The sequence below is a fragment of the Camarhynchus parvulus genome, chromosome 11 (genome assembly GCF_901933205.1).
Source record: "Camarhynchus parvulus chromosome 11, STF_HiC, whole genome shotgun sequence".
Lineage (NCBI taxonomy): Eukaryota > Metazoa > Chordata > Aves > Passeriformes > Thraupidae > Camarhynchus > Camarhynchus parvulus.
The window spans coordinates 20,450,629-20,738,986 of NC_044581.1; the positions used below are offsets into that span (position 1 = coordinate 20,450,629).

Sequence of the window (288,358 nt, forward strand, 5' to 3'; positions counted from 1 at the left end):
AGCTCTTCTAGGTGACCCTGCTTGAGCAGAGTGTTTGTACAAGATGACTTTCGCAGTTCCCTTCCTGCTGCAACCATTCTGTGACTCTGGAATGACATGGCTCCTTTCCAGAGACATGAAGATAATATCCACTGCTGCACACTTCAAAGCAAAAACTAACAAATTACAAGGACAGAGGGGGAGTCTGCAGTGGCAGAAGTGGCACTTAGGAAGTCACCATGCCACTCCCTCTCCAGTTCCCTTTAGCCATCAGTCAGTGCTGATCCTTGCTGGGTCAAGTTGCCTATCTGGCTTTTTCTTGACATGCCCCTAGCATAGGTGACCCTCTGCCAAACAAGACTCAGGGGAGAGGAGGGTGACACACCAACTCATCCTCCTGCTCCCCTGGCAGCCCAGCATGAGCAGCAGAACAGGCACACAGATTAATCTGTGCAACCAAAGACCTCCCTTGCGCCTCCCCTTGCAGGGAACATGAGGCTGGTGGATCCCAGCCGGATTATTCTAAACTGTAATATTTGAATCTCACAGGGAAGTCATAGGCAAAGTAAGATTAAAATCTCTTGGGGGGTTGTTTGCTTGTTTGTTTCTGTTTTGTTTTGTTTTTAAATATAGATAAAACAAAGAGGTTTGAAGGAAGGTTTTGGGGAGAAACAGAATGGAGAGCCTGACCTCCTTAGACATAGCCTCAGGTGTAACTCTCTGGGCAGCTGTTTTGTACTGTTTTCCCTCTCTGTTCTTCCTCTCGTCATAGAGCTAAAGGCATGAAGAACATCCTTTGCATCATTCCCCAAATCATGGATACAACAGCATCAGTGGATACAACCCATCCTCAGCCCTGCTTCATCCACCTCAGAGTTCCCTGTTTTGCAGGACATCAGTCATGCTGATGCCAGAATACATTCATGCAAATATGAAATGTTGTCCTTCTATTGACTCAAGTTATTTACTAAAAGTATTATTTACTAGAAGTAAAGAATCATTGGCCTGAAACTACACAGAGTTATTTCTATGGATGAGGTCAGCAATGTTTTAAGCTGGTGCTTCTGTGACTGGAGCTCGTCTCCACAGAAATGCTCTCCTAGCTACAAGGTGCAACTGCCCTGCTGTAGTCAAATCCCTGTGGTTATATCAGAATTATTTCTTCCTCCCTGTAACCACTCTTATTCCAGAATAAGCATGGGCTTTTATGTTTTAATTTAACTACTTCCAACTACTGCGTGAGATAAATAAACAACTAGACAGGCAAACAAACAAAAAGTCCTTTTTGTATCAGAGTAACAGCGCCCAGACACAAGGCAAAATCCACAATGCTCCTTTAGTTTCCTTTGACAATTAATTTGATCAGAACATGGTTCACTTGCAGAGAAGCCCCTTGCTGCCCTTGCACTGCACAGCTTTTCCCCAGCTGCTGGAGAAAATCCACATGGGAGTCAAGGCCCTGCTGGGCACCATGGGGCCCTGGGCTTGCTTTGAGGGTCCCCTTGGCAGCTTCCTCACTCACATCAAAAACCTTTAGTCCAGAAGCTGCCCTCTGAGAGAGGAAGCACTTTCCATGAAGAGAACATCTGCCAGCTCTCCAGACAGAGCTGCTGGGGGACTGCAGCTGTGCAGACCCAGCCTGGAGCTGGTGCCCAGAGCCTGCTCACTCACCACCATCCCAGCAGCCAGGGAGAGGCAGCAGCACAGGCAGGTGCAGCTTCCACAGGTGCTCACTTCAGGCCACTGAACTGAGGTGCCTCTCGTGGTGACAGGTTTGCCATGCAGAAGAATGTGGCATTCACTTTCTCTAAAAAAATCCCTTCACCCAGGATTTTTCTCCTGGGAAGCTGAGAAGCCTCAGAGAAAAGGAAAACCATTTTTATCTCATTTGCTTCTCCCGTGTTGTGCTCATGTGGAATGTGTTTGGAGATTGTTTACCCACAGGTGATTGTTCCATTGGATTCTGCTGTGAGTTGTTTTCACTCTTTGGCCAATCAGGGTCAAGCTGTGTCAGGGCTCTGGAAAGAGTCACAAATTTTCATTATTATCTTTTTAGTGTTCAGTAGGTATCCTTTCTGTACTCTTTAGTATAATATAGTATAGTACTCCTTAATGTAATATAGTATCATAAAATAATAAATTAGCCTTCTAAGAACATGGAGTCAGATTCATCATTCCTCCCTGCTGTGAAAGTCTCTGCAAATACAACAGAGGAATTTCCTGGATACAGACTAAAAGCTTATGGACTAAATCTCCAAGTGTATTTCCATGTCGTAGTGACTGCCCACACCAAGGGGGGCTGTGGCTCACTCTCTGTCAAGCACTACCTGGACAGCTCTGACTCAGCCTCACCAGCTGTCTCCAAAGCCATTTTCTAAACCCTTTTCCAAAGGCATTCCTCCTGCCACCCCTGTGGAAGATGTTGGGGTCACAGCCACTATGGGAAAGCAGGAGCAGCTGCAGTCAAACCTATGATGGAATGGCTGAGCCACAACCTCCCCCAAACACCTCAGCAAAGCTGGAATGTCCAAAAGGAGGCTCAGAATGCCTTACCATAACCTGGGAGGGGTTGGGAAGTGCAGAAGTGGTGTGCTCAGCTCCCTGGAGGGAAGGTGAGCCTGGTATCACTCATCAAGAGGTTCCAAACCAATTAAGAAGAGAAGCTCACAGGCTACATTGTATTTTCCTTTTTTAAAATTTTTCTTAAAGGAAATTGCTGGCTCCAGTATCAATGAACTCCTAACTCTTTTCTGGAATCCCAGGCAAAATATTATACTGAAAACGAACTAACTAATGAATAAAAAAATCCCCCACAGATCTTCAGTGAACTTTTTCCACTGGCAAGAGCCCATTCCACAGTCGTCATTGACAAAACCTCCAAAATTATCAGATCTGAGTAAAACTTCTCAAGCAAAAACATTTTCCCAGCACAAAACGTTGTTTAACTGAAAGCAAATCTTTTCTCTAGCAGTATACTTTGTCAGCATTTAGCTATGGCAACACTTACAGCAAATTTTTCCTTTCATTAATTTTAAAATTTCACCCCAAATATAATTTTCTTATACAGAAATTTCCTGACTTTTAAAAAAAAAAATTCAACAGGAAGAGCACCAAGGAACCCACAACTTTCTAAGCTTTGTTAAAACTATCAGTTACTCGTTAGAACTTGTTATAGGAAAAACACAAGTAAAAAGACAACACTGTGACTGTTTTGGGTTTATGTTACAGGTTTATATGCTATTAAAATGTTTAGGTTTTATTATGCACTTTAAAAATGCTAGTGCTTAATGTGCTCCGATTAGGGCTTAACAAGCCCTTTAAAAATGTTACAATGTTAAACCACCAAATCACATTGTCTCTAAGGAGTAAGAGGCTTTAAAAAATCTTCTGTTCTTCACAACCTAGCCCTTACATTAAAAAAAACAAAATCCAGTCATAATAAGTTTACATCATATATCAGAATGTTTTGACATCCTTAATGACTGGGAGTTAAGAAGTTGGCTTAACTCTGTGTGCTAGTGTGTGCTTGTTTGAGTGTAGGAGTGAAGGTTAGTGGTTTTCTGAAAGCCTTAAATAACAGAGATAATGGAGCTGAACACTGTGCATTTTTGCCATAACTGGTGTCTGGAATCCTGTTGCCTCATTTAAAGGGCCAGTTATGTGGCTACGAGTAGTCGAGAAAATATCCATTTTCAATATCCATTATTAATATCCATTTTCAATATTCACTTTCAATATCCATTTTCAATATCCATTTTTAACATCCATCAGCCTCAGAGCTGAGCTGTAGTGGGCAGAATATGAGGCAGTGACACTCACAAAGCTGGGCCAGGCTTTTCTGCCTGGCTCAGAGCAGTCACTGGGACAGACAATGGCACTGGTGGTCGTGCATTCCCAATATTCTACAGTTCTGACAGTTATGCTCCAACAAGAAACAGTTTTGTTACTCAAAAGTTTGTTATTCATCACTTGGAGAAAAAGCTCTACAGCAAAGGATGTCTATCACAAACTCCAACGTACCATGACAAACAATTAACTAATCACGAAACAGATGTAAGTGATAAAATGTTTGCAAATCCTGACATTCTAACTGGAGGAGGAATTGTTCTGGTTTGTACCACAAAGGGCACCTGCACTGGTGACCAGCAAACATCCCCTATCTACAGCTGGACACAAAAAGGCACAGCAGTAAGCATGAGAGTCTGGTTTCTTTACTCTGCTCTTCTAATTTACATATGTGGTACTCTGAAATTTGCATGATCACTCAGACAAAATTCACCTCACTATATGTCCAGCTTTCTTGAAAACCATAAATATGGGAGACATCCAACTGGAGCTAAACAAACCCACATGAGTTATTTAGCTAATTATAGAGTGTGAACAGTGAATTCTAAAGAAATAATGACAGCAGACAGTTCTCAAGGTTGAAACACACTTGCACACCTTGTTCATTAATTCCAAACAAATAATTCCAAAAAATGCCCAAGCTTTATAGATAATAGAAAAAGTGGTCTGCTTAGCTCAATAAACTGCTGCAATTGCATCCACTAGGTTTTAAAGGGCCAATCTTCATGGCCACACTTTTCACGAGGACTATTACAGCATTACTGAGGATTTTCCAGTGACATGGGATGTATTTCCAAACTGACTACTGTCACAAGTTGGATCACTTCAAGATGTGGACAGCACTGATGGCTCTTTTTATTTTCCCATCATAGATAGCTCAAGTTTACATAAATACTGTAATTTATGCACACATCTGTGCCAATATACTACTACACTGCTATTTTCAAGTCCCCAGTTGAGAAACTTGCTTACTTTTACCTACTTACTGAAGTGTTTACTTATTCCTCATTAACTGGATCAAAATTTGTTTCTAGATAACATGACATGGAGAATTTATAGTCTTTGGTTTTACTTGTTTACTAACATCAGCCTGTTGTGAAACAAACATGAAAAATGTTCAAAGGCTTAAAACGTTCTTTCCCTTTCCTTGGAACTGTCATGTCCTGGTCAATTTAAATATGTGGTAAATTGATTTTTTTCCATATTAATTTCCCCATGTTCCTTTGTATTAAAATAACTAACACAGACAAATGATTCCATCTGCTGTGCACTCAGTGGTTTATGCCTTCTGTGCAGAGAGAAGAATTTCAGGGCTACTCTTCTCAGTTCAACTTTTCTCCAGCCTTTAGCACCCAAAATCACAAAGTTATAAAACTCATCAAGTAATCCAGACACACACCAAAAAACCCACTCCAGCTTTAGTTTTCTTTCCATTTTCTTTCTAGTGTCTGAATGTTTCTATTGAAGGAATAGTGGATTTTCAAAGCTGTGTGTTTAACAATTACAGCTTGTGTGAGAGAGACAGGGAATTGTGGATTTTCAAAGCTGTCTGTTTAACAATTACAGCTTGTGTGAGAGAGACAGGAAACAGGGGAAGGAAAAGGAGCAATAAGGGAGAAAGGGAAGAGAGAGAAAGCCATGGGATTGCTGCCTCAGCAGGTACTGCTTGCCCAGGAGGGTACCAAGGCCAGAGATAAGAGCCTGGGCCAGCACCCAGCAGTGTCCCACACCCAGACAGCAAGGTCAGCTCCTGCCTGCCAGTGTTTTGGGGACATGTGGCTGTGGGAGCTGCACAGGCACAGACCTGGGGCAGTGATTCCCCAGGACAGCCCAGAGGCAGATGTTCTGCACAACTGCCTGCACATTTCCCCTCTGTGGACCCATAAAACACCCAGGGCTGTCTCCCTCCTTTCTTTTGTGCTCCTCTCTAACTCATTAACTTGTTCCAACAAATAGGAATTGTTCTGTGCTGTGTCAGCCCAGGCTGTGTGCTGCAGTGGGAGCTGGGCAGGAGAGCAGCTTTGCAGGCAGGGGTTGGGAAGGGGAGCAGGGAAGGGGTCCAGGGGCACAGACAGGTCCTGGAGCTGGGCTCCATGAGCTGCTCCCAGCTCCTCCTCTGGAAGGGATTGCTGGGACTGCTCCTTGCTCCAAGGATTGCTGGGACTGCTCCTTGCTCACTCTGTGCCTGGGACACCAACCAAGGCTGGCAGCACTCTTCAAGCACAGGAGCTTGCAAACACACCTGCTCACTGTTCTAGGGAGTGTTTGCTGCCCTGCTTTCCCACAGAGCCACATTTGCTGCAGTGGAGAAACTGAAATGAGATCCTCTTAATATTCCTTAATAGGGGAAAGGCAGAAGAGTGGGCGAAGAGAGCAAACAATGCGTAACAGTGTTTAAATTATAGTAAAATACATTAACAATAAATACTCCCCTGTCAAGAATATGTCATGCAATTATATTTACTGCGCTGAACAGAGCTAAGCAATGTTTTCAGAGGGTGGTTTTGCACTCCCAAGATGACTCTCCTTCAGGGACAGCATATGTGAATAATCATTTAGACATGGGATATCAGCTGTGAAAAAAGCTGCTCCAGCACAGTGTGCCAGATTTGATGGCTAGAAAGTTAGCTCCCTCTCCTGGATTACACCGGAAAATTAAAGTACATTGCACTGGTATAAACCAGAATTTAGGCATTTCTCAGCAGTGTTGTTCTTTTTTCCCTAGCCCTAGAACCTCAGTCAAGGGAAATCTTGCTTCCTGAAGTTCTGGGGTTTGCTGAGAGAAGCAGCACATCACCTAAGGGACAATGACAACAACCTCACTGCCAAACTTACTGCAACCCAGTCAAACTGCCACAAATATATGCAAGAATGCACAACACACATCTGCACACATCTGGAGAGCCCAAGCAATGTGACTTACTGTCATAAAGTGCCACAGTCCATAAAAATGTCATTGCAAACCAGACCTCTGGCTTTGACACTGTCCCTCAGCCCTGCTGCCAGCAGGATGTGAATAGAAATTTGGCCAATTCTGACAGAGGGAACCAAGGACAGCAGGAATTGCTGCATGAGCTGAGAATTTGAGAAATAAGGCTGAGGTGAAGACAGAGAGCAGATCATAAAAAGAATTTTTACTGAAGTTTTGAATGTTTTTCTAAGTGTCTTGCAAATAGGCTGAAATATTGCACAGTTTCCACAGTTTCCAGACCACATGGGGACTCAAATTCCTTTTATTAGAGAATTACATCTTCAGTTTTCAGGTCACCAAAGTTTGGAAAGCTAAGATGCAACTAGGAAAAGAATGAAAGCCTGCTCACCACCTGGGATTTGATCAAATTCAGATAAAATCAATGGCAAAGAAGCTCCCTTTAAAGGTAGGGTTTACAAAGACTATATGAAACTGCACAAACAAAAGTTTAAATAAAGCTTTTCCTGCCTAACTGTAGACTTTAACTGCTAAATACAATTCTTTATGATTATATGGGATCTTTCATCCAAAAACCTGAAATTTCTTCACACTTTGCCCTTCTGAGATCATCATGCACTACTTATAAATACAAAAACAAGGCAGAAACCCAAAAAAGTGACATGAAATGCACGCATGACAACTGATTTGTCCAAACAGAAAACCATTATGATTAAAGCCCAGACTGCTCAATTGCTCTATCTCTGCTTTTACTACAAAAAGTGTAATTCTAAAATGGAGACTTTTACAAAAACAGTGACAAGAGAGAGACATATCCATGGGCAATCCAACCTCCTGGAAGTTGGAATCACCTCCTGGAGGAGGTTTGCTCTTCTTGCTGAGGAGTCAGCTGCCTTCCAGCCCAGACACTCCAGCTGGGGTCTGGAGGCTTTTAGGAGCAATTTTGTCAAGGAGTTTTAGAGCAGCATGGGAATCTCTGCCATAATAGGAGAGGTAATTCATTTCTGTATCTCACCAGCTGGGTAAGAAAAACAATCCTGTTATCCAAAATCAAAAGGTTTGGATTTGATACTGCTGTGATAAGCGCTTGATCACAGATACACACAGAGCTGGCTGCAGGGGTCCTGGTCCTGGGTAAACACTGAGTGAGCTTAGTTACTCTAGTTCTATTGCTCAGATAGGATGAACTCCCTAAAAAATTGCAAACCTCTCTGTTGCTGAGTTGGAGCCTCCTGAGCATCTCTCTCACAAAGCTGCTATTCAGTTGGAAATTTTGGGGCCAGTTTGGATAAACCCCATTACTCTGAGGTGTCAGTGTCTGTGGGTCCCTTACTGACTGAGAGCCTTTCCCAGCTGGGTGAGGTACAAACAGGATGGGTAGTGCCATGGACAATGTCTGCATTGCCCTGCTCTACAGACCTGTCTGTTTGGGTGACCTTCATAAGAGCCAAAATGTATGCAAGCAGTTTTAATAAGGCAATTAAAAATCCTATTTTAGGATTTTTGAAGAAGAATTTCACTGGCAAAATTATATCTTCCTATTTAGTAAAAAAAAAAGGAAAAAAAAGCTTATTCTACAATAAGCCCACAATACACAAAACCATAAAATTTTATTAATTATACGTTTCAGTATTTTTTTTCAGAATACTACACTGAAAGACCCTCATAAAACATTCTACCCTAATACCACTTAAAATACCAGCTGGATTAGGGCTAGTTGGCCAATATTAGAGTTAGATGAGATCATGAAAAACTCTCTTTGAAATAGCACAACAGCACACACAGAACAGCCAATTTACCCAGGAGAAGGTGCAGAATTTTCTGACTCCTGAAGACATCAATAACTGTTGATTTTCACTCCTGGGGTCTAGGTGAATTTTGTCTGTGGCCAGAGACCAAGTGACTGACAAGAACTTCCCAACTTTCTTGTCAAATTGTACAGGACTTGTTAGCTTGGATAAACCCTGGGGAGAAGGGACAGTGAGGCCAGTGAGAGCTCTGTTCATTTGGGAGGAGTTCAGCCAAGAAAGAAAGAAGATTGCCCCATGCTGAAGCACAGAGATACAGAAAAACACACACTGGGAACATTCAAAGGGTCCTCCAAATAACTTTTTGCATTTAAAATCTTGATTAATATCTGTGACATGTATGTATCTTCCCAAAGAGATATGAATTTCCAGGCAAAAAAAAAAGGACTCACATTGTCCTGGAGTGTTTTCCCAGCTCTCTGCACAGCTGGGATCTGTAAAGGAATCTCAGGAGTAGAGCTTGGAGTACTGAACCTCTCTGAGGACTCCAGCCAATGACATAATTTCTGTATCAGCATGAATCTAAGTTGCCAGAAGATATTCTGGGTCCTCCAAATTCTACAGAAGTCCTGGAAAAATGAAATATTCCCAAATCTTCATGTTGCTAAAGCTGTATCTTAAGTTTGGCCCTATTTATGCCGCAAGACCGTACAAAGTTTTAAACACAAATAATGTTTTACAGACAAACTCTGTACAAGAATTTAAACACAAATAGTGTGTGCTCAGTGAACAGTAGTAACTAACAATACAACTGCTCTTTTATTCTGAGTATTTGGTATAATAATATACAAACTTGTAGAATATTGCAGGGCTATAATATTACACATCTTGTAGATTTTCTGTAATTCCTATTCATATGAACGAAAAAAAATATTTTCTGAATGAAATATTGCAAGTAACTGAAGACTTTTATTCTGTGCTGTATAATCTGATTCATGTTTACCCTCAAATGCTTACAAAAAAAGTAGCAGCTTTACAAACTCTCAATTTCCTGCAGTGACTGTTAAACTCTTCTTAGGCAGCTTAAAATAAATGCAAAGTGTTTCTTTTATTTGTGCACTCATGAAATGTGTATTTTTATGCTTGGCTTTTGAAATTACGCTAAAATAATTTTTTTTAAAACTTTTAAAAAGATGTTTGCCATAAACTCCCCAGTAGGTTCACTGCCAGTATTTTTTGCTAGTCCCCATGGAAACCAATACAATGGCTTAGAAAGGACTATTTCAGTCCCATCTTCCAGTCTCTGTAGATTTTCATTAATTTTTGAGATGTTTTGATGTTTAGTGATACAATTCAAATAAGTGTCAAAACAGTGCTATTTTAAAATAATAATTTTAAATACTATATGCACATTATTAAGAACTTCTTAAAACATGTCAAGAAATTATTATTTAATTTAAAACTTAAATTGAATATTTTGCATAAAGTTACAATAGAATAATTTACAATTTAAGTGTTTAAAGTCAATTAATCATTTTGGTATTATTGACTTTTTGTTGCTTAATTTTTTGATCTCCCCTATCCCCTTTTGTTTCCACATCTCTGCACTCACAATACAACAGGAAAAGAACACAATGAGATGAGAAACTTCATGTTTTTAAAGCCTGATTTTCACACGAAGATATTTTAATTTTTAACCAATTAAAAATAATTAACATCCATCCTTAAAAAAAAACATTAGAGGCATATACACACATGCAAATAAAGACCTAAATTGATAAGTCACAGTTTGCATTTCTTTTAATCAGCATCCATGCGGATTGCTAGCACATGCAATGAGGTGCAAGTCAAGCACACACCATGTAAGGCTATCTAAAAACTCACAGCTGTAGAAGTAGTAGAGTAGTAAGCTACAAAACCTGATTTTTTCAGAAAGATATGTACAAATACTTCTGGTTTTTTTTCTAATTTTCTTGATAATTTGAATAAAATCAGAACATAGAACTTCATTTTTCCCATTGAATTTCATAATATTGAATAAGAGGGAAAAAGATTTCAAATACATGACTTATATAAAGTAAATGAGTTGGTGTATAAGCTTTTACAATTTAAATGTTTAAAGTCAATTATTTATAAAGTCAATTAATCATGAGGCTCCAACTCAACAACAGAGAGGTTTGCAATTTTTTAGGGAGTTCATCCTATTTAAGCAATAGAACCAGAGTAACTTAAGCTCACTCAGTGTTTACACAGGACCAGGACCCCTGCAGCCAGCTCTGTGTGTATCTATGATCAGGCACTTATAACAGCAATATCAAATCAAATAAAATCAGAATAAAATCATTTTCTTGATAATTTGAATAAAATCAGAACACACAGACATCCCACTCCCACTCCCCCCAAACTATGTGCTTCAGGAATTTGAGTTCCCAGTGAGGAATGAGAAGGCTAAGAGCTGGGTTTTTTACAAATGATTACTGCCGTGATCCATCTGTGAAAACAGTTCTGAAAGTCCAGTGAAAAATAAGGAAGCACCAAGCCAAAGTTAGAATATGAATGACAGGCAGTAATCACTTGGAAGATTTGCACATTGGGCCTGTTTGGATGCAAACCCATTCTTTCTGGATTTTGGACTGGGAGCAGATTCCCTCAGTGCTGTCCTGCCCACTGCAGTGTGTTCTGTCACTCTGCTTCCCACATTCCCAGGTTCTGAGAGAGCCAAATGCACCTGTGCCACTGGGAAAGTACAGAACTGTCACTCTAGGACATGAAACAGAAAGATGTGGACACTGGGTTTTCTGAGGCAAAAAAGAGGGAAGTTTAATTTTGACTTTAGCATTTACAGATTTTTAAAAGTGACAGTGGATTGGAGGGTGACAGTGCCACCTCTCCAATCACACTGGACAAACCAACAGTCCATCAAATTTCTCTTCTTCCATGAAAGAATGCAAAACAATGAGTTATTTACATAAAGTGTGTGAGAAAGTTCATTACAAGAATGTATAAATCAGAAGGCTTAGAAAATCTTAAAAAATCAGGGCAACACATAACAGCCAGAGAGGACTCATTTAGGGACAAGATTAAGGTTGTGCCCATTCTTACACCCCAAAATGGTTGTTGAAAAGTCAAAGAACTGTCCAGTGACTCAGCACACTGCACTATGGTACCAATCCTAGATTCTGTGAGACCTGGGCAAAGTAACAGCCATTATTCTGAGTTTATGTTCTGTAACCTAGGGAATGGGGTGAAATGAATGTGCAAGACATGGGAGCTGACCAAGAGAGTGTCTGTACAAAACAAGAGAGTGTTTGTACAAAACAAGAGAGTGTCTGTGGTATTTTCGGGGAGGAAAGATGAATCTGACTCCATGTTCTTAGAAGGATATTATATTATATTATATTATATTATATTATATTATATTATATTATATTATATTATATTATATTATATTATATTATATTATATTATATTATATTATATTATATTATATTAATTACATTACATCACATCACATCACATTACATCACATCACATTACATTACATCACATCACATCACATCATATCTATACTAAAGAATAGAGAAAGGATAGTTACAGAAGGCTTAACAAGATAATAATGAATCTTGTAACTCCTTCCAGAGTCCCGACACAGCCTGACTGTGATTGGTCATTAAGTTAAAACAATTCACATGAAACCAATCAAACAATGACCTGTTGGATAAACAATCTCCAAACACATTGCAAGGCAGCAAAACACAGGAGAAGCAAATGAGATCATATTGTTTTCCTTTTTCTCTGAGGCTTCTCAGCTTCCCAGGAGAGAAATCCTGGGCAAAGAGGATTTTTCAGAAAATATGGCAGTGACAAGTGTCTGTACAAAACAAGAGAGTGTCTGTGCAGAAAGAGACTCCCTCAGTTACCCAGAGGATATTCAAGAGGTACTTTGTCCTGCACAGAGACGATCACCATTGCTGAAATGACTCAGCTGCTCCTCAGGACTGCTGTCAGCCTGGCCATTTCTGGCAAACAGGACACACTCTGCATTTTGTTCTTTATTGTTTCTCAGTACTGCACCAGTCATACCAGGAGCTGAGCAAGTGCTTCAATCAAAATAAACAGTAGTGCCCTGCAGAGTGAACAGGAGTTTCATTTTTATTTCAACAAAGGCAAATCACAATGTAGGTGGCTGCTTTTCCTTCCAAACGCATTGAAATCTAAGCAGTCAATTGATGCTTCTTAAAAGCTTATACACCATCTCAGTTACTTTATATAAGTCATGTATTTGAAATCTTTTTCCCTTTTATTCAGTATTATGAAATTGGATGGGAAAATGTCTGAAGTTCCTCTTTTATGGAGGGTATATCTCATACAGAAAGTGCTACTTTTATTACATCTTGAACTCTCTTTTTGTGACATATCTCCTTAGGTTAAAAGGGCAAGGGTTGGCCAGCAGTTGCTTTTACAGAGGACTCAAGAGCTAACTTACAAAAGCCAAAACATCCCCCTCTTTTTTCACAGCTGCAGTTTTCAATTTACCTAGCTAACAGGTGATTTCAGTAGAACATTCACATCTTGCACAGGGTTAGTTTCTGAGCTATGAATGGTATCTACACTATTGTTGATATACCCCTTCAGAATTTGCGGTGTGCCAGTAAATGTGGTATTTCTGCCCGAGCATCATTGAATAACACCAGAGTATTTGTATAATGGCAGGAAGGGAAGCTAAAAACTGAAACCTAAGATGAAATTTGAAGAGATAATTATAGTTAGAGAATTTGTGTTTTATTACTGGGCTTACATCTGGGAGTGTCCTATTGCACTCTCATATTAATACAATCTTGGCAATCTGAGAACAACTGGGGAAAAAAAACCCCTATCATTCTGTACAAATGTGAATCAGCACAATTGTGTTTTCTCAACTGGCAAGTGGTTTAAACTTCCTCTTTCATCTCCTATTGTTTTTAGAAAATTGTCTTGTGATTGTTCTTCAGCTACACAAAATAAGCCACTCCCTGGATGGGCCCAGCATATGCTTTGATTTCATTAGCAATTTGAAACAAAAACCAAGGGACCTAGCAGTAGGATTAGATATGTACCAGGAGATATGATACCATCTCCCTGGCACAGAGGGGCTTTTTCCACTTTAAGCAATGCTGAACTTTGATTAAATGCAGTTAGCCAGGACATAATCTCTTGGCTGAAAGAGCAAGGCTTGTCCTCCATTCCTCCCTTGGCAGCACATCCTCAGTACAAGATGAGACTGAGCCACCCTTTGCTACTTGCCTTGCAAATTCCATTGCAGTGAACTGGAGATGGTATCTGGGAGTTACAAATCTCTGAGCAGATCCTGGGCCTCAGGTGTGCCTCAGATCTGTGTGCTCTGACACTCAGAGCCAGAGTAGGAGCTCCAAGGCTGAGTGTGACAAAGAGACCCTTCCAAGGAGCTCTGCTCAGCCTGGTGCAGCTCCCACTCTGCAGGATCACACATGCTGGTCACTGCTGCAAGGCCTGTGGTGCACTACTGAAATTGAAACTCCCTCCATTCTCTTTCACTGATAAGTGGAACTAACATAGAGAAAGAGATCAAAATTATAGAGGAAGTCTCTCATGTGGTCTGCTACCAGCATCAGCTTACGGTAACACCCTGCTTGAAGTTTTTTTGCCTTATGACAAGCAAATGCATTCTTCTTCATTTGATGACAGGGAATTGGTGCATTTTCAACTCTTTTCAGTAGTAGAATTGAATATTAGCTAAATACTTTAAACAAAAGAGAAATGAGCATTCAGATCATCTAGCTAGGATTTGTGTCTCTACCATGCCTGGCAAGTCAGTCCAAGAAACAAATGCTCCTCCTAATGGTCATCAGATCATACCAGGATTCTAAAAACATCCCAGGAATAAATTCATGAGTGCTAACCAGATCAAGCTCATAAAATTACAATTGTCTCATTTGGGGTCGCTAAAATTGTCCAGTTATAGAAGATAATTCATGGAAGGAGAGGGATAGAGCAGCATTAATTCTGCAGGGGAGGTCCCAAAGGGGAGAATGGTGGAAACAGCAGAGTGGAGGCAGGAGGGGACCTGTGGGGTAGCACCTGTGCTTGTCTGTGTTTTCTCTCTTCCCCCAGCATCTGCTTCTGGCCTTTGACAGAGACAAGGCACAGGGAAGAGGGAGATGAGGAAAGAAACTGAGGCAGAATCTTCAGACACAGCAGCAACCACTAACTATCATGCAAATTACTTCTGTTGGGTTTGTTCCTGTTGAATTAAAAACTGTTAACTGGCTATAAATGCATCAAATATATATATTACTTCTAAACTGGGGGGCAAAAAAGCTGAAATTTTAAAGCAGAAAAATTTCCCTTGAATAAACTAAGGGAGAAGTGATTCATGGCTATTAACGTCAGAGTAGTCAACTACATAGAATTCACATTTCATTGTGGAAAAAAGCAGATAAACAATCTCCTTCCATTGTTTGCAGTAATCACAGACTGCTAAACAATTTCATGTCATTATTTTAGTTGTGCAACAAATAAGGGAAATACCAAATGAAGTCTAATGCTCCTTCTGAGAGTTTTGTTCTTGTATTTAAAAATCTATGCTTTTTAAAACTCATTTAAGGCAAATCCACAGTTTGTACATGAGGTATGTGAAAAGTGGACAGGCATATTTTACCAGAAAAAAGTGTATCCCAAGTGCTCCCCATAAAAATGGTGCTCATTTATGAATTTGTTTTAAGATTCAATGCCATATAGAAGTGAGGCTGTGTAAAACCTGATAAATAAAATTGTATTCTGCAGGCCAGTAAAACTAAAACTTTCAAATATGTAAGACTGAGAAGTCCTGGAAACTTAACACCAAGGGAATAAAGGAAGTCTGTATTATTTGGTAAAATTCTCACCTCAAGCTTGGTAATCTCATTTTAAATAGACTGGTGGTTAGGATACCTAGAAAGCAAAGAAAGTGAAACAAAATTTTAATTTGATTCATTCATTCTTATAGCACATAATATATATCCTATAGTTCTTGTTCTGTTCACATAAAAAAGAAAAATAATCTCAGCCTACAGGAACTAATTAATGAAATGAATAGAGAAAGTCTAGCAGACTTGAGCTCTGCTTGCTCACCCTTAACATCCTCAATAAATGCTGTGGATGGGAGGGTATCACTGTAATTTATACATCTATAGAAAGATAATGGCTCTTTTTGCTTTGTACAACTTGGTATTCACCCCTTACTGCTGACACAGATTAAAGGAGAATATTTTCCAATAGATCCTTTGTTGGTTTGGTTTTTTATCCAAAACACATAGTAACTATGAGCTCAAAATAGATGTTTCACCCTTGCTCTTCTAAGCCCAAATTAAGAACCAATTCTAAAGCAACGCTTTAAAGATAATCCAGAAAATGATTGGAAAGTCTCATATCATTGTGATGCCAGCTGGTAGTAAACATCTCATGGTTCATGAGTGCAGCCCCTGAGCACAGTGAAATGCACAGTGGCTGCTGAGCTGTGTGTTTTCAGTGTGTGTGTAGGGAATGAGCAGGCAGAAGAGAGAACATTTCTTTTAAAACTCCTTAGGTCCAATGTGTTCATCCTCCATCTACTGCAATGTCACAAGACGCCCTGCACACACTGTGGAAGTTCACAGAATCACAGAATTCACAGAATCCCAGAATCACTGGGTTGGAAGACACCTTCAAGATCATCGAGTCCAACCCAGCCCCAACACCCCAACTGAACCCTGGCACCCAGTGCCATATCCAGGCTTTGTTAAACACACCCAGGGATGGGGACTCCACCAACTCCCTGGGCAGCCATTCCAGAACTTTATCACCCTTTCCATGAAAACCTTTTTCCTAATATCCAACCTGTATTTCCCTTGTTGCAGCTTGAGTTCAGACAATACTGTGAAACACCTGAAGCAGAGATAGGTCTGGGCAATCTGAACATTTACAGTTTGATGGGATAACCCTGTGGTACCTTTCATTTGTTCTTACTAGTACCCTGAAATTGTGCGACTGCATTCCCCAGGAACCACTCTGAGAAGACAAGGGAAGGAATTATATGTCAAGCTGTGTCCTCCCCACGGATTCCATGTGTAAGTAGAACACTAAAGAGCCACTGAGTGCACAACTACTACACTGTCGTCACAGAGCCAGGCAGACATGATGGTAGCTAAATGCAGAACAGTCAGTCTTGACAGGAAAATGCTCTTCCCAGCTGAATTTAAGCAAGGGGCCTACAGAGCATGTTTCCTATCTCTAAAGTCATTCATTTGGTGATGTCTCAGGTATAATGACACAACCACAAAGAGCTGTGTGTCTCAGTGACTTGGGACATGGAACTGGGAACTTCAAAGAAAAGAGTAGGGTCGCATTGGAAAGAAGGGGTGTAAGGCAACTCAAAAGAGCCCATAAATGGGGAAGAATGTAGCCAGGGAAAGGGAATATACAGAGGAGGAAGCAAGAATTGAGAGACATGATAAAGAAACAAGATGCACCAAGGAGCAGGCCCAGCAGTAGAGGGAGGAGGGAGACTGAGAAATGCTGCTTTAGTCATTCTGAAACTGTTCAGTGGTCAGCTGGTTTCATCTGGAGAGAATTAACAGGGGCACAGGCCAGCAGATTCACAAAACTGCCTGAGGAAGTGCTAGTGTCAACCCCCTATCACCAAAAATTTGGCTGTCAGCATACTCACTCTGGTTGTGTGAGACCAGTTGCCTTTTCTGGCTGATGATGTCTGAACCAACATTTCTGGAAGTGCCTTGCCCTGGAGCGTTTGGGGTGTACCAAGCAGGGAGGGAGGGATGCAGCAGCCTCTCACATAGAGCTGTTTCACTCTGTAAGAAATACATTCATTCAGCATGTGTGAAAGATGAGGGAGTATGGAGAAAATTACTCCATTACCTGGTTGCTGACAAGATGGATGTTGAAGTTGCTGAATAAGAGGTATTTAAGAATTTCTGCAAAGTGACAGAGCAACAAAAGGATAGACTGAGGACAATCAAAGGAGCCCAGACTCCATCCCAGTGAGGGCAGCTGCATGCTCTCTTAGAAGATGCTGTTTCCCATTAGGCAGAACGGGAAAGAAAATTCTTACTTAACTACTGGGTCACTGGATAAAAAAATGCTAACATTAAATGTTTGGAACAAAAGGAGAATATCACCTGACAAATGGCAACAATTCATGTTGGTGAAGAAAAACTGTGATTTAATAATTTCCAGGGTTTTTTGTTATTATTACCATCATTATAATTTTTATTGTCTAGCTTGGTGAACAAACCAAAAATTGATTTATTGTGCAGATCCAAAAAAAGAGACAGGAACAGAAACAGTGGTCTTTCAGCTGTGAGATACTGGAAGTTCCTGGAGAATTTGGTTATCAGCAAAGAGCAGCCAAAATCCAAGGCAAGAAAGCTGAAAAAAAGGAAAAATTAGATACAGAGAGGAAGAGCTAACCCCACCCTCTTCTTTCTGGCACCACAGGCATACAGAGTCCATGACATGTGATTTCCTCCACTCTGTTATGGGAGTAAAAGGATTCACTTGATTTCTACCACACCTGCTTCTTATCTGCCATCTTCCACCTACATTTAAGACTCAGAATTGCCAGAATTCAGTTTTTCTCTTTTGGCAACATTATCTCGTCCCTCCCTCATTTCCCTCTGAATGTGCTGGGATTACCAGGGTTTGCTTTGATCCCTCACCAGATCTGGAGATATCAGCACAAGGACTGTTCAAGCTGTGAGCATGCCCTTAGGTTAAGCAGGTTCTTCAGCAATGCTCAATTATTCCCTCAATTTCTCTTACAAAATAAAACCAAACTCAATAGGCAGATGCAATCATGATTTCAGTCATTCATCTTAGTCTAAGAAACGGTAATAGTAAAACCATTCAGAGACTTTGCAGTGAAATATCACTCAGAAAATACCTCAGTTGTTAACTTTAGGATCTTTACATTTTTCAGTTTCTAATGTGGTTAAGACACCATCAGTATTTCTAAACACAGCACTGTCTTGAGCTGCACTGACTTACAGAAGTTCTGTTAAATAACTTTTTATACACTTTAGTTTGCCTGAAATGTATCCAAATTCTGTTGAGCCAGTCATGACTCTCTGTGTCAAAGCAAGGTTCTCTAATAATCAAGAACACTTCATGTAAGGGACAGATGAACATGCTGAGGAGCCAACCCCACTCAGCCTTATGTACATGAGCAGCCCAAGAGGGCCAGCTGTGTGAGAGTGTGGATCTTTACATCTTTAATACTGTGAAGCTCCTGTGTGCAATGAAAAATGTCTTCAGGACCTAAAAACAGCTCTATTTCTGAATATAGCAAATATAGACTATATCACCTATTGGTTTAAATGATTGCTCGGTTCTTTTACACCACCAGCAGAAAATAGGTATTTTTCTAGTTATTTATCCTTAGTATGTTATAATGTCCTCTCTTGAAACATATCCCAGAGAGGTTTAACAGCACATTGTTGGTGTGCTCTGCAACAACCACTCAGCTGAGGATTGCTTAGAGCCCTTTGCAGTACCCTATGTTCATCTTCCTTTCATGGTGACACTTAGGAAACATAACCTTTGTGTTGAGTTTTCAGGACAGCTTAAATAAGCCAAAAGTCATTATGATTCCTAAAATTTAAATTAAAACAAAATTAAGTTAATTATGCATGTTAATAGGATTACCTACGCAATCCTATGATATCTGCACAGTTTTGCTCATTAATTGCATCATTAACCTGTAGGTGGGTAGGTAGGTAGGTGGGTAGAGAGATAGATGGATAGATGGATGGATAGATGGATGGATAGATGGATGGATGGATGGATAGATGGATGGATGGATAGATGGATGGATAGATGGATAGATGGATGGATAGATGGATGGATGGATGGATAGATGGATATATGGATGGACGAGTCAGCTGAAAAGAGGGATTCCTGCATTACACAGCATTATGCACATGCACTACACACTAACACAATCTTAATTCTTAACCTTTTGCACTTGCATGGTACTTTTCATCCATGAGCACCCTGAAAGCTGTATACAAAGAGATTCAGTGAAAGATCTAGGATCCTGTGGCAAGAGCTCCCTGTCACAGGAATCATTCTGCAGGTCAGGATAAAAGCCCACTTGCACCAAGACAAGCCCTGCCACAGAGGGAAAGAACAACAGGCTGATTGGAATTCTTAGAGAAGCACACAGGAGCTGTACTCTAACACAGAGAAAGCTGAAATTTCTGCATTTGTCTTACTTGGAAGAATGCAGTATTGAGATATCCTACAAATATTTTTCATACACAATGACGGATATCTCATTTCATGCCTAAATTTGGTTTAAGAACACAAAAACTTTAAACTTAATTAGTTGCACACCTTTCCCAGTCTTTGCCATGTCACTTCCACACTGCTCCCTTTATGCTAAGAATAGTTTCATTTTCCTGGTCTCTCTTATCCATGCTGTTCTGCCATCTTTTGCTCATTCAAATCCTTCCTCACAAAGACAGGCAACACTAAAATCAATAGGTAAAATGTACGCGGTTCACTATTTACTTATGAATAAGTTCTCTCCCACTTCCCCAGATGACAAATTGTAAAACAAGTTTTGTTCCTTTTTTTTTTTTACTGCAATGGGCCAAGCAGTTTGTCATCTAATAAACGTATTCTTAGGCTCGTGTAACAGCTAAAATATACATATCTATTTGGTATTCAGAAAACTTCAGCTATTAGTCAATTAAATCAAAATAACTTTAAAGTGTTCAACCTAATAGGAACTCACCCAGTCATTTACAAAACATATTCTTCAGCCTCTCCATTGCAATAACTTATTTAAAATACCACAATAAATACCAAAATAATATAATGGTTCTAATTTTAATACAGGGACATATCATAATGAGAAGACAGGTCCTGCTGAAGCACATCTGTACACTGATGTACCAGTGAATCAGAGATGTTACACTCTGCTGGCTTCACCTCCTTTCAGGCAGTCAGCAGAAAATTGCCCAAAACAACTCCCACTTTCATGTCATAGCCATGACATTGTAGCATAATCAGACAATAGCAAAAAAACCCCCCACATAAATATATAAATAATTATTGTCATTGCTGTCTCCTCACTCTTGTTTACATTTTAATGAACTCTTCTAGTAATAACAGTTTCCTCCATTTCCAGAGAGCCAGCACTCCATAAATATTGAGTTGTTCTCAATCTGCTGATGTACCAATTTTCTATAAACAGAGAAAATCCAAACTTATCACTAGGCCTAGCTGGTGAAAAAGGTTAGTGTAACTAAATAACAAAACAGGAGTGTTGTTTACTTGTTAATGCTCCACTAATGAAAAAAAGCTGTTATGGCTTTGATTAATACAGACCATACCGGACAATTCTGGCATGGCTTTCCTTGAAGAGTGACTATTGATTTCCTTTTCATTCTACACTTGCATACCACATATCTGGAATCCAGCCCAGGTTTCATAACTGCTACTATCTCCACATTAACAGCCTGTGCAAGATTAGAAATAGCTTTTGAAGATATATGCAAGGGTGAGGCAATCCAAGAATTTTCTCCATTTCCACAGGTTGAGCTTTTCCATCTGCCTGTGTAACAACTTTGAAGGAATTAAAGGTATTTGTAGGCATGATCAATTTCATCAATTGCAATTAATGAATTGTTTAATCTTTTAGCATTGCTTTGCCTCTTCTCTCTTCTCTTCTCTTCTCTTCTCTTCTCTTCTCTTCTCTTCTCTTCTCTTCTCTTCTCTTCTCTTCTCTTCTCTTCTCTTCTCTTCTCTTCTCTTCTCTTCTCTTCTCTTCTCTTCTCTTCTCTTCTCTTCTCTTCTCTCTTCTGACATGTTAATTACCAGATATTATGGGATCTTGACTCTAATAGATGCCAGTAAAAATCTTTTTAGTTCTCCCCTCTCTCTTATGGGCTCCCTAATGATACTTCCTATCATTGTTCTGTATTCTTTGTGCATCTTCCTCACTGATCTATACACACAAGGCACACAGCTTGTCCAAGACTCATAGATCAGGTAAGTAGCTTTCAACTATGAAAATCAATGTGCTCCAAAGAGGCCACAGGAATTTGCAAAGAACAAGACAAATTATTTTTAAAGAAACTTTTTTTAAAAATTCAGTGTAGTGTATTTATTGCCTAGCTCATGTGAGACAACAAAATATATTCTGGTCATTTCTAGAAACACAGCGCATAATAAGTGACATGATATTCATGTCTCAGATGAGTCTTCTTTGAGAACTGGTATATTTTTCCATTTTATTTTCTTAAGTCACAGAATAGGTACTCTAAAAATCCTGTGTCTGGAACCCATAAGAAGCCCAGACACGTGGTACCAGCTTAAATATAAAGCATATCAGCCTGGTGGGATCATGGGCTGGGCTTTTCTTTCCCTAGTCTAGTTTCCTGAAAAACTGAGGGAACTTGCTGAGCTGAGTTACTGAGATGTTTTCTAGTTTGGAAATCAAAGGTCATAGGAATGGGCTGTATTTTATTGAAGATGCACCCTGTTAACAATGAGATCCAATCTCTATGCACAAAGTAGATTATTATGCTCTTGATGACCAGTTGTGTCCACTTGGAAAATTGGAACTTTTCGTTCCTGTATTTGCACTGGATATTACAGTAAGCACTACAGACAAACAAATAACAGGATGCTAAGACAGCATATGTTTTAGACAGGCAAAATCCATGCCATGCATTTTTAATAGTGCTTAGTGATTAACCAAGTCATTAGGGATGTGGTATTAAAGTCTTTACATCAAGGTCAGATATCTTAGTACGTAACTAGAGGATACCTCTTTCCTGCAGGTATTGCTTGATGAAAGCCTTGGCCTCTGCCACACAGGCCAGAGCATTCCTCCCAGCCCAAAGAATGTGCATAATAAGGGCAGTAACACAGTTCTTAAAGGACAGAACAAAGATGGCCAGTGGCAAAAGCAACAATTAATAAATAATAGTTTGCAACACTTTAACGTAGCCCTTCACATGTCCAGTGTGATAACTAATTAATCATAGCAACAACTTTGTACTCTTTGTGCCTTTCATCCAGCACCTCAAAGTGCCTTGCAAATGTTAATTAATACATAAGCTGTACTTTGAGGAATAATATTATGGCACAGGCCCCAGCCAATGTTAATTTGTTCTTCAATAGCACAGCTTGTGAAATCTGCTTGACTTTCCCAATGAAACATAAAATGTGCAAATCTTCCTGGCACAAATCTGAAGATGTGTTTCTCCATTCAAATATAAGCTATTCCATTGTATTGCTGACAATATGGCATTCTCCACTCCTTCATGTTTTACTCCAGTATAACCTCACATAACACAGCATGGTTTAAATGTAAGAGAAGATTAACTTTTCACAAGAAAATTGGATAACTGGTATTTTAGTCTGAACATCTGGCACATTTTTAGCTAAACTGTTCCTTTAAAAAGCTGTTGGGTTTGGTTTTTTTCAGTGCATTCACAAACTACAAGCATTTGACTAACTTTAGCTCAACAGCTGAGATGAAAGCTAATTTCTTTGCTGCAATGACTAGACTTGGGCTGCCCAAAATGTCTGGAGGTCTGCACAGTTTGGAGTTATTCTAATCCCTCTATTTAGCATTGTAACTTTACATGACATTTTGTATACATTCAATCATTTTCTGCTCATACAGTCAATCTTCTGGCTTCAGAGGCGTGTGCGCTTGAATAAGATAGACAGGATTTATCCAACATCCCTTTTAAAAATCATAATAGATTGCTCTTTAAATTCTTTGAGTGTGCTCATACTGTTGCACACATTCTGACCACAGAGCTGCTGAATTTGGGCCCCTATGATAAGAGTTTGAAAAAGCCAGCTAGTTTCCCTCTGTTACACAGGTTAAGCAGGAAATTAATAGCTGGAAAGCTTTTACCAACTGTCACAACTTATTTTTTCTGGTCTTAAAATCTCATAATAGCATATCCAGAAAACCTTAAATTTACACTAGAAAGCTCTATTTAACCTCTAGAATAATAAAGGAAGGATACCATATGTCATTCAGGTTTTGAATCAAAAACATCTTTGCAGAGACATTTTAAATCTACATGCACACATTTAGCTTGGTGGAAGGAAATGCTAAGGAGAAGCAATACCAAACTATTCTAATCACTGACACATTAACATCACAAAAAGGGCTTCCCACTGTTCTGCCTTTAAACATTTACACTTATTTTGGGAACCACTGTCCATCTTCATGCCCTAGAAAAATACTAGCAGTGCAGGACAGAAATACAACCAGCAATCCTTCCTTTTGAAATGAAAAGTGTGCACAGCAGAGCCAAGTTCCACCTTTTAGGCTGAAGAAGGGAAGAAAGAAAGAAAGAAAAGGGAAAAAAAAGGGTGTGAAAGAGAAAAGTACAAGAGCTATCATTGAACAGGTGTCTGCATAATAACAACATGAGTAGAACTAATAAAGTTAATTTCAGTGAGCCTTGAAGCCAGTTGCAGGCTATTAAGAAAAACAGTGGGTTAGCATTTCTGGGAGCAGCCTTACTAATAGTATTACACAAATAAGAAGTAATTTCTTTACATCTTGAATGGTCATAATAAGCTAGGGCTTACAGCTTTATTTTATCAATTAAGTGATTAAGACAATCCCAACAGCAACGTAAACTGACACACTTTGTGTCTGACTATGTGTGTGTGTCTATACATGTGCAGCAAATGCTTATGAATTATGCAAAACATCTACCTGTGTTACCCTAATTGGTCTAGAACTATAAAAGGAAGATGATGTAAACTGGAAAAAGATGAAAAACCTTTGCCTAATGACCAGTATCATGTTTCAATACAGCTGAGGAATTTGAGGGGTACACTTACTGCTAAAAAAGAGGAAAGAGTTGACAAATCAAACTGTTGCTGGGATCATGAAGCAAGCAGTCTTTTCCTGCTCTTTAATCAAGATATATTTCAACTTCTCATTATTTCTTCCATCCAGGGACCTGAGAAGCAATTCCCTAGCTCCCACTTGTCTTAAAAGAGAAGGAGGGCAGGTCTCCTGACACCGTTCTCTTTTGGGAGTTCACACATGATTTTTAATAAAAACAAGAGCAATGCTTTTAGCTTTGAGATATTAAGAAACTTATGAATGAATGCAACTTCCATCTAAACACATTTGAGTGTGTTGGTACAGTATTTCTGTGAATTCTTAAGGGTACACAAACAGCAGCTTCCTGGCTTCAGCAAAATGCTGCCTTTACTTCACTGAATTCAATGTTTCCTTCCATGACTACATAATTCAGATTCTTTTACACTAAACATAAAGACTGTACTCTCCAAAGCTTAGCATATGTGGCATGGCTGGAGATAGTAGATGTTTCTATTAAAACAACCTATTCTTCCATATATATTTCATTTCACCAGAAACTCTGAAACTTAACAAAGAACCATGATTACATCAGTTTGCGACACACTGCTTTTCTAGCTACAATTTTTTCTTTTAAACCCATGCTAGATACCCATTGTCAAGGTCAGGGATATTAAAAGTGATTTGTTAGATGTAAAATAATGTTTATTATAGTCTAAAGAGCAAGCCAGCTTGAAGTAATAAATTAGCGCCAGATGAAGAACTGCCAGAATTCTCTATTATACATACGTTTCCCTGGAAAGCATCCCAGATTTTTTTTCTTGATAGGCTCTTTTACTAAAGACTCCCTGACTTATGGAGTGTGAGCAAAAGTTATAGCTCATAAAAGGGTCAGTGAGGAGCACTAAGGGGCTCTGAAAACAACAACAACAAACAAAACTCCTGTATAAACTGAGCTGTGGTTACAGCCTATATAGTACAAACTGATGAGCTGCAATAAAATGCTAAGAAAAACTTATGGAGTTTACCCACATAATTGCACTGGGTCAGATACTTGTGGTATCATCAGAAATCTGAAATCTGCATGAAGGAAAAAACCTGAATTCTCCTCTTCCCCACTGTTCTGCTCTGTGTTGTTTTACAGAGAAGAGACATCTCAAAGAAACAGGTAACTTGTTGAATTATGCATTTCATTTTTAACACGAACTGCAGTGATTTGGGAACTACATAACTTGATACTATGAAAAAGAAAAGCACTATTGATACCAGCAGGAAGGCTGGGCTGCAATAGAAGATTGTTTCCTGTGCCAAGGTAAATGTTGCCAGGTATACTGCAAACTGTTATCTGTTTCTATTCTTCAAAGGAAAATAACATATTCCAATTTTTTTTTTTTGGTAACTGTGAGAACAAGAGAAATGGAAATGTCAACCTCTTTCTCGCTCTCTCATGCATGATTATTGATTTCACCACAATGTGCTGAGAAAGCAGGGTGGGATCATTGATCACTGGAAGTGAGCATTAACAGCAGGGGCATAAGGAAATGCTTAAACCCAAGCAGCTGGCTGTGCCTGGGAATGTGGAGAGAGAAAAGGATGACTAGAAGTTTTCATTGTACATTTTGCAAATGCCATGTAGGTCCAGGTGTGTTGGTTAGCTGCATCATCAAAAATAAGTCAAAAGGTGCCTTCAAAAGCAGTCTGCCAGCAAGAAAGCAACAAAGAGACCCCCACCAGAATGGTCAATGCTGAAAATAAAAGTCATGTTCTAAATGTTTACATGATGTAAGTTTGGAGTGCAGAGTCCAATAATTCTATCTGGCTCTTCTCTCTCACTTCCGTTCTTGGCAGCTAGATAACAAGTTCAGCCAAGCAACTTACTTAAAATGTACTGACATGAATCCCCATAATGTAAATAACATATCTTACCTATGAAGGGTGATTATGTTCCTTTTATTCTTGAAAATACTATCTTCCCAGCCTTTTCATGAAAATTGTTTGCATTCCTCATAGAGTTTATAGTCTATAATCACAATACTGACTATTGCTGTTAATAACTAAAAGGACATGGGTGCAAATCTAAGCCATGGAGCTGACACCCCAGAGCAGAGAGGAAGTTTGAATCTGAACATTCCATCTCCAGTCTGTCTCTATGGGAAATGAATTCACAAAGCAATAATAATACCATAAACAGCACTTAACATGTTAGGGCTGATCCTGTCAACCTAAACTCCTCCAGCACAAAAACTCTTGGCAGATCTCACACACTGCTAAAGCCTCACTGAAACTGTCTAAATGGACCTTATGTGGGATTTAAAATCACACCACTGCCAAAGGGTGACATTAACCATTGCAGGTTCCACTGAAATCACTCATCATGCTGGCATAATCAATACATGTGCTATACCAGCAGATCTACATATCCCCTCTGCAAGCACACCAGTCATCAGATTTTTGTCATCCTCCCTTCTGGGATTTTATCACTAAGGCAGATAAACCTCATGAGCACAGAAGACATGAAACAGATTTGGGTCATCTTCTGCTACAGAACAACTGCTGTTGTTTGCTCTGCAGGATCAAACCCCTCTTACTGACCCTTTGAGAGGTGCCAGTCCTGCTCAGGCTGGCTGTGCCTCTGTCAGGGACTGGCCTGGAGGGTGCTGTACAAACTGAGAAGGAAGCCAGCAAAGGCAAGTGCTGTGTTGCTGCAGGAGGTACAGACATGCTGAGCATGTTGGAACAGCACGGCTCAGCTAGCTGAGATCTGTCCCCTGTCCTCACACTGGCTGCACTTTCATTCTCCAGCTGGCTACATGTGTGTCTTCCACAACAGACCAGCATTATCCTCCTGAATACACGTACTTCTTCACTTCAGGATTTCTCTGCTGAGATTGTCCTTTCTCTTAACACATCACAGAAATTCAAGTTTTGTCTCTCTTAATGCATTTTCTGAATATTAATTCCTGGAGCAATTCTTTACCTTTTTCTCTTCTACAATCTCCAATGAAAACATCAAAAGTAAGAGCGTAATGTACAAATCTTCCAGACAGTGAAGAATGCTTTCTGTGCAAAGAACACATTGGCATATGCAAATACCACATATGGATACGATTACCTGCAGGGACGGGTACCATGGAGGTACCTGCATAGACAAGTATACAGACACATGTACTGTACCCAATTCTGTCACACAATGTTTGCACAAGAAATCCAGAGGTATGTCTGCTTTAATTTATTTATTGCAGCTACTATTAAACTACTGAATTTTAAATGTGTTTCTTCCCTCTATTGTTAAACTGAACTGCCAGAATTTTGCCATGAAAGGAAAATGACTGTTTAAAACTGTGGAAATTGTCTTAACGACACTTAGTTATTATCACCTTTCAATCTAGGCAAGAATTAAAAGCTTAAAAATAAAAACAAAGAAAAAAATCTAAACACTGAGACACTCTTTTCAAGTTGAAGGTGAAGAATGCCAAAAAGTAATAGTCAATTGCAGCTGCCCTAGGAAACTTAGTTGAAGACAAGTCAGACTGAGTTGGTGTGGATTCTTTTCACTGCATCAAAGGAAAATCAGCAGTCCAGATTGAGATCAACAGGGTGTGTGGTTCAGTAGTGTGGTTCTCAAAGAATCTTTGTCTCACACTGGTCTTCAACTGGAACTTCAATACTCCATGCTCTGTTGGAAATCATCATGGACAGAGGAAGATAAAGAGCACTCAGATGGAACCTCCTTGGCAGTCACAGGACTGATGTGACACGAGCTGCTGAGAAAGAACTGCTCTCTTTGTCATACTTACCTGCTCTCTTTGTCATACTTAGCCCCTTATCTGCTCCAGGATACCAACCAGAAAACTTGTAACTGCAAGACAACAAAGCTGACAGGAAGGAGAGACGGGTTTCTGTGTTTGAATGCTAATATACAAACAACTACAGCTGATCTCTTTCCTCCTGACATGCTCCCAGTGGGGATTTGGAACATACATCACAGAATTCATATAATGTGGGGTGTATTTACTTGTTGCCTTAAGGCTTTCCTTAAGGTAACTTGAGAATAAAAGACTTTAAAGCTAACAAACTATACCATGAAAAAACCCAAATATCTCAAATGGGATAACCCATGTCAGCAAAGAGAGTTAACAGCTGACTGTCAAGCACAAGCAATGCATATCATTGAGGATAATATACAGAAGATGTACTTACTAAAACCTATCTTCATGCTATATACATAATTTGAACAGTTGGAAGCCTTTTCCTAGCAGAACCATAGCAGATAGCCACTGAAACTGCTGCTGGAACACAGCAATAGAGAAAATCAGCTTGGAGCTCATCCTCTCACACGCTGAGTGTTAAATGTGGCCTTTGCTTCCACTGTCAGACAAAACTCTCAGAAAAGCACCTTTCAAACTGGCTGCTGAGCCATTACACCTTCCCTTACCATCCCTCAGCAAAAAAGCAACACAGCTCAGGATAAATACATAAGTACTACTTGTACAATCATATTGCCCATTACTTTTAATAATGTTACCTCCATTATTTGTAATAATGTTTTCATTTGTTTCTGCTGTCTGGCAACCTCTGGCAATTTTCAAAATTAAGTCCTCTCTTCATACAATGATGGAGAAACTGAAACACTGCAGTACTATAATATTGTTATAATTTCACTGCATCTGAAATGAATTCACCTAAACAGTGAAGATTTTTTTGGATGTATTTTCAGAGCTTATATCTGAAGTGAGATGGTCCCACCATATGAACAGCAATTTATAAGATTTGCTTAGCTTTTTATCCACAAATGTTTTGCCTCAAAGCAGGGGCAAAACTTCCAGCTTTATTTCACAGACCAGGGAAAAGATGGCAAACAAGTACCAACTCTGCAGAAGTGCTTGTACTGAAACCCAGTACATGGAACCTTGTTCCATTATTTACTCACTGGGAATTTATTCCTTCCATTCTCAGGGCATCTCTCAACCTTTTCAATAACCTCCAGTAGCAACCATTAACTTGCCTGGAATTACTAAGAAAGGGAAGCTGAAGGTCACCTGTGGTTTTGAGGAGATGGGCTAGAGGCCCACGAGCATCTGGTATCTGCTCACTGCTGCAGGGAGCATTGCCACATGGTTCTTCCAAATCTTCTGGCTGTATTCTGCATTTCAGTATCTTCAAATCAGCAGGAAGACACTGAAATGCAGAATACAGCCAGGAGCCATGAAGTCTAATGAAGAGGCAGAATGAATTCCTAGCCTTTTTCCACCTCAGTTCTTCTGATACAATGAAGTGATTCCCAACAAGGAGCACAATCATCCCGAGTGTCAGAGCATGAATCAGCACATCAGCCCCCTCTGACCAGGGATCCCCCAATGGTTATCACACTATTCTCTACAGCCTTTGCTCTGCTCGTGTTTTCCTTTGCCAACAAAATGAAAGCTTCCATGTTTTATTTGTAGGATCTGTCATAGCACCTCATTCAGGGCAAAGAAGTCTTGCACTAACTTATACTGCATATTTCAGTCCTGGACAGGCTCAAATTAGTTCAGACACTACAAGAAATCCTACAAAATTTATCCTTAAGCACCACTGGAACAATGTTAATATGCTTGAACACATGTTTCTCTCAATTTCTGACAGTCAATGTTCAGGGACCATAATGTCATCCCATCTTGCACACATCCTTTTTGTCATTCTGCAACTCTACCAAGAACCTGTCACTCAAGGCTTTGCAATAACTAAGTATAAGGTATTTTGTGACCTGTGTATCTTCTAAAGGAGATGAAGTAAATTAAAGCAGTAGATACAAGCAGTCCAAATAAGATGCTTGATCTACCCTCTAGACAAAGGACACAAATCAACAGCTTCTCCCATCTCACTAAGCACCCACATGAACACCAAACCCTCTGCATTTCCCTTCCAAATTGATCAGGCCATGATCCTTTGCAAACTGATCAATTCCTCAGTTCTGTCCATGATGCTGAAAAGATGGCAAGGTTGAATTTCAATGAGCACATGGAAGAACTGGAAGGATAAGAGGGAATCCAAGCCTAGAATAAGAAACTGTCCAACTGAAGAGTGTCTAGAGTTGGCTGAGAGGAGGTGGGGACAGACAAACTCATCTGTCTTTAAGATCAAAGACAGCTTCATCATCCACCCATACAAACAGGGAACTTCTTTACTTCCCCAGAACTGCAGTGCAGCAGCTTGTAGAAGAAACCTGAGCCTTTCAGGGATGCAACATCAACTCAACAAGACTAAAAACATGAAAACCTTTCTCTGTGTGTGACGTGTAGCAGTCATTGTCAGCTGTTAGGAAACTAGTGTCCTTTTGCAATCACAAATCAATTCTGTACAAAACCCAGCACAAAGCTACCTGAATCCAGCTGTGACTGACCAATGTGAAAACCTGACACTGCTCTCTCTCACTTTTTTCATATGCTGTGCTCCTGTAACAAAAAGATTAGGTATCTCTTAAAATAAACATAAAATTTACACTAAAATTGTGTGAATGGGGTGAAAAACTTTGACAGAGAGCGCCAGAATTCTGCAAGAATAACTGGCAGACATTTTGCAGTTTTACAGTGGTTGTAGCCAGCACTTCTGCAACAAAGGGGAGTTTCAATTACTCTGGGGCACCAGGCACAGATTGAAACTCATATTTTCTTATCTATTTAAACTTAAGCACCACTGGAACAATGTTGCTCAAATAAGCATAAAGCAGTGGTGTAATCAGAGAAACTGTTTCCATTAATCTTTATTTAGATTTTTTTTAAAAATAGGCCATAAAGTTAGTTTATAGGAATGATCTTTCCTTGCACGCAATCTCACAATGCACACAATACCTGTGGGTTTACCCAGGCAGTATTCCCACTGAATCTACAGGGATTTTTTTTCCTGATTATAGAGTACAGAGTAATTTCCAGGATTTTATACTAGTTATCTCTGAGATGAGTATTGCCAGTACTGGAGCAACTTTAAACAGGGAAGCAAGACTATGGTAGCTTTTGCCTGAATTTTGCTAACTATGACATTTTAGAAGTCCAGAACCAGCTGTTATTAAGGTCCCTGGGTACATGTTAGGGCAGCACAACTTTTGATATTAATTAGAACTTTAGCTGAAATATATTGAGACAATAGTCAGGATAAAAGGTCTCCCTCTCCTTCATTCAAAAGAAATTATACTCTCCAGCACAGATGTTAAAGAGAAAGTTACATTGTTGCACAGTCTAATTAGGAAAAAAAAAGTAGAAAAACAATTCAATTACCTCACAAATATTCCTGTAAGTTACTCATACAGAACACATGAATGCTGTATCTTCATTACAAACAGTACAGACATGCATTTATTCCTAGTATACCAACAATTGCAGTAGATGATGTAATGTGTAGAAAGCAGACTGCTAAGAGGAGAGACTCATTTGGGTGGTTTACCTGGAAATAGGAAAAAATGCACTAACCCAAGATACTGCCATTAACTTCAGCAGGCTTTGGATCAGGCTCTACTTGCCTGCCTAATTAGGGCTGCTCTGGCTTCCTGGCAGCCAGTTTCCAGCTGGCCACCCTGCCAAGAGCTCTCCTGCTTGCTGCTGACTCCCCTGCTCTACCCCCCAAGGAGGTGGGGAGTTCCACAGCGCAGAAACCAAATACACCCTTTACTCAACACAAACATGTATGACTCCAAACGTGCAATCCAAAACGCTGCTCAGCCTTAACAGTGTTTCCTTTGCCATATGGAAATTGTTGCATGTTCTAGTCCAAGGAAAACACAGATATCCCAAACCTTGCTCCGAAGCCCAGCTCTCAGCGCTCTGGAGCAGACTGGAAAGCTTTGGCAGTTTTATCAGTGGGGTTTAATGGCCATCTAGCGGGAACCATGTGCAACTCCCGACCTTCCTCACGTTACAGCCTTTTACAGAGAAGTCCTGCCCTCTCCCTCCCAGTACAACTTGTGTATTGGCGGGACATAACCACCCGGAAGGTGTTTCCACTGCCTCGACTCACCTGGACAAAGACCTATTTTTCTGGGCCGGGGGTATCTATAAAACAAAGCAGTGGTGATGCCCTTTTGTCCTCAAAGACAAGGCTGTACCTAATCCAAATAAGCCTCACACTTGTCTGAGGTCTGAGAAACAAGCTATTCCTGTATGTCATTCCTAATGTGAGGTTTTCAAAACTCTGGAAAGACTTAAATACCCAAAGCCTAGACTAAGACACTGGTAAGAAGATACTGCAGTGCTTGGGAATCATCATTAAATCTCGAGTATTTATAGGGAAAGAAAAAATACAGTTTTTCACTTATGAGTTATTAAATCCTTAGGACTAACTCAACAAGTAGGCTAACACTAATTTGCAAACATATAATCAAAAATATTTTCTTATTTTCCAAGTGTAAAGCACTGAGCCTACCAGCAAACTCATTAAGCAAAAGCAATTTCCATTTATAAGAGCTTAGATTCAGCTTTCCAAATACCTCATTTCTATTCTTCCAATTAGCATGCCACATATGGAAGATATTATACCAGCTACCCTTCACCTTTTGTCCTCAAAGCTATGAGAAGGACCAAGTGTTCCTTATTTCCTGATGAATCCTTAATTACCTGCAATATGACATATTCCTCCTTTTCTCTTTTTGATCTCCTAAAATCTAAAAGGCAAAGCCAACAAGGCATAATGTCTTACTCTGACCCTTCCATTTTATATATTTCCCAGTAACTGACTTTAAATAATAAACATTTGGAAACACACAGTACCCTTTCAGTCTGTCAGTGTCTTCACAGAGCTGGAAGTCTCTTTGTAAAGGGCTCAGCTACGTTCATGTCCATGACCAGTTATTCCTCAAAGGGCAGCAGAGATGTGCCAGACAGCAAACTGCTGACTGCCCAGTGTGATGGCTGACCCATCAGACCCCAGCTACCCAGTGGTCATCAGGCACCAGAGCACAGCCAGCACTTGGTTTGGTACATGACTTCAGGTCTCACACCCCATGTGTTAATGTGGGCATCACAGGCTGACACACACAGGAGGGGAGAAACAAGGAAATGCTGGAGTCATCAAATGTGCCTGTGCCTAATCCCTGCTCTGAGAATGTTCCAGTTCCACAACACTCCTGATAATAGCAATGTCAAATGACATTTTTTATCTAACAAGCCCTACAAAATGCATATGCTTTTCATTTAGCATCTATCCTACATTTACACAAGTTGCCAGATAAACTAAAGTCAAGATACCTACTTGCAAAAGAAAAGCCAATTAGATGTGGCTTTTAGCTGTCAGCCTGGAGTCCCCATGTGAATGTACCTTAATCAGGGCTGGATTAGCATTTAAGATGCACATTTTCTGTAAGTTTGGAATCTTGAATTTACTATCTGGTCTATGCTGGCAAAGAACTCTTGCATAAAGTTGACAAAGCTCACATTTGTCTCTACATCTTTCGGGATTATAAAATGCTACTGTGTACCTAGGACAGTGGAAACAATGACACCAGTAACATTGCCACTCCGAAGGGCTTTGCTTCATAGTGGCTTTATTAAAGCAGAATAAAAAATTCAGCCTCGGTGGATGAGTTGGGTCTGCATTTTGCTTAGGCATATTGTGGTATGCATCTGCCTGCTAGATTTAGAAAGTGTAAGAATAGCATAAACCTATTCATTTCCTTTTGATTTTTTGTTCTAACCTACTTCGGAATAGGATGGCACCAAAGCACTCAGGCAGTTTTCCAGTGAGTGTGTCTATGGGCAAGGTAAGGACTGTCTCTCCAGAAACATTTATCCAATTGCAATTAACACAGGAGTCCTGTGTGTTAAAGTCATACTTTATAGTACATGGCAAGTGAGGACAAAAAGAATGTGACCTGCTGATAAAACAATAACCTTATTGAAAGAAGTTCATTATCCCCAAATGATCTGACCTTGTTTGTTAATACTGCCTTTCTACTTCAGGCTCCTGAACTCTCAGCTACAAGAAAAGCTCAATCACATGCCCAAATCCATGTTAAAGTATAAGAACAGTTAATAACTCAACACTTTCTGAGTTATTATGTCCTTGGGATGTGGAGTTGCTGCTTCAGTCAGTATTTTTATTTCTCATGTAGCTTTGATTCCATCTGGAAACAACACAGTTATCTCCTATCCACCAAGACAGCGAGCTTCCACCTGCTTCCTGTCACCCTCTGGTATCTCAGCTTTCCCTGCTCTTCAGTGCTACAATTGAGAAAAATAAAAAGAGACACAGGAGTGGCCTGTTGCATAAGGTATGCTCAGCTCCCCACAGGACTGGCAAAGGTTAAGGTGGCACCAGGCATGGATTGCCAGCACAATTTTCTGAAGGATTGCTCCACAAGGCTGGCTGGGTGAAGCCTGACCAGCTGCAAGGCAGTATTCAGCTGAGACTCTCCAGGCTGCTATTGCTGGGCTAATTCACCACATTTAGAGGCAATATGACCATCCTACACCTAAGTGAATGATTTAAAGTGCTCAAAGTATCCAGCCAGACATTTTGTGACAATCTGCTAATAGTCGTTAACATTCTCAAATAAAACAACCTCACATCTCAACGCCAATATTAGTTTAATTATTTACTGTGCTCATAGGGACTAACTTTATACCATAAAAAACCAAACTGAAAAGCAGTAAGTACGGTGGTTTTGGGGTTTTTTTTTCCAAAGCATGGTTAATAAAATAGTAATAATGTATCAGAACAACACAGATGCAACATAATAATTATCCTTCACACTTGAATAGCACGTTTCATCTGAGAAACACAAGGTACTTGAAAGACTAAAATTAATTCTAATTAAACCTCGCAGAATCCTGTGTAGTTATATGACATTTACAGAGTGGTAGGTGAGACTCAGAGGTTTGGTAAGTTGCACAGGATGATACAGTTTGTCATTGGTGGAGTCAGAACAAAAATCAAGATCCTGGTTTCAAGTTCTATTTTAACTGCTAAGCCACCTTTCCTCTTCTGTCCAGCACCAGATTTTCTGCTGTAGTAAAATGACAGATGAGGCAAAGGGAAGAGCAACCTATTTATATTCCAAAATTTGAGATTTAATGACGAGCTAAATTGTTTTAATAACTGACTATTTTCTTCAGGCTCTATATATGCTTCTCCATTCCCTGGGTTTTAAACTCATACATAGTCTAAGCATGTTGAATCAAGCACTGTAAGGATAGAAATTACCTCTGGAAGAGAAAGAGGTTTTGTCTGTCCACACAAGATGCATTTTCCAAATCTAGAAAAATTTCAAAATACACGTAATAGCAGCAGCCATCACAAGTAGTGCTTTCCATTAGAAACACTTGCTCAAACATACATATTTAACTAACTGTATTTTAATCAGACTTTTTCTTTTAATAATTATTGAGTTCTCAGGAAAGAAAAAGAGAAACTGAAGAATCCAGACAAGAGAAAAGATAGTGGGGGATGAAAAAGAAAGAGGGTGCCAATCAGATAATTGCTCAGACTAAAGAGAAACACTTCCTAAAGCATAAGAATAACATTTCACATTGCAAGAGATGTAACATCTGCAAAAGAGAAGATTTTTTTGGTCTTTTTTTCTTAGCTTATTGTTATTTAAACCATAAGGTAGAAAAAAGTGCTTTTTTCAACTAGTGAATCTTGTTAAATATCCCTCAAATCTATTATTTGAAAAATATCAGCAAACTTAATAATTACAGCAATTATTTGAAGGTCATCAAGGAAGAGATTTTATCTGCAAGAACCAACTATTCTGGATGCTTAGTTTCATCAATGTAATTCAAAATGTCATTGATTTTCATTAAAAATATCATACATATTTTGGGAAATGGGGAGAAAACTATTACTAACTTCCAAAGAAAATTCAATTTTCACGGTCCTATATCCTACATAATTCCCACGGGCCAAACAACTGAAGCTGACAGCATTTACATGCAGTTTAACACTACTGGTCCTTTCTACCTGAAGGAAACAGGACAGAAAATTACAAATCTGATTGGAACCACCCATAAAAGGACAAGATCAAGCAAATGACAATAGACAGGACAAATCATTAAGCTTAAAATTACCAAAACACATAGCACAGTCTTAAGTCTACTTAAAAGTGAGTCTGGTGAATTTGCCTTTTTTCATAGAAAAATTATGTATTCTGATGAGTTGAAAACCATTATTTATGTGTCACAGTATTTAAAATTCTGGTCTATAATAAGTCATTTCTGGCACTGAGATACATAGAATGAGACAGAGATCACAGACCAGTTGAGGCTGGAAGGGACTTGTGGAGGCCCCTGGTCCAACAGCCAGCTACAGCAGGCTGCTCAAGGCTCAGCTTTTGAACAGCCCAAGAGCAGTGACTGCCATCTCTTTGGGCAGCCTGTTCTAATGCTGGACCACCACCCTGGAGCAAAAAAAAAAGTTAATTGTCATATCTGGTTGAAACATCTGTTGTTATAATATGTGACCATTGACCTTGTGTTTTGTTGCATCCCTCTGAGCAGAAAGGAATTAAACAATTCCTGAGGCTCCTTTTTCACAATGACATGACCACGTCTGATATCTGAACTCCTGCATCTTGTCCATGTAACCCACAAGAGTAGGGATGTTTAGTTTTTTCCTTTTTTAACATTTTTTTGAGTTGAAGACTGGGTATTTCACGTGGCTTAGGAGCAAACTGTAATCAATTAAACTGAATAACTGGAATCACCAACAGAATAACCTTAACATGCATTCTGGAATGAACAGGTAAACTAATGCACAAAAAACCAGGTGGCAAAGTACTGCACCAAGGAGGGGTCACTAATATAAAATTCCTTGCTGCTGCAGAACCCTCAAGTTGCCACCCAGACCATCATATAGGACTTCATTCTTTGCTGCTATTCTCTGGGTTCCAGGTACACGAGGTACAGAGCAAAACTGCGACCTTGGAAGAGCTCTGTGTTGGGATGGGGGAGGTGAGAGATGGGAGCTGCTGTATTGCAGTAGCAGATCACCTTGCCTCACATCTACCAATCTTTTCCTGAGGAAAACCTCTCTCAGATGAACTTCTACTTCCTAATTTAGCAATAAAACCTTCCTCTTTCTTTTACTCTACCAGCAACCTTTCCTGTTTAAAATATATTTTGCAATTTTGCGGAGTCTTTACATCATGGGGGAGGGGGGTGGGGGTGTATTTATTTTTTAAGTGTAGAGTTTTTAACTGAAATTTAGTGTTATGATGGTACAGGACACCATAAGGAGTAGGATATGATACCATGCTACAAAGGTGAGAAAACTGCTTGTTTGCTGCTTGTGCTTGCCATACCTGAACACTTGCATGACAGAGCTAATCCTATTTAATAAGCAGACTCATTTTATGAGAGTTCTGCTTTTACAATCCTCAGCTTCTCAGAGTCTATAATCCAATTTTTATTCACTTCAATCTACAAAATAATTGAAACTTCCACACACTGGTTTTTCGGTTTGGTTTAGTTTGGTTTTTTTAATGGAAAGACAAGGAAAAAGAAGCCCAAAAATTGAATTAATTCCATTTGAAAAATCCTAGTTTCACTGACCAATGTTTCTTTGTCTTTTCAGGGTCAAAACTCAGAGGATCAGAAAGGAAATTGTGTGATAAGCTTCTGTTTTGCCACAAGAGCCTGCTTTATTTACTTTCCATGTAGCCACTAACCTCTGAAGTAATGGACTGGCATGTCAATCATTTAATTGGAGCAACACGAGGAGAATGACTCTATGGTTAGCACAGAACACTGAAAGGCAAAGAGAAAAGTTCCTGTTCATGTCTGATAGATCAACAGTCTGTAAAAATCCTGGGTAAATTTCATCAGGATGAGGCTAAGATCCACAGAAGTGTTAATTCATGGTATCCTGCCCAAGACATCTAAACTCTCAGAGCTACTAGGCACCAATAATTCTGTGAGGAAGACTGTGTTCCTGATTGTCCATCATGGACATCATCATCCAAACCTAGGCATTCAAATTTTCAGAATTTACTTTGCAAACATAAAGGCCTCAGTCTTTAGGACTCAAAATGTGTGCTTGAAATATTTACATGACTCTGGAGTTCATTTAATGTCACTGTGATGCTAGGATGCAAAATCTGTAATAGGATCAGGATCAGTGGCTAAGTAATCCAGCAATACAGATAAATATGCTTCCTATAAACACCTGCTTGGCTTTCAGATGCTTTCAAATGAAAAACAAACAAACAAACAAACAAACAAAATTTAAAAAGCATGATAGCGTTATGAAATAAAAATAACCAAAGGCTCACTACAATAGGCATTTACAGACTCTATTTATGAAACAATACAGCGTGAGGCCCAAGGAATGCACATAAGAGAGCAAGGTATATATTTATATAATCACATGTGTGCAACTTACATTGTGCAAGAAAACATCTAGGAGGTTTTGATCTCTGTGCTGCTTTGGGCTGGGGTGGGTTTATTTTCTCCACAATGGTATGGGGCTATGTTCCAGTTGTGTGCTGAACACAGTGTTGACAGTATAGAGATGTTTTTGTTATTGCTGGGCAGGGCTTGCACAGAGCCAAGGCCTTTCCTGATTTCTGCACTGCCACACTGGGAAGGACATTTCAGGTGCACAGGAGAAGACACAGCTGGGACAGATGACCCAAACTGACCAAAGGGATACTCCAGACCATCTGACATCATGCCCAGTGTATAAAGTGGGGGTAAAAGGAGGAAAGGGAGATGTTTGGAGTGATGGAGTGTAGTAATTACCTATCCTCTGAACAGAGTGACATGGTTCTCCCAGGAAAATCCTGGGAAGCTGTGTAGAAGCTGTGGGAAACTTAGAGGAAAGAATTCACACAATTATTATCTCTCTTTCTGTAACCATTGTTTATAGATATGGCTCTCCAGAGTGTGCTATTCATAGGCCACCAATGGTGTGAGAGGTTTTCACTCTGAGACCAATCAGGTATCAGCTTAGTGAGTCAGACTATAAAAGTCTGACTTTTTCCTAACAAAGGAATTCTATTTCACCTTCTGATGACTGGAGTCATTCATTCCATCCCTGACTCAACAGTGTCAAAGGAGTTTGTCTTCCCAAGTCACTGTTATGCAGGATGTGGCCCTGTTCTCCTGGAGATGGCTGAACACCTGCTTCCCATGGGAATCTGTCAATTAATTCCCTGTTTTGCTTTGCTTTTGTATGCAGCTTTTGCTTTCCCTATTAAACTGTTTTTACCTCAACCCACAAGTTTTGCAGCTCCTACTGTTCCAACCCTCTCCCAGATCCCACTGGTGAGTGAGTGAGTGGCTTCATGGGCCTTGGTTGCTGGCTGGGGTTAAACCACAACAACCACCTTCTATTTTAACTCAGCATTTTGCAACCACAGATCATCTGTTACCAATTGCTTTTGTGCCAGTTTCCACTTTCCTATTGTGTAAAACACTGTTTATTTAGTGTATTTCTTACAGCTCCACTAACCTTAGTTCAATGAGGTCTCAGATACTCTTGTAGTATCAAACACTGAGTTGTTGCCCAGCCCTCCACACACCTACACACTGCATGGCCAAGAGTGCCTCGTTTCTGCTGGGGGGCACAGTGGAGCAGGTGGATAGAGAGACATAGTTACTGAAAACCTAACAAGAGGTTTTTTCCAAGCCACCAAAATGTTTAAAAATAACAGTCCTGCTTTGAGGACAAAAAGCAAGAGGATCAACAGAAGCAGGCAAACATAAAGCTCCACTAATAAAATGCTCAGGATTTGAAAAAAGAATTGTCCTGTCCAGGCTGATTGGATAGAAGCTATCCTGTTCTTTACAGGCCTAGACTCTTACTGCTATTTTTTAAATTCAGTAACAATGCAAAAGGCTTTTTGCTGGTGTTGAATGAGCAGAAGTAGATTTGTTTGCAGGTTTTTTAACATGAAAACCATTTGTTGCCCATTAAGATGTCCAACAGCTTATTTCTTTTTCAGCTTTTCTTAAAACTAGATTTTGCAAATTAATAGGATATCTCTGAATAAATGACACAAACCAGAGTGCAGGGTTATGGCACCCAGACACTGCATCAAAAGGCACTCACTGTTGAAAAGCCTCCACTAGATTCCAAGGACTAGCTAACTAATGTAATTATTTTGTTTTCAAATGGTTAGTCTCACAGATCTGCTCTCCATACTTCCCAGCATAGAAACATAGTTTTCTTCAAAAAGTTCAAGTTTCAATTTATATCTTCCCTTATCACAAATCTGTCCAACTCTGAACTCTTGTCAGTGTTTCACCTTAGAAAATGCACCAGACTAGAACTATTTCAGCTCTGTGTTCAGAACACACCATGGTCCATGCAGGTCTTTTTAGAATCCCATCTTTGCTCACATCCTCTCCACTAGAACAGAAAAATGTTACATGCGATTTCCACACAAGGTCATAAGTTCCTGCCTAACTCGTCAGATGACTCACTTAGAATTTATTAGCACTTTACTGATACCAAGTTGCAAATATTTACAGGTGGCAAGAAAAAAATTGCAAGAGCAATTGCAAAAATTGAAAAAAATTGCAAGTGCAAGAGGACTAGGCATTAAGCTTAGTTTCACATTTAAGATATATCTGGGACTACAAACTCAGAACCATCTGGTTGATCTCATTCAGAAAGCTCATTGTCAGATCCCAGAGCAGACTTACCAGGTTGGGCCTTGAAGAAGACACATCTGAAACCAAACAAATGTGGTACTGTTGCTGACTCCTTCTATCCCATCAATTCAGTGCACTGAAAATTCATCTGCAACATAAGAATGTCACATGTACCCCAGCCTGTGTGAGGGCCTGAGCTAGAAACACCCTTACAGGCACAAGCTCCAATACATTCCACTGGACAGTCACAATATGATGCACAAGAAACAGAGAATGAACCCTTAACCTGTGGTTACAGCATTAAATTGTCAAGAACAGCAAACTGAGTGAGTTCAGTAAATCAGCAGTGCCAGTGCCAGTGTGTTCTTGGCAAGCCAGGCAGGAGGGCACTGCTGAGCACCCTGCCCTTGCTGAGCCACCCAGCCCTTTCACAGGGTGAGGGCCCCGATGTGCAGGGCAGGTTTGGGGTTTCCAGCGCAGGCACTGTAGGAGGGGCTGCCCTAGATCATGGTTATGCACAGGTGAGCAGAGGGCCTTTCCCCTGCTCTCAGTACAGGCTGCACATCACATCACAGGCCAGGCACCCTGCCCCACATCCTGCAGCAGCCCTGATTTACTGAGGGAGTGAATTTACTGAGGGAGTAAATCAGAGCTGCCATGCAGAGCCAGCCACAGCGTATCACAGGCAACGGTCCCCAGTTACATATAGAGACAGAGTCATTTTTGCAGACTTCATTCCCAGATTGTGAAAACACTGAATTAGGTTCAATCTATGTGAGATAAAGCAGCTCCTGGATCTGAACTTTTATTCAGAAGCATTCCAAATCTGTCTGTTCCTCCTATGTAACATAAGTTCACTGGTCATGCCTTGTCACCCAAAAGCAGCTGATGGTTAATATCTAGCATATAGAATACCAGAATGGTTCCTGTCATTCCAAAATACTGCCACTTGTCCTCTTCATCTCTGTTCTGCTGGTTGTTTCTTTGCCCTAGAATAGAAGTGAACAGAAATTTAAAGAAAACCAGATAATTTGAGAATTTCACAGAGAAACCCGTCCTATGTGGAGTATACATGTGTTTATGAGTGCCAGAGTGATCTTCTCTATCCTTGGAGGCATAGGAGAAAATGAGTCTTTATTTTCTTCTGGTGCTGGCCTCCTGATTCATGTTACCTTTTCACCCCAGTTAACATTCTTGTTGCAAGAAGCATGCAAAAATCAAAGAAACAACCATGTACAACTAAGGCTAGTGCCCTGTTTTACAACACAAAGGAGACGGCTGTAGGCATTCTGCAGAAATTGAAAGGCTAGGAAAAATGGGTGTGTTGGGGTATATGAATTTTAACTTCATAATTACCCTGTTATTTAAAGCTAATGAATAATTACTACAGCAACCTTGCTGTCATACAGCATACACCTACTCACCCAGAGCTCAAGATGAAACCAGAGAATCACATTTGGGGCCCCATCCTGCAAACACATCTTGTTGAGTTTAACACCTGGTTTGCCAGCATCTCATGGCATCACTCTCCATTTACCCAGGTCCTTCAGTGGCATTCATTGGTCTCAAAACAATTTCAGACCAGAAATCACATCAGGGGTGTTATACTTCAAAATTATTGACATTCATGTTTACATTCACCTTTCAATTTTTCCTTGGAATTACTTCTAGTATTTTTAAGTGCTGAACTTTCCCTCAGAGGTGCTGCTGACAAGGAAAGAACAAACCCAAACTTCTTCATTTGTTATACGTGATCCACAATAACTGAGGAATCCCAAAAGTGAAAGTAAATCCAGGCAAGCTGTGATGAGAACTTTTGCAACTCTTCTAACACTAGGACTTTGAAAAAATTAAGGCACCAGAATTCTGTATTCTCCTCTGCAAATCCTACAATAGAGCCAGTACTAAGGAAGTTAAAATGGCTCTCTTATAAGCAAGCTTTATCTGCATTTGCCATTAAGTAAAACAGATTTTCTGACAACTGTGGGCTCCTGTGTGGGAATCAGAGTAAAAACAATGTTTGAAAAAAAAAAAAAAAGATAGAAAATACTAACCCCAAATATGCTTTCCTTCTATTATCCCCTCTCCATGGAAAACACAGGAGAAAGGCTGGTTCTGGTAAAGAGTGGTACAAAAGCAGATGAAATCCCACTACAACTCTGGGTTACCATGAAGAAGAAATAAATACTGTATTCCCCTAATGGAAACCAGGTAGACTTTATTCAGCTGCCTTATCAACAGTGAAATCACTGTTTCATACACCACAAAACCAGAAATAGGCCTGTTTTAGGCAAATGTGGGGTTTTGTAGGGGGAAGGGTTGGGTTTTTGTTTCAGGTTGGTTGGTTTTTTTGTTTGTTTGAAAGACAGCCATGGAAGAGTGCAGGAAAAGAATGCAAGCTGTCTCACATAGCAAAGTACTGACCCCAGCTCACTTCTGAGTAGAGGGAAAAGAATGTGGGCAATGTCTGTCTTGCCAGAAGGGAGGAATAGGCCAGCCCTTCCCTTACCAGCACAGGAAGAGATGCAGAGAGACATAGTGAGGAGCAGAACCCAGCACAGAGACTTAAATGCACCCCATCTCTTATGGTTCCTGTCATAACAGTTCCAGAGTTCTGGCAAAATACGCCTATTTGGGCATTATTACACAAGATAATCAAGGTGATCTAATTGTTATTACCATTAAAATTGAAATGTGGATATTAACTAGGACTACCTACACTGTAAAAGAATTTAAGACTAATTTCTAACACTCACCACTTAAGATTTGTGTTCAGTACTCATCCTTCTCCTCATCAATCCCGTTTTGATGATACATTTCAGCTAGAATTAACTGTCTATTGGTATAATGTAAAAGAAAAATTATCAGCCATATTTACACTGGACCAACATAATGCAGAGTCAGTTATATTGTTTTCTTTGTTAATCTCAGAAGTACTTTGATATTTCTAATGTAACAAGCTCTACAGAAGAGTTGCACAAAACAGTCATTATAGACATCCTAGCAGCCTGCACCACCTGCAGGCCATCATCTCCAAGGTGGTTTGCTCATTTTTAGCAATCTTTCTAGAATCACCTCAACAGGGATACCAAATTTTACACATCAAATAATGACATATGATCCCCATTTTAATGCTGAGAAAGAGACCTGATATTTCCTGTGACCAGAAAGAGAATAAAGAAAAATTGGGCAAAGTTCCTGGACCACATTACTACCATTAGAACAATTCCCTTTAACAACAAAATGTAGATCCAAACCTCATCAGCTCTATTTCTAATCATGTGAAGTACAGGCTAAATGCATATAAATGTTTGTCACCTTTGCATGATTTGCTTTGGACATTGAATTTATTTAGTTCTTATACAACCCCAGCCATAAGAAAACTTTACCTTCAGAAGGCATTTCTTACCTGAAAGGGAAACTTACTATTATTCTAAACACCTGAAGTATGTTTGACACTAAACAGAGTACATAAAGACAGGAAATACATGCATAATGTTAGGTCAACTGTCTGCTAAAACCTTTATTTTCTTAACCTCTGTGAGGTCAAGTTCTCCACAATAACCTGACTGTTCACTGCTTTGCAGGTCTGAGCCCCAGGACAGGATTAGCCAGAATCAGCTGGACAGACACAGGCCTAAACCACTAAGGAATGATATGTATATGGTATTTCCAGAAAGCACAGCAATAATTCTAAGTGCAAACATTTGTTCTAGCTGTCCTCCCTTGACAGCTTCAGAAAGAGCATGAGCTGTACCTCACCATCAGCTCTGTTATACAGACTAAAATAAACCAAATCTCCTCTTTGTGGATGTGAAACAAGCAACTGAAAATTCAGGAAAGGATTGAAGTCCCAGCCCTTTAGCTGGTATCACCTGTGATATGCTGAGGATGGCAGACAGGTGCCAGCATGGAAATAGGCAAGAAGTCAGCCTAAGGCAAGTAACTTCACATGTAGGTAGCAAAAAAGCACCAAAACTTCCAGGCAGGCAGTGGACACTGCTCTAGTCAGGCTTCCTGGGTCACAGAACAGAAATTCATGGTTATGAACACAGCACAGCCACAAAAAAAAAACCCAAACCCAAAACCAAACCAAAACAAACAAAATAAACAAACAAAAACAAAAACAAAAAACAAAAACAAACCACCACAAAAAAAAAAAAAAACCCACAAGAGGAGAGGTCAGGGTGTTTTCTCAGGGGAACACAGTGAGGGAAGTTTAGCACTCCAAGCTGTTTCACTTTTCAGAGAGTGAACAGTAAAATAAGTCATTATTAGGGTGGAAAAGGTTCTGCTCTTGGCCTCCTTTTAGGACTGCTTTTCCCCCTAGTCTAGGCATCATGCAGATGAGCAGCAGGTCCAAATAAGAGTCTATCACATCACAGAGCTTCTCTGCTGTGTTCTGTGCTACCTCTACCCTGTTGCAGAAAAATGCTTGTTGCTCTGCAAGAGATTAGTGGAGTAAGAAAAGAAAGACCCTGACAGATGTCCCACTGTGGACTTCAGGAGAGGAAATACTGTGTATCTCTTCACAGGTAACCTGATTTATCATGGTGTCAGTCACCTCTGGGCTTCACCACCTCCTCCTCCCTTCCTTGTCAGGAAGAGGATGGAAATTATGAAGAGAATAATGAATGTAAGTCACAAAGACAACAAGAGAGCCTTTTCCACTGAAAGGGATGGAGGAGGAGGGAGAACAGCCTGGGGGTGTAAGGAGCAGTCCAGAGCTTGTCTGCATGGGAAGAAGGGTGAACTAAATGGGGAGAGTGAGCATAGATACCACTGACCATCAAATGCATTTTGGAGGTGCTGTCTCAGGAATAAAACAGCACTGGTGTTTGTCACTTTACAACACTTTTGGCTACCTTGCTTCCATCTGTTTGGGCCCTGACACTCTTTGCATATTTGACTCTCAGGGTTGGTTGCCCTACACACCAGGCTCTCCTGAGATACCCTGTGGGGACATGGGGAAAGAGAGGCAAAGAAAGACCAGGCAACTGAAGACAGTGACTGTGCATCACAAGCTCTTGTTCTCAATTCACTTAAAAGGGAAAAAAATAGACAGTTGGATAGCACAAACACTGCTGAATCTTTGCTATTAAATGAAACTAACTTTCATTATTTCTGCACCTGCCTTGTAATTGTGAAAAGCAGGGTAAATGCAAATGTATTCTAGTTAATATTAGTTTTCTGAAACCACATAAAAACGAAACAAAATTTGGATTTGGAATATCCTCCATGTTGAAACAAAGCTTTATAACACCTTTTGCAACAGCTATAAAGCTGTTGCTGCATATCAAAACAATAAAAAGACAGCCTGGTGTGTGTTAATGTGGCAGCATTACAGTACATTACACCCCTTAGCTATTTTTATAGATTTATAAGAACTGAATTTCCCAGTTATTCTATCTTCCCACAGGCCCCACTGTCACAGATATAAGTCATTCACCCATTCACTGCATGCAAAATGTTAGATACTGAGTGCCCAGGACCACACCAATTACTGACACAAAGAAAAGGACCATGAACAGCTTCCCTGTGGATAAGCACCCAGATTCAAAGCTATCATTTACTTCCCTTAATTCACTTCTTTTCAGAGAGGCAGAAGCTCTGACAAACCACAGAAACAGAAAGAATTAAGTAGCCAGTATTTCAGTTCCATAATATATCCTACAATAACTCAGGACCAAAACTGGTGGGCACTGGAACTTGGATGAGCAGGTTCAGAAGGCCAATAAGTGAAAGGGGCCTGTACCAAGCCTTGTGTTTGTACAGGCAGCAAATCCATTATTCAATACCCTCCATAGAATATGCTAGATCTCATGGATTAGGAGTTTGTATTAAGTATGTGTAACGTGTTTCCCTCAGCTCTATTTCTATCATTAGTTTTTGTTTCCATGGGAGCTCTCCAGACATTAGCCACAGAAAAGTCACCAGAATTACTGAGAAGCGGGGAATAAAATACCTGCAGGGATTCCACAACTGTGTCCAGAGATTTACACTATTTTGAGATGACTCTCTGTTTCCAGGCATTTGGTCTACATGGGGCTATCCTGCTGATCTAATATGTCTTTCAAGAGCCAGTTCCTTGGTCTGTTGGGTTTTTTAATTACCTGACAGGAACTTTTATTTATTTCTTAGCTGTGAAGCAGAAGATATCTTATGATTTAATGAGTCTATGGGTAAAATAATTTTAAAATACATGCAATCCTTGGAGATCAAGTAGACTTGCCACAGTTTAAGATCCTGCATGGTTTATTAAGCAGAGAATAATATATGTCTAAAAAGACATTCAGTAAAACAGAAGAATGCTATTTAAATGATTTGTGGACAGTCTGTCAGGGAACATTTAATGTATTTCTGATGATCGAGCATTATTTAATCCACGTTTAGGAACAGACAAAAGTAGGTATATAAAAAAATCTACTGAGAAGTCATCCACTACCACCAGAGAATTGTTGGGTGTTCTATGAATGGAAAGTTTGGTGGCAGCAGAATTTTAGAGTAACAGAAGCCTATGTCATAAAAATATCTTTTTGAGTAGTGCCTCTATGAGAAAATTCAGGAAAAAAGCTACAGCAAATCTGTAAGGAGGATTTTAGCATACCTCCCCATAGAGCAAATAGGAACCTCCTGACTCACCTGCTGCATCAGACCTTCAAGCTGTATTCTCTGAAGCACCTGTTCTTTGAAAAGCCAAAAGAAATTAGGATGACCTGGATAAATGCGTGACAGGAATGGCAGAAAGATCTGCCTGCAAAAGAGGCAAATCTTGAATATCAGACAATTCCTAGAACACAGGCTAAGGCTTGTGAGAAAGAAGAAGAGGAAGAGGAAGAGGAAGAGAGAGAAGAGAAGAGAAGAGAAGAGAAGAGAAGAGAAGAGAAGAGAAGAGAAGAGAAGAGAAGAGAAGAGAAGAGAAGAGAAGAGAAGAGAAGAGAAGAGAAGAGAAGAGAAGAGAAGAGAAGAGAAGAGAAGAGAAGAGAAGAGAAGAAGAGAAGAGAAGAGAAGAGAAGAGAAGAGAAGAGAAGAGAAGAGAAGAGAAGAGAAGAGAAGAAGAGAAGAGAAGAGAAGAGAAGAGAAGAGAAGAGAAGAGAAGAGAAGAGAAGAGAAGAGAAGAGAAGAGAAGAGAAGGCAAGGCAGTGGGGGCAGGGGGGAAGTTGGAAACTGTAGCCAGAGGTGCACAAAGGAATTCTCTTGGTATGATGCCAGGCTCCAGTGGAGTACTGGGTCAGGACTCAGTTTCTGTACACTCAGCTCCATCCTAGGGTGAGAAAAAATGGCACAGATTATGTGCTGTATTTTGAGCAAGGAGTCCTGGTACTGGTGTGATCAACAAGTATGATCTAAAATTGAAGATGAATAGGAATTTCTCAAGCTTCAGTCAAGCTACAAATACTTTAATTTAGAAAGCCCAAGAAAGAAAAGGGCTCCATCTAGAACTCCAATCTACAGAGACCAAATACTTAACAAAAACATGATCTTGTAGAATATTCCTTTTTAAATGGAAACAACCCACTTTTCTAATTAGTAAATATAAACAAGTCTTCTGTCTTTTACTTTCTTTTCTTTTCCCCCCTCCAATCGCATCTTCCACTCTTTGTGACTGAGTAAAACTTCTCATTTTGCTGGGGCAAAGCTGAAAACTGTTTATTTGCTTGAAAAAGGACCTGTATGAGGAGTACCTGGAAAAACAGCCCAGAAGCTAGATATGGGACTTCAAGAACTTGATCTGCCCCCGTCTTCTGAGTTGTCTTCTGCAAACTTGCCTTGTCAATCCTCCCTGTAAGCCAGCCTGCCCCAGAAGGTTCTTGTACAGCAGCTGTGGTAAAGACTGAGGAATACTGAGCACAAGGGAATGGATGCCAGCAAGGAACTGTTCTGTCTGTGCACACTGTTCCTTTCCCTTCAAGTTAATAGGGACTAGAGCAAACCCTTTTGTAATGAACATAACAAAAGATGATGAGTTAGCCTCAAAGCAGTAATAAAAAAAAAAAGAAGAACTCTTATAATAAAAAATGCATTCATATAACTGGGTTTTATTATTTCCCACAGTTTTATTTTAATATATGACTCAGGGTGTGGAGATGAAGGTGTGATTCAGAGCAATAATGGGACTTTAAAAGCCTGTGCCACAGGGGTGGGCTAGGCCCTCTGGTTGCCATTTACAGGAAGCCTCTAGTCAAACAAAACTACTACCCAGCTCCACTTATACTTTGTCCATGTAAGATAAAATGCACATAAGGCATGGTGGGTACACTGGGAGGAGCAGACAGGAGATATGCATATGAAGACAGAAAATAGTGTGACTAGAAACTAGCAGAAATGAAAGCACTAACCTTTAGATGTTGTTAATATCGGTAGCACATAACATCGGATATCAGAAAGAACACCCAGATGCATGTTGGTTCTTAGACCTTGCAAAGTGTTGAACCATGCCCGTTAGATTTTAGGAGCTGAGCAGCCTGCAATCCTGCACCACATGCAGGGTAACCAAAGAGAAGGAGGTGAAGCATGCAGGTGCTCTTCTTGGCTCTGGCCTTCTGCACACACCTGTGATTGCTCCACTGAGAATCACCAGCACAGCAGAAAATTGTGCTTGCTCCCTTTCCTTCAAGAGGTCATCTTAGGAATTGTCTGTGGAAAGAAGGAGATGTTGTTGGTGAATTAAAGGAATATATCAAGCCTCAGAAGCAAGTGCAGCATTCAGCAACAACCAATTTAAACAAGATTCTTTGACTTGTCACGGGCTTCCCCAAAGTCCCAAACATCTGGTGTGAGATCAGCTTGAATGGCCAACAGTTCAGGTAGAAAAACACTATTTTGTCTGAGCTATTCCTAAAATGCTACAGGACTTGACTCAACAATTTGAGACTTTCCAGCTGAAAATGTTCCATGTGCCATAGTATGGACCATGGTTCCAGTTCAACAAAGCACTTAGGCACATTTCATTAACAACACTTGCTGAACAGTCTGTTGTCCTATAGTTCTGCAGGTAATACAAGGTCTAAATTATCAATATTTCAAATACTATGCATCATGTAGTGCCAGATTCCTGTGTCTTAGGACTAGCTGCTCTTGAATACTTTTGAGCAAGATTTGCCAAGAAAATGAGAATTTGCAGTTATGCTATGTGCATGCCTGTCTGTCCACATCTTCCAAGTTTGAAAGGAGTATGAAAGATTGTCAGGAGGCATGTAAGCACATAAGCAGGGTATCAAGAAAGGAGTACTAAAGGCAGAATACTGAAGAAAGACAGAAAGAAGCCACTGAAATTACGGTGAAAAAGCAGCAGTCTTTGCTCTGTCAACATACAGAATACTGGCAGACAGATCAGTGAGATTACCAGTAAAGGAAGATCTCCAGATTCTGGTCCTCCTTTCTGTTAGGGACAGAACCTTTCATAGTTTGCAAACTCCCCTTCCTTACTCTGATGTACCAACACCATGAGAATACCAACACCCAGCCAAAACTGCATATTTCCATGAGACTGATGTGATCGCATGAAGGATCATTAGCCAAATGCAGACACAGAGAATAGTCCAGCTGCTTCCAACATAATCTTCTTCTCTATTGGCAAGTTGCTCCAGAAAGAAGAAATGTCCTGCCTTGGAGAATCTTCTGATTCTACTTGCATTTGTTTTGGCTGCTCCCTATTTGGACTGAGGGCCCTCTGCACTCTCAGTAACTCTACAGAGAAGTGCAGCCAAAAAAAATCTCATTGCACCCACCCACCTCCTGAATTTCATCAGGCAACACCCAAAGAGCCTAACCTCTTCCAAAGGAAAAGGGAAAGAAGGAGAAAAATCTGATGCTATCATCAAAAATGTTTGTGATGATGCACTCCACAGCAAATCCCCTACCCCTGCAATGATGCTGTCAAAGCCTAACACAAAGAAAAGGCGTCCTGTGGCTCCTCTCCTTGAAATGGTCCACCACTGATAACACCAAAGGATAATGTAATACATACAACTCTCCAGGCAGGTTGCAAAAGGAAGGAAATATCTGGTTTAGAGGTAGGCAACCAAGTCCAGAGAGGTAAGAAACTAGATCACATTATGCACCAGTATCTGAGCTTCATTCACTGTTTTGTGGGCTGGTGCACATAGCAGATGTGAGTGAATGGGCTCACAATCCTACCTACACACAGCATCCCAGACAATCCTACCTACACACAGCATCCCTGCTCCCATGCAGCTTTTCCTTAAACCCAAATTGTTCCTATTGGGAAGCACTCACACTGAAGACTGACATTTAAAAATGGCCACCCAGAACTGACAGAAAACCAACAGTGCTGCAGCACTCTTGCAGTCCATACTCTTCAACATTGTGAGGGAAAAAAGGTCTGGTGGCCTAGTGCACTTGAACAGGACAGGTGTATCACATTATCTACATCTCACTCCTGCTCTGCTTTACGTGTTAGCAAAAAAAGCAACAAAAAAGCTCAAAAGCAACGCCAGTCCTTTTTGTCTGAGTGCACCTGTACCCTGCAGCAACCAGAAAGGAGGGGTAGGTGGATGACCCAATGTACTTGCGAGAGCCTGTCATCTCTGTCTCAGCAAATTCTGGGGCCTGACTTTGTCATTAGTGGGGAAGCCAAGCCCAGGTTTTAACTTCCTTGCAGCTCTGTTTTCCCTCTTTACCAGAGAAAATTATTTCTTAAAAATTATTCCAGCAGGTTTACAGTGTAGTTTCTGTGAACTCATTTAATAAGTACTGGAGGGGACATGTGTGAACTCTAAGTACAATGCACTTGTTATGATCTGATTTAAACCAAGAGGAACACAGAAAGCTAAGTCTCTATGTATAAACCAGAAAGAACTTGACAGTTCCAAATATTCCCATAAACTGGATTAAAACCAAACGAGATTAAATGTTGATGCCAAACAATTAATATGTTTTTATCTAACAGTAAGGGAAGCAAAGAGAAAAAGAAAAGTAGAGAAAAGTTTAGAAAAAGCCAAGGTTACTTTAAAAAGCATAGGATAGGTCACCACCTTTGGTGCTGCTGGGAAGGGATGGGGGAGCAGAGCAGTTTTTGTCTTTTTTTTTTTTTTTTTCCTTTCTGCTGTTTGAAGAGTCTTATCTGCCGTCTCCGATCTCTGGAATGGGCAGCCCGTCCTCCGGGATGCAGGAGCGGTGCCAGATCGCGGCAGCGAGCCTCGGGCTGCTCTCACCGCAGCAGCAGGAGCAGGAGCAGGGTAGGGGTTCCACAGCTCACTCCTCACTGCGGGCCGGGGCTGCAGCACCGGGCGTGCTCCTCGGGCGGGCGGCCTCGGCTCCCGGAGGCCTCAGGCCATGAAAGGTCAGGGATTCTGCCCCTTGCTCTCCCCTCCACATTTTGCACCAGTTTTGCCTTCCTTTTCATGAGCCTCAAGGTGAGCTACCCGCAGTCCATACCACACACAGTTTCCAGGTGTTCAAGAGTGGTGATGATAAGCAGACATAATGATGCAACATTTTTAGAAAAAACACTTTTTGGAGCCTTTCTCTTATTATTAAGTTCTTACATCACTTAAACCAAATATAGATTTCTGTCTGTAAGACAACTCTTCATCTTGCAGATAGATTTGCTCTTGGACAACAGGGGAATCTACTTTATTTGTGGTTCTCTGTGCACATATTCACCAATATCCCATTAAGTGAAGAGTGTAATACGTGTTCTAACTTTGTTATTCTTCTCAAAAATTATAATGTTGTACCGATAAAAAGTCTTATAATTTCCTTACTATTCCATGATCCAATGGATGCACCAGTTTATTAACAGAAGTGGGATCAAAAAGAATTTCTGTATTTCAGAGGCTGTTAGAAAACCTAGAGTGCCAAACTGCCTTCCCCATTCTCTGAAGTACACAGCAAAATAAGATTCTACAATGGAGCCTCCACACAGGCAGCCCTGTAAAGCACTTTGTGTGACACCACTGGACACCTTGGGTACAGGAATGTCATCTGTGCTGCACAGGTAAGGAGCACACCTTTGCAGGAAAGGTACAGCTGAGACATGACAGCTTTTTATTGAACTCCTCAGGTGGAACAGGCCAGAGAAGCACACCTTATCTCTCCCAGGGAACATGAACAGGCTAATACAAAGCCTCTCACCCAGGGCACACAGTTCACAGGCCTTTTAAAAAGCTGTTCCTTTCTATTTCTCTGCTCTTAACATCTTACAGCTGAGTCCCAGTAACTGGCTGTGTAAGCACTTCTAGTCAGTTCTAGGGCAAAATCAAACAAGTTCATTCAAACCACTGTCAGGTGGCTCAGCTAACTTGTTTTATTTTGTCCTGGAAGACTCAGGAGTGTTCACAGGTCAGGAAGAGTTGAGAGTGAGCTCTAAAATCCTAGATGAATGAAGTTAACTTGGCATCCTAAGCATTGCCCTTTGAAGGCAAAGCCAAGACAGGGTAAGTTAAGCACCACTGACTTTGCCTTAACAAAATCAACTATCAGGAGACAATATTCAAAAAGGCAGGAGACAGCAGTGTACCCCATCATGTCCCAGTGGTAAATCATTGAAGTAGCAGTCTGGAGATTTCCTCTGGCAGCTGAGTTGCCCCCTACATGCAGAAAGCTGCCCTGCCCCACCACCTTGATCACAGGCCCACATCACAGCCACACAGCCATGCCTTGGGCCCCAGAGAAAGCAGGGTCCACACACCATTTCCCAAACCATTGTAGGAGCCCACAGAGCACCCAGAGTGAGCAGAGTCAATAGATCCAAGCTGTGCTCACATGATGCTAGCAAAATGAAGCAGTAGGTATGGCTTCAGGCAACTTAAATACAATCAGAAACACAATTCAGAGCTAATGCTATTAGCAAAAGTAATGTTACTTAAAGTCTTTAGCACAGACTATACCTTTTCTATGGATCCTGGTAATACCTATATATATATATATACATATACTTATGGATCATGGTAATAATGGCTGGCCTCATCAACCTTCATGCCTTCATTCAAATTATATCTGAGCCATACTCACACTGGGAGAACACATGGCAGAATGATCCCCACCCTCTGCCATTTTGCTTCTTCGTGCATCAAACATGGATACACAAGTGCACAGCCAGCACTGGAACACGTCCCAGCTGCCCTCACAGGGCTGGATTGCTCCCTCAGTGGCATACATTGAATTGTGCTTTAAAAATAGATGCTGAAGGGTTACTGGGGGGGAGGGGGGAGAAGTTAATGACAACATGAACCCAAACCCACTTACACAAGCCTTTTACTGCTACAGTAATTTTAATCTTAAACTTAGATGCCAAACTTCAAAAAGTAAGTACTTAGAAGAATCATCAGAGGAGGCGATTGAGATCACATTTAGTGTAAAACAGATCCAGAGTGCCATCTAGTGCACTTCTGTGACAAGAGTTTGCAGAGAGGGCATTATGTGAGTCGTGGCTTTCATGTCTGATGGGGAACTTCTTTCAGTAGATAAACAGGAAGTGGCAGAGATGAACTAGCTTCCTTCAAACTAGAGCTTTTAACTCTGCCAAATGTGTTATGCTCATAACCTAGAAGATATGAAATTAGAGCTAAGTTTTAATGGTGATGTTACCTGTGTAACTAGTTTTTAAAAAATAATAATAAAAAACCCTGCCCCTCTTGATTTAATTATTCAAAATATACTGGCAAGCCAGAAAGAAGAGTGATTCTCCTGGGATCTATCCAGGGACCAATATAATTCACTTTGAGTGACAAAACAGACTAAAAACCCATGGGTTCACCAAATGCAGAAGTGAGGGATAAAATTCAGGACAATCCGAGCTGGCTGGTGAAATGGTGTAAAGTTAGGACGCTGATGTTTAGCTGAAAAAGTGGTGCAAGAAGAAAGAAAGAAAGGATCTAGCACACATATGCAGAACAGGGAAGGACAGGAAAGGCATCAATGAAGAGGAAAAGGACCTGATGATTCTCTTCCTTCTGTAAAAGATATGAAAAGTTCCAGTGAACCTCAAGCTAAATGTCTGAGTCAACAGACACAATTTAGATTAGTGATTTAAGACAATCTTTTGCTTTTTATAGTGGTGAAATGTTGAAATACTACAATGTTGTCAGAGAGCTTTAAAAAGATGCATAAAACAAGTGCTTGTTCTGAAATTGATCATCCTTTCATTCCCTTTCACCCTGCATTTCAAGATACTCTCATAACACACCAAATGAAGCAATGCTTAATTCAATCTAGGTTCTTTCAATAACTCTGCCTCCAGAAGCCTCATTCATCAACAGCCCACAAAGAACTCTACACATAATTTACTTACACTCATCTACTTATGAGTTGTCATGAAATGTCTTTGAAGGGAGGATAGAATGATATAATTTGAACATTAAATGACCCATTTCATGTAGATGGAAATTTAGAAATAGATTTTTTGCACAGATATCTATGTATCTAATGGTATCTTAAGTATCTAGCAGTTCATACCTGATTAATTATCTACCTAAAAGACAGCAAACCCTCCAGTCACCAGAATCTACAGATGAAAGTGTGCTGTTCAAAGGATGTGAAGCAGCTGGCCCTGAATTTTCTGCACATTGTCAAAATGCTGTCCTTTATAGAAGCTATGGAGTTATCAACACCAGGCAAGCACCTGCTGTGTATAAGACCAACATTCCTGCTAGAGGAGCACAAAGCACAGTGCCACTGCTTATGGAATCTCCTGAGGTTCCTAAATTACAGAATTAAAGTTCCCAGATCCTGCAGAGGGCCATGGAACCATTGCATGTCAGTGCAAACAGTCAGCCCTACCTGTGCCTCTTCCCAATGCCCAACAAATGCAGTACACAGCAGAATTCAGAAGGTACACACTATTGCCTGCCCGAGTCCAAGCATTTGGACACTGCTCTCAGGCACATGGTGGGATTCTAGGAGGTGTTCTGTGCAAGGCCAGGAGTTGGACTACAGTGATCCTTTGGAATCCCTTCCAACTCAGCACAGTCTATGATTCCATGAGCTCTTTAACATAATGCCAGAACAGTTGCACAGCTGAGGGAACCTCTCTCCTGCTGCCCTTATTACAGACAAGAGTAGCTACCCACAATAAAAGCTACTCTGGACATCTTCTTACTTTACTGAGTTAGAGAAAAAGATTCTGCCTTTCCTTTTCAAACATACATCCCCATTTTCTTGTGTAGCTACTGGGGAGTCACACAGGAGTCACATACTCTTCTTGTGTAGACACTGGGGAGTCACACAGCAATCACATACTCTTCTTGTGTGGGTACTGGGGAGTCACACAGGAGTCACATACTCATGTGCCTTCTTCTTCTACAGCTTTCAGAAAACAGATATACAATAGAAAATAATACCAGAAATGCAAAGGTCACTTTTTTCCGCCTTTGTCTTAAAGACTGAACACAATAGGGAAAGGTGATGGAAAGTAGGATGCTTTCAACAAGTAACTGATCCACCTGCACCTGGGCTTGATTTAGAGTTACCTGTTGGGACTCATCCCATTAAAGTGGAAAGGCTTCCTATGAGTGCCTCCCACTGATGTCACTTCCCAATAATGGGTGGCCTTCTGTTTGTGTTCTTGTTTAATCCTAATGCTCCCCACGTTTCTGTCCTGCTACAGAAGTATGATAAAACACAGAGTAACAGCAATCCCATTGCAGTGGGAGCCCAAAGTCCCAAATCAGCCACCAGCTGCAGGGGTGGCAAATCCTAACTAACCCCTCTAACATGCACTTGTGCAGGGCACATCCAGAGGACAGCTAAGATCAGTCTCCCACATTCTGTATGAGCCTTCCACAGACACTATACAACATGGAAAACCTTATTCACAAGTTTATTAGCAATTAAGAGACGCTTTACAATCCCATTACTCTCCAAATTTCCTTTTGCTAAGACAGCCAGCCCACAGTTTTATTTAACAATATACAACAAACAGGTTATTCTTCCAAGTAACTGTTTCCCAGCTGCTGTTCATGGAGCCCATTACGTTCAAAGTTGAATTATGTTTTAATAACTCTTGTAAGTTTCAGTTTTGTAAGGTTTTAGGAAAACAGAAAATTGTGTAGCTAAATACAAAAATTGAGTGAGACTGGGGAAAATATCTGCTATCATGGAGAATCTTTATATTTCTTTAAGCTTGCTTCCTTTCCATATATTAAAGATCACATTCATTTGAACTCAGTCACAGCATTTCTTCACAAATAGCATATTAAATTTCCTTTTTTTCTTCCCAAAATACAAAACTCAAATTGCATTATTTGCTTCTCTTCTTTTAGAGCATAAGTAGCAATGAATAACTCATTCCAACAACTTCAAGAATTTCTGTACATTTCAGAACATGAAGAAAATAAGGACAAAAATAGCAACAAAGGAGAATACATGCAAGCTTCACTGCATCCTCTCTATGCAGTTGCTATGCAGCAATTGCCTTCCGACAAAGAACTTTGGCTTTTTTGCTTTCTAACATTTTGTCACTCAAGTAGATACAGTATGTTCAAATCCAAAACAACTTAAATGAGTTTTCTGCTCCAAGAGTTGCCTCAGATAACTACTAATTAGAACCTACATGCCCTCTGACTTGCTCATTTTGAAACTATATTAACAATAGGACAAAATACGCAACCTAAATAAGCCAACTCCACCACTAACAGAGAAAAGTCCTCTCTTCACCCTCATGCAAAAACCACAGTGTAGCAGGCAGGCACTCAGCCTGAAAAAAAATAGGAAGAAAATAAAGAAAGAGCGTTTTTTGGCAGTTAATGTGGGCAACTTTTGTCACTGCTGTCTTTTCCAACAGGTTTCTGGCTCACTGCTGTTTTACACTCCAGTGTTCTGCTATGGATGTGGGCATATTGAAAACTTGTGTCGTAAACAGCCACCTGCTTAATCCTGCACCAGTAGTAAAACACTTAAAACTTTGAAAAGGAAAGTAAATTATTATGCACACCCCGGGAAAAGAATCAATAAATCAGTGTTCTTTATATGGATTTAGAGAAAGAATTTGTCCCAGGACAAATGAGAAAAATTAAGTTCTCTACAGTGGTCCAGGACTACAATCCTAAATTAAGTGACTAGCACAGAAGTCAGTCTCATGTGGCAGGAAGGGACTGTGCTGCTGCTGCACAGCCTCCATCCTCCTTCATCACCACCCCAGCTGCACTCAAAACTCCACGTGCCCACCAAGCAACCAGGCTACACTGCCCACAGGGTTCTACCTGTGTTAGGAAAGACATTCTGGCAGAGATGCCACAAAGAAGCACCTATGAAATTAATGCTAAGCTTCTTGAGAAAAAGGCAAGTGTATACCTTATACTGCTGCTTTTATAGAAAGGCTTACTGATTTTTAGAGGCTGAGGCTTGTTTCCTAAGTTGATCTACTACTTTGTTTCTGAATGAACTGCCTCACTAACCGCTTCTAAAATGTCCTTTTATTGAATGACTATGTGATTTTTATAAGAAAATTTAAAAGAGTTACTTTGGGGACTATATAAACGGTACCACTGTTCTCCTTTTAAAGACTACAAAATAGATACAGAGACTGGGCAAAATCCCAGGGCAAGGTCCCCTCAAATGGACATTTTTAAGGTCCCTGCTTGGGCAGGCAGCTGAGCGTTGGGTCTGCTGTGTCAGAAGCCCCTGGAAGCACAGCTGCCCCTGGAACAAAGGCTGCCTAATCCCCCTGGGGCAGCCCCACACAAAGGCAAGGGCACAAGGCTGCCCTCAGGAATCAAACTCACAAACCAGGATCTGGTGCTGAAACTGTAAGGTGTAATGGACAATATCCTGCCATCTAAGCTACAGTGAAATGTGGCAGCTCATTAATGTTTTTGCTGCAAAAGGTTTCACTGGGATTTCGCCCCATGAAGCTGACATTTCACCCCATGGTTCTCCAGTGCCAGCTCTTTTAGCCTTGTTCAAAAGGCACCCGAGGTGAAACTGGATAGCAAGACAAGATGCTTTAAGGTTCCTCTGCTTTTCACAGCTTTAATGGTTTGTTGACTGCCTCTCCTAAGGAGAGATTTCTGGTGCCTTTCTGTTAGGTTTCTCCTTCTTATTACCTGTTAAACCAGTATAGTCACCTAGTCGTTCCTCTTGGCTTTCAGTAAGGAAGAACAATTACAGAACAAAATGTTCCTATCAGCAGGCAGAGTACACACAGGTACAAATATCTAGCATTTTCCCTGGCAAAGCCCTCTAAACTGGCCAGAATATTTTTTAAAAAATCTTACAGCTACTGATCAGTTGATTTGAAGATTATTAGAGTTAATTGAATTCTAGCATTCATTTCCATCATCCCATAGCCAGCAGGCTCTGTTGCTCACTAATCAGTAGAAGAGGGCTGACTGGGATTTCTATCTTCCTTACAATACCACAAAGATAACACACATACTTCAGAGCAAACCAACACTTTTACCACAGCCAAAGAAAACCAGTGCAGTGTTATCCTTCTAAGTGTCATTCATTTAACAGATTGTGTGGGTTTTCTGTAAAGGTTAATTAAGCCTAAATTTCATTACGTTCTTGAAACTCAGTAGAGTTAGAAACACCATTCATTCACATATTTCTTGACTTTTGTACTTTTAAAAATGACGTTCAAACTATTTTTTAGCTTTTACAAAAGAAATAGACTATCACAGAAAACTTTCCCAAAATGTATTATAATGCCTGTATAAGGCTAACATGTCGAGACTTTCAGAGGTACCTAGTAGAATACACATTAGTTACTAAGAAACAAAGCTATGAAGCAATCAATGAGGGCAGCTAGAAGAAACACCTAATACATCAGGTTACTTTTGAATACCTGAAATTTTGTTTCCATCTTTGCATATATTTTGTAGTCTTTAAAAGGAGAACAGTAGTAATGTTTATGTAGTCCAAAAAGCAACTCTTCTTGGAAACTTTCTTATAAAAATCACATAGTCCTTCAATAAAAGGACATTTTAGAAGTGGTTAGTGAGGCAGTTCATTCAGAAACAGAGCAGTAGATCAACTTTGGAAACAAGTCTCAGCCTCTGAAAATCAGTAAGCCTTTCTATAAAAGCAGCAGAATAAAGCAGCAGTATAAAGTAAAATCACTTACAATTATCAGCTTTCTAAAATCCACGGATTTTCTCAAAAGGGTTGCCAGTTGTCAGGTCATACTTTAAATTGTGAAGACAAAGAAAATCAGACTGGTGTCACCACAGAAACCTCCCAACTTCCTTCACTGGGGTGAAAAACCGGACATTCTCTGTCCCACCCCGCCACAACCTCGCCAGTTTCCACTGGTTGTTTGTCCCACTGGTGCACGTTGTCAGTTACCACAAAATCTTCTTAGGAAATATTTGTAACCTGTGCACTTTCAGAATAGATCGCCTACACAGGGGTCTTCTCTGAACACAGAAATGGTCTCAGGAAGGTGTTCATCTTAAAAACAAGTAACAAACCGGGCATTCACATCAATAAACCCTTCGCTGTTACAACTTGAGGGAAGAGCCCAGGTTCCCAAGCTACGAATTAGCTTTTTGATATCACATGAGAGCAGACTTCACTCACTGATATTCTGGTGAAGGCAGTTTGTTCACAGAGCAAAGATTTGCCGAACCCAGATCCCAACATTTAAGTTCCATCCCCTATGCGAGGAAAGAAAATATTTCTTTCCTTACGTTCCCCGGCAGATACCCCCAGCTGTAGCTCGTCAGCAGCCGCTGCCGGCCCGGCGAGCCCCGCGGGGCTGTGAGGGACACGGGAGGGAGCCATGGCAGCCCTCGGCCCCGCGGGGATGTGAGGGACACGGGATGGAGCCATGGCAGCCCCTCGGCCCCGCGGGGCTGTGAGGGACACGGGAGGGAGCCATGGCAGCCCCTCGGCCCCGCGGGGATGTGAGGGACACGGGAGGGAGCCATGGCAGCCCCTCCGCGGGGTGTCGGGACGCATGGCAGCCCCTCGGCCCCGCGGGGATGTGCGGGACACGGCAGGGAGCCATGGCAGCCCCTCAGCCCCGCGGGGATGTGAGGGACACAGGAGGGAGCCCCGGCAGCCGCTCAGCCCCGCGGGTGCGAAGGAGCCGGTGGAGGGTCCCTTCAGAAGTGTCAAACAACGTACGAAGAAAGAGCGAAGAAACTTAAGTGAAAAAGTACGGACACCAGCCAATCTTGGGCATTCGCTTCTTGGTTTTAACTCTGGCAGCACCGATGACAAGCACTAAAACGTTTGTTCTGTACGTTATCTCACCACCTCAACTAACAGAGCCCAAGAGGAGGCGGCGGCCCCCGGAGCCCGCGCGGGGCGACTCTGCCAGGGGGCCCGGGCACGGCGCCAGGCTGGCTCGTGGCGCCAGGCAGGACCCGCTGTCCGACACGCCGAATGTCCGAGCGCAGCGCTCGGCGTTGAGCTCTCGCCGCGCAGCGCTGGCTCTGCTGCCCCCGCAGCTCTCAGGGACGCACTGGCAGGTGCGGAGGGCGGCCGCGCCCCGAGTGACCGCAGCCCTCAGAACCCTCAGGGGTCCCACGGTCCCGTCCGGCGCGGCCCCCCCGGCCCCGGCCCGCGGGGCGGCGCATGCGCGCGGGGCCGCGGGGCAGAGCAGCGCGGGCAGCGATGGCCGGCGGGGAGCAGCGCTTGCCCGGCGGCCCCGAGCGGGTGGCGCTGAAGAAGGAGATCGGGCTGGTGAGCGCCTGTGCCATCATCATCGGTAAGGGCACCGCTGACAGCCCTGACACTGGGCTGTGCTGCCGCTGCGGCGGGGCTCGGCACCGGCCGGCGCGGGGACAGGCGATGCGCGGCTCCGCGGGCAGGTGTGCGGCACCGGCCGGGGCACAGCGCGCCGCTGCACCGTGCGGCTCGGCCCGCGGCGAGATGGGCGGCGAGGGGCTGTAACACACGGTCCGTGTGAGGGGGCAGCCGGAGTGAGCCCCCTCTGCCCAGCCGTTCAGCTGAACGCCAAATCGCGAGGTGTCCTAAAGTCTGTCCTGATGCCCGGTGAGCTGCTGAGGCTTCTGCGGCGCTCGCTTATCAGGCTAACCCAGATTGATTATCTGAGATCGGGGCTCTGCAAAGTGCAGGTGGCACCGTGGGCTCTCGGAAAGCAGCGCCGGGGTGTCCCGGAGCCGCGGTTGCGGCAGCGCCAGCTGGCAGCGGTGCCGTCCCGCAGCAGCAGCCGTGGCTGGCACAGTGGTGCTGTCCCACAGCTGGCAGCGGTGCTGTCCCGCAGCAGCAGGTGGCGGCGGGCCCACAGCTGGCGCCGCAGCAGCCGTGCACGTGGTCGCCCCAGCTGGCAGTGGTGCTGTCCCCAGCAGCCGTGGCTGGCACAGTGGTGCTGTCCCACAGCTGGCAGCGGTGCTGTCCCGCAGCTGGCAGCGGTGCTGTCCTGCAGCAGCAGCCGTGGCTGGACAGCGCTCCCGCTGTGGCACGTGCTGTCCCGCAGACAGCCGGGGCAGGTGCTGTCCCCACAGTCGTCGCTGGCACCGCGGTGTCCCGCAGCAGACAGCAGTGCTGTCCCCCACAGTCATCGCTGGCACCGCGGTCAGCAGCGGGGCTGAGCTGCTGCTCCCGTAACAGATCAAAACTGGGAAATTGGGGCAGCTCTGTCCCTCCGTGTGCTCCATCACTGCTGGGGATGTGGGCAAGCGTGGGGCAGGAAGATTCGCCCAGGTCAATAAAAGCAGCCTGTGCTAACGCGGTCAGCCTCAAAAGCCTGCAGGAAGACCCTGCCGTTCTGTCACCAGGACCCGGGGACAAGGCTGGCAGTGACAGCTGTGTCAAGGTGCACTGCAGCACAGGGAGGGAACAGCGGGCACAGCAGGACCTGCCGCATCCATGGGAATGCACGGCTCAGTGGCAGAACTGGCTGGGACACCCCCATGTGTCTCTGTGATTGATGTCACCAAGCTTGAGGAAGAGGACTTCACTGCATAGGTGATCATAGTGCCCTGCTGCAATTTTATGCTCTTAGTCATGTGTGCCTCTATGTCCCATGTAGGTGGATATGGTCTTGCAAAAAAAAAAAAAATCAGTGCCATTGAATGGGATCATTGTGAGCAAGGCTGTTATATGAAAGGAAAATATTTCAATCCATTCCCATAGTGAAACACTGAAATCTGTGCCTGCAGTTTTTGGGGAGATGTGTTCTATATATCCAAAGATACCTTTATTTTGAATCCCTCAGTATATTAAAGGACAAAATCTCAGTTCTGGATCTCAGTGGAGCTCAGATGACCTTGTGTTAGAGTGAAGTTTTGAGTGCTGCGCATTGCTGTGGGTGAGGCACTTCCAGGGTTAGGTATTCCTCGAGTTGCTATCGGCCCTAGGGAAGATTTATGGCATCTCTGTCATTTATTAGGTATGACAGAATGGTACCTTGAGACTGCTACCCTTCTCTCCCAGTCAACCTTTCACCAACCTTATTTGAAATATCCTGTAAGCAGAATTCATATATGTCATGTTTGTCCAAAATAAATCTTGTGAAATAGCCTCTCATCTAATCAGGGACATTTGAGCAAGGAAAAGCACTGACATTTTTGATAAACTGTAGTACTTTCAAGTGGTCAAAGTGTTAGAGAAGGTTATCTGCTTTGCCACATAAAGCCTGAAAATTCTTCTGCCAATTTCCCCATATATTCATAGAAGACATTTGAAACATGACCATAGGATCCTATTTTTTAGTTTGATTTGTTTGTGTGCAGATGCATGAAATCACATCACGTATCAAAGACTTGTGTAACAAAGTGGTATGTAGTAGGAATAGTCTGGCTTTGTAGGTGTCACTGCATAAAACATGACAGCCTCAAATCAGAGGACCCTGTGAATTACATCAGATAGGCTTGCAAGCCATTACTGGAGTTTACTAAATGAAGTCTTATTTAAGACTCCTTTATAAAAAAATAAACTAGTTGATCCAAGTTGATATTAGGCAACCAGGTAACTCACAAATTTTCCGTCTGACAGAATTTAACATAGGTGGAAGATTTATTTCCAGGTGATTGAATAGCATGGAAAAAACAGATGCAGTCAGTGTGTCAGAGCCTGTGGAACAGACCAAAGGACAGACCAGGACTTTTATGTCAGCCACTATATTGGATTTCCTGGTTTTGAGTGGAGGAGGGAAACCCATTTCAAGGGTTTGGACATCAGATTCTGATGCATCCCACAGCAAAGTCATACTGAGAACACCAAGAAAACCAGAAATCCCTTTTGAAAAAACCTCGTCTTGCTCTGTATGGACATAAGGATTATGCTTTCTTATTTTTTTTCAAATGTTCTTGCAGGTACAGAAAATGTATGAGCATATTTTTATATTATCAAATAGAAGTTTGATGCTGTGATCTGCCAGCATTACACTAAATGTTCTGGTTTAGCTGACTGTTCTACAATTCTAATCAGCTGCAGGATGGATATAGAGAATTATAATCTTCTAGTAGTTAGGAAAAGGAAACATAAGGCAGTATTTGAAAAAATATGAATTTATAAATACATGATTAATAAGTTTGTGGCTGCCTTCTATACACTAATTCTGCTTGTTTAAAATAAGGTATGATATGAGTTGCAGAGCTGGGGAGGAATCAGCAGGCAATGACTGGAGTGAAAGAGAAGGCTTGGGGGTGGGAGCCCCTTTGTCACCATTACACTGTATTTGAGAATATTCCAATAATGGCAGGATGGAGTCTGTAGAATTTGCAGTCTGTCAGCAGTACTCCATCAGAGTTGCAGCCAAGAGAATAAAGCCAGCCTCTGTGGGTGCATCAGGTTAAACATCCATGGCTGTTAGAGCTCAGGGGGGCTCAGCCTGCCCTGTGGGTACAGGGCACACACTGGTTCAGGGAGCAGGGAGGGCACAGGCAGCCTGGATCCTGCCAGTTGTCCTGGAGCTCCCATGCCCTGTGCTAATTCCCTGGAAAACAGGTCTTCCTTTTCAATCTTCTTGACACGATTTTGAATTGTAGGGGAATTTTCTTACTACTTTCACAACCAAGATATTTATCAACACAATAAATTGCTATGCTGTCTTAATGCTTTTGTCCTCCTTTTATAGAGCTTTGAAAGGTTTTGCCATAAGAAATACCAGTTCATCTAACAAAAAACTATGCAGAAAAAACCCATAATAAACTACATCAAATTAGGGCTTTGTCTTTCCTATATCCACCCCATAGAACAGTCTCCTGATCTGTTCCAGCAGCCTAGCTTTTGTACAACATAAATCTGTCTTTCCTTATTTCATTTATATTTTTAAACTTGTTTACAAACAAGCCTGATTAGAGAAGAAGGGTATTTCCACTGAGGCAGAAGCCAGCTCTTCTGAGTATCCTGATGTAAATACAGGTGCTAAATACAAAACCTTTTAACTCTAAATAGAGATGGTAGTTAATGACTGTAAAACTGAACAGTGTGTAGTAGTAGTAACAAATCTTTCTGGCAATTCGTCTCTGTCACAGAAAGAGAACTTTTGGAAAGTAGAAGCACCCAAACTGCTCTGTCTCAAACGTGGTTATGTACAGTGAAAACAAATCTCATGGGCTCCAGATTTAATAATCCATTAAAAATCTAACTTGCAATGCACTCACATGCACTGCAAATCAAGCTTGCCAGTACTTAAATGAAGTGATACAGCTTAAAAAGTAGTGACATACATGTGTTATTATGTCCTAGATAATAACATATAGATAGTATATCATTGTTTGAAATCCACACTAGACTTTATTTAGCAGACACAGAAATCAATGCTGTATTTAATTGAACAGTTATTTCATGCACATACACATAGCTGGCTTTATATCTCATTTGTAGAACTGTGTATGTAATTAAGATTTTTGCATGTGTATTTTCTTTGAGCACAGGCATCTTAGCTATACAGTGCCTTCCTTGGGGTGTTGCCTGTGTAGATATAAAGCTAAGTAAAAAGTTCCATGACCTGATGTAATTTCCACCACATTCCATTGCTCTTTAGAAAAGTACAAGAGCTAGAAAATTCAGGCTGATTAATGTCTTAAAGCAGCCTGGTTCTTTGGGTCTGAACAACAAAATTCACCATTCATATATTAGAAATGTATATTTAACTGAATACACAAATTTCATATATAACACATGTAAAAAGGGTTGCTTGACTGTTTAATACAGATCAAGTAACATTATATAAAACAAACAGCTAAACATCTCTTAAAACCTTTATTTATGTGGTTGTAAACCTGCATGAAAGTATCCACAGGGTCATACTAGCATTATGATGAAATCTGTTGTATACTTGTGAATGATTTAATATCAGGTTATATGAGACTGACTAGAACACTTACAAATTCAACTACAATGAAATATTTCAGCTAAAACTAAATACATCTCCTTATTTTGCTGAGCACAGGCAGGCAAGTTATCTGCATCAGCTGACTTGGCATTGCTTAAAAAATGCTTGTGGTACTTAGTCTGCTCACAGATGAATTTGATGTGAGATCCCTTATAAACTGGTTCCTGATTCAGGTGCAGTGATAGCAGCAAAACTCTGTTCAGCTGACCAGTGAGCAGTATGTTCAGTTTTTGCTAGTTCTGAAAGTAACTTTCTGGCATTTATCTGTCCAATTGCCCAGATGACAGCCCAGGCTTTACTTCCATCCTAGCTGACCTCAGTCAGCCACCCAGTGGATGTCTCAGCAGAATGCCCCCAAGCTCAGAAACCTCCTTCCATCAGAGATGCCTCCTTAGGAAGAGTTGTCCTAGCATGTAGTGCAATTTACTGCCCACACCATGGTAATCCATCAGGAGAACAACTGAGTTGCCTTGGTTGTAATTATAATTATAATTGTAATTATATCTGCCTGTCATCATACTTGATATACAAATAATTGCATATGCAGGTACCTGGAAGTTTTTATTTGCGTAAATATCACTTCCAAATGCAGCACTCCAATGTGATTTTTCCTCCTTGTCAGTAACAAAAAGCCATTTGCCAGCCTTCCTGTGTGTCAATTAGCTGTCTCCTTACTGCTGTGCCTCCTGCCATTCTGACATCCCTTAAAACCCCACAGACAGTCTTTGTTGGCAGAAATCTTGGCAGAAACAGGATTCAGCAAGCTGCTAGCTTAACACTGGGGAGGGAGAACACGTGGAACTGGGAATTGCCTTCATATTCCTCTTTTTCAAGTGGAAATGGATAGGTATTAATGCACAGTGCTTGCTGTATCCTCTCTGATCATCTTTCATGTGCCACCATTGCTTAAGTGGACTGGGTTTGGGTCATTGAATCAGATCCATCTGTTAATCAAGTAACATTTCAAATCATTAGGAGATCATTACTAGTCAGACCCGATGGACTTCACTGGAGCTGTACCCAAGTTAAAGGACTGCAGTAGAAAGAAAAATATATGAAAAAAAAAAAGCAGAGAACCACCACCCATATTACTGGATGATTTTCCCTGATTTCTCTGATCCTGCCTGGACACACAGAAAACAGTTTTGTTGCAGCAAGAATTTTCTCCCTCTCTGGATCTGTGTGAGAGTATTTCACTTTTATAGCTAACTGAAGTTTCAGGACACACTTTTGTTTGGTGACTTGTGAGAGTAATACAGATTACACTTCAGTGCTTCTCTCTCTCTCAGAAAAAAAATATTTCTAGACACTTTAGAAAGGAGTCAGCCTTCATTATCTGTTACACACCTTGCTAACTAATATTTTGAGCATTTGATTCCACATGGAACTTACTGATGGGACACACAAAGTACTTATAAATGCACAACTGGGGTTTTTTTTCAGGGCAATAGCTCAGGATCGAGCTCTGGACTCTAGAGAACTGTAATTCAGTGTCTTGTCCTCTCATAAATGCAAATTATGGTTTAGTAAAGTCAGCAGTCAATCTTTGTTTGAGATAAATGGCACATTTTCCTTACTAGAAACCACAAAGACACTTTTGAGGGACTTGTGAATGATTTTTCCGTATATCCCAGAGGCTTAGGCTCAGATTCAAAACTACTGAAAATTACATGTCCACATTCCATATGTACATTTAGGCTGATAAGTAGCCATCATTTGGTATGGTACCCAACAGGAAAAAAGAGAAAGATTGGATCCTGCAGTTGGAAAAAAAGAAAGCTGGAGATCACAGAATCGCATCATGACCAGGTTGGAAGAGACCTTCAAGATCAGGAGTCCAACCCAGCCCCAACACCTCAGCTGAACCCTGGCACCCAGTGCCACATCCAGGCTTTGTTAAAAACCCAGGGATGGGGACTGCACCACCTCCCCGAGCAGCCATTCCAGAACTTTATCACTCTTTTTGGAAAAAACTTTTTCCTAACATCCAACCTGTATTTCCCTTGGCCCAGCAGATGCCCATCCAAAATGCAAGTACCATTTATGGCATGATATTTTACCATATTCCCACGTTCTTCAAGACTGTTCCAACGTACAGTTCTCCATCAGAATTGTTTGGGATAGCTTTTCACTTGAGTTTAAGGAGCTGAAAATAAGCTGCAGTTTCACTTGAAAGTAAAAAACATGGCAAAGTGCAAATTAAGGTTGGTAAAAATTCAGGGAGATTCTGCAGCTTCTCTGGGCTAACAGCTTACCTCTGAGACTAAACTGACTTACAGAGGAAGTCTAAAAAGGAGCTGTAATTAGAAATTGCTGGCAGAGGAGTGGGGGGCAAAAGAGCCCTAAAAGGCTTGATTTTATAATTTCTTTTTACTGAATATTTCTGGAGGAAGAAAAGGGTTTTATTTGTCCACAGAGGTGCCTTTCTGCTGCAGTCTATATCAAGGAGAATTCAGTATGTGAAGTCCCACATGTACAATATGAGAAGAAAAAAAAAAAAAAGCTGAATTTGTATTTGAATTTGTGGCTGAATGATTGCCACACAATTCTGTTTCCAAGTCATTAGCTATCAAGTATTCATCGACTGATGGTTTTGGTTTCAGTAGATTTAGTTTGGGTGAGTTTTGCTAGTTTCTGGGGGGGTTTACTTTCTTACCTTCTAAAAAAAGTAGAAAATTCTGATTGAGACAGAGTGACTCTGATCACAAGGCTGAAGCAATGAGCTCTGCAGTGAATGCCAGGAGTTCAGATACAACAGCAACTCCTTCCTTGACAGATGAACTAACAAAGGTAGCATCCTTTGGTAAGTGTCTCACTCCTGATCTGGCAGTACAGTGCCTGCTTTCAGCAGTGCCATAAATCTCCACTCGTGTTCCCTTTTCCTGTGCCTTGCAGCTCATTTCCTTCTAGCATAATGTAGCCTTTTCTGTTGAGAAAGTCTGCTCTGCTTTGGCAGGCTCACAACAAGCAGAAATGGTTTGGTGGAGGTTTAGCTTTTTTTTTGTTTGCAGCTTTTCATGTGCCAAACTTTTCCTTTTGAGACCCTGTTTTTTGTTGTGCTGTGGGGGGAGTTTCTACTAGCTGCCACACTTTTCTGTCATCTTGATTGCAGCATGATAAAATGAGAAGGCATTTGTCAGTACTGAAGTGCCCCAAATATAAAACATCCTAACAGTGTTGTGTTATTCTGCTGGTCCTTAAAAACCCAGAACTCTCCCAAAGAGTTCTTTAGCAGATGTTCCATGGCAAGGAGCAGGGAGCCAGCAATCCAACATTGACTGAGCATCTCAACACCCTAATTCCTTTTAAAATGCTTGCAGCCCTCTCTGTATAGTGAGAGAGCATAGAGAATATGCAAGCCCTGTTGTCCTGCAGAGGAACGACGTGCAGTGGTAAATACATTTATTCATGTCAACCTCCACAAAATCTCTTTATGCAGTATTAGTTTAGTCTCCTAATGTTTTCTTCTGGCACTGGCCTTTCCAAGTCAGGGGTGAAAAGCAAGATTTGAAGAGTGATTGTCTACAGACTGTTCTCATCTTCAGGAACTTGCAGATGCTGGTGTTCTGATTGCAGGGTAACGCACAAACCAGTGCAGTGTTAGGGTGAGCTGTTCAAATTCTTGCTGTTTAAATTCTACACATGGTCCATGATCTCTTTCAGGCAATAGAGACAGATTCCACTGGATCCCAGAGCAAGGAAAGTGGTGAGGGCTGTACTGGTGATGTTTAAGCCTGAGGAATTTCTGTATCATTGAGTAATGGAGTAACCCCTGGAGCTGAATTTCTTTGATTCATTTAACACTTTCTTTGGAATAGTACCACTGAAATCTTTTTGCATCTGAAAATCAAGTTTTATCTGATCCTTAAATAATGGCGTAATCACACTTCAGATGTGGGACCAAAATATCAGTAGTGTAAAACATACTATTTAAAAGCAGTAAAACTTCAGAAAGGTTACCTCTAACTCCAAGAAATAGGTCAGTGATCTGGATGAGTGGCAGTTTTTCTGCTGTGAAAAACAATAGCTCTTTCATCAGTTATATGAAGTTGCTTAATCTAGATCAGGCCAAACATCTTAAAATAGTATACCACAAAAAATGATGTTTGAACAATATAAGGGCCTTATTTACATCCAGGAGAAATCAAGTTAAGGAAGAAACTCACTCTGTTGAATACACTAGGTCAGACAGTTAAAATCCACAATATTAATGTGATCTGTAGCAATGAAAGTCACAAGGCTGCCCACCACAAAATTATTAATTCACCTGTAGTACTGCTCAACACACAGGAACATTAATTATTGTACATTAACTCTGGGTTAGAAAATCCAGGGACGAGCATGTTCTAATTCACATGTAGGACTGATCAACACACAGACATGTTAATTATTGTACATTAACTCTGGGTTAGAAAATCCAGGGATGAGCAGTCAGTGTAAAAAGTCGTTCTCTTACAGAGATACATCCAGACAGTGGAAGACAAAAGCTGAGGTCTGAATTTTGAAACACCTTCTCTGTAACACAAAGAGTTTTGTGAAAAGCCCATTGCACTTGTGTACACATATATGACATTATAAGCTACAGGTGTTACAAGAAGAACCATCCTTCCTTGGCTAGGCTCCAGTTCCTGTGTCTTCCATCTTTTTGCTGTTAAATTGTGTAACTATCCTGAGAGGAGGAGAAAAGGCTATTAACAGGTGCCATGTATTCCAGGTTTGTAATGGTATTGTACTGTGAGATTGCTCCTGGTCAGGCCGCACGAAGAAGGCTGATGAATCCACAAGAGTTTCTTGCCTCCCTGCCCACCCATGCCTTGGAAAGGATCAATATGTGTTTCTCCATAAACCTGGAGTTAATGACTGCCAAGGAATGAGGACTTACAGCTTTAAAGTGTGTGCTTTTATATCATAAAAATTCATCCTTTTGTACAAAACACACAAGGGATCATTTTTTCTTAGGGAGTTGCAAGAAAAGGACTGACAAGAATGAAAATGTGGGGTTGAGTTCCTTGTCTGGATTATTTCAAAATTCTTTAGCAGCTCTCCTGAGAGCTTAATAGGACAGGATTTACTTGTTTGCTTTAAGGGAGGTCACCTCAGACTATATTTCATTTTGATTTCCCCATGGCTTATTTTTTTCTCTGCCCAGATTTTGTCCTGTTTTGATAGCAGACTTATTCTTTGGTATCTGGGGTTTCAAGCCTTGTTTTATCACTAATTTAAACCAACTCAGACAGTTCTGATGTCCTGAAAGGGATAAGAAACAGTATCAGAAATGTCATTCTTGCTCTCCATAAATACAGGTTTCTTTTTTCTAATACTTTTAAATGCAGTCTGAAAACTTGAAAAACCATACATTTTGGAAACGTACATAATGAATTCTTTTTATAAGAGTCTTGAAAATAGTAATAGCCTTAGTTAGTACAAAAGAGCAGAGAGTATCCAAGCTTGTTAAGCTTGCAAACACTGTACTTTGACTCAAGTAAATTTAAAAATAGCTGAATCAGTATTTTAAAGAATAAAGGAAAGAAGTGTTTGATTCTGGTGCTGTCCTCACATGCCTAGCTTTTAGCTTGAAAGGGATTTCCATGTGTGTGATAGAATTAAAATATTTGTAATTAAAAAAAAGCTGACAAAAAAGCTGACAAATCACATTTTTTGTACTCTTGCTAGTAGATCTTGTTGCAATTAAGCCATTTCTTATGGTAAACTCTGCCAGAAACCAGTAGGACACAATGTCTCCATGTTTTTTGGTTGTGGACAGGGCCAGTTCCCTAGCAACACAGCAAGATTTAAGCAGACTTCACAAAAGGTGCCCAATCCTGTACATATTACAAGTGCATACAGAAGGAATAGCTCTCCTTCACATGCTTGTGCTCCTGACAGAAAATTAAAGACCCTTTTCTTAACTGGTGCCAGGTCCCCCAAATCCTGCTGAAGGCAACAGGAGTGGAGGACTTCATTGCCTGATAGGCTTTAAATTAACTGAAAGCAGCTAGATGCAAACTCATTAATCCTTGATTGCCCACATACCTGAGCAAGGTTGTCAGTCAGAGAATGAGCCTGGCTGTGTTCAGCTTGCACAGCAGAGAGCAAAGCCAACAAGTATAATCTGTTCTCATTAATTGAACTTGCAGGGGTCAGTCCCATTCCCTCATTTTACCCCAAATCCAAAAATGAGCACTCTTGTCACTGAGCAAACCCAGCCAGGGGACAGGAGCAGCATCCTGGCTGCCCTTTGCAGCTGCTGGGGATCATCCTCTATTTCAGACAGGGAAAGGGGCACACAAAAGGCAACAGGAGCAAATTCACTTTTAGCCACCATCTCACAGAACCTCCCTGAAGAAGGTCTGTGAATATTCCATCTATTGAAATGCCTTATTTCCTTTTGAGGCTGCCAAAATAGTCTGAGGAACTCTTGGCTGAGCTGCTCAGAAGGACTAGAACTGAAAAACCAAAAACCAAGGAGAAAACTTCTGTAAAGTGACTTTTATAAAGAACATGCTTCAAACATAAGTCTGATACTTTAGGAAACCGGGAAAGAAGAAAACAAGACAGATCTCCTGTCTCTTACAAAGCTAGAACAGAAAATATGGATTATAAGCAGGGTCCTGTACACTGTGATGGCAGGGATGGTCAAGTCTGTGTTAACATCTATTTTGCAGGATTAACTAATTTAATTCCATGTTTCTGTGTACTCAAACTATTCTATGAGCAAGTTTTTCTGTTCAGGGGGCAGGAGTGACATTATTTTGATGAATTTTTTATACAGCTGGTTAACTACTTAGATAAAGCTGTTACATCATTGACCAACATGAAGTCTCATCATTCTGAAGATACCTAAATTCAAAATGTAGTTGTGATATTTGCAAATACAAGATTCATACATTTATAATAATAATATTATATAGCAATGTTGCTATCTTCTGATCATATTACAAGAAGTCCTTAAATTCCCAGATCAAAGATATTTAAGAACTGCAAGAAAAGCTGCCATTTTTTTTTTGGAAATCCAGGAGTTTCTAGTTCTCTGCAGTAAAATTGTCTAAACATGTTCTTTAAAATAAATTATATATTTAAAAATAAAGTCAAGTCAGCACTGATTCTAAATACATGAGGACAGCAACACAGCATCATAAGTGGTGTCTGTCAAAGTATATACTGAGCTGGTAAGTGTTTGTAAATCTCATTTAAACTCAGGTTGAGCTGTTTACCAAAGTGCATTTTGAGTTAGGTGCAAGCTTTAAGTCAGGTATCATTGTGCAATAGCTGTGCACACCCCAGGAACATAAATTCCTTTTTTTTTTTTGCTTTTAAATTCCTCAGTTCATTGACCATAGCCTATCTTCGTATTCCTTGATAAAACAGAGATAAAGCCACTTAGAGATGTGAATGCTGAGATTACTGTGCTAAGAGGTAAAACTAACACAGATTTACAGCCAGAAGAATGTAAACTCGGGAGATTGAATGATTTCCATTTAAGGAGGTGTGAAACCTGCAACAACCCCAAGCTTTGCTAAGAAGTTCATGTCTTGTTTACATCTGCATCCAAAAGAAGGTTGTGTAAGATCCCAGGCAATGGCAGTAGACCTTACAGGAGACTCTAAATCAATCTTTCTTCTCAATAACATGAGCTGTAACACAGCAGTTGATGTATTTGGATGATTTGTTACTGCCATTTCCATATAGCTTTGTTTTAAATATGTATTGCCAGGAATTTCAATTCAGGAAGGCACTTTGAACATTTTAGCCTTTTAATATTCAGGGTAATATTGAAGAATAAGCTTTACCTTAAAAGTTTAGCATCCTGAAGTTCCCATTATACTCCTTCAGAAATCAAGGATTAAGTGATGCCTGGTTTAGAGGTGCTCTTGATGGATCCCAAGTTTGCAGAAGCTGTGTAAGCACAGTCAAAAATCCACCAACTAACCTGAGTCTGAGGACACTTCTGCAGGGCTCATCTTTGTGGGATCAGAGTAGAAGGCATAAAACCCAGTAATTTGAGAGAAAATCAGAGGCAAGAGTGGGAATTAGATTTTGCTTTATTTGCAGTTGAGCAATCAAGTTCAAGCTGTGTTTTTTTCTCCAGACCTGCTCATTGCTGTCATGCTGCCCCATAAATCCCCACAGTGTCCCTTGGCTGGTGCAGAGCACACATGGGCTTTTGGCAGCCATAGCTGAGGGTTGCGAGGACACCAACACGTGCAAACAAAGTTTTTAATTTGCAAGGAGGAACCTTTTTCACAGCAGAAAGCTGCAGAGGTAAGCAGGGAGTGTGGAGCAATGGGGGGGTCAGAGAGATGTGCCAACTTCCAGGCTGCTTTCTTCCTCTAGAGTCTACAATTGTCTAACAAAAAATCCTTCTGTGTGCTGTGTAACTCTCCAGATTGCATCCTGATGTTTTATTTAATCTTTCTGATTTGGCCAATGGCACATCCTTGAGGACTGACAGCTTTCAGGAATGGACAGCAAGAGGCTTTCCCACTGGGCAGCAGCTGCTGATGGATTTTCCAGACTGAATAATCTGTTCACTGTGATCAATCACAATGAGCAAAAAGAATAGAGTTAGGGGGAGAAAAAAGGGGAAAAATCCAGCATTTCCCATAAAACAAATAATGCTTCAAAGATGGTGCAGGGGTCTTTACCATTGGCACGAGCAGGGCTGAAGACTGGCCTGCTGAAGAGCTGTAGCTGTCATGTTGTCCTTGTCTGAGCCACAGCACTGCCCAGCACAGCTGAACTCTTTGGCTGTTTTCACAGCTGAGTTGGTGAGCTTTACAGCAGCATTTTGGAACTGCTTTTCTTCTTGGTAAATACCAAAAATCATTGCAGGTGTATTGTAGGGCCTGTGAGAGTGCTCCCAGAAATGCAGCTGTCATTTGTGGGATTTCTCAGCTGAGGGACAAACATTAAATCAGCTGAATGGGCTGGCATCTGCCCCCTAAACCACCACAGAAGGACCAATCTCCACTGTCAGGTGCTTTCCTTAAAATCAGAATTTATCAGAATTTATCAGTCACACAGTGTCCTAGAGGAGGCCCCATGTCCTCCAGCATGGTTGCAGGGCAGAGCTTTGCCCACTCCCATTTCTACACCAGGGGATTTAACAACACATTTCTGCCCTTTGCAGGTAAAATTCCCAGTCAGGATATTGAGATGCAGAGAGCACAGAAAGCAGATGTTGGACAGATAGCAAGGGCCAGAGCAACATAAAGCTGCAGTGTTTGCAGAGCAGTCAGTGGGCAGAGCTGCACCTTCTTAGCAGGGCAATCCAGGCATTGTCACAGGGATCCTCCATACCCCTCTCACAACACCAAGGTAGGCTTGGCACTCAGTTTCTCTTTGGAAATCAGTAGGAGGGTTGAAGCCTCTCTCCTTTGCTTGGAGGGTCACAGGAGCTCCTTTATGTCCCACAGTCGGGGGGAAGTTTGAGCCTCTGTTCCCCATACGTGCCACTGCCAGTGGGGATGCAGTGGGAACCACCAAAAATTACTCCTCTGCAGCTGTCTGTGGGCTTCCCTCATCCTTACCTGGCAGCACTGCCCTGCAGTAAACCCTGCTCAAGGCCCCTGATGCCATGGAATAAGGCAAAAGAGGAAGGAGCAATATGGAGCTCAGCAAAAGCAGCAGGTTGTAATCCCCTCCTGGCACAGCTGCAGTGCTGCACAGGCTGCTCTGAGTGCAGCAGGGTGGGGGAGCTCCCAGTGAGAATATCCCACTGAAAAAGTCACCTAGTGCCCAGGAGAAGGCTTTTCCTGATGTTTCTGCCTTATCATTGCAGCCACAGAGAAGGGCAAGGGAGGCTGAGGTTTCCTCTCCATGGTAATGAAATGCAGCCCACATACCCCAAGGCTGGCAAGAGAAGAGGAGAGCAAGTCAGAAGTTAAGGAAGTAGAGAAGTCAGACCAAGTACAAGAGTCAGAACAGAGGAACAGGAAATAAAGCAGTGGACTGTGTGCCTGAAAAGAGGAGACAGAGCCTGCAGCCTGTGAAAGGATTAGCAGAATAAAAGGAGTTTCAGTTTAGAGCAACAACAAAATCCTATCATAGAGGCTTTAACTTCTTCTTTGAAATAAACACACTGTAACAGTGTTAATCAAATAAAACTGAATAAAACCATGTACTAGCAGACATCTGTCATCTTTATTATTTCCCGTGCTCCTGAGAGACCTGATCCCCAGCACCTCCTGGCCATTTATCTGCCCTGGTGCAGATCTGTGCTCTGCACACATCACCTGAATGTCCAGCAGGGCAGGACTGGCACTGACTGATAGGGACAACCAGGTTTCCCTCTCAGTTGTAGTCCTGCAATTTTGGACCAAAGGACAAAAGGATTTGTAAATTCTCTTATCAAACCTAGTGTATGCCCACATACATACTCAGGAGAGCATGATGCTTGCCAGCCAGAGGGCTGGATCAGAGGTTCCAGTGCTGGTTTTGGTTATTGGAACATCTGCATTTGACTCAAGTACTATAATGAGAATATCCCCACATTGTATCTCCTTTAGTGAGGTCCTTATGGTTCAGATGTGCCCTTCCTACAAGTAGTCAATACATGCCAAAGGAACCTGCTTTGAGTGCTGTTGTATTTTGTGAATACCATGTTACCAAAACAGAGGCTTAAAAGCTTTCTTAATTAAGTTTCTCTTGGTTAACCTGCTCCTGTTGAAGAGCAGTAATTGACAAATTATCACTAATTTTACAAAAAGGTAGAAATTTTAAACCACCACGTTTTTGTGGGTTTAAGCTGCTGGGTACTTGGGCAGAGGTTGGATTACTGATGGTCAGTCTCCTGTGGCAAGCAGCAGGCTCCAGCTGAATAGCAAAGCACTGCAGTGCCATAAATGCATCTTGCAGGATTAGAGCACTGCATTCCTGTAAGGCTGCCTTCCACTGCCAGTGGAAAGGGAATCCAAACAAACCCTCCTCATTAAGCAGCTCATATACCTTAAGCCAGAGCCAAATGTGTGGCTTACAACTTTTAAAGAACCATTCAAATGGCCACAGATCTATTAAAGGCCCTGTGAAGACTGAGGTTAGCACAAATTTACCTTGATTGCTCTTCTCTAGATTGTGATTTTTTCATCTAATTGCAGCACAGCTGCCTAACACACTCCCAAAATCACAACAATGCTGCTGCCATGCACAAGGTGTATTCACTTGCTAGTTCTGTTTATCAGTGGTCTTTGCAATTTAATAACTCCTGTATTTTCTTACAATAACAGATGAGAAGGCAGAGGTTGCTCTCTCTCTGAGGAAGGATTCATGCCATCATCCTGCAGACTAGTTGATTACTGGGGAGAACAGAACCCAAAAATTTGGCAAGCACAGTAACATTCACTAAAATTCAGGATAAGGATGATATTCCATCCTTGCCCCAGGTTCTCCAGATAACAGATATTTCCAGCTCATTTCCCACCAGATGGGCAAGTCTGCTTCTTCCTGTCCTTTGTGCAGCTGGGCAGGGCACAGCTGTGCCTTGCTGAGCAGATATTGATTTTTAATATATAGAAATTGAAGTTATTTACAGCTCTCTGCAGTAATAGCAAAATCTAACCCAAATCACTGGAACAAACTATTGCACACCTTGTAAGGCTGCATCAGGTATCATTAGTGAAGCTATACCTGAAATATTTACTTTCCTTAACTCAGTTTTCTGTTCTGTCCATACCTTCATTATTAGAAAACTTTGGTTGTTCAGGCCCTCATGGACTACACCTGCATATTAGTGCTCAGAAGGTAAATGATCTTCTTTATACATGTAATAGAAGTTAAGGAAAACTCTCCTGTCAGTATTTGAAGCAGCCTGATTTTTTAAATCTTTAAAGTTGTGTGTAGTTTAATCAGATTATAAATTCTTAACACAGTAAAATCTAGTTGGAATGCTGGAACAGCAGTTTATAATGGCTGGTCATGTTCTGGCTTGCTAGGAATTTTAACATAAATATTTGAAGTCAGGTTTTAAGTTAAATTTTGTTAAATACTAATCCCTGTAGACATTAAATTATCACTGTTATTTTTACAGCCCTTTTTGAGTTTTTTTTTTGCAAGCATATTAGCAGAGCAGCCATAATTCATTTTCCACTGATACAGAAGTTCCATTTTTTTACTTGCATATGAAATTAAATGGCTATTATTTTAATTCCAGGCTTTATAGATCCTTTTATTCTTTATCTGTTTTTCATTAAGAATTTTCTTGAATGCTATTTAAAAGCAAAAAACTCCAGGAAATTGCATCAAATACCTTAACTGCCACATAGCCTAAATTCCTGTTTGACTAGAGGTTGAGAAAATGCACTTGAAGTGTTTGATGGTTTTAATTCCATTGAGTCCCTACAGCCTAACAATTTTTTAGACCTGTTTTCTTGATGCAGAATTTCATTTAGTCCTTTTATTTCAGCAGGGGAGGAGGGGACACTTCAATCCTTGCTTTGGATGTGCACTTGTGTGCTGCATGGCAGCCTCCCCTCCTGGCACGTGGCTGAGCCAGAGCTCCAGCTCAGCCAGGGCAGAGAGCAGCAAGTTTATTTTCTGTGAATAAACAGAGCCATTGGGACTGTCTGTGCTGCCACAGAATTTCCAGTTTGCACCAAAATTATGAGCTGTGCATTTTATTTCTTGACTGGCTTTGTATCTGTGTCATGCCCTGCATTCACAAAGGGGCAGTGGCAGTCAAAACTGGTCACTAACATCCTCAGCTGGGAGTGTTTCACTCCTGGGAGCCAATTAACTGGCAATTAGCTGCACCAGAAGCTGCTTCATTTAGCAGATTTCTGCTAAATACATGTATAAACAAATATCCATGATGAGTTACATCTTCACCATTATTGACATAATCCACCTCATATTTAATTTGGATTGAAACAGTTTGCAAAGCACAATTCCTTTTGATTAAGCTTCTTTGTTGCTGTTGCCAAACAGGATTCTCAATTCTTTACAATATTTTCTACTGAAAAAAGATATATTTATTTATAATTCCTAGGCAGGATGCAAAGCTTCAGCATTTGTTGATAAGAGAACTTTTTTAAGCAGTGACACAGACTGTCATCCTGTTGGCCTGGGCAATGTCCACCTAGATGTGGGAGTCCTGAGAGGATGGGAGAACTTTTTGATTATTATTCTATTCTCAGTGAAAATTGCCTGTGGAGGATACAGTATACCAATATATCAAGAGAGAGCTGAACCTGAAATCAGGTTTGTGGTGGTGCTCACAGGGGTCCCAGGACGAGGGAAGAGATGAGGATCTGACTCCATGTTTCAGAAGGCTGGGTTATTATTTTATGATATATATTATATTAAAACTATACCAAAAGAATAGAAGAAAGGATTTCATCAGAAGGCTTGCAAGGAAAAAAGTGGAATGGAATGATAATTACTGAGCCATCCAGAATTTCAGATGTATGACAGATCTTTAAAGAAATGTGCATGCAATAAAAAGGCATGAGTGATATTTTTCTTTGCTAGCTATACAGGAAATTGCTTGGTTTTATCCAAGCAAGACCAAATATGGTCTCTACATATAATAAATCAATTTTTACAGAACTGAGGGATGCTTTCAACAAGCTGCATTATCCACTGTTTTTAGTCTGTGTGTATTGTGTGCTGCAGATAAATAAAAGATGCCCTAAGGATTTCGCATACTAAGTGAATATGCCAAGTATTACCAAGTTCCCTTATTTTCTCACAAGCACAGGGATGCTGTTTTCCTTCAAAGTGCAGTTCTTGAAGTGTTTTGGTGAGAATTCAGCTTTTGTTTAAGAAATGAGTTTCAGTTCTAATAGTTATATTAAAAGACATCAAAACCCCACATCTGACCCCAAATGCACTCTCATAGTTCAAAAGCCAAAGGCAGAATGAAAACACTGGATTTTTCAATAAGCCAAATGTCCTAATTTTCACCTCATTACCACAGTTCCCAAATGGTTTAGCTCCACATGAAGTGCTGACCTCAGAGCAAAACCACACACTGCATGTGTGTGACTGGTCTGAGAAACCCATTCCAGGGCCAGGTCACAAAAGATCCTAAAGATAATTAGATAAACAACTGGAGAATTGAAAGGATGGGGGGTTTGGCATTCTCTTCACAGAAAACCAGGTTTGGGACCCACTTCCACTGAGGCAGAGATGGAGCATGGCTGAAGGGAGAGGCTGGACCCACTTCACACCCACGCTGCAGCAGCTGGTTTGGGTTCACCTGGCCCAGGATTCACAAGTTTGGCCTCTTGGGCTGAGCATGCAGCTCACAGAGGACAGGCTGGGCTCCTCATCTGGGACTCTCTCTGAGCTGGAAACAGCCAGAACTTTCTTTCTTTTAGGAGAATACCTTCTGGGTACAACTATCTGCAGGAGCAGGACAAGGACCACACAGTCTTCTGGATGGTTCTTCCATGCAAACATTCTACTAATTTTACTACCAGCACTGCTGGATGTGTTTCTTGACTGGAGAGATAAAAAGACACAGATATTTTTTGCTTTTTTTTTTCTCTTTTATTCCCTTCCCCCATTTCCTATTTTTCTAGGATGTGGAAACTGCTCTCAACATTGTCCCAAAAAAAAGAAAATAATCATGACACTGGATAAGATCTCAGAAGTGATATATATATATTTCAGGATATTTTGCTTGCCTTCTGACTCATAATTGTTGGTAACATAATTTTTAAACAAAAGCTGAGGTTGTCACGGTATTTTTATACCAACGATTCCATATTATTGTGAAAAGGAAGAAAAAAGGCAACAAACACCAAGAAACAAGAGATGACAAAATACAATGCTATGTATGGGAAAGAGTGCATATTGCATTTTCTCACCCCTAAAGCTGCTCACCAAATTCCCTCCAGCTCCTGCTGACCAAGACCTCCTGAAAATTGCTTCTCATCAGGCAGTTTCTGACATCTTCATTTCTGGAGCATTTCCGTATCTCATCTATTTTTAAACATGTCCTACACCAAGTGAAGTGAAGGTACTTTTTGGGCACATTTACCACACTCATGGCAGATTTTCATAAGAACATTTTGTTATGAGAAGGGTGTAGCACTTCCACTCCTACTGATACGGCTTTTGCACATATTGTGAGTGCAAAGTAATACAAAATCCATAATTACTTTGGAAGGTAATTTTGCCTGATTCTTTATTCAATCATGAAGGATATTACATTTTTTAAAAATATGATTCACTACTTAATTTACAAAAAAAATTAGTACAGTGCTTGTATGAAAGAACTATCCAGAAGTCTGTCTGGTCCCTGTCCTGCTCCTGCAGATAGTTGCACCCAGAAAGTATTCTCCATAAACAAAGAAAGTTCTGGCTGTTTCCAGCTCAGACGGAGTTGCAGACGAGGAGGACTCCTCTGGCAATCTTACCATAACAGGAGGCCATCATTCTAAGCCACAGACACCTCCTCCCTGCAGCCATTTGGATTTGGGAAAGAGCCCCAGTGCCAGTTCCCCTCAGTGCCCACCACCCAGGCTGCAGGGACGAGCCAAGCCCCTTCCTGGGGGCAGAAACATGAAACACAGAGAGCTCTGACAATGCTGAGTGCAAGCATTCAAAACACATCACGTTTATTTAGCCTCTGTGCAAACCCAGGGCACATAGGGAATATTTCTGTGTCTGCTCTGGGGTGCCCTGACCCCCAGGGCAGCACTGACTCTGACCCTCACTCATGGAGAAAGTTTCCCAGACTTCAAGATAGACTGGAATCCACAAAAGTGTGAAATAGATTATAGAGAGCAGTGTAGGTGTATCACTTGGTGAGAAATTGAGGTTTGGGATTTTCAGTATGCTGTGGATGGAAGCAAGATGGAGGGCACAGGGTGTCATCCTGGGTTTCTTCTTCATGCTTCTTCTTCCTCCTTGTTCTCCATGGGTTTGGGTGGCATTTTGTAATTGGGCAGAAAAGTCCCCATTGCAGCTCTGTGGGATCAGTTATTGGGTTAAAAGGGAAAATAATCCAGGTGTCAGTTCTTAATTGGATAGTTTAGTCTTAAAAGACCTCGGAACAAGAGATGTTGGCCATTTTGTGCCTTCTAATGAAAAGCTGCCCAACTCACAGTAGTGAGACTGTTTTACTGATAAGAAATGATAAACACCTGAGTCTGAACATGAACTACCTCAAGTGCCTTCAATCCAGTCTCAGAGAAACCCACAACTGGGACCCCCACAAGCCTGCACTGTGCCACATCACTGCCACCACCTTTCTCCTGCAGTTACACCTCACCAGGAGGCAGCTCTCTCCCCTGGGCTCCTCACAGCATGGCCAGATCATGCTACTTCCCCTGGTGCTGCTGATGTTTGTCTGTGCATTCCCCACCCTTCCCACCCCCTGCAGCTCTGTCCATCCCCCACAGCTGAGTGGGCACAGACAGCCCAGCTCCGCCCTGGCCAGCACAAAGGGCAGACCCTGCCAGCACCACGAGCTCTGCAGACACCTTGGAACCTTGGATTTCTTGTCCATTACCAGTCTGAGGGATGCCAGGCCATGTTTGGATTGCATCCTTTCCTTATGTATGGATAACATGGAGAGGTGACCCAAGGGACAGGGGTGGAAACTAGAGCCAGCTGAAGGGTGAGCATGTGCATCTGCTCTTTGCTGCCAAAAGAGCAGCAAACCTGAGCTAAAGCGAACAAGGGTAGGAGGAGACAGCAGGAAAGGAGCCAGTGAACCCACTTAGGGATTGTTCTGTCTTTGGGCATTTGTTCAGTATGGAAACCTACAGGTCTGTCTTTGTAAAAAACACTGTGTCTGACCTTCAGCATGCTCCCCAGAGTACCACCAGCTCCTCCCAGCAGTGCAGTGTGTTCAGGCACGTTGATCTGTGGAAAATGCAGGTACACAGGTATGTATGCTGGCAGGTAGCAGGTAATCTTTAAGGGGTTTTTATCACTTAAGGTCTTTCTCCATATGCATGAGTACAACTGTTAAACTGTGGCACACAGCAGTACCAAAGACTCACAAGGATTCCCCTGCAGACCCTTCCCCACCCCCATGGCCTCCTTTGGGCACTCTCCAATGCCTTCATGTCTTTCTCATGCTCTGGTGCCCCAGAGTGCCCCCAGCACTGAAGGTGAGGCTGCCCCAGCCCAGGGCAGAGCAGAACAATCCCCCTGGCCTGGCAGTGCTGGGGCTGATGCCCAGGACAGGGATGTCCCTGCTGGCTGCCAGGGCACTGCTGGCTCAGCTCCAGTGGCCACTGGCCAGGAGCCCCAGGGCCCTTCCTGCAGCTGCTCTGCAGCTCTCAGAGCCCCCACAGAGCCAGGGCAGAGCCCAGCCCTGCCTCAGCTGAACTTCACATGGCTGGGATTGCCCTTCGCTGCACTGCCTGAAAACTTCACATGGCTGGGATTCCCCTGCTCTGCCATTGCCTGAAAACTTCACATGGCTGGGATTGCCCTTCTGTGCCACTGCCTGAAAACTTCACATGGCTGGGATTGCCCTTCTGTGCCACTGCCTGAGAACTTCACATAGCTGGGATTGCCCTTCTGTGCCACTGCCTGAAAACTTCACATGGCTGGGATTGCCCTGCTCTGCCACTGCCTGAAAACTTCACATGGCTGGGATTGCCCTGCTCTGCCACTGCCTGAAAACTTCACATGGCTGGGATTGCCCTTCTGTGCCACTGCCTGGGGCTCTGCAGGGCCTCTCTGCCCTCCCAGGAGCCAACAGCTCCTCCTCATTCATGGCCACCAGCAAACTCCCTGAGGGCTCCTTTGGCTCCTGGCTCCAGACCATGAGTGAAGGTGTCGGGCACAGGGCTGAGGGTGGAGCCCTGTAGAGCCCCACTGGTGACAGGCCCCAGCCTGGTGTCACCCCAGCCACTGCCACCCTCTGTGCCCAGCCCTGAGCCAGCTGCTCATCCATCATGTAACACAGGCTGGCCCACATGAAAAAAGAGTTCCTGGAGGTTTCCAGCACTCCTTTTCTATACCCAGCACTGCCTCAACTCGCATCCATCTCAATTGTCTCATGCTGTCCAATATTTTAGCCATGCCACATTATAACTTTACATTTTATGGCTGATCACTAAGCAGCACAGGTATTGCACAGTACAAAATGCTTATAGGTTTTTAATATTTCAGACTTTGAGATTACTTTTTCGAGCACAACCTTAAATCCATCCTTGGTGGCAAGCACACCTTTTGGGCCCATCATTAGAGAATGCTACACTCTTCTTTTTTGACCTCCCAAACTCCCTGGAAATTGGCTTTAACTTGTTCAAATTCCTCTTAGGAGTGGATGAAAAGTCTTCATTACAAAGTCACTTCTAACTCCTTGCAGTAATACACTTGGGCATGGCAGGTGAGAGCTATGCAGGCTGAAGAAGTGGATGCCAGAAAAGTCATGGATCCTCAGCAGCAGAGCTGAGCACACTTTTAGCATCTTTGATTGCTGATAAATGGCACCACTTCTGCCAGGGCATAATCAGAAACAGTGCAGTCATACAAAATCTGAAATGGGAGCACAGGGGCGGCACGGCTGAGTTTTTTATTTGAGTGGGGGCTCTGGGCTTGTTTCCCTTCTTTTGAATAAATAAAAGCCAACTATTTACTTTCTTTTCCCTGACTGCTGAACGTGTTGTCCTTTACAGGTAACATCATAGGCTCTGGGATCTTTATTTCCCCCAAAGGAGTTCTGGAGCACGCTGGCTCGGTGGGACTGGCTCTCATCATCTGGGTGCTGGGGGGCGGCGTGGCTGCCCTGGGCTCGCTGTGCTACGCTGAGCTGGGGGTCACCATCCCCAAGTCAGGAGGGGACTACTCCTATGTCACTGAGATTTTTGGTGGGCTGGCTGGGTAAGTACCCTCTCTCTATCAACTGATCTGAAAGCACATTTATGTTGTGTGTTCGGTGTGGGAAAGCCATCTGACTTGGAAGAGATGACATTTGTCAATAAAAATGCTTCAGCAAAATCAATCTTTCTGTTCTGTGTTAGAAACACCAAATTGTCCCCACACAGACCTCCCAGTGCTGTTTCCCAAGGGAAGGTGGCAGATCCTTTCATTTCCCTCAAAATCCATGACAGAGGAGGGTGATGCTGTGTCTGAGTGATGTTCCTGTGTGCAAGCCGTGAATGAGCAGTGCCTTGTGTGGAAGAGCTTTACCCATCCCAGGCCAGGCTGGAGCTGCTCACCCACAGATAAAACAAAGCTGCTTGACTTGCTGTCCAGAATCACCAAGTAAATATTGAGAGGGGGAAATGCTACCTCAGGGAAGGATTTCTCTTTGAAAATAGTACTGTTGGAGTAGTGTGGCCAGGTAAGGAAGGGACAAGTGAGAGGAGGTTATCTTTTTTAGAGTGTACACTTTTTGATGGATTCAACACAATAAATTAAGCTGTCAGACTACTAGAGAAGCACCAGAATGTTCTGAGCAGCTCTCTCATTGTGAGTAGAGAGGCCAGACCACATGCTGGTGGTTTAGTTAAGAAAAATAAGTACCAGTACAGAAAACTAGAGAATGAGTAAGGAAAAAAAACCCACCCAACCAGAGTATTCCTTCTCATGTGAGATGGAAAATGAGCTTATAACAGTTGAGCTGGCTGCTGAGCAAGGACAAACCAGAACAGGCATGACACAGGCAGTCTGTCATCCTGTCCCAAAGGCTGAGCTCTCATTTCAGCCTCAGCTCAGTGCCACACAGGCACAGCCAGCACTGCAGACATGCCTGCTCACAAGGGGCATTTCTGATGCTTGCCAAGCTTCAGCCATTGCCTTCTGCTGGGTCATGGAGTCTGTGTTTCTTCAGCTGATGGAATTCCCCCCTCTGACTGCTGTCCTGCTTTGCACAGAAAATTACACTGACATCACAGAACATATGGAGGCAACAGCAGCCTTGGCTGGGCTAACCAGATCTCAGCTGCACTCAGGTGTGTTCTCTCATGGGGCAGGGGCACAGCAGAGCTCTGCTTCCCCAGTGCCTGCTGACAGGAGCAGGATCTGCAGCAGGGACAGGGCAACTGGGAGCACAGAACCCCACAAGTCCCACCCCTGGAACATCACTGTGAAGGAGGCCAGCAATGTGAGAGGGCCACAAAACCAAAGGAATTGTGCTTTCTAGGAGAGAAAATGAAACTACTTAGAAATCAAGTACAACTAAAATTAAATTTAATTAAAATTAATTTAAATTGTTCCTCAACTCCTTCTGCCCCATTCAGAGAACTTGTCTGGTCCTACAAGCTGTGCAGCTGCTGTAACAAACCACACAGCAGCTGATTGATCACTGCCCAGCATGTACCTGGGGACAGCCTCACCTCCCAAGGCAGGGGATTCTGCTTGGGCAGCACTTACTTGGTGTCCAGGCTTGTAATGCACAGGCAATATTAAAAAAGCACAACCTGCCACCTGAAGGGAAGCAGTGTTCCCATCCTGCCTGTGTAGAGATGTTAGCTCTTCTCTCAAGAACAAAAATAGTCCCACTATTATGACAAAGGGCTGCATTAGGCAAAGGCCATAAGGCAGGTTTTGGTGTAAAAAGGGGGATTTGGGTCAGCTTTTCCAGTAAAGCCAAGCTGGGATTGTGCCCTGCTGCCCTTTGCTGAGCCACCACCTAAAGGCTGCAGCTCTGGGAGCTCCAGCACCTCCAGCTCCCCACCTGGGAGTGCCCATCCAGCCCTGGCAGGGCACAGCAGGCTGAGCTTCAAGGGGCTGCCCTGTGCCTCCCTGGCACAAAAACCACTGCTGCTCTCTTTGATTTAATCCTTCTACAGCTGACCATATCAAACTCAGCACACAAAGCTTTAGTGCACCTGCCTTTCCCATGCACCTTACTGTCCCAGTGACCAGCTGGACGTTTTGGTTTATTATTTATATTTATTTATAAAAAGGTGTTTGTTGTAAGAGCACAACTGTACCCACCCAGACCACAGCAACTCCACTTCTGTTGTCTTGTCCCTGTCTCCCAAAATCCCCTCATTTATTATTTTTTTATATATCTATGCAGGTTTTCCTGCACAGATACAAGGCACAAAGAAATACCATTTGATTGTGACAGCCACTGGAGTACTCCATGCCCCAGCTTCTGTGTCTGGCACTACTGATAGCTGGATGCACAACTGTTTATTGAAAAAATCCCATTGCTGGGTGTGATTGAGGAGCTGAATGCAGTAACAGAGGCAGGAGAGGGCCATCTCCTGAGCTGGCAGGAGCTGTGGCTGCAGAGCAGCAGCCCTGGCTGGCTCAAGGACAGCATGAAGCACTGCTGAAGAGTGCTGGTGATGGCAAACTTTGGCTGGGGACAGCCCTGAGCAGGGACACTCCCCAGCTCCTCTGGCCAAGGGACAAGGAAGAGGTGGGGAAGGGCTCCAGTATTACCAGGCTCTGGTCTGGTACCAGAGAGGTACTCCTGCTTTCCTCTCTATTTAGGAGTCATTGTGGTTTTAAAGAGCATTTGTGTGAGCACAAACTGCAGGGAATGGCCACAGCCTGTGCTGCAGGAGCCCTCTGAGCACAGCTCTCCTTGCATGATGTGGGCCTGCAAGTCTCTTTGAGTAAAGAGAACATCACCCCAGATGATAAATAAAGGCCTTAATAGGTATTCTTGCAGAAGAACAAACCCTGCAGTGAGTTTCTGATCAATACCACTCCTGAATGCTCAGCAGTAATGCTGCAGCTGCCACAGCAGAGCCTGCTCTTTGGACACACATCCTCACCAACATCAGTGCAGAGTTTGCAGCCAAAACTTTGATAAGTGTCACTCCAAACTGCAAGTATAACATGCTTCAAATGTACTTCCATGTTTCTTTTTCGTTATTTTAAAATTTTAAATTTTCCAAAGGCAGTAAGTCATCCAGCAATGTAGGATGGCATTAATAGTATTCAAACTGGCTCCAGCTTAAAGCAGTTCAGTTTTTCCTGAACTGTATTGGGGTCAGTTGTACTATAGCACCTGTTTCAAACTGTTTTCTTTTGCTAATGATACACAAGTAGGGTACACTGGAATTTTATATTTTCACAGGTTGCTTTGAATCCATAACATATCTGAGATCCTTGTGGGAGTACAGGCACATCCCAAATAGATATTTGAGAACCAAGTCCACTAGACTATTTAGAACCCAGGTGAAACCATGCTGCTTATTTCTTTCCACAAGTGAGAGAATTAGTATGCAGAGGTATCTGCAAAAAAATTCAGTTTTGGTCCAGGGATGGCTGGCACTCCACATGACTGCCACACCTGCCCAGGGGTAGCAGGTGGCACCACTCACTCTGGGCTGTTTCTAGGACAGAGGGAGGGCTCTGAGTAGACAGGATCTCACTCATATCCACACTGATGTACTGTGGGCCATGGACTTCAGGGAACTTTGGATCAGGCTCAACAACCAAACACAGCCAGCAGCTGGAATACAGGCACAGATGTTATTTCACCTGCTCCTTCACCACCAGCACATGCAGGAACTCAGATTTCTCATGCAAACTTCAATATTCAGAAAAATAAAACCCAAACAAGCAACCAAACCAACCAAAAACCACCCAAAACCATCCAAACCCAACCAAACACATTTTCCTTTTTCTTTACATTCAGCTGTCTCAAACCTCTTATAAAGATCTGATCACTTCTCAATCAGCAACAAGAGAAGATTTGACTTCTCTTATTTTTGTGATCCCAGCCACTGAGTAGCTGTGAAAGGCTGTAGGGTGGAGTTCCATCTCCAGTGCTGTAGCTCAGCCCTCAGGGCAATAATTCTGCCACCTTTCCCTGTAAGAACAAAGTGATTCCAGGTGTGCCACGCTGTGTCCTCTCCCACATCATCTCTCCATGATCCATTTTCCCCAGGAGCAGCCATTCCCAGCTGGGCCCCAGCTCCTCGTGCTGCCCTGGCAGCTGCTGGCACTGTGAGCTCATGGCACATGCCAGCCTTGCCCCTGGCCCCCACAGCGGGTTGTTTAGGGATGGGAATGTGATCTCAGTGACCAGCAAGGAGAGCTTTTTCTCAGAAATAGGTTTTGATTAAAGTTTACCTGTAGAAACACCATTAAAGTGGGCCTACACCTTAGGCAAAGCTTCCTTCTAGTTTTGCTGCCATCTCTCTTTTGAGCTTCACAGTTGACAGGGCAACTTTGTCCCCCCTCTGCTAAAATTATGCATTTTCTTTAATTTGTGTTATCAATCCTGCATTTCAGTTCCATGACTGTCATTAATCCATTCCCATTAAACCAAATTCTACCCAATATCAGCTACACCACACTCTATATTACAACATAGAAACCAGGGCAAATTTTGCCTGAAATAGTATTTTCAGAGCCATTCTCCCCACTGAATGTTTTACACAATTCTCAGCCTACATATGTAGGCTAAAAATTTGTGTAAAATTTGTATGGGTGAAGAGAAACATGGCAGGGAAAAACTGGTGGCCTCTGCAAAGGCCCTGCCAGTCAACAGCCACACAGAACAGCTCAGGCAGCACCATCAGTATCCTAATCATATTCAGTAAATTGTTATTGTAGTCTTTAGGTCCTGTTTATTCTTCAGTGTGGACCAGCTGAGTGAACTCAGCAAGCAGGATCTGCAGAGCTGTCCCAAGCTGGGTGCATCATCAACACCACCAAATAGCACAAAGCAATCACTAGAGAAAACTGCTCTGAACCTCAAGGAAAAATATTAGAAATTGAAGGGGAAAAAAATTCAAAAAGGGATTCACACAACAAAATAAAGAGAAAGGGAAAAACTGCTGAGTTTATTGTAAAAAAGCTACAGTGGCAGCTGGGAAGGTACCCAGCTCTGACATTGGTCTGGTTTACCAAATTAACTGTGGTAGCTAATTAATTGGCCCATCCTTCTCAGGAACAAGAAGGCAAAGTGAAGGATGGGGCTGAGAGACATTTTGCAGCTCAGCTGAAGAGCAGCCAGAAGCAGCACTGCCTCCAGGCTGGTGACACAGAGAGGCTCCCTCACTCAGTTGTGCAGATTTCAGGGCTGGGAGCAGGGAGCACACTGGGTGGGGGCAGCCCCTAAAGAGCTGTCCATGTAATACAGAAGTTATACTGTCTTATTTGGAAATATCTCCTCAAATCCTCATTTGTGTCACACATCTCTGCACATTATATTTGTGTATGTATGTGAATGAATGACTGTGTGTGTATACATGGGAAGGAAAACTTCACTTTCTTGCAATGACTACTTCTCACTATAGAAATAATAATACTTCAAATATTTTTAAAGACTAACCTGATCCACTGCTGCCTTTTTAACTTTTCTTTTTCCTTTCCACGGAATGAAAAACCAAACTGTCTCACACTTTATATTTGCACAATACCTTGTTGGGTGCAATCAACTGAAGCCGCAGCTGGAGGCAGGCAGCCAGCCCAGCTGTGTGATCCATCACAAATACTGCAGCACAAATCTGCCCTGGCCTGGGTCACTGAGCCAACAGCAGCAGTGACAAGAAACCCCCCCAGTGACCAGCAGGGAGCTGGTAGCAGTCCCAAAAGTGCAGCTGCTGCCTTTGGCTGCAGCCAAAACCCTTCAGAGGGGTTGTGGGACTGCTGTCTGCTGTGGTGACATGTCAGCCCAGGAGCAGCAGAGCTCCTTTCCAGACACAGAGTTAAACCAACCATGCCTGCTGGTCATAATCCTCACTGTTCCATACATTCCTAAGCCATGTTTGCTTTACAATGTTTTATTTAAAATACAGATTGTGCTGAGCACACAGGAGAAGGGCTGAGGAGGGTCCCACTGGTGTGTGACAGGATGGAGGTGCTCAGCCCTGACCCCCTGTGCACAGCTGGCTGTGTGGGACCTCCCCCAGCACAGCACCAGCGCTGCTCTCTTGTGCTTTTCCTTGTCTCCCCAGGTTTCTGCTGCTGTGGAGTGCAGTGCTTATCATGTACCCAACTAGTCTGGCTGTCATTGCACTGACCTTCTCCAACTATGTCCTGCAGCCTGTCTTCCCCAACTGCATTCCCCCCTATAATGCCTCCAGGATCCTCTCCATGGTGTGCCTATGTAAGTATTTCCTTTTTGCACACACACAGACCTTGCCCTGGTTTTACAAGGGGCCACTCCAGCCAGGCTGGGGTCAGGGCCCCAGCTCCAAAGGCCAGTGGGGAGCTCCCAGGAGAAGCACTGGGGCTGGTGTGGGATATTCTGTCACTTTGCCCTTGCCTGAAGCAAGTGCAGGGGCCTGGGGGGAGGCACAAAGCACCCAAACCCCTGTGGGTCCAGGGAAAGTGTGGCAGGTGAGCACGTGGGATGGGGCAGTGCTGCAGAACCATCCCATGGGCACCATGGGCACCTGGCACAGGTCACCACACCCTGTGAGCCCTTCCTGTCTGTTGCAGACATCTTTTTATGAAAATCCATTCTTTGGGATTTTTTCTCCTGAGAAGCTGAGAGGCCTCAGAAAGAAAATGTAAACAATGGTTATCTGCTGCTGTGGAATGCAACAGGTGCATCGGTGATTGGTCTCATGTGGTTGTTTCTAATTAATGGCCAATCACAGCGGAGCTGGCTCGGACAGAGAGTCTGAGGCCTTTGTTATCATTCTTTTCCTTTCTATTCTTAGCTTAGCTAGCCTTCTGAGATGAAACTTTTTCTTCTATTCTTTTAGTGTAGTTTTAATGTAATATATATAACAAAATAATAAATCAACCTTCTGTAACATGGAGTCAGATCCTCATCTCTTCCCTCATCCTAAGACCCCGGTGAACACCGTCACAGCTGTCCTCACTCACACTCACACGAGTGTGCAGAGGCAGTGTGCAGCCAGCTCTGCATCAGCCACGGCTGGGGCTGGCAGGAGCAAAGCTGAGCTGCAGGGCTGGAGACTTTCTCTGCTCCTGGGAGGAGGCAATGATCCTTCACACTTGTCAGAACCCAGGACATTCCTCTGGCTGCCCTAGATGACTCAAGACCCTGGCAGAGAGCTCAAAGACCTTGGCACAGAGTCAAAAACACCTGTGCCTTTGATTTTACCCATGGAAACAATTACCAACTTTGTGTGAAGAGTTACAAGGCACAAAAGTTTGAATAAAATGAGAGTGAATTTATCACAGAGCGAAAAAGTAGAATTTTAAGGTTTTTAGAATGGGGGTTCAAGAAGCAAAATAGAAGAATCTAAGCGTGTCCTTTTTTCTTCTTGTCCTCTATCTTGTGCTATGATAGTGACACTTCTATGATAGTGACACTTCTCTAGTTTAAAATAAAGACAAACCGTCTAACATAAGTAATAAGTATTAAAAAATTATTGTAAATAAAGTACATGTAGTTTTTAGTATAAAAAGCTAACACCTCCCTGAGGGTGGTCAGTGTGCCTCAACCCAACCTGCTAAACAGACCTACAAAAATCCAAAAAGGAATGCATTAGATTAAAAAAAAAAAAAACCAAAAAATCCCAACTTCTTCGAGCGCAGGGTAAGAAAAAAGACTTTTAATATCTCAAGAACTATTCTAACAACTCAAAACCCAAATACACTGGGCACTGCTCAGGCACAGTTATTGAGCTGGGGAGAGCCTCTCTGGCAGCACCCAGGGGCTGATGGCTGCCAGGGATGCTCCCCCTCACCCTCGTTCCTGGCCATGCTAGAGCTCCCTGCAGGAACATTGTCACCACACTTCTCCTCACAGAGAAAAGAACAGCACAATTCTTCCCAAGAATATTGCTGGGATTCACATTCTCTGAACCTCGAGAATGATCAAAACAATTCTCATCTCATTTGCTGTGCCTGTGTTGTGCCAAAGTAGAATGCAATATGGAGATTGTTTACCCGGTGATGGTGTTTTGTTTCCTTGGTCTATCAGGGCCAGGTGTGTGTGTGCTTGTCAGGACTGTTGGGGGACAGTCATGAGATTCTGTGCAGTTGAGTGCTTGGCAGACTCAGTTTAGATGTAATGTAACATAGTGCAGTATAATATAGAATAATATAGTATAATAATTAATTAGCCTTCTGATAAGATGGAGTCCTCATCATTTCTCCCTGCCACGGGAGTCAGCCTGTTTTGATAGAACATGAGTGTGTTTTTCACTATTTTGGCTGTGTGTTCTCAAATAAACACAATTTCATTCCACTGACCTCAGCCTTCTGCTCTGCAGTGCTCCTGACGTGGGTCAACAGCTCCAGCGTGCGATGGGCGACGCGCATCCAGGATATTTTTACAGCAGGAAAACTCTTAGCCCTGACCCTCATCATCGTTGTGGGCTTCATCCAGATCTTTAAAGGTACTCTGTGAGACACTCTAACATTGCCATGGTACTGTTGATAAACTTGATTTTTCCCACTTACTGCAAAGTTTTCTCATTACAAACTGACCTGAGGGTGTGCTGGGCTGTGCCAAGCTGTGGGATTGCACACTGACACAGCTGGGGAAGTATGGCACAAGGGGAAAATCAGCTGTATCTCCTTTATAAAAGTCCCTTTCCAGCCCACCTTGTAGGATTTGATAGAATAAAGGAGAGCAGCTAGATAGAATAAAGGAGAACACCAACAATGTTTTGGAATAGTTACTTAACATTTTTAATCTGTTGTGCATTCCTTGGATTTGAAGTGCTCTGGATGTAAAATGTAGAAGCAATGCTTTGCCTAGGGCAGGATGATATCTGCTTCATTTCAGGCACTAGTCCAATTTCCTACAAAAAGTCTCTTATAAGATTAAACTTAGGTGAAAAACGTCTCACTGATTCACCAGTTATTGGAAAGCCAAAAGTACAAAAGATCTATAATATTTTTATCATGTATGTGATGAGTCATATAAAGGATGAAGAAATGTGAGAGCAGAGAGCAGAAAACTTGTTTTCTCAGTGGTGCTAGTCCTATAGTCTTAGCAAATCTTTCAGGCCAAGAGACATTTTATTTTCAAGGATATCTCCTAAAGAACACCAAACTCTTGTAAAAGAAAATGGCATTAAGAGCAGGCAGGAATTTGCACTGCCAAGGATCCACCCTCAGCCAGTGCAGGCTGCCAAAGGGTCCCATGAGTTGCTGTGGCACAGATGTGGTGAAGGAGAGCAGGAGCCATCCTGCAGAAAGCACTGCAGCTGCTGTGTCAGCCCATGGTGCCATGAACAGCATGAAGTCTCAGTTCTAATAAAGAATGAAAAGCAAAATCTTACCTATTTTAAAGTCTGTGAGGTAGGCAGGCATGGCCTAACATCTGCCTTGCACTCTCTATGCAGGAAACTACAAAGAGCTGACACCAAGCAATGCATTCAGATTTTGGATGACTCCATCTGTGGGGCATTTAGCATTAGCTTTTCTCCAAGGGTCCTTTGCATTCAGTGGCTGGAACTTCTTGAACTATGTAACAGAGGAGCTGGTGGATCCCCGCAGGCAAGTACCCACCTCATGGTGCTCTCCCTGCAGTGCTCAGACATTGGAGCTCTCTGGGAGCATTACTCATTTCATCAGAGGCTGCAATGTCATTCCATGTCTGTGGGACTGGTCTTTCCAAAGGAGAGAGAGTTTTGTTTAGAACAGATAGCAGGCAAGTTACAGAAACACTGAAATTAGGTATGAGCTGAATCAAAGCAGCCACAGACAAGGCAGGATCTTTATATCACTGTTCAATCATATTCAGTCTTCCAGAGCAGAAAATCAACCATGGATGAGGTGCCACACAAGTATCTACAGGAAGAAATCATCTTTGTCATAAAAAAGTTGAATTATCCTGGAAGTTGCTTTGCTTTTTCACCCAAAGCTCTCCACAGACGCCTGAAAGGGACGATCAGTTGTGCAGTGAAAGTGGCACACTCTGCCAAGGCAGCTTACCCTGGGTCACTGCTGATCCTGGCTATGGGAAGGGCTTGGAAAGGACTCACCACAAGCAGCCTGAGAAGGCTGGAGGGAAAGGGAATTTTAGTTCAGCAAAGCTCAAATGTTTCAACACTTCTGAGTTAATAAAGTGGAATGGCAAATGTCAAGAGCAGCTCTTGGAGCATTAGTTACTTCTGGGCATCCAGTGCACACAGCAATTAAACAAGAAATGTAAGCTGTTGCAGCTTGGATGGGAAAGAATTATAGCTACAGCCTTGTGAGCATCTGTGCACACCAGTGAGTGGCAAAGTGTCCAGGGATTTGGCAGGAATAAAGAAAGTGTGGTAATGTGCTTCCTTATTAAACAATAATATTTTTATGGACCACCACAATTTCAAAGCTGAATAATAAAAAAGTTATTACTTAAATAAGGTAAATATGGCCTTAGTTGAGAAATAGAGAGGATTGAGCAAAAGGCCTTTTTTTTTAATTATTGTTGCAGCCTTAGTGGAGAAATTAAAGTATTAAAAAAATTGGACAACCAAAACCACTTCCTCCTTTTACTAAATCTATTCAAATTCACAAGGTTAAACAAAAAACTTTTTTTCCCAAATCTGACACAGAGAGAAAAATGCATTCTGTTAGATACAGAACAGCTCAGGTGTGCACCTCTGGGAAGGTCTCTGGGTTGGAGATCAAGTACATCTGTAGTAATGTAAGTTGTATGACCAGATCAGGAGCAGGGTGCACAATGGGCCAGGGCAGCAGCTGAACAACAGGACCCCCTTCCTTTTCAGAGCAGGTGAAGCTAAAGCAAAACAAGACATTTTATTGCACCACAGTGCCTGTCCCCAGGGCTTTTGGGAAGTGGATGTTTCATTTTTCAGTCCCAGTCTGTCCCAGTCCCCATCAAGAGCCCCAAGGGGAGCTCGTGGTATCTGTCCCCCGGAGCTCCCTGCAGATACAGCATTTCATTTCAGCCTTCTCTCACCTGCAGTGGGCAAGAAAAAAAAAAACCCCCCCCCACAACACACAAGGCAGCGAGCTGGGGAAGACTCAGCTTCCCTTACAGTACACACCGCAGGGGGAACCCGCAGCTGAGCCCCTCAAACCGACCCCCAGGCCCCACCCCACTGTCACGGTCTCGCTGTGCATGGTTGTAATTTCTTATCTACCCTCCCAATTCTCTCATCAGGAACCTGCCTCGTGCCATATTCATATCCATCCCATTGGTGACATTTGTGTACACGTTCACCAACATTGCATATTTCACTGCCATGTCTCCCCACGAGCTCTTGTCCTCCAACGCTGTGGCTGTAGTAAGTAAAACCATTCCCTGCATGTACCAACACACTTTGATTTCAGTGCTGTGCTTTGCAGTGTGTTTCAGTTTCTCTGCCTTCTGTTGCTTTAGACTTTTGGTGAAAAGTTACTGGGCTATTTTTCCTGGGTTATGCCAGTCTCAGTGGCCCTATCTACATTTGGAGGAATAAATGGATACCTTTTTACCTCATCAAGGTTAGATGGAGTACAATTTTATGAACGTTATCTAATTTGGGGAGGGGCTGTTTTAATTGCATTTGCTAGAGAAATGCTAGCTAGACATTTTGGATGTTGTAGAGCATGAGCTTGTTGTTGGGTGTGTTGGATACAATCAGTTATGAATTATTCTGTTTCAAATCAGCAAATGTAATATTGAATCACGAAATTTCTTGCAAATTAATCCTCATGAGTTATTGAAAGTGTTTGCAGATGTGGAATATTTCACAGTAAGAGCCAAACACAGCTTTAGCATGGAACCAAAGTAATTTTATGTCAATAAAGTTCCAGTAGCTCACAGCTAAACTGTGCTTTGCTCAAGGAGGAGTTTCAGGGCCTGGTGCTGCACTCAGCTACAGGCATTTTAATGCTGGAAAATCACCTTTCAACCAAGATGCTTTGCATGCATACTGCTGATAGCTGGGCCAGAATCTGTAAAGCCTGTAAGATCGTAATCAATAAAGCCTGTTTGTAATTGACCTGACTTAATTTAATTTAGAAGTTATGAAGTTTTTTGAGGAAACAGCTGAAGTACCTTGGGAAAATTATTTATCCCAACCCTTTCATGGGTATGATGAAATGCAACAACTTGGAGTGCGTATGTGACAGGCTATACACTTAAAAGTGAAAAGCTAAGGCACGTTAAATGTTATGCAAACCCCTTTTGGCACTGTAAATACCCACACAACCTTCAGAGCCATCACCCCTCACTGGGTAAAGAGACAATGCTGGCCAGCTGATGGTCCTTGGAGGTATTTTGGCATCTCAGAGCAGGTCTGAGATGTTCCCAGGTGACATTAGCTGTTAAAGGCCTTGTGCACTGCAGGGTTATTTAAATACCTTTCCCCAGTCTCCAGCTGTCTCTGCAGCTGCAGCCACAGCTCCTTTCCATGAGAAAACCAAAGCAGGTGGTTGAGATAAGAGGTTTTATATGAGTAGGGACTGGAGAGGCTGTTGCACACCCAGTGGATTCATCATTCCCCTTCTTATTTCCAGGCTGTGTTTCTCTGGTGCTCGGGAAGGCCACTTGCCAAGTTTGCTGGCCATGATCCATGTCAAGAACTGCACACCCATCCCTGCCCTCCTCATCTGTGTAAGTTACTATCCCTGCTCTGTCACCTGCTTTTAGAAACACTGAACCACTGAGAGGTGATCTGGAAAAACCCTTGAGAGGTGGTTTTACCCCTGAATCAGTGGGTCACCCTGAATAGCAGCTGGTAGTGCCAGCTGAGCAGCTCCATGTGCCCTAGAGAGAAGCAGCCTTCAGCCTCAGAAATAATCCTTCCTCCTCCTACCAGTCCCTTTGGCACCTGAAGGGTTTCCCTCATAACCTGAGCCCATTAACCCTTGTTCTGCAGCAAGAGACAGGGACTGACTTTTGACAGAGATACTTCATTTAAGAAAAGACAAGTTCCTTAGACCAATTTTACCTGCTTCCCACCAGAATTTGGAAACCTCCACAGTCCTAATCCCACTCCAGCAGGGCTGCTGGAGTCCTGCCTCCAAAGCCAGAGATAGGGGGGTCCCAGGGAAAGGACAAAGTGCTCCAAAAATTACTTTCAATAACCAAGACACCTTGTGAGGGGTAGCCAGGCAGTTCTCTGAGGGCTACAGGTATTTCTTTCACAGACAAGAAATTAATTAGGGACAATGATTCCAGCAGGGAATCTGCTGAAAGGCACACCAGGCAGACAAGAGGTCGCCTGCAAAGGCCAGACACCAAGGGCCCAGCTGTCAGGAGTGCTGGGGGTCCAGCTCCTGGTGTGCTCCATGAGAAAAAGGCTCCCCTCACTTTTTAGACAGCAGAAATTTCCACAATACTAATGACTTAGGGAAGTTATTATTCGAAACAAAGAGCTTTGCATGCTTTTATTGATAGTGCAACTGGAATTTGTGGAGGGTTTTACAGTAGCATAGAAGATGACAAAGAGGAAAATGATTTGTGCTGCTGCTGTCCATGGCCACAGGGCCCAAGCAAAGGCATTCCCAAAGGGCATTTGCTTGAAGTCTTGGCTGCTTAATGGCTGCCAACTGCAGATTTGCCACTGATATCAAAACCAGGAGGGTTTGACCCCAGATGCACTAGAAAGATGCATGCTTACACGTCTCCTGGCTCTAACAGCAATTCTGGCACAATACACCCATATAAAATTTCACCAAATAAGCTTTATTTTCCACCATAAAAGCTCATTCCACTTTTATGACAAAATATTTTGTTGAGGTTTTATGGCATTCCTGGGGCTTAATGCCCCATCACAAACATCTTGTGTATTGCCCATTGAAGGTTTGGGGTAAACTGCCCTGGGCAGCCATCATGGGATGGGTTCCTGTGTTCTACAGGGGCTGAACTCCTTTGTTCTTAAAAATACATCCGCTGAAATGACAGCTGAGTGTCAGAGGCTCTTTCTCTGTAGAACAGCCCCAAAAAGAGCAGGCTGCCTGTCGAGCTGGCTGATCCATGCCATGCCACCCCCTTGAATCACAGTGCCAATCACAGAACCAGCATGGCACATTAATTCATCATTTGAAGGTGTTTTAATGCAGCTCAGTGCACACCAAATGCTGCTAGGAAATATTTATTTCTTAACAAACAGAAAGATACTAATAGTATAGTGTCGGCAGCTACAACAGCAAACAGAGCCACACTTTAGGCAAACCTAATTAATACATCAGGTTCCTTGTCTCTTCCATGGAATCACACCTAGCTCTCTGCATGGAGAGAAGTCTGTTTGTACATCAAGAATTGCTATTTCAACACTACCAATGAGACCTTTATTTTTACTCATTTCCTATTTCACTCCCAAAAATCAAGGGGCCAAGCTAAATGTAAAATTTGGGCTGCAGTTTTTTGCAGGATGGTGGGGAATGGCTGGTCCCCTGCCAGCCAGGGGCTGTGGCCAGGCCAGCTGGAAGGCAGCACCCCCTTATTGTCATCTTCTTGCATAAATCCCATACCTTCTCAGTGATTTCTCATAGGCAGCTCCTCACAGCACTGACTCCTTCTTCTTCACAGCTCAGCCAACAAACTCCAACTCCTTCTCACTCAGCTAACCCACCCTTTTACAGCACTCATTGTTATTAGACACAGCTGTGGCCTATTAAGGGCAGGCCTGTTCCTAATCTCTGGTGATTAGTACAGCTGCAACACCTCAGGGGCGAGACTACCTTCTGCACTGTCTTTATTTTCTAACATTCTATCCCTCCACACCCCCACTTCAGCCACAGGCGCTGGCATCACCCTGTGAGCGATCTGACACACCAGTGGCATTGTGCCACTCCCAGTGCCATCCCTGCAAAGCCCTCAGTGGCAGCAGAGAGTTGTGTGACACGTGTGACACAGTGAACACTGCAGGGGAGACTGTGCTGTATGGCAGTGGTATGAGATGGTGCCCAATTTTAAATCCATTTTGTGCTCAGACAGTTCAAGGTGTTAAATCCCCCAGCCAAGCCTGCAAGGCTTTGAAAAGGGGAGCAGAGGGACCAACAGGGTGTTTGGCTGTGGTGGTGCTTAATTCCTGCTGCTGGAGGTGCAGAAATCTTCCCTCCTGGGAGGAATTTACTGTTGAAACAGCTAATTAAGAAAAAAGGGAGCCTGGATCAACACAAACCAAACCTTGAGCACTCTCTGGAAGGATTTGGATATTCCCTCTGGGCCCCAGTGTTCACTGGGCTGGTATTTTGTGCAGGCGAGTGCTCAGCCCCTGTGGTACCAGAGTGGGTGGGGGGCTCGAGGAGCAGTGCCCTGGCCCCCAGGTCAGCTCTCCTGGGTCTGCAGTATTGATGCCTTTTTGCTGATCCTAAAAATCACAAGCTAGACACAGGTGCTAAAGAGGAGTTACCTTTACAAGGATCCTTAGGTGCACAACTTGGTGGAAAGCAATGAAGATGCACACATAACATCGAGTGCATACAATTTCTGTATATTCAGCAAATTAGCATAACTGACAAGAAACCCCAATTAGAGGCATAAATGATGAGGTAATTCCCTCTCAGTTCAACCCTTTCTGAATCCCCCCTCAATTAGACAGGAACTAAACTTTGTTAATGAAAATGTGACTTGGAGAGTTTCAACCTTAGCTTCCCAGAAAATCTAAACTTGGACCCCCAGCTTGGAGTCACTGGGGAATTTATTTTGTCTTTCTTTCTAAGAGAGTAGGTAAAAAGCTAGCTATGAATACTAGAATAGGCTACAGCACTATAATGTATGTGTGCAGAATATAGAGAGAATATAAAAACAAAATAGGTGAAAATCAATTCCCTATCAGCATTAGGCAGACATAGAGTTCAAAAAAGCAAGCAAAAGCATGGAAATGTCCACTGTCCATCTGCCAGTACCAAACAGTAGTAATGCTCATAAGAGTCATGATGCTGATCAGCTGTGACATGAGCCAGCAGGAGGAAGGGCAAACCTCTAATTCTTTATAATATACAGAGCACCTGCAACAACACAGTGCCTGAAACACAGCATGTAAGGTCTAAGAAACCCTTTCACCTGGAGTCCTCACCACAAGGTTCAACAGCTCTTAAAACACTTCATAGAAAAGGGTGGAGTGGAAGCTTTGCCAGCCTTCCCAGCCCTGCCTGCCTATGGGCAGCAGAGACACCTGTGTCAGCACCAAACACAGGATATTTTTAAATCTCTGGCTTCAGCATGCCCCAGATCACCCCAAATACCCACTTAGCCTCAGCCCTGGTGGCACAGCTCTGGGATAAGGAACAGAGCCCCAGGAAGCAGCACATGCCCAGAAGGTGCCACAAACAAAGGGATTTTTAATGCTTTAATGGAATTTTTGCTTGGTTTTGGTGTTTTTAAGCTACCTTTTCCAGTAATGGCTGAAGAAGGCTGTGCTCCTCTCATTGCAGTGTTTGGCCACACTCATCATCATGCTTGTTGGAGACACCTACACACTGATCAACTATGTGTCCTTCATTAACTACCTCTGCTATGGAGTGACAATTATTGGCCTGATTGTTCTACGCTGGAAGAAACCCAAAATCTTCAGACCTATCAAGGTGACACTGTTAGAGCTCAATCTCTTGGTTGCAATGGGTGGGGTGGGAACACCTCCCAGACCATGTCCCAGAGTGCCATTAGTGTAACAAAAGGATGCACAGGCATATCTCTTGTGAGCTGGTTGGGATGGGCAGAGAGGAGAACAGTGGTGGAGGGAAGGGGACAAGGCTGGGGGGCTGGAGCCTGCCCTGCCTGCAGCCCCCCACAGCCACCCAGCCCCTGCTGCTGCTCTGCTCAGTGCTGCTCTGCTCTGCTCTCTCCTGGCAGGTGAACCTCCTCATCCCCATCACTTACCTGGCCTTCTGGGCATTCCTGCTGGTCTTCAGCCTGTACTCTGAGCCCATTGTCTGTGGGGTTGGACTCATTATCATTCTAACTGGAGTGCCAGTGTTCTTCCTTGGAGTCTACTGGAGAAATAAACCAAAGTGTGTAAATAGGCTAATAGGTAAGGCAGCATTCTGTGCCTCCCTGCTGGCACCAAACCAGGCAGGGAACTGCCTTAGGAGGCTGGCCACCCCTGCCAGCCATGGCAGCCCCTGGGCACAGGCTGGCCAGGCACTGCTTTGCTTTGGGCAGCTATTTTGCACGCTCCTGGGTACATTTAACTCCTCTCATGCCTCTGTGCCCAAGCACTCAGCTTGCTCACAGCAGCCTGCCCCAGCAAGTACACAGGGTGTCCCTTTATATATCCACAGACTGAAGGAGCAATCACCCAGGGACTGAGGAGTTTGTGTCACCTTTGCCCTGCCTCCTTCTCCTGTGCCACCAGCACTGTGCACCAAGCCCTGTGTGACATGATGAGCTATCTCATACTCAAATGTTTCTTACTAAGATTTCTTACTTACATTACCCTCATATAAAATTGAAACTGCAAACAGTCTTTAATATTTTGGTTGTGCTTGGTTTTTAATCACTTTGCTCCAAGGTGAGGACTTTCAAACAAGCACCCTGCAGCCTTCTGGAGGTTTCTGTCAGCTGCACTTGGCTCCGCTGCCAGCAGCTCCCCATGGCCAGTGGTCACTGCAGCTGGGCTGACACAGTGCCAAGAGGGCTGGCAGCCATGACATGCCATGCCAATCCCATCCCATCCCTATCCCCATCCCCATCCCAATCCCATCAGCCTGCCGTGGGCAGCACTGGTAGCTCTGTGAGGGGCTGGGGAAGGGTGTCCCTAAAGGCGTCCCTAGAGCTGTTCCTAGAGCTGTCCCACCTTCATCTGCCCTGCTTCAGGAACACTCTGCAGACTGAGCTGGAGGGAGAAGGGCTGGAGGGGGCACGCAGGGGGCAGCAGGGCTGTGCAGCTCCTCCCCACGGGGCAGTGCTGCAGCATCCCGTTTTTGTTTAGAAGCCCCCATTAACCCCCACTAACCCTGGTGATTTGCTCCCTGCAGAGTCCCTGACGTGCTGGGGGCAGAAGCTGTGTTTTGTGGTGTACCCTCAGTGTGGAAGCGCAGAGGAAGAGCACTCCCACTCCTCCTCCTCCCACTCCTGGAGGCTGGTGAGCGACACAGCAGTGAGGAAATCACACCAGCGTGGCCTTTGAGGCTGAAGTGGCTTCTTGTTTACATGCTGATTTTTGGAAAAAAAAAAGTTTTTCTGGAAAAAAAAATTGTTTTAGAGCACCAATAGTGAAGCCCATAAAATGAGCTACATCCTTTATGGCCTCTGTAGCTTTTAGTTATTCCCTAAGGAAAAAAAAAAAAAGGAAAAAAAAAGAAAAGAAATAAAATGTAAAATAAGGAGCTGGTTGGGTTTTTTTTTCTGGCAGCATTCTTGCTCAGCAGGGGAAAGCAGCACAGACACAGCTCTGGAATACTGATTTTAGTCACCATGAGGGTCCACCAGAGACACACAAATTTAGGCATTTCAAAACGAGGGCAGTTCCCAACACAAAATTAAAGTGCAGAAATCAAGAGAAAGCAAGGAGACCTGTTGCTGTTCCTGGGTGGGGTGAGTGCCCAGGAAGGTACAACCCAAAGGATCAGTCCTCCACACACCTGCAGCAGCACAGCACCCCCAGCCCAGCTCCACAGAGCAGCACAGCCAGGGCTGCACTGAGCACAGACTGCAGAGTAAAACCTGCAGCACCAACAACCCCTGCACCCTCCAGCATCAGTCTGGGACACAGGAAAAAGTACACAGTAGTGATCTAAATCTCAGGTAGCTCAGTTTTGTACTGATCTAAATCCCAAGTGTCTCAGTTTTCCAGTGATCTAAATCTCAAGTATCTCAGTTTTGTAGTGATCTAAATCCCAGGTATCTCCTTTTTGAAGAGACCGAAATCGCAAGTATCTCAGTTTTACAATGATGTAAATCTCAAGTGTCTCAGTTTTCCAGTGATCTAAATCTCAGATATCTCAGTTTTGAAGAGATTTAAATCTCAAGTGTCTCAGCTTTGCAGAGATCTAAATCTCAAGTGTCTCAGTTTTGCAGTGATCTAAACCTCAAAGTGTCTCAGTTTTGCAGTGATCTAAACCTCAAAGTATCTCAGTTTTGCAGTGATCTAAATCTCAGGTATCTCAGTTTTGCAGTGATGTAAATCTCAGGTATCTCCTTTTTGCAGTGATGTAAATTCCAAGTGTCTCAGTTTTGCAGTGATCTAAATCCCAAGTGTCTCAGTTTTGCAGTGATGTAAATCTCAGATATGTCCTTTTTGCAGTGATCTAAATCCCAAGTGTCTCAGTTTTGCAGTGATGTAAATCCCACGTGTCTCAGTTTTACAGTGATCTAAATCCCAAGTGTCTCAGTTTTGCAGTGATCTAAATCCCAAGTGTCTCAGTTTTGCAGTGATGGAAATCCCAAGTGTCTCAGTTTTGAAGCCCTGATGTAGAGGTGAAGGGGGTGTTCCTGCATCCCTGACGGGACCCAGGAACTGCTGCAGGGAGCTCAGCCTGCTCCAGGAGCCAGCTGGGGAGGATGGAGATGTGCAGAAGTTTGCAGCAGGCTCAGAATGGAGCTCAAGGGAAACATAGGAGAGGGCCCTGATGCTCCTCCTGTCTCTTGACAAGTGTCAGGTGCTGTCACACTGCTCCAGAGAACAATTCCCCTTTCCAGCTGGGCTCAACCAAGTATCACTCACACATCAGATGCTCCTCAGAAAGTGTTTTGCATATTTTATTTGTGCCATACACTAGGGGAAAAAAAATTCATGCACTTAATTAATATATAGAGATTTGCTGCTGTAGCAGTATGGCCACTTTCACACCAGGGAATCTTCTAAAAATGCAAAATGTGAGAACAGCACTGAGCTACTCTTCTTTCACAGAATTTGAAAACAAAACCTATCACATTCAGTAGCCTTGGTAACAGCCATCTGAATGTAATTTTAAAAGTATCTTTCCATGGCCCGGGCACAAAAATTATGGAGTCATTATCTTAGTTAATTATTCAGAAATACTTTTGTAATAAAATAATAATAATATCTATATCTATATATTAAAATTCTATTCATCTCCATCTTTCAGATGGTAGACACTAAAAAGAAACACAGTTTACATTCTTCTCTTTGTATAAAGCTGTTAACTGTATATAGCTGTTAAATACATATTTAGCTAGGAAAAAAGGTGTGGTTTGTGTATATATGCACACATGTAAAGAAAGATTCCACATTTTAAATAATAGCATGAATATATAGTTAGTTAATGGAAATCACAAATATTTAGCTTGCTTTTAAAAGAAAAGTTCAGAGCAGACCTCCTTGTGGCTAAGCAGCTCCTGAACCTTTAACTAATGTCAGAGGCTCTCATGATTAAATCGCCTTTTCCATAGCTCAAAATCCACTTTCTGAGGTATAATTTCCAACAGATTAATTCTTTCAATACCTTTACTAGCTAGTGGGAAAACTAAATGTATTACAGCATCAGAAATACTGATTGCTTACAGAACTGCTAAGTTTTGGCATGGGTTTATTTTTGTTTGTTTAAACAATTAAGGTATGGAAATCAGCCAGCAAGGAAACTTTGCAGCTCTTGAGATAAGTCTGTATGGTAATGAGAAAATATTAATAATAGTAATAGTAGTAATGCTGCAACAGCTACCAAGGCTTTTCTTGGCTGTTATATAAGGAAATCAAAAGCAAAATTAAAGAACAAATTCCTCATAATTGTTAATTGAGTTTGGCTCAAGTTTTCCCTGGTTATACTGACATGCTTTAAAAGTAACAACATTTGGCCTTAAATCAGAGATCTTAATTTAGAACACGATGATTTACTAGATCTCATCTTTGAATTACATGCCAATCCCCAAAAAGTGTTCCACGATGTTGCATTTTTAGGAACAGCTTCATCTCTGCTCCCAGCATCACATACATTAAAGGCTTTGCAAAGGTTAGTGCCTAATGTGTAGAATTTCTAACCACACAAATCAATGTACAGAATTAGAAATTTAAATTCATATGCTAAATGAAATTTAGCAGCACACTCAATCTATATAAGAGAGATTTTTCCTAAAGACAAATCAACTAGCCCCAAAGGAGACATAACTACTGGTATTTTAAAGCCCACTGAACAAAAAGCCTTGAAACAGCTGACGCTACCAGCATGTTGAGAGTACTGTGATACTTGATACAGAAAGGCAAGCTGCTTCCAACAGAAAGGAGTTTAAATAAAGCTTGAATAGCAATGCAATACTACGTAAGCCTATATATTTATGTAGCATAAAATACTAGGGGCTGTAATGCAAAAAATACTCTGTGGAGCATCACCTGTAAGTCAGTCTAAGGCAAAGTCAGTAAAAAATAGATTGGGATTATTCTTACCTGATTTATCACAGGATTGAAAACAGTGGCAACAGATACATCATCACTGAGCTACATGCTTTGCAAGACAGAAGTGGAGAAAATAAAATTCCAGGAGCCAAGTGGGCACTGTTGGGAAGCACAGGGAGAATGAGGCAGAGCTTCTGCTGGCTTGGCCACCCTCAAGTGTTTTCAAAAACTTGCTAAAGGAATTTATTGCCTTCCATTCACACTAGTACATAAACCAGAAGAGTTTGATCTCAGAAGGATCAAGGGATGAGGCTCACCGAATCACAGAATATTCTGAGTTGGGAGGGACCCACAAGGAACATGGAACCCAGCTGTGAAGGAACAGGCCCATGTGGGGATTGGGTTCAGAGTTCTGATTCAGTCCAGAGCCTTCCTCCAGCCTAAGGACACAGGAGTCCCTGTGTATTTAAAAATACATTGGACTTGGGAGCACCTTTCCAAAAGATGGATCCAAAACCATGCAGAGCATGTTGCAGGTGGATTGAGGGGGTCCCCGGGGGGCTGTGTGTTCGCCGGCAGCAGCAGGCAAGGAAAGGAGACTCCACACGGCTCCTGAGGGGGCTCATCAGCTGAGGGTTTATTGGGGTCCCACCCCGGGAGCAGCATGGCTTCTGAGGGAGAAGGGGAGAAGGGGAGGGAGGGGGAGAGAGGGAGAGCCTCGGGAGAGAAGGGCTAAGAGAGCAAAGGGCCAAGAGACAATCTGTGGTCTCCCCTCACAGCCTAACAGGGAGATTCAACGTGGGCACGGAATAAGCCTTGGGCCAATGGGATTACAGACACATGACGCTTCAGGGGAGGATCACAGACCTCGAATAAACCATACATTTTCGAGGGGTGAGACAGAGCAAACCATTCAACTAAAATGTAACACCCCAAAGAGATTTCATTAGCCAGGCTCCATCACCTGTGAAAGCACATCACCTGTGAAAGCACAAGCCCTGGGGCAGCTGTCAGCCTCAGGACAGGGGCTGCTGGCACCAGGGGAGGCCACTCTTGCCTGGGGTGGGCTGAGGGCTCAGGACAGAGCCATGGCCACAGCCCAGCTCCAAACAAGCTACTGCTGTGAGAGAAACGCCCCGAGAGCTGAGTTAAACAAAATAACTCACCTTCAAAGGAAAGACAACAAATGAACAACCTCCACTGCAGCTGTCAGCCTCAGGACAGGGGCTGCTGGCCCCAGGGGAGGCCACTCTTGCCTGGGGTGGGCTGAGGGCCCAGGACACAGCCATGGCCACAGCCCAGCTCCAAACAAGCTACTGCTGTGAGAGAAACGTGCTCAGAGCTGAGTTCAACAAAAATAACTCATCTCCAAAGGAAAGAAAACACATGAACAACCAACCTGACCCCCAACAGACATGCTGTCCCACACTTCATATTCAGAGGCCTTTGTCAAGGGATTTCTCAAATTTCACTTACTGCTAAACCTTGGGAAAAATCATTTGGTTTCCAGCCCCTTTGTACCAAGAACCAAATCAGAAATTGCTCACAGTTATTGACCTGCTGAGGAGTTCTATGAGAGATATTGAAAGAAAAATGAAGACTAAACTTTGCTTAGAATGTGCCTTTTCCTGAAGCTTTAGAGTGCAGAGAGTTGTGTCCTGTGTCTACTCCCAGCTGTGAGTACAGGCAAACCAAACTGTGGTTTTTAAACCTCCTGTCCTCGGTCCTTGACACCTCTCACCAGTGCTCTATCTTCAATGAGAAACTTCTGCACTTGCAAAATGGAAAAGGAAAATCCAAGAAGAAGGACTACAAAGTCAGTAAAAAGATGGCGAGAGGCCAAAACCATATTTGTCTTAAAAGTCCTACAGTAAGAGACAGGGATAGAAGGGAGAGAGATCCAGAGGGCATCATAAAGCAGGGAACACATAGAATGAAAGGGAATAAAATGTAAACCTCAGCCTCACCTCAGCCTTGGTAACCACTTAATCCCTGCAGCCAAGAGCACAAGAGCCAGCATCTGAAGAGGGAAGAACAGCTCACTGAGCTGTTTGCTACGGTGACTGACAAAGGACAGGACACCAGGTGTGCTGCCTGCAAGGCTCAGATTCAGACAGCTATTTGTACCAGATTTTAAATCCTGGCACTTACCTGGGAGATTAAAACTCAACTTCCAGCCAAGTCCAAAAATCTTGAACATGCAAAAGCAGTTTTTCCTCTCAGAGAAAGGTCTGATTAAAAAGTACCCAATTCCCTTCAGGCTTCTCAAGTTTGTCCCTTGGTTTGTTGTAAGACATATCTATTGTACTGTACAGGCTGTCAAAACACTCAAGTATCATTTACGACTCTATTTCCATCTCCTGGTTTATTCTCATTTCCGCCTCACATCAGCATATGATGGTATAGTTTGAAACATTAGTGCTTCTGCCCCTGTAGCTGAATGAGCATTTCATGGCAAAACAAAACCAAAGCACAGCAAAGCCAAGCCTTTCTGCTAGGCTAGAAAGTGGTATCCCTCTGCATCATCAAGCTGGGTCCTTCCATCCTTCACAATCTGGAATCATCATGAAGTCTGTCCAATTCTCTTCAATACAGATGCAGATTTCCAAGTCTGCACAAAATAACCCAGCCTTCACCTCCTCCTGAAAAAGAGCAGGACAGAACCAGCAGTGGCTAAAAGATATGGGGAAGGAGAAGCATCAGCAAAACAAGCATTGGCCTGAGAAAAGGGAGAGGCTGTACTTCAGAAATTATTTTTTAACCACCCTAACAGTTGTACACTTCAGAGCTTTTTTTTTTTCAGTTGGGATATATGCATACATACACATCAAAGGTAGCTGTACACAACAGTGAATTTCCTAGAACCAAGATTTCACATGTATTATTTAAAAAGTGATATCTCTTTGACCAGCTTCAGCTACCAGAAAAAGCAGATGATAAAAAACCCAGAGATACAAAACCAAACCAAAATACACTCTCTCCCACCAAATTCATGTCCACACATGGAGTCATGGGTCAAGCTAAGACCATAGGAGTAGAGTTTAGGAATCCTCAAGCTTAGTTGTTAAGAGTGACAGTCAGGAACCCACAGGCTCTGGGCATGTCAAATTTTATTAAAAATTAAGAGATCCAAAGCAAGGCAAAGCACAATGATGCCCAGCATCTTTCTGGCTTAGTATCTTGCTCAGTAGTCCAGGAAGCAGCAGCAGATTCTGACAAACATGATGCCATACCTGAATCATTTGCCTGCACACACACTATGGTAAAATGTAACTAAATTAATATGTACAACACAAATTAAAAACAAACAAAAAAGCCAAAAAGCAGAGAACAGAAATAGAGAACAAGTTTGTTTAAGAGATGTTGCAGAGTAATAGACAAGCAGGAAGGTACCAGAATTTCTAACAGAAATATTCCCTGCTTTAACAGCAGTAGAGGAAATATTAAGGGAATAACTTTTCCCCTTTATGCTGCCTATGAGCTTGCACTCTTTTTAAACCAGTGGCTAGTCTTCTCTATTCAGAGGGGTTTTTTGGAAAGGGTTTTTTTAGAAGGGTTGTTAGGGTTTTTTTGGTTTGGTTTGCTTGGACAGGGGAATTTTGTATCTTTAAAAACCAAAACCAACCAAACAACTTAAACACTTTGTTTCCTGTCTACAAAAATCTTTAAAGAATGCAGACAAATAGTGTTAAAAAGTAACAAAAATTTTAACAAGTTTACTAGCTGATTAACTTAAGGTTGTAAAGTCCTTAAAGTGTTGTATTTCCACTTTTTTTCTAATTTTAGGAAGTTCTGAATACAGGGAGGCAGTTTATATGAACCAGAACTGAGGCGCCTTCAAGGATGGTTGATTCCCTGTCTAACACCTACAAGAGATGGCAGAAGGGCAGACACACACTAAGGCAGACTTTGTGGTTTACACAGGTATTGACATTCCAGGGCACTGCACTGCACCTCTTTGTGCTCACAGTGCAAATATAGAGATTTCTTCTGTAACATTAATACTGAATTTGTGGCTCTTCCCTTCCAGGGGTGAGCTAGGAGAGAAATCTGCCCTGCAGCACACAGCAGTCAGTGCTTACAAAGAGCACCAGGCTTGTATTTCTCATTGATGCAAAGCTGTACACAGTCCAGTAATGAGGGCTGTGAATACTTCTCTATGGTTCAACATCAAATTTTCATTAACCTGGATTTTTTTAAGTTTCTAAAAGTAAAACCTTCTCAGTAAAATTTTCACTGAGTTACAAAATGAATCAATACATAAAATATGTATGATGCACCTAAGAAATAATGGGAAGTTACACACCTTAGCTGTTCAGGGTTGCTCCCAAAATACAGCAGTACTCTGAAGTACATATTTCAATTTTAAGAGCCTTATCATGGTGATGGTATAAAGCATGGCATGATCAGCATTATTTTATTATAGAAATATTTTTCTGTAACAGAAATAAATATACATGTATTTCTAAGGTCCTTCATCATATCTACACAAAATAAACCTTTCATCTTTCTCCTAGCTGTACTTGACTACCTTACACATACAAGGCTATGGATTTAAAAATTACCTCTAGACAAAAAAAAAAAAATAAAGACACTAAAACCTGTAGCCTTTGATGGAAACAACTACTCTGGCAGTGCAATGACTACAGTACATGGCCTTGCAAAAGTGGAATGTACCCAAAATGTTTACAAATGCTAGGAAAGCAAGATCTCTTTCAAAAATGCATTTTCTTTGATGAAATTAGTTCTGATCACAGAAGAACCTGGAAAAAAATACTGAGCAGTATTTATTTAATGCAACTACAACTCTTGTTATGCATTTTGCCACAAGCCCTTCCTGGGATTAAGGCCCTCAAGAATTTGAATCTTCTAACTCTGGAATGCACAGTATGAAACCAATTTGCAATAGAAGAGGAAAAAAGAAATCGCTTCTATTTAATTTTTCTGTATTCCATTTTAGTAGGCCAAAGTCCTATTCCTTGTTTTTTTCAAGGCACTCCCCCAGAGAAAGTCCTAGTGAAAGATCCAGGGCAAAATATAGCCCATTTAAAGGAAAAAATCTGTGACACTTTGATGTAAACTGTTCAGTGCAGAAGTCTGTTTGCCTTTACAGCCAGGAAAGCCTGTGAGCAGCAGAACCCAGGCCCACAGATGCCAAATTTCACAGGTTCAGTTAATAACTCTGCACAACTTGAACTCCCACAACAACAAACAGGTTTTGGAGCACTCAGATACTTACAGAGCAGCAGCATCAACCTCCTTGTTATCTCCTTTATAAAGCATTTTTGTGTGTCACTGTGTCAGGGGGGAATTGAAGCAGTGCTCTTGTCAGAGCAGGGACAGTCTGGCCACCACAACAGGACCAAGCCATCACCCAGCAGAGTTCTGCAGGGACTCTTCATTAAGCAATGCCACCTTCTTAAAGGTAAATAACTTGCTTACTTTTAATTATACTCTAAAAAACAAAAAGGCACCAGTTTACATTTAAGTTGTACAATCTACACAGCGTCAGCTTTAAAAATGGCACTGATGTATTTCAGTTCTTCAAAGAAAAAAACCAAAAATAAAAAAAGCAAAATAACATTCTCTAAAAAGAAAAGATAAATAAAACCACTGGCTTATACATCTGCACTTAGGTAGCAGATTTACAAGCAAACTTGTGAGACACATTTTATTTCAAAATAAACCAGAAGTCTGATCCTGACCAAGTGCTCAGCACTCCCCAGTGCAGTCCCAAGGAGCTGTAAAGCCCCAGTGTCCTTCAGGCACTCTCAAAGTGGTACCAGCAGAGAGTCCCTGGAAACACAAGGGAGGAGAGGACAAAGGGTAGAGAGGGAGGAAACAATTCTGCAACACTCCCAACATCATCATGAAGAAAATGCAACACATGACAATGCAAGAAAGAAATATTGCTACAACTAGGATTCAATGCACTCCACTCACACTCAACACTGCTACACTCTCCTTACAAAGCTTTAGTAGCTAAGATACCTGGTTTCATTCGGGGTATTCCACGCAGAAAATCTGGATTAAGTGGATGCTTTAAGGTACATATGGCCATCAAAACATTCCTGAAGGGAGCAAAAGAAGTGAGCAGTTTCTATAAAAGAGGAAGCTATAATGGATTTTAATTCCTCCTAAGCGTGTTTAATCAAAATTATTAAATTTTAATTAAATTATTATGCCTAAAAAGACAATGTTATTTGTAGCTTAGTACTCAGAGTTCCAATGACTGGTGTTTGCGCCAAGTTCCAACAGAGTTCTCTAGTTCAGTAAGACCACTGAAAAGCAAAGAAACACTGAATGCAGAGTAAAAGTACAAAAGAAATACCAGAGAACAGAGATGCCTCCAAACTGCAGTGACACATTGCTGTTCTCCCAGCCCCTAACATCACATACTGGCCTAGTTCTGCCCCACTGCAGTTTCAGGAATAGCAACAGTGACATAAACACGTCCCATTTAGCCCTGTACTACACTCTCTGTGGCATTAAAGCACACTCATTTTTAGTGAGCAAACTGGGAGCACAGACATACCACCTACCATTGAAGTGCACTGCCACAAAAACAATGAAGCTACAAAATTTACATGGACAAAACAAAAATTTTTATTAGCAAACAAGTAAAGATTCATCATCACTGGTATTGTTTTCAGAGAGGGAAGTAGATGACTGTAACATTGGCACTTCCACAGAATGGCAACAAGCTGCATGAACACCCAAAGGCTCCTCCGGGTTTGAGTTAGGGCAACATTGGTTTTGTCCATTCACTTGGATATGAACATTCATAGGGCTGTCTGGATAACCAGACTCCCACTTTTTTAAGGGTAATCTACATGGATCTTCACTCAGTGGATGACTTCCACTTAAACTACTGTCCTCTGGGACAGTCCTCCTGGATACTGACCCTCCATGGATCGTTTCTGTAACACTTTCAGATAAAGGATCTCTGAAAGCCTTTCCTGTATCTGCTTTACTGCACTGCTTAAGCTCTCTGTCAGAGTCAGCACTTAAAGATTTATTGGTGTGTCCAGCCTCAGGCTCTGCATGTGCTGCTGTGCATGTATTTGGCTGGAAGGTGTTGGAAGGCGATGGCTCTGTAATTTCAGTCTCTGGCTGCAGGCTGCTACATCCAGCTTCTTGTGGGCCCCTGGCCTGGCCATTGGCCTCTGAGCTGGGTCCTGCTGGGGAAGGGGGAGGGCTCCGAGCAGTCCCACCAGCACTGCTGATGATGCCATCCCCCAGGGTGGTCTGGGAGGTGCGGGCAGGTGTCAGCAGGGGGATCTGTCCTCTCACCCGAGGTCTGTGGAAGAGCCTGCTCCAGAGCCTGCCCAGGCGCCGCCGGGACGAGGCTGCGCCGCGACGAATGGCGCCGCATCTGCCTGCGCATGGCCGTGCGGATGTTCTGCAGCACAGAGGCCTGCAACACACAGGGAGAAACCAGCATTTCACACACACTCCAGAGATTGCTACACCCTCCTCCCCCCATGAATATCTCCACTTCGCCACAACACTCAGACTCCATCCCTGTGCTTCCTTCTTAAATGCGTATTATCTAACAAACTATTGGAGAACACCAAATGTGGCATTCACATTCTCTCAACAGAGAGAGAGATCATTCTGTCTCCCAAGTTTTTTCCTGGAGAAGCTCAGAGAGAAGAAGAGAAAACAATTCTTATCTCTACTTGCTGCGCCTGTTGTTTTGCACATGTGGAATGTGTTAGGAAGATTGTTTACCTGAAGGGATTTGGTAATTGGATTCTGGTGATGGTTGTTTATATTAATTAACCATAACCAAACACTCGAAGCTGTGTCCTGGCCGTCTTGAGACAGTCACAGGTTTTTCTTTAGTATTCTTTGTAGTATAGTATCTCTTTAATATAATATAGTGTTAATGTAATATAATATAGTTTAATAAAGCAATTGTTCAGCTTGCTGAATCAATGGAGTCAGACGACAGTCATTCCCTGCATCAGGGGCTCCCTGCATTCCATAACAAAGACAGCTCTGCCTGTACCAAGAAGACTCTCAGAGATTCACAGAATGGTTTGGCTTGCAAGGACCTTAAAGATCATCTCATTCCAAATTGCCTGCTGTGAACACCTCCCTCTAGACCAGGTTGGTCAGTGCCCCATCCAACCCGGCCTTGAACATTACCAGGGAAGGGCAGCCACAAATTCTGTTCCTTACAGTGTTTCCTTTGTGAGTTTCAGCTCCGCTTCTCTGCCCAGGAAGTTAATTTTCCACTGGAGTAACAAACTACAAATGTTTTATCACATTTGGAACTGTATCTCAGATGGATACTTCTGACACCATAAAGGAGATTTCTGAGTACTTAGCAATGAAACAGAATGACTTAGTGGCTTGCCAGTGTAATTTACCTGTAAATGAAAACCAATCATTTCGGAAAATTAAGAATTTTCCAAAAATCCTGCTGGAGACATTATTTTCTTGTCATCTCAGATGTATTTACAGTTTCAGCTTGAAAAGCCTTTTTCTTCTATTTACTCTGTGACCTTTCTCTCTGTCTCTATTCATTCTATCTTGATGTACAGCAAAGGCGCTTATCTCACTGCTGCTTCCCAACAAATACATTCAAAATATGTTCAAAATATATATAAAAATAGATATTAAACATATATATATAAAAAATATATAAATGTGTTCAAAACTACCCACAGCAAGAACTGTAGCTCTTCAGCTCCATGTAACACATACACATTTTTATATTACTTCCATATAATTAGCCACTGAAATACAGTTCCAGATTGATTGTATCTAATTTATAGCAGTTTGGCTGCTGGAATATTTATTGGTACATGTCTGCATACTTGTGATGCATTGTAGACAGGGAAGTCTTCAACGGGGGGGATGAGTCCTTGTGCAATCAGCTGGCCATAGGAAGGTGGAGCTTCCCTCCGCACAAACTCTGCCTCCAGCCGCGTCATCTGAGTCTCAAATGCTCTGGGAAAAGAACCACACAGAAAACATGGAACACAACAGAACCACACAGAAAACATGGAACACAATAACAGCTTGTCCTGCCTCCCTGACACTAATGTATAAAAGTGTTGCCACGTTTCTCTTCACAGAGAAAAGCAAGGCACAATTCTTCCCAAGAATATTTCTCGGTTTCACATTCTCTGAACCTCAGAGAAAGGAAAAACAATTCTTCTCTCATTTACTGCTCCTGTGTTAGTCACAAGTGGAATGCATCGTGGAAGATTGTTTACCTGAAGGGAATTGATAATTGGATTCTGGTGTGAGTGTTTTGATTCACTGACCAGTTGGGTCCAGGTGTGTCAGAACTGTCAGCTGACAGTCACAGATGCTGTGCAGCTGGAGTTGAGTTGAGCGCTTGGCAGGTTCAGTTTAGATGTAATGTAATATAATATAGAATAATATAGTATAATAAAGTCATTAATTAGCCTTCTACAAAATGGAGTCCTCCTCATCATTGTTCTCCTCTGCCAGGGGCAAAAATATCTACTACATAAAAGCACTGCCAAAAGGCTCATACTAGGAGTAAAACCACAGAGCTTCCACTAAACTCCAGGAAAATCTTATCAGGATGCAAAAATAAACAGAAGGACTAAGTACAGGGTATAAACATGAATGAATCAAACCAGCAAACTCTCTAGTGCAGTCTCAGGTTGGACACTGTGCAACTGAAGTTTTTTCAACTGGCCAGTAATTATCGTGCCAGTAACAGCCAGTAACTTGTTCAGCAATGGCCCAAAGGTTATTTTTGGAAAAGGCATTAAGAACTGGAAACAATCACACAACAGGGCAGCTTGCAGTTGCAGAGAGGTTTGCCAGTCCTGCCAGAACACAGACACTGAAGTTCCCACCTTAGCACAGCAGCTCTTGTGCAGGTCCTTAATCATGCAGATTTGATCAGGAGAGAATGTAAAGCACACTGTTTAAAACACAGTGTCAGCAGCACAGCACAGGGCTGGTGCACGTGATGAGATGGGAACCAGAAAGTCCCTTATGACTCTCTCCTGCAAGGCAGAACCCTACCTCTCATAAAGAAACGCACACACTACACCTAAAATGAGGCAAAGAAACACACACTACACCTGAAATGAAGCACTCAGAACCAGAGGAAAGAAAGCTTCTACCATAGACAACTCCCACTGAGAACGGGCCCCACCAGAGCAAGACATCACTTTAGGCAGAACTGAGAACTGGAGTATTAGGGGAGGGATGAAGGGTTGTTCAATTCAGATTCAGTGAAGACTTCACTGTAGCAGTTCAGCATTCAGTTTTTGGCAGGGGCAAGGGGTTTGTTGCAAGGGGATGAGAAGGAAAAGGCAGATTAGGTCACAAACAGATTCTGCCATACTGCACAATAACCATGTACTTCTCACAGACCACAAAAGAGCTGCTATTTCTGCTCACTACTCCCAGAAATCTTCTCTAAGCCTAATACAGTGACTATTATTTAGCTGTCATCAGGTCCTTGGATTTGATTTCACAGTATTTTGCAAATTCTCTGGTTAAGAATCAACTCTCTTTTCCTTTTAACAAAACAGAAAAAACCACCACAGCTATAAAAACATCAACAAAGCAAAACACTTACCTGTACTCCCTGGTCCTCAGAGAATATAATTTAAATGCACAACCCAGTGCTATGACTAGCAGCAAGCCACACACGAGACTGCCAATGAGAGCAGCTGTGATGACCTTCCTGGGGACAATCACCAGGCAGTTACGCTCATCACTTCCATCCTGGCAGTCTTCTTGGCCATCACAGCGCCAGGTCTCAAAGATGCACAGATTTGTCCCACAATGGAAATTTCCTGGCTGGCAAGTAAAGCAGTTTTTTTCATCTGAGCCATCTGGACAGTTCTTCTGGTTATTACAGCGGTCAAGTATTGAGTAGCAAAGCCCACTGTTTCCTTCACATGGGTATTCATTCTTCTGGCAAGCCGGACAGTTCTCCTCATCCTTGCCATTGGGACAATGCCACCAGCCATCACAATGCTGCTTATCTGTGAAACATTCCTCATCACTTCCACAGGGGTGCTCCCAAGGAAGGCAGTAGCCTTTCACCTGATATGTTGCATTGAATCCATGGCCGGTGCTCTTGGAGCGGGCATGGTATGAGACAGTGAGCTGGCCCTTGGATGACTCCACACTCACAGAGTGCCTGTTGTTGTGGTGTGAGAATGTCTGCATTAATTTATCACCTCTCTCTCCAATGCCATCATACACCTTCACATAATCATTGTAGCCCAGCTGCAGATCGAGCTGCAGCAGAACATGCCGGTTGTCCTGCGTGTCCACATACCACGTGCAGCGAAGGTCTGACCTGCTGTGGTCTGCACGGAATAAGTCTGGGGAAGCAAAAGATCCATAAAAATTCCCCAGCCTTTTGCCACAGGATAGATCAGGACAATTATCTTCATCAGAACCATCCCCACAGTCTTTAACTGAATTACACCTCAGCTCGTTCAGCAAGCATTTGGTGGAGTGCCCTGTGCTGCACTGGAACATTCCTGAGGGACAGATGCTGGATGGAGGGTCTGTGGGAGGGACAGTGCAATTCTTCTCATCTGAGTTATCACCACACTCATCCATGGAATTACACTTCCAGGTACTGGGAATACACTTCCCATTTGCACAGTGGAATTCATCTGACTGGCACGCAGACTGACCTATCTTTCCTGTGAAAGAAAAAAAAATCAGTATCAAAAAAAAACCCACTATCAAAACTTTTGGAACTATCTGATATCACTTTTTAACATCTATACCATGCATGTCACAAGTTAATTAGTCAGGCCAGTACACTTCAGCAATACAGTTAAAAAGCCACATGCAAATAATATCAGTGTTACCACACCAATACTTTACAGCCATCAATGCTTGTCAAAAAAAAGTACTCCTGTCTTGCAAGTTTTGCCACAGAGAGTATGAAGTGAAGCCAACACACACAAGATTTTACCTCTAATATAAGAAAGGCGAAATCCCTGAGCCTGTCCTGAGCTTGATGCATCTGAGTGAAAAAAGATCCACACATGGTCCCTTGCAGAGATGAAAGATGGAGGTATGGATGATCCACACACTTTGTACTCCTCCCTCTTGGAAGATGGGCCAATCATCAACCAGTCTACTGCACACTTCTGAGAGTCTTCCAAATCAAAGTTCTTAAAACTGTTCAGAACAAAAGAAAGCACAAGTTACAAAGAGGACATGTATCTGGAGCAAAACCTAACAGAGAAAGAACAGACTCTAATGGCTAACTTTCTGCATCAAGCAGTGCTGACATAAAGGTATCAATTCAAAGATAATGAAACATCTACCTTCCGTATACCACCTTGAGTATACAGAAACAAAGCACATCCCCTAATTTGGAAAAGCACCCATCTCACAAGCATAAACATCATACCAAAGTAGCTCCAAAAGCTGAAAGAATGAGTCCTCTTTTACTCAGTCCTTAAATAAAACTGCTTCCTAAAATACAGATATGAGGAAAAGCAAAATTCCAGAATACATTATACAGAAAATAGATTAATTTCAGCAGACATTTCCAACCATAAAAGCTGGGTAACTAGGGATGACAGGGTTGACCACTGTCTTGGAAAAAGAACAATAGAAAGCAGTACAAAGAATCCTAAAGGGTTAAGTATGAGAGACAAATCCACTCTGAGCCATGGATGGGCAAGGAGAGACCAAGAAGAGAATAGGGGTAGAAATGGAACCTAAAACCTAACACCATTATCTTTCATTTCAAAGATTACAATATTCCCTTTCTGGGAGTGCAAATGCAGAGCAAACAAGACTAGAACACAGACTAGTGTCTTCTGCTGACACAAGCCAAGTGATTATTCAATAGCAGCTGATCTGGTGCAAAGAGGAGCCCTGACTGTTTGCAGACCACTGAACACAACTGGATAATAATCCCTACCTGTGGCTCAGGAACCATATGTGGTATTTGTTCTGTGATGAAACAGATTGCATTTCTATTCAGCAATCTGCAATGACAATAGCAGATTGCAGACTGCACAGAAAAGCATACTCATTAGGAAAGGGCACACTGTTCAGAACACTTAGAAATGAATTTTAGTCCTTTTTTATGTAACTCAGCTACACTACATTAACTTGGTAGAAGTTGTGCATACTCCATGCAAATATCTAGACGGAATTTTCAGAAAGGCAGAAAAGCTGTTGCAAAATACAGAACTCTTTCCCTAAATGATTTTTCACAAAATCAAAGACAAATTCTTTGAAAAAGATAACAGAAAGAATTTTCTTTTATCAATGTGTATTTACAAAAGTCTGTCAATGCCTGCCTGACCATGACCTTTGAAGCTGAAAGGGAAAGAACAGCAAGTATATAAACTAGCTAATTCATTTAGGCAGGAGACTTAGCCTACCCACACCTCTAGGTCCTGCCAAACACATTGGCTTCATAACTCTCAAAAAAATGTTATCAGCAAAAGCATGAGCAGTAAGAGAACACTGAATGTGATAAGTTAAAATGGAAGTTAGGAGACGACAAACAACATATGTGCAAGGACATTCCACCCAGAAATGTCCTTCCTCTTCTAACTCTTTCTCCCACCAACCTCTGTGTGTCTTCCCAGCTGTGAGGAAATATTCCCACAGCACTTAATTCTTTGCTATAAGCAATCTCATCAAGCTTCTGAAACCAGCATATTTTGCAAGGAAGTTTTAGATGACTGTGCAGCCAAAATAAAAAGATTTAAGTACTCAGCCATTGAAAGATAAACCAGAGTATTTCTGTTACAGGTGTTCTGCATAAAATGTTTTTAATGACCAAGAAGTGAACAGCCACTGCACCATGAAAAGGAATTTTCCAAAGCATCAGGGAAGCTATACGTACTCACATAAAGTTTGTTTGTTATGTGAGATGTGAGCCAGCATTACTGCGCTACCACTGCAGTTTTGCTCTCTGTAACTCCTTTTGGCACCACATATCATGTAGGGTTTCTGTTGTCTACATGGAGGATTGTTCATAGGAATTTTTTCATTAAAACTTTTTGACTGTTAGAAATACCCATATGCCAAAGAACAGAAGTTTTTAAGAAAAGGGAACAGTCACTAAATCAAGAAATAAAAACTCAAAACTGGGAAGGTGGCAGGGGGGATTACTGAAAAATGTATTTTTGTATGTTACAAACAAGTTCATTTACTACATCTTTTGGTGCTTTACTTTCATAGTTATTTTAGATGTACCATAATGACCCTTAGAGATGCAAACAAATTGTTCTCCTATCTTACCCAGCTCCCAGCACTCCAAGTGGGACCCACAGCCACTCATTTTCCTCACTCTGCTGAAAAGAGCTACTTTTGTCTATCAAGTAAATAATTCAGCCACAGCGTGGGTACACAACACAGACTGCACAACCCAAGGGGACAATTTGCCTATGCAGTAAGCTGTCTATAACTTACTTTAAAAAGCACTTCTTTCTAGAAAAAAAAAAAAAAAAGAAAAATATTTAACACTTTCAAGATTCACACCAAGGAAGAGTACAGAAAAGTCAGCTACATAATCCTGCTACCCAAATACCTTGTTTACAAACTCCTTTGTAGATAACAGCAATACCTCTCAAGAGGCTGCATTTGTGTACAATTAATATCTTTTACTTGCACCTTGGAAGTCTAATAATGTACATTGCTAATAAACAGCTTTTTTTGGTTGTGGAAGGGGAAGAACCTTTAGTTCCAGCTTCCAATGCAGAAGTCCAGGCATACAGAGGATAACTGGTTTTCCTGAGTGTCACTTGTGCATCTCAGATTCAGAGCAGAATCCCACATTTCTTCACTGACAAATCCAAACTTCAGCCACAGAGTACAAGGGTGATGAGGCAGAATAGACTTGCAGGGAAATACTGTGTTGAACAGATTCCCTAAGAACACCATGCCTCTCAGAGATACACAAGCTACTGGAAAAAATACCTTGGTGCTCAAAAAGGGAAATACAGAATATTCACAAGAACAAACTCTTTTACAAAAACAAACATCTTAATCCCAAGTGCCCAGAAGTTTCAAACACAATTTCTCTGTGTATGTTCTAGTTCTAATGTGAAGTTTTATGTGTAATAGATACCACAGCAGTTATAAAATTTCTTCTGCTAAGAGACAAAGCAAAGTCAAAGCAATTATGTTCTTCTCCCTTATGCAAACTAATCAACAGATGTATTTGCAACAAACTTTCCTTTGATTAAGGCATTGTCACTATTTCAGCACCCTTTTAAGTTATATTGCCCCTACTAGAAGCATATTTTTCCTCATTTCCATTGATGGTGATTTTACAAGACCCAAAGCATTATATACTTGAACAAGCCCTCACCACAAAAAACACTGCCTTCTAAAGAAATATGAAAACAATATGAATACATATGTTTGCACTTGTCAGTATATAAAATTTGGATTCGTTCATAATGCATTTGTGACAAGGTTTTGTGTCTGAGGTTTCTGCCATTCTGCTCTGATATTAAGTAGCCAACTGATTTATTTCAGCCAAGACTCCTGAATACTGCACTCAGCCTCTATTGCTTTACTTCTTTCATCATCTCTAATTAGATCTAGAGCTGCTCTGTTATATCCTCTGAAGAATAACTTAATCCTGCTACCCACAAAACATTTATTTATTCAGCTGAGCTTTGTCAAACTGGAATGCAAATTTTTCTATCAAAAGGATTGAATGAGTATTGGTATACAGTGGAAATACAGGACAAAGACTTGTGCTTGTACTGCTTGTAGGACTACACAGCCACTGTACAGTCTTTGGAAAAGTACTCAAATCTGTAGTTACTGAATTTGAGGGAAGTCTCAGACCTTTTGTATCAAAAAACTACATTTTTGTGACTGAAACAAGAAGCAGGAGCCATACTGAAACAGAGAGTACTCATGTGTAACATCACCTGTATCTCATCCAGCACCAGCCAGTACCACAGTATTTTTAAACATCTTGGGCAGGGAAGCACAGGATTTGAGAGGAAAAGCAAAGACAGTTCTGCTCAGTCCCTAATCCTCCCCAGCAAAGCCCTCTGACAGTTCTGCAGGAGTGGAACAGGGACCCAGGGGTCCATCCTACCATGCAATGTTAAATAAACTCCAGCCCTTGCACTCCTCAATTACAGCCTTACCCCCTGCAACCCCTGCTCCAGACACCCCCTCCACCCAAGAGCTTCACTAACAGAGCAATGCTCCCTCCCTTGGCATCCTGGCACCTGGTGGCAAAGGGAAGGAGAACCTGCCTTTCCTCCAGGCTTTCTGTACTCTCCACAAGCACAGCACACAGCCCTAGTTCACAGGGCAGGGAGAGGAAAAGCAGTAAAACATTGGTATTTCCAGCACCAGAACTACAATGTAAACAAAATACAACACCCATCACAGAACATCCTTTAAAATGACCTGGCCTTAGGCTGTTCTCACTGCTACCTGTGGATCACCAAAACAATATAGGAATATAGCAGGAGACTGGCGTACAAGATCAAAATGATTGGACCAAAATTTGCAGGTTTTGTTTCTCCTGAAAGATGCTATTGTCTTGCTCTTCCACATTTTTATAGAGAAGTACAACAATAGCCAATGAAACACTGAAAGTATTCAGAATTTGAGGATCAGAACAACTCAATGTGAACTGAGAAATGCAGCACTAGGTCTTGTTTTTACTGAATTCTGCAGAAATCAGTAACCTCATCTGATTCTTTTTCCAGTGGCATGATACTGAAATAGAAGTTACCTCCAACAGTGAGCAGACCTCCAGGAGTTTACAGGAAATTACTGTATTAGTCATATACATCAGTTTTTGCCTATGTACTCACATGAAGTAACAACCTACCATGGTATCTTCCTATTATCTATTTTTACATTGCTGGAAAATACTTCATTAAACCAGACTACCATAAACACACATTAATAATCTATATATATATATGGGAAAAATGTGCTTCCTGCAAAACTCATGCTTAGCAGAGCTTAGTTTTTTGCCATCTGCACTGAAAGGAACAGTAGCAGCTAGGGAAAAAAAAGTACTTCTATAAATAATGTAGGGAATTCTCCACAACCCTTTCAGTAATTTAGGCACGAGGGACTACAGATTAAAGAAAAAGAAAGCTTTCTTAGTAACTGGGAAAGGACAAACAGGGGATGCAAAATCTGAATGAAAGCAATTAGTAAATAAATAAAAAAGTAAATGTCCAATTTGGCCCTCTCAACTAATTTTAAAATTGGAGAATAAATATTATGGATAGGTCAGTAAAGCACAGTCCCAAAATAAAACCAATCAACCAATTAAGCAAGAAAAGTTACTTCTATTTGCCAACTTCTCACAGAAAGTGTAGACTGTGAACAACTGATGACTTAATTGGCTCATTAAAAACTTCTGCTTAACCACTGAAGCACAAGGACCTGAAGTCAGGAAAGCTCCACTGCACTCCCAGCTCCCAAGCAGCAGCTAACTGCATAACCTTAGACAAGAGACACTGCCTAGCAGGGGCTATTTCTTCAAAGGCTGAGTAAGTAAATGGCTATTGTGAGGTTTTCTCCAATTAATGTCAAGTTCTGAAACACTATGAATTTGGTAAACAGACTGTGAAGCAATCCCTTTAACTCTTCACACAATTACAGAGCAGCAAGAATACATGAACAGACCTCAATGTTATGCAGAAATTGAAACTCAAATGGTATCTGACAATTTCTTTTTTTCAAAGCCACTGAAGTGAAAGCCAATGAAGATGATCCCCTCACCTCAATTAATAAGAGACAGCTTGAGTGGGTCACTAAGTAGATTGCTTTTCAATACTCTTATCTTGAATTCTGAACATGGAGAACATATTTTTACTTGCAGTCTCCTAAATTCCAGTAATAAAATAATAAATTTATACTCCACCCACACCAGGGTTAGTTACAACCATCAAGTAACAGCAACTGCTAAACATTTTTTTTCATAGATATGAGGGAACATAAACCTATAAAGCCTGTAAATGATGGTACAGAGGCAGTTAGTGCATATGATGTGTTTATATGATCTTACATGGTTTTATGTAATCCTCTGTGAAAAGAAGGACGAAAATAGAGAAAATGGGTGGGAAAATCAAGTCATTTCCAAAATAATAACCAGCAATTGATCACCTGAATTTAAAGAGACATAACACAGTCCTGGAAAACAGTGGCTACAGGCTTGTTCACAGTGTCAACAGAACCATTCCATCAGACACACACACCTGAAAGAAAGTACTGAAATATGCATACAGAGTGGTATAAGCACAAGGAACATATACTTCCTGTTCATGGGAGAGCTCCCTCAAGGATTTATAAAAATTAAACTATAAAGCAAAACAATGAGCATGGAAATGTGAGGATATGAAGAAAACACATGAAAGACAGACATTAAGACATAGCTTCTAAAGGAGATGGCCACAGAAGCCAGCATCTTACACACACATGTAGATCTGGTCACTGTTCTACTGAAAGCTGCTGGAAAATAGGTTTATAAAAAATAACCACCAAGTGCAAACAGTTTAGAAATAAAAAATACTTTCAATTGCAGTTTTATCCCGTAATGACTCCTGCTGTACCTCATTTTATATATCTCTTACATAACACTGCTGTCTTGTTGTCAACGAGAATTCAAGATGAAAGGAAGTGCATACTGTGTAACACAACACAAAGGAGATGGGCTTTTCTGAAACCTTTCAAAACGCAGATGTTAGCACAAGAACTGTGTTTGATTTTCCTAGGAAAATTTAAAAAGCTACTCTTATGCCCTTACCAACACATTGTTAGAATAAGAACCATATCCAAGTGGAAAGCAGAAAACATGTTTGCATTTGAAACCTCCTAGCCTAGGCAAGGCAGCTCCTTCTTTTACAACAGCCTTGTAAAGGAATCCTCAGATGCTGTAACATTTTGCATTTCCTACCCTGGAGTGAGTCATTGCAAGCACATTTATAGTCACAAACACAACACCACAACACCAGTCCCTGGGATGTAAACACTTAGTTCCTATTGTTTGCATGTGCAGAGGAGGGCAGGATATGGCTGTGCATTCAGTGAGAGAAAACAAACCCATTCAGAAATCTTGCAACTCATATTGCTGTGCACACATCTAAATTGTACACACATTATTACCAGTTGCCACACCTCATATGTTGTTTCTCCAGCCTCTGTTACACTCACACTTGCAGAAGAGAGTCCTAATCCCAGCTGGAGCTCTGGGACATTTTCACAGCCTAAACAGCAGCATTATTCTCCAGTCAAGTCCTGTCTCTCATTTGTCTGCTTTCTCAGTTTTCAACAATTTCTGCTTTGAAACAAATTCCCCACATCCAATGTAATGTAATGGGATTTAAAAGCATGTTTCTATTTATGAATTTCAAATGCTGGCAGGTATTTACTTCATGACTTTTGGTGAGTAGTTCCTATTTTGAACTATGGATGGTGGAGCTTTCCTATAATTCCATCTGTGGCAGATTTGTTTTCAATTTCTGAGCATCTGCACTTGAAGAGGTTTTGCAGCCCTTTTAAGCAGCTAAGCAAAGAATGAGCAGATGGTGTCAAATGTAACAGTGCTGAAACCCCCCCAAAAAACTTTTCCTGGGTTTTAATTTTTAAGTAAGAAATTATTGGCTCACGATGGATCCCACCACTAGCCCAGAGAAATTAGGCACATTCACAGCATGCTCATATTATACCCTAAACATTCTTAACAAATCCTTTGCAGTACATTTTAGTCTTTATTGAATAGCATTTCTCTAGAGTTGAACTGAAATTGTACCACAAATGCTAATTATTATTTGATTTGTTGGAAATAAATATTAAGCAGAAAAGCATGTGTCTTTTGGTAAACAAGTACCAATAAGCAATAATTATCTCCAGCAGTCTATTAAGCATAGCACCATTTCAAGACATGAGTGAAAATGCTATTTTTTTCCTAAGAATTTTACAGGCCCACTGAAGCTGTTGCAGGTTGTATTAGCTTTCACCTACTCCTATTTATAAGCAATGAAGGGAAAGGGGACTATATAATGCGAGTAAATACATTGCTGTTTCCCATTCCCTCAAAAGTCAGGGGTATATGAAATCTCACACAGGCATTGTGAAGATAAATACATTAAGTGACTTCTGTAATCACAGATGTCAGAAGTAACCTACAGAAACAAGCCACAGTGAAGCATTTTTAAATAGAGAGAGGTGCCCAACCAGGAACCATGTTCCAGTGTAACCAATAAGCCACAGTGAAGCATCTTTAAATAGAGATACCCAACCTGGAACCATGTTCCAGTGTAACCAATTTCAGCTCTCTTTGATCAGCCAGTGCCTCTGAAGACAGCCTCACACTGGTCTATCAGGTAAACTCCCATTTTGTTTTGTTTCAGCAAAGCAATCCTTTACCTCCACAAATATCCAAGCATACCTAATTGTTATCATATCTCCATGATCTCCTTGGATGTACCAGCTGCAGTTTATGGCTGGAGGATAGTTGGATGGCCAGGAAGGGCTGTAGATGACTCCCCGTCTCTCTGTGTGCTGTTCCAGCTCTCCACTGCAAGCAGCTGTTAATAAGGGGAGAAAAATAATATTGTTAATGCTTTCCCTAATCAACAATTCATATTAGCTTCAAGGGCTTTCATCAGTTCCTGGAGACTGCAGACATATGTGAGTCAAGTTTTATCCTCTTACTGCTCTCTTCCCTGCCCTGTTTTTTAATTAAGACACCCACACCAAGTGTAGGTAAGCATAACCAGCATTTCAATGCAGGATCAATCAATAATCTTGTATGAATCTACCAGAGGCTACAATCAATATTACTGCATGGATTGCCAAAAGGATGTACTACAGAAATCCTTCTTACCAACCTCCCAAAGCCTAGGCAGGTCACCCAGCAAGTGAAGATGATCTGTATTAACTGTAAAGTAACTAGGAACTCATTTTGTTGTGACATGTTCCTGGACATGCTGTTTATTCTCTTAACCACGTGAAGAGTTTGTAAGGGTTAAAAAAATATCACCACCCACCACACCCCCACGCCTCCCACAAAAAAGTAAACTGCAGTCCAATGTTAAATGTTTTCACTGAACATTACTAAAGTACTCTAAATTCCTTCTGAACCCACATAGATGGGGAAAAAATTCAAGACAGGGAAAGGAGCAAACAAGGCCAAATAAAGCTCAGCATTTTCAAAGCACATTTAGTTCTTCCTATGGAAAACAGCAGGCTATATCAAATACTTATAATTTGTAATTAAGCAATTCAAAAATGAAAATTAAATGTTCTGAGGACAAGTTGAAAAGCTGTTCTGATAAGAAAACATACTCCAAGCAGACTACAACAGGGAAAATTCTCTGCAATGCAATAGCTATTCTGAACATCCTCCAAAAATATTATTTAAACTATTTTTAAAACACATTACTATCTAGAGCATGACCTGTGGACTGCAGCTGAATATTTCATTTTTGAAAGAAGCTTACATTCTTGTAGCTGAAAAATGTAGGAAGGGAAAAAAAGGTTGCCTATACCTTGTCACCTCATACACATACACATCCAAATACACTGCATTATAAATGAAAGATTTACAGTATTGCTTGAAATCCAGCCACACAAATACACCGCTTTCAATTCCCAGTTGGGATCAGATTTAGCTGCACTGGAGGGATGGAAGGAAGGATACCAGCAAAGCTACTTGGCTGCAGTCAGGTCAGGCAGCAGGGCTGCAGCACATCCCCTCCAGGAAACCTAGGCCTGGCACTATTCTGTGTGTTCACAGTAAGCACTTCTGAAGTGAGAGCCACAGGAATACAAAAAGCATCAGGTGAGTAACTTACCTGAGGCAAAACATAAAAATGCTATTATTTTTACTCTCCAGGTAGAGCATTGCACTGAAATACAAGTATATAATTCCTACTAGTTTCAAAGGCCACAAAAACATACAGAATACATAAATACATGAAAACATCTATTTCCAAACAAATATTTTGCAGTAATGAAGTTACAAAAACAAGAACGAGATTTTTGTTATCACATTTCTAAAACCAGAGCAGCTCCATGCCAGATGCTGGCAAATACTGAGCTGCAGTTGCAGTTACAGAAACATAAAAGAAATGTAAGATCCACAGGACTTTTCAACTGCAGTTCTCAGTTTCTTTAGGTCCATAATTGAGCTCCTCCACATACTTGTTACTGCATCAACATATCACAGTAGCAAAAGACCGAGAGCTAGCAAACACATAAAGGAGCTGGAAAGGCTGCATCTCCTAACTGCCAGGTTAATAACACTTCAAAATGGGAAGGAAACAGAATCCACAAAGTGAAAGAACAAATACAGCAGACAGCACTATCCAGAGGCTTCCAGTAACACCTGTGCAAATATTTTCTGCTGCCCTTGTACCATATTATGTTCTGGATTAATATCCCTTATACATAGTACTTGCAATAAAAAGGAGTTAAAATTACACAAAACTTATTTAGTTTCTATTCTGAGGAAGCCCCACTGACAGGCTGATGGCTCTGCATGAGCCCTTCCATTCATACATCCATCAGTGTAGTTAGGGGAGCTATTATTCTCCCAAAGACTTGTTTCTCAGTTTTAGGAAGTAATTACAAAGACTCTGAGCAATAGTTACTTTAGTATCCCAGCTTTTTTGAAGTAATATCACTACATATTTTCCTTTTGGAATAACATCGTTTCCTTATGTAGAGGATCTGCTGTAACATCATAGTTCAGGTCTTCAGTGAGAAATGCTTTTTCTTACTAACACTGCACATCTGATATAAATGTGAGGCAAGAAAAAAACAAGTGACAAAAGAAACAGATTTTTCCTTTCACCAGAAGAACTGTAGCTGTGCAAATCTAAGGACATAGTGAGGAAAAGGCTGCACTGACACTATATGCCATTTTTGGCAGCTCCTCTGACAATGGCTATTGTTGCCAACACTTTAGCACGGCCTTATCCCCTCTGACACACACCAAGCTTTTCAGACTTGTCCTACTCACAATCAAAAGGACAATTGCTTACCTCTTGCAAAGGGTCCTGATTTGAATGAACCACAAATCTGAATAAATATGTTATGGTTTAAGACAATTTAAAGGCGAAGCCTCTGGGTCTAGCTATCTCCCTCAGGGGTCCAAATAACTAATGAATGTAAGTAGATTAAGTTAAAAAATAACCCCCCCTCCCTTTTTTTTTTACCAAAAAGCAAAATAGCAACAGTCAGAAACTATGGATGAGACAGTTTAGTCAGAGAGAGAGAAACAGACAACTTTCCCAGGCATCGTCCTGGGGAAGTTATGGGAAACTCAAAGAAAAGAATTAAAACAATTCTTATCTCAAGTCTGTACACCAGGTGTTTGTGAACATGTGGAATGTTGTATGTGATGGTTATGGACAAGAAGGTGTTGTTCCTAACTAAACAACTGTGTAAGGGGTGTTCTTTGACAACCAGTCAGGTTCTGGTTGAAAGATCCTGCCTATAAATATGTGAAGTTCCTAATAAAGTTCCACTTTGTGCCTCCTGAGTTTTAGAGTCAATGTTGCAGCTTCTCCCCGTTCATAATACAACGACGACAAGAAACAACAGCAAATAATGACTAAACACAAAACTACAAAACTGCTCAACCCTGTGGACTCCCCAAAACAAAAAGAGACCCCAAACAAAAATTGCCAGGCACAGCCCCCAAGGTGGTGCCCTGGATTTCGAGCATGCGGCCAAAGGACAAAGGGGAAATGGTGTCAGTCTCTGCTCCACCGCCCCTCTCCGTTCCCCTATCTCTCACTGGGCTTATCTCCTGTCGGCTGGAGCCCTGCCTGAAGTTCTGTGGATTCAGGGGCTGCCAGCCCACGGAGGGCACTTGTCCTGCTGGAGGCAGGGGCAGTCACAGGCGGCTGGGCAGGATGCGCTCGGCTGGCAGCGGCTGGAACGGCAGCGAGCGCCCTTTCCTCCCGGTGTCCCAGCGCCCGAAACCGCGGGGAGGGGACAGACCGACACCAGGGCTGGAAATGGCTGATGGCTGCTGCTTCCTCTCGAACGGCCGGAGGAGACATCGAGCCTGGGGCTATAAACGGCGTCCCGGCAGCTTCCCTTATCTCCCTTATCTGCGAGCCCGCAAGCACGAGGGGCAGAGAGGCTGCTCAGGCAGCTCTTGAACAACACGCGCCAAAGCAAACTCGGACACATCACTCACACAAACTCACACACACCGCTCACAGACAAACTCACACACACGCTCACAGACACACAAACTCACACACACCGCTCACAGACAGAGAAACTCATACACACCGCTCACAGACAGAGAAACACACACACAACACACAGACACACAAACCCACACACAGCACTGAAGGCTGACACACACACACCACACACAGAAACACAAAGTCACATACACCACACCACTCCCGGCCGAGGAACCTCCGAGATACAGGAAGGGTTTCTGGGCACAGATGATTATGGGGTACACCATCATTACGAATGACACCAAGACAGTATCGCCAAAACTTAATTACACTGTTTTAACAACATGTCCACAGTCCCCTAAACCTGTTGGAGCAAACTGGGGACACACACATACACCCTCCCAAAACTACTGTAGTGTTTACCCGAACCTCACTTGATTGCCTCCTGGTTTTGATGCCTTTTTTCTCACCAACGCTCATTACTACAGGTTTTGCAAGCATCAATTGATCTCCTCCCTGAAGCAGCCGCCTGCCCCTCCACTCCTTGTGCTCTGACTGCTGCAAGGAAGAAAAGGTGAAATATCCCAGCACAGCTTTCAGCAGCTCTTTTTTCACACACATAAATCTTGAAAGAAATACCTTTACTAAACACAGCCTTCAGTGCTGACAACAAAATGGTAAAACCACACAAGGGTACAATTTTATACTGTTGGGGCTTCATTATTAATAAAAGGGTCCCAATTCCCTCCTCAGCTCCCGGCCATGAAGTCTGCAAAATCACACACATGCCTAAGTACTGTGTTAATAAGTACTCAGGGCATCAGCATGACACTGTGATTCCTTAAGGAAAACAAACAAAAGCCTGTTCAAATTGCCAAAACATCTAAAGGAAAGGGAAGTTCCTAAATAGAAAGGCACAGTCTTGGATTCTGAAGACCTTATCATCAGTTACAACACAAAAGAATAGCAGTGATAACACTTTTTCAACAATTCAGTGTCTTTCCACAGCTTTTCTGCACAAACCTAGAGGAAAAGTGAAATCCCAATTCACTAAAAACTCCAAACTGCTTAAATTTCCCACATTTAGCATTACTGAAAAAACATAAAAATACCAATTCCTGGACTGTCCAACCAACCCACCAAAAATCTTACTGAGATGGTGCTTTTAAAGAAAAGATAAATTATGAAAACAGACAATAATAAATCCTCCACAGTTAAAAAAAAACCTAAACAACAACAACAAAACTAAACAAGCAAAGAAAAAGGAAACCCCAAGCTTTAAACAAATGCCAGAAGAGATTTGAGTTCAGAGAGTTTCTGTCAAGCAGATATAAATCTTAATGAGGGCATAAATCTTAATGAGGCTTTCTGTAACAATCAAATGGATTTCTTCTACTGTAAACAGTAGATTCCCTCTGCCAGTTAAGTATGCCACAAATACGTGCAATGACATTTCCAAAAACTTTACATTAATAATATTACTCTTATTTTTGCAAGAGTAACTGTAATAAAACATACATTAAGCTTCACCAAAGGACAGAACTGAAGGTACTATGCTGTGCTGGAATACATTTTCAGACAATCTCAGACAAAAATAAATCCTGCAGCTTCACATTCTTTGCACCAGTCACAAGGAACACATCCCAACCATCTGCTCCAGGATAAAAGATGTTTTGCACTTGCCACAAGGAACCTCCTCTCAAACCCAAATTCTTGGCAATACACATTTCCTCAAGTAGCTCTCTCAGTGTCAGCAGGAAACTCTCCCCAAGTTCTCACAATGCTCCCTCAAGGAGGGCTTGCACACATGGTTTAATGCACATCCCTTATGCATGTGGAAAAAGAAGATGTACGGCTCCCCTTTGCTTTGCCCAGTCTCCAGCTGGCTTTTTCTGTCCCTGATCAGAGCCAGTGAAGGCAGAGTCCAAGGGTTCCACCTTCAGATGTGACAAAACCTGAGCTCACGCTGCTCCATCAAAGGCCCACCTGGCTTTGTGTGAGCACAGGTAAGAGAAGCTACACAGGGATGGATCCCTCTCTGGCAAGGACCTTTGATGATCATTTTGATCCCAAGCTCCAGTTACACCATCAGGAGACAGGGTAACTCAAAACTGTATGAAGACAAGAAAACACGAAGGCTGCAATACTCTGAGGTTTGCAGCATACTTGAGGAATAAAATCCAGATGTTACAACTCAATTTCTAGTGAAAAAAAGTGTTAAAAAGCAGCAGAGCCAACTGGAAGAAGCACTACATATTTTAGGCTGGGGCAGTATCACCAGTCTAAGTAAGCAATTGTGTAATTACTTAATTTACATTCTGTAAACTCATGCATCATACACCAAACAGATGCCAAACTCCATCAAAAGCTAAAGAACCATCCAGGCAGAACATACGAGGACATAAATGACACTCTGTACTTTTTCCAGTGAAAGAATGGCAAATACTGTCTTGCAAACAACACGTCCTGCATGCTTTATCCACACTTCCTCTAATTTAAGGCTTAATTTAAGCAGGTTACCTAATCATAAAATTACTACCTTCTCCTGATTGAAACTTTCTCTCAACCCCCAATTTTGACCGGAACACTCAAGGTCCAGCATTGTTCGATCTGTTGTCCTAGAATTATTTCTCTGTTTTCCAATATCCTTTCCTCCCATCTCCCTTATTTGCCATTTTCAGTTTTAATATAAGTTGCAGCCTCTCTGGGAATGAAGTACATTTACATGTATGATGGTGTCACAGCCACAGGAAGGTTGTTATCACTAAGAGGACCCTGACTGCAATTTTCCCATAATGTCACTAACTCACAGCACTGCTAGAGAGAAGGAAATTACACTAAGTGCTGTGATTCTGGTTGAATTTCCACACTGACATTCATGAGATATTTTTAATATTCTTGTTTTAGCTTCTTCAGGAATGAGCCACTCTCCCTGACTTGGTGCTCCCAGGCACACTTCCCAAACACAGAGTTTTCCTCTAAACATACCCAGGACTACAACCTTAGCCTCAAGCTTACAATTTTTATCTATCACTGACAATGATGCAGTCCATAATCCTGTTGTGGTTTAAGCCCAACTGGAAAATAAACCCCACAGCCACTCCCGTCCCCCAGCCCTCAGGTGGGAGAGCCCAAACGCAGATTAGGGGTTGAGATATCAATTTACTGTTACTGGAACAATTTACAATTTAACAGCAACCAGATGAGAGAACAATCAGTGACAGTGACATCACCAATGACAGCAGCACCAATGACAGCAGCGTGTGACACAGGGCAATGGCCAAAGTGCTTGGAGCTGGACAGGGACAGGGCCAGGAGTGACCAGGACACAGGGACAGGGCCAGAGTGACCAGAACACAGGGACAGGGCCAGGAGTGACCGGAACAGCAGCGCAGCCTCCGCACGGCACCTTGGCCTTGTCCCCCTGCCGGGCACACACGGGGACAGCCCTGGCACGGGGACAGCCACCCTGGCCTTGGGGACAGTGGGATAAGGATCCCTGGCCCTGGGGACAGCCAGACAAGGACCCCTGGCCCTGGGGACAGCAGGAGAAGGATCCCTGCCCTTGGGAACAGCAGGACAGCGATGCCTGGCCTTGGCTGGCACAGGGACAGCAATCCCTCACCCCTGGGGACACCGGGACAATGATCCCTCACCCTTTGGGACACCGTGACAAAGCCCAGGAAGACTTAAAAGTGGTAAACTTCCTAAGATGTCATCGCTAGTCTGTCTTAAACAAATGTAATTTAAAAAGTCACTCTTTCATTAGAACACCTCTCTGCACAGGGAAGAAACAGTAACAGCTCAAATGAACAGTAAATAGAGGTAAGAAAAGTATGTCTTACCTAATGAGGTAACAGCACTTTCTATTTTCCCAGTCAGGAAGAGATTCACTGTGTAAAGACAGAAAAACAATGTTCAGACAAATTCCAGCAGTACAGGGTGGCAGTCAATAGTTAACCATTCCTAGGTGTTTGCTTGGGTGTTAGCACAAATGCATTCAGGTTTCCCAACAAGAACTTTGCTTATCTGCACAGGCAAGTCGTGTAATCAACTATTATCCTTCACTGTAGCTAAAACAAGTCAATACACAGTGGAAGTTTACTATCTCTGAAACAGTACCAAAAGAAAACAACTGCCAATCTATTTTAAATTATCTCCCATAGGATTAATTTTAATTGCAGAACACAGAAGAACAATCACATTAAAACGCGATTATTATCCTTAAATACTTCTCTGAATAAAGCAAAGTTTGCTCCCCCCAGGTAAATGTCACCTTGAAAATCAGCTGCTAAAGCTAACATGATTGCCTTGACTAAGCAAAAGCAATGAAGTTTTCAACAAGGTCCACTAATACAATCAAAACAGGATGAGGCAGTACTTGCAATATATATCTGACTTGCAAATTAAGTTCCAAAGACTCTTCACTTTCTCAACAGCCTCCTCTCAGTGTATACCATTAAACTGATCTGGAAAGAGTAGTTACTGGCAAAGGAAATTTGTCCTGTGTCATTGTTGCTCCAGAAGTCAGCATTAACATGTAGTTCCCTATTAGCTTCCCCACATATTCCTTAAAAATTACAGCGTGTCCCATTGACTGCTCTCATTTCAGCACTAATCTGTAATCTACAAAGATAGCCTATCAGTAAAATGACAAATGCTTAAAAAAAATAGAAAGGTTTAAAATGTTTCCAAAAACTTAATTTACAACATCCCAGCCCGAGAACTCACTTCGGCTTTATTTTGCATATGTTAAATCCTAAATCTTTTAACAAGTAATCTCTTGGCAAGAATTTAGTTTAAAACATCATTTAAAAATCAACAATAGGAGAAGAGAGGAAGAGAAACCGTCCCTGTTCCCAACAGTCACTTAGGAAGCAGCTGACAATTAACACTATTTATGGCCCAGTGTGGGCCCCCATTGTCTTCTACACTGTCTAAACACATCCCAAAACAATGACCCTTGCCCTAACAACCTTCTGGTATAACTTAAACCAGCACAAGAGGTACAAAAAGTACTAAAGGGGTGGAAATAAAAAACAATCCCTCAGCTTCCCAGTTCAGGCCCAGTCACATTTTTCAGTCACCACAGTGCAGCAGCCCAGGTGCCCACAGCTGTCTCTCCATGGCTTATATCTGCCTATCCACAGTTTGGATTTTCTCCTTTTGGGAGGACTGCTACAGACCTCAGGCTGAGCCCAGGCCCTGCAACACAGAGACAAAGACTGCTCCTGGGGAGAGCATCACAGACTTCAGGGCCCGACCTCAGGGACAAGGGCAGCGACCTCCCCCTCCTTCTGAGCAGTCTTGGGACTGAGCTTTTAGGAACACACTAAACCATGAGGGCAACTAAACGGCAGTGCATGTAATGCTACAGCTTGAGGAGAAACACACCTGAGCCACAGACTTGTGTTAATAAGCATTATTATGATGTTCAAAGGACCTTAACAGCACTGGTTTTATTACATAATTAGCTAACATCTGTAACATTTGTTATGTGACAATAACAATGTGTCATGTAATTATTTCTTCTTTCACAGTGCTAGTTTGATCAGTTAGGTGAGTAAGAGTACCTAGGAGCAAAAACACTGTCCTGTACCAGGAAACAACACAGCCCTGTTAACTCTGGCCAACAGCACATCCATTTGTGACAAACTCAGGATCACAACAGCAACACAACATTTCCTCATCCAGTATTAAAGTGCCACTACTTCTGTAACCATAGTAATATAGTCCTAAAGACTGAGATGAAATTAATCCATGATTATGTCACAAATTTATATTCACGAGAAGTAAAATACTTGGTTTTGCTCCAAAGAAAGTACATGAATATACTCAGCATAACTAATGTCAGCACAACTGCAAGCAGGGTTTGAAGATACAATGTATGGAAGAGTCTGGGTCTGTACTACCATTGTAAATCTTTCTTTAAGTTTCCTACCTGAACACTCCCAACAGCCATGAGAGAAACAAACTCTGAAGCAGAGGTTTCCTCACATGGCTTAAAAGAGGCCCCTATGCCCTTTAAATGCAAATAAGTAGGATAAAGACAAGGGGCATAATAGAATGGAATTAGCCAACCCAGAACTACATTACTGGGGACTGTTAAACAGAGAGCCCCAGTTTACCACCACAAATGCAGTTATGGGCAGCCTTGCACACCACACCTGGCAGATATCTAAGAAAAAAAAAAACCCCGAGAAATACTCATTTATCTCTGCAAAAAACTTTTATTGGCTGCAGTTGCACGTTCTTCAAGAAGTCAGCAAAAATAGTTCTTTAAAATAAAATCTAAGTCTCACACCAGATAGTTTCCCAAGCAACTGAATAAGCTTACAGTTTCCAATACCCATTTTGCTCATTCAAGACCATCAAATCAAACCACAAGAGCACTGTTAAACCCAGCTCTCAAAACTGGCAGAGGCCCATAAGAAAGAACAGCCATTCCCTACTGATCTTCTTGTCTGCTGTCAAAATAAAAGCAGGTGAGACACTCGAGCATTAGAAAGTTTCCTAGAAGCCCTTTTTTTAAACTGTTGAGCAGTTATGGGAAAGCCAGAATAAAATCCCAGAAGTGGTTCAGTAGGCTTGAACTCCATGTAGGAAACTTACTGTGCCATTCATCTGGATTGCTAAATAATTCTCAGGGTGAGGTTTTCAGCTTGGAAAGCGGCTGTTTGGATCAAAAGGGAAATTTACATCTCGGCACCTCCCAATCAAATGACAGCTACCAGGCTTTCCCCACAGCCAGAAGGAGAAACATCAGCTTCACTGCTTCCTTCTTATTTGGTAACTTTCTATGTCCTCCAGAATTTCTCAAGAATGATAAACAAAATGGCTTCACAAAAGAACAGTTGAAACAAACCCAATTGCAGCCTTTGGAGCAGCAGTTTACAGATGAGGTCACACAGCAATGGTCAGTGGCAGTGCATTGATACAGACACCAAACACCCACACACAGCCCGTGGGAAAACAAGGAGAGAATGGCAAGAACCAAAAACAAGGATGAAAGGAAAGGACAGACAAGCAGGAAGTAAAACACAAAAATAGTTAAAGTAGCAGCATTAAATTCTTATGGGTTCACTGAAGCAAAATACCTTACAAGCTTCCCACCTCTCATGTTTCTCAACTTCCACTACTGTCAGTTGTGCAAGGAATAGGAATAAAACATTCCAGCTGAAAAGAAGAGCCAGACAGTGAAATTCTAGAAGTCATAGAAAGCAGAAATCTACTAAACTTTCAGCCTGACATCACCCACACCTAAACACAAGAAGTGTTCTCACTTCAGCTCTGGAGTTTACATAACCTTTTATTATCTCATTAGTCATTTTAACAATAACCATGCTATTTATGTCAACTAGTAACAGGTTTAAGAAAGGTCTGACAGGGCCACAAAAAAAAAAAAAAAAAAACCTAAATAAAATTTTTAAAAACCCAAAACACCCCCCAAAAAACAGGAAGAAATTCAGAGATACAGGGAAAACATGTATCTTTCTCTAACTTTAAATAAGAAGTGCAGCAGACATTATCCTCATGCTGTGCACATCTCTGAAATCCTGTTAAGACTCTGCAAAAAAGAAGAGTTGTACAACCTGGATGCTCAAACTGTTTTGTAGTTTAGCTAGCTTTTTACACTGTACTTACATTAATTAAACTAGATACATTTGAAAGAACCACAGCAACCTTTAAACTTCAACTTCCTACATTTTTCTAGGTAAGCACTGATGTTAAGGAAGCACTTTTATATAAACAAGCAGTCTGGTTTACAGAACAAGCAGTCTGGCCACAAGATATCTCCTTCTGATTGTTTGCATAACGAATAGTAACTGTCACTCGGGATTATTAAAAATTAACTCTAATCCACTTCATTAGCAAAGAGATGTGGGTTAGAGCATTGTGGATCAAGGAGCTGTGACAGTTTACCAAGTGAGTGTCTGGAGGGCTCAGCACAGCTCTGCTCAGCTGCTCCTGATGCGCTGCCCCACCAGGATGCCCTGGCAGAGTGCAGTGAGCTCTAGCAGCTCCTAACTTCTCGTGTCCCTGTTAAACACGCCGGGCTTGTCCTTCGCTCCTTCTTGTCACAGCCAGGCGCCAACGCTTCTGCCGAACAAAAACCATCCCCTGACTGAAGGGGCTGACAGACTGGAAAGCAGTAATACGCTTCATCACGTTGCCATAAATTAACACCTGCTGAGAAGCAGAGCGGAAAGCAACGGCTTCAAGCAGAAGGGAGGGAAGAGAGCAGAATATGGCAGAGACACGGAGGGAGAGGAAATGTTTCTTCCCGCTGCCACTCAAGAGAAGGGCCGGGCAGTCCCTGACCGAGCCCGCGCCGCACTCAGCACAAGCTCACAGCCCACGGAAGAACCGCTGATGCCTCCTAAACTTTTCTTTTTTTTTTTTATTCAGGGCTGTGCGAGGTTATGGCAGCGCTTCCAGAGCCAAGGGCAAGGCGATGGGCTTCGCTGGATCCGGCAGCGCTCTGCGCGGCCCCATACGGCCGGGCACGGCAGCCCAAGCGGTGCTGAGCGAGCCGGGGCCGCGCCGGCCCTCGGCCCGTTCGGAAGCGGGTGACAGGAGGGAGCTCCGCCGGCACCATTCGGTGCGGTGCAGCCTCGTCCCATCCCGCGCCCCGCAGTCACTTCCCGCAGGGCAGGAGGGGGCCCAGCAGTCCCCAGAGCCGCTGCCCGCCGTGCCCGAACGTGCCCCGCCGCCAGGGAGCGGCCGGGCCGCACTCACCCAGGCAGATGGCAGTGAGCGGCGCCAGCGCGCCCTGACGGAGCTCCGCGGCCGCTGCCTTCTCCATGGCGGGTCGCTGTCGCCTGCCCTTCAGCGCGGGGGGAACCGCGGCGGCTCCGCGCCCGCCGAGCCGCTACGCCGAGCCGCAGGAGTCGCCGGCGGCGCCGCCGGGCCGCGGTGCCCGCGCCCGCCGGGGAGCCAGGAGTGGAGCGGGCGGCCGGCGCGGCGGCGGCCCCATGGCCGGCCCGCGCTGCCGCTCCGGGGCAGGTGGCAGAGAACAGACCAGACCGCAGCGCCGCCGCCGCTGCCCCACGTGACAGGCCCGCCTGTGAGCGGCTGCGGCGGCCGGGCCAGGCAGCGAGGGGAACGCAGCGCCGCCCCGCTCCGCTCCCTCCGCGCACACCTGAGGGGCCGCCGCCAGCGGCCGGGCGGCGCGGGCGGAGCGCGGCCGGGGGCGGAAGGGACGGCGAGGGCCGAGCCCGCCCGCGCAGCGCCGGCCGCCGCGCTTCCTGTCAGGCTGGGCTCTCCCCGCTGGCATGGTGCCGCCAGCCCGCGGGCCGGGCCGGGCCCAGCGCAGTGCCCTCGGGGCCGCCCCTGTGCCGGGCCGCCCTGTGCCGGGCGTGCGCGGGCCGCGGGCCCATGCCGGGAGGCCGCGCCCAGCGCCGCCGCCGCCGGTCCCCCGGCCGGGAGCCGCCTCGGCCCTGCGGGTCAGCCGGATGCCTTTTCCCGGGAGTTTCCTCCGGAGCTACGCTGAGTTGGCTCCGCTGCAGCTCCCGAGGGTGAACGCTGTGATCGGTGATGGGCGCACGGGGAAAAGTTCCCCAGGAGCCCGGCTGCCCTTGGAGCTCCCACCGCCTTCAGCCGTACCGAGCGCTGGGACCCAGGCCCGAACCTTCCAGGCCCTGCCGACCGTGAAACAGCTCATCTGTCATCGCACAGGTAACGTATCCACAGCAAGGCCCCCAATTCGAATTACTGTAAACGACGTAAACCCATCCTCTCCCACTGAAAATGGACAAAGCTTAATGTGTTTACAAGCAACAAGACGACAGAAGTTAACTGGGAACTTCCTGAGGAGAATTGCAAAGCCGTGCAAGGGGACAGGTACCCCTGCCCAGGCTGCCCTAAACAGCTACAGTGAACCAGCTGTACCTCGCGTGTTTGCTGAACTTTTCCTTGTTTTCCCATTTGCAGATGGTCACGTACTGCCTCTGAGAACCAGTACCGGTGCTTTAGGCCTTTTTATTTCAACAATATAAAGTGTGGCTATTGTAGTGCATCAGATTGAGATCCTTACCCTCACTGAGCTACAGACCTGTGCCTCACCTTTTCCTTATCAACTCCTTTGCTGGAATTATTATCATTACAATTTGCATTTGCCTATCGCTCTGGCTCTTAATGAATGCCTAATGGATGATTGGCCTGAGGATCAACAGTATTATGTGGGTGCACCTGGAATGAGAGAAATGGATGTCATAATAAATACTTCTACTGTGCTAGAGATGCAGAAATAATTAGTGGGTCAGTACAAAGTTTACCTGTAGGTGAGAAGGTCCCACACTCAGCACAGCAGTATCTGTTCTGCAGATACAGCCTGTTTCACTTGTGTCTGTGCAACTTTAAATAGCATAATAAATCACACTTTTTTTTCACAACTAAATTCTTTGTAATCTAACCAGACAATTCTTAAACCTTTAATGGACCCCTGATTGTAAAATCATTTCATCTGGGTTTTTGAGCAGTAATCCTCAAATTATGGGTCTGTAAAAACAATAATGGAATGTTTCATAAAAGAATTTTTCCTTGGTGAGTCTATTATGGTAATTTGAAAAACATACAGTCACTTCTACATTCTGCATTAACCCTTTTTGTGATAATTATGAGTAAATTATATCTCTCATTTCCATTAAATAACACCCTTGCATCTTACCAAAACAGTGCACTGTATAGGATTGAAAGCAAAATGATGGATGCAGACTCCTTTTTTAACAGATTGTGTCCATGCCACTAACTGGTTAAGATGAAATCCGCTCAGTTTAGAGTTATACTTTGATGTTCACATAAGACTAATTTAAATGTTGAGACCTGATTTTCAGTCACACACTTTAGTATTCACATAAATATATGTATATTTTAGAATACTTATATATGAATGTACATATGTGTATGCTCCAGCATCTGCTGGCCTAGGGGAATTAATTATCACATCACAACATCCACCTTGAAAACAACCAACAGAACCCATCCTAGGTGTTCTACATCAGGATGATTTGCAGATTATTTTAAAATCCCTTTAAAAGAATTGTGCCAAACTGAATCATTGCTCCAGCCATGTGTCAAGCCTTCATATCCTATTTCAAAACATGGTACAGAGATGGCTCTAGGAGTACACCTTATACATTATGTATGCTGGAGCATCATTTTAATGCTTTTGACAGAACTGGATCACAAAAGTCATGTAACACCACCAAAGGAAAGTTTTGATAAAGGTTTACTGAGTGTAATCAAAAGATATTATAATTTTTTAAAATATTCAGTAGAAAAATGAAGACATTGAATAATACAAATATTATGGATTCTGTCAATATTGGTACTATAAACATTAAAATAACTTGGAACCTTAACCTGTCTATGTGTGTAACACCTGTCTTATTCTGATTACATGTCATTTTATTACTTTATTCACATCAGTTCCCCCTGTATCTAGTTTCTCTAACTAGTAAAAGCTTATGCTTCTTTTACAAGCATCTATATCCATGGATTCATTTGGTTGAGATTTCTTTAAACTAAGACTCTAATTTTACCAGTTCCACAAGTAATTTATATGCATTTATCTCCTTTTCAGCATGTATCAGTTTCAATGCATGTACAGCCTTGTGCAGATCAGCAAGGCTGTGATCCCATAATAATCACCACTGTTCTCTTTTGACAGATGGCATTGAAGAAAAGTTGGGTAGAAAACATTAGGTGTGGTGAGACATTATTTGTCTCAGCCTCACACTGTTCGTCTCTGGGTTTATTGCATCACTGCACATCACTCTCTAGCTGCATTTAATGAAGTTTACATTTAGTGACAACTGCGCTCTCCCTGAAAGAGAAGGAAATTCTCAAGGGTACTTTGCTGCACCAATTTTAACACTATTTCTGCCTTGATCCATTATAGATCATTACTAAACTTCACAGTGATCTATTTTCCTTCCTCTTCTTTAGGAATTTGTTATTCATGAATTCTGTGTAGAGCTGAAAAAACCCTGTTATAATTTACATTAATTTCATGAAATGTGATCGGAATAAATATGAGCAATTTGGTATCACAGGAAGGCAAATACAAAGTGTTTGATGGAGAAATAGTGTAAGAACATCACCAATGTACAGGCAAAGAGAGTGCAAATCTGTGATATTCCTATGACACTGAACATTCTATGAAATTCTGAGCTGGTAGCAAGCAGACCAGATTATGAGCAGCAATTACATTAGGGTAATTGCTTGAAAAACAAAATAAAATTATTCTCTCTTGAAAGGGTTCAGTTGTCTTTGTAACTACTATCAAGGCAGCATTAATTGCATATTAAGGGTTTTTTTATACTTGTAACTTAGCTCTCTTAACAAAACTGAAGGTCCACACAACCTCTCCATTAAATAAATTATGTCTCATTTGTGTTTAATTGTGTTACTAAGATCAGATTTTTGAAACATGCAGCATAATTACAGAGGAGGATTAGAATTGTCTGCGTTTCAAATACTTACAGAAATAATTAGAGGAAGTTTATCAAGGTTCCTTAACACATTTTTTAAGCTGTACTTTATCATTGAGCTCCACTGGACAACAAGTCATTCCAGACACCTGAAAGAAAAAGCCAAACCACAACAAGTCTCTCTTCTTTGTGGCTTTAAATATTTTCTGTGTGACTGGGTTTTTAATCTCAAGTTGCTGCTTTATATCAGGGATTGTGGCAGCTGTTTCAGGAGGCTGCCATCCATCACAGGCCAGCACAGCTCACTCATCCCCTGTGCCCTGGAATCTCTGAGCTCCTGCCCAGTGTCCTGCACACACAGGAATTCTGCAGGTTTCACCAGGACAGGGAGGTCCTACACATTCATTTCACTTGTGATGCCACACTGAAATGCTATTTCAACATCACACCACATCTCCTCCCTCCCTGCTGACTTTATTTAAACTGTGATGATGCTGGGGTTTGTTATCTACTCAGTAGGAAAGCACTGCAAGACAATAGTGAGACCCCAAATCTACTAAGATGCTAAGCTGATTTCTCTTTTCTTCCAGTTCCTTCAAATCTACTGATGAGATGAGTTTGGATAATTTAGTTTTGTTTATGATAAATCCTTTTGTGCTCTGGTTATATTAGGGGCTTACTCTCTCTGGTAGCTGGAGTCTTAAAGGATTTACTATTTTCCTTGACATACAAAATGTTTGGTAAATGAGGGCTAAAGTAAGTCAAGAAGTAAGTCTCTTCTGCTTGTAAATTATAGAAGAGCAGCCTAAAATAAGGCTGAATCACATTTTAGGTGAATTAATGTGTTTTTGGATTCCCCTTCACCTGCGAAAATTCACAGAAATAACAGGCTCAGTGGGGCCTGACGTTGTCTTTATTACTTTACTTCTTTTCTACAGAAGGAAATGGAACAAACTATCAATACATTCTTATCCAACATATACTAGCTGCATGAGTTACTAGACTTATTTTAGAATTTAAGTAGGAGATCAAACAGATTGGAATTAGACGCATGAAAGCTCCTCTAACTCACAGAATGAATGCACATTAAAGCTATCTCCTAGGGAGAGAACAAATATCTTTGCTCAGAATAAATACTGTTATCAGAAGAGATGAAAATAGCCACCTGAGGTTGCTCAGCAATGTGCTCCCAGCCTCCAATTCTGTTAAAAAGAAAGGGAAAAAAAATTAGAAATTATTTAAAGTGTTACATACAATCAGGCTTATCTAAAATGGAGCATGCACAGAAATGCAAAACATCTAATTAGGACTGAACAGACACTTCAGATCAGTTCAGTGACTGGATTTTGTACTGTGGAGAAGGGTTGTAAACTGCTGCAGTGCAGATGCAGAGGCTGCAGAGCAGCTCCCTTGTCACACCACCCTGTAGTGTTCCCCCTAGCAGCCCAGAAAATGCCCTCTGCTGTTATGTTACCCATTAGCTGGGAACACTGGTAAGTTTTAGACCTGTCTTCCATCCATTCTTACAACTGGGAAACTTGTGCAAAGACTTACAAGTTAGCCAGAGCAGGCTGTTCAGCAAGCTGCTGGCTGAGGAGTGGTGCAGCAAGTAACTCAGGGCTGGTGTCATTGTCATATTTTCTGAAAAATCCCATCACCAGGATTTCTTCTCCTGGGAAGCTGAGAAGCCTCAGAGAAAAATGAAAACAATAATTAACTGATTGCTTCTCCCATGTTTTGCTGCTTTGGAATGTGGTTTGGACATTGTTTACCAACAGGTGAATGTTTGATTGGTTTCATGTGAATTGTTTTGACTTAATGACCAATCACGGTCAGGCTGTGTCGGGGCTCTGGAAAGAGTCACAAGTTTTTCATGAATATCTTTTAGCCTTCTGTCTGTATCCTTTCTCTATTCTTTAGTATAGCATAGTATAGCATTCTTTTATATAATATAGTAACATAAAATAATAAATTAGCCCTCTAAGAACATGGAATCAGATTCATTCATTCCTCCCAATGATGGGGAACCCAGAAAATAGCACAGAGCTGGTGCTCTGCCATTTCACCAAGAAGCTCTGGGTTACAATCACAGCAATACTGACACAACAGTTCTGAACCAGACTACAAGCACTGCAGTAATTCCACTGTAAACTGAATAATAGCTGCAGTCTATACTACACTTATTATAGACTGCCATTTTACTTACACCCAATTACCAGTTCAACAGGAAAAGCACAGTAGAGGGTAAGGATAACCAGGCTTCTCCTGTTTCATCAACAATTTTTTTTCTTTTTTATTTCCTACTACTTGTGTTACCAATAACTAAAATTTAGTGTCTCTGGCTAGTCTTCATTAAAATTTGGCCCAGATACTTCCTTAAAGGTTTTATTTGGTCCTAGAAAATGCAGTTTGTGTTTCACCCGTCTCAGAGGTTGTCACTAAGACTTAAGTATGGCTTTGTTTCCCTTATTTGTCTACTATAATTATATTTTTCAAGTTCCAATGGTATATTTTGGAGTATAAATTTCTCTTACACCCATTCTGCATGAAGGGTTGCACTTTTCACTGCGAAACCCCACATAGTTTTAAAAGTCCTAATGATTTTACAGTATGAAAGTATCCTTGGAATCAACTAGAATAATTATTACTGACAATTCTGAATTTTCTTCTCGACGTTCTCAATATGTGTTCATAGCACAGTGGTTTTGGTGTTCATAAAAGAGCAAATTACATCTTATTTCCCAAAGTTCTTCTTAAAATCAGTAGACTGATAACACAGCAAGAATTTAGAAGTGTTCCTCAGTAAAACTGTTCCACAGAGAGAGTGAAAAAGGATATAAATGGAAATATAAGGAAATAAATAGGAAATAAAAGGGGAGACAATGTATTTGTGTATCAGGACAATCATCTGTTTAGCTAATTTCACTAAAAGATAAAATAAGTTTTAAAGCACTAGGAAAGAGACATGCCAACCTGTTCTAAAGTGTGGATGTCTGATCTTTACCCAGGCTGAGCCAGCACCTGCCAGGAAGAGGACACAGAACACGTCAAGTCCATCAGTACTAAGTCATGAGGTGGATTTCCATGACACAAAATGCTCTGCTCTCTTTGGTTTGTCCACTGGATCCACAAACACTGTCCTTCTGGATCCTCAGTGATCCTGCCAGCTATTGACAGTAACAGCTAGAGTGGTAAAAAACTGGTAGCATGTCATCAAGGATGGTGGGCTCACAGCTGGGGACAGGAAATTACACCTGCCCTGATTTTCATCTCTGTTCCATGCTGCCTAGGCTGTTTTTATTATTGTACAAAATTTATAAAAACTAAAATCTATCTGAAGTGTGCAAGTGAAATCTGATTAATATAAAACCCAGTAATGTTTTCACAAATCAGCATGCTAATTCAGACCACATTTCAGAGAGGAGAAAAAAAAGGGATAATCATAAACCATGGAACAAAACTACTGTCAGAGATTTGTAGAATAATCAAAGCTGCTTCAACATTCAATGGAGTTTAAAACCATGAAAAGTCAGATTTTCTTGTGCATAAAGAAAACCCTGTAATCCAATATATCCTTTAACTATGACACAGTCTGTGCAGCAGAGCTGTGGATCCTACTTGTATGTTCCAACCAAAGCATGAAAATAAAAGGAGAACCTGTGATAAATGAGTTGAAGAACGAGAAGGGAAAATCATTCCAACAACTGAACAATGAGTGAACAAGACTGGCAGCCCTGTGGATTCAGCTGTAAGTATGCCTAGAGAGAAGGGGGAAAAAAGGCAGTGAGTATGAGGATACTCAGTGATTTAGATTATCAAAATTGTTTTAAGAGAGCATTGGTATGTCTTTTCACAAAGCTTTAACCATACCTATTGTTAGGACACAAAATCATCTGTGAACCAAATGCCTGAGGCAGTACATATATGTAAAAAAATAAAAAAAAAATTAAAAAAATTTTTTTGCCTGTGCACCCCCTAAGTTAGTGAAGGTTGAGTCATCTGAGATCCCCTTTCATACACTGTGGCAATGTTCCTCACTCATTTGGGGTCACCAAATGTGGGAATGTTCCTCACTTGGGGTCACCAAATGTTGAATTTTGCAGGCAACCCCAACAAGGGAAGGGATGAGAATCTTGACTCCATGTTTCAGAAGGCTGATTTATTATTTTATTATATATATTATATTAAAAGAAAATTATATGTTAAAACTATACTAAAAGAATAGAAAAAAGGATTTCATCAGAAGGCTTGAAAGGAATAGAAAGGAATGGAATGATAATAAAATCTTGTGACTGACTAGAGAGTCTGAGACAGCCGGACTGTGAATGGCCATTAATTAGAAACAACCACACGAGACAAATCACAGATGCACCTGTTGCATTCCACAGCAGCAGATAATCATTGTTTACATTTCATTTCTGAGGCCTCTCAGCTTCTCAGGAGAAAAAAATCCTAACAAAAGGATTTTTCATAAAATATGTCCTGTGACAATACACATCAGCCTCTGACAGGGATCAGTGGTGCTCCCCTGAGCTGGAATTCATTCATTTATCCCCGAGGGCAGCAGTGGCATGGCTGCATGCAGAGCTCCCCAAGGGTGCATCCCCTCCCCAGTATCCACGTGGCTGTCAAACATTCCAGCTATTTCCTCAGCTGAAGATAAAGGTGCCAGATAGGGCAGCCAACTAAATGAATGAAAAATATTATTTTAATAAAAATTAGGAAATAAAATCAAAGAAATCTGCAGTAAAACCACTTAGAATAGTATCCACGAGTGCTTGTAGTGGTAGATGAGCCAGGAATGTTGCAAAAGGATACCTACTGAAAATCACAATTAAGTGAAGGTAACTACACCTTTAATAAATAAATAATTTCTGTACAGAGTTCTCACTCTGGGAAATCTCAGAACCAATCATATTTCAGAGGGCATAGGGAGAATCCTACAGCAGGCAACAATAATAAAATCAATTTATACATAGATTGCTCCATATGTTGCTCTATATTTATATATAACACATTTATGAATTCTTTTAAACAGAAAGCAATCAAGCTGATAGAACCATGGGGGTCACAAATCCTAAATTAAAAGTAGCTAACAGATAAGTTCTTTGATCTTGTACAGATTTGAGAGGACTCCAGGGTAACACAGCATACATAGCACAGAAAATCCCATGATCCCCAGATTGGTGCACACATCTACAGGGATCAGTGTTCAAATACTCTTCATCAGGGTGTCACTTCTTCCCATAGTGATTGTTCTGCCCATGTCAGGGGAGGTGCTGGAAAGATTAAACCAGCTTCAAAACCTATTTGAATAAAATACCCAAGTATTCATTTACATTTAAATTTGTATTCACACTGTCAGACTCACACACTTTTGAGATGTTTATAGATTTTTCAGTTACTATCTCACACAACCAGTTGTTTTGGGAGTTAACTGTAATTAGTGTTTATGAATCTATCATTATTCACAGACCCTCTTGGAACAAATGAACAAAAATATGTGTATGCATTTGTTTTGTTGACTACAAAAAATATGGCAGCTCACATATAATTGTCATGTAACTTAGGAAAACCTACCCCTTTTAAACTATTCCCTTACTATAGTAATTTGCCAGCATTCATAAATGACAGTAATTACAACAATTGTTGTTTTTTAATCTTACTTATTCCATGCTCTTCTGCTCTAACTATGAAAAAATAGTAGTTATGTCCATAAAAATGGCATTGTACTAGCTTGAACAAAGATAGTGATTCAAAGAGATCATATTTAATACCATAATTTCATTAGCCAACAAGGCATTGATCATTTTCCTCGGCCACAGGTGCAGCAAGCACAAATTCAACTCTTCTTGCCTCCCCTGCTGTACAGAACTGGTGTATAGTGATGAGTTAATCTGTTCTCAATCCTACATTTGCTGAACTTAATGGCAAAGCAGTGTCCATTGATTACAGTGACGCAGAAGGAAAAATCACAAAGGCTTCCTACTTCTCAAAAGCAAGCCACACTAGCAAATATTTAACTGTCAATTAATGTCAAGAAATTGTAAATATTTCATCCTGTGTCTATACATCTACTAAAAGTACATTAATCCCAGTTGGAAACACAAATATTCATTGCAGAGCCCACATTTAGCTTGGCACCAATCTCACTCCTTTTGCTGGTAATTTACTTGATGCATCCCAGCACAGAAGGGCTCAGATTTCTGCAAAGCCTCTCAAGGGCACAAAAAGTTAACACAAAACCCCTCAGTGATGTGTAAATCTTGATGTGCAAGCATTCACCATCTTAATATTCCCACAATGTAACTTTGTTTCAGAAATATTTCTATTTACTGCATAACATATGCTCCTCTTCCTTATGGGCAATTTTCAATGCCATGGGCATTATTAATATTCTTCCTGAAGTTCTTCACAGGGGAGAGCAGATGCAGAGCAAATATGTGGATCAATTTCAGATTGTACAGTACCAACCAAGAGCTCTGCAGCTGCATTAGTTGTGAGCACTGCCAGGCAGCCCTAAAACCAATGGTGCCAAGGCAGCCCCAAATCTATTTTTATGCTCTCCTAAGGGCCCCACATTTAGAGCTGCTGAAACACAGAAACCAGCAGCAGCTGCATAATCAGTTTATGTGAAAACATTTGGAAACTATTAAGTCAGAGATTCAACAAGACAACATCAGAAGAAGTGACTAAATCCTTCTCTTACAGTCATGTGACACTGGATTTGGACCACAATATCTAAACAGCAGTGTTATGGGTCCAAGTGATGCTTTAGGTTTTAGCACCTTTTTTGAGAGATGTACTATTTCATAACAGCCTCTGATAATCCCAAATTTGTGTTTACAACTACTAATTCATTAATTCTCCCTTAATCTTCTGGGTTTGTTTCCACAGACCACAGCCAGAGAGAATGCCAGAAGAAATCACAACTTGTCAGTTGTCACAGAAATCACAGCTTGTCATGGGAATCAATATTAAGGAGCACATGAATTTCACCCAGTTCTTAGAAGGGCAGCAGGTTCTGGCCATGGCCACCAAGGCAGGTTATTCATTTGGACCAGGTGTCCCAAGTTAACCCAATGCTTCAGTTTTCAAAGACAGTAGTCAAAGAACTGCAGAGAGAGACCTGCATATCTTTTCAGTTGGTTAGAGTTGAGAAGTAAAAGTCTTGAGGGTTTTTTTCATTCAATATGCAAACTTTAGGACTCAGCCAGTATAGATAATATACTATAAAGAATAAGGATTGGGTTTGGTTTGCTTTAAGGGTAGGGAAATAATAGGATAGTGGTACCCTGATCAATTAAGATAGTGCATCAATACATATTTATTACATAAAGATAACTCAAATTACCTTGAGAAGCACATAATAAAAGAGCATAACCCATAAGGAAAAAAAAAGTGATTCTGTTCTGCCTGAAAATGACATGTAAATTAAAATGTTAATTTAAAAAAAATTTAAGTCTAGTACTGAAAAAATAGCCACTCAGGGCTGGCCAAACAGACCTGAGTTAACATACTATTTGACAATTTTTGTCACCGACAGTAAGTATTTGTTGTAATAGAGAAGCACTATATATAGTATAATTAATCTGAAATAAACATGCTGACTTAATTTAATAGTTTATATCAGTAATTTTTTCAAATATTAAGCCATACTCATAGTAATTAGGGACACTATAATAAATTATTTCTGAGCTATGACCCTCTAGCATGTTCATTCAGCAAGATATGTCAAATGAAATAATATGTATAAATGGTCATATTATTTGCTTTTATGATAGTTATAACTCTTATGGTATTTTTAACTATTATTTTATCACTGGACAAAAAGAAAGATTTCTGATGGATATAGTATACATACTAAAAACCACTTTGTTTAAAAAAAATCTACAAACAACACTTGGTTGACACATCATTTTTAAAAAGCTGTAATTCAGACCATTTAAAAATATTTCTCATGTTAAAGTATTAACAAGAGGTTTTTCAGAAAAAGCCATCATTCAACAGTTTCCATAGACAACAAACAGCTAATTATAGGGGCTAATTGTGTTTAGTCATCTGTAAGTAAAGAATAACCATAAATACTACAGGAGATAAGGACAGACCTTGTTGTTTTGATGGCATTGCACAGTTAACAGAACAGGAAAGAATCTGCCCACACAGCCTGAATTGATTCATCTTTTCCTCCCTTCATTATGAATCAGATTCTTTCTTGCCTTTGTATTGAATGAAAACCTCACTATGGCGCAGTCAGTGGGAGTTGTGCCATCCACGTCAAGTCACCACTGCTTGACTACCTCTCCAAATAATATTAAAAAGAACTTGTATATTTAAACCTTAATCATAGCTTAACTACAGTTTTTTGAAAGAAAGAAAAGTCCTGTTGCAAAACCACAAAAGACAGATGCTTCCCCTGGTGTCATCTTTCAAATGGTGTAAAAGAGAGAAGCTGCTGGCTTTCTGATAGTTGCTGAATGCATGGAAACATGCATGCCTGCCTTACAGGATGTGAAACAGAGCTTCCCACAACCCCTCACACCTGTATGCCCATGCAACCTGTGCAATCTCACATCTCCAGGATGAGAAAAAAGCTCTGAACCTGCACGAATTGTGCTGCAGGTTCCACAAGCCTGTCTGCACCTCTTGACCTTTATCATAATGAAAGAGATGTACAGAGACTGCAGAGAGACCACAGCCATTAATAAATGCCTTCAAAATATACTGAAATTAAACTCATTTGTGGATTGAAAGGGTCTTTGGCCAAACAGGAATGCTACATGTAGGAGGCCCTATGTCATGTTTAGGAATGATTTAGTGTTCCCAAATGAAACATGGCACTCCCTCACTTCTCCCTCCCACGACATTGGGACAGAGAGGAGAATTGCAGGCACAGAAAAATCACGAGTTAAGAACTATTTACTGGAAAGAGCAATGAAATGAGAAAATGAACATACTTGGACAGTTTTCACAGCTGAGATGCAAGCCTATAAGGGAAGAGAAACTTTCTTCATCTCACCAGAGGTGGGCAACCAAATTATCTACTGCTGATTCTCTTTCTGTGCACACCCTCACTGCCAGTGAGTTGGCACATGGCAGTGGTGCACTCTGTAGAGACTGGATGCCACAGGATAGAAACTACATGCTACATGAGTTGTGTACACTGGACTTCATCTGCATCTACAGGGCCCTGCTTGTTATTTGAATCCCTACAGACTCCTTCCCTGTTGGAACAAAAGTAGAACAGTGAACTGAAAATAAACTGAAGTGTAATGGCTTCACCATCTGAAAAAAATGCAAGCACAATTTGCCAAGATAGGCAAATAGACATTTAAAATATAAGTGTAAACACCTGCACAAAGACAAAATTCTGCACATGAACCAAGCACAGCTAATGAAAAAATATTTTTCAAAGAGGTCAAAGAACACTTCCAAAATTGCCTTACTTCTCCCATCAGTCCCACAGAACCTCATGTTTTGGGGCTATGGGTTTCAGCCTTTTGGATGAAAAATTTTCTATTCTGCTGCAGGAAGGCACACAACTTGCAATTTATTAGCTAGCTACACTCAGAGCTTGAACAATCTTGTGTTTCATTATGAACTCAAATACAGTGAAGCATTCAAAAATTCTTTCTTTAAATCTGGTGTAGTTATGAGCTAGGCTGCCTGGAGAATGGAGCAGCACAGGTCCTAAAGAATCTAAATTGCTCAGTGTCCTCTTGCTCTCTTCTCCTCCTGGCCTCTGTTGAATTCTTGTCTTTTAAGTGACACTATGGGATATCTACCATATCTATCTCCAAGTTCACAGGCCACTTCCATCTCTGTTACAGCTAGGCCGTAAACATCAATAGCAAAATGCATCAGGGACTCCTCTGCTGGGTGATGGAGGCAAGTCACTTTTCTCTCAGTAAGACACTCTGGTATCATTGCTTACTTTGTAAGAACAGACAATGAAAACCTTAAAACAAGCCTACAAGCAACAAGTATTAAGTTCTGCAAATTACTTACAAATTAAACCATCCATATCAATATTTTCTACAGGCAGCAAAGGAGTAACTGGGAAATGTCTTTGTTTTCCAATATGCAGTATCCCAAACAGTTCTCCCCCTCCCTCTCCCCAAAATCCAGAGCTGACACTGTGGCAAATCCTTCCACGATACAGACATCACATTGTACAGCCATGACACATGTAGCTGAACATGCCTGCTGAGGAATGACACATCACAGCTCAGCACGTCAGGAAAGACAAAACAGCAATCCTACAAACAGGGGTTAACAGGCAGTGTGGCTTCACTTGATGTTTTTGTCAAATGTTTTCACCCAAGTCTTTGTGAATAAGGTGCAGGCAGCAATGGCAGCTCCCAGGCAAAGTGGAGATCTCTTCCCCCAAGCCTGTAGTCAGTGTGGCAATAAACAGCCACTAAACATTTGGCAGCCTCTAACTTCCCTTCTTTAGGCAACTGCCACTTTGATAAAATATATCTCCAATAAGCAAATCTGCCTGCAGGAGTCACTTCGCTTTTCCCTATTCACAGACATGGAGGAATGAAAAATTAAATTTGATCAGATCTGTGTTTGAAAGTTCAGGACCCCGAGCTGGAAATCACCAGAGGCTGGCAGGGTATTCTGGCCAAATATTGCTGCCTGTTTGCCCTGTGCCTACCTTCTGCCCTAGACATGAGCTGTTGGCCATGGTTATTAGACAGGACACTGGGCAGATACACTGTCAGTCTGATTCAATCTGAGTCTAGATATGTTCTTATGTTAAGTAATACTTAACTGTTATTGTGGTAAGTTCTGGATACAATTTCACAGAGCAAGCTATGAAATGCCTAAGAAAATTATTAATCACAGCAGCACACGAGTTAAAGATCTTCTGCAGCAATTCTGGCACTTTAAGAATTCTTTCAATTGCCAGATACTGCCTTTCTATTTCATCACTTCATATTTTTATATAAATACTAAGCTGCTAATGTATTATTTCACATGCTGTTCTTCCATAGCAGCTTGATAGAATCCCAGGAGCTGATTCTCAAGAACAGGTTAGTTTTGTGTTCCTAATTCAGCTATTAATCAATAACAGATACAGATCACATTCTGGCAACTGTCTAGCATAAAAGCTTATTAAAAATATACCTATTGGGATAACTTAAATTTATTCCCTACAGATCCTTAGAGATACTGCATAGGCTGTGATTAAGTCAAAGAAAATATGGCAATATATCATCTTTTTCTACCACCTTATGTGCAACTTATTTATTAAGTGTTCACACAGTATGTCAGTTAGACGCCAAAAGAGAAAACCTGCAGCAGTAGCAGCTGAAAACAAAGCTAGAATCTAAGTTGACACATTTCAAAATTTAATTTCTGGGCTCTAAAAGTCATTTGGCTCAATCCAGAACTCTATAAAGCAGTTTAGTCTCCTATTGAAAAAATAAATATTCTCATTAGAACACATTTTCCAGTGATGCAGCTGCTGTTAGACAACAAGAGGAAACATACAGGCAGGCAGATTTCCTTGCTCCTCTCTTTCTCATCCCAATAAATTTGCCACCATTAGGATAAATCATGAGAAGCTGCTAGGACACAAAATTCTCTTCCAATTACATACATTAAAAGATCTTTTATTTATTGTTCCCAAGTTAATTTGTAAGGCTTTCATAAAAGAATGGAATTATGGTATTTTCCATTCCAGAAGGAAAATGTTTTATTAGACTAATTCAAGACAAGGCTTCACTTTCAACTCGTAACACATGACAGTGTCACATGAAAACCAAAAAGCAGATTCTGGCCAGGGCACTGCTTCAGGCTGGACTCACCTGATGAGTTCTTCTGGAATGTATTTTGAGTGTCTTGCATTTAAACCAAAGGCAGGCATCATAAAAATAGCCACCAAATAAATAAAGGTAACATAGTTGATTATTTAAACTGTGCTTTTCTAAGCTGAAAATCTTTTTGCTGAGCTTGAGACTGCACTGTATGACTGACATGGGGCTCTGGTCACAGATTACATGTGAACAATCCAGAACCTCCTGACTTCTTCATGAATTTGTATCTTGTGTATTTTGTCCTTGCCCACACAAGCTAGAAAATTAAGGAAAACATGCACAATGATTAAGAAAACACAGTGCCATTTAGGAACCATTCAAGAAAATCATGGTTAAATTACCCATGTGTTATATCCAGAGATGACCCAAACAATTGCTGCTGAAGAACTCATACCATTAACTTTATCACAAATTTTCACAGGCAGGTAGATTTGCTCTCCCTGCTCAAATAATTTAACAGGATTCTTGCTATTGGCAATTAAATTATTATTTGGTTCCACCTAAATATGATTTCAAAGATTCATTATAGCTCTAAAACTGTAGAACACTGTGTGCTTTGTGGATAAAAAGACCAGAGAACAGTTAACAATTCTAGGGATTTGAGTCTATCATATAGATTGGTCAGGGTAATATTTGAACTCCTGTAAAATCCTTTTTAAAAATATTATAATTTATCATACTTACCTTGAAAGGATTCCCTGTCTTTACCAGGTGTTAATTTCAGAGAATCCCAGAACCAGTTAGGTTGTAAGAGATCTCTGGGATCATTGCATCAAGGTTTGGCCCAAACACCACCTTGTCAACCAGACCAGAGCACCAAGTGTCACATCCAGCTGGTCCCTGAACACCTTCAGAGATGGTGGCTCCACCACCTCCCTGGGCAGTGCCTTCCAATGTTTAACAACCCTTTCTGTGAAAAAACTCCTCCTGATCTCCAGCTTAACCTCCCTGGGGCAGCTTAAGCCTGTGTCCCCTTGTCCTGTCCCTGGTTGTCTGTGAGGAGAGCCCGATCCCCATCCACTCCATCTCCTGCCAGGGTGCTGTAGAGAGGGACAGCATTCCCCCTGGGCCTCCTTTGCTCAACACTGAGCCCTCCCCAGCTCCCTTAGCTCTCTCAGCCATTTCTCATCAGATTTATTCTCTAGACCCTTCATCAACTTCCCTTCTCTTGACCTGCTCCAGCACCTCAGTGTCCTTCTGGAACTGAGGGGCACCAGAGCTGGACACAGCACTCGGGGTGTGGCCTTAGCAGTGCCCAGCACAGAAGGACGATCACTGCCCTGCTGCCCACACCATTGCTCATCCAAGCCAGCTGCCATTGGCCTCTTGCCCACCTGAGCACACACCTGGGCTCAGATTCAGCTGCTCTCAATCAGCTTCCCAGCTGTGAGCAACGCCAATCACTTGTTTTTAAAAGTCTAATAGTAATAAAATGGCTATAAAAATAGCAATATAATTAGAGTAATAAAAATTTTGGACAATTTGAGACAATAAAAACAAAGAGCTATGGACAGTCCGGGTACCTTTTTCTGGTACCTTTTATCAGCAGCATAAGCCCGAAAAAGGACCCACGTTAACAGAGGATTAACCCTTAAAAGCAACAGCCTGTTGCATATTCATACACCTCATACATGATGCATAAATTCCATTCAAACACAGGATTCTGTCTGGTCAGTGTCAGCTTCTTCCTCTGAATCCTAAGGGTGCTTCATGGCTGAGCAAGGCAGGAAGAAGTTCGTTTCTCCTGATAATGGAGCAATAAATTCTCTTTCTCTGAAAGATTTGGGTGTCCTGTGGCTGCTATCTCAGTGTGAGTCCTTTCTTTAAAAAAAGTATCCTACATAGCACAGTTTCTATTTTAACATTATGTTATAACCTAAAACTATATTTAACACACTACTTAAGAAAATTAATACAGCATCACTTTCTAACACAACACATATAATATTCATTTGAATATTTGCGAAAAGCCAATCATAAAATATGCATTTTTCACACCAGCTACTCTCCAGAGCTGGGAGCTGCAGGGGGTCAGTGTGGCCAAAGTGTACAACCAGGCACTCGGTCCTGTTTAACCTCCTGCCAGTGCTCTCAGCCCATGGATCCAGCCTGTCCAGGGCCCTCTGCAGCCTTCCTGCCCTCCAGCAGATCCATCCTCTGACCAGCTCGGCATCATCCATGGGTGCACTCGATTCCCTCATCCTCATCATCAATAAAGACATTAAACAGCACTGCCCCCATGCTGAGCCCTGGAGGACTCCAGTATGGACCAGCTGCCAACTGGATTTAACTCCATCCACCACCACTCCATCAGCCAGGTGTAACCAGGTGAAGATGTCCAAGCCATGAGCTGCCACCTTCTCCAGGAGAATGCAGTGAGACAGCACCAAAGGCTTTGCTGATGGCCAGGCAGACACATCCACAGCCTCTCTCTCATCTATTGGCAAGTCCTCTGGTCATAGAAGAAGATCAGATTGGTCACGAGGGACCTGCCCTTCCTAAACCTGTGCCAGCTGTTTCTGATCCCCTGTAGGTGCTGTGTGATGGCACTCAGGATGATCTGTTCCATAACCTTGGAGGTCAGGCTGGCAGACCTGCAGTTTCCCAGATCCTCCTTTGTATTCTTGTTGGATTGGCATCACATTGGCACCTCTGGGACCTCCCTGCTGAGCCAGGGCTGATAGATAATGGAGAGCATCTTAAGCTTCCATTTGAAGGAGGCAGTCATAATGGGAACATAAATTGGGTATTCACCTACTTTCTTACAGACTGTGGCCATTTGGTTTGCATTTGGCATCTATAAATGTTGCAACTGGAAAGATTCTAAAGTGTTTCTTAAATACTCATCATAACCTACATATTACACTTAACCCTTCTCAGGTAATATCAATCATATACTGATATCATAATCACACACCTTCATGTAAAATATTGCAATATTTTGAGAGATTAATGTCAGAAAAATACTGGCCTGTAAAAACATGTATAATAGTAATACCAATAATAATAATAGTAATATCAATCATATATTGATATCATAAACACACACCTTCATGTAAAATGTTACAATATTTTGAGAGATTAAGGTAGAAGTATCTTGTCGGAAAAATATGGCCTGTAAAAACATGTATTACATATATTTCTGTGGATAAACATAAAATAATCTTAACAGTTAATAAGCACTTTCAACAAGAAGGCTAAAACAGTCCTACATGCTAAATTTTAAATTAATTCCCCAATTTAATAATTTCAAAAGTTTTACTTGCAAGTTGTTTTTCTGTCTCATCAATGAGATCAAGTCAGTCAGGCCCCTTTTCTCAGAAACAATCTAAATGCATCTGTGAATGCTGCCAGCATTATTGAAAAGGCTTGGTCCCAGCATGACCTGAACTCACTGAGGAGAAAAACAAAAACATGATTTTAATAACATTGATTTTATCTGAGAGCTCAGAGTGCTTCATACTACATTCATTAACTCTGTGAGAGCAGGAGGTATTGTGGTCGTTCTGCAGATGGCAGAAGATGGAAAGGTCAGAGCAGTGTGTGCAGAGCCAAAGAGCAGCTGAGGGACAAGGACAGGTCTCATGGAGCACGGGGCTACTCTGACCAGGTGCTCCTGCTCATTGCAAATTAAACAGATCGCATATGAGCAATATATGAGCAATATATATACATGAGCAATATATATAGAGCATATATGGAGATATATATATAATATATTGTTGTATATAGAGCAAATATGGATTTTCAAATACAGCCTTGCAAATACCAGTAGCATAAGGGCCAGGGGGCCTGTATAAGCACAACATGCTGTATTTTAGAGCAGCTGATAATATAATTATACACAGAGTTCAACTGCTTTACCTCTCTGGATAATGATGCCATGATAAAGCATTTGGGTGCGGGGTGGGAGAAGGAAGCTTATTCAGCTCACATTACAAATAAAAAAGCAAATATTTATGCAAAGACAGCTGTTACTGCCTGCTACCTGGCACAGCACAAATAAGCCTTAATGCAATTTTAACAACATTCATAAATTTGTTACTACAATCCTACTTTAGAGTTATGCAGCCTTCTTCTGGTCTATTTCCACAAATAAGTGCAAAAGAAAAAAATCCCCATACACACTCAACATTTAGCTTAAGAGTTAGTGATTTGTTTAGCAGTTTTAAACTACCTTAAAAATCTTTGGAGAAAGTCCAGTGATAAACAATACTAAATCCTTTTGGCATGATTAGTATTTAGGTGCTTTAACAGAGGTTTTTTTAATCAAATGCATTAAAGCTCTTTACAGAATCCCCATTGGTGGGTATTTTCCTTGGGTTGCTCCCCCTACTCTCATCTTAGGAACTAAATATTACCTGTAACAGAGGAAGGACACCTGAAGCCTTAATCCTGGAAAAAGAAAAAAAAACAAATTTTCTTTCAAAAAACTGTCAAAGAATGGTTTCACTGAGGTTGGCTTGATTGACTGAATAGTCCAGTTGCCCACTTTGGCAAGGAAAACAAGTGAGTGATGTAGTGCTCAGCCAAAATCAAGTTCAACAAGCATAGACATCCTTTCCATTTGCAAATTGAAATCTGCCCATATTCCCCATTTCAGGATACTCAAAACCCCCCAATATTTTTGGAGAAAATGTAATTTTGCCATTTGTTAGACAGTGCTTACCCTTCCTCCTCGCAATTTGCACAGAGGTAGTGTAAAACTGGAAAAAATGAATGAAAAAAGCAGATGGACTTACACCTTTTTAGATGGACTTACACCTTTTTAGGCTGAGAGATTGCAGTTTGAAAGGATCCTTTTCCCCTCCAAGGAAAAGACTGGTAACAAATCTTGAAATAACTGCACACTGAGATGTTGTTACAGCAGAACAGGCACAGTGAAGTGAGTGTCACATTTCTTATTAGTGTTGATTGCTAAATAAGAAATAGAGCAAATTGCTCAGCCTAGCAGGCCCTTCAACCACACACTCTGGGCAGTCAGAAAAAGCTCAGTGCTCAGATGAAGGCATTTCATAAATACATATTTAAAATGTCCAAGGTTGAGCCAAAACAAGCAACTGTATGAAATTTTTTTAATATATCCTTCAATCTAGGCAAAAAAATATGCCTTGGTTCACCCAATTTACTTAAATATTGTCTTATAGGATTAATTCCTATGTAAGTATATAGATCATCCTTGAAATTTGGGGATTTCAGAAGGTGGGGCTTTACAGAAGCGGGGGCCACATATCTCTGACTAATGTATAAAAGCAGAGTCTTGCAAAATCCAGACAAATCAGGTCTGTGCTCATGAACCAATTCAGATTCTGATTTTGCCCTTCAAACATTTTCGTAGAATCATAGAATATGCTGAACTGGAAGGGACCCATCAGGATCATTGACTCCAGATTTTGTCCCAGCACAGACACCCAACAATCCCACCCTGTGCCTGAGAGGATTGTCCAAACACTCCTTGAGCTGTGACAGCCTTGGAGCTGTGACCACTTTCCTGGAGAGGCTGCTCCAGTGCCTGACCACACAGTGGGGGAAAAATCCTTTCCTGACAGCCATCCTAAACCTCTCCTGCTTCAGCTTCATGCTGCCTCCTCGGCTCCTGGCCCTGGTCACAGAGAGCAGAGGTTGGTACCTGCACCTGTGCTGCCCCATTGTGAGGATGCTGAAGCCCCACTGAGGTCTGGCCTCAGTCTCCTGCAGGCTGAACACACCAAGTGCCCTCAGCTGCTCCTCACTGAGGCTTCCCCTGCAGACCCTTCCCCACCCCCATGGCCTCCTTTGGGCACTCTCCAATGCCTTCATGGCTTTCTCATGCTCTGGTGCCCCAGAGTGCCCCCAGCACTGAAGGTGAGGCTGCCCCAGCCCAGGGCAGAGCAGAACAACCCCCCTGGCCTGGCAGTGCTGGGGCTGATGCCCAGGACAGGGATGTCCCTGCTGGCTGCCAGGGCACTGCTGGCTCAGCTCCAGTGGCCACTGGCCAGGAGCCCCAGGGCGCTTCCTGCAGCTGCTCTGCAGCTCTCAGAGCCCCCACAGAGCCAGGGCAGAGCCCAGCCCTGCCTCAGCTGAACTTCACATGGCTGCAGATCGCTTTCTAATTTCTCTAATTTGTTGAGATTTCCCTCAAAGCAGTCCAGTTTGAGTTTTCAGGCTGTTTTTAGGGTGCCTGTGTTAAAGCAGGAGGTGACAAGCCCCTTCCAGTGCCCTCTTGTCTGGCTCATCATGCCATTCCTGCTGATGCATTACAAAAGAGCATCAACAATTTTCATACAAATGCCCAGAACTCTTTATATTGGTGGTTCTCATCTACAAGCCAAAGAACAGAACCTAGCTGGAAACTAGCAGAGTAACAGCAGATACAAATATTCAAAGCAAAGGATGCCCAAGTAATCTCTCTCCTGTGCAAGAGCTGAGAACATGTCTGTTTCATTGGCTGCATTCACTGCAGCTTCTTTTCCCAAATTTTCCTTAATTTGCACTTTCCAGTTGTCTGGTTCTTCTGTTTTCTTTTGGATAATATCAATCTATGGGAGGTTAGTCCAAGGCTACTTTAATTTTTTTAAAATATATCACAGTTTGCAATTATGGTTTACTTATATTTATGGCATACCAAACACTATCTAGCCTGCATTTTTGTACTAAGTGCTAGTCAAAGAAATCTTTCTTTCCTTTCTTTTCTTTGTTTCCTGCAGGTAAACATTATAACCAAAATGTTCATCCTAGACATTAAACCTTATACATTACTTTTCAGGCTACTGACAACTGTGATTTAGGTGCTGACTTGAGTCCTAAAAACTCTGATCTCCAAATGTGGCTGTGAATCCCTTTACTCCCATCACTGCTGTGTGAGTGCAAAAAACCACCTGAAGGATATGGTTGCTAGGCTGGAACTTGTACTAATGGGTTTTAAGCCTTTTATCTTAAGGTTTAGGGATGGATTCTGCCTTTCTTTAGAGTCACACAAATTTGGAATATTTTCACTGAACCTAATTCCCATGCCTAAAAGAGCAAGGTTTGGCTTTTGATTTTTCAAGATTTCTAGAAAACAGCTTTGTCCCTCTGATAAAAACAGGAGCAGGTTCCTGGTACTAAAGTGATTTCAGTATTTATTATAACAAAAAGAACGGCCCAAAGCAAGGGGGCCCGGGCCGAGCAGGAGCGTTCCCTCAGGGATGGAGCAGCGCCGGCGCTGGGGCTGCTCAGCAGAGATGGCCCCAATGTCCCAGGTGGAGTGGCACGGATTCAGTGGGTCAGATGCCCCTTTTTATCCTGTTCTTTGTCCCCCTGGATTGGTTTCTGTTTGGATCCTTCATTTGTGTGAAGGTTTAAGGCTCTTGATTGGCCCATTACAGTTCTGTCCAGGCTGGCTCGTGCTGCACTTGACTGAGGTGTGTTATGGCACCTTGAGTGCTGTATTTCTTATAACTACCCTTTTAACCCCTTTTACAATATAATAACCAAACTAACAGTACATGCTTAAAAATTATCAACTATTTTACAAGTTTCTAACCTATTTTTAACACCTCTGCTGTGTCACTGATGACGTGGTAGCACAGAGTGCTTATTGCAACTCCAGTGGCAGATAAGAGGCGACAGGCAGGACTCAGTGCTGATGGACAGCAAAAACCTCAGAGCAACCACGGAGTCAGCGGCACTCCGGCTGAAGGGCAGGAGAACCAGGCAATCGCAGCTGTGTTTGCCCTAGGGGCTGCTGAAGATGTGGCAATTAGAGGAAAAAGTGCTGAGAGGCATTTCCCGACTCTGTGTGTATAAAGACTCCTGGAAAACAGCTCCCCATAAAGCGAACAGGAGACAGCCTGGATGTCCAGCTGCGGCTGTTGCTGTGTGTCTGTATGTACACACACACCCATGGGCTGCCGTGCTTACACACACACCCAGCGGGTGTTTGTTGTACTTACACACACACCCAGCAGGCTGTTGTATTTACACACCCACACACACACACCCACCCACACCAGGCTGTTGTATTTACACACACACCCAGCAGGCTGTTGTATTTACACACACACCCACACACACCCACCCACACCGGGCTGTTGTATTTACACACACACACACTGGGCTGTTTGTTGTATTTACACACACACACAGCAGGCTGTTGTATTTACACACACACACACACCCACCAGGCTGTTATATTTACACACACACACACTGGGCTGTTTTTCGTATTTACACACACACCAGCCAGGCTGTTATATTTATACACACACCCACTGCACACCCATTGGGCCCTTGTATTTACACACCCAGCCACCAGGGTGTTTGTTGTGTTTACACACACACACACTGGGGTGTTTGTTGTATTTACACACACACCCATGGGCTGTTGTATTTCCACACACATACAGGGTGTTCGTTATACTTACACACATCCACCGCACACCCACTGTACTGTTTGTTGTATTTACTCACACTCACAGGCTGTTTGGTGTATTTACTCACACCCCCCGCACTGTTCGTTGTGTTTACACCCACCCACCGCACATCCACAGGCTGTTGTATTTACTCACACGCCCCGCGCTGTTTGTTGTAGTTACTCACACCCACCGCACACTCTGTTTTTGTTACTCACATGCCCCGCGCATTTCCTCCTCTCCCCGGCGGATCCCCGTCCCGGCCGGTAAAACAGCGCGGGGGACAAAAAGCCGTCCCGCCGGCACAGGCACCGCTGGGATTCGAACCCAGGATCTCCTGTTTACTAGACAGGCGCTTTAACCAACTAAGCCACGGCGCCACGCGTTGAGCGGCTCCTCAGTGCGGCACTAAAGCGCTGCAGCGGGGCCGGGCCTGCTCCGGGCCCGCTCCAATCCGGCCGCCCTGCCGGCCCTGCCCCGTGCGGGACCGCGAACCGCGCCCCGCCCGCCCTGGCCTTGGCACAGCACACGTAAAGAGCGGCGGAAAAGGCACAAATGTCGGCTTTTCAGACATTTATAGGCGAGACTGCCTCCAGAGCTCCAGCCCTGCCTCATCCTGCAGTGCCTCAGCTGGCCGTGGTTCGTGTTGTTATAAATACATATTATAATGGCTTTTCACAAATTTTAAATGGATGCTATATGTGTGGTGTTAAAGCAGCTTTGTTATAAAGATATAGTTTTTATTTCTGTTGTTATTTGAGCGTAGTGAAGTAGCTGATATAATATACTTGAGTTAAAATGCCTGCTGGGATGAGATAACACCCAATGCACACAGGATGAGCACACCTGGACACATCTGCCAGCCATCAGCACTTACCCTCTGAAGGCAGGGTACACCAAGGCCCAAAACTGGAGGGGATAAAAGTGGACTAAAACCACAACCAAGGAATCGGCATGCTCTAAAAAGGCGGATCCAAGGAGGAGCCAGCCTAAACAATGCTTGGAACATGTAAACTAGTTTGGGGAAAAGTTTACTATGCATAAGGATCTATGAATATACAACAGGCTGATGGGAGGAAAAAGGTATTAAGGGGTATCCCCGAAGCGAGTGCCAAGATGCGCCCGTCTGTAATAACCTTTGCTCTGTGGTCCTTGTCTCCTACTGTCCTTTATTAGACTTGTTTAATTTCCCAGGCGAATCCCGGTGTTTTTCACGCCGATAAACCCGGGCCGAACCCGGGCCGCGCGCCGGCTGCAGTTCCGGCTCGGCCGCCAGGGGCGCTGTGGCTGCGGCCGGGCCGTGGCTCCCCCGCGCCTGCAGGGGGCGCTGTGGCGGGCGGCAGCGAGGGAGGGACGGGGGGTTTCCCGTGCCCAGGCGCAGGGGCGGGCGTGCGTCAGGGGGCGGAATGGCGGCGGCGCAGCGTGGGCAGGGACGGCGCGGGGAGCGGGAAAGGCTCCGGAGCCGTGCCGGAACATGCGGGGTGTCGCGTTAAAATTGAGCCAAAAACCCCAAGCAGCAGAGGCAGACAAACAGCAGAGCTGGGCTGCTGCAGGCGGGGAGACGCTACCGCCGGAAAGGGATTGGGGTCGGGGTCCCCTTTCCAGCGAGGTCGGGGTTGGAAAAGGTCCCGATCCAAGAGCTGCTCTTGCGAGAGTAAGAGTAAATAAAGTGAGTAGAGTCAGAGCAGGGTGAAAACTCCGCGATGACAGCGAATCCTCTGGGCAGCAGGTCTGGCACCAAAACCACCCCTGTGCACTCCAATCTGAGAGTGAGGAGCTGAGCCCGGCCCCTGAATCCCAGCCAAAATCTGCGGGGATCTCTGCGCTTCCCAAGGGAAAGCCCCCAGCCAAGAGACTGCAGTCAGCTGCTCTGTTCCTCCTCCTGCTGCTCCTCCTGCTCCTCCCAGCCACATCTTCTGTTTCCTAAGCATCATCATTGCATCTCTTAGGCAACAAATAGGAGAAAATTCCCTGAGAGCTAAAAAAAAGAAAAATCCTAAACTCCAACACACAACGAAATGGAAAAAAAATACATAAAAATTTTATTAATTTAGAAAATTAAGGAGGTATCTTGTTAAAAATTAAAATACAGGCACTTTCAGAATTGTTAGTTCGACTGTGAATAAAACCAAAGCAGAGTTCAGTGTGCAAAGCATGATTTCAGGTTCAGTACTCACAAACCTATCTGTATGTCCGCAATCCTCAGGTACCTTTTCCCCATAGAACTGCTATTTAGTTATTTGAGTTGCACCATTGGGGTGTGAACCCAGATTAATCTGCTGGCAGCAGTACAGGAGTCATCTTCACTGCAGCATTCAGGTCTGCAGGTGCAAAAGAAAGCAGCCAACTACATCACAGTGTAAAAATTCACGTGAGCCCCTGGCAGTGCAGAGAAGAGGAGCCTGTCCAGAGCAGCGGTGTGAAAGGAATAGCAGATTTGTCTTTCCAAACAAGCTATGGGTCTGCTGGTAGATAAAACCAGCACTGGGAGATAAAAGAAACAATGGGAAGGATTCCACTGATTGATGAACGGAAAAAGATATTTGCTTTTACAAATAAACTTTAGGTTCGCTGATAAACGAAATTAGACATTGAAAGATGAAAGAAACAATAGGGAAGAAAAACCCCTAAATTCCATGAGAATTAAACATTAAAAGGGAGGGTTATACCTTAGAGGGAAATCTTTGGTATCAGGAAGTCTGAACCTCTCAAGCACCTCAGCCAAGGGGGAAAGAGAGAAGGGAAATGTGGCTGGGAAATTGGGATAAAAAGGGAGGCTGCGTCCTCCAAAAATTAGAGAGACCTCAGGGGAATCTCCATGGCCTCTCCCTTTATTCAAATAAAGAAGGACTCCTCTGTCTCCTTTTTGGACATAAACCTCTGGTGTTTGTGGATTAATTTTCCTAACAAGTGGTTTGCAGTAGCACTTATTTCATGTTGTGGAGGGACCAAGAGTTGTCTGATGCAGTAATGAAACTAGGGCAGTAAGAAACAGCTCCCCACCACTTCCACTCAGACACAGGCAAACTGGGCAATCTGATTATTTCTCTTTATTTATCCAAGTTGCAGATGCTGTCTTGTCTTGCTATTGAATCACAAGTATCATCTGCTTCAAATAAGGTATTTCCTTTGCTCCTTCAAAGCAGCTGAAAGTATCAATGAAATTTTCAGGTGTGTATTACTGCTGTGTGTGCTCTGGGCTGAGTCCTTTCAGTCAGCTCGGGTGTTGATAAAGTCCCATTCAAAGGTCGTTCTCAGGAGCACAGCACTCACAGCAGGAGAAAACAGTAACGGGCTGGACTCCACAGCAAATTCCTGCGCCGGAGCAGCAGCTCCACGGTTCCTGTTCCCTCCAATCCCGAGGGCCAGAGGAGCCAAGGCCAGCCCCTGCAAAACCTCACGGTATCCCTGCCCTTCCCAGAGAAAATCCCTCAGCTACAGGAGTGCAGCTGCATCCATACCCACCGTAGCCTCTTCTTTTGTCTCAAAACCCGGTCATTATCGTTTCTTAGCAACAAATGGGACAAAATTCCCTGAGAGAAGGAAAAAGAAAGGAAAAAGAAAGGAAAAATCCTAACCTCCCACACACCAATTCCCCTTCAATGTCTGTTTTATGGTCTTCCCTCTGGTTTTTCATCGATTCCACATTCTCAGTCACAAATACAAGCTCTTGTCTTCAAATACAAAGCTCTGTGATTTATTCTCAGATATTCATCTCCCTTCTGCCTTTCCTCTGCTGCCAGCCTTTGTCACTGTTACATTTTCGAAATTGATGGGGTTCCCTTTGCTGTCCTTCATGTTCTGAAGCATTCATCTATAAATAACTGAAGATCTCTCTCATAATAGAAAATCCCACTGATGCCTTGGAGTGGCTACCTAGAACAGAGGCTAGACAGAGTTAAAAAAAGAGTAAAGTAGGTTTTTATTGAAGGCCTTTGTCAGGAAAATTAATCCACAAACACCAGAGCTTTATGTCCAAAAAGGAGACAGAGGAGTCCTGTAACTTTATTCAAATAAAGGGAGAGGCCATGGGGCATTTCCTCTGGGATCTCTCAGATTTTAGGAGGACACAGACTTCTTTTTATCCCAATTTTCCAGCCACATTTTCCCCTTTCCCCATTGGCTGAGGTGCTTGACGAAGGTACACCTTTGTAATTTCCTTGTGTCAATTAGTGGATTTCCTTATGGAATTTATGTTTTATATATATATATATAAAATAATTATGTAAATTGTTGTTTGTAAAGACAAATCTCCCTCATTCCACCTCTCATTCCATTTATCAATCAGTGGAATCCTTCCCATTGTTTATCTGGCAGTATCCAGCTCTATTTACCAGCAGACCCAGGGTTTGTTTGTAAAGACAAGTCCCTCATTCCTTCCACCTTCAATAGATACACCTTGGGCAGTGCAAAAGCTTTGCAGACTACACCCAAAATGACCATGGTCATGAGTTTCTCACACAGATATAAGTTTGGTCTATTTGCATATCAGAGGTTAATTGTCCAATTATAGCTTCAGGTAATGAAGTCACATTCCCCTGGTTTGCTTCCCCCCCACGTCACTTACATTTATACTTTTCAGGCCTGAGGCTGTGTTGGTGACCTTGGTTCTCAGCCTGGAGGGATTGTTTAGTCTGACCAAAATGTGAAGAAAGTTTACATGGAGCTCAGAATTATGCACTAATGCAGTGCAGGATCTGAAAAAACATAAAAGCTGAAACTTAAGGCATCACCACTTAAACATCATTTTGTTTTGATAGAGCAGCAATGAACAGACTGCTGAAGTGCTGAGATGATGGCCCATACTGAATTACTGGCTCATTTATCATGGAATCATTTTGGCTGGAAAAGACCTCTAAGGTGATGAAGTTCAAGCTGCTGCCAGGTCCAGCACTAAACCTCATCCCTTAGTGCCACATTTACAGTCTCTCCCTTTAGATCCCTCTGGGGATGATGACACCACCACTGCCCTGGGCAGCCTGTTACAATGCTTGACAAGTCTTTGCATGAAGAATTTTTTTCAAATATCCAAATTAAGCCTCAAAACATAATCAGTCCTAACCCATAAATAAAGCTTTGAAGTACAGCATCAAAAGAAGTTTGGCCAGCAGGTCCAGGAAGGTGCTCCTGCCCCTCTCCTCTGCTCTGGTGAGATCCCAGCTGGAGCACTGCCTCCAGCTCTGGGCTCCTCAGCACAGGAAAAGCAGGAAGCTGCTGGATAAGGTCCAGAGGAGACCAAGATGATCAGAGGGCTGGGGCAGCTCTGTTTTGTGGAAAGACCGAGATAATTGGGATTGTTCAGACTGGAAAAGAGTAGCTTTGGGGTGACCGAATTGTGCCTTTGCAGTACCTGAAGGGAGCTTGCAAGAAAGATGGAGAGAGACTATTGACAAGGGCCTGAAGCTACAGAAAAGGGGAAATGGCTTCAAGCTAAAAGAGGGTAGGTTTAGGTTGGGATTTGGAGGAAGTTCTCTGCTGTGAGGGTGGTGAGGTGCCCAGAGGAGCTCTGGGTGCTGCATCCCTGGAAGTGTCCAAGGCCAGGCTGGACAGGACTTGGAGCAGCCTGGGACAGTGGAAGGTGTCCCTGCCCATGGCAGGGGCTGGAATTGGATGATCTTTAAGGCTCATTCCAACCCAAACAATTCTGTTTCTATTAAGTTCTTCAGTAAAACAAATAAAAATATGAATCAAGATTTATAAATGGATTATGGTGCCCCCCTGCCTGTAAGCATCCACCAGAAAAACCCATGAGGACTGCTGACATGCAGAGTAACTCCCATTTCAGAGTATCACAGGATCAGTCATCATACCTTCACCTAGGTAAACCATCTTCCATTTCCATGATGAACCTAATGTCTACAATCAGATTTTTTTTTGTGTAAGTACAAAGAAATTTTAGAATCAGTCAGAAAGTAGGCAACATAAACTCCCTTCATGATGTGTTCTTTCATTTGTCTTCAATATGAGAATAAAATCTTGTATCTCTGACTGTAACTGCCCTTTTTGACACCAAGTGTCAGATCTAGAGCTGCTCCCTCACAAGGGCTTTCACTGGAAGGAGCTATCCTGCTAACTTGGCAGCTCTTGATAACAGACAAAACTTGAAAGTAAATGTATTTTTCACTTTTTCACTTATTTTCTCAGTGTGTGTCAATGTACTGATACCAGAATGATTAGGAATGTCTCTAAGATCAAAGGAAAAAAAAAGATCAAAGCTACTGTGTGTTCTTGTTCTATTGAATCAAAAAAGTCTTGCAGTCAAAATTGCCCTTCCAGACTTACCCAGTCTTCGTCTGCTGCATGCACTATTAATCTACGTTTTCCCAAAGATATGTGCACTGTCAGTTCCCAGAGATAGTTTGTTGTCAAGAACTTCAAATGCTTTCTCAGTACAGCCAGTCATTTGGTATCTACTCTTTCAAAGGGGAAAAGAGAGTGCCAGAGTGAAAATTGTCAGAGCTGGCCTAGTCCCCCATGATCCAATTCCACCATCCTCTCCTGAATTCTGTTTGCTTCAGCTGTTGCTGTAAGGGAGGAAATCAGGCTTTTCTTACTATATTTTACATAATCTTGCCTGTACATTGCTGTCAGAAAGTTCAATACTCAGGGAAATACTTTTAGATAGATTTTGAAAAAGGAGTATTGTTCAACAAGTGTTAAAGAAAACTTCCTTAGATAAAAATTAGAGAAAGAAAATTTCTTAGACAAAAGTTAGACACTTCAGCCAAGTGGCACATTATAGCCTTTTCAGCAAAAAGAACATTCAAGGATCTATTACACTTCTAAAAAATTAATGGATTATTTTCTTATTTTCTGCCTTAGAGTTCTGGGTTGATTTCAGTTTACTTACACATAAGAGAGCTGAATAGCATTTTGCTGAAGACAAAAATAAGTTCCAGTTCTGAGTTCAGACAAAGCAGGAAAGTTTGGAACTGTCAATCTGACAGTACTCAACTGTACATGTCATGACTAACACACTGAGACACTTATTTTTGTATCTTCAATCTACAGTATCTGCTTACAGTTGTCACATATTTATTTACTTGTCATTAAAAGATGTGACCTTTCCTTCTCCATTTCCTGGTTTCTTTGAGCTAGCCATCCACAGCTCTTGGCTAACAATGCTGCTAAGCTGAACCTTGTCTGGTCTTTTTGTGCTTTTGTGCTTCTTGGGCCTGTTCAGTATGCCTGAAAGAGCTTCTGGTTATGGTAGAAAACTGGCACTGCTCAGCAGGAAATCAACATTTTAGACACTTCATGAAATTATTTCATCTGAATTAATTTGACATTAATGCACTACTACTCATTGCACATTCTTAGATTGAGTCATGGCTGATTAATGTGTGCAGATGTCAATGCTGCAATGTGCTCAGCACAGACAGAGTGCCTTGCACAGCACTCACGGGTTCACATTAGCCGAGTTTAGTCCACGAGGGGGAGCATGAAAGCAGGAACCACAGGAGAATGGATCCTGAGTTCCACTTGACAGCAAAGTTCACATCCTTGATGCCACCTTGGAGCAGATTTACTGAATCTGGTTGAGAAGAAAAAATGCTGATGGATGGAGACTGTGTTTTTGTTTTTCTGGATATTTGTTTTCAAACTCTCCTTCCTCTCAAAAAAAAAAATCTTTAAATCTCATTAAGTCTCTCAAGTCTTTCAAACACTTGTTTCCTTGATTCTCAAGGTCTCATCAAAACGCAGCACATTGAGCTCTTAGGCCACCATGTTCTAGCCAAGACTTACAAATTTTAGCAAAGATCTATTGAAAAGTCTTTTCTTCACTCATTTGGGAGTTTGCTCATGACTGTCAAGCATGTGTTTGTGTGAACAGAGTGAACAGAGCTACCAAACACCAGCTGCCACAAGCATTAACCCCATACAAAGTGTCAGAGAGCTTTCCATCCCTGGGCTGCCAGCAGCACCCCCAGCCTTCCCAGAGCCCTGAACCCACAGCTCCTGCAGGGCTCCAAGCTGCCCCACAGCTGCTCCCCACCACCTCAGTATTATTTCATGGCTCATATTTAAATTATTCTACATTATTCTAAATTATTCTAAATTATTTCTATTATGCCGACTGCAGATAAAAAGTAGCATGAACAGTTTTCTTTGTAACTACATAAAATGAGCCAGTTTATAATCATACATAATATTTTAGCTCATTAGGTGTGATAATTTATGTGAATTGAACTGTGCAGGGTCAGGACTTGGGCTTTATGATCCTGATAGGTCCCTTCCAATCAGCATATTCTGTGATTCTGTCAAAGGTTAATGATTTGGAGCTGCTGTAGTAAATGTTATACAATTTGGAGAGGCAAAAATAACAGCTGGATACTCAAAAACTGCAATGTGAAATTCTACATTAGATTCAATAAAAATACTTGCACCCCATAAAATTTTTACATTGCTTTAGTTTTAACTTCCTAACTTAACTCACACTGAAACTTACTCTCCAGTGTTTTAGAGGTCCTAGGCATAACAAATTATCACTATACAAAACTTATTTGTAATAATAAAGTTTATTAAAATGCTTTGTTTTATTAAATAAAACAGAGCCTGCAGTATTTCAGATGATTATGCCCAGAAAGGGGTCTTTTCAATGTTCTATAATCCATACATTTGAACTCATGGAACATCATAAACATATGCACATTTACTTTCAAACAAATTCAATATGAATACTGTATCTATAGTGCTTCACATTATACACCACTGATCTACCATCACAGAGGAGATCAAAATTTGAGATCAAGTCACACAACACTGAAGAACACAAGAGAGCTCTTCAATACTGGAGTTGTTTTAATCTGAAAGGGAGGAAAAAAAGGGAAAAGGTCACACTAAACAGTCACACACCACATCTGGAACATTTCATTACTCGAGCAGTTTCTTAAACCTTAGTTGCAGAGAGAGAGATCTGAGTTGCATCAGATAAAACATTTGGCACCATGAAGCATTGGTGCCACACAACAGATCTCTCTGAATGGAATCTTAGCAGACAATGTTTATTCCAATGTTCCCAACTCAAGAGAAGTAGATAAATTAAAATATTAATTTCCACCTGCACTAGTTCAATTTTAAATTCCAATTCAAAAATATCAGTCATCTTTAATTATAATGTCCATTAGCTGTGCTAGGCCTGTGTGTTTAGTTGTCTTTACCTTAAGAGGCTTCAATCCTAAAATTAATTACCCTATAGATTAAAATGGCTAATATTTGTACTCTTTCCTCACCAAAGTGAGCAAGATTTTATCTTCATAAAGAAACTGGCTTATTCATATTTGCTGCAAATACGTTCACTAGAATGACAACTCATAAATTCATGTTTTAGTTATTCACTGTAAAATTTGCAAGTGTTTGAGTAACCTTTCTGCTTACCTTCTAAGAAGTTCTTTAGGTGACAAGCCTGTGGTATCCATATCACTAAGGCTGTCACTGCTATCTGTAGTGTCTGAGCTGCTGTCTTTTTCTGATTTTTTATTCTTGTGTTTTCCTTTGTTTTTCTGCTTCTTATGCTTCTTTTTCTGTAAAAAGAACAGAAATAATCCTTTATCTCCTTGTGAAAGTCTTGGATTTTTCTGAATGTCAACAAAATAAAAAAGTGAATTTCAGTATGGGCTCAAAGCTTAACTGAAACAGAACACCTATCTAAGCTTAAAAAAATTATAAACCAAAATCCATTTAATCCAAGCACTCAACTCTCCCTAAAGCAGATGTTTCATTACAGTTATTTGAATATAAGGCATGAATGCAATTCCCAGAATGTGTCTGACATCTTCCACACAGAACATGAAACTACCCCCAATATTGTACCTGTAGTCACATGTGTGCATAGGGGAAAAGCAGCATCATAGCAGGATAATTTTCTGGTTTCAAAACACCAACAAAATTCTGTTGCTTAAATTCTTGTCCCCAGTATATATTTTTTCAACAACCAAGCATAAATAATAAAGCATTTTGAAAGGCAGATCAAAGCATCAATAAATCAAAAATCAGTATTTAAATTTATTACCTTTTCCTTTTTTCGTTTACGTTCTTTCTTAGTCTTGTGCCTCTCTCTGATTTTCCTATGCTTTTCTTTCCTACTAGGCCCAGGAAAAGCTGCTGGCACCTCTGTTTGTTGTTGCCAAGTAGTGCCTAAAGTACAAAGCAAATGTATAAAGAATAAAAATAAAAAACCAACAAAAATAGGGTAATTTGGTTATTACATTCTGTATTACTTTTAACTAATATGACAGTTAAACAAACAAAACCCCTAACTTTAAAAAGGAAATTACATGTCTAAAACTCCTACCTGCAACATCCCTATTGTAATTAAATGCCTTTGCAATCTGTTAGAACATGAAATTGCAAGGCTGTCCTGTATTTTCACATCCATTTTTTATCATTACCTCTATAGTTAAAATAAACCTGGCACCCAGGCAAAGAGGTTCCTGTTGGTGGGTCATAGCACGGCAACAAAACATTTGGTGATGCCTGTTTATATAACACACATTTAAGAGATAGATGTCCTATTCACAAATGCTTTTTTAAAGAGAGATATGTTTTTTATATGCAATTTCAATATTTACACTTTAGATGCTTACAAAACCTACCAGGTGAAAAAGCTGGTGGCAACTTTGGTCCAAATTCCTCTGCTGCATCTAGCTCCTGCTTTGAAGTAGGCAATGAAGGAATGCCAGAATCAGTTGTAGCAGTCACACTCTCTATGAAAAAAACCAAAACTTGCTATATAAATATTTTTTCCAATAAGTATTGAAGAAAATTCCAGGAGGCTTTCTAAAAACCTTTAAGAAAGCAAACTGATCAGCATCCCCTATCTCTACGGACTGCTTTGGCCAACTGGGTAGCTGACATTCTGAAACAAATTTACCCTTTTAAACTACAAATTATTAATTAAATTGCTATTAGTGTATTTGTTTGCTTCCCTTTGGTAACAGTACTATTTTTCCATTACTCAGAATGAATAAAAAACTCCATGAGCTGTATAAGGTTAATAAACACTACAAGTTAAATGTTAATAGAACCAACTGTGACAGTAAGTGAACGAAGTATTTTCATTTGAAGTATGTTCTTACACTAGATGTTTTGTTCCCCCTCACTGTTTAACAGGCATATTCCATACAGCAGTTTGCTTGTACACTCCACACAAAAGGTGAATGGCAATGCTAATAGCACTGCAACATGCAAAGCCCTATTCAGTGCTGTATTGTTTGCATTTTCTGCACAACCAGCTCTGCCAGTCTCTGATGACCTGCACTGTCCTAACAGTCCAAGAATGTGTGATTCAAAAGTGGAACTTTTACAAGGAATTAATTTTATGTTGCATAAAAATGAACTTCCAGTAAGTACTACCTTGTAAATTAGAGGAAGAACTGTCTGCTACATCAGCTAGCTTGGTGGTTTCTGACTGTCTTTCTGAAGTAGTTGGTTGCTGTTCTTCATCACTCTCTTCTTCTTCAGAGGAAGATGATTTTTCATCTGAGGAGCTCACAAAGATGGCCTTAAATAAGTCCATGGGTGGTCGTTTGCTTTCTTCCTCCTGATCCTTATCTTCATCAGCTACCTGCTAAAGAGCATCACAACAAACTGTATTGAAGCACTAAAGAAACTAACAATCTCTCTCTGATAGGAATAACTTCAAGCATGCTGACAGGTATTTACAAAACATTTGGATGGCACAACAGCTGTGAAATAAACAGTCTTAGTCCCAAATAGTAAAGCTCTGAAACGCTGAGGAACTAAGCCAGTGTCCTATCAAGAGTAGTGCAGTTTGTGAAAATAGATCCCCAGATATTATAAATTCTAATTCATTAATTCAAACTTTAATTATATAATACTAAATTTAAGCAAAAGGAAAATATCACCTTTCTCCCCAAAATATGCACTCTGTTCTATGGAAAGGAGAAATAAATACATTCTGTGCCTGTGAGCAGAGTGGTGGCAAAGTTACTGAATTTAGTTCCCAGACTACTGGGCTACATTTTTCTTCTCTTAAGTCCTACTTCAAGAATAATCAGAAGTAAGGTGCAAACATCTTGCATCCCAGAATTATAACCTCAAAGTTCTTCAAAGAGCCATCTCATGCCTGTGCTCATCCTGAGTTGGGTCTTGTGCAAACTGATCTGTGCTCATATATTAACAATTCATATTAACGTATATAAACAATATTGACATATAAGACGGGTTATGAATTGCTTATATTTCTGGGTTTTCAAGGTTTACAGCTATTCCCTTTAAGTTCAAACCCTGTTGTAAACTCACCACAGAGGGAGGAGTTTCAGTTGTCCCAGTTCCACATTCTTCTTTGGCTGGCACTGGCGGCTGCTGCTGAGCATCAGCTTTTGATCTAGCAAGACTAATGAATTCACTGATGGAATCTTTCTTCTCCTTCTCTTTATCTGACACATCCCACCTTGAAGATTTCTTTGGTTCTAAAACATCCAAAATATTCAAATCACCTGCATGCCAAATTGTTCTGCATTTCATGGCCTACTTGATTTTAAATTACTCTGCTTCTTCAGTTTGGCATTTTTAAAATATTTCTAATGAATACTTGACCTATAAATGTCTTTTAGGTAGAAGAAATTAGCTTTGTATCACTAACTTCAGTTTTTATGTCACTGAATTTTTATTTTCAATTCCTTTGTTTGGGTTTTTTAAATGAAAAAAAAATCACATGGCTAGGTTCTCAATGAAAAAAATTACTTTTCTGTACTATTATCTCATGTATAGCTAAATTAATAAAGTAACAACAAACTTACTGTTGAGACTGTTACTCTCTTGGATCTTTTCATTTGTTGCTTGAGCTACAGATGTGGTGGGCTCAGGCACAGTTAAGAAATTAAAAACAGAATACTTGTCTCGTTTCACTTTTGGCAAACCCACTACAGAAGAACTAGAGGGAAATAAAATTGTTTGCTGATTATTGTATTGTATTAAACACAAAAAAGTTCTCAAATTAGCTACAACAATCTGAACTCCTACAGTAGTCCTTGAAATGCATGCTATTTTATCAGAGGTTACTGTATTTTGTGACACAAATAAAAACTTTGGGCAGTCCTGTATCACCTTATGACACAAGAAAACATCAACCCAGATTTTTCACAAGCAAATGAAAACCTCAGAATTTATAAAAAGTTTTAAAAATATAAGTATCAATTATCTTACTCAGGATATGGATCACGAACATTAAATCTTTTACACAGCAGCTTATCAGGATGCCATTCAAAGTTGTCTCTTGTGAGTTTGCCAAACATCTTCATCTTCACAGCTGTTTCCTTATCATCAATATCATTCTGAAAAAGTCAGACATTTATAGCTGATAAATAATTTTTGTAAAGAGAGATATAAAATGTATTTTATATACAATTGCAATGTGCAGAATTTATACTCTTTAATTTACAGAATAAATTTAAATTAATTTAAAATTAATTTACAGAATTTATACTCAAAAATCTTACTGAAGTGTTGTAAGATTTATGAACAGGACAAATCCATCAATATTTAAATGCTGTTTAACAAAGATTACTCTGTATGCACCAAGTGTTTTCAAAAGCTGCTAAACAGAAGGGCAACAAAACAGTGACATATCTTCATGAGAGTTTAAAAGAAAAAGTCATCACTAAGGCAACAACTGCAGCTCCAATGTGTTAAAAGACAGCAAATACCTCTTGGTCTCGAGGAACTTCAACTTTGTCAACATCATCTTCATATTTGGCCCTGGTGAACCTGGATGAGAGTGTGGAATTTGAGGATCTGTAGAACATTGCTGCACGGAAGAACTCCTCCTGTTCTCTGCCTCGCTCCCACTCCGACATATTCTGGTCAAAAAACCGCTCCAATCTTTCTCCTGTAGGATGAGGAGAGAAATGCTTAGCAGAGATGGCAGCTTGCCTTGGGTCAACACTTTTCAAACAAAAAATAACATTCTTGCAAGTATTTAATGAATATTTATCCTAAGGGTAGTACTAACTCCAACTGTGTTAATCTCTGATAAATGGAGGTTGTTTTTCAAGACAGCAAGAATGACAGTATTTGCCAAATGCTAAATTGATATTTTAAGTAATTTTACTTGTAAAACTGATTCCTTACTCATTGCCCTTTAAAGAATGTTCAAAATACTTAACTGATGTAACAGATGATTAAAACAAAAAGTATAACCCAAAGCTTTATCAAATAAGTAAAACACAGAACAGAAGAATGTAAGCCTGGCTATGCTTTGGTAACTTGCTGTGTGGTCTGTGAAGTGGCCACTGATAAATACAGAGTTTGCACACAGGTTTACAGCAACAGGTTCAGTTTCACTCCCAGAAGGAAGAGGAAATAACACCAGCCAAGCAAATACACGTACAGTAAAACAGACCTTTAACCATTCCATTTATTTATACATTTCCATCATAATGACTAGGGAGGCACTTACAGTAATAACTGGGAATACTCAACTTTACCCAGGGAAAATCCCAGTCCTGAACTGAGATGTGGATTCAAAGCTCAAGTCGTCTGTCCCAATGCAGTAACCAGAAGAGGCTACTGACCACAAAATATTTATTTTACGCAATGAAAAGGACATTAAAAAAGACAAAAACCAAAAAAATCCCAAATCACAACTAAAACAACAAACCCATGTTTTCCACCTGTCACCATATGCTTTCCTCTGTCAAATTTCCCTGGAGTCCATTTTCTTCTTCCCCAATAGCCCCTGTGTACTTCAAAATTTGGAAAAAACCCGATCCTTTTTTTTTAAGTTTATTTCAAGGCAATCTACAGTCATGGGTTGCTGATGAACTCCCTGGATCAAGGATCAATTTCAGCTTTTCATGCCTTACAGAAAAATCACAGAACTGGAGAACTCACCACAAGGCATTGTGAGTACCTAGTTTAATCTAATATACACCCCAGTGTCATTTAATATCAGAAACCTAAACAAAATGGAAGGAGACTGAAACAGCATGAAAAGAGATGATGAAGGAGGCAGGATGTTTTCTGGTTTTGAGTAAGAGCTCTGCATGGATCCTGTGTTTTTGCAGTCATAAATTTTTCTGAGAAGAACATAAGTGACAGCAGAAGTTTGAGTATCTGCAGGACATACAATAGAAGCTTTGACAAGTGTGAAATACTTCATTCACTTTAGGGTTCTTATCCTCCCCTGGTGCAGAGGGAATGGGGTTTCTTTTGATTCTACTGTTACCCAGTCCTCTTTCTGCCTTTATATGATCTGTCAGTTTAACTCCTCAAAGAGGAACAAACTAAATTAAAAGCCTTGTTCCACTGACCAAAGCTGAAGTGTACCTTGGCAAATGAAATAAGGGAAATCCAGGAAATGAAGTAGAACTGAACTTCTGCTACATCACAGAAGTATGAAATGTAATGCCTAAAATCAAGACTTGCTGACAACTGAATAACTGAGCAGTTCTCTTGAAATCAACATGACTAAGTATCAGTAAAGATTTCTGTAAACATTCGTCCTGAAAAGAAGTAAAAGGAGAAATGCTGTGAAATTCAGGAAGAGAACTCATAGTCAATATAAAATGCATTGGGAAAAAAAGGGGGGGGGAAGGAAAAAATAAATCCAGAAATATTTTACCTTTTTCTCCTTGTTTAAGACTTTTCACAAAATTTTCGTATCTTTTTTGTTTTTCTGGATTTTTTGCAAATGGTTTGAAGTCACTAGAACCAGCATTTGCTAACTGTCCCCCCAGCAGCGTCTGCCATTTGTGAGCAGCATCTTCTGGGGAGGCCAACTGGAATCTGCTACTTGGTGACTGCTGAGGCACTGGTTTTGCTTTCACTTGTTGTTCAGATGCTTCTTTCACTTGTTTGAGTCTTTCTCTATCTTTCTCAGACAGATATTCCAAAACAGAAGGAGATGGACCTAAGGCAGAAAAAAGCAGTAAAGAGAAATCAGTTAAGATAAATGAAAAATTACTATAATTATTTCTTCCACTTTAGTAGAAGAAAAATCCCTACCACATGTGTATAAATTCAGATAAATTCTGCTCTTAAGCAGAAATTAACAATAAAATGGCATACATGGCAAATAAAAATATGGCCACAATTACATCTTTTACGCTATTTACATACAACTTGATAAAATTTACTATTGTAGATACAAATGTGAGCCACAGTCACAAACTATCTTGTCAGTATATCTGAATGTATTTCAGTAAAACATTTTACAGAAAAAATTATCACAGCCTATTATATTCATAAAAGGCCATGACCCTCTCAAAAAAACACAATCCAACACATACTTTTTGTCTTTAAAATATTTAAGTAAATTAATATACAGACAGTTATGTCAACAATGCACCTGCTGAGATGAAACTGAACAATGAAATGGAACTAGCTATGGTACCTAGATTTGATATATTTATGTTAGAAAATTAACACTCAAGGTCAGAGTAAATCCTTACTGTTCTGTAACTAAACACACAAACATGCTTGAAACACAAGCAAAGACATGGTCAGGTATGTTCCCACCTTTCAGCTCAGTCTCCCCCAGCTGTTCCCTCCTCTGAGCTGCATTCAAAGCATGCCTGCTGTGGTGGGCTGGGTCACTCTGCAGTTTCCCAGCTGACTCCTCCAATGCCTTCTGCAGGTGGCAGCTTTCATTCCCAGCTGGTAGCACAGGTCGGAAGTGATGGACTGGTCTGTAATTTCGTGGCAGGCTGGGGGGGGGATAAATCTGGGGGGAAAGGGGCAACAAAACAAAACCCACTGAGAGAGAGAGACAACTTTGTATGCAACACTTATAAATATGTTCCAGAAAAAGTCAGCTCAACCTAAGAACTCCTCAATTTACATCTTAGCAGTAGAAACAGATAGTACAAGCTACCAATTCTTATAGACCAGTAAGTGGCACTGTAATACAAACTCTGGGAACAAACATATTGGCAATATATTTACAGCTATGAAAAAATATGAAAACGTGCACATTAAGTGACAGAAAAATTAACAAGAGTCTTAGGATGCACTGCTTTTATTTGAGAAAATACCTTTTAATATTGCTTACTGTTTTTTTAAACTGAAGTCAAATGATTTAATCAACTAGACTACTGAGTACTCCCATGCTTACTACATTTTAACATCTTTCAAAGTGCTTTTCCCCACCTTTGTCATTCAAGCTGTTACTTAAAGGGTTATCTCTGTGCTCCCTATAGGATGGGATTTTATATACCACACATATATTCTTCCTCAGAAAGAGGACCCTGCCATACAATTGTTTGTCATTCTAATTAATGCAAATATATTACATGAATTATGAAAACCTGAAAACAGGACTAAGAAATTAAATTGTCACCAAAATAGCAAAGTGGACAAAGCATGAGACCTGCTTTTTACAGAAAACTGAATGTTACATATGAAAGATCTAGAACCAAAATATGTCCATTTTTTATTATTTTTTAAGTTAAATTAAACCATTCCTCCAACTTTATGGAAAGTAACAGTGAATAGTGTGGAAGGTATTTGTTCAAAGCCAGTACTCAGGCAAAGTTTAAATACCTTCAGGAGTCTGATAAATTTTAGGTTTCTATTGAACAGCCTCCAGTGCTACAATTTTGTTCCTTCAGCAATTTTTACTGCTGACCAAAACATTTATTTCTAAGAACACAAAAACACCAAGAAGCAGCAGATCATGTACAGTTCACATGATGAATGCTGTTCTTCTTAATACATAAAATATCACTATCTGCTTACCTTGACTGGAGCTGATGGTTTTGATGCCAAGGAAAAGCCAGCCAGGACTTTGCCTATATACTTAAAATCTCTTTCAGACCCTACAAAATTATTAGAGAGTTGGTCAATATTTAAAACATGCGTGTTAGGCAATTTTTTTCTGAATATTTTCCATATGTCACTGTCTATTATGAGTCATAATTGTAGTTGGTCTTCACCTTTCATTTAAAATTAAGGGCTCTGATTCTGGATTAGTATTACACAACTAAAAACTGCTCCCAGGGTGACTGCTGAAGGCTGAACATGGCTTACAGTGAAGCAGCAGTATCCACACTGTGCACAGCCAACACCATCAGTGCCATTAATGCGTACAACCAACATGAACAGCTGCTCCAGAATTACACCAGTATTTCATGCACTTACACAGTGCAGTAAAAATAAAATGGCACCAAGATACAATTTACAAAAATTATCTGAAAATACCGAAGTTCATCTAAAAAAATAAATTCTTTTTAAGTGCTGGGCCATATTTTGTAACTGTGATTCACAATCACTTGTTTTCTTCAGTGAAACTGAGCACTGTATCTCACAAAGCAGAACATGTTGTCCTTTTGAAAATATGCTTTGAAGATTTAATCTACACTGGGATTAGTGGAGGACTTTGGAAATTATTTCTGTAATTGAACACTTCAATATAGAAGGAGGACTAGCTGAATTTTCAGATATCAAGGCTGAAAATTACAATATATGGCAAATACAGACTACATTTCTTATTTTTTTCCCCCATATTACACTCACTCTTTAAAGAGAACCACAGTTCTTACTGTTTTTGGATTTATACTGTTTTGGTGCTGTCCAGCCATACAAGCCATCCCCAGGCTCCTCATCCTTTAGAACTGTATCATATTTTGACAGGGTGTCAGTTGCATAAATATCATCATCTTCTTCCTCTAGAGCTCCTACACCAAAAGCCTAAAATACATATTTTAAATGAGAACTCAAAAGTGGAAAAACTTTGAAGTCACATACCAGAACACATCCACATGGATATCTATTCATCTATATAAAGTCTACAGTACAAATATAGATAGACTGTGAAAAATGTACAGTTACACCACAGAAACTGAGGTGGAAAAACACCCCACACCTCAGTGAGCACAAAAGCAACAAAAGCAAACACATTCCACTCCCTTGGCAGGGAGGGACAGCAAGTTTGGTGTGTACCAGACAAGGACAGCAGACAAAATAACACATATAATCTGACTAAGAGCGGGTTATGTTTTCAAAAGGAAAAAAATGTCAGTTAACAGGGAAATTAAACAAGTAGAATTCCCAGAAAATATAAACTGACAGTGCTTCTAGGTAAGAACTACAAATACCTGGGAGCAACACAAAACCTCTCTAGCTGACAGATACAGCATTACTGAAAGTACAATAGACAAAAAACATAAACTAAAACCATACTGGATATTCACTTTATCTAATCAAAGTAACACAGAACATTTTTCCATCCAGCTACTCAGAGTCAGGTAGTTTTATAGTTGTCTTTTACAGTTTCAGTAAGTGAAGGCATTTCAGAGTTCTAAGGATTTTTCCACATCTTCAAAATAAGTTAAAAAAAAAATCGATTCTCAAACCACACTTAGCATTTCTTACAATATTACAATGACTATGAGCTTTTAACTTAAAACAAAATTTACATGGCTTTTACTACACTAATGATAAAATGCATTAAAATGTCCTTACCTGACCTGTAATACCTAGTTTTCTTCCTTTGCTGTGTCTCAGATCACCAAGTAAATTGCTTGTTTCTTCAGAACCACCTGAGAAAAGATTCAGGTGTTCTCTTCCAGATGCACCAAACAAGGCTTGAGAAGGGTCCAATCCCTTATAGCCAAGTCCATGGACATTCTCTTTTGGAGTCAAGTCTACAGGCATTACATCCTTCGGTGCAAAGGTCACATTTTCTGGCTGGTATTCATCCTCTTCATCCTTGTACAAAACAAAAGTTTATGAGAGCAAATATGACTAAAAGTTCTGTACGTTGAGCTTTTACAACATTCAGTTAATATGAGGCTGGGCAAGTTTGCATTCCCTGAATTGTGTATGAACCATACCTTCTTACGTAGCAAAAGAAATTTAGATATTAACACCTTTCTTCACATTAAGCATAGAAAGTATTTATAAACACTTTTAAGAAGATTTGAAACTGCATTTTAAAATACTGTTTGAGGACATTAAAGAAGTTGTTGTGGTTTTTTAATCTGTTATCACACATTCTTACAAAAGTCAACAGACCACTTTCCCTGTTCAATACCTCAGAACCCTCAGACAGTCCAGGTGGTAATGCACAACCATAAATCTTCACTGTAGGATCTGTAAGAGACATCATAACATCAAATTACATTCATAAAAATAAAAAGAGGGTTTAAAATCAACTTTCTCATCAGTATATGAATGTTAACTTTCTACTACCAAGAAAGTTAATTAGCTCAGGAAGTTCCCTGAACCTACCAGGTTTCTGTCTGCGTGGCTTTCTTTTGACTCGTGGGCCAATTCCTTGTCCTTCTTTCCAGCCCATTTTTCGTAACAGTTCAACCCCAACTGTTATTCTAAAAAGAAAAAAAAAAAGGAAACAAACCCCAAAATTACTTCAAACCACACCTTTATTATTTGTTGGTAAATAATGTACATATATAATATTTGAACTTCTAGTTTTATATCCTGCTTTAAAATCAAATCTGAAAGTGTTACTACTTGCATACACAGCACCTGTCAGTTTATAAATGTTTACTTGGTGCAAGTCTGCACATTCAAAACAAAAATCCAGGTGGAGGCCACTTAGGGAATGTACCACTGCAGGATCTTCCAGTCTCACAATTGCACAATTGCAGTGGCCAAACATTACTGTTCTAAGCAATACAACACTTCTAAGTGAAATGAATGGTTTGGCAAACTTTCAGGTAAATTTACTTACTTAGATGGTCCAATTAAATCATCAAATGCAGTGGTTCCTGGAATGGGAGCAACTACTCCTGCAATCTGTCTAGCTTTCTCCTTTATTCTGTCCTTAGCTTTAGATGCAAAATCATCTGTAGTTGTAATATCCTTTGGTGCTATCCCAAATTCACTAAGATCCTGGAAATACACACAAAAAATGAGAACACTTAGATTAAACATTCTTCAAATTCTTACTTACTGCAATATTGAAGTTATGAAAATGGCATATGACCTTCCTATCTGCTAATCTTCTCAAATCACTTACACAGTTGTTTTTGCTGTATCTTTAATGGAAATATCTTAAACAGTTTCAAAAGTATTTGCGTTTTCTGATAAAGTAAAAAGATTGAGTTCTAGCTTTATTTTTTAATACTGACATTAGAGGAGCTTCTTAAATGAACCTATGAAATAACCTGTATAACCTCGTAGGATAACACTGTATACAAGAAGTAATTTCAAGGTTACTTCAATTTTTGCTGTCATGGCAACTATAGACAGAAGTTTTCAATTCCTTTTTAAATTTACCTCTTCATCCATGAAGTCTTCTGGTCCAAGAACAGTTCTGTCTGCTCTCTTCTGCCGTGATGACACAAAAGCTGATGGTGTCCATCCTTTAAAGAAGGCAAATATTTAAGTAAGGTACTTAAGGCAACACAGTATTCAGAAACAATTCAAATATTTCAAGCTTACATCTTAAGGATACATCAAAGAAATATTTGTAAAATTACAGTCCAAAAACTCACGGAGAAATTACTTCAGCAATAATATTTCAACTATTCACAGTATAAAGAATAGCAGGGAAAAAAAGCTTAAGGACAGTTAATTTGTTTTCACTAACATGGCAATATGATTCTCAATATAACTATTCCCAGAAGACAACAAAATATCTAACCTTCCTTTGTACCAACGGTGTTAAAGTAGCCAGCAGAAAAGCCACCAGTGAATGCCCCATGGAAACGCTGGTATCGTCCCTTTGCATCTTTAACAGTCTGTTCTTGGAGAGGAACTGGCTTTTTAATTCGTTCACCTACAATCAAATCAATCAGAAAGTAAGACACAACTTTACATGAAGGAACAATTTCCCATTTCTCCAGAAGCTGTTTCTTCATTGCAAGTAAGAACAGGATCAAACACTAGCCACCCTGACACAGAAATCACCACATTTCATTTATTTCCACTCCATTGTAACTATTCATGTACACCACTGATAAACGCAAAGCATGAAGTGTTCACATCAAAATTCTTAATTCTACTGGCGTCTGAGAACATTGCATTTTTCCTTGTGAAAGCAAGACCTCTGGTAGGATTTCTTCACTTCAGTAATTGCTCGAGACATTATACATCAAAAGTGTATAAACTGAAACAAAACACAAAAGTGACAGACTTCGACACAAACTTTACCTCTTTTTAACAACATTTCTTGAATAAAGAGGCACAGACTTGGGAGTCACAGCTGTACATTAGTCCTGGCCCTGTCTATCTCAACCATATAAGCATGAGACGGTCAGATTAGCATAACTGCGTAAGTTTGAAGTGTTTTATGTGAACTGTACTGGTTTTTTTTGGGGGGTGGGGAGGACAGAAGCAAACACTGGCACCCAGCTGCACCCGGAGCAGCCGGCACAAGCCGCGGGGTACCACAGCCACAGCCGCTGTGCTGCCGAGGCCTTTCTTCCCCCGCTCCGCTCGCCCTGTGCTGCGCCATCCTCCCGCAGGACAGCTCGGCTGCCGAGCAAGGCCCCCCGCAGCAGGAGCAGGGGTAGCAGGTCTGTGCCGGGCCCACACGGCACAGCCGCACACGGTAAGGGCTGGGCGGCGTTCAGCCGCGAACAGAACCGGACCGGACCGCGCAGGCCCTTCGGGACACCCCGGCCCCAGCGCCTCACGCCGGGCCGCTCTGCAGCGCTCGCACAACGTATTGACAGACGGAGAGAGGGAGGAAGAGCAGACGAACCTCCCGGGGGTCCCTTACCCTCCTGCAGAGGCTGCAGCGCACTTCCATAGCTCACCAAGTCCTCCTCCTCGCTGTCGCTGCTCTCCGCCATCTTACACGACGGTGGCCGCGCGGGACACGGCGGCGTCACAAGAGGAGGCGGAGCCGCGCAGCGCCGGCACCTCCCGGCACCGGGACGGCCCTGTGAGGGAGCGGCGCCCTGCCCTGCCGGGACCCCGCCGGCGGGACGGGAGCGGCACCGGCACCCTGCACTGCCGGGACCCCGCCGGCGGGACGGGAGCGGCGGAATCGCCCGGAGCCCCTCAGCGCCTCACGGCGGCGTTGGGGTTGCCCGCCGGGCTCGGCGCCGTGCTGTGGCCCCTCTCGGTGCCCGCTCTGAGGGAGGGCATGGCGGCGGCCGCAGCCTGTCCGGGCGCACGGGTCCCTCCAGCCCAGCCGTGTTTGGCTGGAAAAGCCCCAGCCCCAGCGGAGCTGTCGTGTGCGGCTCCACATCATCGGTCCGAAACGCTGACTGGTGTCTTTAGAAATTACCCACGGCACATAATGTCAAACTGCCGGTGGTCAGCAGCCGTGCGGTAATTCCCTCAAATCATCGAGTGCAGCCTCCTCAGACTCAGGGCTAGGAAAAGGGCAGCAACGACTTTAACAAAGAGATTTCATCTAAATCAAGGTGTAAAGCGGACTCCACCCTGAATCAAAATCAACGGAGTTGCGGATTTCATTGTACACTTAAGCAAATACATGGCAAAATTTGCCTAACCACGTTGTCCTACGCGCTGTTCAAGAAGAATTTGCAGAGAAATCGGGGCAGAAGTCTGGGCGTTCAAACCTTCCCTCACAGAGCTTCATCCCTGAAGGCTTTCAGGAATCTCTGAACCCCCTTGGGAAGTCCTGTATCGAGAGAGAAACTTTTACTGAAGGTATTTTGTACAAAGACCAGTATTCACCAGTAGGACCCAAGTGTTCAAAATTTGGATTTGATTTCCACTGTTATCCCCTCTCCCCCCCAAAAAAAACAAAACCAAACGCTTCAATTTGCACTGAAGATTCTATTAGCCCACAACTTTTTAAAGTATCGTTAGTTTCTCTGAAATCCGTGAAAATAAATCAAAACACAGTCTTCAGATATTCCTTCCCTTAACAGGTAAGACTTCTGCGTATTCTCCATCCCAGCATTTCTCTTCATTTGTTTACATGGAACTGGTTTCTTTCACAGTGAAACTGCCGGAGTTTCACATGACTTCAGGTTTCCATGGGAAATATTGACACGGTTCCATTCAAATAGGGAGTTCTCTGTTCCATTCAGGTCTCTAATTCACTTAGAAACAATAAAGTAAAAGCCACAGACACTCTATGTGCATTGTCTTTTCTCATAATTACAGAGCACTTAGCGAGAACATACAGTGGCAAACGAGTTGTTAGCATACTTGCTGTTTCTCTTTGTTTAGGAAACAATTGTTCCTGAATAGTGATACTGTGTGACTTTGACTTAACACGCCGGCTTAAATAAACCTTTTTTGCACCATGCTAAGAGAAAATCTTTTTAGTGTTTTGTCTGATCAGTTCAAAGAGTTGAGGTAATCAAATACTGAAGCTTTTTTCCGTTAAGGCTTTTCTCAGATTAGAATTACTTTTGCATCCCGGTGGTATTTCTTTCTCTATGGTAAACTTTCTCGTTTACACTTACTAAACCAGGTGACAATTGCTCTTTGTAGCTGTTATATAAGACAATCTTTCCAATGTCTTTTTTTTTTTCTTTTTTATTGCAAGGAAACTAGAACATTAGTAGAACTGAATAGTTTACGTTTCAAATAATTTTTTACAGAAATTTGTCTGGTAAAAAAAAAAAGCACCTGCATTTTTGAATGAAAGTTCACACATTTGCCAGTGGTTGTAAGGCTGAAATTGAGCCCTAAAGCCAGAGGTGGACTTCAGACTTTTGTTTGCCAATACATAGTTTTCAACATCTGGTTCTCTATTGGTTCATCGAGAAGATCAAGCATGGAAGTGTCTTGTTATGTCTTTTGTTGTATTATTTAAGACCACTTCTTCAAATGTATTTGTTAATTATTTTTAAGTCATGCAAGTCACGGGAATTTCAGGCTAAAATTTGTGTAATCTATATATAAAAGAAAAAAGCAAAAACTCGATTAATTTAAAGGGTTTTTAAAATCACAATAAAGAGAAAAACAAAAATCATAAGCACAGGAAGTATAAAAATCCCATATTTCTACAAACAATAAGACAAACTCATCTCTGCCCTATCTTGCATTCATTGTCTCCCTGAATATTCACCCTGCCAACTCAGGGCTGCTGTATCAGTTGACAAAACAGTCACCTGAAGGTCAGCCCCTGAGGCATTGCCTTAGCTTCTCCAAAGTGCTAATTTTCTTTTTTTAAAGGACTGCAAAATAAAGAGATAACACATATTGTTCTCAAATACCCAGACTTTTATCTGTCCATCTCGGTTAAAGGCAAGGCATTAACTGGGAAAAGTGGTGATGATTTTGCCCATGTTTGGTCTTACTTTCTACATAAACTGCAGTGTCTTGTTTCCAATGTGATTTCACAGTAGAACAGGCAAAGCATATTAGTTCTTTAATAGCAAACGGGATTTCAGTGAAGATGATGCTGCAGTTAATACGTGCAGTCAATACCTCTAAGGAGAGGCAGCAGCAGTGGACCACTGCACCTGCAGCAAATCATATTGTGCTTATCCAAAGTCCTGACACTGAGTTTGTGTACCATTTTCAGATCATTTTATTGTTCCTCAGTAAATTTCTTGGTAAGGAAATCTTCTACTCCATCTAGTAAATTTGTAACAGTCTCAAAGCAGAGTTACATCACTGCTGCTACTGTGCCTCTTGCCCTATTTTTGCAATTTGTAACCTTTTTTTTCCTCCCCACAAATACTATTTGGAGAGAGAGTGGAAAAAATGATCGACCTATGATCATGCTTCCTCACTCCTCACCTAGTACTTGCTTACAGTAGGCAGACCTTTTCTTATTAAGAACTACAATCTTCAGAAATAAAGGATGATACTAACTCAACTAAATCACTGCACTGGAATTTATTGACATCAAAGCTGCCAAGATTACTGACAAAATCTTTCTGATCAGAATCTAAGTTTAATATTCAAAGCCACCAACAATAGGAAGAGAAACGTTCCTATTATCAGAATTTAAAAACCTACCTTGAGAAGCAGCAGGAGTTGATGCATACTTCTCCCTTCATACAGTATAATTCTAACATGCTTTTGCTGGTAAGCCTGGGGGTCTCTCTGGGACAAAAGATGTCTTGTAACCTGTTACCACTATATAGCCAAAAGGTCTGTAAAATCAGAGATAAAAAAGATTGTCTCTCCAGAGAGCAACCAGATTCCTGTCTTGTCTATGGAATTATACATAACCGGTACCCCAGCAGGAAATGAATTCCCAAACTGGGACTGTTTCCTAGAGTCGATGGGGTTTCTTATATTCACATATTTTTTTTCATATGATGGAGCAGGAGAAGAAGGAGAGAATTAAGAGAATGAGTGGAATGATACAAATGAGAAATGTATACATATATATCATATATACGTGTCTGTGGTAAGGGTGTTCAGATTCTGGTCCCAAATCCCATCCCTCTTACCTTTACTATTGTGGGCCAAAACACGGGACAGCTCAGTGTCTGCCAGTACGTGCCTGTTTCAGCATGGTCATTGTCTACATCACCAGGCTGCTTTATCTGAAAATGCACAAAGCCACTTAGCACCTAGTTCTGCAAAGAACCAGGAGATGATGAGTTCTTCTGGAAAGAACTAGGAGAGATGATGCAGAGATAAGAACCAATTCTTTCAGATTCAACACTTCAAGCAGAACTGTTTTGCCAATTGACAGGACAACTTAAAGGACACAGACCCCAATGGAGAGAATTTTACTATGAATAGTAAGGCAACACAAAAGTAAAATGATACATTTAATAAAACAATAAGCTTACAACTCAGCTTTAACAACAAGCAAAAATAAGCAAGTCATGCACCTAATCATTACCATACAAGAAAGATAGTAGCAGAAAGATAGATCACCAAGTGCCTAAATGCCGTCATCCAGAATCCACGATTGCAATTGCTGCTGAAACCCATTTCGCAGAGAGGACCTGGAGAACTCTTCCTTTCATTTGGGAAAATCCTACCTGGCACGTCCACCCATAGGTGAGGCTTCCGAATTCGCCCTGAAAGGGAGTCCAGATTTATTAGCCCACATCAGCCAGTCCTTTGACTTGTTTATATTTTTAGCACAGAAACACCTGGATCTGATGGCACCCAGGCCTCGGCTGGGTGGGTTTTCCCTAAAATATCATACAAACAAACTTCTATTTATGTCAGTTGGGAAAATTTCTTAAAATTATACATTTCTTGCAGATAACTACACAAGATTATGGGCAAGTTTCCAAAGCGGCCTGTTTGGTGTTAAACAGCTGGCATAAGTGTCTTGGTCATCTATTTTTAGGTAAATAATCCTGATGGTGTTGGTCACACAGTGCCCAGGATTGTAAATCAGCCCTGGCTTAGGCCTGCTGCTCAGGCCTCAGCACATACTGATGTTCTTTAGATGCAAATTCTTAAGCATTTGATGCTTTCTTACAGATAGTGCATGTCCAGTGCACCAGATCACATAATTGACTCTCTTCAAATATTAAAAATAAATGTCAAGCAAACATCTGTATCTATACAACATAATGCATTTGTTCTGAATGCATTAATCTGTATTTCTAGCCTATATTTCTTAATCTTTACAATGCAGCAACCAAGCCTTCTGACTCAGGCAGTAATCATGAGGAAGTTTGTGGTATGAACTCAACTCTATTTAGGAATCCTAACTGCAATCATAAAGCTACTGGAGACAAGATGATGAGAAGAGCAGGAACATGGGGGTTTTTTGAGCATAAATCAGGTTTTGGAATGTTCTAAGCTGCAATTTACATTCCAGGGTCAGAGAGCACTCCTCCTCAGTCATTACACAGCTGAGTACTTCTGAGACCATACAATCAATATGTGCCTTTTGCAAAAAAAACCATGTTCATTATATGCACACAAAACCTACAGTGACTTAGTGAAGAAACAATCAGTCCTAGTGCAGTGATGATGAAATACCCTTTGTTCGAGCCAGGGGAAGGCACAGTCTGGTCTGGCAGTTGTGAGGGTACTGGGTGACAAACCCCAGACACTAACAACGGGGAGGAATCCTACTATCTTGGACTCCTGCTTTTACTGTACAAACTTACCAGATGTGCTGACTTTGCTTTATTCAAAGAATCCACCAGCAACGAAGAAAGGCTGCATTTTGTCGCCAGCATATGTTAGAAAGTGTTTTTGGTGTTTTATCATGCAGAAATCTCTGCAAATTTGTGTTTTATACATAACCATGATAATCATAATTGTTGTTAACTGGGCCTTTGGCCTGTCTACAGTCTCTTAGGACTTTATTTGGAGTAATAGCTGTAGCCTTTCAATGGGATCAGTTTTCAATAAAGCCAGTGGCAGCAGGGCAAACTCCAAAGAGGGTTACATTGATGTTGTTTTAATTGGCAGATTGCATCAGCACAGCCTGCCTGGCAAATCACTCACTTAAACGAGTTTCTATGTGTTGCATTGGAGTTTTATACCGATTTGCAAGATTTGAATTTTAAAATCCTTTTTGTCAGTTAAGTACTTTTTCTAATAGCATAAAATTTAAAACTTTTTTATACACTCGGATCAGAAATTGAAGCAAGTTTCCTACTTTCACCTATTCATATTTAATACATATTTTGATACATGCATCCAGTATGTTTATAATTATTGAGGGAAAAAATAGTGAGGTGAGAGCGAGCAAAACCACAACAAACAAAATTCAGCTGCTTTCAAGACAGCAAATCTTTGGATCCTGATTTCTGAGTTGCTGACTCTAGTATTCTTCCTTAAAACACACAGTAGACACACAGTTTAACCAGCCTGCCTTGTAGAACCCTTTGGAGACCCCAATATTTTCAAAGAACTGTTTCCATTAACGACATAATTCTAAGGATATTTTTTCCTTTGATAAACAATGTGTTCTCTCTCCAAATTTTTTTGCCTGACACAACCACACTGTAATTCAAAGAGAGCTACAAAAAGAGAAATAAGGCTGGAGGAGGTGGGGAGGAAGGTAAGTTGGGCAATACCAATGCCCATCTTTCAATGCTACATGTGTGGCAAGCTCTGTAGGTAAGGCACGGCTAGGAATGGGAACCAATACTGACAAATTCCAATATTTGGAATTGGCAAGCTCTGTAGGTAAGGCATAGCTAGGAATAGGAACCAATATTGGCAAATTCCAATATTTGTGTCCAATAACATTTGTGAAACCATTTGCACAAGGGAGTGTTTCAGACAGGCGGTCTCTGCAGCAGGAACCGCAGCAGACCGCGGCAATGTTGAGATTGGTCCCACAGCAGTTTCCTGGAGCAGAGCAAGCCCTGCCTTTCACTGAGGTATTGCTGTCATTTTTAGGGGCCCGGCTCCGGGACCTCTCCAGCCTTTACACAGATCAGAGTGCGGGCGGCAGAGCCCCCAGAGGGGCCAGAGAGAGACCATTGCTGCGAACCGTGGGTCGATACCCACCCCAAAGCAGTCACTGCCAAGGGACCATGCGGGTCCTGGGCCCACCATGGTGATTCTCCTCGCTGCGGGCGGCATTCCCGGGGCTGGGAGCGCCCCTCTCGTGAGAACGAGCCGCTCTGAGGGGCAGCACCCGCGGGGCTGGGAGCGCCCCTCTCACCGGGAAGGAGCCGCTCTGAGGGGCAGCCATCCCCGGGGCTGGGAGCGCCCCTCTCACCGGGAAGGAGCCGCTCTGAGGGGCAGCCATCCCCGGGGCTGGGAGCGCCCCTCTCACCGGGAAGGAGCCGTTCTGAGGGGCAGCCATCCCCGGGGCTGGGAGCGCCCCTCTCGGGGGAACGAGCCGCTCTGAGGGGCAGCCATCCCCGGGGCTGGGAGCGCCCCTCTCACCGGGAAGGAGCCGTTCTGAGGGGCGGCACCCGCGGGGCTGGGAGCGCCCCTCTCACCGGGAAGGAGCCGTTCTGAGGGGCGGCACCCGCGGGGCTGGGAGCGCCCCTCTCACCGGGAAGGAGCCGCTCTGAGGGGCAGCCATCCCCGGGGCTGGGAGCGCCCCTCTCGGGGGAACGAGCCGCTCTGAGGGGCAGCACCCGCGGGGCTGGGAGCGCCCCTCTCACCGGGAAGGAGCCGCTCTGAGGGGCAGCACCCGCGGGGCTGGGAGCGCCCCTCTCGGGGGAACGAGCCGCTCTGAGGGGCGGCACCCGCGGGGCTGGGAGCGCCGCTCTCACCGGGAAGGAGCCGCTCTGAGGGGCAGCACCCGCGGGGCTGGGAGCGATCCACCCGGGGGAACGAGCCGCTCTGAGCGGCAGCCACCCCCGGGGAGCCTCACCTCCCCGAGGCGGTGCCCGGGGAAAGCTGGTGGCGGCCCCACGGTGCCGGGAGCGGCCGCTCCGGGTGGCCACCCCAGGGGCTGTGGCCAGGCTCGGCAGCGCGGGAGGCCGCGGGAAGCTCCAGGAGGCGAGCCGTGCCTTCGAGGCGGCCAGCCGGACTCCGGCACGCTCCAGCGGAGAACGGCCGGAGGGCCGAGGAGGAACGAGCCGAGCCGCCACCGCGCAGCGGGGCACCGCTCTCAGTCAGCCACAGCCACCGCTCGGCTCCGCACCAGGGGCACCTCAGCCACCCCACCGGGGCTTCTATGGGAACACACCCGGGGGTCGCTGCAAGGAGCTCCACTGGGCGGCGGAGGAGCTGCGCCGTGGGGCGGGGCAGCTCCTCCCCGCCACCACCGGAGGTGGGGCCGGGCGGTGCCGTGGGGCAGCGCTGGCATTTCCGCAGGGTCGTGGTTTCGGGGAGGAGAGCTCGTCTCGTAGCAGTGGCTGGCAGACGGACCGACAGACGGTTGGTCGGCCCGCCCGAAGATGACAGACGCCCTGCTGCCTCGCCAGGCGGCGGAGCCGGCGGGGGACGGCTACTTTCGGAAGGTGGGAGGCTCAGTGGCCAGCCTGGGGCCGGTGGGTTGCGTGCACAGCGGGCTGTGCGCCCGGGGCAGCGCCTCCCGAGAGCGGCTCGGGGCTGGGGGTGCCCTCTCCGTCTGCTCACGGTCTGCTTTCTCCCGGCGGAGCGCTGTGGGCTCCGTCCTATGGCAGCCCACGGGCGCGGGGAGCGGCCTGGGGGGCGGCGGGATGGGGACCCGGCCCTGAGGGAGCGCGGTCTCACGGACCCCGGCGGCCCTCCCCTGCTTCTGAGCCGGGCGTCTCCCTGAAGGACAGAGCCCTCGTAGCATCCCAAAATGAGTCAAATTGCACTTGTCTGCCGTCTTTTTGCTGTCTTTATTTATTCCCCCCCGCTCACTTCCCCGGTTTCGCTGCGTCTCCTCGCGCGCTTTCTAGTAAATTGCCTTTTGTACCTGTAAGAAAGTTTACTGGAGTAAGGTAACGAAGTTAACAGATTCATTAGGAAGTTCCTAATGAACATCTGCCCTAATTACTTTTCAGACTGACTGGGCGGCTTATGCCATAACCTGCACCTGAGTTTTTTTTTGCACAACAATAATTAGAGTTAAGTATTGCCTGTAATGCAGCCCTGTGGGGTTCTGTGAACTTCACTGGAGGTAAAGGGCAGGCAGTAAGTGCCGTTTTCAGAGAGCTCTGCTTCGGCCTTCCTTCGCTGTTTTTAAGTTCTCAGCACCTGTAACTGCTGTTCATAGGTTTCAAGTCGGGGTGTAGGTACATGGGGGTTTTGGTGTAGATTCCGGATCCAAGACCATAAACTGCCTAGTCTATGGAGGGGGTAAAAAAAAAGCTGCATACATCAGGTTGTTGCTGCTCGCCTTTGCGCAGAAAGCCCCACTGCGCACTTAGCAACCACCTGGATTACCTGGCAGGGAGGCACTTAGCCTTGGCTTTGTTGCCGTCTTTACAGGCTGTTAGATTTTTTTGCCACAGTATTTATCAAATTCATGAACATTGCCCTTTAGCAGAGGAACTGTTTCTAGCTGAAAAGAGCCAAGCTTTACCTGTGCCAGCCATGCAGCAAGGAATCACTACCACCTTGAAATGAAACAAAACTTGGACCAAACCATGTCTGGCTTCCTCATCTGAGTAATCCTACTAGAATATTTGGCGAGTAAATAACTTTTTTCATAGTAGTCTTTAGCAGGACTTTTAGTCCTTAGCAGTCTTTCCCAGTCATACAATGTGGCCAAGTTGTAATTATTTCGTTTTCATAGCTATGTTTTCTACACTGTAGGAAGCTCATAGGCTGCCTTGAGGCATGTTAGCGAAAAAGTTGATTTTTCATGAACTAAGTTACTGATAAGGACTAATTGAAGTTTAGTAGCCAAGTTGTGCCTCAGGTCATAAGAGTAGTAGATCTACACTCAGATTTGCTAAAGACTTACTTTGTTTTAAATTAAGTTGTTGTATGTTGCAGTTATGGTCACTGAAAGAGTATTAGATCAGTGTAAAGCCTATTAGACAGGAATGAAGTTTTTCTCATGTATGAAAATTCTGTAAGATCAATACCTAATCAGGAGCATCTTTCCTATTACTGACTGCTTTAAGACATAAGTAATGAAAAAGTGGGGATCTGATAAAATCTGAATGAGCCACATGCTGCAGTGAAACATTCTTGCCTCTGTTCCCTCAGATCTTGGAAAGGTTCACCCAGGTCCTAAGTGTCTTTAATAAAGTTATGAACTTCAGATTAGGCTAGATGCTCAAAGCCTTTAGTCCCTAAAAGTAAGAAGGAATATAGTATACCTTGTTATATGTTAGTTGAATGGTCTGAAAAGTCAGAGCTTTAATTCTGATTTAGAAGTTCCAGGTGAAGGGGGAGGAAAAACAAAACACCAAAAAAAAATGGACCAAAACAATCCCTCTCCTGGGATCTTTAACAGCTAAAAGCTGTGAACCCGAGGAGATACTTTAAATGTGGTATCAACATGTCCCTGTGAACGGTAAACTTGGTGATTTCATGTAACAGAGATTAGTGACAAAGCTTTTGTTGGGTGTCCTTGGGTCTTCCCCCCTTCCCCTCTGAGTTATCTTGGTGTTGTTTTCTCCTTCCTTTCTAAATCACACTATTTGTTTTCCTGAAAAGATCTGAGGGTTGGTTTATCACATTTGTTGGTGCAGAGTCACATCACTTTCCAAGCATAGTCCTTGTCTTTTTAGGTCAAAAGGTACTTACTTAAGTGACTTTTTTTATTTTGTAAGCTGGGTAGCAAGGTGAAAACGCTTGCTTTGCATCAGTCCTGCTCAAACATGGCTTCCAAGCACTACTTACACAGTGAGGTTGCCTCCCATACTTTCTAAGAATATTGTGCACAATGAAATTTTATAATTGAGGAAAATTGGGCAATTCATACAGTATCCAATTGTTTTAGACTCCTGATAATTTCTTTTGATAAATGGATTACTATGGGAGTTGTGCTCAAAGTCTCTCTTTCTCTTTTATGTATTATACTTTTTGAAGTTTTAAACACAGCATACCAGAAAGCAGCCCTCACTGTCCCCAAGATGCAGTATGTAAAACAACTTATTTACTTAATTTTTGTTTAGTGCCTTTTTTTTTTAATGTAGGGAGGGGGCCCCATAAAACTGTGACTGGCCAGAAATGGGGACACAGATGCACAGTCGTGGTTCCTGCTTTGACTTCAGTTGTCACACTAATAAGTGACTCTGCCATGAGTCTCAGATGTGATGGGTGCCAGGAACTGAAGTCCACTTGCACTCTTTCTCAGATTTACCCTCCCCATTCCCTTCCAGTGATGTCACAGCTGCTCCAGATGGACCTTTTCCCTTACCCTGTCTTTTTCCACTATCTCCTTTTTTCCTGTGGCAAAGATTTATCATTTGTATGTGCAAAATAATTTTTTTCTTTAAATCTGTACGATGCTTTGAGCTGGTTCAATGCTGGTGTGTCTTTGTTGGTGTTTTTTCTTTTTGAATTACCTAATTTTAAGGGAATTACCTGTGCAGCCACACAGGGTTCATATAACTCTATCACTGTTGCCCCATTCATGTCCTCTTGTATTGCCCTTCCAAAACAACCCTCCTGAACTCTTTGATGAGCTGCAACCAAACTTGTGAGGAGAATTTTACTTCTAAAAGCAAAACAGACAGCAACAAAAAATATCCTTTGTGGTGTCTTGAAGAGGGTATGGCAAAAGGGAAGAAGCACCTTACTTTCCATCAAAAAGAAGATAGAGCTTCTCCCTGGAACTTTAATTTCTGGGATGATAATGTGGCAGGAACTGGTTTTGCTACTGTTCTGTTTATCTTGGCTTGTTTCAGTGTACATTGCCAGGGCACACTGTACCTGTTCTCCTGGGTGGTGTGAGAGCTCTTGGGCCATGAGCCGCATATCTTGACCTACTCTGTATGGAGTTTCACATTCCTTCACTGCTACTGACAGCAATCTGTGAATCAGCCATGCATGTCCCACACATCCATCCAAATTCTGCCCCCAGTCTTCCTTGTCTATGAAAATAATGAGCAAAGAACAATTTGTTTTAGAAGCATTTAGACAGGAAGCATTTTTCAACAGACCAACAGTAATTAAAGAAGGTCATGTGCTGCTTTGCTTACATTAGATGCTTCTCCCAACCATGGTTATTTTATACACCTGCCATGGTTCTATGGCTTGTTTGCCCTCTCAAATGTCTTTCTGGGTTTTTTTTAGTTATCTTTGAGAGAAACAGCCTTCTTTTTCAAGCTGTTCTCCCCTTTCTTTTATTTTTTTTTACAGTACACCACTCCAGTAAGCTTTTGCAAAGTAAATATCCCTGAGGCACATCAACATACAGAGCTCAGGATATTTATAATATAGTGCTCACTCAGTCATGGGATCCAGTGCTTGTGTTAGTAGGGCTATGCCTGCCTTATTTTTGTTTGTTTGTTTGGGGGTGGATTTTGTTTATCTTTTTTGTTTTTTTGGTGGGTAGGAGCAGAGCAGGGAAGAGATACCTAGCAAGTTCTTTCTACTCTGTTTTTCCCACCTTGACTCACTGCTTTGTAACACCTTACACTAGCCATATTTTCAAAGTTCTCTCACCACGCAGAAAGTTGCAATAAATGGTAAGGAGAAGGCACAGTTAATTTTCCAAAGTTAACATTTCTGCAGCTCTCTAGCTTTGGCTGGCTCAACATGAAACATCCCAGCTTCAGTTGGGCTGCTCTGGATAGCAGTCCACTGTGCTACACAGAGGACAGCTAGCTTAATAAATCTTTAGATTCTGATCAGTTGAACAAAGGTGCATAATTTTTTTCTCTTTCTAAGCTTTGCTTTCATCTGTGAGGCTAGATCCCTATCACATAGACCCAGCTGATTCAGAATGAATGGCTGTATATTAGTCCCCTGTGTTAGGGAAGAAGGCTAAAAGCAGAAGCAGGCAGCTCCATAAGTGAAGCACCAGACTGAAAATGATGATAGGTATGCCAAGTAGCTCATGAATCAGCACTTACCTAATTAACTCTGTGTCCTTCCCCTCTTTTTGAGCTTTTTTCTGCAGGGCTTCCCCCCACCTGTTGTTAATGTATCAGTTTACCAGCCTGCCACACCTGTCCTTCCACTGGGGTTTAGCTCACGGGGTTCTTTTTAAGTCATTAGTAGCCAGGCAACCATCAACATTAGCATTGACACGGAAATATTTATTTGGCTATTTGTTCTCTTTCCACTTGTCTGGCAGGACAGAAACAACTTCGCAATGATTCATAACCCTTGTCATCCAAAGTCCACTCATTATATACAAATTCATAAAACCTAAACCAGAAAGTAGGCCTTCATGTGAAACTAAGAATCGTCTGAAACTTGATTAGTCAAGAGACAGACATCTCTGATGAAATATGAATGGTAAATTTTGCTTAGTGAGTGCTGTGACAAGATGGAGTTCATGTAGGAAATACATTTTTGGAGTCCAATACAATAATTACTTTATTTTGTATTAATCTTTGGGCCAGGCACTTAGAACTATAAAATACTTCATTCATAGCACAAGTAGACCAGGCTCTGAAAGACCAGATCTTCCCAACCTCTATTAAAACAAAAAACAACGACAACAACAAAACACTCAGATAAAACTTGTGCTTCTGAAAGATCTGCAGTATACAGCTAAATTTTCAAAATTGAACTAGTGGTAATATGCAAAAAGAACCATTAATTATAGTACTGCAAGAAGGTAAGGAAATGACAATTTAGCAGGACTTGGGATCAGTTCCAGAAATACTGGTGTGAATATGCTGTTTGCTACGATTGCTGCTAGAACCAAAGCAGTTGTGTGGATAAGTTCCATACATAGTTGTTATTTAAACATGCATGTTTAAGTACCTGGAGGATATGGCCATTTGTGTACACTGCTGGGCTTGACAAGCTGCACTGGCTGGAAAGGACTGTTTTCCTTTAAGCAAGGAGGCACACCCAGTTTCAACTCTGTGTCACCTTCAGACAGTGTGGCTCATCTTAAAAGTTCAAACCACTACTTTGTAAAGCATATTTATGTTAATGTCGAATACTTACTGCCATTACTCATTGTTTGGCAAACAGTCATGATTTTTGTATTCATCATGACTGGACTTCTGATGTGAACCACGTAGAAATGATGTTTGGGAAAGGGATCTTCTGCATGGAGGAAGGCAAAAACTAAGCACTTGCTTGGACCTGTTTGCTAAATAACTTTTTTAGTACATAGAATTTGTGCTTTACACAAAGGGGTATCTTTCCCAGACTGTATTTCTTGAGGGTTTTATTTCAGATATTGGTTATTTTCACTATTCTCTACATAGACTTCTACCTTTGTCAGATTAAACTCTTTTTTTGATTTAGAGATGAGGTAACTGAGAGGCATTTTAAAAACTTCTACTTTTAGTCTCATGTGAAGGGTGAGACAGTACAGATGTTATAATTTACACCATCACAATCAGAAGTTAACTATTTCTTAATTACATTATAAGCATATCTTGGCTTATTAATTTTTGCTACACATGCTGTAAATGCTTTAAAGCCAGTAATCTAAAATTACTTCTCGTGGGTCTTACAATAATGCATTTTTCATAGTTCTATTTCTCTAAGGTATCTAGTCTTATTTGTAAGGTTACAATAATGCATTTTTCATAGTTCTATTTCTCTAAGGTATCTAGTCTTATTTGTAAGGTTATCTTTTGACACTTGTTTCTAGTTCCATTTCTCTCTCAACCATGTCTGTCCTATTCTATGGCATTTCTAAGTCAGCATTTCTTATCATAAAGTCTTCATACAGATGCACACTATGTGAGCTTTCTGTCAAGCTTGGAGAATTTTCTATAAATCCATTTCCCACACTACCCATCAGTTTTATGGCAGCTTGATTACAATTAAGAGTTTGAGTCTGCAAATGAACACAAACTAGCTGAGTGTCCTCATCCCCTGGTGCAGGAGATATAAAGAGCTACATTTTCCAAAAAGTGAGATGTTAATTCCTTCTTATTGGAGCCATATGCTCGAACAGGTGAGCACATCCTGAAAACAGACTCCTCTATCCATAAGAAGCCTCTTATCAAACCTGTCACACTTGCAGGCACACTGGAGGTTATACAGATACCTTGGTCTGTCAGTGCCTTGTCCTGTCAGGGCCCAGGGCTGGTTTTCCTTCCTATAAACAATAGTGCCTGGGGACCTGGAATGGAGGGAAACATCTCTTACACTTTTTCTCTCTGCAGAGACTTTCACATCACTTCACTTTTGTACTCATTGTTCAGTGGGACCTTGACCAAAAGTTCATTAAAATTAAGAGATCACATCTACGAGCTTTGTGGGCTTGGGAATCAGGCAGTTGATCTTCCTGAAAAATTTCTGAAGTGAAGCTGTAAAGAAGTATTTGAATGATGTCATCAAACCTGTTTGGCACACAGAAGGGGCCAGGGACTTCTGGGAGGAAGCTGCAGCTTTACAGAAAAAATGAAGGGCAAGGCAAGGATACATTTTAGAAGTATGCCTGAAGTAAGTGGTCAAGAAAGAAGTTGGAAGGAAATACTTGTGCACAAATATGGAGATAACGGGTCTGAGATGAGAATTAAATACTCAAAATGAATGCAAGAGCAAGAGGAAATAATTGGTGAGGTTCAAATGAAAAATGGCATGAATATAATGGAAAGAGATAAAGCTTTGAATAGCAGTAGCAGAAAAGACTGTACAACACAAAATGAAGGAAAAGTAAAGTGGGGAAGAACAGCTTCATCCCAGAAAAAGAACCAGACTAGAGCAGACAGCAGCTTGTGGCTACAAGACCACGTTATACACTAAAGTGTGCATTGCTTATGTCTTTGTGTATAATTGTGTGTAAATGAGCATAAAGTATTTGGTCGTTAAAGGACTGCTTCTAATCTGAGGTGAATGAATGAGTTTGCTGCATGTGTGTATTCTCTCCAGTAAAAAGTTCCTCTTCTATGTGTGTTGTGGTTTGACACTGGCCAAACACCAGGCACCCATGACAGTCTCATTTGCTCATCCTCTCATGCCCTCAGCTGGGCAGAGGAGAGGGAAAAAAAATAAAATTTAACTAAGGGCTCACGAGGTGAGATGAGGACTAGGAGAAAACACTCTAAGGGCAAAACAGGTCCAAATTTAAAGGTACAAAGTAAATTTATCATTAACAGAGTCAGAGGAGGATAATGACAAGTAAAATAAGCCTTTAAAACACCTTTTTTCCCTGCAGGCCCCTTCCTGATTCCCACCAACAGTGTAGGGAGACAGAGCCTGCAGGTTTTGGTCAGCTCATCATCTGAGGTCTGCTGTTCACTCAGGGAGAGGCATCTTTCTTCTGCTGTGCTGTGGGGTCCATCCCACAGGCAGAGAGTCTTCCCCAAACTGTCGTGGTGTGGGTCATTCCTCCACAGGGTATAGTTCTCTAAAGACAGGCTGCTCTAGTTTAGGAGCAGGGGCCCTCTCTCTCTGTTCTGGTCTCCCACTGAATCACAGCTTCCTCTGGCACCCACCCACTCGGGTGTGAGCGCTTTTTCCACAGGCTCCAGTGAATCTCTGCATCCCCTGTGCACTTCGTGCCTTACAGGAGGACAGTTTGTTTCACCATGGTCCTCACCACGGCTGGTAGAGGAATTTGGCTCTGACACTTGAAACACCTCCTTTCCCCCTCTTTCTTTCCCACTGACCTTGGTGTCACTGTGTTGTTTTCCCTCACATGCCTCCACTTCCTCCTCTTCTCTGACTAGAAGAAAAACCGCTGCTCGTAGGTGCCATTGGCAGCAAGTTCCACCAATTCAAAGATTCCTGCAGGATCCCACTGTTATCATCTCACTGTGGGGATTCCATACTGTCATCTCCTTATCACAAAGGTTTCACACCTTCTTGGCGTTTCTCGTGGGCAGCTCCTCAGAGCACTGACTCTTTCTCCTTCACAAAGCAGCCAACTGACTCCAGCTCCCTTCTCATCCAGCCACCCCACTCTGTTATAGCGCTCTTCTTCTCATTGCTCACAGCTGTGCCCTGTTAAAGTCAGGCCTGTTCCTAATCTTTGATAATTGGCCCAGCTGCACCTCCTCAGGGGTAAGATTACTTTCCACACTATCTTTATTTTCTTATATTCTATCCTCCTACATCCCACCATGCTGAGAGGTTGATTTTTTCCAGGTTCCATGTCAGAGAATTGCTCACCATGTTTCCACTGCTTGCCAGGCAGCCCTGCTGGCTGTGCACAGGCAGTGGGGGATGCCGTGGTACTGGCATTATTTAACCCTCTCCTCAAACGGGGTGCTATGAGGGAGAAGGCATCACTGTCCCTGCACTCTCTCCCACCTGTGGCACAGCTGGCCAGGGGTGGCCAGGCAGGCAGGCCATGACTTGAGCTGCACTGAGATGGTGGCCACAGCACTTCGCCATCTCTAGGGAAAGCCACGTGTGCACTGTTTTGATTTTCTTCTTAAATGTGCCATCACAGAGGCATTGCCAGCCTCTCTAACTGTGCCAGCAGCATGTCCATCTTCAGAGCCATCAGATTGGCTCTGTGAGACACGGTGGAAGCTTCTAGCGGCTTCTCACAGAAACCACTACTGTGGCCCTCCCCACTGCTAAAAAATTGGGCTGTGGCACTACATGTCAGTCTTGTGGTGAGAGCTTCCTCAATGAGGAGAGCTCATGCTGTGAGTGGTATTTCAGTGCAGTAAATCAGTGTGGTGTGGTTTTTGAAGTTACATGGCAAATAGTGCTTCTGAAGATATTTGCACAAGCTCCCTGTGATTTTACCTATTTATTAGAAGTTTTTCAAATTAGATATGTAGGATTAATATTATTGGGCTGTGTCCCTTCTCAGTTGAGCTAGAGTAATCTGGTTTCATCAACTGATTTCTCTGTTGTCGACTCAGTTTGCTTTCACTTGACAACAAAAACAAGAACTGAACTTCACTATCAAAATGTCATGTTCTATTTAAATACTCAGTTTTGTTGGTATGTCATTGCTTGACCACTCATAATTAGAGCTTGTTAATAGATTTTAAAATGCTCTTATAAGAAAATCAAATTTTTCTAGTCAAAACTAAGAGGGAGAGTCTCAAAACAGTGCATAATTTAGTGGCTGGAGTAGTTGAAAGAAGACTTAGAGAGGTCTGAGCCATCTTCTTGTGTAGCAGACAATACAGTAGAACTCTGATAAGCTTTGTAATGATACCCAATGAGGCCACTCAAAAGGACATTTTTCATTTAAAGGTAAGCCTTAAAACAGTGATTTTATTTGCTTCAGAATTATTAGTTAAGGCTGCAGGGATGTGCTGGCATACTCTAGAGTATTCAGACTCAAAGACATTTGATACTTTTTAAAAAAGGGGTGGCAGGGGCAAAGAATAAATTGTGTTTCTCTTAAACAAAAAAGGACAAACATGCAGTCCTATTCATCTGTAGCAGTTGCAGCTTATCAGTGCTCAAAACACAATGGCTCAGCCCTGCTCAAACACAGGTTTCAGCAGTTTGAGTCCAGCACTTGTATAAGGTATGCACATACACGGGAGCCTTCTTGTGAATTCTGGATTTCACACTTTACTCTTTTAGAGCCTAATTTGATAAGAGTCTGACAGTATAATCATTTTGCCCTGTTAAGCTCTATTCTGGTAAGTTTGAGATGTGAAGAGAGGAGCCTGGGGAAGGAGGGGGAGGAATTGTACTGAAGGTCTGAGCCACCAGAAGGAAAGATCAGAGATCCTAGAAGTGAGAGCAGATTTTTGGGCCCCAAACTTTGAGCACCACAGTCTGTTTTGGACAGAGTTGTATTTCAAGGCTGCATATAGCCCAGTATGGAACTCTGAGATTTTACAAGGGTTAAGCAGAAGCTTTGATGCGAGTTGCTGTCTTGCCAGATACTGTTTTCATAAAATCCTAGAAACTTAATAACATTCTGTCAAATTTGGCTGCATTTGCAAAGTATCTTGAAAATATTTTTAGGGGAGAAGAGACTGGCTCACATGTGTACTTAAGGTTTAAACCAGATATTTTCTGTTTGAATTTTGAGTTTAAAATGTACTGTGTTCGTGGTCTCTTTTGGTTTTAATGACCAAGTTTGAGACAAGAAATACTGTTGTTAATGTCAGATCATCATTGCTGTCAAGGTAGCTAATTTGTATTCATACAGAACCTATGCCTTCAACATTGAATCTAAATGAACCTTTAAAGCTCATTGAAATTCGGTGTTAGTTCCTCTGAAGTTTCTTCCAACAGCAACAAAAATTTTGTTTTCTTTATTCTAGGGATGTAATCCTCTTGCTGAGACTGGACGAAGCAAACTGCAAAATCAAAGAGCTGTTATAAACCAACAGATCTTAAGAGCAGTGAGAATGAGAGCTGGTGCTGAAAATCTTTTAAGGTATATCTCATGGTTTCTTAGTTTTCTTGCCGAAGCAAGAATTGTTTAATTTAATTTTGTAGAAGTCTCTTAGCTATTGTATTTTCTCCTGTTTCCCCCAAACATGCTGCATCTTTTACTGTAGAATGATTTGTGAATCTCCCTGAATTTTTTTCAAGCTATAGCTCTACAGACTCATTGTTTGCTTCCAAGTGCACTTCCATACTATATTGTAGTAAATGAGCTAAATATTAGACTTCCTTAGGTTGCTCTCTTTGTTCTGTTTTATTGCTAGTGATAATGGCAAGTGAACCTTGCTGAATATTGTAATGAGTCCCTTTTACTCCTCAAATCAAATCAAATAAAGGTATTGCCACTCTGCTGTTGCCTTTTTCCAAGATCCTTTAGTTCTGTGCTGCAAAGTAGAGAGGACCATCCATTGCCTTCTTTATTCCCTGTAATAATGTACAGGAGTAGCAGGGTAGCACACATCTAATTTGAGCTGGGTTACCACAAGCTGCCACCAAGTTCTCCTGCAGTTTGAGGTAATTTCATCTATTACATTTTGTTAGGATATATTTTCATATTGGCTGTCTCCATAGGAATAGCCTTATGTTGACCCTGTAATTAACTCTTTGATAGACAGCCTGTAGATTTCTAATCTTACACAGAGGAACTGAAAATTATCCCAATTCTCATCTGCAGTAGTTTCCTGTAGTGTCTGTTTCTCTGCAACTGGAGCAACAATAGGTCTTCAAAACCAAAATCTACTAAATATACTTAAAGAAGTGAGAATGCTTGGATAAATTAAATTTTCTTAAACTTGCCATTAATCAATGGTTGCCTGTTGTCTGTTACCTGCTTTATCTCCACTCTTGCAAGAGATGTGACAGGGTGGAAACTTAGGGAGTTTTAGCCTCTGTGACTGGCTTAAGTGTGCTTTGTTTTCTGGTAATTGTCTTAAGGAGTGAGACTTAGAATTTTACTGCTTTTTGTATGGTTAGCAAAATTATTATATCTGCTTTTGAAAGAGAATGCTTAATTCATTTAATATTTCTGCTTGTTGATTCAGGAGTGTTTTGGAAGGGCTAAAGAGATGAGTAATATCTAATGTGGAAAGTGGTAACATTTAACCTAGATATCCTAAAGTTCAGTTTCTGCTGCCAGTATTAAATGCTGAAATACTGAAGTTGCTATTTACAGGAGTGGGAACGAAATCTACTTAAGAGTAGAGGAACAGATTTATTTTTAAGATTCTAGAAATCTAAAATGAATTTACACCTGTTGAACTATTAAAACTTGCTAGTTCTTTGAAAGAAGCAATTTAATAAGTAACCTGACCACCAGACAGTTCACCTGATTAGTTGTATCTACAGTCTCCTAAGGAAAAACATAAACAAGCTTTATGTTTGCAGTTTCTATTTGAATTTCATCAGGTTCTAAAAGAAACAAACCAATTGCTGTCCACAAGAAGCCTCCTGGAGTAGAATTAGAGAAAAATCTGGAAATGCATGTTTCTTTACTTTTGGCTGAAAGTAAGCACTAGGCTTGAAGCACATGACCCACATAGTGCAAAGACTTTTGTTCTTAGAGTTTCTAAAAGTCACTCTCTCCTTTTTATTGGAAATTAAAATTAAATTCAGTGTAGAGTTATGTGAATCTTGACAATATCACAGTGCCCCTGAGGCTGTCTTTCACTGGTTGTTACTCAAAAGTATGTCTACAGTGTAAAAAGCATGAAAAGGCCATCAAATTAAATATACATGGGTGTTCACAGCCATAGAGCAAATAGAGAAATCAATTTGGATGGAACTTTGGTGTTTCTGAAAAAGATATTAGTATCCCTCCTGTGGAGAATGGTAAACTAGACCAGGCATGGAGCCTTAATACATCACAATTAAAGTGCTTGTGGCATCAAAACTTGCCCATTTATCTGTGGGGTGCTGCCTTGATCAAGGAAGATCCACCCCACCATATGTTTGTATTCTGGTTGGTTTATCAAGGCAACAGATGTTAACATTGCTTAATTAAGCAATCCAAGCTATTTTCTAAAGTACAGCATAGAAAAATCACAGATAACTAATTCATAATATGAAAAACAAAATTAGAATTTTAATTTTGGTATAATTAGTTCTTCATCAAGGTGCTCCATAAATCTGGAGAACTGCTCCAAGTGGAGCGTAGATTTATGAGATGGTTGTTCATATTTATGAAGGTGAATTTTGTCTTAAAATAAAGGTAAATGCAAAATGCTGCAAATCTAAGTTTGTTCTTGTCTTCAGATTCAGATTCTAATATAAGGGTGCGGTATCTTAAGCATGGATACATTTTACCTTAACCTCATACCTGTGGATTTATAGATACAGGTGATTTAAGTATCTTGAAAAGAGTAATATTCTAATGAAATTGTCAGTGTGGAGACTTAGATGAGAAATTGTGATATAAATACACAAATAAGTAATCACAAAGAAATGTTCAGGGAGTGTTAAATGGGTTAACATCCATTGTGCTTGCAGTTCAAAGTGCTGCCATTTAAATACATAAATGGTAAAGGAAACAAACAAAATCATATTTGCATCCAACAAAATCAAATTATAGAGAAAATTGTCTTGCCTTAAAAAGGTCTGGTTGAAAGATATTTCTTTCTGTAAAAACTTTTGGGGGAAAGTTATTTTCTTTTATTCTTAAGATCAGAAGTCTCAACAGAGCTTTATTCAATTTATAAGGTGGGGAAGTCTCTGTTGAAGACTCTGACTCCTCCCACCTCCACCCACCTACCTTCTACATAGGAAAAAAATACCACATAATCTGAAAATAGGACAGTGATTCTGATTAAGATGCTTTAGTTTTGTTGATTAATGTATCTGAAAATAACTGAAATAATATGAAACTCTTAATCATACATGGAAAATCTGGCATATAGGACATCTTCTGTGGCTGCATGCTATTATCTGGAAACTAGCCCAGGCGCTCTCTTGACAGAAAAACCTAATAAATTCTGAAACATGAGATCTTGTATCATCTCTTAAGGAGATAAAAAGAAATCTTAAAAATGCTGAGAATGCTTGCATTGGAGGTTGAAGGGGGTCAACCAAGCTTGTAGAAAACCTTTTCCTGAGCAATAAAAAATTGATGTGTCTCTGCAGAGCAACCACCAACAACAAAGTACGAGAGCAAGTACTGCTGGAACTCAGTTTTGTAAACTCCGACCTGCAGATCTTAAAGGAAGAATTGGAAGGACTTAATATCTCAGTAGAAGTTTATCAAAATGCAGAGTAAGTATAAAGCTAAGTTATTCAATTATTAACAGATCTTCTGTTTACCCTTGAAAACAAAATTGTTTCTAGGTGAGTGTGAATGTTGGACACTAATCATGTGAAAGAGCAGAGAGCTTGATAGGAAGAGAACATACTTGATGGTGGATTTGTTGACTAAGGGTTAGTCTGCATATTTGTCCTTCTCTTGGGAAATGTGTGTGCCACTACTCCTTGGATGTGAAGTTCCTTTGAGGAGAGGAGTATTGTGAGAATTGAAAGCTCTTGGGGCTATACTGTAAGCAGTTGGCACTTAGCAGAATTCCCATTGGAATGGGAATTTGGCTCAGTGCATTCTGGAGTGAGCAAACTTAGCCATACAATAATATCTCTTCTCAAATGTGGTGCATTCAGCAGTCCCCTGGAGCTGGAGAACAGAAACAATGCTGATCTGATGTTTAGAGCAGCCTAGGTAATCTTGAATGTGTGATCTTCAGTGGCAGAAAAACATAAATTTCTTGGCTAAAGCAGAGGAATTTTTAGTGGATGAATTTGGATTTTTTCCAAGATATTTTTCTCCACTTTGAAGAGCACACTAATTTTTAAATTGCAATGGATTCCTCAAAGATAAAACTTCAAAATTAAGGAATATTCATTGCCTGCATACTGAAATGATTTCTGTATCAGTTATATGTCTTGTTTCTCCTAAAACTAAAATATTTACTATTTGATCAACAGCAGCTCAAGGTACAAATTGACATGCTTCATGTGATGGGGGTATAATTTTTGGTCCCTCTTAGCACTGTTCTCACCTAGGTGTTAAACTTCCAGGTGGATTACAAGGAATTCTTAATGTAAAAGGATGAAAGGGAGGTAACTTCCAACTGAAGGCTGACTTGATGCAAAATATCTATGTTGTAGTTTTCTCAGACAGCAACTTGTGCTAAACTTCTCACCCTCCACCCCCATGGCAAACTTTGACAACTATTTGATGCAAAAATATTTTGGGGTTTTTTGTTGGTCTTTTTTTTTGAGGTTTGGGTTTCTTGTTCAAGATTTTACTGGTCTTCATAGATGCATGTGAGCACAGAGAGCAATTACAGCTGTGGAAATGAGAGCAAAGCTCCACAAGAACTATTTTTTTCTAGCTAAAGGATATTAAAAGTATTTGGATTCTCACTGAAGGATGAGCAGTAGGCCAGGCCCCCAGGCAGGCAGAAGCCTTGAGGCTGGACAGCAATATGCTTGTTATTCTCTCCTGATCCTACTTTCCCAGTCTATTTTGAATGGTGTTTTGCCTTTCTAATTCTTAAGCTCTAAATGCTTTTTATGTTTCATCAGCTAAAATATTCCCTGTAACTGCTGTCCAGCCTTTAACAGTAAGTAGCTATTAGTAGTTGTTCTGACTATTGTGCGTGCAGTTGTTAACATGAGGTCACACCCATGGTTTACTGGACAGCCCTGTATTGTGTTATAACAATGTAAGGGTTGGCCCTCCCAGTGCTTGCGCACATTTCAGCTTGATTGAGAAGGCTGATGCTATTTCTGCTCCATTCTGGAAATCCAGGATCACCTCCCTAACTGTTCAATCCTCTCACGATTGGCTCCTCGGGTGTGGCACCTTAGCTGTGGAAAAAAATTCACTTTCTTTGAATGAGCAATGCTGATATCTACAGGGCATGTGGATGGTACTAGAATGGATTAAATCACTAAGTTAGGATTTCTTTCCCATGTGTCTCACTTCCTTTTGAGGAAAAAGTCTTGATATAATCTGTGGGAAAAGTGTTGAGGTTTCTTTTAAAAGCCTCATCAGAAATCAGATCATTTGCACCACTTGAAATGGTGTTTTGGCTCTGTATCCTGGAAGTCCTTTGCAAGCTAGCAGAGCCACTTTCTGGACCATGAAGGACTCTTGCTCTGTTTAGGAAGCTGCATTCCTACTGCCACCCTCTCAGGATGGAATTTTCACCAATAAGAATGTTGGTTTTGCTGACAAGACCATAAATGAACATGGGATTTTGTAGTTGGTAATGGAATGCTCTAAACAGTGGTCAGACTGTCAAAAAGCTGTCTTCAGGAAAAATGAAAATATTAGATGAACTTTATAATTGCTGGATACTGATCTGTTCAATCTACACAACCAACTATGAATCTGGAAGCTATTCTGGCCTTTTTAAAAGTCAGCTCTCATCCTTATTGCCCTGTGATATTCTAGAGGTTGACTTGTCTGGAGGTTAACACCTAGCATTGTCTAGAAATGAAGTAGTTCTTGGACTTGCTACTCCTAGCCCTTTCTCTGTGAAAGCTGGTGCACTTTGGCCTGCTTCTCCCTGTGCTGCACACATAACCACTACATACAAACCACTGGTAACCTGTAAAATACTGATTATAACTGCTGCTACTTAGCATGGTTCTTACTGTGGCAGATCTCCTTGCTGCTGTGGAGCTAAATTGCAGTGAGGCAGCCTTTGAGAGTCTCCTTTCCTTTTCCTGGAGGAAAAATAGGCTTAAATAATAGGGGGAAAAAAAAGTGCAGGCGAGCAGTTTTCCTCAATCTCTTCTTGAGAAGTACAGGCCATTAGGCAGATTTTCTTGTCAGGGAGGAACTGTATACTTTTCTTTTTACTCCATCGATGTATGAACTTCCTGTCATCAAATAAAACAAAAGTAATTATAACAGAAGCAGAAAAAAAAGTTGTGAATCTTTTTGCTTTTTTTCCTACAGAGAGACTTTCAGTATTCCCCTGGTACCTCTTGGCCTGAAGGAAACCAAAGATGTAGACTTTACACTCCCCCTCAAGGTAAATTTTACATACACATTTCAGAATGAACAGTTAACAGTAATAACTTCCACTTCAGATTTGTTTAGAGAAACAGAAGTAATTTAGGTACAAATTATTTTTTGTTTTGCCCTAAGATCAAGATCATGCTATGTTAAAAATTAACTACCACTGATTTGCATCATTGCTCCTACCTAATTAGGACAAGAAGTCCAAAAATGTTACAAGAAATTCCATTTTGAAGACAAAGTTAAACCAAAGAATAAAAATTCCTTCCATGGTTTTGTTTCTAATACTAGTATTGATTACTGATGTAAGTGTGAGAGGAAGTACTAATGAGGGTTTTACTCAGCATAATGTAGTGATACACCAAATTACACTAAGATAGCTCAGTTGGGAAGCAGTGTTGCAGCATTAACTCTGCTTGTTTGTTGTCTGATGTACTTTGCTGGCTGCTTGAACCATCCTCTGTATTTTCTGTACTTCTGTGTATAATAGAGGTTTTTATCTCACAGTAAACCATCTTGTATCACTGTAGCATTTGTGTCTATTTTTACTTCTGTGGGTTAAATTCCATGGTCAGATCATGGTACCACGTCATGTCATTGCAGCTTTGTTATTTTAAGTGGAATTGCCCTAGTGGAGCTCACAAGAAGTTGGCAGTCTCTTTCTGCTAACAAATTTTTATGGTCACTTGATCCCCTTGTCATTTTAGATAACAGAGTTTGTTTGTCCCTTTCAAAACTACTGAGTGTTGTTGTTTTAAAACCAATTGGAGCTAATGTAGGAGATGTTTGGTTCCTTTACACCACAGTGAAATTTGTCTGATACTAAATCCTAATCCTGCTGTTTTACTGTAGTCTCATTGTTACATGTTAACTGAAAGGGAGTAGACACTGTTAAATCACAACTGAATCAATTTCCTACTGTTTAGAACTGTAGAAAAAATAGTTTAGGCTATTTTTAGATATTCAATTTTTTTTCTCTTTTTAGGACTTTATTCTGGAACATTATAGTCAAGACAGTTCAGAGTATGAAGATGAAATAGCAGATCTCATGGATCTGAGACAAGTAAGTTCAAGTATGGTATACTAGGAGGTCTTATAACAGTTGTAAATAATATTTGTATGGAATCAAAATACAACATTTTTACTTAGAGCTTACTATGCTCTTATTGACTTCATTTCTGAGACAAGGTGCATGAATGTTCATTGTCCAAGAGCTTTGCAGTCTGAGTAAAGAAAAAGTGAAGAAACAGATGAAGTTATGCAAAATGATTGACCTATTGATGTAACTTTGTAAATTTTGTTAATCCAAGACTATTTTTTATTTTAAAGTATTTTAAATTTAGCAGGGAGAGTGTTAGAGTGGATTAACCTGGCAAAATACTGTAGTAGAATGGTGGGTATTTCTGACTGTTGTTTGTTTCCTGTGCTATGCTAGAAACATAAGCCTTCTCTAGCTTTCATAAAATACCTACAATCTTTATTTAATTAACTTTGAGACTTGCCAAACAGATTCTGTTTGCTTTTTTAAAGGTTGTGTGCTACTGTGTGCAGCTGAAAAACTTTTGGCATGAATCCATATGGCTTTAAGCTTACTGTTCTCAGATTCCACACATTTCTATGATCTGCAGAAGTCCAAAGGAAGCAGAGCTTTATCCTTGGGGTTTCAGCATTCACCCTGTAACTCAATTTTAATCTGTTGTCTTTCAAGGCCTGCCGCACTCCTAGCCGAGATGAAGCTGGCATTGAGATGTTGATAAGCTATTTCCTGCAACTTGGTTATGTAGAAAACAGATTTTTCCCACCCACCAGGCACATTGGAGTTTTATTTACATGGTAAGTGTGTAGTTCATGTTTCTCTTTAGTCCTTTTTTTCCTCCCAGAACATTGGTTAATCATTAACTGTCTTCAATCTGAAGTATGTCAGTGTGTCTCCTCTTGAATCCCTGCAGTGTGTGTTGTCAATTTTTTTTCTTTTCTTTTCCTTTTCCTTTTTTTTTTAAGTTAAGAGTAAACCTGCATACAGTACACTCTTTACATGCTTAGAGTGAAACCGTTGGCTAGATTATGATTTGGGCTACAGGTTAGCACAAGGGAGAAGGAGAGGAAATAATCTTCTTTTTGATAGCTATAGGTGTTTCTGAATTCTGAACCTAGGTGTACAAAATGAGGACAAAGAATGGACCTTAATTCCTCTCCTTCAATTTGTTAAGAAGACCACTTGGACCAGAAAAGAGAAAGGAATAACTTATTTTTTTTATAAGGGAGTATTTACTGAATCTGTAAAGCAAAATTTGAGTCTGAATTCAAAATTTTCATGATGAAAAAAAATTACTACCATGTAGCCAAGAGGAGCTGTTAAATTTCTAGTGAGAGCTGCAAATAGGAACTTTAAACACAAGCAGTAGAGGATCTGACCATGCCCGTTGATCTCTGGCAGCGCCTGTAGGAGAGTGTAGCAGCACATATGGATACTGCTCAGTCTGCTCTCCCCCTCTGTGATGTTTTTGGGCATTTCTGAGTTAAATGTAATGAGTTTATGGAGGCACTGCTGTAAAACCTGCTGAAAACTGTCTCAAATAAAGCTGTTTCCTGCCTTGGTTAATTATGTGGATTGTCCTTGCAGAGCATAATGGTGTTTCTGTTCCCCTTCATTTTCACTGTAGCAGAACAGTTAATAATTCCACTATTCATTCAGAAAAACAGAATGAAAGTGCTTGTTTTTCTTCAGTGGACTCTGCTAATCCTAACACTTCTTCTAATATTTGTTTCCCAAGGTATGATTCCTTCACAGGGGTCCCAGTGTGTCAGCAAAATCTGTTGCTTGAAAAAGCCAGTGTTTTATTCAACATTGGAGCTCTCTACACACAGATTGGAACAAGGTGCAATCGTCAGACCCAGGCTGGACTTGAAAATGCTGTTGATGCTTTTCAGAAAGCTGCAGGTACACATCTTAAAATAATGGAAAGGTCTTCATGCAAATGTCCCCTGTCTCATTCTGATGACATACAGATTTCTGCATTTTCTACTGGCCTGATTACACAGAAAAGGAGGAATAGGGGCATTCAAGAAGCCCAGTGAGGAGCTCAGATGAAGCTTTAAAACCTGGAAGTGCAGTCTGAACATGCAGATAAGCTAGTGAATGCTGTGGTTAATGATTATTGAACTGCAGTTCAAAGGTCAGAGTTACTGCAGTAGCATTAACTGCTTCATTCCTTGTTTCACTGGCATACCTGCTTTTACCTCAGTGATAGCACCTTGGTGTCAAATCTGTACTAGAGACAATTGACAGGTTTGATAAAAACCCTTAAGCCTTGTTATCCATATGAAGGTCTTAAAAATTAATCTTACTTTTTCCTCTGGTGAAAGTTGCAATTCATTGGAAGTTGACTACGTGTTTTCCATAGATTCCAAAGGCAGTCAGGTTCAAAATAATCAATCTCTGTCCCAAGCAAGGAGAAACAGAAATTCTAATAAAGGGAATACTTTCCCTTGAACTAACATTATAAAGTCTTTTGTTTTCATTGGGGGCTTTTAAATAGATTTTCTGATTTGTTTTGTAAGTATCATCTGTGCTACACATAATATTTAAAGACATGTCCTTTGCAATTTATATGTACTATAGGATTTATTTCTGCACTAACATCTGTGGCTATTGGTGTGCACTGTATGGGTGCTAAAAGCTGTGGAGAACAGTTGAATTTTCATAATTCCCTACTTTGAATACACAGCTATCAAAAAAAAAGTAGTATTTCTTCATACATATTTAAAATAAATTAAAAAATTATTTTTCAACCTTTGTGTTTCATCTAAAAGAAATTTCAATACTTGGGAAATTTCTCCATTTTACTGCTGCTCCTTCATTTTGTAAATAAAAAAAATCACTGCTTTTCACTTTAACATGTTTGCAGAACAGAATTAATGCAAAACTGGAAAGGTGTTATTTGCTGCCACAGTTACCTTTGCAGGGCCCCAAAGCAGCATGCTCAGGAGGCATTTCATTGTACCTGTGCATGGTGCTGTAAAACTTCATTGTGTTGGCAAGGACATGATACAGAGTCTGTATTAATTGTTTTCTAGTGCTGAATGGATGATGTTACACAGAATTTATCCTCAGCATAAGCAGAAATATGTTGAGAAAAAAAAAAACATGTTTTTTTCATCCTATACTTTCAGTCCCTTTCAGTAGGGCACTCCATCTGTACTCAGTGTATGCCTGGTAAATTTGGGATTAATTTTTTTAGTGCAAAAAGGTAGAGATGGCCGTGCCTCAAATTTGTTGAATGGCATATTAAAAATTCAGATATGAGTGTAAGATGGAAAATCAAAAATCACAGACACTGTTTAGTGGGAAAATATTGCACAACATGGCCAGAACTGAGTGTGGTGGCAAGAAGTAAGATTACAGAAACTGTTACACCTCTGCAGGCCTGTCAGCATTAGCAAGCCAGGAGAACTCACTAAACCAGTCTGATGAGATGCCTGCTGAGGCATCCCATCCATGAAACTGTTACTCAGTATTGCGCTACCATTAGTGTTTGTTTCAGATTTGATATATGATAGAAATTACTGATGTTTTGGTGGAACCAAATGGCTAGAGAACAATCTTATTTTTACCCTATTAATTTATATATCTATAAATAAAAATTCTAGTTTACAGGCATGGATTGGAACTTCCAATAGGACACACAATGCACTTAGCAGCATCTGAAAAGAAGATTAATATTTAATTAAGTTGATAGTTTATGTCATTTCCTTCTATCCAGAGGATCTACTACTGTCATCTCCTTATAGCTGTGCAGATTTTTCTCTTTTTTGTCCTCTGTATAAGCCACAGCCTGCCACTCCCACATATAAGTCACAGTTCAGCACAGTCTTATTGTCAATCACAAGAACTTTTACAAGCAAATCTGAAGGCAGTGCCCTCAAAACTTGCAGTTTCTATTTCTCCTCAGAATTGTAATTTTGACAACTGTACTTGGAGATGGTTGATGGCAATGCAAAGCAAAACCTGTAGGTCAGTCTAAGTTCTTATGCACCAAGAATTCCTTCAGATTGCTGTAGTGCAATACTAGAAATATCTTTTAAATCTTAATTATTATGGTACATACTAGAATTAAGTTCACTTGTTTTTCTTTGTAATGGTGACAAAACCATTTTGTAATTGCAGGAGTTCTAAGCTACTTAAAGGAGACCTTTACTCACACACCAAGTTATGACATGAGCCCAGCTATGCTGAATGTACTGGTAAAAATGATGCTTGCACAAGCTCGAGAGTGTGTCTTTGAGCAGATTGGCCTTTCTGGAATACGTAATGAGTTTTTCACACTAGTAAAAATGACACAGGAAGTTGCCAAGGTAAAATGTGGGACTTTGAATCTAGTCTTTAAAATAACTGTTTACAGTGCCGTGTTATTGCATACAGCTGTTAGTAATATTATTATTATTTAATATTATATAATATATATAATATTATTATTGTGTATACTATTATTATTATATGTATACTATTATATATAATAGTATATAGTATTAGTATTTATTAAATTTAAATGTTAACAATCATTACTGGAAACCAAAAATAACATGGGGCAGCTCACACACTACAGTTAAAAGCACAACCTTTTAAAAGTTTAAAACGTGAACAAAATTTAAATATTATTCTAGAGTTGTTACAATTTATTTCATTCACAATTCATGGAGATTAACAGAAGTAGGCAGTGAACTTGCTGAAGGTATTTTATAAGCTATTTATGTTGGTTTTTCAAACAGTACAGATTTTATCCACAGAAATATATACAAAAGGTCAGAGGATGTTTGTGTGGTTCCCTGTTAAGTGTTGAACCCAACCTGTCTTGTTTCCCAGCTGCTGAAGGGCATGAAGGGTATAGAAACCTAAAAATCTTTTGGATTAATCCAAACTCAGTTATTTCAGTGTAGCAGGTACAAAAGTTCCATACAAGGAAAACAGGCAAAGTCTTTCATCCCAACCCTGCAAAGCCTCTGTGACATATCTGTAGGATTGATCAGCTGCAGGGGAAAGATTTTTGATTCTTTTGATCCATTAAAGCAGCATTCACTGCTTGAAAAACTATTTTATTTCCTCTATGTAAAGATTATATTTCAGTTTTAACTGCACCACACAAACTTAAGGCTATGCATGACTCCACAGTTTCAAAGTGTAGCACAAACCTACTGTTTGAATACAATTCACTCTTTTTTTCAACTGAATTAATGAGATATATATGTAAATTAAGACCTGTTTCTTATATGATGTTTTTATTTAATTATGAAGCCATATAGTGTGACTGACTTAGTCCATCTGTTCTTGTACAAAATTGATTTACCTTTCTTGGGAGGGAAAAATCAGAGAAAACATTTCAAATTTTTCTCCAAACTTAATTCCAATCAATCCTAACCATATTTAACCCTTCTTTGATGTGATTGTATATAAAATTAAGCCTGAGTATGATACCCCTTACTTGAGTTCCTAATATCTCACATTATTAAGTTCTAATACTTTATTATTTGTTTTATTTTAGGTGGGAGAGGTTTACATGCTGGTCAACACTGCAATGAATCAGGAACCAGTGAAAGAGAATATTCCCTATTCCTGGTCTAAGCTGGCACAAATAAAGTCAGACCATTACAAAGCTCTGGCACATTACTTCACTGCCACCATTCTGTGTGACCATGAGTGTAAGAATCATACTTCTTTATATGTTCATATAAATAAAAATAATAAACACACCAACAGTTATCATTTGGTCTGTGAATAAGTCTTGGAGCCAAGAACTTTGGTGCTTTAATATTAATTTATGTTAAATTGTGGTCATTTTCCCCACTCAGATATGAGGCCATGCTCTTTTTGTCTTTTGAGAAAAATGTGAAAATTCAGTAAACTAACTTTGACAGAAACAAAGGAAAAATTATATATCCATTATATGCTACTAAATAGTTCAGATTTATGTTCAGAATATGTTTTGGCATGTAAGTATTACTTCCATACTGTAGATTATTAAAGCCTGAAATTCTTATTTATATATTTATATACACTTATTTTACTGCATTGGGAGAGAATGTAGTAATAATTCTCAATAATAATTCACAATAATGCACCTAAAGGAACTGGGGACCAAGAGAGAAGTGTATGATTAATAGTTTTTTTCCATGATTACAGTGCAGCCTGGTGATGATGAAGATCAGCAGGAGAAAGCCTTGTCCCAGCTCTATGACTATGTGCCTGAAGGGCTGATGGTTCTTGCTGTTTTAAAGGACAAAGTCCAGAGAAAACAATTAGGTAAGTGCCACTTTCACCCAGCTAGTGGCTACAATTTGAAAATTACCTGGTGTTCATTGTCTGTGGATGACCAGCAGGGGTTTTTCATGTTTGCAGGGAAAGCACATTTACGCAAAGCCATTGTTTACCACGAAGAAGCTCTCAGAGTGTGTGGGCTCTGCAAAAAGCTTCGCAACATTGAGGTTCTCCAGGAGGTTCTGACAGCTGCACATAAACGTTCCCTTCTCAAATATGCTCAGCAAGAGACAGAAGATGATTTCCTCAGTCTCATTCAGGCTCCAGATATACTGCGTAAGTGTGCACAGCCAGAAATAAAGGATATCTAAGCATGGGCAAATATGCTTTCATGGGGATAGGCCTCTAATTTATATATATGTATTTCATACAGAACAGAAATAATGCAGAATATATGCTGTACATTTGTAGAGTTCCTGTCGTGGTTGAGATGGAGACAATACAGAGTAACACTCCATTTTCAGAAGGCCTCAAACTGTATTTATAGCCTGCATGCTTTTTATACATTCTTACAGACTCATAAATTTACACTTTACTCATCGGTCAGAAGAGACAAAGTGCTCATTGGAATAGGCAGTTGCAGGTTTCTCTTATTTATCCTTATTTCTTGGTGTTTATGTCAACGACCTTGGTAGAAAATTCTTTCAGGGTAAACATGGATCCTCTTATCAAACTTTTGTCTGGCTCACAGAAGTCACTGTAAAGCCTATTCCACAAGTTCTGATTCCTTACTTGTTTCCTCAGTCACAGATCAATATTTTGATCAGTATATTATTTTGTTAGAACTGTTTTACAGTATTTCTGTCTCTAGCAACATTGGTTTTTGGGGTAGATCACAATGGTGGTTAGTTAGAATCCAGCTTTTTCTGGTAACCATCTTGTGAGCTAGAAAAAATGAGGGAACTTGAAAAGTTAAAATTACTTGGGGGAAAACTACAGTAACTGTTTCGTGAGCCCAACTCTTGTACTAGACTGGGTTGTTACCTCAGTTTGGCTATTTTTATTTTTCTACCTTAGTCCAGCTCATACAACTCTTTCCTCTTTGGATGCAGTAGGAAACTATGAGTGCTGGTTTTAAAAACTTCTCAAAGAAAAATAAATTAAAAATGGGAACAGCATAATTTTTTTCTGATTTTTTTAAAGTTTTCCATATTGATACTCTGAGCTCTGAAGATATTTTTAAGGCAGTTCTGATATCTAACAAACTTCCACAAAGATATAATTTTTCCACAGCCCAGTAAAAATTTAGGACAAATTCCTATCTAGCTTGGAATGCAAAAAAAAAAATTTATGTCTTTTAACTAATACTTAAAAGAAAATTAATTTGGTTTTCTTTTTATTTCAGCTAAAACAGAACATAAAATAGAAACAATTGCTCCTCAGTTTTCCAAGGTGAAAGTGAAAGACTTCTTTCACAAGCTGGTATGTAACACACTGATGCTGACCAACCTCTGCCATTTTGATAGCAACTATAAATTCACTCCAACGTGAGGGAAGGGACACAAATATTTTAGCCTGAAAAAAATGATCCTGTAGTAATTGAGTTTTTTTCAGAAGCTATTGGACAAATCCCTCCTAGCTTTAGAGGTTTAAGTAAACTTGAGAAGCAAAGAATAGAAGTGCCATTTCTGTATGGTTTGCACAACATTCAGTCTTGAAAATCTTCATAAAAGTCCCACAAAGTCTCAGCAGATAATTGCACACAACTTAAGGGGAGGGAGAGATACCTAGTATGTGGAGACAGGCATGCAGAACGTGTCACTTGCATGTGACACAGCCAGTCTTTCATGGCTCTGTATGTGTCAGTGAGCAAAAGGAACTGGGAATGTGGTTAGGATCAGAATATGCAAGGTTCCATGAATCAGTTTTATCTCCTTTCAAATGGAGTAACACAGGACCTTACAGCCTATGCAGCCAGAAGATTCTGCACACCTTAACAGAGATCCTGAACAACCTGGCAGTTGCCTTTATCCCACTCTGTCTGAAGTACCAGCTGAACAGTCAAGAAATCCCTTTGCATTTCCAGGGAATTAGCTGGGAGTTAACCTGGGTAAAATCTACAATAGATGAGCTTAAAGCATTATGACTTACAAAACCAGAAATGCTGACTTACAAGTGACAGTAAAGCACAATATGCCTGCTGTTGTGCTCCCTGCAGGGCCCACTGACAGTGTTCTCAGCCAAGCAGAGATGGACAGCCCCACGGACCATTTGCCTCCACCATGAAGCAGGAGAGCTTGGATTCAGTCTGAAAGGAGGGTCACCAGTACAGGTTTATTGTCTTGATCCAGCTTGTCCTGCAGCAGTAAGTATACTGGTGTGATATGAACAATTTCTCTGCAGACTCTAGCATTAAAATGTACCTTTAGCTAGTTCATACTTGTGGATGGAGTATTTATTGAGTTCTATACATTAGGATAGTTAATTCTTATAATCTGAATGCATTTTAAGTGATATATATGCTGCGAATTGTTAAAGTATCCATATCCCCAACATCACATGAAACTAGAGTTGATTCTTTCTCTGTTCATTCTTAAAAAGTCACAAATAATAAAAGCAAATGTTACTTCCTGTCTTATTCAGGAAGTTAAAAGGGATAAATATTTTAAAAGGTAGCATCAAGAATAAGGATCAGGAAGGGAATGCAAGGTGTAGTGTTTGCTTAAGGAAAGAAGGGCAAGAATGTTTTATTGGCTAGTAATGTTGTTCTTTCAGGGAAAATCCAAAGTGATAAAGCAGCATGCAGTGAAAAGCAGTTTACTTACAGAAAAGGCAGAAGTAATCACAGAAATACAAATAAAAATAATGAAGAAAAATAATTACACACTGCAGGAAAATACAATAGCATAGCAAAACCCAGGGTTCATTTACTTAAGGAGAAAAGTGAAAAGAACATAAAAACAGCCAGCATTTGAGTATAGCAGAATCACATCAATGGTAACTCCAGAGGTAGTTTGTGTACTTGAGAAAGTTGCACATGTGTGGCTAGAGAATGGGTTTGTAGCATCTAAGAGTGAAATGCCTTTGGGGCAGATACTCTGTGATGACAAAAGCATTTTACATGTCTTTGTAATTCGGGGTAATAACCTGTGCCCAATTTTTTGACAGTCAGCAGGCCTAAAAGAAGGTGACTACATTGTATCAGTTGCTGGCGTGGATTGCAAGTGGCTTGGTGTCAATGAAGTGCTGGAAAAATTGAAAAGTGTGGGAAAGCAGCCTGTGGAGATGGAGGTTATCAGTTGCCAGGATACAGCAGCATCTTTGGTATGTAATGAGGGAAATTTGTTTGGTAGATTTGATATCAGAGTTTTGTCATTTGCCTGCCTTGCATTCCTGGTTAATGTTTACTTTCCTGTAGTCAGATATCCCACTCAGCCTGGGAATATATAAAGCCTTCAGAGGTGTGTTCAGTTTTAAACCATCTGTTTAAACCATTGTGACCTAGCAAGCTAAAGCAGTCTGTCTGCTTAAGAATGGTTGGGTGGTGGGATTTTTTGTAGTGCAGCTACTTAGATTAATTGCATGAAAAATTTCAAGACCTAGTTTATTTCCCCTAACTTGTCCCAGAGGATGAAGGCATTACCCTCTTCATCAGGGGAAAAACCACAATGAAACAATAATGGAATGAAATAGAACAGCCTAGACCACATGTTTATTTTCTATGCACTGTTATTCTAAATGATCTGTGACTTTTGTATTAGATCATGGATAATTGTATGTATTTTTTTTGGTGAACTTTTAACTGTCTAGTCAGTTACAAAGCTACTATAGAAGCTTTTGACCAAGGAAAAGTCATCACAAGGTTAAAAAGTATTAAGCTCTAAATAATTTAGTCATTGTGTGAATGAACCTGTAGTTCAGCTAAATCCACTGCTTCATGCTTTCAACATTCCCTGGCAAGATTAGACACTCAAGTAATGTTGCCTGAGAAGCTATTAAGGTGCCCCTGCTGCTGTTAGGTTTTCTTGTTTTGTTAAAATTGGTTTTCCTTATTGAAAATAAGGAATTATGCATCTGCCATTGCAAGTTGCAACTGGAAAGAAAAGGCTGGAATATAATCAAATTGCTTCAGGGCAAAGCTAAGAGGAGACAGAGAAGGCTGTGCCTTACAGGTATCCCAGGGGAATGTCACACAGGAGCTCCTGTAGTTGTGATCATTATAGAACCTGCCCAAAGACAGCAAAAGTATTCCCCTTCACATCTGTGCAGGAATTACACACTTGAGCTTTGTAGGGAGGTCACTGTGTATATTAAATAGTTATGCTAGAAGCCAGTAAATGTCTAACAACCCAAGAAAAAAATCACAGATTCCTTTATGCTTTGCAGAGGGTGACAGCACTCTGAAGGGCCTTGTGCTCAGCAATGTCATTAGCACAGAAAGCTTGCTGCAGTCTGCCCTGGAAAACTGTTTGCACAGCAACCTTTTGTTATTCTCAAAATTTTGACCCATTTTGGATGACTGATTCTTAAAATGCTTCTCTCTTTCCCACAGCATAGCAAGAGTGCAACTTACTCTATGGGAATGCAGAAGACATACTCCTTAATCTGTTTAGCCATGGACGAAGATAAAATTGATCAGACCAAGAAAGCCCCACTAAAACTCCCTTTTCTCAGCTGGGGAACTAAAAACAGACAGAAAGCTGCAAGTACACTCTGCCTTCCTTCAGCTGTGGCTGGAAGCTCTCAGATTAAGAAGAAGCTTTCTCCCTTCACACTCTTCAATACAGAAAGTTCATTGTACTGAATCTTTCGGAAGTATCTCTTAATGTGACTTTTGTTTAAAATGTAAAAATATTGATGAATTTTATCTTCACATACGTATGTTTAAACCCAGACAAATACTGGTGACTTCATTTGCTGTGCATTGAGCCACTTGTGGTCAGAAGCTGTCAGAAACTGTAAAACTGAAGTATTTGAAGGTTAGAATGAAGTCCTTTGGGAAGTATGCAATAACAAGATGAAGATTACAGAATTGCTTACATGAGGACTGGACTCCTTTGGGAGTTCAAAATACAGTTACGACTGATTTTTCATAAAAATAGTCATAACTATGCTAGATGGGAGTTATTTATTACAAACTTGATGCTGAATGCAAAATAAGAGGGGACACATTAAAGAATGATTTTGCTCCTAAAGTTTAGAGTCAATAATAAATCACTTAACATTACTTTGAAGAATTATCTTAACAAAGCACAGGTGAGAAGGAATATGATTATTCAGAGAAACAAGTCTTGTGCCAAGCAACAGTGTCACAGAGTTAGGTTTTTATGCAGAGGTGCTTCCTCACAGAACTAGGTGTAGCCTACTGAACAGGTCATTTAATTCTGGAATAGAATTACAAAGCTGAAAATTTAAAAGGTAAAGAACTCCAAAAGGCTTTTACTCTCTTCTTTTTTCTGATATAGGTAACATTTTAAATGCCTGTTGATCCAATTGTTAAAAACAGGCTTTATTCCAAATATTTTTTAACCTACTTACCTTAAGACTTGTATCTCACTTGTCTTGATAAAATGGATAGCTGTGAAACAAATCTCAAAATGGACATATTATAATACATTGATTCAAGGGCACATAAATTGCGGTGATGCTTTAAAGTATGATAAAAGAAGTACTTGTGCTGAGTGGCAGGATATTTATTTACTATCACATCAAGCAAAAAAAAATCTTCTGCCCTTGGAAAAATTAATGAGCAAGCTGTATGTAGAGTAAGGAGTGGGACAAAAAATAACTGGTGAGCATTTCTTTGAGATTCTTCTGTTTCCTTAAATTAATTGAAAATTGCTAACACTGTAGTGTTAGTTAACTTTGCCATCTACAGAGTAGATAGATACTTAAAATGTACACAAAAATCTGCATCTTGCTGTAAACTTTAAAGTTCTCATTTATTTTTAATTTCTTATGTAGTAGATGTAAATATCTTGATGACCCTTATTTAAGAATAAAAATCAGATGCTGCCATTTACTAGTAGCTTTTTAATTCTGCTGCAGCTTGGATGATAAAGCATAATTTACAGGTTTTTCCTATTTACTGTTGCCATACTTTTGTGCGTTTCTCTAATGTTGCTTAGAGAGATCTAAGATACTTTTCTTAAAAGTTCCTGTATTGTGCAATATCAACTAAGAGTTTAAAACCAACTTCCTTACAAAGAGAGTAAACATATTTCTAGTTTCCCTGTAAAGGGTACATTAAAAACTTGTAAATTCCTTGTGACTTGCCTATCCTCAGCAGTTACTCTTTGGGTGTATTGGTAGTAGTGCTTCTTTTACACACACAAGCAGCAGGCAGACCCTGATCTGCACAGCCCTGCCTCACACTATTCCATACAGATGAGATTTACTTTGCCTGGGTGCTGAAATTGCTATCCAAGTACCCCAAGCCTTTAGCAAAGTCACAGCAATCATCTTTCCAGCTCTTCATTTCTCCTAAACCACTACAATAGTCTTCCTGGAAATCCTTCCCTCTTAGCTCTTGAACAATTGTCTTTCCCTTCCCATTATCACACTCGCTTGAGGAAAGCTTGGCTTTTTAAAATTTAAAACACACCCCTCAATTCAGGTAAAAATGTGGACCTCTCAGGTGCCATATAAATACTCTTTAGTTTTCTGTTCTACACTGAGTGGTAGCCAACAGCTAACTCAACTGGCAGTGAAAGGAGTGTGTGCCTTATGTTCCTGCTCAGGCCACAGGAATTTTTGTACCAAGTGTCTACCCACAAGGATGTGTAAGGCCCTAGAAAGAAAGGTTAGCAATGGATTAGTAGCACAGCCTGTAACTCCATTAAAATTAATTGTTACTACTTCAGCTGAACTGTATTTAATGCACTGAGCATTTCCATAGGGAAAAGGTGTTTGTCTTGCAATATAACAGCCACGTGCCTTTAGATGTAAAATCCAGTCTTCATAGCAAAGTGACAAAACCTTAGAGGAATAAAATCTGAGCAAACCCATGTATAAAGATGCTTAAAGTACTCCCTAGTTACCTGAAAATAAAAAAGTAGTATCTTTTCCTGTACTTTTGGAAATCCTGATGTTTATTATTCACTAAATGAAATAATTATGTCTAAGTTACAGAAAAATTTTCATCCCAAGTACAGAATCAATATAAATAGCAGGTCCACCTGCTGTCCATGCTAACCAGTGTAAGAGGGAGGGGACTTTCAGAGGCTCCCACAGCAGGGAGTGGAAAAGCCTACTCAGCTGCCTTCCTGTTGTGGTCCAAACTCCCAAATGGTATGAGAGATGATTTTCTCACACCTCCTCAAGGCAAAAGGCAATTTTACCCTTAGAAAATAGGATAAAAATAAAACTTAAAATAAAATGCAAGATGTCAGGAAAACCAATCCTCTTTACAAATAGATTTTCAAAATATTAATACTGGAACAGTAGTATGAATTAGGAATTTTGTTCAAAGTTTCCCATATTATTTTCTTTGTAGTGTATATAATAGTATGATTGATAGTATAATTAACAAATTAGAAGTTGTAATTTATAAAAATATTTTGGAATTTATTATTATTATTATGCCAACCTATATTCAGAAGAACAACATGAATTAACCAATATTTTGGATATTAGACACATGGGAATAAATTTGTTAATGACCCATGAACCAGAGGGTGACCAGATCAATAAGTTAGTGAGAAGTCAAATGTGTTTTCCAATAGGACTTTCCACAGGAACTACCAAACATTATAAATCAAAAATGTTACTATAAAGCAATATATACTAACTTTTTAAACACATGTAACATATTTCCAGTTACTGAGAAGTTACTATGCACATATTCATATGGTGATTTTCTTCTGGAAGACCAAAGATTGCTCTTCCATTTTGTAACACGGATGCTGAAAAAGACAGCTTTCTTGTTTTTTATTTGTTCCAGACAGATGCAAAATACAGACTTCTTTCCAAGGCAATTTGCACAGCTTAATCTATATGAACAGAGCAGATGTAAAAAAGAAGCATCAGAGTCCCCTTGCTGCTAGCCATGATTACAGAAATCAGCATAATACGTGATTATTAAAACCAAAATGTTACAATTCAGAAGAAAAATCCCAAATTTTCGTTTTGCAAAATACCACTGCACGCGCACGTCAGGAATGTAAAAAAGTATAAATCTGTTGTGCTGCTGTTTGTCCAACTGCTTGCTCCAGCTCCTGGCTGTCGGCGTTGCAGAGGCGATGGATGCTCCCGAAGCGCTGCAGTAAGAGCAGAGCTTTTGTTCTGCCCACGCCGGGGATGCGCTGCAGCGCCTGCAGCACCGCGGGCTCTGCCGGCCGGGCGCGCTGCCTGCCCACGAACGGGTTGGAGCCGCGGTCCCGGCTCTGCTCCCGCACCTGCAGCCAGAGAGAGCAGTCAGTGACACCCAGCGCTCCTGCCACAGCCCTGCGGCCACGGCTTGCCCGGCTTCATCTCTCAGCACTCAGTGCAATCGCCAGGAAGGTGTAAATACAAACTGCCTCCTTAGGTGTGCTCCCTTATGGGATGCAGTTTGACAAAACCTCACTAAGAAACCTCTCACAGGCATATTTTATGAAAAATCCTTTCGTTAGGATTTTTTTCTCCTGAGAGGCCTCAGAAATGAAATGTAAACAATAATTATCTGCTGCTGTGAAATGCAACAAGTGCATCTTTGATTGGTCTCATGTGGTTGTTTTTAATTAATGGCCAATCACAGTCCAGCTGTCTCAGACTCTCTGGTCAGTCACAAGATTTTATTATCATTCCATTCCTTTCCTTTCCTTGCTAGCCTTCTGATGAAATCCTTTCTTCCATTCTTTTTAGTATAGTTTTAATATATAATTTTCTTTTAATATATATCATAAAATAACAAATCAGCCTTCTGAAACATGGAGTCAACATTCTTGTGTCTTCTCTCATCCTGGGACCCCTGTGAACACCACCACAGAAACCAACAATTCCTTAATAGCAAAAACAAATGAAAACAATTGTTTTTGTCACCTTTTGGATGCAGTCAGAGAAAGGGTAAGAAGAAGGGTAAGAAAGGGTAACAAGAAACAATTTCATAACAGTTTCCCCAGCCTTAGAGAAAGCAAAGTCTCAAGTTGATTTTGACAGTGACATTTCCCTAATGCTACCTAGTGGCACCTCATACAAGATTACATTTAAAAAATCCAGGATCATATTCTTCAGCCTTTTTTCTTTGTTCCCAAATCAGCCTTCTTTCCACTGAACTCTACTACTGTACCACTGTTGCAGAAGATTTATTCCTTACATTCAAATGATGTTTTGCTCCTATGTATTCTCTATTCCTTACATTCAAATGATGTTGTGCTCCTTTAAGATCCTGTGTATTCTCTCTGAAATGACCATTGGGGAGATCTACCTGCTTTGCTATACATCTCATAATTTAATATAACACAGAAACTTACTAGTTGAATAATAAGCTGAGAAGCTTCTCCTTGATTTGCCACAGGAAGCAACACCATGCCAAGTTCAAGTACCACAAGTTTTTGTACTCCTAGGTAGTACTGATCACTGATTGGGGTTTTCTCTACGATTACAATTCCCCTAAGACTGCTGGCCTGTATTGAAAGGAAAAAGATATTAGGAAAAACCTTGTTAATGACAATTTAATGCAATGTAACAGAGAAATTCTTTCAAGTATGAACTGCCTAATAGCAAATCAGAGGAAGAATGTAAGTTGCAGAAACAGGACAGAGGCTTAATACAGCTGCAGAATTTTTCTGTTTCCAGGTGAAAATTATCCTAAAAGGTCATCTCAAATGGAATTTTAAAAATAAACAACACAAGAAGAATGTTTTCAGAAGCATGGAATAAACAAGTATCAAGTGAAGACTTCTCTTTATACAGCACTTACATTTCTAAACCTAACCAATCTTCGTTTGAATTCATCCCCTGCAACCAAATCTGCTTCAGAAATAAGTAAAATGCAAGTTCTGTTTGGAAGATGAAAGTCCACCAGTCCCAAGCCATCTTCAAAGATGAGTCTAACTTTCCCTTAGGGTGAAAGTGTTGGAAGAAAAAATACAGTAGTTAAAAATATACTAACAATTATTTCACAGCACAGCCTTCCATAAGTGTCAATAATTCTAGTGACTTGATAATGAACTTTATAGAAAGCCTTTTTCCCTTTAAGTAAATCTATTACAAGCAGTCTGAACTACTGTGTGATGTCTTTAGTAATGCAAATTAATAGCAGTTCCAATCTACAGATTTAAAAGTACTAAAGCTGCCCAATAAACTCTGGACTTGAACAAAAATATCACATGCTTTTCTGGAGGGAGCATCATAATTTAGTTTGTTGTGCCAGCAAGACAGTAGCAGAGTTTGGAGGTAAATTCAAGGGAGCTCAGTGGAGATGCAAATCTGTAAAGCCCCACAACAGCAGATTCTACTGCTTCCCTGCAGTGCTCTGGAAACTGAGCTGATCACACAGATATATGACAAACAAACGGGATCTTTCAGCCTGCTAACACAGTCTGTACCACAAATATGGGACCAGTCAGGCACAGGCTAAAGCATATTCCAGCTGTTCTCAACCTTACTGGGCAATAGAGGAGAATGTTTTGCCTGACTTGCTTTTCCTCTTCCAGTTTGTGCTTACCTTGTAGCCTTTGGGCTAGCTCTGAGCCTCTCCACTTCTCATTTCCAATCATATGCCCCAAAGGGACAACTATAGATCCTGCTGTCACAGGAGAGTTTGCTTTGGTTGTCATCAGCCCTCCTTTCAAATCCTCCTTCAGTAGCAGTTACACCCTAGAAAGAAACGTGCAAAAACAGCAACACATTTTACAAACCTGTTGCAAGCTTATAAATTTTAATAATAAACTTAGGATGCAATATTCTGGAAGAGGCACTGCCTACTTCCTCAAGTTTCCTTACAGTTAAGGTGAACATATCATAATCGGCCAGCAGCTCCGTTCACTTAATACAGGCTGTTGTGCTGGCTTGCAAATTCCACTTTCAGCTTTACCACTCAGCCTGAATTAAAACACACAGATGGTGAAAAAACCCACATTACCTTTTCCATACCTTCATCCAACTTGCTGGGTGGAAATCTTCCTGAATTACAAAGCCAGCTCCAGAGGCCCCTCCATCCCTCAGCTGGTGGAAGTCTCCAGACCAACTATTAAAAGGCGGGAGAGATTATGTTCAGGTTTGCCAGTTGTACGCGGTGTTCTGACTTGGAGGCTAAGGCATGAACTAAAGTACAAGCACCACAGACAAGCCGGTACCACACCGACACACATCCCACGGCGCAGGCCGCAGGGGCGCTGCCCGGCCCAGAGGAGCCGCCCGCGGCAGCCAAGGGCCCGCCGGGCAGCGGTACCGGGAAACGGCAGCGGGAGCTCGGCAGGCCGCGGGCGGAGGAGGAGCGGAGGGCGGGCCGCACCCGGAGCTGTTGCTACGGCCGAGCGAGGGTGAGTAAAGCCCATGCTGAGTGGAGGAGCTCGGGCCCGCAGCAAATCCGCCGTGGCTTTGTTTCCAGGCGGGTCGCGAAGGCGAAGCGTCCGACGCGGCGAGGAGGCGGCCGTGAGGCGGTGGTTGGAGCCGTCCCGTCCTGATGGCGTTCCTGTTCAGAAGAGGCCGCAGGGGCCCCTTCGTGAGTATCACATCTCCTAGCCTGGGGCTCCGTGACCGTGAGCGGGGACAGCAGGACACAGGGTTCTGTGCGCGGCTGGGGCCGGCGGTGGCTTTTGCGGCTGATGCCGGTAATCGCTGAGCACTTTAAAGTGAAAATCGGGGAGAAAATGTGAAGCCCAAACCAAGACAAAATGGTGTCTGGGGGCTGGTGCGTTCCTTTCCCTCAGTCCCGGGCCTGCCTGGCTTTTCAGGAACGCCGAGCTTCCCTTTCCCCTTATCCCCTTTCCCCTTATCCCCTTTCCCCTTTCCCCTTTCCCTCTTCCCTTTTCCCTTTTCCCTTTTCCCTTCTCCCTTCCCTTCCCTTCCCTTCCCTTCCCTTCCCTTCCCTTCCCTTCCCTTCCCTTCCCTTCCCTTCCCTTCCCTTCCCTTCCCTTTTCTCCTCTCCCCTCTGGCCGGGCTGGCAGCGCAGCTCGCTCGCTCCCAGCGCTTGCCGGGGCGATGCTCGAAGCGCCGTTCACTGTAAAGTGAGCTGATAAAAATTCTGACCGGCTGCCCAAAGCAGACAAAGGCTGTACGGCTGTCAGCAGTTGTGCCGGTGTTCTCTTCTAACGTACTTGAACTAACTGAATTTTTGTTTATTACTACAGTGAAAGTATTGATCTTCTGTTGTTGTCACCCTTTTACCGTGGGATGACTTTTACTTCAGCTGTGTTCCCTGGTAGTTTCAGTAGGGTCAGTCATAGTCGTGTCTACAGTCAACAGCCTGTAGTAGAAGAAATGGTGCATGCCAGACACGTATGCAGAACTAGGGAGCAGTGCGTTTGCATGACTGAGGAAAAAGGCAGTCTTTTAATGCACCATTTAATTATTTGATGTGACTTCATAAAAAACCAGAAATATTTCCCAGTCTGCATCTTCATTCTCCTGTTGGAGAAGTGAATTAAAGAATGATTGGGGGGAAAAAGATCTGTAGCAGAAATAGCAGGAACTTAGCCTGTTTCACTCCGTAGAAAAGTAACATCTGCCCAAACGTGATGGATTATTATGGCATAGTATTTTCTGATGCCTGGAGAGAGAACAAGAGGTAATAAGCACAAACTCAAACGCAGACAATTAACTTAAACATAATAATAAAATACTGTGAGGTGGCTCAGCACTGGTCCAGGCTGGAGATACACAGGACAAGACTGGACAGGACACCAAGCAACCCTCTCGTGGGTGACCCAGCTTTGAGCAGGAACTTGAGCTGGACAATCTCCAGAGCTCCCTTCAACCTCAGCCAGTATCCAGTTCCCTTCACAGTACTTTTGTAGGAGCTCTGGTCCCAGTTTTTCTGAGCTGGTATTTAATGTTATACCATAAAAAAAAAAATTGTGCTTGCTGATGAAAAAAAAAAGTATTGTTTTTTAAATTTTTTTATAATTAAGGTTGAACCTTTGACTGCAAGACTTAGTGGTAGCGAGGGTTTTTTTTCCCATCTCATACTGCTGTGACTGAGGATTGACAAACTGTAGAAGGGGACTCATATTGTTACTCTGAAGCCGCATTCTGATATTTTGAGAAAAGTTATTTTCTAGTCCAGTTTTTCTTGTGTATCTATAGGAAAAAGATGAGTAAGTTCAAATTCTGGTTTTGCAAATTGGGATATAGTGGATAGAAAATGTACATTCATGGGTCTCATGTAAATCACATTTCTAACCTTCAAGAGCAGCTGTAGATAAATGTGAAAGGAACTTGCCAGCTTTACATGGTGTTCTGACTTTAAGGGGAATGAAAAGCCATTTCAAGTCTTCTGTTTACATTAATTGCATGTAATTGTTCTTCCTTCTTATATTTTGCATTGTTAGTTTCCGTGCACATTCAGTTCTGTGGTTTTTTCTCATTGTAATCCTTAAAATCATTGTCAACTAATTTTATTTTAAATCATTTAGAAACACATAGCTCATGGCCTGGTCCCTGCTGCTACCATAGCTCCTAAACCTGCAGTTCCCCGCACCCCTCCCCCTCGTAGTCCAAACCCTTCTCCAGAAAGGCCCAGGTATGTGTTGCTTTTTGGGGTTTTTAAATTTTTTTTCTTATTTTTTAAAATAGTTTTTGTTGTTTCATCAGGTATTGTAGCATACTAGAAAAATATGATTAGAAGAATTGCATGTCTTTACAATATTTACAAAACTTTTCATAAAAATAATGTGTTTGTAAGGGGGGAAATTTCTCACTCTGAACTTTTTTTCCCCACTCCTAAGCATGGTGAATATTCAGGAGAGTAACTGTTGTGAACATGTGACTTGTCTGAGTCAATTAAAGACAAATGGACTATTTAAAGTTAGTGGAATTTTTAATTTGGCTGCTACAGTAGAGTGTAGGACTGCAGCAGCACAAGCGCTGTGAGTCAGGAAATGTTAGCTCATTAGAAAAACAGAAATTAAGCCTTGCTACCATAACAGGGACTTAAAAACCTGGCATGTAACACCACTCTGGATTGGAAAAATGCAATGTATTTTTCTTTTAAGTTGTAGTTTCTTACAGTTTTTATTCTATGTTTTTTCTGCATTCTGGTTGTTTTCCATGGCCTTTTTAGTGTCTGTAACATTCCTACTTAATTCTAATTAATTTCTTCTTCCTTTTTTGGCCTCAAGTTCTTGTCATTCATTTTACAGTTCTCAGCATTTCACTGCTTTAATCTTAGTTACTACTTATTTTTCCTTTCCATCATACCCTTCTCTGTACTCCACAGCATCACACAAATAGGCACTTCTGCTTGCTTGTCCTGGTTTGCAGTGTGCCAACATTTATTAACAACTTCAGAGTCATCAGTAAAAGGTTTAGAGTAGGGAATAATGGAGACAAAATAGCAGGACATGGAAGACCTTTTCAACACAACACAAGGTGGTATTGTTATGGCTAAAGTGAGTGCTAAATTCTGTAAATTATTGATGTGAATTTTGGGAAAGTAACTTGGTGTATTCCATGATTTTCATGCATGGGATTTGGGAAAACCAGTAGATATTGTACCTTACTCTTGGATAGGTGCATTACTGTTTTGTGCTTTACTTTGGGGGGAGGTTATAGTTTATAACCAGTCCCACAGCATTCAGGGGTATTTATGCTTGTTAACTGTGAACATTTTGCTTTGATTAAATAGAGAAGACATTTTGCAAGGGAAAAGTTATAAAATGTGGAGCACAGAGAAAGCATCAGTACTGCTTCATTGCTTTATTGTGTTTCCTTCCAGGTCTGCTCTAGCAGCAGCAATCCTTGCAACAACACTAACAGGGCGCACTGTTGCTATTCCTCAGCCTCGGCAGAGATCCCTTTCTGAAAGTGATTCCACCTTCTTGGAACAAGAATGTTTGGAGCCATATGCAACAGTCACAGAGCTTGGAATAGGGTAGTGTATGCTTTCTGGTTTGATACCTTAAATTGTGATGATAAATGATACCTTGGAATCTCTCGGTGGTCAATTTTACCAGAGTGACAGCAGACTTCCTGTTGTTACTGCTACTTACTTTTTTCTTCAGTCTGAAGTGTCTAACAATCCTTATTCTGTTTCTTGTAAAGTGGTGTCACACATACAATCTTCAGAGAGGTAGATTTTGATTGTACAACAGTCATAACTAAAATCACATACTATTTCTGTCAAATGATGATCAATTTTACAGAACGTGATGAACTGAGGAATCACTTGAATTACATGTAAGATATTTCCTTTGTGCCAAAATGATTATTTCAGACTGTCTTTTTGGTAGAATTAAGAACTGTCTCTAATCTGTCATTTTAAGATAGAGAGGAAAAGGTAGTACCAGTGTTAATTATCTGGTTTAGAGTATACACATTGACACTGTCTTGGAGATGGTTTATTATCCCATACCATTTGGGGTTTTTGATCTGTTTGGTTTAGTTTGTGCCCAGGGTGGCTGCTGTCCCTGCTTCAGCTCCCACCCTCCCTGGCTCTGGAGTTGTTGAGAAGAATGGAGCTGAGCCGGGGTGTCTGGAGGGAGTTTGGGGCAGTGTGAGAGGAATGGGCTTGTTCCATTGGACACACTGACCAGGGATCCTGCTGTTTCTCTGGGGTTTGCTGCTTCTTTTTGTCGTTGTTTTTTTTTGTTCTATTGTTTTGGGGTTTTTGTGTTTTTTTTTTTTAATTATTGTTATTTTTGCTTTGGCACTGATCTTGGCCTCTTTTGCTGCTCCGCTCTCAGGAAGCCCAGAGCCAGTGTGTGCCCACCAGGACTGGGAACACCCTGCTTCCAGCTGGTGCTGCCCCCAGCCTCTGCACAGCCCAGGGAGCAGCCAAGGCCAGTGAGCAGTCCTGGGGAGTTTCTCTGCCGTGTCTGGGAGCTGGGGCTGCTGCCCAGTGCCCTCCGCAGTGTCCTGGCTGCTGCTCTGGGGTTTTCCCTGCAGTGGAGCTGTTTGCCCCTCCCTTGCAGGAGGTAAAAAGTTCAGCTACAGCTGCTGAGTTTCTGCTGCCTCTTGCTTGCTGTCCTGGGGAAGTCCACCATGCTGCTTGGGTGTGCTGCTCTCAGGTTTCCTTCTAGACCCCCTTTTGCTATCCAGAGGGGCACGGGGACTGGCTGCCACTGTGAGTTTGTAATGGAGGCGCCTTCTCCATCCCTGTGTGCCGGCTGTGCCCGCCATTGTCTGTGTGACGCGGCCAGCGCCTTCTCCATCCCTGTGTGCCGGCTGTGCCCACCATTGTCTGTGTGTGTGACACGGCCAGCGCCCCACCTGTGGCGGCTGTCCGCCATGTTGTGTGCGCGGCCAGCGCCTTCTCCATCCCTGTGTGCCGGCTGTGCCCCGCCATTGTCTGTGTGTGTGACACAGCCAGCGCCTTCTCCATCCCTGTGTGCCGGCTGTGCCCGCCATTGTCTGTGTGACACAGCCAGCGCCTTCTCCATCCCTGTGTGCCGGCTGTGCCCGCCATTGTCTGTGTGTGTGACACAGCCAGCGCCTTCTCCATCCCTGTGTGCCGGCTGTGCCCGCCATTGTCTGTGTGTGTGACACAGCCAGCGCCTTCTCCATCCCTGTGTGCCGGCTGTGCCCACCATTGTCTGTGTGTGTGACACAGCCAGCGCCTTCTCCATCCCTGTGTCCGGCTGTGCCCGCCATTGTCTGTGTGTGCTACCCTGTGTGCGGCTGTCCGCCATTGTCTGTGTGACGCGGCCAGCGCCTTCTCCATCCTGGGCTGTGCGCCCCGCCATTGTCCGTGTGACACAGCTGGCACCTTCTCCATCCCTGTGTCTGGCTGTGCCCGCCATTGTCTGTGTGTGTGACACAGCCAGCGCCTTCTCCATCCCTGTGTGCCGGCTGTGCCCACCATTGTCTGTGTGTGTGACACAGCCAGCGCCTTCTCCATCCCTGTGTGCCGGCTGTGCCCGCCATTGTCTGTGTGACGCGGCCAGCGCCTTCTCCATCCCTGTGTGCGGCTGTGCCCCGCCATTGTCGAGCTGCCGCACCTTCTCCATCCCTGTGTGCCGGCTGTGCCCGCCATTGTCCGTGTGACACAGCTGGCACCTTCTCCATCCCTGTGTGCTGGCTGTGCCCGCCATTGTCCGTGTGACACAGCTGGCACCTTCTCCATCCCTGTGTGCTGGCTGTGCCCGCCATTGTCTGTGTGTGTGACACAGCCAGCGCCTTCTCCATTGGGTCAGAGACAGACAATGGCCAGACTCGCACTACAGCGCCCCCTGCAGCCTGGGGGAATCATCGCACCCTGCTGCCGGCCGGGAGCCAGCAGCGCCCCCGCTGGCTGCAGTTGGAACTGCACCGAGGGGGCAGTGCTGCCAGCCAAGGCTGACATGGGGTTTCTAAGGGGGGTAAGGCTCTGCAATTTCACTATTTAGCATTTATTTCTTTTTTTTCTGGTTCTCTGCCTTGCAGGCACCCTTATTTTTTTGCTAGGAACCAGTTTTTTTTCCCTTTCACCCCTTGGTATCTATTTCTCTCATTGGTAGAAGAAAAGGGAGTTATTGAAGCTCTTTCTCTTTAGAGGAAATGCTCATTGGTGTGTTTTCTCCTGAAATTTGTCTCAAAAGCGAGACAGCTACATTCCTTGTTTGCAGCTAACAGAAGCTTAGATGTCTCTGTGTCTCTTTGGACTTGTGTACATTGTAAGACTGGTGGTTCTACTTTACTAGTGTTGGGTTATTTTGAAGAGTAGGCAGTGCTGAAACAGGCATTAAATTGCTTTTTGCAGATCTAACTGGAACCTTGATGGTTGTGACAGATCTCCTCTACAGTCCCTGGAAATATCGGGCAATTATGGTGAAGATGAGGACATGGACACATATCTTTCAGATGCTGATAAAGAGGCAGTGTCCAGCTGCCAGAGTAATGAGAAAAGGGAAGGAAGCTTTAGCACCAATGCTACTTATGCTGTTCCCTGCAAGACTGAAAAGGTAAGATTTTTAAATGCATTAGATCCTTTACCATGTTTTAATATATTAATGCATGTTAATATTTCAGATGCTTTGTATTCTCTTCTTACTCTTCAGACATATTGAATATTTATTTCACGTGCTAATTTTTGTGATTCATTTACTCTTACATGAATTATGGAGGTTTGTTGGTTGTCACAGAGTCTCTCTCTGGTTATTAGGAGCACACTGGTATTGTATGTAATTATCATGCATAATTATATTGTATATAATAATGATGCATAATCTTGTAAAATAACCAATAATTTATATTGAGCATGGTACTTACATAGTAGATGATTTGTTAAAAGCACTAGTAACTTTACTGTTAAATGGTAAAAGCTTAGTTAAATATTCAGTGTTGTGCTAATGAGCACAGGCCTATATAGAAATGGGGAGATTCAGAATCAAACAAAATAAATTAACGTTTTCTTGAAGACCAGGGAATTTTTGTATGCTGTAATTTTTGATTGTCTTAACCAGCAATGAACTTAATACTCCTAAGGCACATTTAAAGTTAAATCAAAAATGAGACAAAAATTTAACAAACAGGAAGAAATACCCGAGTACGAAAAAGGCAATAAAAGATCTCTTAAAAGATGTCTCTTCAAAAAAACCCAGCACTAGTAAAGTATGACCATCAGTCTTAGAACATACACCACAAATCCCAAAACGTGAAAGAATCCATAAAACACCCCAAGGTGCAGAGACAGTAGCTGCTAAGAGAAGGGAAGGGTGTCACTGTCACATTTTCTGAAAAATCCCTTTGCTGGGATTTCTTCTCCTGGGAAGCTGAGAAGCCTTAGGGAAAAATTAAAACAATAATTATCTGGTTGCTTTTCCTGTGTATTGCTGCTTTAGAATGTGGTTTAGACATTGTTTACCAACTGGTCATTGTTTGATTGGTTTCATGTGAGTTGTTTTGACTTAGTGACCAATCACAGTCCAGCTGTGTCGGGTCTCTGGAGAGAGTCAGGAGTTTTTCGTTAGTATCTTGTTAACCTTGTTAACCTTCTGTCTGTATCCTTCCTCTATTCTTTAGTATAGTTTAGTATAGTATTCTTTAATATAATATAGTATATAGTATCATATATATATAGCATATAGTATCATAAAATAATAAATAATTCTAAAAACATAGAGTCAGATTCATCATTTCCTCATTTCCTCCCTGCAATGAGAAACCCTGAAAATACCACAGAAAAAAAGCAGGGGGGGAGTGAGCAGAATATGTGGAACATTGGTGTGTGATCAGTGGTCAAACCAGGAAAGATAATGTTAATTGTGGTTCATAATGGTTCATTCATCCCTCACAGCACTGATACTGTGGATAAATGGTTGATAATCAAGATCACATACACCACAGCAAACAAGAAAATAGAGAATAATTTCATGGGCTCTTGTAACCAAAGAAGGTGACAGAGAATACTTGAACTAATCACTTCATACTTGCTAGCCTCCTCTTGATCATTGTAAGGTTTAGATTTTATTTACATAGGACCCTAAACAACAGTAACACAAAAAAAAACCCCAAGAAATCAAGAGAAGAAACAAATCTTATCACTTACTATTTTAAAATATTGGTGAACAATTCTGAATGGGACTGGGATGTTAATACACTAAATGTGTCATACAGGTATCAAGGTACATGAGCTGTTTTAACAGTGATCTCGTGATTTAGAGAGGTTTGTCTTATTTTTACGCAGGAAGAGTTTCCACCATCTCCTATTCCTAATGCTGACAAGGAAAAGGTTTCTTCCTATGAAACTGAGTGTCAGGTGGTGGTGGATAAGTCAAGTGTACAAATAGAAGGTAAGTAAACTTACTTTAAGTCAAAATGCTTTTAATACCATTGGGAAAAAATTAATAAAATGATACTATATTGTAATATTATACTCCTTTTTTAAAAGGGCAGTTAAAGAAATGCTACTAAATACTTAGCAATTTCTAATAGTTACAGGAAATTAAAAACCTGCATATAGAGGAAAGATTGGTCTGTATTCACTGTGGAATGAACTGTCAGCCACTGTAAAATGAAGAGGTAGGGAGAAAGGTTTTGTGAACTCTTGTCTTGTAAAGTGCAGTCATTCTCTACTATGCTTTTGTTGAAGCAGTCAGTTTTGTTATCTGGAACTTTTTGGAGTGCTACTGTGTTCAAAAAAAAAAAAAGGAAAAAAGTAGAAGCTGTAGAAACTAACAGTGTTCAAAAGGAAAAAAAAAACAAGCCAAAAGCTAGAGATAGAGAAAAACATTTTTAATCAGTTATTTTACTTGTCTGAAAAACAGTAGTAAAAACTTCTTGAGTTTTTTAATAATCAAATGGCATGATAGTAGTGTTGCTTATACCTTTTACAAAAGTTGTATGATTATTGGTGTCAGGATGTTTCTTCAGAATAGAGAAATAAACAGTCTCAGGCTATCAACCTAAGCACTGAATTGTTAAGCTTCACAAATATTTTTTTTTCAATAAGTCATTTCATTAGATTAGGGACATTTGGGTTGTTACTGGATCTGTCCTTAGGCTATTTTCTTATAACAATAGAATATTTGGAGAAAAATATTATAACAATAGAGCAACGCCAATGTGCTGGTGTAGCAGTTTTCTTGCATAATTATCTTGTCTATTATTTTCAAATCAAGAATAGGGAAATAAGAATTAGTTTTGGAGCTGGAAAATGCAGTTTTTGCAGAGGATGGTTGTAGCAATGATGAATGAAAAACACAGATTCCCCATAGCAGCTGCAAAGGGAGATTATTTATTGTAAAAAACCTTTTAATGCTGTATTCAGAGGGTAAACTCTTACCTGTTTCCATTCCCATGAAACAGAACAAACATGCAGTGGTGCCTGCCCCTGCAGGTGCTGCTGTTCACATTTCCTTTCCCCATCCCCTTTTTGATCTCACAGTGTCCAAGTGTGCCCTGACCAGTCAGAATCCCAAACACAAGCTGAGCACACACTGCTTGTGTGGCTTGTTTTCTGTTTACACAACTTGGTTTTTAGGTTCTGTAACTTGGTTTTTGCTATCCCCTTAGCTGAGGCTTTCCCAGAGTGCTTTCCCATGAGCTGAAGTGTCAGAAATGAGCAGAAGTGAACAGAGGCCTGTCATGCCCTTATTCTATAAGACTTTTTTGTATCCCCAACAGATGGTAGCGCTTTGTAGCTAGTGGATAGGAAAGAGGAAGCAAAACTGAGTCAATTTGCAAAAAATGGTGTCTTTCTAAATTTTATTGATGTTGGATCCCAGTATTATTTAGTGGACTCTATTTCTCTGTTTATTTCTCTATTTCATAGAGAACAATATTCAAAAAGAATGATTGTTTTGATAAAGTCGTTTGGGAAGTGAAGGCATTAAACTGAAAATTGTAGGATATATACACTGTTTCTAATCCCTCTTGTAGACAGTAACTGCTGCAGGCCTTGAAAGCTGTCAGAATTACACTTGTTTTGTTCAGAGATGCAGTAGGATTTGAGTCCAGTAAAATCAGTGACAATATTTCCTTTGTTCTTCAGTCAAATTCTAAACTTATCCCAGAAGCCAACTGTGGAACAATACAGCTTCAGTTCTTCCATACTTGCACCTATCCAGTGTGAGGTAAAGTGAGGTCTCATATCAGTGTCCTGATAGACCATGAAACAGTTAATGGAAAATTAGTGATCTAATCTGTGCTTTGGGAAGGACTTTCTTACATTTATTTGCATTAATTACATGTGTGCATATATATCCTTATGAACCCTTGTGGTTTATGGACTTAAAATGATTTTTGTTCTAATTGACTGAAAGATCTGTTTTTCTTTAACAGAAGACCAAAATCTGGGCTTGAATTTAAAGGTAAGACTTTTATAAAGATTGATTTATGATGCTTTTTGGAAAATAGGCTGTCATAAAAAAGCTGATAGGTTTGCAGTCACGTAAAAGAAAACTAATTTATGGCCACTATGGAATATTTTTCCTTTGGGATACAAGAATGGCTAATCATTCCTTTTGAAAAATACTACTACTATGTAGGTAAATGAGCCATTCAAAAGTTGTTGGGTTTTTTTTTTATAGTATATTGTCAATTACTCCTCATGTGCAAGAAAGAAACTGAGAATGAGAGCAAACATGCTACAGCAAGGGATAGCTCATACTGTTAATTTTCAAATTCTGAGTCTGGTTTTACTGCATTTTTGTACAGTTTTCTATTTGAGCTGATCTGACTGCTTTCATAAGCTTGAAAAAGAATACCCAAAAATTTCGTTTCTTAGATCAACTTGCCAAAAAATTGTTTATGAAAATGGTCAGTTCTTCCATTATTATCAGAACTTTTTTTACAAGTTCTTAACCACATATCTTTTTCTTTGAAATTGTTCATGAGTTTTGTCTCATTTTGTCATTGGTGTCACTCAGTGTCATCAGTGTTAAATTAGTGACAGCATATCTTTACAAAACTTCACTGCTGTTTCATAGAAACATGGAGGAAGTCTCTACATCACCTTCACCTCAAGTAAATACATTAGCATAAATGACACTGCAATTCTTTCCCTTCTGAAAATGTACAAATATTTTCAATTTTTTTCCAGCAAAGCAAGAACAAAGTTCTTCAACTATGAAAAACACTTTACATTTTAATTTATTTGCTGATACCCAGTTAGGAACTGACATAATTGACTACTCTAAAGTCTTATTCTCTACAGACTAACAAGTGGGAAGAATACCGTTCCTGTTTCATCAAGAAGCTTTGTGTTTGTGACTTTTATGTCAGCTGTAAAAAAAACTGGTTTGAGAACTGTAACATTTCTGACTACTAAAGATAATAGTGAGTTTCAGGTGTCCACAAGTGACTGATGGCAGTGATAATTGATTAAATGATGTCTAGATGACTAGATGATAAGTTGTGTATTATCAGCAGTGAATCCAACCTTCAATTTTGTTGATATAAAATAAACTCCTTTAAAAATTTTATTTAAGTTTTTCAGCAGTGATGCTGTTAAAGCAGATTACCTCATTTTTTATTTCTTTGCTAGGAGGAAAAATCAGTAGCTGAAAATCTGATACATGACAAACCTCCACCATCTCCAGGTACTTTGGACTTTTCAATGACTTTGCTAGACATTTTCACTTAATTAATATGCATGTATAAATGAAAATCAGTTTTACTGATGCGACTACATATCCAGAGTTTGGCAGATAATCTAAAAGTTTAATTTTTTAAGAATTGGTCAGTAACTTCTATTCAGTAACACTGAAGCTGTTCAGTGGGAAGGGATGTAAAGCTTTCATTGGGTGGGTGGTTAAAATTTGCAGGGATCAAGAATACTGACTAGTCCCTGCAGGGCACAAACACTTTGCTTATTGCAGTGGGCATTTCACTTTCACCTCTCCAGTCACTGATGTTTGGGAGAGAGAGATGTGCTGACACTGTCTTTTACATTAAAAGAATGAATGTTTTTAGTGTCTGAGAGAAAAGATGGGAACTTGCAGCCACTCCACAGCTTTCTTTCCAAATCCACTTTTCAAAATTATTTCTGGTCTTACCTTTTGGGAGCCATGAGCTGATTTAAATCCTATAAAGTATCACTCATATATAATGTTAATATTAGAAAAAATGGATTGTAATTTGCTGAAACTCCTATTCCAGTCTGGATACTGATTTAGATCTTATAAAGTATCACTCAATATAATGTTAATATTAGAAAAAATGGATTTTAATTTGCTGAAACTCCTGTTCCAGTCTGGCTAGTATTTAAATACCTTGTTCTGTGACATTACAGATGTGTCTGTTCGGGCAAGGCAAGTATGGGAGAATATAGGCAAAGTAAAATTCAGAGAGCTAAAACAAGAAAATTGGTCTCTGAACAAGGCATACCAAGCTGTGGTCCAGCAATTTGAGGGAACAAAACAGCTCATAAAAGAACAGGAATTAAAGCTGAAGAAACTAGAAGAAGAAAACAAAAGACTTAAAGAAGCTGCAGAGAACTCACACAGAGAAGGTGGGAGAAACATATAAGCTATTCTGTAGTTATCTTGTTTCAATTTTTCTAATTTCTTACAACCTTTTCCTCTAGCAGTAGGTTTCAAGTCATTGAATTAGGCAAGTATGCATGCAGAAGTAGTTTCCAAACAGTATTTTCTACATTTGTAGAAATTTTGTCAAGGAATAGGTACATGATAATCCAAAAACAAAATTACTTGTTGTTTGAAATAGAATTGATTTTTTGCAAATAGTTTTTAATGGGATTTTTCAAATTTTCTTTCTCTTTGAGAGAAGTTATTAGTTATTATTCTAGCTTATTTAATTTTTTTTTCATTACAATTAACAAATTGTTGTGAACATTTCTTGAATTTTAATGGAACTTTCTTGTTGGATATTTGTTTTAATAGGGGAGGCAACAGAGTTAATTTCTCTCAGACAACAAGCACAAGAGCTGGTAGATGAAAATGATGCTTTGAAAACAGTGGTCCATCGTTTAAATGTGGAATTAAGTCACTATCAGACTAAATTCAGGTCACTGTCTCAAGAGGAGGTGAGAATCTTGGTTATCAAGGCAGTTTCTACTGAAATGTCCCATTGTCTGTTATTTAATCTTTTGAGATTTTTATGACTGTTTTCTAAAACTAGATTTGCCATAAAGTCTACAAATTGCTCTTTTTATGAAATTTAAAATAATTCAAAAGAAACCTTTATCATTAAGTCTAATATTAAGAATTCAGTATTACTTTGTATCAGTAAGATACTGAACTTTCAGTTTTTTGGATGTGTGTTACATATGCAACATATGTAATGAAAACATAAGCTTGTTTGGGGTGATAATGGTGACTGCACTGGACAGTTACTGGTGCTTCAAAAAGCAGGAAGTAATGTCAATATCTTTTTAAATATCTGTTCTAGAATGCAAAGCTGAAAAGCTTACCCATGGAAGGACCACAACCACCATGGCTGGTAAGTCAGATAATACTTGCACTTAACTGTTCATTCCTCTCTAAGTAAAGAAGTAGAATTTCTTTACTGGAATCAAAGTATTCAGATATTACTCTGCTGTGCTATCACATACTATTAGAATATCATAAACATTTCTTTTGTGGCAGAAAAATATGTATGGCAGAACTTTGTAATGAATGTGTGCAATTCCAGTTGAATGTACAATAAGCTACAAACTGCACATAGTCACCAACTTTGAGCTATTGAAAAGTATTGTTATGCTGAGAATCATAAATGCCATCTTCACTTGGCATTGTCTAGCATTTAGCTTGCTTCAAGGTCTTCCAAGGTCTATTGCTTAATTGGTAATCTTAATTGGTAATCTTAATTGTTAGTCTTAATTGGTAATCTTTTGCTGTTACTTTTTTGTGATCATAGTAAAAGAAAACAGAATATTTCTGATTGTAGGAATGGTCATGAATCCAGTAGTAGCCTTTGAATTTCTGACAAGGAGAGGGCAAATAATCTGTGAAAGGGAATGCATTTGTAAAATGTAAAAACATTTCTCCTTGAAATGCTAAACAGATCTGATACTTTCCTTCCTCACTCTTACTGAGAACTGTACACAGTGGGAAAGTTCTCCTGCTCTCTCTTTTTAGCCAATAATCACATATGAATGTATTTAGTCTTAAAGATGCATATTTGAGAGTGTAAAAGTTCCCTTCCCACTTACTAATGAGTCCAAGATAATTTTTTTAGCACTATATTCACTAAAGTGTTTGAATCTTGTTTTCTATTCATTTGCATCCATATTCTGCTGTGATACATACAGTGATAAGTTAAAGCTGCTTTTTAGAAGAAAGATGCAAGTAAAGCATGAGGTCTTTTCCTTTCCAAAGCTTGCTCCTAACACGGTACTGTGAAATGTTTCTGCAGCATCATTCTGTCTGTGATGGTCTGTGTGCTTGTGTAAGTTCTGCACTTTAAATCTGCAAGTCATATATGAAACCCCCTTAACAGCTTTAAAAACTAATAATCTGTAGCCAAAGTAAAAAATACAGATGACATGATGGCTTGTAATTAATCTACATGTATTTATTTTTTAATTTTCTTTTAAGTTGGATATGAAGTATTTGTCACCTCTTCTGTTGGCATATGAAGATAGAATAAGAGAAAAGGAAGATTTTATTCTTGAACATGAGGCAAGTTGCCATTTAGAAAAAATATCCACTAAAGCAGAAAAAAATTACGGAATTTTTAAAGGGATTTGCCAGTACTACTGTCTGCCTAAAATTTAAAGCTACTTTGTTTTTCTTTTCCATGCATAGTATTGTGCTGTCTCATCCTACTTGGTTTGCTTGTTTTTTATCAGTCTGTTCATGGTTAGGAGCATGCACTACACTGACATATGTAAGATGTGCTCTAAAAATGGAACAAACCATAAACTAGTCACTGGTGGAAAGAATTTTTGTCATTTGTGATGGGAACTCAGTGCTCTTACAGCTGCTTGTGGGTTTTGTGGTAGAAGAATACTTAATTCTAGGTATTAAAAGATTGGGTTCTCTTTTTGCTTTTTAGAAGTATTTTTTGTCACTGAATGTTTGAAAAAATAGCTATTTGTTTCAGAGTACAACTTCCTAGGTTTTGAAAGTAAGTGTATTTCACTCAAAAAATTCAGGCATAAAATAAGCAGAAAACAGCAAGGGTTTTTTATATTACTGTAAATTCACTGTGTTGTCTTACCATATCCAAATCCATGTCACTCCTACTGAAAATGGGTAGTATCATCCAGTAATTTCCAGAATGCAGCTTTTTAAACCTATCTTCTGAGGGTCTCCAACTTGCAAAAATGTGGCACAATATCAGTATTATTTTAAATCAAATATTCTAGATTAATGAAACAATTTAGAAATCAAATATGCACCCCTGAATTAGAGATGAGTGAGTAGTGAGATAATATTCTATTATGACAAGAACTAGAAGGCACCTAAGCATGTGTACTTAAAAAATTATTCTTGAGGTAAAAATTAAAGTAAAATAATTATAAAGAACTTTATATGAAATCTTTTGTCTTCCAGGAGGATATGAAGAATTTTAAAGCACGAGTTGAAGAGTTGGTGAAGGAGAATGAAGATTTGCATGGGCAATTAAATAACTTCATTACCCCTACAGAATGGCAAGTTATATTCCTAGAAATTAATTTCAAAGTTTAAAATTATTTTGCTTATTTCATGCAAACTTTTAAAATTACAGATCTCAAGGAAATTTTTTTTGTCTTCAAACACTCTTTTGCTGAAGAATTAATAGGATCACAACTGTCCTGTTGGAACAATGCTGATCTGCAATGCCTGGAACAATTTTTGAGTAAAGATTAAATATGAATGTGGAGTTTTGCACGGGAAGCCCATGTAATTCTGTCCTAGGTATTGCAGGTTACATACCTTTACAGTGTGCCAATGGCATCAGTTTTCCACTAATACAAAATACCATTGGAGTGTTTTCATCCTGCTCTGATTGTACTGTGGGTGAGCTTCTGCTCACAAGGAGGTTGGAACAAGTTTTTTTTTTTGCTTTCAATAAGGATTTTTAATCTATTTTTTAAAGAGGTTCAAATATTATTTTGTAAGTTTACACTGTTGACAATCAGCTGTGTTTGTTCTTTGGACATAACATCTGAGTTATATTTTATTTATATTTATCATTGCAGGCAGTTGCTGCAAACTCAGGCCAAGCTGGTCTTGGAAGAAAATGGAGTGTTGATGGAGCAACTCAAAATTCAACAAGCTAAAGCAAAAGATAGTCACAGACAGCATGTTCAAGAAGGTAAAAGTGCTTGAGTTGCTATTCACCTGAACTACACTAAAGATGGTACTGCAGGTTTTGATTTTTGTAGGGTTTTTATTTGTTTTCTGTTGTCATTATTTGTTTTGGCAAGCTTGGCAGTGTTTTGGGTTTGGTTGGCTGGGGGTGTTTTTGCAACTTTATATGGCCTAAAAACCATCCTTGAATGTAGGTAACGTTAATAGGAGATCAAGCTCTGGATGTGAACTGATACTTTAAAAAAATGTCATTATCACCTATTGACACTATAAAAAATACTCAATTTCAACTTCTTCTGAAAAAGTGAGAAGAACTGTTAAACAGCAATACAGTCATTTGCATAATTGAAGAGCACTTCAAACTGAATCAGAATTTTTCAGAGTAAAATGACATTTCACTGAGCTTCTAGCCTTGAAAAGAAATACTCTTGAAGTTTCTGCACTATTCTAAAACAAGTTGCTTGAGACAGCAAAAAGTCAAGTCCAAACTCTTAAAACACAAACTGACAAATGCTCTGTTACATAATGTTGTAAACAACTAGGAATGAATGTAGTAATGGTTTTGTTGAAGTTTCACTCAGTGCTTGAATTAGTTCTGCTATACACAGTTGACTTTTTTTTTCCCTCCTTCCAAAAGCTTCAAAGTTGACCAAACAAATAGTAGTCTTAGAAGATAAGAACAAGAGTCAAGAGGAAGAAATAACAGAGTACCAGAAGCAGCTGGAAGCTTTGTGTTCTACATGTGAGGAGCTGAAAGCCAAAGTGGACAGCACAATAACAGCAGAGGAGCACTTGGCTGTGGTGAATGATTTAAAAAGGTATGAGTTTATTTATGGTGCATATATGGAGAAACATTGGTGCAAGGCATGCACATGACACACAGCACTCTGTAGGGAGGAAACTTCTGCTGGTTATCCAGGAAGGTAACCACCAAAGCACAAAGAAAGGGAAAGAAGTCTTTAAAAAATACTGTCTTCGTTTTTAGAGACATTTAAAATTACAAAATCCCAGTTCTAGAAACATGGGTAGAAGTTTTTTTACCATAGAGTACCTACTGCCAATTGCACCGTTTTGAATAGTAGAAGAGGAAGCATGAAAAATTCCATTTTTGTCAAACCTATTTGTTTCTATCAGTACTATATATAAAATGTTTTCATTCTTGTGTTCCCATCTTTGGAACATGTCTAAAGAATCCTGAAATTCTGAGCTAGAAGTTCTAAGTTTCTTCGGTTGTTACTATATGGAAATTACATGAAACATCACAACTCAAAAGCGCTGCTGTGCAGCATAATCTGCAGAGTAATGTTTCTGTGGAGACATTCCATAAATTTGAATGCTCTCAAGCCTTTGGATAGTGCTGGTTTTCTGTTTCATGGTACAGTGCCATCCTGAGAAGTCCTCAGACCTTGTATTTTGGTGTTGATAGTAATTTATTTGAAAAAAAAAAGAAACACAAATTTTTATATTTTTATAATTTAATTTTTATAATTTAAATAAAGTGCAGTCAGAGGAATTACTTGAATAATTTGATATGAGATTTTAATACCTCTCTGTCACCAGGGAACATTGAGCATTCTCAGTGTATCTTATTTCAGAATTTCAACATGGGTATCTTCCTGTAACTTAGCATTTTAGTGTTGTAGATCTGTACATGATACCTGTTCTACACTGTTGGTTTTTGCAGCTCTTTACAGCAGGAGCAGGAGAAAAAGCTCTCTGAGGTGGAAGCAGTAATGGGAAAGATAGCATCACTGCAAACTGAAAACAAGAAACTCCTCTTAGAGAAAAACAACTTCATGGCTGACAAGAAGATCCTGGAAACTGAGATGCAGTTGACTCAAAAGACAAACAGGTCTTGTCACAGTCTCATTTTCTTGTACAGAAATAATTTTATTTCTAAAAACAGAAATATCTGTAAAAATATTATCTAACTTCCCATAATGTATATTTTCTACCTACTGCAAAAAAACATGTTTCCTAAACATCTTTGTCATGTCTAGGGGCATGGTTTTCAAGTTTTGCTAACCTTTGTATGTTTTCATCTCACTTTTCTGTGTCTATGTGCAAATTAAGAATATATCTTTAATTTAGTAATTAAAATTATCTGAAAATAAGATGAGTAGACAAACCTTCTTTCCAGTTAGATAAGGATAAGACTTACACTACTTGCAGATCTTCTCATGCACCTGGTTGCTTAGAGAGGAGTTCACAATATTTTGAAAAGACAGTAATATTGTTCTGTATCTTAAGAAATATGAGCTTGTAGCCATTGCACAAAACTGTTCTTTGAACCATTGTTACTGTTGTTATTCAGCTAACATATTGTAAAGAAAAAGCAGCCCCAGAAATTTTAACATGATACTATTGGCGCTGCAAATATTCTAAGACAGTGCATTTTTAACAGTATGTATGATTGTTTGAGACTTGTACATGTCGATTTGCATGTGTGATACAAGTTTTTTAAGGCCATTACTAATTCCCAATCCAAAGATTTTCCCTTCTCTTTTACAGACGATTAAAGAAGAAAATTGGTCTTCTGCAACTGCAGCTGGAGGAAGCAATGGAAAAAGAAGTTGCAGCCCATCACTATCTAGCAAACCTCATTGGGCTGGTGGAGAAGATAGCTAAGGAACGTGATCATCTTGTATTTTTGGTAATTACCTTTAAATAATTACTGTGACTTAATTAATATTTCACACAGTTATCATGCTACTGGCACAAGTTATTATTCAGCTGAATTATCAAAGAATAAAGCTGTTATTCCAGTTCAAGGATTTAGCTCTATTTAAGTAGACTTTAGAAAATAGGATAGGAGCAGTGAAAGATTTTTTTCTAGAGGAGCAATTAAAAACAACTACCCTTATTTCTGGAGGTAATATAATTAAGCCTTAATTCACATGAGCATTAGGGTCTGAAATGGCACTTGCCAAGTTTAAAAGATTTTTTTAACCTAGTTTTAGAAGTTGATGTTACATGTATTTAAAAATAGCTACATGTATTTAAAAATAGCACACAATCATAAAATTTTAGTATTTGTTTTGAGTCTTAAGGGTGGACTGTTATCCTTATCTGTATGGACTGTCTGCTGTAGATACATATGCATATTATTGCTCCTTGTTGGTTAGCAGTCATTTTGACAGGCTGAGAGTTTTGGAACGACTTCTGCTTAGTGGAAGTGCCTGGCATGGAGATTTCTGAGCTTTTTGTAAACCCATTTTGTTTCTTTTTCAGGATACTGGGCACAATTTCAATTTTTCATATTCATACTCTTCTCTTCAAATTGAATCTGAAATAATTTCACAACACTTTGTAAAAATAAAGCTTTTTTACTTGTTGTTCAGGTGGTAGACAAAGGTTGTCATCAGCATTGGATAAAAAGATAGAGCAGTTAATTCCTAATTCTAGGACAGGAACTATGGGGACACAGCTCAAATCCTTGTCCACTACAAACTGGACTTCAGGATTGTGAAATTGGGCACAATAAATGTATCCTAGAAATTGGGGGAACTGATTCTTAGATCTCAATCTCTGGGATATCTGCTTTTAAATATTAATCATACCATATTAGAAATATCCTTGCCTCAACCCCTGCCAATTTCAAGGGCTTGTTTGAGAGCAGATTGCTAGATGTGACCTAAAGGATTAGTCTTACGCTTAAAAATGGGATCCCTACATATGCATACTTAGATTTGTAGGAAAAAAGTCACAGAATTGGTTGGGTTTACAGTATGTTTCATTTCAGAATAATACTGCTTCATAGTATTCACAGTCAGCTGACAAATTATTAATGAGCTGTTCTGAGAATAATTTCCAGGACTCTTTTTCCATGTTGGTTCTTCAGACAGTTGGAGTTCAAAATGGAATTGTGGTGTCTCCCTCAGTGTATGCATTTTGTTTGCCCTGACAAACAGAGTGGTTACATGTGGCTTTCTTTACTGCATGGTTGCAGGCCAGATGTTTGGAAAATGAGAATCAGGGTGTTCTCAAGAAAATTATAGAAGGCAGCCTGCGCTTAGGAAGATTGGAAGAAAAAGTAAAGGTAAGCAGTGTTCCTAAACTAAATATCTACTGTGAAATGTTTGGGGTTTTTTAATGAGAAAAGTAGTTAATCTTTGTCAATGTTTTTATGGAAAGACTTATGTATGGATTATCTTTAAAAGTTTTGAAAAAACAAAATAGATCATAATTTTAATTTTCACTAGTGTTTTCTTCCATTGTATTTGTGCATTGCATGTCTGCTAGATATTGTGTTTACATCACTACTTGGAGAATTATGACTAGCTGAAATAATATTTAAAGATTATTTGTATTTCATTTTTTGCTCTATATTGTAACCTAAGTGTTCTGTCTTCTACTTCTTTGAGACTGTAGCACTCCTTCAGCTTGAAGTCCATTACAATTAGATTTGGATGAATGAAAATGTTATCTCAGGTGTGCAGTTATCATCAAGTACTTTCTTGTGACCATAGGGTAGAAGGTTGAGAAACTCAGGATGTTCAAACATCCAGCCTAGTTAGAGAATACATTTTAAGTTATCTTTACAACCCTCTAAACAAAAAGCACAGTATGTAATTGCAGTATAACAGTGAAATAAATGTGAAACATATATGTTTCAGCATCTTTGGTGCTACCATGATTATTTTTACTGTAATCTTAAAAAAAGAAAGGAGAAAGATACCTGGTATATTGGTTTCTGTATCTAGAAAGTAATGTATATATTACTTTCAAAAGCTGTTTTGTATTAAGTCAAGTTTGTTCAGTTTATCCTGAAGCAGAGAGTCTCCATATTCTACTTTGCCAGTCAAGACCTCCACTGCTATTCCTGCATCAAGTGACACAAATGTGCACCACCACTGTGTTAATGGAGACCATCTCCTTCTGCACTTTCATTGTAAGGATTGACACAGCATAGAAATTAACAACAAAGAAAACAAATGAAATTGTACGTGTAAAGAGAGAGCAGTAAGCTGAAAAATAGCTTGAATTTGTAAGGAATTCCATAATAAAATACCTGAATGCATGAAACAGTACTGTAAAAGATTTCCCTAATTATATTAAGACAGCCATAAAATATTTTTAGGTTTTTTCACCATCATTTATGTCTAGCTCCCCTACTAAGATAGTGGCTTGGATTCTTGTTAAATGTGGATCTTCTGCAATGTAATAGATCTGTGACTAGTGTAAGGAGTAGAGAAGAGGTTGGCATAAGATTAAGAACATTAACATGTAGTGAATTTTAAGTGCAAAACCAATCCTGGCAAAAGGACAGGCAAGGACTGCTTCCATACTTCACTGGATGCAGGGGGGAATATATTAACTTAAGATAAGGAGAAGGTAGAGGTACTTAACACTGTCTCTTTCTCAGTTTTCAGCAGTAAGACAGGTTGTGCTCAGGACAGCTGGCCTCCTGAGCTGGTAGATGGGAAAAGGGAGCCCCCCTGGAGGATAGCCCCCTGTAATCTAGGAGGAAGCAGTCAGGGCTGTGCTAAACCATTTAAATGTTTGCAAGTCTCTGGGCCCAGAGGGGATCCATCCCAGGGTGATGAGGGAGCTGGCATAAAATTGAGCTGGCATAAATGAGCTCCCCAAGCTGTTCTTCATCATGTACCATCAGTCCTGGCTCAGCAGGGAGGTTCCAGAGCACTGGAGGTGCCAGTGTGAGCCCATCCCCAAGCAGCGCTGGGAGGAGGAGCTGGGGAACTCCAGGCCTGTCAGCCTGACCTGGGTGCCCGGCAAGGTTATGGAACAGATCACCTTGAGTGCCACCACAGGGCACCCACAGCATGGCCAGGGATCAGAGCCAGCCAGTGTGGGCTTTGGAGGGACAGGACCAGCCTGACCAACCTGATCTCCTCCTATGACCAGGTGACCTGCCTGGTGGATGTGAGGAAGGCTGGGGATGTGTCTACCTGGACTCCAGCAGGGCCTTTGGCACTGTGTCCCACAGCTCCCTCCTGGAAAAGCTGCAGCCCAGGGCTGGGACAGTGTCAGAACCCAGGACATCCCTCTGGCTGTCCTGAGCAGCCCAGACCCCTGCCAGGGGGCTCAGAGACCCTGGCACAGAGCCCAAAATGCCTGTGGTTTTGATTATGACCCTTGGAGCAAGTTACCAATCTTGGATGAAGATCTGCAAGCCATGACAAATTAAGTAGAATGCTAGTGAATTTATCACAAACTGAAAAAGTCGATTTTGGGGTTTTTAGAATGGGGATTCAGGGGGGCAAGATGGAGGAATCTGGGTGTGTCCAGCCTTTCTCCTTCTTCTTGGCCTCCATCTTCTGCTGTGATGTTGGCACTTACAGATTGGTTTAGAGTAGAAGCTCACTGTCTAACACAGGTGATAGGTATTGGGAAGTAATTGTAAACATTGCACATGTAGTTTTTAGTATAAAGACATAACACTGCCCTGGGGGCAGGCAGAGTGCCTGGAACTGTCCTGCTGGATGGACCTCGGCAGGGCAGGAGAAAGAATTTTATAGATAAGAAACAATAAACAACCTTGAGACCGAGAAATGAAGAGCTCTGACTGCTTCTTCAAGCACTGGGCTGGGAAAAGAGACTTTTCAACTTTTCTCAGGGTCACTCTGAGCAGCCAGAGACCCCAACAGGACAGGAGCACTCTGTGCTGGGCTCAGAACTGCCTGGATGGGCCAGTGGGTGGTGGGGATGGTGCTGCCTCCAGCTGGCAGCCTGTCCCTCAGGGCTCTGTGCTGGGACACTGATCACTCCTGTTCAGTATCTTCCATGATGATCTGGATGAGGGGATTGAGTCCACCATCAGTAATTTGCAGATGACACCAAGCTGAGAGCATGTTTTGGGCTGCTGGAGGGTAGGAGGACTCTGCAGAGGGACCTTGACAGGCTGGAGAGATGGGCCAAGTGTGGGATTTAGCAAGTCCAAGTGCCCAGTCCTGCATTTTGGCCACAAAACCCCCTACAGGCTGGGCACAGAGAGGCTGGGCAGTGCCCAGGCACAAAGGGACCTGGGGGTTTTGGTCAACAGCAGCTGACCATGAGCCAGCAGTGTGCCCTGGGGGCCAAGAAGGCCAATGGCTCCTGGCCTGGATCAGGAATGGTGTGGCCAGCAGGAGCAGGGAGGTCACCCTTCCCCTGTTCTTGGCATTGGTGAGGGCACACCTGAGTGCTGTGTCCAGTCTGGCCCCTCAGGTTGGGAAGGACATTGAGACACTCGAGCATGTCCAGAGGGGACAGTGAGGCTGGAGAGGGGCTGGGAACACAAACCCTGTGAGGAACCCCTGAGGGAGCTGGGGGTGCTCAGCCTGGAGAAAAGGAGGCTCAGGGGTGACCTTATCACTCTCTACCTAAAAGGTGCCTGTGCTCAGGTGGGGGTCAGTCTTCTCTCCCAGGCATTTAGTGACAGGACAAGAGGACACAGCCTTAAGCTGTGCCAGGGGAGGTTTAGGCTGGACATGAGGAAATATTCTTCACAGAAAGGGTGATTGGGCATTGGAATGGGCTGCCCAGCGAGGTGGTGGAGTCACTGTCCTTGGAGCTGTTTAAGATGGCTGGACGTGGTGCTCAGTGCCATGGTTTAGTTGATGAGGAGGTGTTAGGTCATGGGTTGGACTTCATGATCACAAAGGTCTTTTCCAGCCTAATTCATTCTGTGATTCTGTGAACTGAGAGATACTGACTCAGTGCCATGGTCAGCATTACCCGAGGTCGTACTTTGGCTGGGGTCAGCATGATAACCTGAGGTAGTACTTTGGCTGGGGTTCTCTGGGAGCTCTCTTTGTAGTTTAAAATTGTAATTACCAAGCAGTTTGATGATCCATGGCAAGAATTTGAGGAAGCCAATTTTTCTGGTATTAAAACTATTTCTTTACAGTCAGAATTCTGGATTGTTCTCTTTTAATACGAGCTTGGGCATAATGTTTGTCTCATCAGGGAGTCCTTCAACTTCATGCAAAAAGGACAGCTAGCACAGAAAAATCTGTCTTTTTACGAAGTATTTTAGTCAAATGTCTAGTACAAATTCTGTGAAAACAATCCAGGGTTTTGGACTTACAACTGTGAATAGTAAATCTCTGATAACAGAATTTGCACTCCAGTTCATCATGACACACCTTCTCCTATCCTTCACTGCAAGTGTAATTAATCTTTAAATTATGCATACACTGTTGAAAAAAAAGAATTTCTATTACAACAAGTTCATTCATTCTGTATCTCCATTTGATAATAATTTTGTTAGTCATGAGGTTTTAGTAAAAACAGAAACAACCTTTGTATTGAAGACATCTACCATCTAGCATCTCCTGCTGTAACTGCCCTCATTTTCATGCAAGTTTACTAATTTGGCCTTAATTGTTTTTCCTGTCATCTTGCTCCTTATTGCATTTAGAGTACAAAATTTTCATTGATGAAGGGAAAGCAATAAAGATTTGTTCCTAGCATTTCCTGATCACTGAGGAGCAGTGTATTCAGAACTGCATGTTCTCAGAATTGCAGAACTTCCTGATTTGTACGAGCAGTTGCTCATGCCAGCACATTTAAAGGAGACAATGTTCCTATCACCAGTGTTCCTTTGCCATGTTCCTATCAACATTAATCTGGACTTAGGGAAAGGTGCTTTGTGTCTGAAATCAGGAGACCATGGGTTGATTTAAGTCTTGCTGCATACGTGGCTTTTCTATTCAGAGTGTTCATTCTGCTTTGTTAGATTCTAGATTTTTCCAGTATGAGACCCTTGAAAATTCATGGAGCATTGCTGGTTTTTTAAATGCAGCCACTTAAGAAACTGCTTCCATTGTTTTGTCAGTCCTAAAGATGGATTATTTTTTCCCCAAATCTTTTGATTATCAGGGCAGGAATTCACCCCTATTTTTGTCCCAAATCAGGAAATACAAGGGCCTAGGTAGTACAGTATATAATATTGCAACACCTGTTTTGCCTTCATTCCTGTATTCAAAATCTTTCACACTTTGTGATGTTGCTGATGTATAGAAAGAATCTTTAAATTATTCTGGTATATGTCGCTATTTTGTATACTTTATGTAGCTTATTTCCCAGAGTTAACCATATTTGCATAGAAAACAGAAAGTATAACCAAAATTGAAAGGAAATGCATTCATCTTACTGGTAAGGAAACACTGCTTTCTGTTTCACACTCATAAGTTGATCTGTATGCAAAGGAGAGAGAAGTGTACCAAAATTTGTGCTGGCTTTTGTCTGAAGCTGTTTCAGTTTTCTCACACTTCTCCACTCAGCTGTGAACTCAGGAGATGACTTGCACACACTGCCACTCACACAAAAGTGCTGCCAAAAATCAGGGGAGGGATTAATATCCCCAGGAAGGTTGGTTATGTGTCTCAGGCATTCTGAGCCTGCTGAATAGAACCTATCTTTCCATGACTGCAACAAAATCATCTATTTCCAAGATCTCTATGACAAACCCAGGAGCCAAGGGCCTCCTGGGAGACCCAGAATGACAGCATAATGTATACCCTGACCCAAAAATATCATGTATGCATTTTTCCTCTACATCATCTGCAGTCTGGTTTACTGTCTCTTTACCACCTGGGAGTAAATTTTGTCCTCTTCAGTACCAGCACCTGCATCCATGATCATTCCTCATCCTGCTTGCTGTGTACATGGGGTGCCATGACCAGCTCTAGAGGAAAATATTATGACTTCCAGCTATGTGTTACCATCCTCTTCCTGAAAACTGTCATCTCCACCAGTCTGTTTGCTGCTACCTGCTTCACTTCAGAGAACAGTAATAGGTTATCTTGAACAATTCAAAGGTGTGAAGGATCTGTAAGTGCCAGCAGCTGCCTGTGTCATTGTGCCCAGAACCATCCCAACCTGCCCATGCTGCATTGTACAGATTTATAATCCATCCGTGGAGACAAGGTCAGAACAATGTATCACTCATACCTAGTTTCAGACTATAATCATAAGAAAAAGGTGCACTTTTTCTCTCTGTTTTTGCAACCGTTCTGCACACAGGACTCAGCTTCAGTTGGCAAAGGTAGAGCAGGAGTGCAGAGCCAGCAGAGGAGCTGTGGGCTGGGGAGGAGCAGAGTGCAGCTTAAAACACAAACCTCAGATGGTCAGCACATGATGGAAAGCAGGGTTTCACCACTGCTACAATTCACCAGCCTTCCTTCCCCCTGATAAAGTGGAGAGAGGAAGTTTGCTCTTGTTCTTTGAAATTATTACGGGCTTCTAATCTACAGAGGGCATTTCAGTCACACCTGAAATGGACCTGGCACGTGCTGGGGCTTTTACTGGCAGAGTAAAACTTCAGCTGTTTCCTTATGCTCTGCACTTCCTCTAGGCTGGCTCTGAGCAGCCTTCTATTCAGAAGGAATTTGTTTACTTTCAGCCTTCCATAACATTACTCTGTATTTTGAGGGCTTCTCTGGGAATGTAAAAAGTTGAGTGATGTTATTGGTTAACTTGCAGGCTTCTTTTTCTTCTATTAGAACAGTCAGGGAAAAGTTAGGCTAAAAACCCTATGTAAGTCAGCCTTAAATATTGAATTACTAATATTCTGGGTAAATATTACCTGTTGTAATCCTATTACCTCTAGAAAATTGAATTTAACAATGATACATTTTGCAAGTGCTAAAAAGGAAACAGTTTGTGGGAAGGATTATATGGCCTTATATACAGCATGTCTAAAAATGCCTTTTTTTTAATTCCTCCAAAAGGCAAACTCAGATCTTTCTCCCCTAATTCAGATTAAGATAAAACCTTAGTGATTAGCACCTGAGATAAAACTTTATATTAGCAAGACATAAATAGCAGTATTTTCAAACCTTCACTAAATTAGTTTACAGTTTTATTAAAGGAGGTGTTTCCATCCCAAAACTCTGTTCTATAGCATGTAGGAAACATCACAGTATGCAGAGAAAAATAACAGTTTTAGCATTCTATTTGTAATCATGACAAAATAAGTTAGTATTGGATTTTGGTATTGTCAAGAGCAGCAGCATCTAGAAATGTGTAGCAATACACAAACCAGTTTTCTTGTGTGCTTATGCAATTTAATGGGGATGTTATTTCAGAAAGCAAAGTTACTAATTTCTTATTTTTGAGATGACACCAGTCATTAGTTATCATTTAGTTATTATAGCCATTAATCAAAAAATCACTCGTGCTTCCCTGAGCAAGAGGACTATTACATGAAGCAGCAGGCAGAGGCATTCTTTTCTTCCTCTTAATTACTAAGATTAAACAACTAACAAAACAGAAACACTTTTTCATGGTATGTACTGACAAGTATGACTGGTAAGCAACCTGTGCTGTAAAGTGTAGCTTTGTACCTTGGAAAACAAACCTTTTGTTGCAGGTAATAAAACAAACATACAGTATGGTATTCATTGTACACAGTGGTTTTATATGCAGAACAATATTAAGTGTAGTAACTTCAAATCAACAAATAGGTTAAAAAAATCTCATAATGCAACCTACCTGGCATAATTGAGCAAGGCAGCATTGATGTACAGATTCAACTGAAAATCAGTATCTCTAACTCTTTCTTTTGCTGGGAATGACTTCTCGTTATTTCTCCTAAAATCCCAGTGTTTTCTATGAACTTTAACCCTTACAGGTGTATAAAAAGAAAGCAGCTGGGAAGCTTGGAGATATCAGCCTCAAGATGAGTGAGCAGGAGAAGGAGTTTGAAAGGAAGACTGCTCAGTATGAGCAAGAAAAGAAGCACCTGCAGCGTCTGCTGCAAGACAAACAGGAAACCCTCAAGGAGGTGCTGGAGCAAAACAGGTGAGGGGGCACAGGCAGGAGCCATCCAGGCAGGCAGACAGGTGAAGGGACAAGGGAAGGTGTGGTGGTGTTTGAGGGTCCCCAGGGAAGAGATGAGAATCTTGACTCCACGTTTCAGAAGGCTGATTTATATGACATTACATTACACTACACTACATTATATTATATTGTGACTGCTCGCAGCCTTGACACAGCTGGCTGTCATTGGTCATTAATTAAAAACAATTCACATGCAACCAAGCAAAGATGCACCTGCTGGTAAAGCATCTCCAGACCACATTCCACAGCCATCAGATAATTATTGTTTACATTTCTTTTCTGAGGCTTCTCAGCTTCTCAGGAGAAAAATCCTAGTGAAAGGATTTTCATAAAATATGTCAGTGACAGGAAAGCACCTGCACACAGCCACCAGCACTTGCTTTCCAGCAGAACTGGAAACAAACCATCTCGTGTGGTATGAAAATGAGAATGCTGAAACCCTGCTCATGATTGCCAGCTCTCCAAAGAAAGGTCTTTGGAAGGAGGAATTTATTCTGAATGGCTGCTGCTGTTCTTAAGACTTCTTAAGAAGGATATCAGTCTGAGAAGGATATCAATCTGTGTGAATCTTTGATAATATGAAAGGATTCTGTAAATCAAAATATATGTTGATTTATTTTAATACACCTTCTGCTAAAGGCAGAACACCTTCCCATTCATACCCCTCAGTTTTCAGAATAGTAGGAAATGAAGGGAATCTAATGAGTACACCAAAGATCTGCTTTCTTTTGATTCTGTCTTACTGATCTGTTAACAAGTGACTTGGATTGGCTATGTGCAAAATAAAGAGAAGAAAATATAACAGATTTATAGGAGATTATGACTGCAGTGTTGAGATATCCTTTAAATACAGAGTCCTGTAAAGGTATTTTTCCCTCTGATAGTGGAAAGCTTCATAGCACATTTACATTATCAGCATAAAAGAAAAACAGTTTCAGTTTACAACTGAAGAAAAGTAATAAGCAGTCATTTGTCAAGTCATCACTGCCATTGTGAAATAATAGATTTAAATAGAATTTAACAATAGAAAAACAGAGCTTGGTATCATCTGCCTTAAATCAGTGTGGTCCCTCTCAGTTACTTTATACACTGCAATTAAACAGGTGTAAGTAGCAGAGTTGTACAATAAACATTCCATTAATCTCTGAAATTTGCATTAAAAAACAGATTGAACTGTTTCACATTTCTCTGAAAATAGTTATTTAGGATTTTAAACTAATTAAATTGCTTTCATATCTCTGGGCTCATGTTACATTTTTCTAACTATAGAGAGCAACAATTAAATAAAAAGGGTTTTTTTCAGTGTAGGATAGAGCATAATTTGAAGTCCCACAATATGGATAATTCAAAATTTACCCTTCTAGCCCCAAAGCAGGCAAATTAGATGATGCAGCACGGATGTGTAAAATAATTAATTACACTTTCCATACAGTATACTAAATCACTTCTACCTTTTCAGTCCAAATTAATTCCTTTTTTCTTCAGTAAACACACACAATTAATATTTGCAGCTTACTTTTAAGAAACAGGATCTGCACCTGGAACTACACCACTGTAGTCCATTTAACTGTATGATGATGAAGAAAAGTGGTTTATGGAAACAAACCCAAGATGAACCCCATCAAGATATGTCTTTCATTTCTGTAGTCTCCAGCAGTAATGAGTGACTGCTTTTTTCTGGTGGTAGTTAAATCTCAACAGTAATTATTAGAATATAATAGAATGAACACAACTCTAAAAGTAAAAAAGAATTTTTACTGTCATCTTCCAAGTAGTATTTTGGTTAACCTCATGATTTCCTATTTTTCTTTGATTACTATATACAAAAATGTAGATTAAAAAGAATTTAAATATTACTGAGAAGTCAGCTGAATTCTGCAATTCTATAAGAAATAATGAGTTTTTATGCTTATGAAACAAAATCAATAAAACCAACTAACACCATGGATGATACAATTCATATGAACTAATTTCTTCATATTCCATTATTCTTCTGAAGTACTGCAATATAAAGTACTTTCCCAAGGTAATCCAAATATGTATCTACTCTTTTATGCCTATCAGCCAGAAATTAAACATGTCTTTTGGTCTGCTTTTTCTATTTATGATTTTACAAGTTTTATTATTTTCTTTCTTCCTTCACACAGTCACAGGAGAAAGGAAGGGAAAATTTTTTGTAGTTCATATGTTGCTCATCATCTGTAGTTTGGCAACTAAAGTCCCTTAGTGCTAGGAGGGTGCCAAACATTTCAATTTATTGTGACTAGCTGTGTTTACAGAGTAGATTTTTAGTCCAGAACACTGTCTAGCTAATAATATTTCTGTGCAAAATGCCTACATAGACATTAAGATAAGTGCATACAATCAATATTTATTCTCTAATTTCACTGTTACATAATGAAAATCAGAGTAGCATGCCACATTTTAAGCAGAAAAGCCAGTTTACTTTAAAATCTAGCTGGAGGTATCACTGTAAGCAGGTTAAGACAGAAAACTATTTCATATTTATTTTGCTCATGCATTTAGTTTCATAATATGGAGTTAGGAAATTGGGGCAAGCCTGACTTAGCTACCACCATGAAATTGTTTATCATAAAAGCATACTGTACCTGTTGTTGCTGGTGAGTTCTCTTGAAAAGCAAAGTGAAATGCCACTTCAGATCTGGAAAGAGCCCTGTGCTTTCAGTGAGAGCCTGCACAGGGACAGCAGAACCTGAGGAGGAGCACAGTGAAACAGCTCACTGCCCAGCCCCTGTGTGCCCACAGGCAGAGCAGCTGCACTGCTGGGGAGGATCAAACAGGAAAGCCTTATAAATACCATTGCCTGGCAAAGGATTTTGAGAATATGGAAACTATAAGTGAGATTGAAATGAAAGCAAGCTTTGAGATCCCTCAGTTACTGAACAACTGGAAAACAATGCTGTGGCTGGCTGAAGGTGATCCCCTTTTGATGGAACAACACCCTCTGCTTGCAGACAGCTCCAAGGGTCAGAGCAGACCCTACAGCTTGGCAGAAGGGGTCCAAAGAGGAGTTTTTAGGGTTTAAAATATAACACAGTGTGGTAATGTAATAATTCTTATAGGCTGTATGTAAATACTATAAGATTTGTATCTTGTACTAGATTGGTCAGTGACAATTAGAATATTCAACACAGAAGAAGATTTATTGTATTGTAACGAGAACCTCGCTCTCTTATCCTCTTTTACCCTTTACCTCTTTTACTCTCTCATCCTCTTTACCACGCTCTTGCCTTCTCTCTCTTTCCCACTCTCTTTACTCCTCTGTGGCTGGCAGCTCCCAGCAGGGCCCTGCACCCAGGCCCTTTGCAATAAACCCCAAGTTCCACCACCTGGCTCCAGAGATCCCTTGTGTCCGTCTGTCCCAACTGTCCTACCCCCATCACTCCTACACTGCAGCCACAGCATGCTCACAAGTAGACAAAGAAATGTATTCATGTGCTGCTTCTCTCTTGTTTTTAACAAGTGTGCTCCAAACTAGCATGTGCTTTCATCAAATATAACAGAGATGACTTGCCTTTGAAATTTTCTCCCCTCCTGCACTCTTTCAGCTCATAACAAAAATCAGGAGTTTCACTACTTACCCATTGCATCCAAGGGATGAGAATTTTTCTACTTGGTTTTCAGAAGAAACATATATAGATATAGTTGTACTTTTGATAAATAAAAGCGTTTAAAGATAAGCAGATTTCCCTTCCTGGAAGCTGCTCTTTAGAGCCTTATCAGTCATTAGAGCCTTTGCTAGATAAGATTGCAAATTCCCAGCAACCTTTAATGAGAAAGCAATAGCATTTTGTTTTTCAGGCAGCTGATAATGAAATCTTTATTAGTCACTGAGTAACCTTAAGAGATATCAATATTACAACCTTTCCTTAAATAAGAGGTTTGAGATATAAACAAAGTTCATTATGTGATCCTAGGGTAAAAAACAAGTTCCTAGATGTTTCCAGCCTTATTTGACAGATCATTGACCTTTATGAGTTTTCTAGGTCAGAGTATATTTCATAAAACAGACTTCTGCAGAGAAACAGCACCTCAAGGTAGTCACAGCTGCTGTGCTTTGGATGCAGTATGTAAGTTTGAAAAGTGCATCAAACTGTCCTTGGGAGAGGGTCAACAGCAGAAAAGCTTTGCAGTTGTGCACAGGCAAGGGGGAGGAGCTGTCTTATCTGTGAGGATACATACAAAATTATAACCATAATAAAAACCTTGGTGATAAGGAATATATAAACAAACTGTTACAGGATAGATGACAGTGAATTCCTGAGCTAGCCCAAATAAGATTCTGAGATTTAAGGCTGGATGAATTTAGTTCAATGAGGGCATGTCTTTTTTAAAGAGGAATATTTCAGAACCTACATCTAATAATTTTTTCATCCTCAAACATCAGTGGAGCACTGGAATTTTGCTTACTCTCAACAAGTTGTAAAATCCTACATTCTGGCTAGGTTAGGGGTTGAATTAAATTTTTATTTTTACTTATTTAATTAATAATAGCCTACATTAATAAGAAATGAATTCCCCTCAGAGGGGTGGCAGAGTGCTCTGGGCAGTGACAAGGGGCAGTGCTGTGTGAGAGCAGAGCTGTGCTCACCAGGGAGCCTGACTCAGTGCAGGAGGGATAGTCACAATATTTGGGTCTCACATGCACTGCTCTGTGTGCAGACTTCATCCAACGTGTTACATAATGGACAGTTTTCTGGTCATATCCTATTTGGCATTACATTTAATGAGCTTTTTCAAAAGCAAAAAAGGAATGAATTTCAATCAGGCAATTTCAAACATCTAAATACAGGCCATTTCTAATTTGTTTATCCACTGTACTGCTGAAACATTGTTAAAGTTAAAATTCCCCTTCATTTTTTTTTCCTAGGAAAACAGAAGGGGAACTTGAAATCATGTGGGAATCCACAGCAAAAGAAAACAAGAGAATGAGAGAACTCTTACAGAAATCCCTGAGGAAGAACAGTGTGTGGAGTGCTGTCACAGCTCATGAGCCACACTCTCAGAAGGACCTACTTTATGGACATGATTTTAGCTATTGTGATGTGAAAACTTCATCCCCTACTGAAAATGAAATTCAGCAAGAATGTCAGTGATAAGAATCTTATCTCATCCAAGAAAGAAAACTTGGTGCCTGAATTTGACTTTTCAGCAGCACAAGGTGTAATGGAATGTTTGCTGTCTTCAATATTAGTGTATTTTTAAGGTCATGAAAATGACAACAGCATAATCTTTACTTGTACTGTTAATAATGTAAATCTAGCCTAAAATATTACTTTGCTATTTGAAGAAAAGGCTATTCATTCTCAAGACAAAATGTGGTGCAACTTCAAGTTAACATGTAAAGACAACTGGTTAACAGGATAAGCAGCTGGTAAGCTTGGGTTCAACACAGACACACCATGCCACAAAACAAGTGAGCACCAAGACAGTGCTAGTTAAAATTAAAAGGACAAGTTCCAGTGAATTCTCCCTAAGATGCCAGATGGAGTATGATCCAAGCTGAAAAGAAAGTGTGGCTTGTGCTTTTTCTCATGAGGAAGCATCTTGACTTCCTAAGATGCAAGGATGTCCTTGTACTAGATGGTGTGCCAAAAAGCTTATTGTCTCAAGGACAGAGAAACATTTGACTGTGGAGCAGACAAGACTGAACCATCCTCATGACAGCTGCTGGTATGTGAATGCACAAGTGTCCAGTGTGTAGATTTACAGGATCTGGGATTTACTGGTGCTGGGAAGCTCCTGCCATGGGTTTGCCAAGGGGACAAGCTGCCAGCACAGGATGCAGCTCTCCTCCAGATTGTTTTGTTCATCCTGCTTCAGACTCAGTGGCTTCAAAAGCCACCCAGACTATTCTCTGAAGCAGTGCTTATTGTATATCCTTTGGATTATTGACCTGTATTTGTCTTAGCTTTCAGATTTGTTGATTTTTCACAATATTGCACATCAACTTTGTATACATACTTTAATACATACACAGTATGTATTACTGTGATATGACTTTATTTTGGATTTACATATAACTTTCTGGATCAGCTTTTTGGTTTTGCTTCATTTTCATAAGAAAACACAAATGGTACCAGAAAACTGTAACAATACAAAAAACGTGTAACTATCATTGTTGTGTAGTATTAGAAATAATGAAGAATTTCATTTGCTTTGATCAAAGTTAACAAAAAGAGCAGAAAACCAAGTTAAAATACTAAAAGAAATGTATAATGTTTGTGTCTAGAAAGGTTTCTGCAGCGTTTTCCTGCAGGGTGAGGCCATGGCTCAGCAGAAAGGCTTTATTCAGGAGAGGGTGGGGACAGCACTTCCTATGTCACACTGTCAGGGACAGGCAGGGGTACAGCTTTCAAAGGCAGGTCCTGCAGCACAGTGCAAAGCTAAAAAGTCTACAGACTCCCAGAGCACTGGGAGAACCTCAGTGCACTCAGATTACATTTTCCTGATTATAGGAGACCAGCAAAGTAGCTGAGTAATATATATGCAAGCAGGATTTTAGGATGTACTTTAATTCCTTCCCTTTAATAGGAATAACACAAGTGTAACAGCCTTATCAGTTCATCAAGGTACAACTTCAGCATGTCAGAGTCTTTAAGACACTGGTTAACAGAACTATTCTCAACAGCACCCTATGTTTTGGTCTCTGCCCAGAGATTTAACAAGAACCACACCTTTGAATCCTTTCACTCTCCTGGTGTTTTCAATTTGACTCCATGCCTCAACATAACAATCAGAAACTCTTTTTAAGCACAGTCTTAAATAACTTCATTAATATGTGAAATTGTCATGGGGGTGGTCTATCACTAAACCAGTCCTGTCCCCTATGTTCCTTTGTTCCTTGAATTTGAAAAAAAAAATTTTGAAATGTCAGGTCTGAAATACCTCTTCAGGTTAAGTTAGACAGGCATCCACACTCCTCTGGTTTCCACACAAGCTCCAATCTGCAGGTGTGCAGGCTCTGGCAGAACAGGGAACATGGCATACCCACAGCTTTTCACCATTTTAAAGGCAGGTTTGGAAAATGAAGCCTTTAATGTCATGCAAATACAATCTCAGAACTGATTTCATATTTACAATACTATCCTCATCTGGTTTTAATTGAGTATGTTTTAAGAGCTTGTAAAAATTTCACAAGGAAAATCTATTGTATTGGTAATTCCTTAGTAACAGAAGCAAGATTTCCAGAACTCTTCATGCTGGCCTAACTGTTTTCCACTGAAGTGCCCTGGGAATGTCTTAGAACTGTACTTTTGTCACACCTGCTGCCCATTTTCCCAGCTCTTGTTTTAGAGTAGCTTTTAATACATGGTTCAAAGGGCAGCACCTTGACAGTGACACTCCTAAGGCCTCGTTCGGAATTGCTACACTTACTTTGCCATTTGCATATCATTAAAATAGGACTTTTAAAGGAACTAGCATTGTTAAACTTTAAATGAACTTACATTTAATCAGATCCCTGTGTCATTCTCCATACTCAGTTTTCACAGGAAGAAATATATACATATATTTCTTCCTGTGAAAATACATATATAGTTATGTCCCATGGATCAAAAAGTCCCTCTGTGGCTCAGGAACACTTTTCTGGCATAACAAAAATCCTGTTATAGGCTATTTTAAATACATATGAACCCACTTGACATACTTGGAGAGTAAAATACTGGAATTGTTTCAGATCAGCAAAAGTAAACCCATTTGCAAATGTGCCAAGTGTTGTACAAATAGAATTATGATTAGACAGGTGCTTCCCTCCAGTTCCTTCCAAGTTGATTCTGTCTTTTATTAACAGCTGAAAGGAATAATTTGACTGTTTTAGTGTAGTACAGTAACTCCACCCATGCCAATTTATCCTTTTTCTGTTACCCACCTGACAATAGAAAGTTGCTATTTTCTCTGAAAATGCTGACAGAGCATCCTCTCTGTTATATTGCTCCTGCCTTCCAGTTACAGAATCTTCCAGATCTTCTAGTTGGTAAATTGAAACCATGAAGTAGTTTCAGCTTCCTTTCACAAGACAACATAAAAACATTCTTCCATTCCTACCAAGAAAAGGAGAAAATTCAGGATTTGTGGAACTGTAGTCACATTCAAGTTTCATTGGTGAATTTACAGAGCACATTCTGTCCATAATAACTGAACATAATTTTGCCATATTTTAGAATAAATAGTGTGATTTTATATTCAAAAAGCAAGCATTGCTATCACATTTTAGAACCAAAACCACAAGAGAATTTGGAGTGAAAGGAATGAGGAACTTACAAACAAACTGTGGATCTGCTGGTAAACAGAGCTAGATACTGAGAGATAAAAGAAACAATGGGAAGGATTCCACTGATTGATGAATGGAATGGGAGAGATTTGTCTTTACAAACTGTAGGTCTGCTGATAAATAAAACTGGATACTGAGAGATGAAAGAAACAACGGGAAGAACCATAAATTCCATAAGGAATTCCACTAATTGACACGAGGAAAAGAGAAAGGTGGGGGGTGATACTTTAGAAGGGAGTCTTTGGTATCAGGTGTTTGGGGAAGTCTGTGCCTCCCAAGTACCTCAGCCAATGGGGAAAGAGGAAAATGTGGCCAGGAAATTGGGATAAAAAGGAGGCTGTGTCCTCCTAAAATTTGGGAGACCCCAGGGGAATGCCCCATGGCCTCTCCATTTATTTGAATAAAGTAAAAAGGACTCCTCTGCCTCCTTTTTGGCCATAAACCTCTGATGTTTGTGGAGTAATTTTCCTGCCAGGAGTAAATCTCAGTAGTTCCAATGTATTTGCCAGCCACAGCTAAAACAGTGGTGTTACTTTTTACTGCACAGTGAGAACAGAGCCCGTCTCACTCTGTGTTTTGGGTGTGTCAACAGCAGGGACAGTCTGACACTCCGCAGTACATTAAGGTAAGTGTGTACCAGCGTTATGTGGCCTGACAGAGCTTTGATGTGTACTTATCTTTATTCCCACTTTCTAGAAAAATTCCCCTGACCATTATAAGTCATTTAAACCCAGGTCTTTTCCTTTTCCTTTTTCTTTTTCTTTTCTCCTACCTCTATTTCCAAGCCAGAAAGATGCTGGTTTTCGGGCCAGGAGATTGCCTTTCACCAGTTCAGACAAAAGAACCTCCTAAAACCATGAAAAGTCACTATCCTGGCACACGGCATCAGGAGTTCTGAGAGCTTTTCCCTTGGGACTACAAGTCCTTCCTTGGGCAGGCATGGAAGGAGAATTTAGGAGAATTCTGAGCACAGATCCTTCTCTGCAAATCAGTGCAAATAAGTATAGTAAAAACTCCATGGTGTCAATCATCTTGGATCTAGAAAAGCAGAAGCACTTTGAAAGCTTCTTTATGTTTAAAAATGTGGCTTCTCAAGGAGTGAGCTCTCCAGATTTTTTAGTCCTGAACTATTTTCTTCTCTACTAAATTTATTTCAAACATACCTATATAAGCACATATTCAGATATGAAATATAGAAAGAAATATATCTTAGCTATTAGGATTGTTTTATACCTGAAATATTTGGTTTCAGTAAATATAAAATTAAAATGAGGCTTCAAAAGTAGCACAGAACATCATAACCTCAGTGAGTGCTTCAGTACTCGGTGTTTCTTTCCCCAGCCAGAGATGGGCACAGGGCAGAATTGTCTTCCAAAACCTGTGTTAACTGGTAACCCCCACTTGGTGGAAGGCCAGTGGAATGCAACCTGAGTTTGGACTCAAAAAGGAGATCAAAGTCAGGCTTTGTTTTTAAAATAAAAAACCCCACAGTCTCCTTCAGAGCTGGATGTTTATCAGAAAAATCATTGATCCTGATCAGAGTTTGAAGCACTGTTAAAAACCTAACAACTAGTGTGACATACTGAAGCTGATTTTCTCCAGAGGCCATCATAATTCCTTTAGAACATCCTTAGAAAGAGACTTCTTGATTTTTTGGTGACCTTCTGCATAGAATGACACACCCAGCATTTATGAGTTTATTGAGAGTCTCTAAACAGCTCTGCTTAAAAAAATACAAAATAAATCTCTTGTTGGACTAAAGAGACTGCACTATTCAGGCAGGTCTAGTACAAAACCTTTAGCAGACCTGAATATCTTTTCAAAAGCGTTATTTGTCACAGAAGAAATACCAATTACACTGGAACCAAGAGCTAAGTAGGGAAAAAACCAGATATTTAAACCCCAAAATTCTCCTAAGAGCTGTAGTCTATTAATTCTCTTAAGAGCTGTAGTTTATTAAGCAGTTAAGAACTATAGTCACCTAATATTTCCTGCTGACCTCCACAAGATGCAAAGTTCTTGCAAACCAGTAGCATGACCCAGCATCACCACAGCTATTAAATCATATAATTTCTTTATAGTCCACTTGCAGCATACCTGCAGTTATTTAGAAAAAAAAAAGTTATTTAAAGAATGACAGTGCTGAGATAAAATCTTAGAACACATCTGGCCATTTATATGGTCAGATAAATGCAGGGAAACACACTGCTCCTCTCATTAAAATTCAATAACCTGGAAGCAGGAAGGTTGAAATGGAAAGTATTCACCCTGAGATACTGCTAATCTACAATTAAAAACTGCAAGTTAGGATGATCCTTATCACTTGCTTTAGTATTGATCGAAGCAGAGCATGCATTACTGCATGCAATAAATTCCAACCCTAACAAACATTAACCTTCATTTTTAGTAAGTAAGGATAATAAAAGTTTTATTTATATACTGTACCCTTGCTATTGCCCGAATTCAAGTTGAAAATTTCTTTTTACGATTTAATTGGTAAAGAGCACTTTGAAAAGGTTCAAACTACAGTGGTTAAATGGGATCAGCCCTCAAAGTGTTTGCCTCAAAATGCCTTGGAATTTGAACTCATTCGTGTCTTCATCTATTTGTGTACCTATGTGAGAGGGAAGGATTCTTTTCCCACGGCTGTAAAATGTCATTTCTCTTGTCTATGATGAAAATAACACTAGAATCCTTGAAATCAATGTTTTGTTTTTTTTTTCTTTGGTAGCTGAGTAAAAGAAGCTGGTAGAATGAAAAATCTTTTAATGGGTTTACAGCATCCCAAGGAGAGCGACCCTTAAAACAAAACTGGACAATAAATGAAGATACTTTTCTATTTTTATAAAGAAGCACAGACTAGTTGAGGTCAAATCACTGCAGAGAATTAAGACACCTTTTGAACAGGTGGGAGCTCTCCAGACAGACATTCCACGTGGACTAAAGAAACCAGCTGCTCAGGCAAAACCTCAATTTTCAATGCTGCTTTTATGGGATCTGAAGAAACAAAATGGAAAACAGACCTGAAGGAGCAAGAAAAGACAAGTGACACAACTACACAAATTAATCAAAGATTACATTAAATCTAAGAAGAATTCCTCAGCAAAACTTTACTTAACAGAACATTAAAGATTATATACCCCATTTTCTTTTTATCAAAATTATGTAGGTTTTGGGGTTTTTGTTGGTCTGTAAATTCCAGGGTAGAGATGATGTGAAAGTTGTGCCTGCTTCATTTCAAGGCACAAAGTTAGCCCCATAATATTGACCTCCCCTTCTTTTTTTTTCTTTTCACATTAGCTATTTCAATAGTCTCTGTGGCATTTCAGGAACAACACAGGTATGATAAGATTATAAACCTTCATTTCAAAATTATCAGAATAAGGAACATGGAGGTGCATTACATAATATCTGATCCCAGATGAAATTGGGAAATGTGAAATTGAAGGACACAAAACTGGTTAATGTAGTCATACATCACAATTACCATGAAAAATATTTAAAAAGTCCTTGTAAAACTTTCATTAAAAGGAATAAATTGTTCATACCTGCCTTTTCATATGGTTGTAGCATGACTATAATTTAACCTGTTTTATTCTCTTTATCTGTAGGCAAAGAAAAAAACTCCAAAGTTTTATCTGGCCATTCTTACTGTGGTAATTTTTCAAGAAGAAGTTATTTAAGATGGAAGAGCTTCTCTTGTATCTTAACCCTATTTCTGTGAGAATTAAACAAGAAAAACCGAGAGGAAAAAGCCAGTGACTAAAAAAGTACAGTTTTGATTTTGTTTTCTGTACCAACATTGCTCTGCAACCTCAGTCTTGGAGAAAAACATTCCCAGTGCAGTCTGGCCCAACCACCGGAAAACATGGCAAATATAAACTAACAAATGTTCTTAAGAGTCCATTTTTAGTCACAGATTTACATCATCATTGCCGAGGGAATTCCTGCTGATCAATCCTGCATGCTTAAGGAGTTTGTTAAAAGTGCGAGGAAAACAATTGTCAAAACGTGCTTAGGGTGGTTTTGCTGATACTCAGACCCAACAATTTGGCCTTAATTTCCAGCCCTGTAGTGCATGTTTATGAGCCATTATCTCAACAAGGCTAGGAATGTTAAATGTTAACGTCAGGAGCCAGTACCCGAACATGTTTTAGCTTTTCCCAGTAGCTTTTACCATTTATTGACAAACTCATTTAGAGGGTGTTGGTCAGGACTCACTGACTGGAGTGCCATGCAGCAAAGGAGTGGTACAACTGCACTGCTAAAAACAATTAAGTGATTAACATGATTAAAGGTCTTTTTGCAGGTGTTTTAGGGATGACTAGCTCAAATGAAAGCAGTTACCTTATGGCAGAATTCAGGATAAGAATACTTTTATTTCCCCTGGATATGAGAATGGCATTTTTCACTGAAGCAAGATCTTTAAATATTGACAAAAATGGAAAATATTTGTAGCTGCAAGCGAAGGGAACACCAGCTGCCCACTCAGCTGCCTCAAGTTAATGAAAAACAAAAGAAATATTTTTGCTTATGCTTCTCTACCCTCTCGAGATACAAACATCAACTATTTTAATAGGCTTCATATAACATCTGAGCACATGGTTTTAATGCACCCATAATGTGACAATTACTTCAAGGTTATCTTGCCAAAGCATTTCTAAATTAGCAACTGCTTGCTGTAAAGATCATCAAAATAGACTCTCCAAATTATGGATCACTCTCACTATGTGATGCACTACTTAGCACTGGACAAACATTCTCACAAATGGAACAAAGCTGGATTTTCTTGTTTTTAAAGATAAACTAACTGGACTATCAGTTTATCTGTGGTTCCTAACTCAAAACTTCTTGGCAGAGAATGGGTTTAATGATTACCTTTTATAACCTCTGTACTTAGGCTGCTGCTCCTTCTTCATATTCTGGTTTCAGACATGGACCTGCCTTGCTTGTAACTGGCTGGGAAATCTAACAGGAGAATTACACTTGGCAAGGATTCCTGCACCTGATTAACTGCAAACAAATTTAAATAAATAAGGTAAGTGAAAGCAAGAATTGCTAAAGGTAATGATTGAAGCAGACTAAATACAGGACTTTAAAAGAGAGACATTGGGCACAAAGCTGCAATGAAGCTCAGCCACCCAAGCCCTGCATTCCTCATGTGTGCAGCTTTCCTTCATAGGTTTAATCTTAACAGTTAGATTCATTATGATTATTTTTAAAATCTATAATTCAGAAGATAAACCTGATGTCTTTATAGCCTAAATGTTTCTGAAGACCAACAATAGTGAGGTAGGTGTTCTGTCAGTTTAAAATGCTGCAGTTTTTGTAGCCAGTTACTACTTAATTTACAAAAAAACCCCAACTTATGTTTCCTAAACATGATGCCTTCCACAGTTACCGTCTGTATAAAAGCATCATGATCTTCAGCATTCAAACTGAAGTAAATATAGTTGTAGAGTCTTAGGAGAGAAGAGACTTTTGACTGAATCTCCTTTAGAGACTCAGGACCTAACCCGATCAATTTCCTTCACTGTCTCAGATTGTATTTTAGACCAGTACTAGGGGAAACAAATAAAATCCTCACCGAAAAAAAACCCGTAAGTCTAAATTTAAATTTGAAAACAAACTCTTTGCATTCCAGTTCCAAAAAGGACAAAACATTGAGTGGAAGATATTCACCCTGAATCAACACAGAGAAGATTGGTGACCCTTTCTGAGGCAAAGAGCTGCTAAACAGATAATTCTGGGAGTGCTAAACAGATAATTCTGGGAGTGCTAAACAGATAGTTCTGGGAGCCCACACTGTTTAGCAGATGCTTCCATCTCCGAGGAACTGAGGCAAAGCCTGACTGAATGAAGAATGGAAAGAAGGTCTCCTAGATAAGAAGAAAACCAGTTTTTGGGAGGAAGATAAAATCTGTCTGGACCTTTGGAGTAGTTCAAAGGAAGGACTGGCTATAAAAGCTGGATCGTTCCAGTGAGGACATCCTGCAAACTGAATGTGAGAAGCCACAGACATCCCCTGCCAGGTGGGTGTAAGGAAAATCCACAGCCAGGCAGAGGAGGAGGTGAAGCTGACATCCCTTCTCCTCTCTGAGCAGGTAGTTCCATGGAAATCCTTCTCCTGGGAGTGACTGTGTGCATGTGTTTGTTTTCTGGTGATATTTACCTGCACTGGTTTGTACCCACGTGCATCAGCTAAAGTCAAGCAACCTTCATACGCTAGAGTAAGATTTTGTTGTTTTTTCCTTAGAAATTTCAACAAGGAAAACAAATGGGTGAAGAAAGCTTGAAGAGAAGAAAAGGAGAGGACAAAGGAGGAGAGGACAGACAATCCATTCAGAGTCATGAGCCCCAAACGATGAACCTACAGAAGCAGGCAAACCTTTTTCTTTTCCCCTTGGGCCCGTGTGTCAGGGTCTGGCAGAGGGAGGCACAAGGGGATATTTGTGCATCAGCATACAAAAACACCACCGTGTCCCAATTTAGCAAAAATATCCTAATATCTCAGCAATGTGGTTGGCTTGCATTCTCAGAAACAGCCAATTACTGAAGTTAAATAGCTCTGATAGAAACAGAATAAACCCCCAAGAATATGTTGTTGAACTTATCAGATATAAAAATAATTCAAAGACTTACTCTAAGTTGATCAACTGAGGCATTTCATTAACTTCTTTTTCTGCATCTAATTTCCAGAAGTAATAGTGGGTTGTCCAGCTCACTGTTTCTGTTAGTGTTTATAGCCAGAAAATAGGGACTGGCACTTGAAGATGAGTGAAAATCTGTCTCCTCCAGAAAATTACAGATGCTTTAGAAAACAGTTGTGTCCCTTCCTCTCAGGAGGGAGTGGCATTTCTCTTAATTTAAGTAGCCTGGAGAAAGATTACCTATGTGGTTTTAGTTTGGTGCCAAGACTGGAAAAATACTGATGGTATTAGAGTAGCCATAGCTATCAGAAAATGTTGAGTAGTCCATGCCTCAGTTTCAGTGGTTTCATGTAATATTGCAGGTCACTACAGATCTGGGAGAACATGATCTTATCACCCAGTGGTATCAACATCATTCCTAGGTACAAATATTTAAAGCAAGGCCAGGAAAAAAGCTGCTCAACAGCAACAAAAAAAAACCTGGACTCCATCCATGACAGACAATTTCTGAGTCTTAGAAAATTCAGAATTCAAGTGCTTGCAAGAGAATGTCATGGCTTAATCAGAGAGGAAAGAGCAAATTCACCCATACAAGGTTATATTTGAGACTCACATCATCCAAAAGACAGTTTACTAAAGGAAATAGGCAGGCAAAAACCAAACAGATGTACTTTTGAAAACAGCACGAGTACACTACATAGAGATCTTGATAAGAAGAGTGAAACTTTGCAAAATCCTTTAATATATTCCTTTATAGAACTGACATATTGAAAGCCAATAAAAGTCAGTCAGTAAGGACAATTACTGTAGTTCTATGATATTGAGAATTAATTGGTGAATTACTAGAAGTTGCTTACAAAACCATCTCATTTTGCCTTCAAGGTGGGCCTCATTAGTGGAATCTGTATGATTGTGGGCACCATTATTGGCTCAGGTATCTTCGTTTCTCCAAAATCAGTTCTTGCCAATGTGGAAGCTGTGGGTCCTTGCTTAACCATCTGGGCAGCCTGTGGAGTTCTGGCAACATTAGGTAAAAACTCAACAAAGAATCTGAATCTTTGCCTTAAATCTTGTTATCTGCTTTTTCTGCATACTCTCATTTCACAAATTAGCTTATAGCACCAGGACCAAAATCAACTAAATCCTGCTCTATATATGTTTATATGCAGTACTCAATGATAAATTTAAAATGGGGTGTTTCTAGAAGACAAATTAAGTTTCAAAATTGTAAATCACACTCTATTTTGAAAGGAAGTTTTAGTTTTTCCTGCTTCATCTACTGACTGTAATAAAGAAACAGTCTTCTACTTAAATAGTTGCCAATATGTGAAATTTACTGGTAGTGTGTGAGCTAGGTACTTTCTGCTGGTTTTCTACTTCTGAAATTATAATTCTATTATCTGAAAATTTAGCACTAAGCACCTCAAAATATTTCAAGAAGTAAAACAAATTTCTGAGCATTGTATCAAGTGGGACAGCAAACAAGAAAAACCTTAATTCAAGATGCCACACACAGCAATAGAACAGGAAATATCACTGTACTTTAATGCTGAGCTTAGCAGACATTTATTTCAAAATTGTGCAGAAAGTCTGTTTTTTCAAGCTTCCAATAGGTATGTCAGCCAGTGCAGTTCTCACTTAAGTGCTTCTTAGAGTGTTCATTTCTTAAACAAAAATCAAATGAAATCAAAATGTTTGTTTGTACTGTTTTGGTGAAGTCTTAAGTATCAATGGTAATAATTTTTAGACTGCATCTGAATAATTTCAGGGTTTTTCTTTCAATTGCTCACAAGTAATTAAAATTTTATTTTGCATATACAGTAAAATATACAGAAACATGAAGAGAGTACTGGTGCACTGTACAGATCAATGCCTTTCACTTTTCTGCCTATTGAAAAGTGATCATCTGTTCAAGCAGTCCCAGGTTCAAAAGTGCATGAACTAAACCTGCTTTTTTTGTTGTTCAGGTGCACTTTGTTTTGCTGAGCTTGGTACAATGATCACCAAGTCTGGGGGAGAATATCCCTACCTCATGGAGGCATTTGGGCCAATCCCAGCCTTTTTGTTTTCTTGGACAAGCTTGCTGGTCACAAAACCCAGCTCCTTTGCAATCATCTGCCTCAGCTTTGCAGAATATGCATCAGCTCCTTTTTACCCAGGCTGTGATCCACCCCAGGCTGTCATCAAGTGTCTGGCAGCAGCTGCTATTGGTAAGAATCACAATTTTCAACAGCCCAGATCCAAAATTGCATTGTGACCTGTGTCTGGCCCCATCCACAAGTGCATTCAGTGCCCTGAAACTTCCTCGGGTTCATCCTCACAAAGACACCAGAAATCTTTAAGACACAGTCCAGTGAATCCTTCCCACAATAATTAATTAAACAGCACAAAAAGGATGGGGTTAAAATGTTTTTTTTTCCTAGTCTGAGGTTTTTTTTTTATTCTTCCTTAAGATAGATACATCTGTATAATGAATGCTTATCTCTAGCAGAAAAGGAAGAAAAAATAACTGTGGAAATATTATTTCTTTATTTATCAGAATGCTGTGCAACTTCAAAATGTTCTTTTATTAAAGGTACTATAAAAGTCTAAAAAGTCTTTTATAATAAAGTTATCCAAATACAGTAAGCAAAAACTGTATAGATAGACAAATATAGATATATATACATATAATATACAAATTATATATATACATAGTTTATATGCTATATGTTATGTTTATATGTTGTTATAATATACAAATATATACATATATATATATATATAATATACAAACTGTATAATACAGACAAAAAGTGTGACAGAAAAGCAGTATAGTAAATTAGGGGAGGGGCAACTTTAAATTCTGACAAACAGTGTGAAAATTTATAATTTGATTTTTTTAGTGGTAATTACAATTGTGAATTCATTGAGTGTGAAGCTGGGAAGTTACCTCCAGAATTTTCTCACAGCTGCTAAAATGATCATTGTCGCAATCATTATTGTAAGTGGAATTGTTCTCCTTGCACAAGGTAATAAAATATATGTTATTTGAAAAAATTATTTTAGCTTTTGCTATGATGATTAAAAATTCCCCACTGACAGAAGTGACACAGAAATAAGGCACAGGCCTGAATCTCTTCATTCAGGGTTTTAGTTCCAAATCTCTTGGAAATTATGGCATTTTCTGTCACAGGACAGGGATGGGTGCAAAATGCAACACTACAGATCAATTAATACAAACTACAAATCTACAGCTCTACAAATACAAACTACGGATCAATTAATACAAAAGGGTATTCATTAATTTTATAAGTGAAAAGTTTCAAAACATGAGACATATGTTGGAATGTTTTTTCATCTGATGGGGGGATTACAAGAATTAATTCCAACACTGATCAGTAATCTTCCTCTTATTTGCAGGAAAAACAGATAACTTTAAAGATTCTTTCAAGGGCAGTAAGATTTCTGTTAGCTCTCTCAGTTTGGCATTTTATAATGGACTCTGGGCATATGATGGATGGTAAGAAATCTTTATTAACCTTCACAGTTACAGTTTAACAGCCTTTAGCTGGTTTACTCTCTCCCTGTAGAACCCTCTGAAGACATTAACAACTGACTTGTTATTAAGAATGTCTTGATGAATTCTGGAAAAAGAACACTAGTTTGGGTAAAAAACCCCCAGAACTCCCCCTCTTTTAGTGTCTGTTTATTAGGGAAAGAAAATAGATCCCAAAAGGACAATTACTGCTGTGGTGCTGAAGGTGTTTAGATACTGCAGTAATGAGGAGCATATACCACATTTAATTCCATTGTGTTGGACAAAAGAGCTTTCCCTGCAGAGTACCCCATCAAACTCCATTTCTTGTGAAATATATAGAGGTTTTTGATTAGTCCAGGAGAACCTAAAAAGGAACTTTGTGTCAGAAATTATAAGGTTCACCTTGCAGATTTTTTCTTAGGGAATGTCAGTTGGCACAAAGTTCTGTTGGCACAAATCCATTGTTATTCTTAAATGTACAAACTGCAAAAGTCTGTATATAGGTCAGTACTTTGGGAGCAAATAAGGATATAATCTTGGTCTACCACGCAGCAATTCCCATTTAAAAGCTTTTGAAACTGAATTTATTTTAAATAGATGATTTTTCTAGGTTCTGTTTCCAAGCTTGAGTGTCTCAACTCAGGCATGAGTCTGCTAATTCAGGCACTCACATGGACTTTTTAAGAGGGCAAAGAAGCTGATCCCTAAATAATTATTTGTGTATGTAACCACCAGGCACTAACATTTGAAAATTTGCCTTTGAACTGTAAATACTAACTTCAGATTTTCAGAGTGGATGAATATAAAAACCTTGTTTCAATTGGTCTACACACTCGAGCAAAAATGGGTATTTGGCAATTATAATTCAGATAGGTATAATCCTTCAAGAGGTTTCCATGCCTGTTTTCCAAAGGCAGTGTGACTTACAGAACCCCTCTGAAACAGCAGCAGACTTGCTTTTCTCTCTGCCCCAGCACACTTGTGCTTTTATTTGAAAAGACTCAGATACTGCAAAGCTTGAAGTTGAAAGGCAATTTTGGAAATCTGTCTGCCAAACTTTTGTTTGATTATTCTGGGATATTTTAATCCAGATTCAGAATCTCAGAGATATTTGAGATAATGCAGAAAGAGATGGTGAATCAAGAGGCTGACTTTTGAATAAGAAGCTCACATTGGTTTTGTCCTGCAGTTTTCCTACTTAAAAGATTGATTTTACAATTTTTTTTTAAAACTGAAAAGATTAAAAACAATAACACAAGAAATAGCCTCCCCTCATAGTATAGTACTTAAACTCCTGACTGCTGAAATACTCTAAGAATGTTTTTCCTTCCAGGAATCAACTCAATTACATCACAGAGGAACTTAAAAATCCTTACAGGTAAAGCTGTGTAGGAAAGCAGTGTTTTTTTACTGGCAAGAAATTAAACCCTATATATTTTTCTATAAGCAAGCATATATTTTGGGTTGTTTTTTAAAAGCACTAATATTCTCTCATTCAAGGTTTGAGCACTAACAGACAAAGCTAATTAGCTAATTATTATTACAGGCTTTGTATCTTTGCGTAATTTTTTACAATCCTGATTTCCATAGCTCTACAGTAAAAAAAAAAAGTAAATAGGAAATGTAAGAATCCAGAGCTTACTATGACAACTGTAGCAGTGATCCAGCAATGCTGATGGGGTTTTACTTTTCCATTCTTTAGAAATCTGCCACTGTCTATAATTATTGGAATCCCCTTGGTCACGGTTTGTTACGTTCTGATAAATGTTTCCTATTTCACTGTGATGACTTCAACAGAGCTCCTGCAGTCCCAGGCTGTTGCTGTGGTAAGTTACTTAATTTTGTAATAGAACATCTGCATTGAAGTCATGGGAGCCATTAAATTCCATTAATTTTTTGTAAGATAAAATTAATTTTAGTCTAAGCTGTTAGTGCCACCTTTCCCCCCATTAGCTACCATCATTCCTTAATCTAAAATGCCAGTAATGCCAAATTGACAGAGTAGTTCTGTCATCTCCAGGTGGAATAAAAGAAGGAAGCAAAAGTAACAAAGTCTTCTGCAAACATTTTGTAAACATTGCAGGTCGGAGGGGGACTGCTTTCCATAGGCATCAAAAAGATGGAAAGAGAAATAACATCTGACAGCTGCTTTGCCATTTTCAGTGTTCCCAGTATTTCTGAGAAAGGAGCACATGCCAAAGGACAGTAGATCTGAGTTTGTTATGGAGATAACAGCAAATAGTCCATCAGTCACTTCCACCTTATTCTTTTTGGGCTTTTATTCCTTAACAAATTTGAAAGATAGGATTTTTACATTTTTGCAAGACATACTCTTACAGGTAAAAGTAGAAATTACAGAAATTTCTTAAGCCATTAAAAATACATCTGTTCCTTCAGTTCCACTCAGTCAATTTTCCGTGTCTCTGAAACAGCTGTTGAGGTCCTGCAACAATTCTCCTAATGCTGTTTTTTGGGAAAAACAAACAGTATGTGACAAGCATTTATATATATATATATATATATATATATATATATATATATTTAAATGCTTGTCACATATAATATATTTATATATATTTATATATGGATATATTATATATTCATATATAATATTTTTATATATAAATATATATTTAAAATAAATTTATATAAAATAAATTTTAAAAGTATATATTCCATATATATTAATATCTATTTTATATAGAAATATAAAATAATAAAATATCATAATATATACATATTCTTTAATAATATAATAGTAATTAATAAAACTAATAAAAATAATTAGAATATGTATTATGTATATATAAAATAGTCTAACCCAGTGAAGAAGTAATGTTGAAATGCTTAAAAATTTTTGAAAATAAAGATAAAAACTAAATAAAAAATTTATTTTAAAAATTGTAAAACAAAAGCTTTTAAAATTTAGCTCTTCTGTGCATTTCAGCAGCATGTCTGCACCAAAAGGTACAGCAGAGAATGTATGAAGTTAAATCTTGTATAAGAACCAATCCCTTTCAATGCACCTTTAGACTTACAATCTGAACAGCACACAGCAGCCAGCACTGAACTGATCAGTTAACAAATGAATTAACAAAATTCAGCACTGGCTCTGAGCAGAGAGGTCTCTACAGCTGCCAGCAGCCTTTGAGTGCCCCACTTCTGGACCAAGGAACATCACTGATGCCAGACTTGTGCAAAAGTAAAGCTCTTCATGCTTGACTTACTAAAAAAATCCAAAACCCAACTAAAAACTAAACCTGCCTGTCAAAAACATTTAAATTCAAATTCCTTTGGACAAGGTACCTAGCTGAGATCTACAGCAAGAACTAACAAACCATGCCACAGGTGAAAACTCAAATGTGGTGAAAGACCAGGGGAGTTTGTCCTTGTTTGCCCCATCTCAGGCTGTCACTGCTGATGTTATTCCCCCTGGAGAGGCTGAAAGCAGCTTCCAGGATGGACAGAGCTCTGCAGCAATGCCATCTCCTCCTTCTGTCTTTGCAGACACATCCCAAAGCAGGTCTTTAACAGAATTTAATTTCTGTGTAGTTTTTACATCTGCCTTCCAATGCTTCCTACAGATGTTGCATCTTAAACATCCAGACAATAACACTCCACTCCACTTCATAGTGGTCAGTGAATGAATCCAGGTCCTTATTTGGCAGAATATTCTTTAATAACTACACAAAATATACAACATGGATTTGTTGGGTAACACAGCTCAGATACCCATTTACTTTACTTAAAAAGAGGCTCCAACATTACTGAATATACTAAATGGTAATTAAAATGACAAAAGTGATTAATTTTAATCCCATTCCCCAGACATTTGGAGATAGAGTCCTTTATCCAGCCTCTTGGATAGTTCCTCTCTTTGTGGTATTTTCCACACTTGGATCTGCCAATGGCACCTGTTTCACTGCAGGCAGGTAAGTCCCCATTCTAAATATCTTCATGAAAGATTCTGAAGGATGGAAAAATTTATATTCTTATGTATCTACAGACATAAGAACATTGGTCTGGTCCACATTACACAAAATGTAATTTGAAATTGCCTGTAAATCTAACTATATTGTTTAATTTTCAAAAAGAAACAGTGGCTATTCAGGTATGAAAAATTAGAAAATATTGTCTCTTCTTAATTCAATGAAGGTATACCACTATAGCACAGAAGGTTTTTACAGTTCTCATCAATTTTAAAGCTGAGAATTAAACAGTTAAAAGTTACCAGTAAAAATATCACTACACCAGCAAAGGTTCCTGAGAAGCTACTCCTTTCTGTCAGTTGTTCAGCACTTCCATTTACTATTTAAAATATTTTAAGATTTCAAAAGCATCTGAACACAATGTGGCTTTAAAGACCATTTTTGACAAAAGGTTGTCAATGTACCTTTTTGGTATGAAACACATGAAAAAGGAAATATTTAATTAAAAGAGACACAGTTGGTAACATTTCCCAAAATAATTTTCAGTACTAATTCTGAAATTAGTTCCAAGTGCATTATTTTAATACTGTTCAGAATTTGTTTTAGCTCACTGCTTTAATACTGGTTATTTAATTTCCCTCATTTTGAACTGCTACAATCTTTAAATCCCAATGCATATCAAAGAAAATCCTGGAATTAGTTGGAATTAGTTGGATGTCTCTCAGTAACACCTTTTAAAGCCACACTAACTGCACTGCTTCATTTTTGTTTTGCCAGACTTGTATACGTTGCAGGTCGTGAGGGGCACGTGCTGAAGATTCTGTCCTACATCAGTGTCAAGCACTTAACTCCAGCACCTGCCATCATATTTTATGTAAGTATATATTTAAATACAGAAAAATAATCATCACCTATCACCCAAAATTCTCCAGTAAAACCTACTTTCACAGCTTCTTACAAGCAGTTTTGACACCTATCATTAACTATCTAGACAAGAAAAATGCTAAATGCATTTTGGAAAAAAGATTACATAAAACCCCCAGCTTCTCTAATTTGAACATATTTGTTCCAGAACTGGACTTTAAAAATCAAAATGGTTAAGAACAAAATGACATGAGAACAAAATCTGTTAATGGGTAATATTAGGGAATCCTTTCACAGGATGCTTGTAAGCAAGCTATCACTACCCTGTTTCCTCCATGTAGGAATATTTCCTCCATGTAGAAAATTTAATTCTCACTAAAAAAAGTCCAGTCAGTAAATACATTTAAGAATAAATCTCCAACATCTTGTTATTTTTATTTTACCCATTTATCTTCAAGGCAAAACAAGATCTATTCAATCCTGTCAGGAAAATTAATCCACAAACACCAGAGGTTTATGGCCAAAAAGGAGACAGAGGAGTCCCATAACTTTATTTGAATAAAGGGAGAGGCCATGGGGCATTTCCCCTGGGGTCTCTCAAATTATTGGAGGACACAGCCTCCTTTTAATCCCAATTTCCTGGCCACATTTCCCTTCTCTCTTTTCCCATTGACTGAGGTACTTGGGAGGTACAGACTTCCCACATCACCTAATACAGACCTCATTTCTAATACAGACCCCTGCTTTTTCTTTCTCCTCATGTCTCTGTTCTTCTTCTCTAAATGCAGAGATGCAGCACAGTCTTGAGTGAGTAACAGTCTGTGTCAATTAGTGGAATTCCTATGGAATTTATGGTTCTGCCCATTGCTTCTTTCACCTCTCCATATCTGGCCTTATCTACCCTCAGGCCCACAGTCTGTTTGTAAAGACACCTCCTCCTCATTCCTTTCAATCCCAGTAGTATTAAAAACCTAAAAATATGTTTTATATCTTCAAGATAGTCAGTCAACAACAAAACAGATTAATGCATAAAAATTATAAGCATTTTGACTTAAAATGGAATTAAGATTGCACACAAAAATAACCACATGTTGGCAGGAAGCAGTCACAATCTTTAGAGGTGCTGCAATGCATTTAAACCCAAATATTTAAGCAAAAACATTCACAGTTCATACTCTGGAACATCACACATGCAGCTGTGTTGAAACAGAAGTAAAATTCAGCCTTCTTCTATAAGAGACTACACTAATTTTTGTTTTCATTTCTAGGGGGCCATTGCTATTATTTATATTATTCCTGGTGACATTGATTCCCTCATAAATTACTTTAGTTTTGCAGTCTGGATATTTTATGGTTTAACTGTACTTGCACTAATTGTCATGAGGTTTACAAGGAAGGAACTCAAGAGACCTATCAGGGTAAGTTCTGCATGGCTTTTCCTCCATTCCATAGATGCTGGAGCAGGAATTCACACTCAGTATCTGGATGTTTAAACAGCTCCCTTGGGCACTATCCTTGTTTTTTACTCCCCTTACCTGAAATCCAACCATTTAACAGCAGATCTGCACCAGGACTAAGTCATAAGGACTGGGAAAAGATTACAGAATGTTGATTTTCACTTGCACAGACCACAGGGCAAAAGCCAAAATTTCAGAGATGGGGAATTGCAGTCAGCAGACTGCCATTGAAAGAATATCCCAAATAAGACCCCAGGCCATTGCATGTCAGTTCCCACATTTATTAAAATGCAAACTTGGACACTGCAATTTGAAATAAGAGATCTTAGTGGATAATTTGGCAGAAGAGTTTTCCCTGCCCATATTTCTGCTACTCCTTCAGTTGCCCCATCTGATTCCAGAAAATTTTAAAGTAAAAAATGCATAAGGCAATAAAAATATTCTTTCATACAGGCAATTTCTGTAAAAACAGCTAAAGAATGAGGAAGTGATTTTATTCTTTGTATCTTGCAGGTCCCCATCATCATTCCTGTCATAGTGACACTGGTGTCAATTGTGCTGGTATTGGCACCAATCATCAGTGCACCTGAACTGCCCTATTTGTACTGTACTTTATTTATACTTAGTGGACTTATAGTTTATGCACTTTTTGTTCATTTTAAATTCAGCTGGGCACAAAAAATATCAAGTAAGTAAACCCAACATTTGCTAAACTTGAGATTAATTAGAATACTAAAGTTCACTATCTGGTCAATCCCTACTAAAGTGTGAAAAATGCCATTCACTTTTGTTAAAATTTTAGAAGTTTAATAGTAATGAAAATAGTAATAAAAATTAGGACAATTAGAGACAATAAAAAGCAAAGAATTTTGGACGTCTGGGTGCTTTGCACTCTGCCAAAAGGCACACCTTGCTAACAAAGAATTACCCCTTAAAAGCAATAGCCTATTGCATATTCATATATCTCATACATGATTTAAACATTCCTTTCAAACCAGGGTGGTTCTGCTTAATTTCAGCTTCCCCCCCTCCCCATCTTGTAAATCAACCTTCTTGGTTCCTCAAGTCTGAGGACTCCTTGTAAGGAGGGAATAATTCTTCTCCTGGGATCTCTGGGTCTGTTGCTGTTATCTCTATCCAGAGAGAACAATGTGAAGAATTTCTTGATTATCTTATCCATTCTTTGTGCTAGTTACAAAAAGTATTTACATCACATAGTTTCTATTTTAATATTATGCTATAGCCTAAAAACTATATTTCCCACACTACTTAAAAGATATTAATACAGCACTACTTAAAAGAGATTAATACAGCATAACTTTCTAACATAATACATATAGTATTAATTTTAATATTTGTGAAGAGCCAATCATATAATATGCATTTTTCACATAAAGCATGTGAGCAGAATGTGGAGGGAAGCAATTTCCCTAGCATGCAGTGGGCTTTACTGAAGACTGGATTTCATTCCTTGCTGTTGAAAAGAAATAATGTCTGACTTGAGGAAAAATTAAACTTAATTCACAAAAAACACATCACTGTAGTAGCACAAAGAAACAGTTAAAGTTAGTTTTTCAGTTATCTGTATTTCAAAACATTGCTTTAGCCATTAACTGAAGATTAGCAGACAAATTATTATGCCACCAAACACTGGGCTTTTACCTCTGATTATTCATTTCACTATCTTTACTAAAGAAAATGTTGACAGCATTAAGATAAAAATTAATCCCAGGGCTGAGTACAGTGAAAGCTGCAAGAACCCAGCATGACCATTTATGAACTGGTTGCATAATCCCTAAAGAAACTCAGATATTATCTCAGGTAAAACAGGATACACAGGTATTTCTAAGAGGCTAATTGGAATTAGCTGCATACAACAGCAGTAGTAGTTCTACAGACATTAAAAAACCCATCATCTGTCTCTCTTGTCCCCAGGATTATTAATTATAATGTAATAATTATAATTATAATTTTAATTATGTAATTGGAAGCATTGTACTACAATGGAATTTTGGAAATGTGGAATGCTGTAGTTTGGATCTTAAGGCTGTTTATTCCCCATCCTTTATTTTTCATTTTGAAATAGGAATACAGATAATAAAACAATGACACAGAAGAATAGTTTTCTCACTTAGAGTTTGAATTGAAAGTTCTTATAAAGCCTCTAACAATAAATCTTTTCCTCAGAGCCCATCACTATGCACCTCCAGATGCTTTTGGAAGTTGTTCCAGAAGAGGACGTTACTGAATGAAGAATTTTATACCCACCAGGTTGTTTTAAAGTGCTGTACTGGTTGAAATATATTCAATTTAGTTTGGCACACATGTATACTTGCTAAATTGTTATGTTGGTACTGGTGTATTAGCTTTGCAACACTTCAGTACTTCAAAGCATCAAATATACATAATAAAAGATTTCTAAGCCAGATTACAGTGTCCAACAATGCTGGTTTCATTGTTTGTTAATAAATTATGGTGCTTTGTTTTCCAAATTAAAATTTTTAGCAAAGGTGTGTTTTAATGTCTTTGCAAATTTCATGGGTTTTAGTGTGATAGATGAGTAATGTGATGATTGACTCTCACAATTAATAGACAAATATCATGTTTTTAGGTTAAGAAAAGTTTTATAGGTTTATAGTTCTGTTGTACCCCCTTGTGTGGCTATCAAGGGACATCTGGGAGGGCTGGCTTGTCACTGTGGTGACATCTGAGCTCCAGTCAGGATTTGAGGAAGAGATCTCCACCACTGGTCAGTGAAGAAGGGGTCCATGGACAGAACTTTGGGAGGGGTTAAAGGGTTAAAAGGCCAAATCTCCATTGTGTGGGTGAGCACAGGGTGGGGAAATCCTCTGCTCCCAGAGCCAGAACCTTTTTCTCTATTCAGTCTTCTGTTGTATTTTTGGTAAGGCTTAACAAACCTTTCTAAATTATGAAAAGTGAGTAGCCATTTCTCACATTAACATCTTTGAAATGGGTCAATGTCTTTACCAACTTCAAGTCCCATGTTTGTTACAGAGCCCAGTCTGACTCCTGAAACAGACTCAGCACAAGGCTGAGTGTCTGCACTTTGGGGGAAAATGCCAGGTTCAAAGGGGATATGGGGTGGGTGGTTTGGGAAGGCTGCACCTTCCTGGTACCTCAGCCAATGGGGGAAGGAAGAAGGCAGCGTGTAGCTGGGAATTTGGGATAAAAGGAGGCTGCCCCTGTGGGAACTCAGGACATTCCTCTGGCTGCCCTGGAGGGCTCCAGCCCCTGCCCAGGGGGCTCAGAGACCTTGGCACAGAGCCCCAGACCCCTGTGCCTTTGATTCAGCCCTTGGAAAAAACAATTACCAACCTTATTTACAAGCCACAAAAGTTTAAGTAGAATGATAGTGAATTTGTCCCAGGGTGAAAAATCGATTTTTGGGCTTTTTAGAATGGGGATTCAGGGGGCAAGATGGAGGAATCTGGGCATGTCCAGCCTTTCTCCTTCTTCTTCTTCTTGGCCTCCATCTTCTGCTGTGATGTTGGCACTTACAGATTGGTTTAGAGTAGAAGCTCACTGTCTAACACAGGTGATAGGTATTGGGAAGTAATTGTAAACATTGCACATGTAGTTTTTAGTATAAAGACATAACACTGCCCTGGGAGCAGGCAGAGTGCCTGGAACTGTCCTGCTGGACGGACCTCGGCAGGACAGGAGAAAGAATTTTATAGATAAGAAACAATAAACAACCTTGAGACCGAGAAATGAAGAGCTCTGACTGCTTCTTCAAGCACTGGGCTGGGAAAAGAGACTTTCTAACACATCTTGGGGTCACTGTGAGCAGCGAGAGTCCCAAGAGCAGCCTCTGAAACCCTTTGGGAGAGAGAAACCCCCGTGGGCTGTGCCCCAGGGGACTTGCTCCCATTATCCAACAAAGGTGCAGGACTCCTCTGCCTCCTTTGTTGTGAGAAACAAGTGCTCAATTTGAAAATTTAAAAAGGTTTATTAAACTTTGACAAAAATACAACAAAAGGACTAAAGAAGGAAAAAGCTGCAGCGCTGGGAACTGCCCTCATAGATACCACATGGCAGGTTCATCTTCAAGAGGGACGCTCAGTCTTTTATACCCCTGAGGATTGCATCAGCCAGCTCTGGCCCCTCCCAAAGTCTGTCAGTCAGCTCTTCTGTGCCATTTATCAGTGCAGATTGCTTTCTTGTAACAGCATTGAAGGTCAGGTGTTGCCATGCCCACCCCCTCAGCACCAAGCTGCACACGTGTCCCTCGCATGGGGCAGCTGGGGATGGAAGAACTTGTTGTTAAGGGGTGCAGCATGGCAACACCTGAGCTCCAATCTAGTTAGAAAGCAATCTGCACTGATAAATGGCACAGAAGAGCTGACTGACAGACTTTGGGAGGGGCCAGGGCTGGCTGGTGCAACCCCCAGGGGTATAAAAGACTGAGCATCCATCTTGAAGAGGAACCAGCCATGTGGTACCCACAAGGGCAGTTCTCAGTGCTGCAGCTTTTTCCTTTTGTTGTATTTTTGTTGAGGTTTAATAAACCTTTTTAAATTTTCAAAGTGAGCAGTTGTTTCTCACCTCTTCTTTGCACCACACTCAAAAAGCAACACGAACTTTCCTCTAGCAAAGCTTTTCACTCTCGCAGAGTCCTTCTACAAACCTGAAAACATCTGGCAAAAACAGAGCTCCCAAAAGTGCCAGCTGAGAAAGCTCTTGCTGCCTTCAATTCAGCTGAGCCCATGAAACTCCCAGCACACCCCCTGCTATTTGCACTTTCCTTCCTAGCTCAAGGCACCATCCTAAGCCTTCAGTCTCACAGTCAGGATCCCAATGGAGACTGCTGACGGAGAGTTTTGAGAGTGGCAGTTGTCATGTCCACAAGTGGCTCACTGGATATATGGAAACATTTACTGCTGGCTCGCTTGGTATATCAGAAGTTTGTTCACCTCATGTATGGAAAGCCTGCTGCTAGCTCGCTGAATGTTTCAACAGTGTCCTGCGGTCACCTTGCTGGTGTCAGCAAGCCTAGTGTATCACAATATAACCACAAGCTCTAGGAATGACTTCCAACAGGGTGTCTCATTTTCTAAAAAGCAAAGCACTTTCTAAAGTTTTTGTTAGAGGCAAGTTTAACCTTCAAAGAGGCAATGGGGAAACATTCTATACTTTTTACTCTTTCACTACAGAGCCATAGCAGGAAACCTTTCAGTTTAGACTCACACTGCAGGCGTGCCCAAAGGCTGCAGGTCCTAGAGCTGGGAAGGAAAGTCCAGCTTGCACGGATGCCTTTTCCTTGGTCCTAAAAATTAAGAGTCTGACATGGTTAAGGGTTTTTACCTCAGTATTTTAAGAAGGATCCTTGTGGCGCACCACTTTGCCAAGGCGGAATGCGCTGCAATATACACAAATATACAATTTATAGACCTTACAAATTACCATTTCTAACAAAGATGGCCCAATGAGAGGCTTGAATGAACGGTGTGATGTCCTCCTATCTTGAAGAATCTCCCCCTGGATGGGCCGGATTTTTAGTTTCCAGGCTGTATTCTCTCTTGGTTTCTCAAGCTAGCTCAGGCCTTTCTGGCCCTGTGAGGCCTCCAGGATGTTTGGTCCCCGGGCCTAGCAGAACACCAGGACTGTGCTGAGTTATCAGACTTAAGGAACTGCAAGTGTACATGCTAAGAGTACCGAGGATACATAAAAGGTATATAAAACTTATATAAAAGAAGAGGCAAAAAATCATCCTGGCATCAGCAGCCGGTGTGTCACGTACGCTGAAATGTTCACCCTCCCTCAAGGTACCAGCGGAGTCTTTCACTCTCGCAGATACCAGAAAGCTTAAACTGGATATCCAGCAGCTGCTTCCTCACAAAAAGTCCCATAGCCAAAAGCCAGGCCTGGCCTTCACCTTCTCCTTGCAGCCTCCAAACTCTGCCAGATGCACAGGTCATTCTCACTTTCCTTCTCAGCTACATGGCATTGCACATCCTCTCAGTGTCTCAGAGTCCTGAGTGAAACTGAACTTTGGTTCACCTTCACACAGCTCAGTGTGCCAGGACAGAAAGCTTTCACTGGCCTGCCCTCTTGCCCCATGTGTCCATCTCCTTCTTGCACAAACTGCTTCTGTTGAAACATGCTGATGCCTTCCTGCCCAGCTATTTGCACTGTCACACTCTGTGTCCCACCTGCAGTCTGAATCTGAGCCGAGAAGTTTCTGGCCACATCTTTTATGCACAGACGTGCCCAGTGAAGAGGTTGCTCAGACCTTGCCACTTCCATTCTGCAATCAAATGACAGATTTCTTCACTTTACATCCTGCAGACTTCACTCACACACACGCACTGGAGCTTTGCACTTCCTTCCTCTCTCAGCTGCACTCACCCACTCCCGCCCTTGACTCCTCTGCTCTTTTCTCTTAGCCTTGCTGTGCAAGGACT

At 40.9% G+C, this 288,358-nt stretch overlaps 7 protein-coding genes, 1 long non-coding RNA gene and 1 other non-coding gene across 15 annotated transcripts; 5 read left to right on the plus strand and 4 right to left on the minus strand.

Moving 5' to 3' along the window:
* The first annotated feature begins 61,450 nt into the window (after positions 1-61,450).
* On the plus strand, positions 61,451-103,067 carry SLC7A10 (solute carrier family 7 member 10). The gene is made up of 11 exons (XM_030955919.1): positions 61,451-61,549; positions 84,733-84,937; positions 90,931-91,082; positions 93,169-93,294; positions 94,249-94,402; positions 96,021-96,144; positions 96,240-96,343; positions 97,361-97,457; positions 101,228-101,377; positions 101,646-101,823; positions 102,770-103,067. Exons 1-11 carry the CDS (start codon positions 61,456-61,458, stop codon positions 102,919-102,921), a joined length of 1,536 nt encoding a protein of 511 aa, XP_030811779.1. The 5' UTR covers positions 61,451-61,455; the 3' UTR covers positions 102,922-103,067.
* A 9,598-nt stretch (positions 103,068-112,665) lies between these two features.
* LRP3 (LDL receptor related protein 3) lies at positions 112,666-139,096 on the minus strand. Its single transcript, XM_030955909.1, is given in 8 exon segments — positions 112,666-113,430; positions 113,432-113,500; positions 114,912-115,044; positions 116,666-117,752; positions 118,031-118,239; positions 126,476-126,614; positions 134,081-134,128; positions 138,975-139,096. Coding segments are annotated over 8 exon segments (2,490 nt in total). The 5' UTR covers positions 139,042-139,096; the 3' UTR covers positions 112,666-112,692.
* Positions 139,097-139,646: 550 nt separating this feature from the next.
* LOC115907877 lies at positions 139,647-149,745 on the plus strand. The gene is made up of 3 exons (XR_004061071.1): positions 139,647-139,913; positions 145,678-146,417; positions 149,567-149,745. It is a non-coding gene; the product is annotated as an uncharacterized LOC115907877 (long non-coding RNA).
* Positions 149,746-163,175: 13,430 nt separating this feature from the next.
* On the minus strand, positions 163,176-163,249 carry TRNAT-AGU. The gene has a single exon. It is a non-coding gene; the product is annotated as a tRNA-Thr (tRNA).
* Positions 163,250-171,155: 7,906 nt separating this feature from the next.
* Positions 171,156-185,622, minus strand: GPATCH1 (G-patch domain containing 1). Of its 2 annotated transcripts, none has more exons than XM_030956334.1 (20): positions 185,521-185,622; positions 184,441-184,575; positions 184,074-184,159; positions 183,526-183,686; positions 183,063-183,160; positions 182,866-182,924; positions 182,295-182,540; positions 181,373-181,520; positions 180,570-180,649; positions 179,352-179,556; positions 178,456-178,743; positions 176,540-176,721; positions 176,040-176,167; positions 175,634-175,767; positions 175,134-175,303; positions 174,225-174,435; positions 173,465-173,575; positions 172,882-173,006; positions 172,248-172,393; positions 171,156-171,676 (listed from the first exon to the last, which is right to left on the minus strand). In XM_030956334.1, the coding sequence occupies exons 1-20, from the start codon at positions 185,591-185,593 to the stop codon at positions 171,655-171,657; spliced, it is 2,808 nt and encodes a 935-aa protein (XP_030812194.1). In that variant the 5' UTR covers positions 185,594-185,622; the 3' UTR covers positions 171,156-171,654. The 2 variants fall into 2 exon arrangements, with proteins under 2 accessions (XP_030812194.1, XP_030812193.1); XM_030956333.1 differs by having other exon boundaries at positions 174,225-174,438.
* A 7,507-nt stretch (positions 185,623-193,129) lies between these two features.
* RHPN2 (rhophilin Rho GTPase binding protein 2) lies at positions 193,130-223,687 on the plus strand. The gene is made up of 15 exons (XM_030955815.1): positions 193,130-193,540; positions 204,284-204,399; positions 207,525-207,653; positions 210,358-210,433; positions 211,406-211,483; positions 212,129-212,253; positions 213,195-213,361; positions 215,588-215,775; positions 216,960-217,116; positions 217,598-217,717; positions 217,814-218,008; positions 219,078-219,154; positions 219,891-220,037; positions 220,841-220,996; positions 222,225-223,687. The coding sequence occupies exons 1-15, from the start codon at positions 193,478-193,480 to the stop codon at positions 222,474-222,476; spliced, it is 2,046 nt and encodes a 681-aa protein (XP_030811675.1). The 5' UTR covers positions 193,130-193,477; the 3' UTR covers positions 222,477-223,687.
* A 1,897-nt stretch (positions 223,688-225,584) lies between these two features.
* Positions 225,585-229,568, minus strand: FAAP24 (FA core complex associated protein 24). 3 transcript variants are annotated; one of them, XM_030955817.1, is made up of 6 exons: positions 229,110-229,568; positions 228,738-228,842; positions 228,321-228,472; positions 227,574-227,713; positions 227,125-227,277; positions 225,585-226,068 (listed from the first exon to the last, which is right to left on the minus strand). In XM_030955817.1, the coding sequence occupies exons 3-6, from the start codon at positions 228,430-228,432 to the stop codon at positions 225,826-225,828; spliced, it is 648 nt and encodes a 215-aa protein (XP_030811677.1). In that variant the 5' UTR covers positions 228,433-228,472; positions 228,738-228,842; positions 229,110-229,568; the 3' UTR covers positions 225,585-225,825. The 3 variants fall into 3 exon arrangements, with proteins under 3 accessions (XP_030811677.1, XP_030811679.1, XP_030811676.1); XM_030955819.1 differs by having other exon boundaries at positions 228,749-229,568; XM_030955816.1 differs by having other exon boundaries at positions 228,738-229,568.
* Positions 228,802-263,280, plus strand: CEP89 (centrosomal protein 89). 4 transcript variants are annotated; one of them, XM_030955812.1, is made up of 20 exons: positions 228,802-229,137; positions 229,206-229,319; positions 231,232-231,338; positions 232,533-232,688; positions 235,494-235,695; positions 237,420-237,525; positions 239,516-239,544; positions 240,720-240,774; positions 241,467-241,685; positions 242,077-242,219; positions 242,585-242,635; positions 243,733-243,816; positions 244,693-244,790; positions 245,322-245,437; positions 246,071-246,251; positions 247,118-247,285; positions 247,945-248,086; positions 249,383-249,472; positions 257,012-257,181; positions 262,112-263,280. In XM_030955812.1, the coding sequence occupies exons 2-20, from the start codon at positions 229,281-229,283 to the stop codon at positions 262,335-262,337; spliced, it is 2,382 nt and encodes a 793-aa protein (XP_030811672.1). In that variant the 5' UTR covers positions 228,802-229,137; positions 229,206-229,280; the 3' UTR covers positions 262,338-263,280. The 4 variants fall into 4 exon arrangements, with proteins under 4 accessions (XP_030811672.1, XP_030811671.1, XP_030811673.1 ...); XM_030955811.1 differs by having other exon boundaries at positions 228,802-229,319; XM_030955813.1 differs by having other exon boundaries at positions 228,802-229,319; positions 235,524-235,695.
* An 8,495-nt stretch (positions 263,281-271,775) lies between these two features.
* On the plus strand, positions 271,776-284,196 carry SLC7A9 (solute carrier family 7 member 9). Its single transcript, XM_030956073.1, has 12 exons — positions 271,776-271,895; positions 273,046-273,193; positions 274,131-274,373; positions 275,049-275,174; positions 275,566-275,665; positions 277,017-277,061; positions 277,386-277,509; positions 279,512-279,615; positions 280,390-280,486; positions 281,745-281,894; positions 282,447-282,621; positions 284,121-284,196. Exons 1-12 carry the CDS (start codon positions 271,791-271,793, stop codon positions 284,183-284,185), a joined length of 1,482 nt encoding a protein of 493 aa, XP_030811933.1. The 5' UTR covers positions 271,776-271,790; the 3' UTR covers positions 284,186-284,196.
* The last annotated feature ends 4,162 nt before the right edge of the window (positions 284,197-288,358 follow it).

What these genes read in the sequence shown, in the direction of transcription:
- SLC7A10 (XM_030955919.1), top strand. Translation starts at nt 61,456, where the DNA reads ATGGCCGGCGGGGAGCAGCGCTTGCCCGGCGGCCCCGAGCGGGTGGCG. An exon ending in CTTCATCCAGATCTTTAAAG is followed by an intron (nt 93,295 to 94,248) that starts GTACTCTGTGAG and finishes CTCTCTATGCAG; the next exon opens with GAAACTACAAAGAGCTGACA. An exon ending in CCTCCAACGCTGTGGCTGTA is followed by an intron (nt 96,145 to 96,239) that starts GTAAGTAAAACC and finishes CTGTTGCTTTAG; the next exon opens with ACTTTTGGTGAAAAGTTACT.
- GPATCH1 (XM_030956333.1), bottom strand. Translation starts at nt 185,593, where the DNA reads ATGGCGGAGAGCAGCGACAGCGAGGAGGAGGACTTGGTGAGCTATGGA. An exon ending in GCCACGCAGACAGAAACCTG is followed by an intron (nt 182,925 to 183,062) that starts GTAGGTTCAGGG and finishes TGTCTCTTACAG; the next exon opens with ATCCTACAGTGAAGATTTAT. An exon ending in GTAAACGAAAAAAGGAAAAG is followed by an intron (nt 172,394 to 172,881) that starts GTAATAAATTTA and finishes TTCTTTTTACAG; the next exon opens with AAAAAGAAGCATAAGAAGCA.
- RHPN2 (XM_030955815.1), top strand. Translation starts at nt 193,478, where the DNA reads ATGACAGACGCCCTGCTGCCTCGCCAGGCGGCGGAGCCGGCGGGGGAC. An exon ending in GGGACGGCTACTTTCGGAAG is followed by an intron (nt 193,541 to 204,283) that starts GTGGGAGGCTCA and finishes TCTTTATTCTAG; the next exon opens with GGATGTAATCCTCTTGCTGA. An exon ending in ATCTCATGGATCTGAGACAA is followed by an intron (nt 211,484 to 212,128) that starts GTAAGTTCAAGT and finishes TTGTCTTTCAAG; the next exon opens with GCCTGCCGCACTCCTAGCCG.
- FAAP24 (XM_030955817.1), bottom strand. Translation starts at nt 228,432, where the DNA reads ATGACAACCAAAGCAAACTCTCCTGTGACAGCAGGATCTATAGTTGTC. An exon ending in GATTGGTTAGGTTTAGAAAT is followed by an intron (nt 227,278 to 227,573) that starts GTAAGTGCTGTA and finishes CTTTCAATACAG; the next exon opens with GCCAGCAGTCTTAGGGGAAT. An exon ending in CTCAGCTTATTATTCAACTA is followed by an intron (nt 226,069 to 227,124) that starts GTAAGTTTCTGT and finishes CTCTGGCTGCAG; the next exon opens with GTGCGGGAGCAGAGCCGGGA.
- CEP89 (XM_030955811.1), top strand. Translation starts at nt 229,281, where the DNA reads ATGGCGTTCCTGTTCAGAAGAGGCCGCAGGGGCCCCTTC. An exon ending in GAGGCCGCAGGGGCCCCTTC is followed by an intron (nt 229,320 to 231,231) that starts GTGAGTATCACA and finishes TAAATCATTTAG; the next exon opens with AAACACATAGCTCATGGCCT. An exon ending in GTGGTGAATGATTTAAAAAG is followed by an intron (nt 246,252 to 247,117) that starts GTATGAGTTTAT and finishes TGGTTTTTGCAG; the next exon opens with CTCTTTACAGCAGGAGCAGG.
- SLC7A9 (XM_030956073.1), top strand. Translation starts at nt 271,791, where the DNA reads ATGGGTGAAGAAAGCTTGAAGAGAAGAAAAGGAGAGGACAAAGGAGGA. An exon ending in GAACTTAAAAATCCTTACAG is followed by an intron (nt 277,062 to 277,385) that starts GTAAAGCTGTGT and finishes TCCATTCTTTAG; the next exon opens with AAATCTGCCACTGTCTATAA. An exon ending in ACCTGTTTCACTGCAGGCAG is followed by an intron (nt 279,616 to 280,389) that starts GTAAGTCCCCAT and finishes TTGTTTTGCCAG; the next exon opens with ACTTGTATACGTTGCAGGTC.